Source organism: Peromyscus californicus, unplaced genomic scaffold, assembly GCF_007827085.1.
Source record: "Peromyscus californicus insignis strain IS unplaced genomic scaffold, ASM782708v3 Scaffold_11__1_contigs__length_118956290, whole genome shotgun sequence".
Classification (NCBI taxonomy): domain Eukaryota; kingdom Metazoa; phylum Chordata; class Mammalia; order Rodentia; family Cricetidae; genus Peromyscus; species Peromyscus californicus.
Genome location: NW_026294402.1, coordinates 65,992,216 through 66,280,573, shown reverse-complemented (window position 1 = coordinate 66,280,573; position 288,358 = coordinate 65,992,216). Strand labels below are relative to the sequence as shown.

Sequence of the window (288,358 nt, the reverse complement as noted above, 5' to 3'; positions counted from 1 at the left end):
AGAAGGGCATGCACGCGCCAGAGAACAGCATCTCCCCAGGACCCCAGTTTCACTCACAGGCTCTGGTGTTGCTCTAGACTCAGTCAGCTATGTGGAGAGATGGAGGGAGGACAAAGGGCCTGGACGGCCTGCCTTCCAGAAGCTTCGCTGACATCTGCTAAGCCCAGTGGGATGGATGCCAAATGACCGCGCTGAGCAGCCTCACGGTTGCCAGGGCTACGAGGGAACCGTCCTGGAAGGATTAGGACAAAAGCATGGGAGGACGAACCCCGTGACTGCAGTCTGACGAATAAGACCGAACTTTTTCCTCGGTCACAGGCTGAGGAGTGGCTGCGGGGGAAGAGCAGAGGGAGAAACCGTTGAGTGAAGAAGGCCAAGGCTGGCCGCATAACTTTTGAGTCATGATACAAAATGAAAATGAGGATACCTCCCTTGTTGAGAAGCCAGGGAAAAGTGCTACTGTAAGTTCTAAGACACAAGGCCTGACTCCCCCACCCCCTCCCTGCCTGCCTCCTTCTCCCTGCCTGCCTCCTCCCTGCCCCCATCCTCCCCTTTCTTCCCCCTCCCTGCTCTCCTCCCCCTTCCTCCCTCCTCCCCCTGCCTGCCTCCCCTTTCTTCCCCGTTCCTGCTCTCCTCCTCCCTCCTCCCCCTCTCTCCTCCCCCTCCCTCCTCCCCCTTCCTCCCTCCTCCCCCTGCCTGCCTCCCCTTTCTTCCCCGTTCCTGCTCTCCTCCTCCCTCCTCCCCCTCTCTCCTCCCCCTCCCTCCTCCCCCTTCCTCCCTCCTCCCTGCCTTCCACAGTTTCTCCTGTCTTATTCTGATGTCCATCCCATTGCTATTCTACGTCATTAGACATGAAAACTTTATATTATCAGCATGGATTTTAATCATTCATCTTTATGTCACGAGATGCCATTTTAAAATGCAAATGTGAGTGTTTAACTCTTATGTGGAGGCACCCAAAGGACATTATTTCCTGCTTTCTCCTACTTACAACTCATGCACCACACACATCTCATTTTTACCAGAACAATGGGACTACCAGACAAAACGTGTCAACTCTTAAACTCTGCTTCCCGGAACATGCAGGTTCTATTAACTCTTCTGTCTTCCTTCCTCCCTCCCTCCCTCCCTCCCTTCTCCCTTCCTTCTTTCCTTCCTTCCTTCCTTCCCTCCCCCGCTCTTTCTTTCTTTTTAAAGGAATGTCTCTTGTTTATTCTTTGACAACACATAAATACAATGTTTCTTGGTCACAACCTCCCTCAACTCCTCCCTTCTACTCCCCTCCGATACCCCGAATACGAACACTCCCTCCTTCAATAAACAGCATTCGGCATTAAATAAAAAAAATAATAATAATAAAAAGAATTTGGTAGGGCTCCTTAGACACACGTGTCTCTTAGAACACCAGTGTTTTTGTTCTGTGGTGAAAGCAAATTAGGTTCAAATGAAGAAACACAACCTGTAGGGTGTTGGGGCTGCCACTCCCATTCCCAGTTTACTCACCCATAGGGGACAAGTGTCTCTTTTGGTTGACTGTGAGGTCACAAGAAGTAAGTGCCTCTGGATATCACAAGCATTGTAGGAGAAATGAGGCAGGAATGCAAGGCTGCCGACAGACTCACTGACAGCATCTTCTGGGCTCCTACAGATGTTTTCCTGTCCCGTTGATTTCACCCATGAACACCATTCACAGAAAATTTATTAAGAATGCAAATAGGGCAACCTTCGAGCATCCAACCAAACTCCCAGCCATTCTGGCTGCCCAGGTGGTGTGCTGATGAAGCCAGCCATGGCAGAGACATGGAAGTAGACAAATACGGTTTTGGTTCAGGGACAGTTGGTTCATCTTGTTTATCTAGAACATAAGACAGAAAGAAAATCTAGAATAAGGGGTTGGAGAGATGACTCAGTGGTTAAGAGTGCATGCTGCTCTTGCAGGGGATCCTAATTTGGTCCGCACTGGGTGGCTCATGGAAGCCTGTAACTCCAGCTTCAGGGGCAGCCTGTAACTCCAGCTTTAGGAGATCTGACATCCTCTTCCAGACTCCATGGGTACTGCACTCACATGCACATACCCATGTACACACAGTTTTTTAAAAAGAGAAAATCCTGAATAAGTTGTCTCACCTTTGAAAGCTACCATGCCAAGTTTAGGCATTACTTGGTACACAAATTTTAAAAATTATACTACCTGTGGTGGTAAGAGTAGATGGGTGACATGCTCTGACAAGGCTTGTAGAATCGACCACAGAAGCCAACGTCAGAAACCAAAAAGACAGAGCATGAAGTCATTAGAGCAGTTATGACAAGTGGAACCAGAATCAAGGCTGTGGCAGGGGGAACCCTGGATATAAAGGCATACTTTGAAATTCAGTTTAGAGCAGTCCCCTGCCCTCCCTGCTTGTCTGGTTTTGTTTTCAAACTTTAAAGTTTATTTTAAAAATAAAGCTTTCTTTTCCCATTGGATTTCTGACGTTTCACATGTCTGTGAAAAAAATGGCTTGGGCTTTAGAAATTTACTTTGGAAGCTTAAGACTGTCAATCAATGTTTGAGCTATACCAAAAGTCCTTGTGACTCTCCACAGCACTCTCCCATCCAAACGTTGCCAACGATGCCCTCGTGCCTGGAGATTATGGTAGAAGGCTGCATGTTATCCAAGTGAGATTTCAATGTTTTCTTCCCTAAATAAACTCCTTTTTGTCTATTTTAGACCATATGGAAATGATACAGTGAGAGTAAAATGAAAATCTAACTGGAAAAAAACCTGCCCTTTGGGGACTTTTAGAGGATTAAGTTCTACCTTTAACTGGTCTCATTCAACTTTTGGAGAGAGGCTGAGGAAAGGGGTCCCTAGAAATCCCTCAGAGGCAAAATTATGCTCTGGAGATCTGGGTCCACACACATGACAGACTTCAGCGGGACTCGGAGCTAACTCCCAGGGTCAGAAAACGTAAAGCCACATCCGTGTTTATTGAGTACTCGAGAAAGACCATCCAAGGAAGGAGTTGGCTAAGGTTTTCTAGTTCACACTTTGTAAGGAAAAGTCCCTGGGGAAGGGTGGGTCCCAAGTGGTCATCTGATGCTTCTCTTGCTACTGCCCTGCAGAGCCAAGGCCCAAGTGCCAGATTCTTTCCAACATCAAATGGATGTATTATTTTAACAACAACAAATACAGTTCAAGACTTTCATTTATTTTTAATTTTATGTATATAGGTGTGCCTGCTTGTGTGTGCGTATGTGCACTGTGTGTGTGTGTGTACATATACCCACAGAGATCAGCAGAGGGCATCAGATCCTGTACTTACGTGGGTGGTGAGACCTAAACCCAGGCGCTCTGTAAGACTAGCCAGTGTTCCTAAAATCTCTTCAGCCTGCCTCCCTATGGTATTATTTAAAGATTCCTTTATCTCTTATTTCTCAAGTTGAAACTTCCTAATTGTTGCCATGTCTTGTGGGATCTTGAATTCCTTGGGGCTGGCAGCATGTGACAAAAGATTTCATGTTGGTGTACAGCTGCGACTCTCACCAAGGGACAACTTTGCCTCCTGAGGGGCAGTGAATGATACCTGGAGAGTTGTTTCTTTTTAATTGTCAAGACTGGGGTTGGGATGGGGGTGTTACTGGTGCTTAGTGGGTAGAGACCAAGGGTGCTACTAAACTCTCTTCAGTGTGCAGGGCAGCCCCACCTCCCACACAGCAGGGCAGCATACAACCCAAAATGTCGGCGGGGCAGAGTATGAGAAACTGAAGAAAGGAACTATGATCACAGGGCAGAGACATTTGATGCACGAACGTCTCAATTATGTCCCTAAGTTCTAATGGAGGAACAAAGGCTCCTGGGGGTGAAGGGGAAGTCAGAATTATGGTTAAATGTGGCTATCAATTTGACTGGAGTCAACTAAGAGATGCATCACTTGGTGGATCTGTGAGGGTGTTTCCAGGAAGGGCTTAGAGAAGGAGGCCCTTCCCCAGAGTGGACAGAACCTTCCAGAAGCCCAGCTATAAAGAGGTCTGAGGGAAAAGCAGGGCTGATTTTGCCTGCCTATGGCCAGCTCCCTCCTCCCCTAGAAGCTCCAATGGCCAGGCCCCACCCCTAGAGCTCCAATGGCCAGGCCCCACCCCCAGGAGCTCCAATGGCCAGGCCCCACCCCTAGAGCTCCAATGGCCAGGCCCCACCCCCAGGAGCTCCAATGGCCAGGCCCCACCCCCAGGAGCTCCAATGGCCAGGCCCCACTCCCAGGAGCTCCAATGGCCAGGCCCCACCCCCAGGAGCTCCAATGGCCAGGCCCCACCCCTAGAGCTCCAATGGCCAGGCCCCACTCCCAGGATCTCCAATGGCCAGACCCCACCCCTAGAGCTCCAATGGCCAGGCCCCACCCCCAGACTTCCACCTCAAGGTGGAAGAGTGGCCAGGCTCTGCCCTACTGGAAAAAAAAATCCCACCAATCCCTGAGCTTGCCCCAAGATCAGGCCACATAATCCCTCCAATCTCAGGCCACCCTCGAAAGCACCGCCCCCTCAAGAAACTCTATATAAGCCCTGTCTTCTGCTCCGCTCTCTCTTGCTTCTTGCCAGAGCAGAGGCAGAACCTTCCTGGGTTTTTCTCTCCCAGTGAATCTCTTGTGTGAGGCTTGCTGTGCAGTGTGACTTTGTGTTACTCCTTGACTTCTGACTGCTGGCATCCTTTCCATCCAAGCTGTAACACTTACATTTCCTCTCCCCTTTTTCCCGTCATATAAGAAGACAGCAAAAAGGGGCCATCTGCAAACCAGGAAGTGTCCCCTCCCCAGACACAGAGTCTGTCAGGACCTTGACCTCCAGAACTACGAGCCCTGTCCTAGTCTACAGCTGTTGCTGTGGCAACCAGAGCTCACTCAGCCAGCTTCTTTCCTATGTGTACATTTGTTGCTTTTTGGCCAAGGAGCCCAAGCATCACCACCCCTCTGCGGGCAGTATGGGTTCACGTGTTCCTGGCCTGAAAGCCACCTCGCTAGCGATGTCACCATTTACAGAGGTGTAGAGATTTAAGAAGGAGCTAGCTGGAAACTCTCCAGCCTCATCTCCCACTCTGAGGCAGAGTCTTGTCAGTACACAAGAAGAACATAATCACATCATGCAAGCGCCCATGGGCTTGGAAACAGGAACAGGAAAGCTGAACCAGAAATATGAACAGAGCAGAATCGTTGGTTCAGAAAATCAACCTAGACAAGCATGGCTGACACTGAGAAGAATGATCAGAGACAGCACAGACCACCTGTGACTTCTGTTCCAGGTGATCATTTTAATCAAATAAGCAGGATGACATGACTATTGAGTGTGGAAGACAACCATGCACCACCTAAGAGATACTGCACAGGAGGCTGGGAATATCTTAGTTGGTAAAACACTTGTTGTACAATCATGAAGATCTGAGTTTGGATCCCCAGCACCCACATAAAAAAACTAGGTGTGGTGATGCACACATCTGGAATCCCAGTGCTGAGGAGGAGGAGACAGGAGGATCCCCAGAGCTCTGGGCAGCCAGCCTGGTCTCATTGGTGAGTTCCATGTTCAGTGAGAGACGCTGTCTCTAAAAAGGTGAAAAGTAACTGAGGGAGACACATGGCTCACCTCCACCTCTGATTTCTATGCTCTAGCACATGCATCACATCTACAGGAACCCATATAGGCATGCACACACATATGCTCCCCTTCCACACACATGTAAATGAAATTCAAAAGAAGAGATATTGCCTAAAGAACTCTCCAAAACTGAAAGATGTGGTCATGAAATATATTGATTGTATTTTTGTCCTTTTTTGAATTATAAGAGTTACAATAAAAAAAGAGATTTCTCCTTTAAAAATTTAAAATTACATTATGTGAACGTGTGTGTGTGTGTGTGTGTGTGTGTGTGTGTGTGTGTGTGTGTAGTTCAGAGGACAATTTATGGGACTCAGTTTTCTCTTTCTACTATGTGGGTCCTGGGTATTGAAGTCAGGCCCTCAAGCTTGGTGCAAGCACCTTTACCTGCTTAGCCATCTTGCTAGCCTGCTGGCCTCCTCCTCCTCCTCTCCCTGCTCCTCCTCTCCTCCACTCCTTCCATCTTATCTCCTCGAAGAATCACAGAGAGGCTGGTCTGTGAGGCACCCTTCCCTGCCTGACCGTGCTTCACTGTTTCTCTCTCATAGACAGTCAAACCAAGGTCACACTACACATACTTTGGGCACCTCCCGTTTTTCAAACTCTGCGTCGGACATCCTCCGCTGTCAGTGAGCACGTATCTTATCTCAGCACCTTTAAAAATATGCACCATGTACAACGTTTTCTTAGTGCTGCTGCTTAACATCAGAATCACTCATAAAAACTGATTACGAAATGATGGTGATTCCGGGACCACCTTCGGCTAGCCCGTGTTTTCGTTCGGGGGCGAAAATCCCCTGGCCTGCTGCCCATGACATGTGATGGCTGTCGTTACAAGAGAGAAGAACCCTGTGTAAGCATTTCCTCCAGTCCTCGAGCTGGAGGGCCAGAGGACTGCCCTGAGCGAGCTGCTACTCAGCGAAGAGAGCTAGAACGGCCTGGAAATGTATTCCCGGGCCAGACGAGACAGAGCAACCCATTTCTCCCACGCATCCCTTCCCCGAAACCTGCAATCAACCGTAAGTTTTGGAGAAACAAAGCCAAACCGTCTTGATCATCCACCGAAGACTTCAGTTTTTCTTTCGAGCTAGACATTTAGAGGACGAATCGCCGTGTTCCTGCCTGTCTACTGCGCTTGCGCATTCTTCGCAGGCGGTGCTGCGACAGTGTTTAGAGTAGTTGGCAGCCACATTGGTATTTTCCTCCTTTCTGTTTTTTTTTTTTTTTAATTGTGGCTGAAAAAAAGAAGGGGGGGGCAGGAGAAGGGAAGGAAATGGAGGAGGGAGAGGAGGAAGAAGAGGAGGAAGGAAGTGTTGGAAGGCCATGGAGGAGGGAGAGGAGGAGGGAGAGGAGGAAGAGGAGGAAGAAGCAGAGGAAGCAGAGGAGAAATAGGAATGAGAAAAGGGAAGAGAGAAGATGGGAGGAGGAAAGAAAAACCCATTTTCCCCCCAGTCAAAGACCCTTTAAGGAAACTTCTCCACGTTTTTATTTATATATTTAATTATTAGCTTGATAAATTTAATTAATTGATAGGAAAGTATTCACCAACCCATCTTGGTAATCCACCAAAGACTTCAGCTTTTCTTTTGAGCTAGACATTTAGGGATTGGTTTCTTTCAAATGAGTGGGTCTTTGGAGTCAGGATTACCCTGTGCATTCCTTGGCTTCTGGGGCGGGGACCCCTGATTGAGGCCCTGAGTGCTTGTTTTCTTAGAGGTTATTCCCGTGTGGGCCGAGACTGTTAATACTGATTACAGTGGAGTGCTTTCCAGGGTCGGCCTCAACGTCAGTGTTTGGGTTTCACGTGTCCAGTCTTGCCCTGCTTTCCAGTCAGAGTAATTGCGGCCTCCACTCTAGCCAATAGTAGCAAGCATCGTGTTACAGGGATAGTTACAGTTTAGTCTGCTGTCTTCTTCCTTCTGAGCTGCAGGCCTTTGAGGCCTCCCAATGCTCCCCTTCCGCCCCCCAGCCTCCATGTTGTAGTCGCTGTAGCTGGAGAAGACTGAGCCAGTGAGGAGCTTCTCGGGTTGTCATAGCGTCGGGGCTCCTCCGCCGGCAAGACCGATATCTCTCCCCGGCAATGCACAAAGCTCTTTTCTGAAAGATGCCTCACCCACCTTCTCACTGACCCCCTCTAGACAGATTGCGTCTCCACAACTCGGTGAGCTATATTAAGCTTTTAGAACATCAAATTCATGGATTTTGCCTCATTTTTCTAAGGAACAAATCACTGTCCGGACACACAGCATGACCCAATGCACGACCTAGTAGATGCGGAGATACCCATGTCCCAGTTTGTGGTCCACACAGCACACCTGGCCTGTGGTCCTCAGGGGTCACACAGCACATCTGGCCTGTGGTCCTCAGGGGTCACACAGCACACCTGGCCTGTGGTCCTCAGGAGTCACACAGCACACCTGGCCTGTGGTCCTCAGGGGTCACACAGCAAGCTCTTGTTTGTCTTCATCTTCATCTGTACAGAAATGTTTGAGGTACTGCTTGGCACTGGTTTGGGAGGGAATGTCTTGCTCACTGGCATTAGCAGGGAATGCTAATATTTGCCTGGACATACTTAACCAGTGCTCAAGGAAAATTAACTAAAACCAAACCAAACCAAACCCCTCAAGTCAAAACCTGGAGCCAGCTGCCTTTAGCTGTCTCTGGGAGTCTGTGGTGGAGTGATCACACATGTCGAGTGGTTTAGGGTAGGGAGTATAACCTGGCAGAGAAGTGCATTCTTTGAAATACAGCCAATCCAGAACTGTTCTCTGAGGGCTCACAGGGAAAGCCCCAGGACGAGAGGCATAGGGTGTCACCCCGGGAACTACACTGAGAACCAAGCTCACCCCTTGCACTGGCAGATCCCACACACCGCTGTCTGAATATTTTAGTTACAAATCAAACCAATAAGATTAAATATATTCTCCTCACCTTCCTTGACACACCTGACCTTCTAACAGCTTGAAAGGGCAGGCTGTAATTTACAGTTCTCAAGCTCTGCAGCTCCGTGCTGGGACAAGCTGGTACCAGGAGAGGTCGCCCTGGCTGGAGGCCCACTGCCTAGCTCCTACCACAAAACGTCTCCAGTGCACATCGGGAGCATGCCAGCCCACATATTCCCAGCACACAGCTGTCCTTGGACACTCCGAGTGGAAGATGACACATGCGTGAGCAGAAAATTCTGGGTGCTAGTCTCCTGGCATGAAGCCGATGGGAGGGTTCCTCCTCACTCTGTACGCAAGGGTGTCAGAGTCAGGCATATCGGAAGTAGAGGGTCCGGGAAGGGCCCCTCTTGCCTCTCCCACCACTGCTGAAAATGCCAATGAGGAAGAAGATGCATTTGTTAAAGAGAATGCAGAGTAGAGCCGTGTGTGTTCAGGGTCAGTCCTGGGCCCTGCACTCAGTGCAGAGTCTGTGGATCACGGGTACGACAAAGCATGAAGGAACGAAAAGCCGTCGTAAGGGACTGGTTGTTAGAACATCAGGTGTGCTGCGCACCCTGGACGCTTTCTGAAGTGAAGTGGGTCTGAGCAGTTGCCGCTCTTAGCTCTTGTGTCAAAGTTCAATACCCAGCCTTGAGGCTAGGATCAAAAGACAAAAGTATCCCTGGGGTGATAACTCAGTCCTTAAAATGCTTGCCACGTATATACATACATACATATATATATATATATATTTTTTTATGATTCTATTGCTGTGATAAAACAACATGACCAAGGCAATTTATAAAAGAAAGTGCATAATTGGGTTTATGATTCCAGAGAGTTTGAGTCATTGATGGTGAAGCAAAGGCATGGCGGCAGAAACAGCTGAGCGCTCACGTCTCAAACCACAAGCAGGAGACGGAGAGAACTAACTTGAAAGGGCATGGGTCTTTTGAAACTTCAAAGCCCTCTTCCACTGACATCCTTCTTCCAGCAAGGCCACATCCCCCAATCCTCCCTGAACAGCCACCACCTGGGGACCAAGTATTCAAATGTCCAAGACTTAGCGGGACATCTCTCATTTAAATCATCACATCACACAGGTTCAAGGATTTGAGTTTGATTCCCTGAACCCGTATTTTAAAAGTCCAAGCAAAGTGGCATGCACTTCCCAGCACTGGGGAGGCAGAGACAGGAAGATCTCTGGGCTCACTGGCCAGCTTGCCTAGCCTAATTGGTGAGCTCCAGGACAATGAAAGATCCTGTCTCAAAAAACAAGGTGGATGATGTCTTAGGAATGACACCCAAGTTTGGCCTGTGCCCTCCAACATGTGTATGCACATACATCTACTGGAGTACTTTTTAGTATATTCCAATATGAATAGAAATAATTTTTGCTATTCTTGAAGAGGACCTGGTTTGGTTGCCAGTACCCACCTGGAGGCTCACAACTGTCTAAAACTCCCCTTTGGGAGATCTAACACCCTCTTCTGGTCTCCCTGGGAACTGCACTCATTTGGTGCACAGACATAAATGCTGGCAAAACACCTATGCATATAAAAATTAAAAAATATTTGCATTTTATGAAACAACTATGTTTCAAACACTAAAATATTAGTTTCTTTTCTTTTTTTAAAAAAAAATTATGTGTATGAGTATTTTACCAGCATCTGTATCTATGTGCTACCAGCATGCAGGGCCTGTGGAGGCCAGTAGAGGGTTCCAGACCCTTGTGAGCCACCATGTGGGTGCTGGGAACTGAACCTAGGTCCTCTGCAAGAGCAGACATTATTCTTAACCATGGAGTATCTCTCCAGCCCTGCTTTAAAAAAAAAAAACCACAATATTTTTTTGGGAAATATTTTCTTTAGGAAAGCTAGCAATTTTGTGTTAGCTCTTGCTTTTCCTTTTAAAGTTTCTTTTTTTTAATTCTTTGTGTCTTTCACACCATGCATCTTGATCCCATTCATTTCCCAGTCCCTTCGTATCTACTCTCTGTTCTTGCAACCCCCTCCAAAATAAAATAAAATAAAATTTAAGAGAAAAAAAAAGAAAAAAATTAGTCTTGTCATGAAAGCTGTAGTGTGACTCAGAGAGTCACAGTAAATACTTTTGTCCACATATCTTTACTTGCAAGTGTTCATTGCAAAGAGTCATTGGTTTGGTTCGAGACCTCTGGTTTCCGCTACACCATCAACGGTGGGCCCTCACTGGGACTCCTCTTGGTTATTCTGTTGTTGCCCTGTGTCATGGTTCAGCTTTGGGTCTGCAGGACCGGCCCCTTCATGTGCTCCAGCCAATCATAGATGGGGTGGATATTGGGGTGGGCCAACTCATAACCCTGGTTCTGGACCTGGGTGGTAGCAGGGTTGGTCCGCCCGCCAGCTCTCCCTTGTCCTCACCACCAGGGGGAGCTCTCTAGCATTGCCGTGGCTAGTTCACCCCTTACAGAGATGAACAAGGGGCAGGGTCACTTCTCTTGCTTTTAGGCCTTCAGGATCAGCTCTCCCACACCTACACCATCTGGGCCAACTCTACTGTGTTGCCTAGGTGAGATGCAGGGGCCACTTTCCCAGCTGGTGAGGGGCAGGGCCAGCTCTCCAGACCTGCTTTTTTTAAACAAACAAACAAACAAACAAACTTTTTTTTGAGAATTGCTTTTTTCAGGAAAGCTAACAATTTTGTGTTAGCTCTTGCTTTTTTTGTGGTTTTTGTTATTGTTTGTTAGTTTTGTTTTTTGAGACAGGGTTTCTCTGTGTAACAGCCCTAGCTGTCCTGGAACTCACAGAGCTCCGCCTGCCTCTGCCTCCTGAGTGCTGGGATTAAAGGCGTGCACCGCCACCACGCCTGCCTTAGGTTAGCTCTTACGGAGATTTTACATCTGCACACGAAGGCTGTGGTCCCCGTGTTCACTTCCCTCTGTGGAAAGGAGCTGGACCCACGCCTTCGTATCTTCAGGTCTCAGCAGCTCCTTGCTTCGCTCTTTCCCTCAGAGTAGCTTCCTCTGAAAGCGAGGTCTTCTCTTGGGGTCCTTTATTTTATTCCCTGCGATCTGGGATCCTACTCATCTGCTCTAGAGCACACATAAAGAAGGCCAACCTCCGTGGGTCCTATTCCAGATATGACAGCATTCTTTTTCATGCAGTTCAGGGAACCTAATTTGGACTTACAAAGGCCACCACAGCTGGGCTGGGCTGCAGCTCAGCAGAGAGCACTTGCCTGGCATGCCCAAAGCCCTGGGTTTGACCCCCCCAGCACCACAAAGGAAACAAAGTCAGATGCAAGTCATCGCAACTAATCCTGTGTGCCTGGATAACACATCCTTGGATAAATAATTACAACTTTGATTGGGTTTCATAAAACACTCTGCTGAAAATACACATAAGACTTTATTGGGGGGGATGTCATACCAATTAAGTTAGCTGTCCACATCTTCTATTTTCATTTTCAGGCCAAACATCTTACCAGTGTCTTCGATTTCCTAACCTTTCTGTGTCAAGGTTCATTTAAAATAGTTGATGTGTTGGGAAATGGCAGCCTGGTACTTCTGGCCCCAAGCTTTGTGACAAGAGAAGATGTGTCCTGTGAGGCTATGGGCATGATAGGGAATCTCTGTTTTAGATACTAATTCTTAATTTGCAAGAAGCTTGACCTTCCATTCTGTGCCTGAAGGCTGTTATGGTCCTGGAGGAAGTCTTTGAAATGTTAATCACATGCTTGTGGGTTCAGAACATTTTCTCCCTCTCTAGTGCCAACTCCCCCAGCTGTCTTCACAGTCCCTCCCTCTTGCCAAGTCATTCTTCCAAACATGGACATTGTCCAAGTGACTTCACTGTTGAGACCAAGTAGAAATGGTCATCCCAGGGTGACCTGAAGCCTAACGAGTACCCAGGACTTTTGATTCTTCAAGACACCTGGGTTATCTTCCTGTAGGTTAGACAGTTGCTGATGTCAGTGGCAACCAGTAACTCCTTTTTTTTGGGGGGGGGGGAATCATCATTTTTCTCACACTTGGACAAGAATCTGTATCTCCTGAGTCTACTTTCAAATCACACAATTGGTTTCTGTAATTCTGTTTCTTTGTCCACGGGGAGAGTTTTTGTTTGTTTGTCTTTTATGCACACCAGTCAATCCTGGTTTCCTCTTTTTCACTGGCCATCAAATGTTTCACAAGGTTTCTTCGTCTGTGACCACCTTTCATTTGAGGTAGGTGTGACTTTCATGCTTGATGCAAGCTTTGGGGAGAGCTACCTTTAAAAAGTACTCTAGTTGTCTATGGTAGTCTTTAAGGAGAAATTATGTTGTTCAAGATTTTGTATTACTTATTAGCAGAAGAGCTGTGTGTTCCTAGGCTACCTGCTAGGGCTGAGTGTTGACCTCAGAGGGATGCCAGTTACATTTCTGCTGTGGAATAATCCTCTTGTACACTGTAAAGATTTGTAATTTGATTTGGTTTAATAAAACATTGATTGGCCAGTAACCAGGCAGAAAGTATAAGTGAGGCGACCAAACTAAGGATGATGGGAAGGAGAAGGGCATGGTCAGGAGTCACCAGTGAGATGTAGAGGGAGCAGGAGATGAATGTGCCATGCTGAGAAAGGGACAGCCACATGACAAAGCATAAGTAGAAATATGGGTTAATTTAAAATGTAAGAGCTAGTTAGTAATAAGCCTGAGCTATTGACTGAGCATTTATAATTAATATAAACCTCTGTGTAGTAATTTGGGAAGCAGCTGCTGGGTATTTGGGAACAGGCCGTCAGGACAAAATCATCCATCTATACATTTCCACTTTCTATTTTGAAACCAGAGCACCTGTACTCTTACCAAGCTTTCTCTGACGCCAACATCTTGTCACTACAAGTGTAGTGATTAAGCCAAGGGACTTTCTAGTTACTACTTGATGTTAAACTATTCAATAACCTACAGATCTTGTATAAATATCAGCAGTTTTCTCACTAATGTTCTTTCTCAAACAGAGTCCAGAATTCTGCATTCCAGTCAGCTGTCCCAACCCTTGAGGCTCCTTCTAGGTGTAACAAGTCCCCAGCCTTTTGTGTTGCTTTAAAGAATACTGGTTATTCTTTTTAGCAAGTCCCTCAAATTATATTAATCTTGTGTATCCTCAGGCTTAGGTCAAGGCTTTATCTGTTTGGCACAATGCCATACACGCATGTGTTCTTGTGCTCATACATGTATGTGTTGTTGTGACTTTTATCTGAACATGTCTGGTAACTGGTGATGTTAATTTTGATCACACCATGAAGGTAGTATCTAGATAGTTTCCCACCATAAAGGCACTGTTTTTTCATTTATAATCAACAAATATCTTTTTTGTATGTATATGTGTGTGTGCATGTGAGTTTGGGGGGGGCGTGTAGCTGTGTGTGAGCATGCACATATAGTCTTTGGGAGCAGCCATAGCTGAGTATGTATGTGCATGTTGAAGACAAAAGTCAACCTTGAGTACCTTTCCTCCAAAGTCGTCCCCTTTGTTTTGTTTTGGGGACAGGGTCTTTTACTGGCCTGGAACTCACCATGTAGGCCAGGCTGGCTGGCCAGTGGTTCCTTGGGATCTGCTTGCCTCTGCAAGTACCCCCCACACACACACACGCACATGCCTAGACTTTTTCACATGGTTCTAGCGCTGGAGTTCAGGTCCCTACGCCTGCACGCTCCCTAGCTCTCAGTAAGTATCCCGTTGGGAGCCGCATGGCCCCTGTGCAACCATCCGCTTCTTGTCAAGTGTCCACCCACTGACCGTAGAGCCTCGGTGGCTCTTCCCAGCAATGAACGGCTAAGGTCGTGTGTGCCTAGTGACGATTTCTGTCTCCCGCTTTCTTCTAATTCATTACTGGAGTCATACTGTAAGAAGAGTTGATTTTCTCCCCTCTTTTACTATGGCTACCAACTATGCCAGTTGGGTTCCCAGGTATTAATTTCATTTTCAAAATTGCTGTGTGTTTCGTTCTTCAGATTGTCCCATCTTTGGTTGTTGGGTGTTCCTTTGAGTTGGACCCGATGTTCTTTCTAAATATATTTGAAGCACTTGCATACTTCAGGGTGAGTTCACAATGTTCCAGGCTATCTTATGTTTTCTCCCACTCAAACCCTGGGATCAATCACGTCTCCAAGGAATTCTAGCTTAAAAACAATAACAACAACAACAAACCCAAACCCGATAATGATGCTTAAAAGCAAGATCCGGATACTGTCTGTGATTTTCACTATCAGTGTGTTGGGGTGTCATTAATTGTAGGTCTTGTAGGTGGACAGAATTAGGAAGTATGTATATACATTATACATGCTTTTATAACACATAATATTCTCACATTTCTTTTAACTTATTAACTAAGAAGAGATTAATTTTCCTTTTCTTGTCCTTTCATGAGTTGTTTTCCAACAGTGAACAGACTGAGAGTCGTCAGCTTGTGTGCTATTCTGTGACTTTGGTCTCTCCATCAGTGGTTGGTGGTGTGAGACCCTGGAGACTCCAGCACAATCAATGCTCTTGAGAGAAGAAAAATGAAAAGGCTGTGCTGCTCCCTCTAGTGGTCAAATGGAGTACCTGCCATTTCAGGATGCAGGGAGGAGTTGGCAGAGTAACCAGCAATTAATTAGGCACATTAACCTACGGAGTAAAATAGATAAGCAGGTTGAGTTAGTATGTGACTCCCCTGTAGCATGAATGACCCTGGAGGGGTCATTTACAGCCAACAGGGCAGCTTGGTACCATCACACAAACACCATTTTATATAATGCATTTACATGGATCTTCTCTTTAGATCCACCTAACAAGCTCTCCAGGAAGATGGAGCCGTGGTTTATTGTTTAAACAAGAAGCCAGCCTCAAAAAGGTTAGATGGTTTGCCTAGGATGGAGCTTGAGTCCAGTGTGTGTAGTGTGAAGAGCCAGCCTGTCTGGTCATTGCTCACTTTCTTGCTAAAGGATTTTAAAACATGTGAAACATTTCATTACAATGGGGAGGGGCGTGGGGGAGGGTCTCAACCAAGTCAGAACCCAGAAAGTCCCAACCCATAATTTTAGAAAGAAACAAAAACAGTGTCTACCTACATTGGGACTCTTGGAAATATTTTTAGCAGTTCATAAAAGTGAGAAAAAAGACAAGTGAAACTATCCGTGAAGCTCTTTATCAGGTTAACACCTAGTTAAAACAGGTCGGAGAAGCTTTATACACACAAAATCCAGACTCTCAATAAACTTCCTACCACCAGGTGTGGCCTGAGATACACCAGGCTGGGAAGCTAGCCACCATAAACCCCAGGGGCCACGGAAGAGCCTATAACCACCTCATCCTCTCTGTACTATGCCTGGTCTTTGTAGTGGCCTCTTTTCTTTGGCTGGACAGAGATCTCTCACCACCAGTCCACTCCTAACCAGAAGGAAACACAGCCTCTCCTTTTCATTTACCCAGATTTGAAGCCAGGGAAGAGGCCGAACGATAGACTCATCATTCTGCAATCATCCACGAGGCTGAACGGTCTCAGGAATGATATACAACTGCCAGGTCTTACATCTCTGAAAGCTCCTGTCTCTCAGAGCTATTACAGAGATAACCATGGAAAATCATAAAGCCCTGTCATTCATTTAAAGGGAAAGACTTCATCGTGCCTCTCCAGGGACTGCCTGGTTTGAAAACGCTGACTCAGTATTCTTCTAAACAGAGCAAGAGGTGCCAATTTCCAACGCCTTTTTACATCTAAGTTTCAACACAAGGATGAACCAGTCCCCTCGCTGCCCATGGGAGCTAGCTGGGATCCGAAGAGGCTGTTCCGCTTGGGCTCAGAGTTGGTGATTTTTCTGGAAACTCATTAGAACAGCTTGCATCTTTGGCGTGCTGTGAAGTGTGGTTGCTAAATCTGGTTTGGAAAATCAGAATGGATAAAACATGCCACGAGATAGAGTTTCCGATTCTATTTGAGGAGTTGAAGTAAAAATGAGCAACCTGTGAAAGCATATGTATCGTTGGCTCCCCAGGGTCAAGGCTGTAAAGGGCCCTTGAAGGCTCTGTAAAACTCTTGCCAGTGTTCGATCCTCTTGTCCTCAGCTAGCCAGTGAGGAGACAAGGAGCAGACTCTCAAGTCAACATCTGGCTAGTGTCTGGGCGGGGGCGGGGATGCTCCCACAGGCAGGTGTGACAGTATTGTCTGGACACCACATGGCAGAGTTCAAAGATGAGAAAGAGATGGGTGTGTCCTCTGTAATGGTCCACTTCATCTGCGGGCACAGTCCCCAGAATTACACATGGAATGGAGGCAGCAGACTTTCCCATCACTTCTGTACAACAGGAAACGTGGTGATGTGGCAACCCTACCTGCCTGTCTGTCTCCGATGCTGGGGAGCACAGAAGACAGTCTTTAGATGTAACTCTCCGGGGCCTGCCAACCAGCTCGTGGAGATGTTGTCTTTTGGGATTAGACCATGCAAAACCCCACATGAATGGGGTGAGAAAAGTCACCCAGAAGAGCAATCCCCTTTATAATCTGGGCTGTCAGCATATGGAGCCATGATACTTCATCACCTTTCTCAGCCTCCTTGTCTACCATCCAGCTCAACACCAATGCTCCAGCCTTCTGTGGCTCTCTCTCCCATTTCATTCTGTGCATGCTGCTCACTCTTGTGACATAGGCCAAGTTTCTCCTGCTCTAAGACCCTGCTCACGGGAAGTTTCTAATTTCTTTCGTCTCCTGCTACTGAGCCTACCGAGTGTATTCTCCCTGTTCTCTGCGGAATAGTGGTGTGTAGGATCCTTGTCACAACAACACCCTTCTAACCCAAACCCAAACGCTGATGCCAGCCGTTGAAATGCAGTAAGAATGATATAGGTCTGTTCTGCTCCCGTGAAAGAATGAATGAGAAAACGAGAGGCATCATTATGCTCAGCACTGTGACCTGAGTGCACTCTTGGCTCTAAAACGCAACTGAAAGACGTTCTGGTTCAATCTGGTGTTTCCCAAAGTGTGTCTGGTAGGACGTAAGATATGCTTGGCTTCCACTGAAAGGGAAGGAAGGCGCATGGAAAGGATTCTACGGCCAGCCAAATGAATTCTAGAACATTCCACGTTGGGTGTTATTCTTCATGAATTATGTGTGCTGATAAAGATTCCAAGAAGGCTGACCAGTCAAGACATCTTATACCAGTTGGTTTCATCTGGAATTAAGGCATAAGGAAGCCTGGTCATGGTCTGCTGCTGTGGTCATGAGTCCTTACCTGTGGGTAGCCAGGAGATTGGAAGAGAATTACAAGGCAGGGGACTTTCCTTATAGTATCCGTTCTCAAGTAGGGGTTTCAGAGAAGCAGCAGCCTTGCTTGGGAACTTTGTAGAAATTCCAAGTCCTGGACCCCACCACAGAGCTGCTGAACTAGAGAGGAGGGGACAGGGGGATTTAACTGTGGTGCCATGCAATCTGATGCCTGTTAGAGTGTGTGAGTCACTGGGTGGGAGGAGCACTTCCAGCTTGGGATGTGTCGGCGAAGGTTAACCTGAGGAGTGGGTTAGGAGAAGAAATGCAGCTGTGAGACTCGGCCCCATTTTAGTTCTGGCCATTGGATCTGCCTGCATGCAACTAGGGCACAGTAGTTATGCCAGAATCTTCTCTGGAGAAGGTTTATGGTCTCCTTAGGTTGCCTGTGGGTGTGTGGATAATTGTCTAACCCAGAGAAGTGTGAACCAATCTTTTGTCCATGAATCTAAAGAAGTAACTTCTAATGAGCTCATCTGCACCAGCATGTGATATTTTGCTCACCCATTGCCTGTCTTCTGTCTTAATTAGGCCTGAACTGGGAGGGGAAGGGGTGGTTTTATAAGGTTGCCACGTTGAGCAGAACTTACAGTTGTGCAATACAATAGTTCCCATTGTCAACCCAGCCTAGGTGATCAACTGTTGGTTGGTTAGAATCAACAGCTCCTTGAGTGTTGAGAAGGAACCTGGAGCCAGGTCCCGGGCTCCTGGGAAGGAATGTTCAGTCAGCACAGGTGTGGGTGGAGAAGTGGAGGCAGATGGGCCAGAATCTGCTGTTCCAGGGCGAGCTGTTACAGACAGAGCCACACCTCAGCCCTGCAAGCTGACACTGCTCTTTCTAAGCAGCTTTTTAACAAGCTTGTGACCTGTTCTCTTGAGCGACTTAACCTGTCAGGAAGACCTTTGAGCCAGGGACAACCATAAGCCTCTCGCCAGATCCTTTGCATGTAGAAAGAAGCACCTCAGCCCTTGGGGTTATCCTTGAGACTCAGTGTTCAGTCAGTGTGCTCTTTCCGGCCAAACCCGGCATGTTCACAGGGTAGAGCCTGGGGTCGGGAGGATAGCTCAGTTGGTCAAGTGTTGCCAAGCAAGCATGGAGATTGGTTCCATCTCCAGAACTCACGGGTAAAAAGCCGGTTGGCATGCGATTGTAATCCTTGAGGGGAGGTGGAGAGGAGTCAAGCCGTGGGGCTCACTGGCCAGCAAGCTGGGCTGAATCAGATGCTCCAAGCTAATGAGAGAACCTGTCTAAAAAAGAACACAGTGGATAGTTCACCTCGGTTTCCATGCACTCATGTATGTGCACCCATGCATGCATGTTCACCTGCATACACAGGAACACACACACACACACACAGAACTTAGGTCCTGAGACTCTGACCCCATGTTTGTTCACTGGAACCCCGGGTCCCTGTGTTTGGGTGACTAGAGGTCCCCATGAATATCTTTCATCACAATGGACAGCTGAGCTCAAAGGACTTTCAACTTAGGCTTTCCATTTCAAAAAACAAAGCTTTCTGGAAAAGGGGAATGAAGTGTGTGTGTGTGTGTGTGTGTGTGTGTGTGTGTGTGTGTGTGTGTGTCTGTATGTGTGTCTGTGTGTATATGTGTGTGTGTCTATATGTGTGTATGTCTGTGTGTGTCTGTGTATATGTGTTGTATGTGTGTATGTCTGTGTGTATATGTGCGTGTGTCTCTGTGTGTATGTGTGTATTTGTGTGTCTGTGTTGTGTGTATTTGTGTGTCTGTGTGTGTACCTGTCTGTGTGTGTATGTGTGCCTGTCTGTGTGTATATGTGTGTATATGTGTGTGTGTCTGTCTGTCTGTATGTATGTATGTACGTGTGTACCTAGGGGATTTGACCCTTGAGTCATTGCTCAGACAAAGGTATTCAACGCTTCCTTTCTTCAAGAGTGGAACTTGGCGACCGCGTTATCTAGATCATTCCATTACTCTTCTCGGCGTTTGGAGAGAAGATTCTCTTATGCGGTTGTGAAAAAGACACAATGCCTCACTTTCCTTTGATGACAGCTTCTCTTCTGTGTTTCTACAACGACAACCGGCAATACCTCCACATGTCGTTTTGTAACGTGAAGCCCACCCTTGGAGCTTTAAAAACTTTTGTTCATTTGCTTTCCTAAAATTACTTAGAAGCTGCCTGTTCTGAAATTAGCTTTTATCTAATAAGTTGTGCGGGACAGCAACCTTGGACTAGTTAAGGCAGAAGGAAGCCAAGAAGTGGGAACGCTGTAGGCAGGCTCTCCTCCACCCCCTGCCCCCTTAAATCTAAGTACAGGGGAGGAATGACCCTGTGAGCAGCGAGGGGGGAATTAACTCTTGTAAAATCGATTAAAGCATGTCAGGTCTCTTAAGGTTTTCTCACAACTGACAGTGAAAAACGCAGATCTTCCCTTTTCTCCAAAACTTCTCACGAAATTGAAACGCTGGTCATGTTTTAGGAGAATGTGCTGAGATTCACACCACACAGACTTCTAGTGCCTCCCAACACAGCATTGCACCTAAGGGCAGGGCCTGGGGGACCAGGCCTCCTTCACCTGCCTGCAGCTGTATGAAACATGGTAGATGCCAGACTTCCTGCACCCACCTCTTCCTTATCTGTGTGACACTGTGAAGCCATCCCTATCTGCATCGAGCTCTGCGACATTGAGTGAGTCACTTCTCTGGTTACCTTGAGGTGACATTCAAGCTCCAGTGCCGGGAAAGGAGAGGGTTACCAGAGGCTGAGAGATCGGATAGATTTTGGGGAGTCATGGGCAGATAAAACAGGCTGCATTCATTAGTATGTAGGCTTCTATAGAGACAGATTTTGGTAGGCACCCAGACACAGGATGCACACACACACACAATAGACACACAGGCTTGTAGACAGACACACAGACAGGCTGGTGAATGAATGCAAAGGCTTATGCTACCAACCTCAAGGTCATATTTACAACAATAATAATAACCCTACTTTTTTTTGCCAGAAATAGTCAGATAGCAGATTACGTCACTGCTTACTTTCGAGGTCCCCTGGATATCCCTATCCAGTGTCAGACTTTTTGCTAACTTATTGCCCCCCACATGACCACCATTAACCACGTTGGCCCATGCTGGATATCCATATCAGCACCATGTCATCTAAATGAAAACTGGCCATTGATGGCCTTCTGTTCTCTTCTCTTGGTGTGCTCTTCTGCAGAATGAGACCATTCACGTTAAGGCTCAGCCCTGCCACAGGTGTGATGAGTTCTCAGCTGACACCAACCAGTATTAGCATTATTTTGTGGGAGCAGCTAGTCGTTACTTGGTACCAGAACTGGTTCTAACTGCTTGAAAATTGCCCAGCTATGTTTTCATGGTGTCATTGACTAGGAAGAGTTTGCTAGTAAAATCTCAACAGACACAAAATGTGTGAGTATATTTGTAATATGCTCATGAGTTCAGTCAAAGGTGAAGATATTATCTCACTCATCCTTGTGGCTCATGCCCTGTAGCAAGCATCCAGACACAGCAAGTTTTGACCAGCCTTTACGTAGAAATTTAGAGCTTTGCCCATGGCAGCATGGAAAGGCTCTGTTTTCTGAGATCTTACATCTGATCTCAGATGTAAGTGTGTTTAAATGGCCTTCTGGTGATGCCTTAGGAAGGACATTTGAGAGCCAACACCCATACTAGAACTGGCTTTTTTTTTTTTTTTTGGTTTTTTGAGACAGGGTTTCTCTGTAGTTTTGCGCCTTTCCTGGAACTCACTTTGTAGACCAGGCTGGCCTCGAACTCACAGAGATCCTCCTGCCTCTGCCTCCCAAGTGCTGGGATTAAAGGCGTGCGCCACCACCACCCGGCTTAGAACTGGCTTTTTGATGATGCAAATGCCTTTGAGTTACCTAGACCCTGAAAGTAACCCCTCATCCAAGCTCTTGTGAGCAACCCCACTTTTATGGATATCTAGAATACCACTGTCCAAAGTATTCTAAGTTGATACTGTCAGATGGAATGAACGGTAGTGACGGGTGTGTTTGGGGTCTCTGATGTCCACTAAAGGTGTTTCTAACCATATGCAGCTGTGGGACACTTGAATGTAGCTACTGTGGCTAAAGTACTGAACTCTGAATTTCATTTAATTCTAAGTCATTTGATTCCTGTGTGCATGGTCACATGTAGCCAGTGACCCTGCACAAGACAGCTGTTGAGAGACTTTTCCTTTGGACATGGGAACAAATACCTCCTCACCCCAGGGAGGGCACTGATGGCTAGATTCTCCTGCAGAGAATCCCACCCAACTCTAGCTTGGTGAATTGATGACTTTATTGGGGCTCCTTACAAGAGCATGGGGAAGGGGTTACTTACATGGGTTTAGGTAGCTCAAAGGCATCTGGATCATCGCAAGTCCAATTCCAGAACTGTTGACTCTCAAAAGTTGTGTCCCTGGAACTCCTTTGTTGGACTTGCAGTCAGTTCCAGCGAAGCGTCTCTTCTTCCTGAATTATCATTCCCAGTTTCTGTAAGCTGTGACTTGTGAGTTTGCTAAGTTTCATGTGCTTTCCTGAGCCTTGCAAGATTCCTCAGTCTTACAGCACCCCCCCCCCCCCACTTCCTCTAGAAGGGAATGTTTTAATTCAGAAGCTAACAGCAACAGCACAAGTCTAGACCTCCAATTGAGAACCTGGAAAGGCTTATTTCCATTGGACCTTCTTAATAAAAGCAGGGGGTCTTGCAGTGTGCTCCCCACATTACTAGCAGCAGCATCTGGGAACTTATTGAAAACGCAGAGTTTTGAGTACCATTTTATAGCCCCAGAACAGAAATTCTGGGGCTGAGTTCAAGCAATCTGTATTTCCACAAGCATGTTGTACTGGCTGACCCAGGCTGGGCTTGTACCAGGCTACACAGCCAAGGCACAAGCCACCATGTGCTATGCTGGCGAATGAAACCAAGGTTTCCTGCACGCCAGGCAAGCTCTCAAATGAGTGAGCCACATCCCCAGCCATGCAAAAGTATCTTTAAGTGACTTTGTGGCTGAGTCTAAAAGAGTTTGGACTATGAAATACCAGTTTTTCTAATGACCTCATAGATCAAATCTTTCCAATTTGGACTCCCCAACGAAGGCAACCAAGGCATGGTGAAGATGGAAACCATTACAGGAGCCTGCTGTCGGCTTCCCTGTTAGAGCCTGAAGACCTTGCTGACCCTCACCAATGCTCCCTCTTCTGGGAAGCAGATGGGCTCAGCCAAGGGTGGCTGCCGTCCCAGCCTCAAGGCAGTCACACTAAGTCCTGCGTGCCCGTTCCTCTGCCCTCTTCATAATATCCCTGTGAGAAATCACTTCTGGTCCAGGAGTTACGCTCACTTGACTCTGTGGGAAATAACAAGGTACTGGCCCATGAAGCACTTCAATGAGGTAAGACACTGTGTGTCCCAGGAAAGTGCATAAGGGGACAGGCCTGCTTTCCCAGAGCTGAGTTCCAGTCCTTATCTCCCTGCTGTGGTGGAGCTCAGCTCTGGTCTGTGGGCCAGCCCCTTGGGACCCTTTTTCTCAAAGGAGGTGTGGAGATGAGGTGGAAATCTGTGTCCTTTTGGCTGATCAAAGTACCTGCCTTTACAGAAGGCTGGAGGTTGAAGCCTTGTCTGGAATGAGAAATAAGCTTAAATAAAAAAAAAAAAAAAAAAAAAAAAAAAAAAAAAAAAAAAAAAAAAAAAAAAAAAAAAAAACAAAAGCCCCGAGCATCTGACAAGAATCGGTCTTCCATGGAGGAGAGTCATCTCTACATCCAACAGGCTGAGGACAGAGAGGGAGACACTAAGAGAGTTGAGAGAGGTATTGAAGGTTCAGCATACATAACCAAAAAAGTCATCCAGTCATTCGGTCCATACTCTTTAACATGAGGTGGATGAGCCATGGTGGAGAAGAGGAAGCTTTGCATTTGCAACCCCACTGTTCCAGGAGATCCCCGACAGAACCAACCCGATGAAGCAGCCTGTCCTATCTCATATATAGCATACATAATTTTTGTTTATTTGTGTGTGTGTGTGTGTGCACATGTGTGTGCTCATGCATAGTGTGCATGCACATGGGTGTGCTTGCCCCTGCATGTGCACGTGGAGGCCAGATATCAACACTGCATGGCTTCCCCCACTGTTCTCTGCCTTATTTTTGAGACAGGCTCTCTCACTGAACCTAGAGCTCACTATTTTGGCTAACCCGCCTGACCCAGCCTTTGGAATCCTCCTGCCTCTGTGCTGGGATTACAGGAGTGTGCTGCCACATCTGGCTTTTTCATGTGGATTCTGGAAACCTGAATTCAGGTCCCCATGCAAGCAAAGCAAGGTTTTTATCCAGAGCCACCTTACAGCACCAACAGAATTGTCTTTACAATTATTTTCATTTGACGTTTGACCAACTACAAACTTAAGAACAACCTTGTATAGCAATCACAACTGTCGTGGTTTGAATGTGGAGAGCCTTCCCTGGGCTCAAGGGTTTAAACACTTGGTCTCTAGTCTGTGGCACTGTTTGGGAAGGTGGTGGATCCTTTAGGTGGAGCTCACTAGAGGAAGTGGGTCACTAGGGGTGGGCCTGAATATTCTATAGCCCAGCCTTCTTTCTCTTCTTTTTCTGCAGACACAAGATCACCCCTGGCCCCAGCCCCACCCCAGCTTCTGCACTCATGTCTCTTCAACAGTGAGCAAAAATCAGCTGCTTTTGTTAGGTCTCAGGAATCAAACATAGACGCCTCTGGCTCATCACTGTGTGACATCTGACCACGCTGTGTTATGAATGAATCTAGTATGTATGAATCTGGCCTCCTGCTGGTGGGAGTCTGAGTAGTTCTCTTTCGTGGCTGTTATGAGCAATGCCACCATTTCCAGGTTAACTGCGCACTCATGTTTCTAGAGGTGGAATTGCTAGGTTGCAGGGCGTGCATGCAGTTTTAGTAAATACGAACAGCTCTCCAGAGCGTTGACAATGATTCCATGCTCACCAGAACTGTCAGAGTTTTTAGGTTCTGAAGACTGTCTGCTCCACAGTGGTGTCTAAACTATCACCTTTATCCATCCAGTGCTGTGGGGGACCCTTTTGAACAGTCATTTACATGGAGGAGTGGGTCCTCTGGCTCTTGTCCTGACAGATTTCCATGAAAGCTATGACCCAGAGCAAGAACAGCTAGTGCCCTTAGTGTTGGGGGGTGGGGGGGGGGTGGGGAGGCAGGAGACAACTGTCTGCTTCACCAGCCCCGTTCCTCAGCTGAGGCCCTGAGCTTAGACCTCTCTGCTTCAGGTCCTCTTCTCAGCTGTCACCCTATGGAATCATGGATTTGACATGTGACCTTTAGATTGTGCTTGGTCCTTGAGCAGAGACCTGTCCCCAGGAAGGTGTGGAGCCCCCTCCCCCTCAGCCCACAACAACTCAGTTCCCTCAGCTTCTTTCTGTTGGATCTTACTCCATCTTCTCTCAATCCTCCCCCAAACTCCTTCTCTACTTTTCTCCAAAACAGGAATTATTTTGCACATTTTCTTTCCAAGTCCAAAAATAGGAAAGAGAAGGGAACAGCTAATCTAGTCCAGCTGCTGGTTTGCTACTTAACAAAGATGTCTTAAAGTCATTTTCTCTCTGGTTTTTCCTTCACATCTGCACCACCTCCCACTCCTCACACATCCACACCCTTTACATAACCATCCTCTCCGGAATCCAAGGAAGCTATTTCACCCCGCTGAAAGGGGTTGTACCCAAAAATGCCAAGCCAACATACCAGCCAGTCCCCCCTCCTGCCTTTCTTGCCTCTCCTTACGCACATTCCAGCACATTCTACCCCAGGCAATGTCCTGGACTTCTGGCTTTATGGGGAAGTTTGGAGGGCAGGAAAAGATGTGAAGAAAGAGACTCCACCTCTGCAAAAAATGCAAGTCCAGTGAGCAGGCAAGCTGTGAAGTGATTGCATTTCTCGGTGAATTACCACATGCTATACTTCAGTCATGTGTCCCATTCATGTCCCCAACCTACAAATGTGTGACGTAGGATAGGCCTGGTGGCTAGGTCTGGGACTGATGCTAACACAGCCTCGCCATGCTGCCTTCGTTGAAGACATTGACACTGGAGGCTGATCTGAGGGCACCAGAGGATTTACGATAGTGTTCTTTGTGGTCATAGAGTACATCACCTGCAATGGAGGGCTTCTGACAGGAAAATGGGCCATGAGCAATTAAGTGAGGACATCAGGCATGCTTTGGAGCTGTTGTGGGTAATGAGGAGAAATGAGTACTCTATGACAGAGATAATAAGCATTTCACCTTCAGCCTGGGACACTTGCTTTGACCAAAGTGTTCCAGCCAAGTGGCTGTGGGAAAGGGAGGTACTGCCTTCCAAGGGTTCCCAGAGACCCCCTTCCCAGCACAGGTCCCTACCTGTATCCAGGCCTGTAGACAGAATGGGGCAAGTATCAGGTCCTAGCAGTGGCCAGCCCAGCTTCTCCAGCAGCCAGCTCAGCTTCACCTTCTGTCTGCGCAGAGTCTCTTCATGCCTTGTACATTGCCATTGGAGAAAGGGGCTGTGCCTCAGTTTCCAGGCCCTGCCTAGCAAGGAACTCCACTCCTATCTTGGGCAGCAGCTCAAGTCAAATTCAGACACTCAGGGACTATAGATGTGACCTTCCTCTCCACATCCTTCTCTAGTCTACAGTTGAAAAGGCCACATGTAGTCTTAGAACGTGGACCCTTTTCAGCACGGCTTCTGACACTTATCTGAGGGGGCAGTTGTAGAAGTCACAGTTGGCTGAGCATCTTTGGAGGGGACCCTCATATTCAAATCCAGGTCAAATCCAAATCCTGGAAGGCTTATTAGGTAGGGGGCATTTTCTTTAAAAGTATTATATCATTTGGGCTCAAGAGAATCTGTAGATAAGAGATAGTCTTTATTCTCAGCTTGGAGACATCGAGGAACACCCTCCACACACACACACACATACACACACCCGTTTTCACCCAAGGCCTGAACTCACAAACAAAAAGTAAATAGTAGCCCAAAGGGGCTGGCTACCAAGGCAGCACATTTCAGAAATGGAGCTTGCTGCTCAGCCTGTGTCTCCCCTCTCCTCCAGCATCAGCAGCACTTAAATGACCCCGAGTACATGGAATCAGATTATCTTATTTGGTACTGGAGAAGAATAAATTCTTTAAAAAAAATCCATTTTAGGGGTTGGAGGGATGACTCAGAGGTTAAGAACACTTGTTACTTTTGCAGAAGACCTCGGTTGAGTTCCCAGCACCAGCACAGCGGCTCACAGCCACCCCTAACTCCAGATTCAGGAAATCCAGTGCCTTCTTTTGACTCCTACAGGCACGAGGTGCACACACATGGTGAAAATATGTACAGGAAGTCAGAATGCTTATAAAATAAATAAATCTTAAAATGTTTTATACACATGCGTGCGCGCACACTACATTTTGGAAGATATCCCTAGAACAAAATAAGGGACATCAGTGACTTCTTGGATAGCTGGTTAGCCAAGGTGCTTCCTCATGCCAGCATCCACTCTCTTGTTAGTTTTGAGTGTTCTTCAGCTTTCCTTTGGAGCTCTACCTTTCAGCCCATATGACTAAGGTGGGACCTCCCACACCTCCTGTGTCTAGTGTTGATGTAGGTGTGTCCAGTTAAAACCCACAAGAATTGATTTAGAGATGGATGCTGTTTGGCTCAAAGATGGTCTGTCTGCTTTCAACAGTCTCTCTCTCTCTCTCTCTCTCTCTCTCTCTCTCTCTCTCTCTCTCTCTCTCTCTGCATCTGATTGTGTGTGCATCTGTTGGGATCAGGTACATTATTTCTCTATTGCCCTCCACCTTGGTTTTGGAGGCAGAGGCTCTCACTGACCCTGAAGCTCCCCACCTTGGCTAGACTGGCTGGCTGGTGAGTCCCTGGGATCCACTGCTCCCTCAGCCGCAGCACTGGTGCCCACTGTGCCCAGCCTTTCCCTGGGTACTGGAGAGACACACTCAGGCCCTCATCCTTGCCCAACAAAGGCTTTACCCACGGAACCATCTTTCTAGCTCCTTTTCAGTCATTTCTAAAAGGAGGTTTCCCTTATGATTCTGAGGAAATTAAACTTTATTTCTTCTTACTCAGTATTTAATTTCTTCCTACATAGAGCCCTTCTTCCTCCAGCAGCTACATGTAATTAGGAAGTTGTAAGTATTTTGAGTTTTTCAAAGATACCTTCTGGGGGTAACTCAAGACAAATCTGGTTAATATCAATTGTCCCTGCATAATTACTGAAAATGTCCTTTTAATAAAAAGGGGCCTTAGTGACGGATGGCACATTTCAAGGCCCCCTTACCTGCGGGAATCTTTGGTTAGTACTAAATTGGAGACTATGTTTTGTCTTTTTCAAAGCTTTGTCTTTAATGAGGCAAGGAAATCAAGTTAGGGAATGGAAGCAAGAGAGAGATTTGTTTAAAAATAACTATTGCAGCCTTAGCAAAGTTTTTCTAGCATGAATTCAATAGGAATCCAACAATAATTTAGGGGAAAAAACAACCCTCCCAGACTGTTTCAAAGCGTGTTTGATGGGGACCGTTGACTTCTCTGCCTCAGCGCCCTCTCACTTGAGGAATCTGTGCTTGCTAAAGGCCATCAGATAACGTGTAGCTGGATATTTTCCCTTAAAGCCAGAAGTGGCTTTGAATCCTAGGATGAGCATCTTTACCAGGCCAGCTAAGAAAAACTGGATCTTTGATTCAGGGAGCGTCCTCAGGAAATGAGATTTATAAACAGAATTTTTTTGCCACAAACTATTGTCCTGTGAGTAGCGCCTGATACAGAAAAATGTGACTGTCCTCTGCAGAGAGTAGGGATCCCTGTGGAGGTGCTGACTCTGTCACCTCTCATCTGTGGTGTGTGTGTGTGTGTGTGTGTGTGTGTGTGTGTGTGTGTGTGTGTGTGTGTTTGTGTGTGTACATGGAAGCCAGAGATCAATGTTGAATATCTCTTTCAATTACTCTTCACCTTAAATTTGGTACAGAAACTCTGGCTGTATCTGGAGCTCCCTGATTCACTGGGTTGAATAACAAGAGTCTTCCCATCTCTACCTCCTCATCATTGGCTTTACAAATGTACACTGCCACTCCCAGATTTTAAATTTATCTGTCTGTCTGTCTGCCTGCTTATCTATCTATCTATCTATCTATCTATCTATCTATCTATCTATCTATCTATCTGTCTGTCTGTCTGTCTGTCTATCTTTGTTTCTATTTATCTATCTTTCTTTCTATCATCTATCTTTCTATCACCTATCTATCTTTCTATCATCTATCTATCTATCCTGTATCTACCTATCTTTCTATCATCTATTATCTATTTATCTCTTCTTTCTATCATCTATCTTTCTATCATCTATTTATCTGTCTATCTTCCTATCATCTATCTATCATCTATCTATCTATCTATCTATCTATCTATCTATCTATCTATCTATCTATCTATCTATCTATCTATCTATCTAAATTGCTGGGGATCTGGACTCAGGTCCTCATGCTTGTGAAGCAAGTATTTTATCAGCTGAGCCATCTCTCTAGCCTTCTGGGCTCATCTGTCTGTCTGGGTCATCATTGGAATCAGTTTCTAGAACATTTCTAGGTCATGCCTACCCAGTGTATACATGGTAACTATGTCAGTAGCTCACATGTCATTGGGACCTTACACTTCTTCCCTAAGTGGCACAGAAATGTAGCTGGGACCATTCCATCAGGAGGGGTTTCACTGTCCATGCAATAATTACTTATCTGAATGACCATCATATGCCAAGAATCATTTCAAATGCCAAATATGGTAGCTTATTCTTTACCTCACAGTGAGTTATGATCACCATTTTACTTGCCTAGTTAAGACTAAGGCACAGCTAGGTTGCCTTGCCCAAGTTCATACAAATAGTGAGATGTAAATGCAGGCTTCAAAAGAAGGCACCATGGCTCCCAAGCCTATGCTACCCATCCCTTCTCTCCTCTACTCCAGTATGAATGACAGCCTACCCACTCTCTTAAAAATGGTATCCTGTCCACTCTAGTGTGAATGACAGCTGTCACTCTAGTATGAATGGCAGGCTACCTACTCTCTTATAAATGATATTCTGACCACTCTAGTGTGAATGACAGCCTGGTCACTCTGGTATGAATGACAGCCTGGCCCCTCTGTTATGAATGACAGCTGTCACTCTGGTATGAATGACAGCCTGTCCACTCTAGTATGAATGGACAACCTGTCTGCTCTCCTATGAATGATAGCTTGGATGGTAAATGGATACCTTCCCCTGATACTAGCCTTCACTAGCCCCTTCTTCCCTTTCCGGGAAAATTCTTCAGATTTCACACAACATGATTATATTTGCTGTCTGCAATTTCTCATGGTTTTCTCCTATGAAATGTTCTCTCAATCACCTCACTAATGTCATCCCATCAAAGTAGCCAGTGGCTTCTGTGTTGATAGAGTGGATGGGAAATTCTCATTCTATATTTTCCTTGCTGAGCCCAGAGCCAAGTAGTACACCATTCTCAATTCCTGAAGACTTCCCATTGGTTGCCAGGGTATACTATATTCTCTTGTGCCAGAGTTCACTCTTCAGTCTTGGAACCAGCACGTCTTGGCTCTCTTGACATCTCACTATGGGTGTATTCTGGGACTCTAGGCTTATAATGCCTCTCTTGTCTGTCTACACTCTGGTTGATGTCATTCAATTTCATGGTTTTCAATATCTATACCTTATGCTTTTATATCACCAACCTGTGCTTCTTCCCTAACTTGAGATGTTAACATCCCCTAGCACCCAATGTGTGTGAGTGATTTTCACGTGTGAAAATGAGCTCCTGTTTAAGCCCATTGAAGTCCCGGCAACACTCTGCCTGCCTATAGGCTTGTCCACATCACTTTTCATCACATCCATCACTGCCCCGTCATCCAAGCTCTCGTCACCTCCTGCTTGGATGATTGTGATAGTTTCCTAATTATTTTCATGTTTCTATCCTTGTCTAGAAATACCAGTTTGGAGGAGAGTCAGATCATGTTACTGCTCTGCTCAGAATAATTGGCTGGTTTCCCCATGTGGGGAACGGGGCTAATTCTGGTTTCCAAAGATGACCACAACAGCATTGTCTAGCATCCAGACACTTCTTACAGTATGTGTTAAGAGAGGTGGAGTTTACATTCTCTCTCTTGATCTGGACAGGCTCAGGGATATGGCAAAAATGCTAAAAGTAACTTCCAAGGAGGGGTCATGTACATCAAGGCAGCATAGCACTCACCTGGTTCTCTGAAGACTCTTGGATCCTTGAGCTTTCATCCAAAGAGTCCAAAAACCTTGAGGCTGCCACACTGTGAGGAAGCTCAGATCCTGGATGGAGGCTGTCTTCAGATGTTCTCTTGGAGAAGCACAGCTGAGGTCCTAGGTAGCTGGAATTACCTGCAAGCCTATGAGAGGGATACCTTAAAAAACTTTGGTTTTTCACCTATCAGCCACCAGCCTAGGAGTCTACAGCGATCCAAACACCATGGACATGCCATGTAAAATATGTAAGATGGCTCCCATAGGGTTACAACCATAAACCCATGAGTGTAAGAAAATGATTGTTCTACTGTGAGTGTAAAAATGGAAATGAGACCACATTCACCTCATGTATCCCTCCCTTGGGCCCTGTACTCCCCTTTAAGGTACAGTTCCTGCCATGCTAGCTTATATTAATGATAACAGACAATAAATTTTTGCCATCATTTGATACAACATCAGGAAAAATATTTATCTCCTCCTAATTCTCAATACAAATGTCAAGATTCCTTTTACTCCTTGGCACTTAATTACCTTCTGTGGAGGCAAAGAGTAAACGGTTACCATTGCCTTTAAATATCTCTTCATAAAACTTAGAAAATAAACATTCAGTCATGAAAACCAAAAGGTTTACAACAAGAGAATTTTAACCTTGAAAACCATCCAGCCCCAGAACCTAGAGTTTATGTAGGAGTTTGAAAGTAATTTGCCAACTGGGTAAAATACTCCCACAGCCCCAGGAATACCAGCAACGCTTCTAGGAATCGAGAGATGGGATGTCACATTCCTGAGTCTACGATGCTGCCCATGTGCCTAGCACTTGGAAAAAGTACCATAGGCTTCATTTATCAACTTAAAATTTATGTCCTAACTGCCTACTGTGTTCTTGAAGTTGCTTTCGACACGGGTAATTCTGCAAGAAATTAAACCTCAAACAACTTACATTCTTTTCTTCAAATGGAGCGATCTGGCTGGCAATGTCCCCACTGGCTGGAGCTTCAGGACACACGTGTAAGAGACAGCAGTATGTGGCACTCTCTCTTTGTCCTCGACCATGCTGCATGCAAGACACTGAGCTAGAAAAACCCAAGCACCTTTACTCAATCAGCTTGGATTTTTTAATTAGTTGTTCTCAAATCCATACTCTCTGTCTCTCTCTTTCTCTCTTTCTCTCTCTCTGTCTCTCTGTCTCTCTGTCTCTCTGTCTCTCTGTCTCTGTCTCTCTGTCTCTGTCTCTGTCTCTGTCTCTCTCTCTCTCTCTCTCTCTCTCTCTCTCTCTCTCTCTCTCTCTCTGTGTGTGTGTGTGTGTGTGTACCTGTGTGTGGAGGCCAGGTTCATGCTGGGTTCTTCCCCAATCACTCTTCTTATCTTTTGAGACAGGTCTTGTATCTGGTCAGCCAATGAACTCCCAGGATCTGTCTGTCTTCCCCCAATCACAGCTGACTGCAGACATCCATGGCTGCATCCAGCTATTGCATGGGTACTGGGATCAGATGCTTCACTGACTGAGGCATTTCCCCAGCCCCAAAGCCTTTTACTATTGTGAGAAGAGAGAGAATTAGAGTTGCAACTTCTCTGTCCATGTATTGCTGCTGCAGGCTTCTGAGACTGTGAAAGTCAATGTTTGTCCACGTGCCTCCTGTACAACCTGATGCTATTCTTGGCATGTTAACACACCATCACATTTCATATTTGAGAAACAAAGAAGTTCCATTTGCTCCATCTACAGATGAGGAAACATGTCTCAAGGATGCCTCATGATTCCCAGGGTAACAAACTAAGGAGAGGGTGGCGCCTGAGTACCTGACTTCTCCTTGTATGGATGGCATTTCCTCTTCGAAGTGGGGGATCACTCACAGACCTTCGGTAGCTAGTTCATTCCAAATAACCTGGCTGCCTTTTACATGACCTTCGTCTCCTGTCAGGGATTCACATGACCCAATTGAGGGGCAAGGGAATTGAAGGTATAGGAAAAGGAGGGAGGTTGGGGTAGAGCAGAAGCAAGGTTACTGATACAGCCAGTGAAAATCCAAAGTGCTCAATTAAATGTGAATTTCAGATTAACAACAGGTTATTTTTTTTAGCATGGGTATGCCCCAGATGATACATGAGACATAGTACAATTTTGTTGTTTGGACTTAAAATCAGTCTGGCAATTGTAGAAGGGACCCATACTCTTCCCTTTCCTGCTTCCTTCCTGCCTGTGGCAGGGGCTCAGGGCTCCTTCTCAGTTTGGTTCTGTGTCCAGCCCTTCCCGTTATGGAATTTTTCCAATTTCCAGACTTACCCTGTTCCCCTCACTTTCACAGATGCTGCCCTCTGAGCCCATAAAGGAATTACTGGAGCCCTCAGCCCTGGTCTTCTTGGCTGGCCTTCAAGCTAACCACACCTCCTTGCTTCCTTTCTCTGCCAGTGTCCTGGTGACGGTGAGAGGGAAACTCAGAAAAAGGAGGAAGGGTGTAGTGGGTAGCTGTTCCAGCTTTGACCTGGAAGTACTACCCCTAGTGAGGCTTCTGGTAACTGCCATGCTTACCTATGACCTGCCCCTGGGGTGGGACCAAGACAGGAGCCCTTAAGACCCGAGATCTGGACGTGCAGAGCCTCTTGGTTCCTTGTGATCCTGGATGCTAGATAGAAGACCAATCACAGTTCTCCAGAGAACCCCACTGGGCTGCACCTCACCTCTCCAGGATCCTGTAACCAACCCCTTTACTGGCTGTAAGTTACCCCCAAATAAACCTCCTTTTTAACTACGTGGAGTTGCCTTGTTAAATCCCCACATTAGAAGGGGACACTTCCCAAGCACCCAGGAGAAACCAGACCGCCCCGGAATGAGGCTGAAGTTCTTCGGCATTTACTTCCCGCTCTTGCTGCACCTCCTCCACCCCACCTTTAGCTCAGCTATAACTCAGCTGGTTTTAGAAGTGTCCCCAGGGAGGTACCAGACGACCCCCAGCTCCATAGCCTGCAGGAGCTATATGTCTTTCCACTCCAAAGGTGAGGTTCATTCTCATTTGTCTTCTTTAACCGAAAAAAAAAAAAAAAAAAGAGCCAAATCCTGACTCCACCTTGTAGCAGCTGCTTTGAACAAGACTGAGAGGAATCACTCATTTTGTTCACCATGACAGAGGATTCGGTTCAGCTTCATGGGCTTGGGCAGGACATCATGATGGGGGAGGGAATTCTTCATCTTATGGTGGACAAGAAGCAGAGAGGAAGGAAGGGCCTGGGAGTCAGGTATAACTAGTGACCTCCTTCCCCCAGTTAGACTCCACTTCCTAAAGTTTCCAGAGCCTTCCGCCAGCTGGAGACCGAGAGTTGAACTTACGAGTCTGTGGGGAAAACCACTCCATAGGAACTCATTCATGCAGTTTGACTTTTAGCCACAAGTGTGTTTGTGGGGGATACTGAATATACAAGCATGGTTGTTTTGATTGGTTTTTAAACATTTAAAATGAATTTGATTTAGTACTATAAAATTTAAAGTCTTTAAAAATAGTGTTTGTTTTTATTTTAATTAAAAAAATTGTGTGTGTGCATGTGTGTGTGTGTGTGTGTGTGTATGTGTGTGTGTGTATGTGTGCATGTGTGTGTGTGTTGCTTGCATGTAGCTTTGTACTATGTGCATGCAGTGTCCACAGAGGCCAGAGGAGGGCATTGGATCCTCAGAACTGGAGTCACAGATGGTTGTGAGCTACCATGTGGGTGCTGGGAACTGAACCCAGGTCCTCAAGAAGAGCAGCCAGTGCTCTTAACCACTGTGCCATCTCTCCAGTCCCTAAAATGCATAGTTTTATAACAGTATGCTTCATCACATTTTAAGGAAAGCTGGCTGTGGTGATTCAAGCCTTTAATTCAAGCATTTGGGAGGCTGAGGCAGGAGGATTGCTATGAGTTTGAAGCCAACCTGGGTGGTAAATAAACAGTCACAGTTTGACAAACTGTGTAAAACTGAATATTTCTTCATTTTGGCCAATACGTGAGTGGTAACCAAAACCATGGGCAATGAACAGAAGCTGGAACTTTCTGCTCCCTCAATGAAGACTCAGAAATAAGGAAGAGGCCAGCAGTTCCCCGGGTGGGACTCCCAGACTATTCCTGAGCCTTCCTCTGCAAACAACACTGCCTGGCCCCAGGGAACAGGAGGCTTCTGGCACCATTGACCCTTTTACCTGAAGAATTATCCTAGGGATAATGTTTTCTTCCAAGATTCAACAATTCTTTTGAAAAATAAGAGTTCTCAAATGTGTTAGGTATACAACATATTAACACAGCGATCATGAGGTTGTTATAAGTCATGTCTTATATGCATGGTAAAACACATTAATATCCTCTCTTTTCATAGTTTAGTTAGAATGCATCCATTCATCCACATTTGCACACGTTGCTAGAAAATCATTGATCCATAGAGTCGCAGATTTGAAACTTCAAGGCACTATGGAAACCATCCTCAGCAACTTTGCAAGCACAGAGGCTAAAGCTTCCACAGAGAGTTCATCAGGCCTGCATCCCTGTCTACTGACCCCGAGGCAGTTTACCTTTTCACTATGCTACTTTACTGCCTTAGAAACCATAAAATGACCCCAAGAGTTCTGTCTGAGGGAGTTAGGAGGGCACATGATGCACTTGAGAAGAGCTTCCCTAAAATGATGAAAACACAATTACTTAAAAAAGAAAAAGAACAAAGAATGTGTAACAGACAGTAACTAGAAGCAAGAATTCTAGTCTCTGCTTGCTGCCGTCACCCAAGCATCAGGAACAAGTCTGAGGCACAGCTGAGTGTTGTTTTCCCTGGGGCAGCCCCGTCTGTGCCTACTGCCCTGTGAGTGAGACCCCAGTGTGCCCTCCTTAAGACACCTAGCGCATGACGAGATCCCACAAGGCTGCAGGTAAACTGTTGCAACACACCTGGGAAAGGATGGTTTATGAAGAATGGCGTGCTGGATTTGGGTTCCAGAGGTTTGTTTCTGCTTTTGTTATTTTGTAGCATCTTTTTGATACACCCATATTTTCTAAAGTTGTACAGTGAACATGTGAGTTTGTGAATGGGGAAAGTGAGTTTTTGGGGGATTAAAAATCAACATTTGGCTCTTGTCTAAATCAGCCTCAAGTGTTTAGGAGAATCAGGTAGATGAAATTACCTCATTTCTGAGCAATACTCTGCATATTAGGACTTTTCCTTGAGCCACAGAATTAAACAAAAATCCAGCTTATACACTCCACTTTAAAAACTCTAGAACATTAAACCCTACTCTAACACTCAAGTCTCAGAGATTCCTTACTGATGTTCTTAGGTTTTAAAAAGCATTTTTTTTTTGTATATTACTCCATAGGAGCGCTCTGTTCCTATGCCAGGCTGTGAGAACCCATTTCTTTCCATCATCATCAAAGGAGGTGTTCACAAAAATTGAACCCAAATCTGCCTAGTCACACATCCCACTAAACCCAGACTTTTCTCTGCTTCGGGGGCAGGTCTTCTCCTTTAAGCTGTAAGTGTAACACTGCAGAAATACACTTCCAATTCTGGGGGGACTAGATGGAGGAGAAAAAAATGGGAAATGTTGGAGGGAAAGAAATAGAGAAATACATTCCACCCTCATCAGAGAAGCTGCTGGAAGGGAGGGTGAGAGCTACAGGACTCTGTGTGTTTGGGTGGCCAGTAAGACTCCTTTGAAAATCATACCCTCAACACGATGTCCTGACTGTCGTTCTTCAGCCTCATAGCCTTGTATTCCCTGATCCTCCAGCTCACCTGAGCATCCTGCAATGGCTCTCTTCAAAGGCCCTGTCTTCCCATGGTTTCCACTCCCAACCATTGGCTCATTCTTCCATTAGTAGATTTCCACCTTACCAGGCATCACTGAGGACCACCATGTGCTCCACCTTCAGAGAGCTTTCCTGGAGGTGCCTGTCATCACTGGAATGTAAATGAAGGAATGCCATCCAAGCACCTACTGTGTGCAAGTGGCCACAGGGGATGCATTTCAGTTCTTTGACATCATCAGAGTTAATTGGAGGAAATGTGGAGCAGTATTGGCTCAGAGAGGGAGTCAGAGCGGACCCCACCTGGGCAGAGAACATGTGTATGGGACCCATTTGCTGCTTTCATCACTTGCCTCCATGGGACGGAGCCACATCTGGATCCCATTACCATTATGAAAGGTACAGGCTTCATGCTTGCTCCAAAGCCCAGCTCTGATTTCACAACCAGCTTGGAGAAGCAGGAGGCAAGTAAATACTTCCTGTTCCATTTGTAATCAACATGCACTTGACATCAATAAACTGGGGTAATTACATTATCATTATCATTAGCATCATTATTACTGGACACAGTCTAGAAGACATTAATAGAGGCTTCTACAGAAGACTCCTGGGACATATGGGACTCCAGTTGGAGCAGAGAGGGTAGAAGGAGGGTGCCATTTGTCTCTTCCCTTAGACAAGGGGATGAGAGCTTAGTAAATGTCCCCAAAAGGCTGTAGTGAGCAGACAGATAGAATAGCAACAGATGTCCCATCCTTTCTTCCACACAAAACTGACAAGAGCTCTGGGCTGGAAGCTTCAGATATTAAAATAGGATGGTACCTTCCAGTAGACAGGTCCAGAACAAACCAGTCTCTCTCTATCTCTCTCATCTATACGTCTCCCCCCTCATCTTCCTGTCTCTACCTCTATCTCTCTCTATCCCCCCAACCCCCTGACACTGACTGGGACCTTTGGGACTGACAAGTACCTTAGGTTGTAGAAGACTCAATCTTGAACTCAAGTTCCAGCTTCTCTGCTGACCCTCTTGCCTGCCGAAGAAAGAGCTCCCCTGGAGGATGGTTTCTGGTCGGCATTCTCTCTTGGTGACTCAAGACTCTCCACTGTGGCCCTAACTAGGCCTTCTCTTCTCTTCTGTACTACAACTATCAGGAGAGATGCTCATCATCCGCCCTGAAGACAGAACTAATAGCCAAACTTTGAAGCAAGTCTGCCCCCAAAGCCATTAGGTAGTGGGGGACATCAGACTTGACGTGAGCTGTAGTAGAGGGTGAAGGGAAAATGGCACTTATCTTGTCTTCTAACCAAGTAGACAGGGGAACTTCCTGGTGATTTCTGGAAGCCCTATGTTGAGGATATTCACTCTATTATTTCTCAGCTGGTTTTCTTAAGATAAAGCTTAAGGGGATGGGAGGGATGGGAGAGGTGACCAAGAAAGGCACCCAGATGGTTTGGGTATTCTCTGTGAGTTTTTTTTCCTGATAATATTGTATTCCTAATACAATAACAGACTCTAATAGCGTTAAGCATTTCTATTGATATTGTATTCTCTATTAGTTTGTTCCTAATGCCAGACCCCATGATCCTGTGTTTTCAGATTGTTGGTTTCTTTGGTGGCTAGGTCACGTGTTTAATGAAGCCACTTGTTAACTCTATACTCATACCCGTACCCACACCAGCACCTCCACACTTCCTCCCCTCCTTTATCAACACACAATGTGACAATCAACACAACAGTACATACAAATAAATCCACCTCGGACCCACATACAGCGCTCTTCAGTGTGGGTACAGCTGGGAACCAATGAAGGGAACCATAAGGAAATGTGTTCCTAACCTTTTGTGCCTTTGATCACTTCAGGTTTGTAAATCATTTGAACTGTGATTAAAACCAAAAAGATGGTTATGAGGCTGACAGTTTCCCAGAGGCCTCCTGAGTCACTTCTCTGGTGACTATGTTCAAAGAGACGAATGAGTCAAGGCTTATCAGCTCTCTGTGATGCTGAGCGCCGTCGAAGTGGCTCCTTCCAAGGCAGCTTCTTAGTGCAAAAAAGGCTCAAAGACAGCAGGGCAGTCAACAGCTCCAGAACTACAACCAAGAGGAAACGCATGCCAGTCTCCAAGCTTGGATCCTTGGGCTAATTCCATTCACATTTCTGAAACTGCTTTCGGATCTGCTTCACTGCCTTGATGGGTTGTTGAACTGGGCTGGGGAACTAACTCAGTCAACGCTCACCTGGCAAGCAAGAGGACCCACATTTGGTCCCCTATAACCCATGCAACAAATTCCAGGCTTAGAGGCACATGCTTGTAATGCCAGCTCTGGGGAGGCAGAGACAGAGTCTCTGAGGCTCACTGGCCAACCAGTCTCCCTTAATTGGTGAGTTCTAGGCAAAAAAGAAGTCCTGTCTCAAAGGAGGTAGATGGTATCTTTGAAGATGACACCCAAGGTTGTCTTCCGGCCTACACACACACACACACACACACACACACACACACACACACACACACACACACACACACCCCTCTGGATAACTTGAGTGCACACACATGCAATAAGTAACTCTTCCTGGAACAACAGCAAAACTACCATGACTTCCCAGGTGCCAGCTCCACACCGTAGCTCCCTTCCTCTAAGTCAGGGAAGAAACAAGAAAAGAAAACCATGTTAAACTGTTTCATCAACTCACATAAGCTTAGCTCCAGGACCTGCCAAGATTTTACAGAGCTAGAGGCAAGGAGGTATTAAACCAGGAAGGAAAGGGAGGGGAGAGACTGGTAAGATGTGGCAAGTCAGGGATGTAAAGGGCTCACAAGACCAGGGAGCCTCCGGCTTCATAAGACTCAGTTTGTGAAACCTGCACATCTGCTCCAACACCTGGCGACATGTGTGAAACAGGGAAAGAAATGTATCGGCAAGCCACTTCCAACTTCCTCAGAGAAGTCTCACCGCTGACCAGCCAGGCTCCAGACGGGACAGGTGTGAGCATGGTTTCCTTCGTAGTGTGCCCTGCTCCCCGGCCCTCACTTCTGGAGTCCCTCTGCTTCAGGCCGCATACTTTACTTTGGAATATTCCAGGCACAAATATTACTAACGTCCTGTTGGTCTTCTTTTCAAGGTTGAATCTTTCTAAAACATTTTCCTCAAGAAAGAAGAGAAGGCTTATATTTATAGTACATTTATATCATATATATATACATGCATATATACATACACACACACACACATATATATACATATACATATACACACGTAACACACACACAAATCTGGGTTACTTTTGTTACACAAGCTCCTCTATTTATTGTCTCATGGTGTGTTCCTATCCCTTTGTGGCCTCCAGGGTGAGTGAGTTATTGTTACCTGTTGTGGAATATTACTTTAACTGTGTAAAGGTGTGTTGCATTCATTTATGCTGCATTTGTTTAACATGTAAGGATGTGTGTTTAAATATGTAAAGATGTGTTGCATTTGTTTCACCTTGCCTGCCTAAGGCCCCTGATTGGTCTAATAAAGAACTTAATGGCCAATAGCTGATTGGTCTAATAAAAAGCTGAGGGCTGGAGAGATGGCTCAGAGGTTAAGAGCACTGCTTGCTCTTCCAAAGGTCCTGAGTTCAATTCCCAGCAACCACATGGTGGCTCACAACCATCTGTAATGAGATCTGGTGTCCTCTTTTGGCCTGCAGGGATACATGCAGACAGAACACTGTACACATAATAAATAAATAAATCTTTAAAAAAAAAAAAGCTGAATGTCCAACAGCTGGGCAGCAGAGGGATAGGTGGGGCTGCCAGGCAGAAAGAATACATAGGAGGAGAAATCTAGGTTCAAAAAGAACAAGAGGAAGAAGAAGAGAGGAGAGAACAAGGGAGATGCCTGGGATCAGAAGCCAGGCAGCCACCAGACAGACAGACAGACAAAGAGACAGCAGGAAAGTAAGATGTACAGAAGAAAGAAAAGCAAAAAGCCCCAAGGCAAAAGGCAGACAAAGTGAAACAAGTTAATTTAAGTTAAGGCAGAGACAAGCCTAAGCTAGGCCGAGCACTCAAAACTAATAAGAAGTCTCCATATCATGATTTGGGAGCTGGTTGGTGGCCCAAAAGGAAAAGCCTGCTACAGTTACCACCCTGACACTCGGGGATTAAAGGTTGGTTGAACTCACACCGAATAGGGGCTCCAGTCTCCCCATATTATTGGTTCCACTAACTTTTACCTAGCTAGCACATTGCTGGGGAAAACAAGAGTCCCTAACTTGAGGACAGAAAGAACTGGAAGATAGCAGAAATTCCAGGACAAGGCTGCCATCCCTGGGGTTCCTGAGGTGAGGAGACTCAGGAGATCCTGGGCAGGGACATCATCTGCCACCCGGCTCCTGGGCCTTGGCCTGGTGCTGTGGAAGAGGAGGGGAAGTTCTTGAAGAGAGGCAGGGTGGCATCTTCCCACATTGGGGGTCCAGAGCTCTATTCTGAGTGTCACTATTCTGATTCTTAACACCTGAAGCAAAAATGAACCTTGTTCCTATCAAGGAGAGAGGTCAGTGTTGAGGATATCAAAGCCAGGTTTGTGGATTTAACAAGTCTCTGTGCTTCCTAGCTGTGTGGCAAGTCTCTCAGCCTCCCGATGCTTCACAGTAATAGGAGAATAGTAAGAATCTTCCACATAGGGGTTTTGAGAGGAACGATTGTACGGAAGTATGCAAAAGCTGTTAGATCAGCGCCTAGTACAAGATAGATAATCTATTTCATGGATGAGGAAGTTGAAGATTTTTTTTTTTTTTTTTTTTTTTTTTTGGTTTTTCGAGACAGGGTTTCTCTGTGTAGCTTTGCGCCTTTCCTGGAACTCACTTGGTAGTCCAGGCTGGCCTCGAACTCACAGAGATCCGCCTGGCTCTGCCTCCCGTGTGCTGGGATTAAAGGCGTGCGCCACCACCGCCCGGCCAGAAGTTGAAGATTTAATATGTTGCACGGATAAAGAAGTTGAAGGTGAGATCTTTAAGTTACTTCTTGACATTCCCTCTGACTTTAGAACAGCCTCAATGACCTTGGAAACCATGTTTAGTAAATAAAGAGCTAGCACCTTTCCATGTCACGAAGCCATTGTGAACAGAGTGGAAGGTTACTGGGCAGATACAGTGAGCACAAACACCAATGGCGGGGGGGGGGGGGGGGACACATTTGTTGTGCAAACATGAGAATCCCAAAAGACATTCAAGAGCCAAGAGAGAAAGTGTGGTTGATTTTAATGAAGAAGACAGCCGACCGTCTTGCCACCTGACTTATGGGGAAGAGAACAGAGGCAGTAAAGTGGATAATGTTGGCAAAAAAGAAGAGGGTAGAGAAGGAATAATCAGTACAGTGGGATCCTGGAGGAGATGGGAAGGCCTGTGGTATAGAGCTTGGTTAGAGGAATGAGCCCTAGGTACCAGAAAGATGTCACCTCCTCAGAGAAAAAAATCAGAAGGAGGTGGTAGATGCAGACGACTTCTGGGTAGGAGTCAAGAGACCCTGCTTGATGGTCCAAGTCGTCTATCTGCTAAGGAAAAGAGGGAGAAGTTGCCAGTCTTCTAGAAGCATGGATGATAGCAGAGGGCTTTGGGAGGTCACTCCAAGTGGGACATTAACTCAGAGAAGTAGCATTGCAGAGCAGGCAGGAAGGCTCACACAGCTGGGACAAGTAAGTAGAGACGGTCACCCATGTTCATAGTTTGGCATCACTTGGGTTTAGGAATGGGAATCTCGACCGGTTGGGAAATTCTAGAGATTCGGCGAGATTTAGAGAAAGAAGAGGGACAGAAATTGAAGTCAATTTAAAAAGATTCTGTACTAGGGTAGACAAAAACAGTCAGAAGGGACTCAGGCATGGAGCAGGCATGGATGCTGGAAGAAGTGATAGCCAGAGACTTTCAAGAGTTGAGGCTAGCGTGGCCAGACTCACAGGCACTGGTGCTCGTGAACTTGCAGATAAAACTGTTCTGGTAAGTGTCTGGGTCTCTAGTGTGGATTTGAACTTGGGTGGCGTGGAAGGGGTGTCAAACGAGGTCAACAACAGTCTATGCACAAGAGAAACTTGTTCTGGTGCCTCCTGCCCTCATACATTCCTCTAATGGCATGCCATTGATAGTCTTATAAAAGATGCTGGGTTGATTCAGCCTCTTTAGTATGATTCTATTAGATCCACTCTGTATGGGAGGGCTGGCCTAGGCCTCATTCTTCCTATCTAGCATAGGCTCTGTCCATACATCCCAGATTCCCATTTTTTTTTTTTTTTTTTTTTTTTTTTTTTTTTTTTGGTTTTTCAAGACAGGGTTTCTCTGTGTAGTTTTGCGCCTTTCCTGGAACTCGCTTTGGAGACCGGGCTGGCCTCGAACTCACAGAGATCCGCCTGCCTCTGCCTCCCGAGTGCTGGGATTAAAGGCGTGAGCCACCACTGCCCGGCCCAGATTCCCATTTTATACATCAACTTCAAGAGCTTTGGGGAAACTTCTTAATTTCAATCTTGAAAAGATGTACAGGTCTACATCTCTTGATAATGACCTGTACAATAAACTTTTAAAACTCATCTGGGTTTTTAGCACATAGTACTCCCTTGGGTGATGTCACATGAAGTTACTGTCTACTCAATAACACAATGCATTCTTTCATCCACTCTGAATTTGCCTCTCTCGAGATTCAAAAGAAACTCATTAACATTATGATTGGGGGAACTCACATGCTTTAGAAATCGAGATATGCCCCAGAAGGCATTTTGGCAGAGTTGACATCTGTATGTTCTTGGCTGCTCATATCATCCTACATCCTCTGTGAGCACTTCTGATTAGGATGATGGCGATGGCCATTTAATTAGCACTGTACCTTCTAAGGTACTTTCTCGTAGTTTGTCTAAGTTGAGCCCCATTATAATCCTGAGTTAGGAAGAATGCAATTGCCACTGTCCAGATGAGAGGTAACACGACTTGCCTGAGGACATGTCCATGACTCCAGATTCTGGCCTAGAATCTTCATGCCCCAAGTACTATGTCCTAGAGTTAGGAGCATGGTTTTTCTGGTTCTAGGTTCAGATTGATGTTCTGACACTTCCTCGGAATATTGTTTGGGTAGTTCTATCCAAGCAAACTGTCTAGATATTCTTGCCCTGAAAGAGTGTCATGAGGATTAAGTATGACAGTCTGTAAGGACTTAGTCATGAGAGCCACAGTCTCAAATCTTCCATGACTTTCCTGAATTCGTAGTGATTTCCCTGAATTGTAATAGATACCATAATGTTCATCACTTATGACTATAGTTTGGGAAATCCTATTCTTACATTACTTTGTGCTTTGGTTCCCTGCACATGTTCTGTACATTTATGTCCCTGAGCCCATCAACAACAGCAGAGGGTACAGTGGATTCATGTGGGTGCATGTGAAACACTTGTCAAGGGAGATCATATTCTTGGCTATTAAATGTTTCAATAAGTTTTGAAGTAACTGAAATCTTATAAAATTTGTCCTCTGATCAAAATTAAATTAAGAAGAAATAGCAGATAGCTAGAAAATCCAAAAAATATTTGGAAATCAAATAATGTACTTCAGGATAACCCATGGGTCCAGAAATAAAATGAAATTAAAAGGAAAGTTAAAGTTTGAACCAAACGGAAATGAAAACATAGCATGTCAAAGTTGTGAATGGTAGCTAAACCATTAATTAACTAATTATATGTAAACAGTATAAGCTACTATGTATATGTTAAAAGAAACAACTCAGGTGAACAATGTAAGCTTCCATATTAACAAAATAGAGGAAAAGAAAAAAAAAGATGTAAAAGCAAAAATCATTGGTGTAGAAAAAAGACATAGAGACAATCGATGAAACAGAAATTGGTTGTTGAACTCAATAAAATTAATGAACATCTACCCAGATTGATTTTAAAAGCGACACAACAGAGTAAGAATATCAGGAATGAAAGGGTTGTTATCACTACAGGTCTTAAAACATTAGAAAGACAGTAAAAATATTTGAAAAATTTATTTTAGTATGTCTGACAACTCTGATGAAATGGAGTATGTTTAGTGCTGAGTTCCACCTGACAATTAAAGAAGAAGTCATTTAAATTCTATATGGTGTGGAATTCTCAAGAAAATCGAAGAGAAGACTTTTTAGCTCAGCATAGGAGAGCAGCAGTACTCTGATAGAAAAATTATAAAAAGAAAACATGAATCAGCAGCCAATTCTATCATGAATGGAGATGTGAAAGCCTTAAAAAATTAATGAGTGATGTTCCAGAACATGTACAGAGTATAATATACCATATACTACTAAACATTAATACCAGAAATACAAGGTAGGCTTAACATTTAAAAATCAGTGCAACTAACCCTATTAATAAAGGATAAAAACTATGTAATTATAAATGTCAATAATTGAGAAAGTATAATACCTGTGGTAAATACTACCAGTGAACTGTAATAGAAAGTAATTTCCTTCACTTGATAAAGGCCATCTATGGAACACCAACCCCTAGCATCCTTGACCAGAAGGACTAGCTTAGGAACAAGGTATGTTATGTCTGCTCTCAACAGCTCTGTTCAGATCGTACTGGAAGAGCAATAAGGCTAGAAAATAAACACAAGGAGGCTAGGTGGGGAACTTTACTTCAGATAACAGAATAATTCACCGAGAGTCTAGGGAGAAAATTTAAAGCCAGAAGGCTAATGAAGTGAGATAATAACATCACAAGAACACAGAGTGATGGATATTACCCGATATGTGCAATATCTATGTGTACAAACATACAAAAAGCTCAACTCATTCCTGAAATTACAGAACACTAACGAGAGGAGTGAAAGAAGTCCTGACCAGAAAGCTCCACCATGCAGCTGGCATGGTGCACGTGCTGACTGCCCAGACAGACCTGGAGGTCAAGTGTAAGCCTAATAAGATTTTGTCTCAGCTGGGCATGTGTGTGTGAACGGGCAAGGTTGGTTTTTTTTTAATTTTTTTTTTATAGAAAGACAAAAGAATTAGAATAACAAAAAGTTTTAAAGAGGAATAATCTTGAAATACTTTCCATAAAGTTACAACAATCGAGAAGATACAGTATCAATGAAAGGACAGCTCTATAGGCCCACGGAACTGGAGAGAGGTGCCCAAACTAGACCTACACATTCTTATCCATTGATTTTTGTTGAAAGTACAAAGATGATTAAATATTTCAAGTAAATGCAAATGTATCAGATGATCATATGAAAAATAAAACTCAATCCATATTTTATAGAATGTGCAAAAATTAATTCAAATTTGGTAATAGATAGAAGTGTAACACCTCAAAACTTTCAGAAAAAAAAATTAGGAGAAAATCCTTGTTAACTTGACTTTTTTACCAAAAACCCACAACCTAGACAATAAAAACCTGATAAATCAGAAATACTACAATTAAGTACTGTCTTTTTGAAATGTACTGTTAGTAGAATGAAAATAGACAAAAGGAATTGGGAGAAAATATTTGCAAATCACATATCTGATAAAGGACTTGATTCTACATATAGAAGGAACTGTCAAACTCTAATGACAACAGGGTCAGTGAGATCGGCTCAGTGGGTAAAGTGTTTGCTGCCCAGTCCGATGACTTGCGTTTGATTCCTGGGAGCCACATGTTGGAAACAGAGAACTGACTCCCACATGCTGTCCTCTGGTCTCCACAAATAAATAAATGTAATAAAAAATTTAAAAGTGAATAATAAAAAAAACCCTACACATATTAGAGGGAGGGTTTGAAAAGACACTTGGCCGACAAGACACACCAGTAATAATCACACATAAAAAGGTATTCAACATTACTAATCACTTGAGGACCACTATTAAAGAGACTAACAACATCAAAAGCCTGAAAAATAAATCCTGGCAGAGATGCTGAGCTCCCAGGAATGCAAAGTGGTCTGGCCACTTCTCAGAATCTGGACATTTCTTAAAATATTAAACACATACATATGCTGCCCACCAACCTCTTTCCTAGGTCTTTACCCATATGACATGATAGTTGATGTTCATGCAAAAGTGTCCCCAGCAGATTTGTACAAAACTGGTAAATACTAGACTGGAACAAGTGAGCAGACTGGGTATGTCCATACGGACACTGCTGTGTAATGGCTGTAGTGAGGCACAGGCGTATTCCACAAAGTAGCTGAGATGTAGGTGCAGTATGGTAAGCCCAAATTAAATGCTCTGTTCTACTCATTCATGACATTCTTATAACACAGTTTATAAAAACAGAAAACAGATCAGGAATCAAAGTTGGGCAAGAGTCAACTGCACTAGACCACAGAGGGTCTTTGGAGGGCTGGAACTGTTTATATTCAAATTATGTCCATTAATGCTGGTTATTGAACAACATGTGTTTGTCAGGATTTACAAGAGTGTGCATTGAAGAGGACTGATTTATTGTATGTATATTGCGTCTCATTCATGTGTGTACATGTGTATGTGTGTGCATACGTATGTGAAGGCCAGGGGTGAACCTCAGGTGTCATTTTTCACGAACTGGCTACCTCAGATTTTTTTTTTTTTTTGAGGCTCCAGCTTGTAAAGCCATTGAAACTGTGGGGTTTCTTTGGTACTACAGCACAACATATCTTATGCTGAATAACATTACCACTATCCTGCCCTCTCTAGAAGGCTATTTTTCCAAGGCTCTGTATAAGAGTTTTGGGTTATAACCTTTGAACATGAGAGAGAGAGAGAGAAAGAGTTGCCAAGGCCCTTAAATCCCAGATCTGGAAGTATAGCGAGCGCTGAGTTGATGGTTGGTACTTTTCCATAGCTGGGCACTTAGGAGTGAGTCTTACATACCCATGGAAGGGCAGTGGCCCAATTACAAAGTTGTGTTGACTCTATGGCTTGGCCACTGTGCCTCTACCCAGGAGCCATTTTCATTGGTCGCCACATTCCTCCCTGGCAGTCTCTCTGCAGGCTGAGCCCCTCAGGCAGCAGGAGCATCCGGAGTCGTCCTGTTTAAGACGCTGTGCCCTGGCTGGCTCCTGCACTTACAAACTACATTTTCCTGTTCAGGTTGCAGTGTTCTGTGGAAAATGTGAAGCAGGAATTGTTGTGATAAGCCCGGAGCTGAGGGGCCTCTGGGGAGCAGCCCTGGTGAGCTGGGTCACCTCATTTCATGAGGGCCAGCCCTGAGGGAGGTTCCACAGGCTTAATTAAAGCCAGCAGGAGCCTGTGTGAAGCGAGGAAAGCAAAAAACCAGGGCAGCAAAGAGCAGCAAAGCCAACACCCCCCCCCCCTCCACCTCCGTTAGCTAGAAAGCAACCCGGGGAGTCCGGCACACTTGAACCCATTCACAATCCGGTGTATGAGCACAATGGACTAGGGCAGGGCAGCACAAGGGCATTGTGGGTAATAGACCATGGAGCCTAGGGAAGTGAGAGAACCTGAGCAGAAAGGCAAGGAGGTTGACCTAAGGGAGGCTCAGCATCCCTTCTGGAAACTGTAGGGCAGAGCTGGGAGCGCTCTCAGGAAAAGCAGCTGGCTAGTCTAGCCTAATTGGCCATTGAGAGATCTTGTCTCAAATTGCAAGGTGGATGGCTTCTGAGGCATGACCTCCGAGGTAGTCTTCTGGCCTGTCTACACACATACACACAGACGCACATGTACACCTGCACACCTGGACGTGCCTCACAAACTGTCACAGACGTGCAGACTCACACATACACAAAAATAGAAGGGACTGGGCTTGTCTTTTTCTAATGGCATTGGCCCACCATGAGACTGGATCCTTCTTAGGATCAGTTCTTCATAGCTCAGTTACCAACCAAAGGTTCCACCTCCCAGCTCAGGCAGGAGAGTGATCAGATTTCAACAAGAAGTTTGGGGAGATAGTCACACCAAAGCACGGGACATTGAGGCTGGGGAGGAGTCATGAGCCTTCACCTCTTCAACAAGGGAAGTCCTAGTTTTTTCTGCCTAAGTGGGACCTCACTAAAAGTTTAACTTTGCTTTTAAAAAATTGGTTAAAATAATCACAGAAAATGTGAAGATCGATACTCTTAACTGTAGCATGAATCTTAAATGGTCTTATTAATAAAATCAAACCTGAGCCAAGTATTGGGGTGAACACTGCAAGATCAGAGAGACAGAACAGGCCATAGCTTCCTCGCCTGGCCAACTTCTCAGCTGATCCTGTTTCCTCAGACTGGAAGCCTCTCAGTCATCATCCAGAATGGATCTCAGCTGAACTGCTGCTAGAAGCCTAAATGCTTAACCTGCTCTAGTTCCTGGCCTTCACGCCTTATATACCTTTCTGCTACCACTTCCTGGGATTAAAGGTGTGTGTCACCATGCCTGGCTGTTTCCAGTGTGGCTTTGAACTCACAGAGATCCGGATAGTTCTCTGCCTCCCAAGTGATAGGATTAAAGGCATGTGTGCCACCATTTTCTGGCCTCTATATCTAGTAGCTGTTCTTATCTCTAGATAAGTTTATTAGGGTACACAATATTTTGGGGAACACAATACCACCACACTTAACTTTTTAGATACCAATTAATCCACAGGTGTGAAATGATTTGCCCACATTCGTGCTGAGTTCTGGCCATGGTAGGGCCAATACCCATGTCTCCTGCTTCCAGGTGAAATCTCCTTGTTATCCACACCATGCTCCTGGGCCAGAATGGCCTAGTGTGTCTTCACTCCTGCCTGAGCTCAGGCACTGTTGTCCTCTCATCCAGATTCTGAACAGAACCTCAGAATTCAGGCTAGAAAGGACTCTCATCCTCGGAATACGTTTTTTTTTTTTATTTCACTAAAGAGGGCATGTCCAGGTGGAGGTGACTCTTCCATATCTCATATGGTTAGAAGCAGACTTAGAATGAGCTGATGTCCTTCCCCCGACCTTGCCCTCCACTGTGAATCTGCTCCTCCCAGTCCCATGTCCTTCCCCCCACCTTCCCCTCCACTGTGAATCTGCTCCTCCTCAGTCCCTTGAACTGTCTCCCCTAGGTCAGCCCCAAGAACAGGTCCTGATTTCCTGTGTTAGACCTGGCTCCCTCCTTCAGTCTGTTGACTCAGAACATATTGGCCTCAGAGCCAGCTAAGCATCCTTTCCATGTGTGATGCGCCCAGCTCCTGACGGCTGTGGCCTTCCCTCTCCAGCCCTTTCCAGCACCTGGCTCCAGACTACCGCCTTTGTGACGACGGCTCGGCGCCCATGGAGAAAAGGTTATCTGACTCAGATTAGAAACATCATGGAAGAGGTGGAGGGGATGGAGGGCACATCTCCTCTGCCCAGTCCCTTAGCTCTGTAGGACTCATCACTGCTCTCTCGAGCCCTTCAGGTCACCATGCTGGTGGCAGAGGACTTGGAAGCAGCCTCTCTGGGAAGTGCTAGTTCAACCATGGAGAGAAACATGGAGAGAAAGCAGCGGTGACTTAATGTCCTTCTCCTTCATTGGACACATCTGACTCTCAGCTCCCAGCCCATGTCTGTCCTGAAGGTGTCCTTCCGTTTTGTGGCCCCAGCACATCTACACAGCACCAGAAATAGCTCCGCATGCAGTACTAGATGTTTGCTTAATAGTCAGTATAATTAGTATCCGTATATTGCATTAGTACGCTTCGTTCACACAGCATTTATATTTATACATTTAGTAATATATGTATTAGCACTTGGCTATATAATACATTATTATATGATATATCACTTGGTATAATAATTACAGTGTTGTATGTGTGTGTTCCATCATTACATGGATTCTGGGGATCGAACTCAGGTCTTCAGAACTGTGGGGCAAGAGCTTTACCCACTGAGCCACCGTGCCAGCCCCTGAAGTAGTTTTTAAAACTCGAATGTATGAGCTCCTGACAAGCTGTGAAAACACTTAATGGTTATCAACAGGATGCTGTGTGTTGTGGCCAAACCAAACAGGCACCTGGGTCTGCAGGCTCAGCCTAGCTGGAGCATCGGCCTGGGAGTCCTGCAAGCTGCTTTAGTCTTGGAACACACACCCACGGGTGTCTGAGCACTGGGAGGGTGAATCAGAGGAGGTTCCTGCCTCTCCCATGGCCCCTTTTATGAGCTTCAATTTACTCACCTGCAACAGGGCTGAGTAAGGGAGGTGGAATAATCTTTCTTCACCCCAGGCCTGTGAGAAACAATTAGAGAAACACTGCAAAGTGTTTGCATGAACAAATTCATCTACAAAACCACCCGAATGGGTCTCTGGGGGATGACAAACAGACTTTTACAAGTTCACAGTTACTTAGCTCCGATCAGGTGATGATGTTTTATTTCAGGAAAAAGAAAACACCATGTGCTAGCCTGGTTGCTCATGTTGGGGCCGGGTGAGGCCTGTCTGGGGAGGAGGGCTGCTCTGGGCTAGCCCCTGGAGGAGCAGTCCCCCTTCCCAGCCACACACACACTGGCAGCATCTCTGCCAGCACCCCGGGTCCTGCCACTTCCTTGTCCAGATGACAGGCTTTTCCTGGCCCCCTTTGGCTTCATGTAGCCTTTCTAGTATTTCATGCACAACGATTTTGTCTTCTTTTGGAAAATTTCAGAGGAAAAACGCCCTGTAAGAACTTAATGTTTTCGTTTGACACATCATAGGAAGTAGCTAAAAGCATCCTCTTCTTTGTCTTGAGTTTTTTCTAACTAGTCTTCAGGACTAAGAGGACCACCCATCCTAGTTAGCAAAGATGACTGCTTCCCTCCCTCCCTCCCTCCCTCCCTCCCTCCCTCCCTCCCTCCCTCCCTCTTTCTCCTTCCTTCCTTTTCTTCTTCTGTTCTTTTTCCTCCTCTCCTTTTAAACATGATTTTAATGACTGATTGATTTGTAGCTCTGGGGAGCCCAGCTTGTAACTATGTTTATAAAGCTGGAAGCTGTATCTATTTGGTGGTAAAAGTGACTTTGTCATCCCAGCAACTCAGAGGGGACAGTCACAGATTCATGTTTTCTCTTAAAACTCATGTGACTGTGTTTCTCTAGGTCTGAAAAGGACATAGCTTTCTGCCTCTGAGAATCACAGAGGCCTTCTGGGTCTCAAGTCTTGCTTGAATAACTTGAGCTGTGAGAGGAAGGATAAATATAATTTTCCCCATCAGTAAGCCTGGCTTGTGCTGTAGCTACGCTCCTCCTTTTCCTCTTCCTCCTCCTCCTCCTCCTCCTCCTCCTCCTCCTCCTCCTCCTCCTCCTTCTCCTCCTCCTTCTCCTCCCTTTCTCTCCTCCTTTCACTCACAGGAAAAATCAGCTGAGGCTATGAAACACGAAGCAGGACTGGCTATACAGTTATCGCTGCGTTCCTTTGACTTACCACTTCACTTTGGTGGGGTTATGTTTGCTCATAAATAAACACAAGTGTCTTGAACTAGGTCACAGTCTTTGTTTTTCTCATCAGTAGGATCCTTTACTCAAAATCTTGCACAGGGCCTCTTCATCGGAGGCAGACCGTGGAAGTTTCTGGGGTTGAAGGAAGTTGGAATATTGCTTGCCCATCCCCAATCCAGGGCCCAGGCTGAGGACTGGGAGGCCAAGGAGGGTTGGTTCGTGTCCCTCCCAGTTCCGGCAGATGAGGCTCTGGGGACCACAGACTGTGCCCCTCTTACTGATGCTTCCTCTACCTCTCCTCGGAAGAGGTGAAATTCGGACCCTTTGGTTCAGACGTGGCGCCATGTGATAACCGGGCCAGCCCACCCCCCTGCTAGGACACCGTTGCCCTCATCCTCAGCCTCCCCGTTCCTGAGGCTCTGGCAGATGGGAAAATGCCCTGAGACCTGGGAGAAGGCCAGGCGAGTGCAGGGAGCTGGTGACCTCACAGGGGAGGAGATCAAAAGAGGCTGAGCTCATCTGACCCAGGGCTGGACAGCTGTGAGAACAGAGGGAGGCCTGAACCACTCCAGGCAGGGAAGGCGGAGGCCCTGGAGCCTTCTCCCAGCTCCAGGTGGTACCTGCTTTCCCTCACAGTCATTTTTATGTGGGCAGTCGGAGAGGGAGAGACAGGGTGGTGGATTCCTGCTTGTTTGCCTTCTTTTAATTGATTTCCTGCTCTGTCCTTTTCTCCCACCTCCTCAGACTTTACAGGAATTTTGGGTTATTCAGCGCACCCTCCTCCCTGTCAGACTAGACTTCATGTCTCACATTCCACTCGGGCCTTGGTTCCTAGAGCCAACTGCCCCGGTTAACCTAGGTGAGATATTAAACTTCACCCGCCTCAGGGAATCACCCATCGTCGGCCCCCGAAGCTCCGGATCTCTCCCCGGTGAAGCTGAGATGATAACAGTTCCCGTGGTATTTCCAATTAAAAATTCCTGACGTGCTTCCAGCCTCAGCCAGGCAGCGAGGAGGGTGACAGGGAACAAATGGTGACAAGGAGAGAGAGAAAGCTGGAGAGGGGAGGGGTGGTGGAGAGCAAGGGGAGGGAGGGTTGGCTGAGGCCAGAGCACCAACCGCTGGCAGAAAAGAAAAAGATGGGCATGGCTAGGATGCTTGGAAGCATGGGGAGAGCCGGGAGAGGCAGGGCTGTCTGTGGAGAAAGGTAAAGAAAGGGCTCTGGGTCCAGCCAGGACAACAAGATCAGCTGGTATTCTCTCAGTGTTCCGTAATGAGCACAACCCAGTGCTTTAAATTACTTTTTTTCTTAGTGTAGTTTTGTTTAACTCATCAGAGGGCCCATCCAAATCTGTAGCTGAGGTCCCGCAGAAGGAAGGCGTTTCAGAGGCCTCACCTTCTCAGGAAGAGGGATCTCTCCTCTCCTAGCTGTTTGTCGGCCTCTCAACTGTGGAGAACCACCACTCCCAGACAGGCACTTGACAAATAGGTTTTATAGAAACTCATGTATCCACCATTCCTGCGAGAAGGCAGTCCACAGGAAGAGGCCAGACTGAGAGGGAGGAGGAAGGGCAGTTATGAAACATTCCCCAACAGCTGTAGAGAGAGCATGCCATGCCGTGGAGGAAGTGAGAACCAGCCATGTCACAAGCAGAGGAGCAAGCCAGGAATCCCTCGGGCACCCATTTCCATACAAATCATGTGGAGTCACCGCCCTCAGGGACCCTGGCCACCAGGAAAGAGTCACATAAATGGTTTCCTGCAGTGTGGGGCCAGGAAACACCCTCAGTCAGACCTAATCTCCCTCAGATCCTTCTCCTCAGGCATCTCAGAGGCCAGGAGAGGGTGCTTTGCAGTGTGTGCGTGCCTCAGACCTTCTCCACTTCTCTTCCTATCTAGGTGATGGTCAGTCCATTAAAGCTGGCAGTCAAAATTACCATCACAGACTCCAGAGTTTGCCTCAGCTCTAACAGGCAAGGGAAGGAAGGCACTGAGGTTCCCGGAGTGAGATGGGAATGCAGGGGTCATAGGGTGGATGGTAAAGGGTGGCATGATTAGGGTTTCCTTTGAATGTGAGGGGAGCCACAGTGCACAGAACGAATTCTAAGACCAAGGTGAACGAGAGTGGACCAGCAGAGGGCGTTGTGGTGGACTAACCAAAAGGCAGGATGCTAGTGGAGACAGCCGCAGATTCTGAAAGGTACTTAGAAACTGAAGTAAAGGGGTTCAGTGAGGGGTACAAAGATTCTTTGGATTTTTTCTTCCACACTGGTGGGATAGGGCGCTCTTCTCTGAGGTAGATAATATAACTCAGTGTGGGAAGCAGACGATGGATTTTAGTAAGCTCTTCTCATGTCTAGACTAGACCTCCCTGCGTATTCTTACCTTGAGCTCAACACTGTTGCATTAATCGTTATCTGTGTAATTTTGTGTTTGTTCTTTGAGTTTCCTGGAAAAGTATTAGTTCCATGAGGGTGGGACAGAGTCTGCCTTATTCTCCAGGAAATCTGCAAGGCTTGACTTGCTGGCATCCAACGAATGTTCATTGCGTAGATGAGTGACCATCTGCCTTGGCCCCATCTTGCCCATGGGAAATCTCCATTTGGACCATTCCCCAGTTCTGTAACCTCCGTGTATCCCAAACAGGATTCGTTACTAATGTCTCATGCTGGAGTTGAAAGTTATTGGGCCGGGAGTCAAAAGATTTGGGTTGAAGTCCCACTGGTTATGTGTCCTACTAGCAAGAGGTTTACTGAGGATTCAGGAGTATGATCCTGAAAGTGTTAACCCGAAAGTCAGGCCACAGAAACACAACCAGCCAAATGAGCCGCAGTGAGTATCATATGGAAGGTGTTGACACCAGAATGCCTGAGGATGGCTCAGTTTATAGTATTTCACTTCGTATTTATTTGGTAAATGTTTGTGGTGTGTGTGTGTGTGTGTGCAAATGCACACCCAGGGATGTATGCATATGGAGGCCAGAGGACAACCTCAGCTGTCATTCCCCAGATGTCAACCTTGTTTGTTTAAGACAGGGTTTTAATTGGCCTGGAGCACACCAGATATGTTTGGCTGACTGGCCAGTGAGCTCCAGCAATCCACCTGTCTCCACCTCCCTGGTGCTGGGATTACAGGGCCCTGTCACCAAGCCCAGCTTTCTGGGGATCAGACTTAGGTGTTCAAGCTTACAAGGCAGGCATCTTACCAACTGAGCTATGCTCCAGCACCTCATGATGCTGCTGCTGCTGCTGCTGCTGCTGCTGCTGCTGCTGATGTACTAGAGGAACCTCAGAGCAGACTCAGGATTTCCAAGGAAGGTTTCTCCCTAAATATTGGTCTGTTTCAAAAAGGATTTCTCTAGGGGACTTTCACAGGCAATCTGGTCTCAGTGTTCCCTGGGAAGGGGTCAGAGTCAAAGGCCTGGGCTAGAGCTTTGGATTGTTGGCTTGAGGGAGAAGGGCTAACCTCAGCCCAGAGTCTCCTTCCCATCCCAACCTGCAGTGTGACCACGGACAACAAAGACACTCAGCCTAGCCCATGACAGGTGTCTACATGTGAAGAATCAAAGCTTTAAGCTTTGCTCTAGTCCAGTTGCTGCCTCCAGGGCGGGACTGAGACTTGTGGGGTTGCTGTAGACACAGAAGACCAAAGCCAAGGATGCCAGAGCTAGAGGCATAAGGCCATCGACTTATCCAGGGATACTATGTAGACACAAGTTCAAATCTCCAGATGGCTTTGCTTTCATGATTTAAAAGACTAGAACAGAATCTGGTCCTGAACATTGCTCTGGGGCCACAGCCACCACTCACTTTCTGAAGTAAGTTCACCCGAACTTCTGACAATAAGAGCAGCTATATGTGTGTGTTGGTGTGTGTGCATGTTTACATGTATGCAAGTACATATATGTGTGCATTGAAGACCAGAAGACAACTGTGGGCATCATTCTTCAAGCGTTTTTGTTTGTAGACAGCGTCCTTCACTGAACCTAGAGCCTGCTGATGAGGCTAGGCTAGCTGGAGGGAGCCCTAGGTACCCATCTGTCTCTCCTCTCCCAGCACTGGGGTTACAAGTCTGTGTCACTGTGCCCAGCCTATTTTTTTTTCTTTTTATAAAATGTGGATTCCAGGGATCGAACTCAGCTCCTCACATGTACAAGGCAAGGGCTTTGATGACTGAAACATCCCCCCAGTCAGCTTTGTTCATTTGTTCCTTACTCTTTGTCAGGCTTATGCTGAACACTTCCCGACAAAACCATCCACCTTCCTTGCCACTCTGGAATGTGGCTGCTGTTCTCATCTCCCTCCCAAATGAGGGCATGAAGTGTAGACAGGACTTGCCCAGGGTCATAGAGCAGTGGTGGACATATCAGGGTTTGGATTCAGGCAGCCCTGAGTTTGTTACCATCCTGTATAACAGCTCTATAACCACCATTATAGATTCTCTCTTGTCCTAAGAGTGTTTCCTGCAGCTCAGTTCCACTCCAGCTGTGACATTTCTAATCTAGAGTTCATGTTGGTTCCCCAAGTAATGTCCAATTGCAAAGCAGCAGTGTTCAGAGGACTGCTGTGTCCTGGGGAGAGGAAATAGTTTGCTTTGTGAGTGTAAATGGTGCGTGCAGGTTCTGCAAATTGTCCTCCGGGGGCTCCAGGCTGTGCTTGCAGGAAATGCTCAAGTGTCCACTCTGGACAGGACAAGCCCCAGGAGGAGGAACAGGTGCCCAGCTGCTGCTTGCTGGCTTCAGTCAATAGCCGAGGCAGAGCTGAATCCCACACCTAGTGTCGCCCACAGAGCCCCAATGCAACTCCAACACAGCAGTGGTGAACTCTCCGGCCATGGCATGATGTCTCTCAATACTAAACAACCAAGATAAACACCAGGACATAGGAATTCAATTGGAAAGTGTGCTGATCAGCAGAACACGGCGCATAGAGGACTGTACCAAGCGCCATCTTAAAGTAACACACGTCCATGCTTCGAAATTAGTGCTTTTTAACCCCTCTTGAAATTGCTTAGATTAAAATCTACTTCCAAAGAAGCCTGGAAGCAATACGCTACAAGCTTTCTCCTCTTGACATCAATCTTCCAGCTGTTGCTTTGCTAGGAGTAATTTGCCTCTGAGGGGTTTCAACACCCTCCTCCCTAGTGGATTTTCAGAGTCTGTAATGTCATGTAATCGGGACCGTGTTATTTTTGTCTGAGTCTCTGGGAGTGATGTAAGAGGGGAAAGAAACTAGCTGACTTCCAGCCATTGGAGCAAAGGTTAAATTAGTCTTGGCCCTTCACCAGCTGGACAGATCACTGTCCAAGCATTTGCTGCACACACACACACACAGCATGGAAGTCCTCTCCCTTTCTTCTGGAATTACTTTCCCTAAGATATCCCTCCCCACCCACAATGTCCCAAGTAATATGTCTATACTTCTGTCCCTCTCCATCCCCTACCATCTTCATGGTGCTCCTTACTTACGGCACCTCCGTGTTTGGGACAGTCATGGCGTAGAGCTGTGAATGTATGGGGAAGGACTTCCGTCACTCTGTGGCTGTGGAGGACACACTACTGGGTTCCCGGTCTTCTCAGCAGTGCAGACGTGGGGATCACATAGACCTCAGAAACACCCTTGTGGCTCTGCAGGTCCCACTTAACTGCCAAAGAGTACAAGCCCCAACAACTGCCTACCCCAGGAGCAGGTCCACTTGCAAGACACAAAGGGCTGTCAACAGCTTCAAGCTTACACTTCCAGCAAGCCAGTCTGGAAACCGGGAAATGCATCCTCAAAGAATATGTCTCCATGGTCACTATTTGCTTTGCATTCTAAATAACTGCAGGACATGAGCTGTGCCTGTTGCATAATACCCCGGACCTGGTGCCTATCTGTTTTATTTTGGCCATTTTCTTTTGTTAGTAAGCAGGAACTCATCGAGTGGCCTTAGGGTTGAGTACAGGCTCTTGAGAAAACATCTCTCCAGGAACAGGAGACACGGTGGCATGGTAAAGTGGACTGGGACTGTGGAACTCAAAGACAGCTGACATTTACTGAGAAGTCCTCAAGTCCATGCAAACCACCATGTGTTATTTCCTTTAGCAGGTCCAGGAGGAAGGTTCCTTATCTCCCACTTTCAAAGATGGAATCCACTTGTGGAGAGTTTGCGGAACAGGCCCAGGGTCCTGGAGTGAGAAAGCTGTCTGAGAGGGTCAGGATGGGCCTGCCATGCTACTCTGAACTGTGTCCCAGCAGTGGGTGATAGGCCCAGCTCAGCTTCTTCCTCTGTGGAATAGAGCAAGGACACTTTTGTCCTACAGTCACAGAGTCACTGGAAAACGGAAGGTGCTTACCAGAAGGTCACCACAGTGTAGCACTATACCAACATCACCAGCCACCTGGGCATCCACCCATGAACTGTCCATTCAAGAGCTCAGTCCTCAGGCAGGAGCTGAGGAAGTCCCATGGCCCCGCTTTCTACCTTTCTCAGACATAAAATGAGTCACAACAATCCAGATGTGGCACAAGCCTTGATTCCCAGCACTCAGAAGGCAGAGGCAGGGGATGGCCGAGCTTCTGTGTTTGGAACTGGCCTCATCTGCAAGATAGTTCTCTGTTTTCTCAGTTCACTGACTAGGTTCTGCAAGACTTGACAGTCCACAGCTGCAGGGCCAGCCTCTCCTGCCATTCAGGGGCTTCTGACCCTTTCTGAGCTGAGGGGCACTGGGTGGTGCGTAAAATAGCTTCAAGCAAGCAAAACAACACTTTTTGTTTTTGTTATTCAGTGGAAGCTTTTTTATTCAATCAAACACTCTTACTGAACCCTTAAGAACCTTGGAAAAGATTCTGGGTCAGCACAAGGTTTGAACAAGATCTTTGCCAGCAGATGAGTCCAGGGGCGTGGACCTCCACACCTCCTTTCCTCCAAGCTTTTCATTGGCGGAGGAGAGAGGATTGGAATGCAGTCCCAGATACCACATGGTCCAGGAGAGCAAGAGTCACTGCTCTCGCTTCCATCAAAGAGAAGCAATGTGGACTGGGCAAGCACAGGCATGTTTCCACTATTTACTCATGAAAACCTACCCCAGTTCCGTGAGTTAACCGCAGCTATTTTGGAGGTACGCTGTTAGGTATTCAGGCACCAAAGCCAAGCTGTCAATGGTGGTTTTATTATCCCTGTCACTAATCTTCACTGACTTTTATATATTCTGTTCTTTCATTTCCCCATCAACCAACACACAAAGCCACCAGGACATAGGAACAGACCAAAAGTCATTTCTACTAGCCTGAATATCAATGGAGATTAACTTGTGTGGTTAAGAACAACTGTGACAGCCTCAGCCAATTTCAAATGAGTAGTTTCCACAGAGGGGACCCTGCTTAGAAACAGGGGCTAAGCTGGAGTTCTAGATGAAACCAATGTCTTTTCAGGGAAGTTGCTGTCAAGAAACAATTGTCTGGTGGGTGGTTCCAATACCCACCTCAGGCATTTGGGAAGTTGGCATTTGGGTCTCCCATCTGAGCACTAGCCCTGCTTAGTTCCTGAGATCATATGAGGTGTGTTCAGGGTGGCATGGCCACAGATGGTGGGCACATGGACCTCAAAGGGAAGTTCTCAAAAATGCCACTCCAGACTCCTGCCCAGGTAGGTGAACTGATCTGGTGTGTCCAGAGGAGGCCTGGAGGCCTCTGGCTTGCAAGTATTCCTGTGGATCTGATGCACAGAAGGGTTTGGGGTCTACCCGCAACCCACCCCTCACCTTGCCCTGGTGTAATTTAGGGTAACACCTTCTTAGTTGTCTAAGGGACTTAGAGTGTGTGTGGAAATGACCTGCCACTGGTGCTCAGCCACAGCCTGAGTGAAAAGACAAGTCTGCCACTCTGAGAGCTGGAGCTTGGCGTGTGTGGGCAGTCCACAGCCTCGTCACATGGAAGTCATTTGTCACAGATCACTTTGTGTGCATGAGAAAAGGGGTAGCCAACTGGAACCATGTTCAGCAGGGCTGCTCTCACGAACACCGGGGCTTTCCTCAGACCGAGTCTCCCGGCGAAGCCATGCACTTCAGCTGCCCCCCAGTGCCTCAAAGGGAGGCTCTTTATCGTGAAGTCGACAAGGCAGAGTCACCTTGTCTGTTTTCCAAGGCACAGGTCAGAGGGCGGCTGAAGGGCGGAGTCACGGGCCAGGCAGGCGCAACCCCTCAGAACAGCAGTGTTGGCTGTTAGCAGCTAGTTCACTCAAGAACTTATCAGGAGTGGGAGATGGCCCCCAGCCTTGGCAGCAGGTGACGCAGGGCAGCAAGCTGTTTCCTTTAACATGGATCATTGAGTGTTTGGGATTTCCTGTTTTCTGATCAGATACATAAGAGGTTAAGAATTTTTTTCTCAAACTCAGTTATGTAGCCGAGGCTGACCTTGAATTTCTGATCTTCCTGCCTCCACTCCCAAATGTTGGTATTATAGGACTGCACCACCACGCCTGTTTTCATATGGTTCTGAGAATCAAACCCAGGGCCTGGTACATGCTACTGAGCTACATATATCTACTGAGCTAAATATCCAGTCCAAAATATTTTCATCACTTTATCTCCAAGAGTGGAGAATTCATTAAAAAATTCAAACAGAATATAAGATTCCCATTTAGGAATAGGGAGTAACTGAAGCTTAGGAAGAGAAGGGGAGAGGAGAGGGAAGGGGAAGGGTGGAAAGGAGTGAAGAGAAAGCAGGGGAGGGGAGAGGAAGGAAGGGTCTGGAGTTTTACTTGAGACTGGGTAAATAGGTACAGTTCTACCTCCTCCTCCAGTTCTTTGATTTCTTGTTACAAATGGATTGCTCCAGAGGGTCAAACAGTGAACTATGGAGCAGCAGGTACAACAGCTGCCACTAAGAGAAGGGGCACTCCATCCAAAGACTCACAGTGGTGGCAGAGAGCACTCCAGCCTCAGCAAATCACAGGCATTTTACCCTTAAACACTTAAGATTTAATTTCTATAGGATTCAAACCCCAGACTCCTATAGAGACAGACCTTAAAATCGTAAGTTCTTCAAGGTGAACAGGAACCTGTACTGACTGATGAGGTTTCTGGAGAGGTCGTGTCCTGCCACAGCTGTGTTGGCGCTGAACCCAGGAAGGTCACCCATGCCTTTAGTGTGCTTCCTACCATCCTTTTCGACTGTGAATGACTAAACCAACCAAAGGAATTGATCTGTGCCTTACCCATGACTCCTTGGTGCTGGCAATGAACCATAGTATTTTGCATTTCTCTTTTTTAGGAGCTCTAGTCTCACCCCAGGCTCAAAATTGAGCCATTTGAAAAGAGGTTCTTTACTGGTGCCATGTTCAAGGCTGAGGAGGTATCCAGGTGGCCATCTCACATTTTAACTCTCTCTTTGGAGGATGTCAAGACCTCTGCTTGGTCTCCACTCTGCTCAACTAGTTTGATTCATAAGCCTGGTCCCTTTTGCTGCTGAGAACCACTCAGGGTTCTATTGCTTTGCTCTGAGGAGACGTCATGTATTGTCTCCTTACTCTTGATTTTATTCATCTTTCTGTAACCATAGCAAGATACCTGAGACAACAACCTTTCTGCCTTCAGAGTCCAGACCGTGACTGGACAGATTCATTACTTTAGAGCCTCTGGTGGGGATGCCAGCAGACACCTCATAGCCAGGAAGTGTACCAGAAGAGGAAGGGGAACAAAGTCCCCTTGAACCAAGTGCAATTTGTCTTCAAAACCATTTGTAGTGTATTATTTCTTATTCCTTCTCAGGAATTAGTCATCAATAGGGATCTGACAAGAAGATAACCCCACTGAACTAAGAACCTCCCTCTAGCCCATGTCTCCAACAAACCATTAGATTGGGACCAAACCCTTAGCACATGGGCCTTTGGGAGACACTCAACATCTGCCTTGTAGTATCCCTTGCTTCTTTCTCTCTTCCTTCTGTCTGTTCTCTCTTTCTTCTGTCCATCTTTCTCCCTTCCTTCCTTCCTTCCTTCCTTCCTTCCTTCCTTCCTTCCTTCCTCCCTCCCTCCCTCCCTCCCTCCCTTCCTCCCTTCCATCCTTTCTCATAACTTACTTCCAAATCCAGGGAACTGAGGCCTTAGCACATGAAAAACCTCCCACAGAACAGGTAGCTAGCTAGTGGCTTCCCTCACTGACCGGAGACTGGAATTGACTTCTTTTCTGGGGAGAAGGCCACTTTCACAGCAAACATGGTAAACAGTCTGCCTTTTCCTCTTTCCATTATGAAGGCGACTCTTCTGCAGCTGGCTGGGCACGATTTGTTCTCCAGGCCATTCATACCACAGTCTTTCCTTTGCTTTCTTAGGAACTCATTTCACGATGGCCTCCCCGACAAGCAGACATGATGCTGGCATTAGGGGCCAAGCCACAGCCATGTCGTGTCCGTTCTTCATCAAGACCAAAGAGAAGTTACTCGAGGAACAAACTTGTTAAATCTTTATTCTTGTGAGTGGCACTCAGTGCCTGCCACAAGCTTCCAGCCGTGGAGCAGGAAAGACATCCCACAGACACATTCCCAGCTATCTCTAAAAGATGGTCGGCCTGAAGAATAACAACAGCGCGCGGTGTGATGGTGAGAACCTGACCACCCCAAGTCCTCCAGGCTGAGGTTGGTAGTCTGAAGCCAGCTGAGCTGGGAGACCACGCTCCATCCATCACCTTCAAAGCCGGTCCTGCACAGGGCCTCTCCTGGGGTGGGCTACACTGGGCCAGCGTGGCCCATTTGCATTTCTTTGTTTTCACTGTTTGCCCTTTGCAAGTCACCACCTGCCGTACCCCAAGGTAGGAGTCCATTAAACTGTTCTCGGGAGAAGATGGCCCCTTTTCCCACAGCTCCCCCGCCCCCAAACCTCAGCCTCCCTTGGGAGGTGTTCAAGGCAGGGCTCTTTCTTCCAGGCATATGACTCTGAAGACCCAAGCTCTTCCAGTGTTTTCTCTTATTTACCTGTGGCTACTTAAGCCTCCCTGGACACACCTGTCCCACTCCAAGTCTCCCTTGATTGAGCTCTGGGAATTAGAGAAAATGAAATGGTCAGGTCTCTTCTCAGGGACTTGCTAAGGGGTTTTAGGGGGACAGAGACCGATCCACTCACAGGGTTAAACAGATCAGATCTGCACACAGCACCAGGGAGCCCAGTGCCTCTGTTCCCAAAGCCCTCTTTCCTGAGAGCGAGCACTGACTCCCAGAGCAAGGAGTGATCTCAATCTCCTTCTAGCAGATCCACAGATGGGCACCTGGTGGAGGGAGGCCCCTCCCCCAGCTCCCAGGATGCTTGGATGAATTTTTGAAGCATTTCGTGTTAGCTCCATTAAATTATGTTTATCTGCTACCCCAAAGTACTATATGTTATTTTGACCCCTAATGTACATTAAAAGAGAACTTTTTAAAAGTGTGGTAACCAGATTTTCTGAAACAAGCTCAAGATTAATACTCCATCAGAGAAGCAAAATATCTGGAAGTCATGCTGTTTTGGAATATTCTAAATGCATACATACTGTTTGCATATCCATTCATCTAAGGCAGTGGTTATCAACCTTCCTAATGCTGTGACCCTTTAATACAGTTCCTCATGTTGTGGTGACCCCCCAACCATACAATTATTTTCATGGCTACTTCATAACTGTAATTTTGCTACTGTTATGAATCGTAATGTAAACATTTATGGAGATGGAGGTTTGCCAATGGGGTCACGGCCCACAGGCTGAGAACCACTGTTCTAAAGGCTGCCTGGGCCTGCCTCCATTTCAACTCTGGAAAATAAAATGGTATTGCAAACTTCTTAAAGTGCTTGTTTTTTTAATTTTATTTTTAAGAGATTTGTTTTTATTTGTGTGTGTACATATGTGCACGCTAAAACCTGCAGAGGCTAGAAGAGGAAGTTAGAGCCCTTGAAGCTGGAGTTGCAGGTGGTTGTGAACCACCTGATGGGGTGATAGAAACTGACCCCTGCTTCTCTGCAAGAGTAGTGGATATGCATAATTTCTGAGCCATGTCTCCTGTCCCCGAAATTGCTTACCTCTTAAAGATTAATTTAAAAGTTGCCATTACTGGTTTTTTGAGTTTTTTTTTTATGTGTATGGATGTTTTGCCTGCATGTGCGTCTGTGCATCACATGTGTGCAGGACCCTTGATGTCAGATCCCCTGGAACTGGAGTTACAGACAGTTGTGAACTGTGACTTGGGTGCTGGGAACCAAACCTGGGTCCTCTGGAACAGTAGTCAGTGCTCTTAACTGCTGATCTCTCTAGCCCCTAAAAGTTCATTTAATTCGGTAGAAAATGAAATCATCTCTAAAACTCTTGGGAAACGCCTCAAGATTTTCTCAATTTCTTCTGTATTTTGGAGGCAGGACGAGACCAGACATGGCAGGTTTGGGAGCTGATAGGATACTAAATCACAGCACCTCGACCACAACCATTAGGTGTCATGTTCTTAGAGCGCTGACTGAGAACAAGAAGAAGGGAATCACCAAACCCATACCGATTTTTCTCTCTGGCCCCAAGCAGAACATTCATGCCGTGCATGAAGATTTTATTGGACTCGCACGTCTCCTAAGGAGGCCTGGGGAAAGGTGTGTGAAGGACGGGACAGCAAGGTGTTTTGAAAGGAAGTGTGGGTTAGAGGTTTCTGAGCACTGAAGAAATTGACTTTGTATGTCAGAGAAGTAACCCAACCTGATCCAGGCTTTCAAGTTCAACAACGACGTCCCTTGGACAAGCGCCAAATGTGCTGGCCTTAATTTCTTTATCAGTTGGCGAGAGCAGGCTAACTGTGGCCCTCTCCAACTCCAACCTGTTTTTCTATCTCTGGCTCAGCTGCTGACTGAGCCTCTGCAGCCACCGTTGTTGCCCTCCTCCCTGTTGATACAGCAACCCGGGGAGCCTTCACAACCGCCAGCCACCGCTGCCTCAGCCGCATCCATGTAGGGAGGCAAATGCTGTTCTTTAACTAGGTCTCTATCATCCTATTTTACGAACAAACACTCGGGAGCCAGATGCTGGGGTGGAAACCTGCTAGCTCAGTGAGGCAGAGAAAGCAGCCAGCTGACCCTCCACCTCCACTGTCATCTCAGAGTGTTTTCTCCTATCCTGTCTGAAACAACAGCTCCTCCAACTGGGTGTCCCTCCCTTCTACCTCCTGTGTCCCTAGGTCTCTCTCTGACCTCCTGACTTCCCCTCACTCTCTGTGACTACTTCCAGTCAACTGGGTGTTTGCTCCCCCTCTTGACCTATGGTTGTCCTTATTTAAATAATGCCATCTCGGGGATCACATCAAATACCCTGCAACAAACAGGCAATGATTATCCAGCCTGCAAGAGGAAGGAGGGGGTGACTGTGTGGATTACAGCACCGAGGCTTTCCACACACCAGACACTGAACTGTTGACATGTGAGGCTCACGTGTTCACACAACTCCCCTTGACACTGAACTGTTAACACGTGTGGCTCACGTGTTCACACAACTCCCCTTGGCAAACACTGTTACATTCATCTGGAAGATGGGAAAATGGAGGCAAAGTGAAGGCTGATGGCTTGGCTTGGCTCGGAGGAGATGGCAGAGCAGGGGTACACCCCGGTGGCCTGGCTCCCGAGTCAGAACCTCTGACTGCCCCTCAGATGGATGGAAGTTATTAGATATACTTGGTATTTTTCATGTAACTTATCAGTCAACTTAAAGGAATCTGAGAACACGCTCTTAGGATAAAATGAGGCGCTCTGCATAGAGCTCAGATGCCCTTTGATCCCCTCCCCTCAGGCTGTTCCCTAGGAGTAACCGCTGATGCTCATCCAGCAAGACCCTTCCCAAGCCTTTCTCTACGCTCCAACAATCATGTTTTCACACCATGCACCGGCATGTTTGAGTGCATTTACAGCCTAGTAGGATCTTTGTCTGTCTGTCTGTCTGTCTGTCTATATGCATATGTGTATATATATTGAAAGAAGCTTTTTTTTTTTTTAACTCAACAGTTTGTTAAAACCGTCCCATTCTCTCGGTTCCTCTCCCATGGAAAGGAGTTAGTAAGGACAGTCTGCTCTGCTGGAGAGCTACACAGCGTTTATTTAAAGCAGCTCGAAGGCCAGCTCCTCAGGGGCAGTCTTCACTGCTGTCAGGAAGTCCGCTTGGGGGCCGACTGATCTTTTAGACTCATTCTGACGATCACCTATTCACGTTATTTGATCAGTTTTCTGCTGGTGTGGCCTTTTTGTACTGATTTGGTGGGCGCTCTTGATGTTTAGATATGGATATTTTGTATGTTATGTATATTTCAAGTATTTTCTTCTGGTGTATTGTGTGCTTATTTTCAAAGACTATTTATTAAATGTCCTTCATCATTGTCAACAATCCCCATAATGTCGGCATACTGTGTGTGGTATTTCCCCTCCCCCATTTTCTTTTTAATTTAAAATACCTATCTATCATCTATCATCTATCTATGTATCTATGTATATATGTATCTATCTATGTATCTATGTATCTATGTATAGATGTATCTATGTTACTATCTACCTATCATCTATCATTTCTCTCTCTCTCTCTCTCTCTCTCTCTCTCTCTCTCTCTCTCTCTGTGTGTGTGTGTGTGTGTGTGTGTGTACGATGGGTGATGCTGTGCATGCATGTGCATGTGGAGGTCAGATGTTGACTTTGGGTGTCCCCTCAATCACTCTTCACCTTGAATTTGAGGCAGAGTCTCTCACTTGAACCCAGAGCTTCCAACTAGTCCAGCTCAACAGTTTACTGGATGCCCTGTCCCCTCCACCTGAGCCCTAGGATTACAGGAGGGATGTCATGCCCATGTGGCATTAATGTGGGTGCCTGGGGTTTGTTCCCTGGTCCTCACACCTGAGCATCAAATGCTTTACCCACTGAGCCACCTCTTTAACCTTTTCCTGCCGTTTTATAGGAGAGGAATACGCAGTGCAGAGGATCAGCAGCATGTCCTGAGTCTCACATACATGGCAAAGCCTGGGTTGGAAGCACGCCTGACTCGAAGCAGATCCAGTCCCATTACCACTCGCTCTCTGACTAGTGGCTCCCCCAGCCAAATGAAAGATTATTATTTCACAGCTCAGGTCATTTTGTGACAGGAAGTAAGAAAAGATGCAAGTTTAACCAGGAAGTTCTCATCTGTGTTTTGATGAGTGTCATTGAGTTTGACATCGGAAAAAAAGACCTAGGAAGGATAAATCAAACCACAAGCCCCAGGATACAGGAGCTAAGTCATGCTCATAGTGAAGCACCAGAGCCCAACAAAGGGCCTGGGAAACGAGGGTTCTAGGAATCTGTGAGTGGAGGTCGTGCCTCTGGTGGTCTGGAAGTCTATTTTTCTGCCATTGTTGTCTGTACGCTCCGGTGTCTTTGGAATCCCCCTCCACACACACACACCTGTCCCCGCAACCGCTTGTGCCCTTGGCTTCAGGCTGGTTGCTGTGTGGGATCCTGCCCTGCCCTACTCTGCCCTGCTCTTCCCTGCCCTGGGCTGCTTCTTCCTGTCCATAGCTCTCCTGGGGGCTCCAGCAGAGCAGCCGTTATTCCACTGGCCAGCCTGGGACACCAGAGAAACCTTGATGAACCTCCCCATCTTATGGTCTCAAAGTGAAGAAGGAGACCTGGCATTGGGGCGTTCCTCTGGAACCGTGCCTCTTGCAGCAAGACCATTCAGAGCGGAATGGGTTCTTGCGCCCTGCCAGCACCTTCCTGCCTTCCTAAAGCACCCTGGGGAACCTGCCCTTGCCTGGTGGACAGGTGCTTTCCTCTCCAAGGAGACTTCATACACGTAGGGTTTTCTTCTCTAACGAATCTCTGCAGATCTCACCCTTTTCTTCTGAGAAGCTACATGCCACAGCGAGCCAGCATAGGGTTCAGGATCTGAGTTTCAGACAGGCCTGCCTGTGAGTCGTCTACCTACCTGCCACTGGACCAAGAGAAAAAGCCCTGCACGCAGTGGACTGCATGGTAAATCAGTGTTCCCACTCTCTGACCTCTGACCCTCACCTGTCCTTCCAAAATCCCCTTTGGGAGCAAGGAGGTGTTCAATAATTCAAATGTCATCCTCCCCATAAAATTTCTCTCCAAAATGTCATCAGTTCTTTCTCCCTTATCAAAATTTATCACCGTCTTCCTCTGCCTCCCCAAGAAGCTCTTCTCATTGCTAATGGAGGATTACCACGTAATGTTACAGAGATTTGCTACGCTTCCGGTGTCAGACCTGTGGAGTGGGGGTGTCTCAGGACCAGTACTTCTCTCATACAGCTCCTCACATCCAGCACAGGGCCAGACTCTGGGCACAGGGCATGCTATCTTTGTTGAAAGTATGGAAGAAGGTGGGAACACAGGGAATGAGCAGCTGGACGTGGGCATGGATTGTGTGGGAAGAAGTAGAGGCCATTGTGTGCAGTAGGAAGGATGCCATGTGAGTGAGAGTGGGTTGGAAAGGAGACCTCTGGAGACTGGAGAGTGGTCTAGAAGAGGTTGATGGTTAGGGCTCCATGATCTCTGCTGGTACCATGCAGTCAGGAAGAACTCTGATTTCTGGCTCCCACATCGTTGTTCTGATATCCTCTCCAATCTCATTTGTTGTCAATAAAATGGGCTTACTCATAGCTCTCACCCCAGGGAGTGGTGAGATTTAGGCACAGCAATGTAATGAAGAACTCTGGTGCACACAAGGGACACATGTGGAGGAGAGAAGCAGCCCTGAGGCTACAGAGCAAGGCCAAGAGCATGGAGTCAGCGCACAGCTGGGACCAGAACCCAGGTGCCTGGATCCTAGTAGAGGTCCCTCCCACAACATTGGGGCCATTCCCAGGGCCCTCTAGATTTTCAACAATGCAAAGGGATTCCTCCTATACTCACAGAAAGCCCGCACTCAGGCCCAGCTCTGAGGCAAGCCAACTGGCTGGGATAGCGGAGGCAACCCAGAGATGAAGTCAAGGGACCCAAGTGCTGAAAAGATAATTTGTCCAGAAACTAGACCCCTGGTGTGGCCTCACTGTGTTATTTATTGACTAAGAGCAGGAGAATGTGAAGACACAGAGTGCTAGGACCATTAACAGACAAGCCGCGAGCTGTTTCTGACTCTAGTCCCAGGGGTGAGGGGCTTTTACCCTCTAGCATCTGGGGTAGTTTTTCAGATACATAATCAGTCAGCTTTTGGAAATGATCTCTGCATTCCAATTTCCCATGTCACAAAGGACAGAAAGAGGGAAAGAGGCGGAGCTACAGAACTCCCATCTTCCCAGGGACCTGGGGAGGGCTACCTTCCGCCTTGACCAGCCGCATTCTCAGGCAATATCTCCACAGCCATCCATCCAGACACTCCACACTCCCTGTTGTCACTCTGAGGGTAGACGCCATTCCCAGCTTGGTTCCAGGTCAGAGGGAAAATTCTGCTTTCCTTTCTGAGAGGAGAGAGGCTCGGGCGGCACCCAACTGTCGCTCTCAGGTCCCTGAGCAGTGCTGGCCTTCAGCAGGACATCAGCCAGTGTACACCTGGCCTCCGGGGTGTGCCTGGCAGAGGACTATGCAGAGCAGGCCCCAGGCTTGTCTGAAGAGCAGCTGCAGGATGAATACTTGGGGTTTTTGAGACGTCAGAGACCATCTCTGGAGAGCTATCAAGAAACAAGATGGGGTTTGTCTGGGGAAAGATGGACTCGGCAGGGAGGATGTCGTATGTACCGAACATTCTTCCTTTTGAAGACTGAATCTGAAGTTTGTAATTGACTAGTAATAATAACTAAAATAATTCAAGTTTAAAATAAGACAAATACATTGCACGCAGGACCTCCTCCCCTCCCCCCAGTTCACTTGGGTGACTTTCTCCAGAGAGAAAATGGGGAGACATTTTTGAGCCAGTTCACTGACAAGATTCTGCCTCTAGTTCAAGAGCCACCACCCTCAAGGACCACACTTCTCTCCCCAGCGCAGACCCCCTGTTTTTACGGATAACAAAGCTGAATTCTGAAAGGACATTGACTGGGCCGTGGTGAAAAGGTGGGCCCTGATTTAAGGCCTCTCTTGGGTAGAGGACAGCAAGGAAAATTCAGGCTAGGTGATGGCTTAAGTTGGTAAAAGATGAATGAGCCATTGTGCCTATCCTCAGTGCACGGACTGAGACAGATGCGTCCCCAGGGCCCCCTGGACAGCTAGTTTCACTGAATGAGTGAGACTCAGATTCACTGGGAGACCCTATCTCAAAAAAGAAGATGGAGCATGATGAACAAAAGATGCATCTCCTGAAATCACCTGTTGTTGGCTTCTAGCCTATACACCCATGTACATGTGCATACACAAATGTACAAGAACCAACACACACACAGGCACACATACCCATAACAACATGTCCACACAACACACACACATGCACAGGTACGCACATATACAGATACACACACACACACACACACACACACACACACACACACACACACACACAGGTATGCACATATACAGATACACACACACATCTTTTTTTTTTTTTTTTTTTTTCCCGAGACAGGGTTTCTCTGTGTAGCTTTGCGCCTTTCCTGGAACTCACTCTGTAGACCAGGCTGGCCTCAAACTCACAGAGATCTGCCTGGCTCTGCCTCCTGAGTGCTGGGATTAAAGGTGTGCGCCATTGCCGCCGCCGCCGCTGCCGCCGCTGCCGCCGCCACCACCCGGCCACATCTGTTTTTACTGCCTGGATTTTAAAAGTCACAATGGCCATCCCCTGCCCCTCACCATCTTTTTTTCTTTTTCTTATTATAATTACTTTTTAATAATTTACTTATTTGTATTTTATGTGCGTTGGTGTTTTGCCTGTATGCATGTCTGTGTGAGGGTGTTGGATCCCCTGGGACAGGAGTTGGAGACAGTTGTGAGCTACCATGTGGGTGCTGAGAGTGGAACCCGGGTCCTCTGGAAGAGCAGCCAGTGCTCTTAACCATTGAACTGTCTCTTCAGCCCCCATCTTTTTTTCTTGATGTTTCTTTCTGCACAAAAAGACTTTTGTTCCAGGTTCATAGTCTGTAAAACTCTTACTTTTTGCAAGTTAATCTTATAAGCCAAGTGGTCATGTATTTAAGGGCACACTAATGATTTACAAAGATTCTTTGTGGAACTTTTTGGAAGCATCTGCCATTAGCTACCTCGTCTTATTCTTCAGCAGGATACCAGCTTTTTCCAAAGGGCAGCCCAGGAGGTAGAAGAGGAAAGGCACCGTACTGAGGCTCAGAACCCCAGTCGTAAGGGTTGGTCCTGTGGGAGTCACTTCTTTTTCTGACTGTATCTGAAAACTGAGAGCATTAGACTAAATATTCCCCAATGTCCTCTTTACATCTTAAAATACCATCATACTGCTGCAATTCCTGCTGAAATTGACTTGATGTTTGAAACACGGTGAGACTTACTGTCCCTTAGGAAGTCAGCTCCTTGTACCCAACATGTCTGTATCTCTGAAAAACAGGAGCAAGGGCGGGGCAAGGGCAGGGCAAGGGCGGGGCAAGGGCGGGGCAAGGGCGGGGCAAGGGCGGGGCAAGGGCGGGGCAAGGGCGGGGCTCCAGTGTCCATTGCTTTGCAGATTCTGCGGTCCTAGTTAGGAGGAGGAACCTTGATTTAAGGCCTGTTCCTGCCAAAATACAGGTGTTATTGAGAAAGTAACACTTTAAGTCTTATCAGTCGTATACCCTGAATGTGTGTGCGTGCTTGGATGGACATATAAAACCTTATTTTGGGCAGATTTTTAAAAAATGTATTGTAGTAACATATACAAAACATAAACTCCCCATTTTAACTACACTGAATGAACAGTTCTGTGGCATTTAGAACATTTACCCTGTGGGCTGCCATTATCACTCTCTGTCTTGCCTACATGAAGCTCTGCACCCATGGAACACTCAGCCCACATTCCTCGCTCCAAACCTGATGCCCACCATCCATCCATCCATCCATCCTTCGGGTGACTCTAGGAACCTCATTGAAGCAGAATGCTTTAGCATTTGTCTTACTTTACTTCATAAAGTGTCATAAAGATTTATTAAGACATTTATATTTTAGCTCATCTCAGGATTTCCTACCTTTCCAGGGCTAAGGTTGAATAGTATATATAATAATGCATATACTGACACATAACATAATTTTTACATTGTCAGATACAATGCATAGAATAAATGTAAGCACCCAAGAGCAGAGACTTAGTCACTTGGGGATGAGGTAGGTGGGGAAAACTTGCAGTATGTTTTCATTTTCAACAAGAAGAGCATGGCTGGGACTCACTACGGGAAAAGAAATATAAAAAGAGAAATACATAGCCTGTTACTCATCATGTTTTGCTCATCCATGCCTTTAGCTCTCATAAATACTACTGCTATGGACATGAGTGTACACACATCTGCTCAAGTCTCTGTTACGTCAGGTTTTCATGGTCCTGAGAGGACCCTATTTGGCACATTGTGGCCTTGAGGGCAAATGCCTCAACTCGAGGATTTTGCACAGCCTTCAGTGGAGCTGGTCCCCTGCCCTCATAGCTTTGAACTTGTTAACACCCTGGCCCTGACCCCAGCAGGCTGAGTCCCATCACCCTGTGAGGCCCCCTGGTGGGCAGCTGTAGCCACATCTACAGGTTCCCCTTTCTTTCCAGGACATTGTGGCTACTCTACAGAGAGCTTTCTCTTTACAAGTGTCATGGCTTCCTGCCCCTCAGCTGAGGACACAGATGTGTGACTCAAACCCATGTAAAGAAGCACATATCCTAGAGTCTTAATGACCTTCAAAATCAGAAAGAATTCACTTGGAGGGTATGGGAACCTCTGTCCTGGAGACAAACTTTAAAAGTTACCCAAACATTTCTAAACAATGTGTTGAATAGACGAGATTCAGACTGTGGCTCAATTTCCTGAAGAGAATTCCTGACGAGCATATTTAGTCCAAAGCTCTTCCTAAGCTGATATCTCTGAGGGCTAGAGGGAAAAGAGAAAGATAAGTGCTTCCAATATGTATGTGGCTTTGGCACTCACTTCTTTGTTATCTTTGAGAGGGAAAAGAAGCCAGATCAGAATTCCTGGGTCATCATGCCCCGAGCGAAGCCCTCAAGATGAGTGGGTTTCCCAGATGGGTTTATTTGTCCTAGGTTTGTAAAGGTTATCAACCAGTCTTATGGGCGAGCCTTTATTTAGTTTGCAAGAATAACAGTTTTATGTGGGAATGCAACCACACAAGCAACAGAGGAACTGTTCTAGGCTCTTGGGAGCTTGCAATCTGTGGTCCTTCAGGCTTAGTTGATGGGGAGATGCTCCTGTCTGCAAGGAATACCTGGAGCTTCCCTAGTTGGGACCACCTCATGGCTTTGGGGAAGGAAGATTCTACTTGTTATTTTAAAAAGGTGTGTGTGTGTGTGTGTGTGTGTGTGTGTGTGTGTGTGTGTGTGTGTGTGTCATCTGTGTCTAGCTGTGACGGCCAGAAGAGGGTGTCAGAGCCCCTGGAGCTGGAGTTCTCCCCTGGAGCTGGAGTTCTCCCCTGGAGCTGGAGTTCACCCCTGGAGCTGGAGTTACAGGTGTTTGTGAGCTGCCAAACATGGGTGCCGGGAACTGAACTCTGGTCCTCTGGAAGAGCAGCAAATGCTTTTCACTGTGAGTTATATCTCCAGCCTGGGAGAGTCTTTTTCAAAACTTTCCTCTGGGGAAGTCTGATCTCCTTCCTAACGTTTATGATTTCTACCTCTAGGCTAAAAGCTACTATGTTTCTCACATCAATGGGACAACATCAACAGCAGTAATCTAACAACACTAATAACCTCAATCCAGCCACCACTTACTCAGCACAATGTGTCAAAGTCCTCCTCTAGGTTAACCACTTACTTGTGATCCCTGCTTGTTATCTGTCCTTTCAAACAGAAGGAAGCCAGAACAACTGGTTGACACTAACTTTCTAGGTGTCAGTGATTGACAGGTGGGAGGGAGCTCTGGGTGGGTTTCCAGGTTCTGGCTATTACAAATAAAGCTGCTATAAACATAGTTGAACAAGCATCCTTGTGGTATGATTGAGCATCTGTTGGGTATATGCCCAAGAGTGGTATACCTGGGTTTTGAGGTAGATCAATTCCTAATTTTCTAAGAAACCACCATATTGATTTCTAAAGTGGCTGTACAAGTTTGCATTCCCACCAGCAATGGAGGAGTGTTCCCCTTGCTCCACATCCTCACCAGCATGAACTGTCACTTGTGTTGTTGATCTTAGCCATTCTGACAGATGTAAGAGGGAATCTCAGAGTCATTTTGATTTGCATTTCCTGGATGGCTAAGGATGTTGAGCATTTCTTTAAGTATTTCTCAGCCATTTGAGATTCTTCTGTTGAGAATTCTCTGTTTGGGTCTGTAGCCCTTCTTTTTTTAAACTGGATTATTTGGTATTTTGTTGTCTAGTTTCTTGAGTTCTTTATATATTTTGGAGGTCAGCCCTCTGTTGGATGTGAGGTTGGTGAAGATCTTTTCTCACTCTGTAGGTTGCTGTTTTGTCCTATTGACAGTGTCCTCTGCCCTACAAAAGCTTCTCGGTTTCAGGAGGTTCCATTTATTAATTGTCAATCTTAGTGTCTGTGCTACTGGTGTTATATTTAGGAAGTGATCTCCTGTGTCAATGCATTTAAGGCTCTTTCCCACTTCCTCTTCTATCAGGTTCATGTAACTGGATTTATGTTGAGGTCTTTGATCCACTTGGACTTGAGTTTTGTGCAGGGTGATAGATAGATATGAATCTATTTGCATTCTTCTCCATGCTGACGTCCAGTTAGACCAGCATTATTTGTTGAAGATGCTTTTTTCCATTGTATAATTTTGGCTTCTTTGGTGAAAATCAGGTGTCCATAGGTGTGTGGGTTTATGTCTGTGTCTTCAATTTGATTCAATTGATCCACTTGTCTCTTTATTCCAATATCATGTGGGTTTTATTACTATAGCTCTGCAGTAAAGCTTAGAATCAGGGATGGTGATACCTCTGGAAGTTATTTTATTGTACAGAATTGCTTTAGATATCCTGAGGGTTTTTTTTTTTTCATATGGAGTTGAGTATTGTTCTTTCAAGGTCTGTAAAGAATTGTGTTTGGGTTTTAATGGAGATTACATTGAATCTGTAGATTGCTTTTGGTAAGATTGCCATTTTACCATGTTAATCCTTTCAATCCATGAGCATGGGAGATCTTTCCATCTTCTGATATCTTCTCCAATTTCTTTCTTCAAAGACTTGAAGTTCTTATCATACAGGTCTTTCACTTGCTTGGTTAGAGTTACCCCAAAATATTTTATATTATTTGTGGCTATTATGAAGAGTGTTTTCCCTGATTTCTCTCTCTGTTCATTTATCATTTGTACATACTTGGAGTTTTTAAACAGCCATTAGCCTTTCAGCCCAGAGCTTTCACTGAATCACTGAGTCCAAACTCACAGAGATGTCCTATTGCCTGGCTTCTATACAAGCTTCACCCCAAGAAAATGTGAAATCAGCCACTTCCTCAGAACTACTGCTCTGAGGATGGAGACTTTTCACTGCTTTGGTTACAGGTGTGGCAGTTTCTGGAGGACTCTCTGGTCCAGCCAGGAGTGCTGGAGTTGGTATGTCTTTTATGATGCTCAGAACATTGAGTATGAGACCGCAAGTGCTTCTCTAAACACAGAGGGAGACAATGCTGAAGAGAAATCAGGCCATTTGGGAGATCTCGGCTTAGTTGCTGAAATGTTTGCTCTGTAAGCATGAGGAACTGAGTTTGAGCCCGGATCCTACGTAAAAAGCTATGAGACACGTGGATCCACTGGCTAGGCAGCCTATGGAATCAGTGGGTTCCAGGCCAATGAGAGCTCATCTCAAAAAAGGGGCAGGCGACACCTAAGCAATGGTACCTAATGTCCTCTGGTCTCCACATGCACACACCCAGACACATGGATACCTGCACACACATGAATACCCACATACACATGAACATGCACATACAAAAGGGAACATACAGGGTGAGATGTTCTCGTCCAGTTTCTTCAGCCACCACTTAGAAGGGGTGGGTCTTTCCATCTCCTCCCCCAAGGTTTTTTTGTGACCAATCCCACCCTGCCTGCTCCACAGAGGAACAGGAGGAAGAAGTAACTTCAGTTGGCCCAAGACATGCAGCACATGCCACTCTAAACAGCTACAGAAAGTCAAATCTGCCAGTCCATAGGACAGCAGACTCCACGGTGCCTCAGCCAGCTGTGAGGACACCACCAACGCCCTGGCTCTCCAAGATACTTTCCTCAGGGAAACCTTGGAGGAGAGAAGCTTATGTCGGGAGGCCAGCCCTCTTCTGAGTACTTCACCCAGGAAGAGGAAAAGGGGCGGATGCTGCTTTGATTGTCACACAGGTTGGAGGTCTGTGTGCTCCAAACATGGCACAGGCATGCTGGGGGGTCATTGCAAGACCCGGAGGCCCTGAAAGAGCTGTCTGCGCCCCTCTGAGTGTCCTGGATCCACTGCTCACCACTGGACAGGCTGGAGGGGGACACGGGGAACACCCTGGATGGCACAAGGTCCCTTTCCTCCTTTCCTCCTGACCACCTCTCAGATGCTCACCTGCTTCTTGGCTAGATGGAGAGGGAGGTCAGCCTGCCTGGCAGCCTTTGATGTGAAACTGCTTGGATAAGGTTTCCTTTGCCATTTCTCTATGTGGCGAGGTCTGGCTGAGCCACAGCTGCAGGGCGGGAGCACTGTACAGCCTCAGGCCTTTGGGCCCCTTGTGTCTCAAACTCAGTCCTGACCTTCTTTTCCTCAAGACACTGGTGCTATCAAGTGGGCTGTAGCTGCTTGATGTGTGTGTGTGTGTGTGTGTGTGTGTGTGTGTGTGTGTGTGTGTGTGTGTGTGTAGAGGCCACAGAAAATCTCAGCGGTCATGTCCTGCCCCTAGTGAAGTCATGGATCTTGGAGGAGAATCTATAACCATCAATTTTCAAAACCAGCACAATCCCTAACTACATTCTATGTGTTTGTTCTTATACCCACAGGCAGGTGTCATCCTCCCCCTTCATCAAGGAAACGTTTTACAACAGACAAAGACTATTACAGAAAACCACATCCATTCAAAATGCAGTTGTGCAGCCCAGTCCCAACTGGTACATCTGTAACACCACACATGTACCTCCCTTAAGGCTCAGGGGTCATTGCAGAAGAAGGGTCTGAAAGTTTGGGATAGCCAGAGGAACAGGGAGTTTGCTGCAAGATTGTGTCTCCTAGGCATATTAGAAGCTGCACCCACAAAATCTCACCAATGGTCTGTCTAAAAGAACTGAGCAGGGATGACAGCCATAGACAGGCTAACATGGATGGGGAAAGCCCAAGAGGCCTCAGCCTCACACACTCACACACACACACACACACACACACACACACACACACACACACACGCACACACACGCACACAAAGACTACAGGCAGTTAAGCAATGCTGAGAATGGGAGAAATAGACTTCCCCAGGGAGAGCACACTGACTGTTTACCAAACACCAAGTAGCTGGCCCTGAAAACATACATACAAGTAATGTTATGCAGCCTGAGCAGGTTGGAACACACACAGAAACACGATACATATGTGCATATATACAGGAACAAATACACAGGTACATATACATGGATATACACGTATATGTATATGTATGTTTCTGTGTGTGTAGTCCTAACACACACACACACACACACACACACACACACACACTAAGCAGCTACAGCCCACTCGATAGCACCAGTGTCTTGAGGAAAAGAAGGTCAGGACTGAGTTTGAGACACAAGGGGCCCAAAGGCCTGAGGCTGTACAGTGCTCCCGCCCTGCAGCTGTGGCTCAGCCAGACCTTGCCACATAGAGAAATGGCAAAGGAAACCTTATCCAAGCAGTTTCACATCAAAGGCTGCCAGGCAGGCTGACCTCCCTCTCCATCTAGCCAAGAAGCAGGTGAGCATCTGAGAGGTGGTCAGGAGGAAAGGAGGAAAGGGACCTTGTGCCATCCAGGGTGTTCCCCGTGTCCCCCTCCAGCCTGTCCAGTGGTGAGCAGTGGATCCAGGACACTCAGAGGGGCGCAGACAGCTCTTTCAGGGCCTCCGGGTCTTGCAATGACCCCCCAGCATGCCTGTGCCATGTTTGGAGCACACAGAGTCCAACCTGTGTGACAATCAAAGCAGCATCCGCCCCTTTTCCTCTTCCTGGGTGAAGTACTCAGAAGAGGACTGGCCTCCCGACATAAGCTTCTCTCCTCCAAGGTTTCCCTGAGGAAAGTATCTTGGAGAGCCAGGGCATTGGTAGTGTCCTCACAGCTGGCTGAGGCACCGTGGAGTCTGCTGTCCTATGGACTGGCAGATTTGACTTTCTGTAGCTGTTTAGAGTGGCATGTGCTGCATGTCTTGGGCCAACTGAGGTTGTTTCTTCCTCCTGTTCCTCTGTGGAGCAGGCAGGGTGGGCATGATCATGAAACTGGTGGGTATAGGTTCTCTAAGATCCATGACTTCACTGGGGTAGTTGGTTATTTTCTAGTGCCAGGCATGATTTCCCTTTTATTAAGAAGATCTTGAGTCAAATTAGAGATCTGTTTGTTATCACCACATGGCTTGATTTCTTTTCATCTTGGTCTGCTTAGTCTGTGTCTAGAGATGCACTTGTCATCTTAGAGTCAGTGTTTGGCACAGTGGAGAGGGCAGACCAAGCCCAGAGCTCCTGGGTGGACAGTTCTCCAGACCCTGCCCCACCTGCAGCCAAAGGCGAGATTTCCGGGGCCCTGGGAAAGCACCTCCTGTGATTCTAGGGAGATGTGTCCAACTTGTGGACTGATGATGAATTTATCCCCGTTCCTTCTGTTGGCCACTTAGCATGGGCTACCTCTTCTGGGACTACCTCTCTCCACACATGGCACATGCCACTGAAGAACTTGGAGCCTCGTGCTTGTGAGGCAAGCATTTCACTGAGCCATCTCTCTAGGTCCTTCTGACCCCTCTGACACAGTGCTGTCTCTACCACACTGTCACTCAGCTATTGCCATGGGCAAAGCTGCGAAACTGGGATGGAGCGAAGTAAGAAGAGCTGCACCACCTTGGGAAGGGACTCCTGAGATGGTAAAGAAAGTCACTGTTGCCTGAGTTACTTTATGCCATGGGATTTGCAAGGCAACAGTACAACTGGCTTCCCTGTATGCCCATGACCTTTGCCAGTGTCTAGGGAGCATTTGTGGAGAGAATCACAAAGTGGGGTGGGGATGCTTCCCTCACAGGGTACTTCTCTAACTACAGCCTCAGCTATTGCACTGGGTGCTTCCTCCCTGGTCCTTGTCTCCTTCTGTGTATACCTGGGGTCAGTCCTTCCATGTTGAGGCTATAGAAAGTCCGCTAAGCAAAGTTCCAATCCCTTCTCTCCCATACCTGCTTGAAAGTTCTGTCTGGATATCTCTGGATGAACCACGATATCCATGTCCAAAGCCCCAAGTCAAGATCTCACTCCACAACTATGATCCATGCTTCAGTTTCTGGGGCAGTGGCCATCTGTCTCCCTTCTGACTTGACTTTAAACAAGTATTATTTTCTTCTTTCAGATTCATTCAAGTGCTGGAAGCTTCTTTTCTTTCCTTCCTCTCCATCCTTACGACCCATCCTAGTATTGTGTCAGATCTTTGCGACTGTCACTCTCCAGCAAACCACTTCCAGGGCCTCTGCCTAGACCTGCCTGGCCAACCCATCTGTTAGTCTTTCCAGGCTTGCCTCACCTCTGTCTCACCAAGTCTGCTTTCTTATACTAACCTCATTCATAATATGCACGCGCGCGCGCGCACACACACACACACACACACACACACACACACACACACACACACACGGAGTAATGATGCTCCAAAGGATTCACCACCCTAGGTCTTTCTCTTGCTTCATCTACTGGATGTGAGGCTGTGAGGTGGATTCACAGGAGCATTGCCTTACATCTGATTCCGGCCCAAGGGGCTCCATTTTCCATATCCCATTTGTTCCTGTGAAGGACCACAACAAGGAATCCTACCCAGTCCAGAGCAGAGCACCTCTGCCCACTCGGGTTTGCTTCGGGCAAAGTCATCGTTTCACACTTGGTCTCCTTTGACCAGAACCTCAACAGAGATTCCAAGGGTGAGAAGTGGGGGGTGTGTAGATCCTGAGGGTGGGACCCGCTCCCTGAGAACTCCACTCTGAGGCTGAGGAAATGGTTCAGCAGGTAAAAGTGCCTGCCACATAAGCCTGACCCCGAGTTTGATCCCAGAAACTCATGGTGGAAGGGAAAACCCAATTCCAACAAGACCTCCACATGTACCCTGGCATGTGCATTCCTGCCCCCACACCCCACATCTCTCTCTCTCTCTCTCTCTCTCTCTCTCTCTCTCTCTCTCTCTCCTCTCTCTCACACACACACACACACACACACACATACACACACACACACACACACACACACACACACACACACACACACGACGAATGAAATAAAAATTTGTGCCTATTATAAGCAACAAAGTGGACTCTGGAGCACAGAGAATGTCAGTAAGCTCCAGCCAGCAGAGCAGTCCCGCTTACAGCCGCAGAAGTATCCCATCAGCTGGCCGGCCTTTGATGATTTTATTTCCCTCTGCTAAGAGTGTAGCTACCGGGAAATGCCCCCGCAGCAGGAGCCCCGATGGTGAGCTCAGGGCTCGTGAGTTCCACGTCACAGATTCCTTTGAGCTCTGTTCCTGAAGCCTGAAGTTTACATATGCCTATATTTATATGCCACAGAAAACTGTAAACACACACGTTTTAAATAGTGTCAGAGCACAAGTTTGTTTGTTTAACCTTAATGTATTCTATAAAATACCCTCCCAGACTTCTGCTCAGTCACGTAAGAGCACGCCCCAGCCAAAAATCCCAGCTAAGAAGTAAAGACAAAAATGAGCTCAGTGGGACAGACTCACAAACACAAACAGTCCCGAGGTGTACACAATATAAATGCTTTATTGCTAGCACAGAGGTTTCTTTTGAAGTAAATTAAAAGTCATAAATCTTCATTTTCACATTCTATACTGTGGTTTGAAGGGAACTAGCTGATTAATGCTGTGTTCACGTGGGTGTGCTGTGGGAGGAGCAGGGCGCCCACGGACGGACTCAAAGCGCATGTCAGGGCTCTGTCTGCTGAGCACATTGTCGTTTGCCAGTAACAGCAAGGAGAGCTCGCTTGAAAATACCGTGGACAGGCAAGTTATAAATAGAAAACTGAAAACTGGTTTGGTTAGGAAGTGGAAAACCGTTAAATAGAGAAGACGATAGATAGATGTCCATATTCTACACCTAGGTTATATTTGGCATTTTTAAATAAATGTTGTTCACCCAGGTCGGAGACTGGCTTCGATTTGGCAGCTGGGGAGAAGGGAAGGAGGGCGGAGCGGCCCACACCAGATGAGGCTCACTGGAGGCAGAGGGAACGGTGGGGTTGGGGAGGAAGGGGAGTCGGGCTTGCTTCACACCTCCCCCCTGCAGGCTGAAGCTCATTTGTTGGGAGGCAAGAGTAGTGTGTGGACGAGCGGGCCACAGGGCATGACGGATGAGGCCTGGCGGGACGTGGCAGTCTTGGCACACTGGTGCTCTGCAAAGAGAGAAGGGAATCATCAAGCTGGACCCCATTTTTCAAATGCACTGATAGCAGATTCCAGGCAGGTGACACAGGCACAGTGGGCCAGAGTAGCCATAGCATTAGAGGAGCCGGTGCTGGTACAGTGGGCATGAGGATGCAGAAAAGGCCGTGGTCCTGACTCCAGCAGGAACTCACTCCTCAAGACTTCAGCCAGCCTTGGAAACTCTGGCAGCTTCCTGAGTTTACCTGGACTGTCTCAGTTAGTCTTAAGATCAGCTTTGGAAAATATCTCATTCATCAGTGAAAACAATGGCTGTGGTCTGTGCTTTATTCTAGAATAACCAAGAATTTAACATATAGACACACACCCAGACACAGACACACAGACAGACACACAGACAGACAGACGGACAGACACACACAGACACACACACAAACACACACACACACACACACACACACACACACACACACACACACACACACACACACACACACACAATTTCCAAACCATGTAGTAAGCTCAGGAACCATGAACTACATGTGATGACCTGTGACCTCCATCACCATCTACACCAGTGCTTCTCAACCTTCCTAATGCTTCAAGCCTTTAATACGGTTCCTCGTGCTGTGGTGACCCCCAACCATAGTTATTTTTATTGCTACATCATATCTGTAATTTTGCTACTGTAAAGAATCATAATGTAAATATCTGTACTTTCCCATGGTCTTGGGCAATCCGTGAAAGGGTCGTTTGACTCCCCCCCGAAGGAGTCATGACCCACAGGTTGAGAAAACTGCTGCTCTACACACACACACACACACACACACACACACACACACACACACACACACACACACACCACAGCATTAAGTTCAGAAGCTGTGAACCATACATGATGACTTCTGACCTCATCTGCATCTTCTTTCCGCTGTGTTAATTATGGAAGTAAGAAAAGGACACACTAGATCCCTACCACCTAGAACATCTGCAGTGTACCAGCTCCTGGCATTTTCAGTCTGCCCTGGCTCTAACTAAAACCATTTCATGTTTTGCTTTGAAGAAATGGATAACATGAAATGGTAATTTGGCTGCAAAACCTTGGAAAATTGTTCCAGGCCCAAACATCTGCCCTAAATGAGCTCAGCCGAGGTCTCCTTGGAAGAGGGAGTAGTGAGGAGTGGGGAGGAGCTGGAAGGAGAAAATGAAGACCCTGCTGCCAAGCAACCTTTCCTCTAGGAAAGCTCTCTGTGAGGACACACCAAATACTGCAGCTCCCTTATTCCATCCACGGTCCGGTCCACACAACAACACTGGCTGTGCCGAGCACCCCGCCCCCACACACCTCTGTAATCCTCCAAGTACTCGGTATGATTAAGGTGGCTCCTTCCCGAGTGTCTATAAACCCTGCCTTGCTGGCCTGGGTCAAAGGTGCAGTGACCTGGCTGCCATGTCAATTCAGTATTTAAAGAAGGGCTAGGCTCAACTCTGTACTCCTCAGAGCTGGGCTCCACAGAGAAGAGGGGGGTCAGCGGAGCTTCACCTTCCAGCTGGGCCTCTTAGGAGTTCTTCTGGGGGATCTTCACCGTCACTGTCTTCACCTCTGAGTATTCACGTAAGCCAAACTCTCCCCTGAAACACACAAATGGCAGATTCAGACTCCAACGGCCCAGGGGATCGTGCCTGAGCTCTGGTGGCATCCTCAACAAGGTGAAGCTGTCATCTCTGAGCAGCAGGTCACTGGGCTCTACACACAAACTCCTAGTGGACAAACAGCAAAGCCCTCCCTGGTAGAAAGCTGCCCTCTCATGGGCAAACGCCCTTTCTTAAAGGATCACTGGTTTTCAGAGCACAGTATAGAAAGGAAGTGATTCCTTGGTACCCTGAGAGCCAGGCCTGGGCTTAGCCAAGGCAGGATGGCTCACAGCTGAGCACCATGACCGCAGAAAGCCAGGCCCAAGGTCTGCCAATGCCTGGGCCGTGTTTCCACCTTCTGGGAGTACTGGTCCTTCAGGAATAAGTATGCCACTCCACAGAACTCTCAGCACACACAGTTATCATCCAAGGAGCATGACTACACTGTGGATTGTTTACCCTTCCCACACCGAAGTTTCTGCTTCTGTAGGTGTGGGGAGGGATAAGGGAGGATATAGTGGTCATTCTGCCCACTCCTTGAGGAGACTGTCAAAGGGACTCTAAAATCTTTGAAGTTTAGATTCTTCAATCTGTTGACTATAGTTAAAGTCTGTGGCACACCTAGACCCACAATTAGCAAGGAAGAACCTCAGGGCTGCGCAAGAGTCAGGCCCCTTCTTACTGAAGTACCTCCATCTCTGAGTGGATCACCGCACACTGCCTCTCAGGGACACAGAGACCCTGAGAAGCCCCCATGTCTGCTTCTCAGCAGATTGGGTTAAACTCTGAGAAGAAGCAAGGGGCACCCCCAGAGGTAAGGAAAACATGGTAGATTTTGGTGGAGCCCAGCAAAGCATCTTAGGAACCCTTGGATTTCTGTTTAGACTGTGTATTTCCCCTAGTTTCTATTTGGCTTGCTGCAGCAGTTTTCTGAATGAGGTCCCCACACCACCTGCACCAGCACCATTCCAGAAGCTTATTACACCAGGAAGATCTTGAGCTGTAGCCCAGATCTACTCAACCAGAGTCTCTGAGGGTGGGTCCCCAGACAAGCATATTTAACAATCCCAACCCCAAGACCATGGATGACTTCTGTGCACATGCCTGCAATGCATTTCTGCATGCATGTATGTGTGCATGATTTGAGAAGCTGCACAGCATCCCACCACACTTCTCATTCTTGCAGTCCTGATGCTCATCGTCTGAGATGCCCACCGCTCTTTCCACCCCTTTGGTTGGGGTGATATTTAGCCTGTGTTTTCCCACCTTTTATCTCCGGGGACTGTGATAAGGCAGGGGCAAAAGGACAGAAAACGGATAGGACTTTGGGGCCAGGCAGCACCTGACGAAGCCTCTGATGGGGGTGGGGCGCCCATCAGATAACTGGTAGAAAGCAGACCTTACAGCTTGGAGAAACTGAGGCTAGGTAGCCAGCCTTCCTTGCAGCTTGTTTATAAAAAGGGTCACTTCCCTTCTCTGCTCCATCTGGGGGTGGGCACAGAGACTGGGACGTGAGGCAAACAATTCTTCCCAGAGGGAAGGTTAAGTGGATTTTCTGGAGACTATCAGACTAGCTAGAAGGAAGAACAGGTTCTTTTATTTAAAGCATTTCCTATTACTCTAGGTCATTCAGAGAGAGAAAAGATTTTGGGAGTAAGTGGAGACCAAGGACCAGGTCATTTACATCACAGCTTCTTAACTGTGGCCTGTAAGGGCTTGTGTCGTGAATAGGGTCATGAAAAGGTGGCCAGTAGTAAGGGGTTTCTGAATACTCAATGGCCAAAACTTTAATTCAAAATCAAGTATAGCATCTGAGGTTTTCCAGGCTGTGCTTGCCCCTTGCATTTTGTGGCTTCATGTGTTCCTGCTTGGTTCTGAACACAGCACACACTTAGCATTGTGCATGCCACCACGCTGTCTACCAACCTCAACACCGCACGCAGCTCAGACTCCAGACGGCTGTTTGCTATGAGGCAGGGAATTCTGTTACAAATCACATGTTTATTGGGCATACAAAGTTTCTTCTAGGAACACAATTTTTTATTATGGAAAATAAAGAAAAATGAATAAATTTAGTATTTTCCGGGGCTGGAGAGATGGCTCGGAGGTTAAGAGCACTGACTGCTCTTCCAGAGGTCCTGAGTTCAATTCCCAGCAACCACATGGTGGCTCACAACCATCTGTGATGAGATCTGGTGCCCCCTTCTGGCCTGCAGACACACATGCAGGCAGAACACTGTATACATAATAAATAAATAAATCTTTAAAAAAAAAAAAATTAGTATTTTCCTATCACCCTCCCTCAGCCTATAAATAGCAAATGAGTACATCTTTGGATTGTACTGTTAGAATGTTTGATTTTAAAAATTGCTATCTGAGTTTGATAAAACTTGTTAAGTGAATTTTGGCTTTGGATTGGGATAGAATTTCCAACAAGTTCTGAAATGTCCCTAACATGCTTTTGCTACTCGGCAGTCCATGCTTATGTGAAGCAGTGTTCTCAGCTTTGGAAAGCATGGAAGATGCTTTGTCCTACCGCATCAAGTATCCAGCAAATTCAGTTCTTTGTGAAAAGTTAAACAAGCACATCCATCTCATAAATAGGGAAAGTTTCATTAATCCTTAACAAATAGTAAAGTGATATATATTCCAAATAATTGTTTTATAAGAAATTTCTTTATGATTATCAGGATATGTTTGGGTTGTATACCTATTTTGCATACCTACATACCCCGGGTTTCATAAAAATTTCTCAGACAATAAGGAGTCACAGATGGAAAAGGTTGAGAAACCCTGACTTAGGTAAGATGTAACTGGACTCATCAAAGAGCTCCATCCCCTGGCTATTCCTTAACTGCGGCAGGAAGGCCACATGGCCAACATGTCTGTAAGTAGACAGAGGCTGCTCTTCGGTTTTCTTGGCCATTATTTTATATGGTTTGACAAAGCCAAACTGTCCCCTGACCAGCTTTCTTGCAAAGGGACATTTCTTCTGGAAAGAGACCAGACCTACATAACATCAAAAGTCTGAATCCCCGCAGGGCCTGTTCCTGATGAGGGACGGGGGTAGCCTGGGACTGGGCTCCATTACCCAGAGGCCATTTATTACAAGTTTGTTTTATACTGGTGATTCACTACGTTAATGATCTGTAGCAAAACACTGAATGAGAAGAGTGTTCCCAGGACCAGTGACTGTCCCAACACTTTAGAGAGATTAGTGAGGACAGTCGCAGAGGCAAGAAATGACCGAGCAAGTGGAATGCAGTCTCAAGAGAGGGGGTAGAGAGTTAAGGCCATATGCGAGCTAAGAAGAGGTCCTGTGTGCAGGAAGGTTTTGGACAGCTGACGAAGTACAAGTCCCCGTGAGAACAGGATTCCAGGTGGGTTATAGTTCTGTGGGGAGACAAGTGTGGCCAGGAGAGGAGAAGAGCCGGTGTCACTGGCTGGAATGTAGGAAAACGGCTACACTTGAGAAGGAACACGTTCCCTAAGGGAAAGAAGGGCCACCGTCCTAGCAGCCCATCCTTGATCTCCACTGGCAGCTTCACTTTCTGAAGGCTTTGCAGGCACCACCTCACGTTTATCTACATAATCCTAACATAGCCACACAGCAGCACTCCCCGGCAGCTAGCATAATTATGTCCATCTTATAGAGGACATCAAGGCTTAGGGAGATTGGAATTTTTGCCTACAGTTACAGAGGTAGGAAGCGCAAGTGCCAAGCTTTTCATCTAAGCAACACGACTTTCCAAACGGCTCTTAGCCTCAAAGCTGCTCCACCTGAACAGCCCAATGCCGAGAGGCTAGAGACTGCCAGCTCCAGTATAGGAAGCTCGTAGATCCCTCCTCATGTTTAATGGGGTCCCCGAACATCCCACAGACAGCACCCCTACCTTTCCCATAGTACTTCTGCCCACACTCCTCTCTACTACCCTGCTTTGCCCTCCAAGCTCAAAAGAATATTCTCCATCTGCTCAACTACTCCCCTCCTTAAAAGGCCAACTCAAACCCAAGTACAAGACCGTGCTAAAACAATGTCCAGACTTTCTCCCTCATTTCTGAGCTTCTCTTTCACTCCAGGGTTTCTGCCCTGGGGCCTGTCTGATCCCTGCAATGTACATTTCGTTTGTCCAACAACATTCTAAGTGCCTTAACTGCTGTAGTCCCTGCGCAGACCAAGTCCAGTGCTTTGCTGTCTCCGTTCACTACTAGTTAGTAGATTGTGATCTAACCATTCGCTTTTAAAAGTCATTCAGTAATGACTTCTTGTGAGCCACAGGGTTCAGAAAACAGATCAACTCCTTTCAAACTGAGAGCCAGGAGATTTCTAACTGGGGGTGTCACACCAGGAAGTCTCTGGCCACCACTCACTCCATGAGAGCCACTAATAGAAAAATCAATTATATTGTAGTCTGCACTGAGGATCAGTCTCCTGTCTACTTTACTTCTGCTATAGCCCCGTTTCTAAAGGTCATCAGCATCTCAGGACAACTGTGTTGGTTTTGAAGCCTGTTCCAGAAGAGTCCTCGCGCTTGGCCCCCAGGCTTCCGTGTCTGAATGTCATCAGACTATCTGAAGCCACCGAGACTCAGGTTAGAACGTCAGACCTGACACTGACTAGTTGTGAGACTGGGACACGCTGGTTGACCACTCTACCCCTTAGCTAGGTCTCCTGTGTGTAAAGAGAAGTATATGTACACAACTGCAAAATCCAAATGGGATACTGTGAGGGAAGGAGTTAGCCCAAAGCCAGACACACAACAGATACTTAGCTAAGGGCAGCTGCTGAGGTCCGGATGTTTGTGTCACCCCAAAATGTGTATGTTGGAACCTACTGCACAATGTGATAGTGTTAACAAGTGGGGCCATTGGGAACTGATTAAGTCATGAGGGCTCCACCCTAGCAAATGGGACCAGAGCCCTTCTAGAAGAGGCTCCAGCCCACTTCCTTTCCTCGGAACTTCATGAGGACACGGTAAGTGCCAACTGTGAGAAATGAACCCCTCCCAGACACCATATCTACCAGCACCTTGACCTTGGACATAGTTCCCAGAACCATGAGCAGTAAGCTCCTAATGTTTACACTGCCAGAAGAAGGTTGTGTTGTAGCGGCCCCCGGTAACTAAAATAACACCTGCTACTGTTAATGCTACATTCTTCTACTCATATTCTCTACCAGGCTCTACCAAGACATTCCTTAAAAAACTGATATCTCCCCAGTCCCCAAGCAATTTCCCAGAAAGGCACTGGGATGTGTTCAATTTATATCTTCAGCAGGTCCCCTCCCTGACCCCATGTCTTAACCCCACATTCCCAGCTTTAAAGGACTTCTAGGGGCTGAGCAGGTGGCACAGGCAAATGACCTGGACGGGCACAAAAGGAGTGGAAACCAGCAGTTAGCCTCTTGAAGCTACAGGTGTCACGGGAATGCAGAAGCTGCGGAGCTCAGAGCTCTGGCGATTTTGTTGTGGAGAGTGAAAGTGAACGAGCCATCCAGGCTTCCCATAAAGCCTCATGTTTCAGAGCAGCAGCTCAAGGTTTCTGCAGCTGAGAAGGCAGACTGCAATGTTCCTGTGGCAGGATGTGATGCTGGGCTTGGCAGCTGGTGAATGCCAGGCCTGAAAACTGCAGTGGTGTGTTCTCTGTGGGGTCTTCTCTGCCTTCAGCAGACATTATGGAGCTTTTCCTCTACTGACAAGATGAAGCTGAAGAATGGATCCACGTTTTCTGTCAACTCTGAGTGTGAGGGAGCTGCATCTTGTTCACTTTAGCACCAAACTCAGCTTATATGAGTCTGTACTCAGTAAAATGTTAGATTAAGCTGGGTATGGTGGGTCACTCCCGTAATCTAACACCCAGGAGGCAGAGGCAGGAGGATTACTGTAAGCTTGAGGTCAGCAGACACTACAAAGATCCAGGTAACTCAAGGCTGCAGAGTGAGACCCTATCTCAGAAAACAGCACAACAAAGCTTGTGAATGGAGGTGTGCAAGTGAAGTGAGCTGTTTTGTGAGCACCCTCTGTGCCGACACATTCCATCTACGTGGACACCGAAATCTTTGACACTTACATTTCTCTCCCATTTCCAGACATCTTGAACCCCCCAAATGGGCTCTGAGCATTTAAGGCATTGTAACAATTGATCCTGAAAGAAGAAAACAGCATTGTTAATACGAATCCCACTTCACAGAAATAATCCAATTGGTGTACTTCTTTGGTACATTTTTTTTTTCAAAGTCAAAAATTAAAAAATGACTTTGATTTTCTGGTCTAGTTTATAAGAGTATTTTCTTGGGGCTGGAGAGATGGCTCAGCAGTTAAGAGCACTGGATGTACTTTCAGAGGACCTGGGTTCAATTCCTAACGCCCACATGGTAGTTCACATGAGGTCTGGCTGCTTTTGTCTCTCCCATCCTTTCAGAGGACCCTTTTTTGTTACCCTGGCCCCTGAGAGCTATAATGCCCTGTCACAGTTTGGATGTTGTTTGTCCCTCAAGGGTTCACACGTCAACAGCTTGGTCCCTGGGGTGTGATTTTGGAGGATGAGGAGGAACTGTTAAAGGTGGAGCCTGGTGGGGGCTCCTTAGTCACTGGGGGAGCTAGCCCAGAAGCAAGACATTAGAGGTAGTTCCTGCAAGAGCTAGTCACTCTAAGAGCAAGTCCCACCCCTGAATCATGGAATGTCTGTCCATGTGACCTCTTCATCCACCACCATCTGCCATGAGGTAACAGGCTAAAGGCCTGCAAGAATCTGACCATGCTCCCTGGACTTACAGCTAAAGGCCTGCAAGAATCTGACCATGCTTACTGGACTTACAGCTTCCCCTGTGAGCTAAATAAAACTCTCTTTGAAATAAAGTTAGGATTTCACGATATCAATGAATGTGAACGGACACGGGCCTCCTTATATTACTAGTGGATATAAGCCTTACCAAACAGTTCCAGCTTGCATTGCAGAAGACACCATGAGGGCCTTGTTGATGTCATTAGTGAAGACAGCTGCTACAAGTCCAAAGTCTGAGTTATTGGCTCTTTCGATAACTTCATCCATAGTCTTAAACCTCAGAATTTCCTGAACAGGACCAAAGATCTGCAACAAAATGATGTATGTAAAGATGAAAAGTGTTAAAAGTTGATTATTGTCCAAAGGCTCTGGAAATCCCAGGAAAGGTGTAGAAGGTGTGGCAATTGTGAGAATGCCCGTGATACCTCCTCCTTGGCGATCCGCATGTCATCAGTGACATTGGAGAACACAGTGGGCTCAATGAAGAAGCCCTTCCTTCCCAGTCCTTTGCCTCCACACTCCAGCTTGGCGCCCTCAGCCACACCACTCTGGATGAGCTCCAGGATCTTGTTGTATTGTTTCTTATCAATCTGCAGGAGAAATCACTTGAGGACTCTCAGAGAGCCTTCCATGGAAATAGAAACATGCACATTCTCATGAACCTCCCTCTGTATGATTTTCTTCCCCAAATGTCACTGCACTGGGTCAAATCATATGAAATTGATATTACCTACTAAATTTTGAATGATGAAAAAATGGAAATTTTTTTATGGTTGCATCTAACAGATGGAGGAATCCAAAGAACTCTAAGGACTGCCGAACCAGGTCAGGATTTTTTTTTTTTTTTTTTTTTAGAACTTATCAAAATGCTAGAGGCCTGTCTCAGTGATTCTTCAGAGTTTCTATAAAGAATAGATACTTCTGCCCAGATGAATAATTAAGCAAGTCATAGACTGACATTAAAAAGACAAAAACAATGGATTACACAGAGCCTTTTTCAATAGTGCCACCTTAAGATACTATTACTATCCTAGAGGAGTTATGCCTTCAGAGAAGGGAATTAAACTTCCCAAGAGAAAGATTCAGATTGAACACAGAAGCCAACATCTAAGCTGTCATTCAGTCATTATGGTGAATGACATGAGAAGCTGTATTCACCCAGGTTTTCTTAGCTAGAACATCAACCTTCTCACCAGAGGTCCCCAAACTGAGAGATGGTTTCCTTTACTAGAAAACCCACGCTTAGTGATACAGATGAGAACCAGTTCAGACAAACCCTTGCAAAATTCTGACCCTGACTAGATTAAAACCACAGGGCTGGGAACCTATCGTGGTTACAGCCAGGCCAAAGTGCTCGAAGTGCCGCGTGGCTGCTCAGGAGGTACATCTGTGATGTCTCCACTGCACTGTGGGTGCAGCACAGTCAGAGTGAGAGGTAATGCCACAGCCCAAGAGAAACTCGGCTAACCTCTCATTCCTACACGTTACAGACCATTGCAGCGAACAGAGGGCGGCTGGCAGTTGGGCAAGGGAAACTGAGTCTGAGAAGGAGATCTCCACCTTTCCCGACCTGAGCACCTGAGAAGTGGCCAGAGGCCCGGGGTGGGGCTACATTACCAAGATCCACCCTGCCATGCCCCGAAACCTCCTCACAGCTAATCACCCCAAAGTTCTTCAGTGATTCTATTTAGTAATGTAAAGAGAGGCAATACCTCAGCGCCTACATTTTCGGCTCTGAAGATAAGGTACAGGAATAAGGAGACGGCTCCACGTGGAAGAGGTTGTTTTGTTAGGGCCCTTAGCACCAGTGTCTGGGCCAGTCCAGATTGATTTACACAAGGGTAATGCTTATGGTTTCTTACCTGAGGACCCTGTTCAGTGGTGGGGTCAAAGGGGCTCCCCACAATGCGCCTCTTGGCCCTTTCCACACTTCTTTTCACGAACTCCTCATAGATGGACTCTTCCACAAAGATTCGAGACCCTGCGGTGCAGCACTGGCCTTGGTTGAAGAACACCCCCTGGTGAGCCTGCTCCACGGCATAGTCCACTACAAGAGGAGGGAAGCATACGTATTCTCAACACAGCCTTGCCTGTGACCTGTCTGGGGAGACACCTTCCTTTCCACTTTCCAAAGGCCGGGGTATAATGCCCTGCTCTAATGCCCTGCTCATCACAGCCTATGCCAGTGAGTAGCTCTGGACTGAGAACACAGACAATACTTGCTATGTGAAGTTGGACAAACTTACCTCATTGAGCCTCTTTCTTTTTTCTGCAAACAGAAGGGCCAGCCTTCATCACTCATAACAGGAGATTTAAATTTCACTATACAAAAGACTCAGGATAACTGTGATTCTTCCAGTTCAAGAAATGCAGTGGAGACTAACAGAAGCCATCACAATTGACTGCTAGCATACATGAATGTAAGCCCAGAGCTTACCAAACCTTTCCAGTTTTAAGGAAAATCAGAAGTCAGAGTTTTAATGTGTCTTTTTAAGATTAGTGTAATGGTTGAAAAAGTAAACATATATTCCATGCGTTTGGCCTAAGTCCTGCCCACTTAGGACTCCCGACCAACTAGATCTTGTATGTTTAATGACCATTTTGGTGATTAAACTGTAACAGGAGTGATCCTTTGCAGATACTCCATCTTCTCTCTATGTGGAATTGTTCAACATCAGTGTGATAATTATTTCCCCCTCCTTTCTGATGGCTTACACTTCAAAGTACTATTGATAAATCTGTATGCTGGTTGCTAGATGACTGAGTCAGTGTGACAGTTGACTGCCCGGTCCTCAAGAGGAAGAGGAACAAGAGCTGACTTTTTTGAGATTGATTTTTATTATTTTTAATTCTGTGTAGGTATTGCTGTCTACATGTAGGTGTGTGCACACGAGTGCACGTGCTCTGAAGCTTGGGTTACAGACAGCTGTAAACCACCTGTCTGTAAACCACATGGATGCTAGGAATGGAACTCAGGTCCACTGAACAGCAGCAAGTTCTATCTCTCCAGCCCCACGGTCTCTAATCTTGACAAGGAAGCTAAAGGCGCACTCTGCAAAGCCCAAGTGGTGTGTGGTTTCAGTCACTGTCTTCTCTCTCCTGACTTCTCCAACGCAGAACTGAGAAAGAGTGCTGCCTGGAGGGCGTGAAGAAGAAAAGGAATGACTGAAGGGGGTTCTGGAATTTCATTCTGGAGAGTCTTTCAGGACAAGAGCACACAGACTAGGTGGTCTCTTCCTGGAAGGGTTGCCTAGGTTACCATCTATGCGTCTGGTAAGGTTTGTCCCACCCAAAGTCCTGGGAGCAAGGGGAAGGGGTCAGCATGAGTTAAGTAGAGAAGCTGGTATGGGTTTGGAAAATGTAGCCAGTGCTCTGGAAGCAGCATTTCCTTTTTGATGATTGGCCAGCCAGCTGAAAAGATGACAGACCCAGATGAAAAGTTTCAGATTTCTTAACTCTAAGCAGAAACTCTATTTGAGGTATCAGAATCTTAGAATGTTGCTCTTTCTATTACATATTAATGACCAAACCTTCACCTTTTCTACCCTATCCTACAACACCAGAAAGTCAAAATGTCCCTAGACTGGTCAATGGTTGGCTAGGTGTTCTTTCTCCTATATGAAATAATCATCTCCTCAGAGAATTGTGATGACCTTTACTTCAGAGACCTAACCCTTGCTATTCCATCAAGAGTAGACATACAGAAGAAGAACGTGAAGAGTAGCATTCTGACACACGCAAGAGATCTGTGGGCCACTTACAGTCAGCATCGGCAAAAATAATATTAGGGCTTTTCCCCCCGAGCTCCAGAGTCACTCTCTTTAAGTTACTTCTTCCGGCTGCTTCTTGAATCAGCTTGCCAACCTGAAAGGAAGGGAATGCAGAGGGTTGATGCACCTTGCACCGCCGCAGTCAGAGGTCAAGCCAGCTCCAGGCAACAACAGGCCATGGTAGTTAATTGATCCTAAAGGCAAAATGATCCCTCCCAAGGGACAACTTTTGTGGTCAACTTGGGAGGATGAAACAGGCAGCTGGGATGCAGTTGAACACGTATGTTGAAGAGGATGGAAATAACGATTTCCTTTCATCATGGGAGACACAGGCCAGAAGGTTTTGTTGGAGATAAATAGCAAGTAATATGTGATTAAAAGTTTCACCACCACATTATGGTCTTTCCTTGGGACTATAGCCTCTGGGGGGAGGGGAGGCCAATTGACCCCCCTTGAAAGTTACCATATCAAGACAAAAAAAAAAAACCCTGTTCATTTACCTCCAAAACTACCAAGTCTTATGCCTTTGCCTCTGCTTTGGGCTAAAGTGTTCTAGATAGTTGAGAGTCTGTTTCTAACTAGTGTGTTAGTGTAAATGCCTATTCATCTAGAATTCAAGTGAACAAGAGGCTGTTTAAAGAGAAACCATTTGACACTAAGTGGATATCAGTTATGAAACTGAACCTGTCCAGTGGAAACAGGGATGTGTCATAGAGAGGCTCTGCTCAAGAAAGAACATGGTACCTCAGGGGCTGAGGATGCTTTCAGAGGAAAGACTGAGGCAGCCAGACCCCTCAGGGTCTGCCTAGGCAGAGATGGACACTTTGGGGATGACCTGCATCCACTCATCGATGGCAGCAGGCTATAAAGGCCCTGTCCAGCACAGGACCTCACTGCAGTGCCATATATGCTCCGCCATGCCCAATGTGGGTGGCTAATGTTGTCAGGCCTGCCTGTGGTTGTCTTCCCTTTGGCAGAGGTTACTGATGGATGTCCTGTGCAAAAACTACACCTCAATGATGGCCTCAGAGGATCCACTTGCAACACGAGGCTGAATCATACTGATTAACACAGGTCACTTCATGCAAATGCTGAGCTGTCATGTAGCCTATACAGGAAGTTGGGTCCTGTGCCGAGGAAACGTTACTTGTATGGAATTCTACCGAGAAATAAAACATTTAAAAGTCTTGAGAAGAGAAAAGCTACCTTTATGCTTACGCCTGGTGTTTCAGTGGCTTTACTGAGACTCCACAGCAGGATAATGAGTTCTCAGACACTGGAGAGGTGTAGGTAAGAGAAAAGACCCCCCACCTAGACTGCCTGGAGTTTTCACTGCCTTGTACTCAACTGTGGGGTCTTGAGAAACTGGGTCAGCTTTCTGAACTTTGGTCCCCTGCTCTGCAAATGGGGATAAAAAGAGTACGTGCATTAGAGTTTAGAAGTGCCGTGATACAGTGATTTAACACAGACAGCTCTCAGAACCCAGTCTAGCACACTGTAAGTGTCCATACATCCTAAACACATACAAGGGTGAGGAGCAAGGAGGGCCTGTTCTTCATGCAGAGACATCCAGGCGGCTGTAAGAGGAGGTGCTACCAGGCTCACCAATGTGTGTCTCCCCCAGATCTCCCCAACTATCTACATGTATGGTAATTGCTTCAGGAAAAGCCCCAGTTGCCAATATTGTGCACTAATTGGGATGAATGCCTTCGTGTTGCACTGTGATTCTGCCCCATGATCATGTTTTTTTCTTTTAAGAAAAAATGTGCTCATTCCGAGGAAATAATCTTTTTTTTTTTTTTTTTTTTTTTTGGTCACAAGGTATTTTTGTCCAATGACAGTTTTCATGTCTGCAGTAACTATACAGTCCATGATCACCAGAGAACAATAATTTGTTGTTTCAGAGAAGTCATATCTCTGAAAGACACAGAATTAGTTTCTTGTTTTGCACAAAAATGTTACTCATCAAGGTGTAGTAAATGCTAAAATCTGATCACGAATATTAATAGACTCATTGTGGTTCACCAGCCAAAGTTCTCCTTTGCTATCCTGCCAGCTTAGGCCTCTTGTATCCCTAGGCGAAGTACCTAGGAATACCTGGGCTCAGTAAAGGCTGTTTCCAGAAAAGCAAATATGCTTTCTCTCTCTTCTGAGAAGAAAACACGCAGACACAAAGGCAGTCTCTGGCCCTTTGGTCTGACAGACAACAGTGTAAAGTAGAAATTATGTCTAGAGTCTGAGACTCTAGGAGAAGGGGGAACCTGTCGATGGGCAGTTCAAGAACCAGCTGCTCTTTAACTCCATGCCATCACCTATGAGGAGTCCCTGAAGACTTGGCCATCGGTGACTGCTTGCTCTTGTGAGGAATTTCCATGTGCTTGGCTCTCTCTGCTCTTTGTAATTGATGTGGGTACATTCTAAAGTCTTGGGAGATAAATAAGTGATTTGTCAAAGATGACAGTTAGTGAAATTCATGAACATGTCATTCATGATGTGAGTCTAGGGCAGACCTTTACATGTCCTGATTCATTTATGCTGCCCACAAACCCCTGGGGGACATATTATCTCACTCTAGAGAACAGCAGATTTAAGAGTCAGAAACTAATAAACATTAATTAGCAGGTTACCTAGCTGCTCAGCAGCAGGCTGACTATAAGGCCCAAGATTAGGGGCCTGCCCATCCCTCCCTATTCTGTCCTCTGTTCTCCTCCTTTTCTATGTCACTAAGGATGCAGTGTGTGTCACAAACCACCAGATCTTATCACCACACTCCAAACTGATGGGAAAGGAGAACAACAGCTCCTGTATTTAAGAAAGAAGCTGCATCAAAGGGAAGCCATGGATTTTACACTGAGCCAGATGTTGACTAAATGCTTAGGGCCTGTAAAGAAAGTGCCAGCCTAGCTGGCCTGCTTTTCTCTGAGCCTCACTCCCTGACACTCATCAGAGATGAACAGTCCACCAGACTGTTCTGTGAGGGGTCAGGTTTTGCCACTAGGTATGTTGGCCAATGATTATTTTCATGGCTCCAGTAACTTTACAGTCCGTGATCACCAGAGAATAATTTTTCCTATGCCAGCCTTTCCTTAGAAACCAAGATTATTTATGATAAATATTGCAGGACAAATATAGGCTGAATAGTGCCTTTCTTCTTTGTTTCTGGACAAAGGTCAAGTTGTAGTTCAGCCTCCAGGAGAGATGGATTTGGTAGCAATGAGAGAGGCGCTTCCATCTGGGGTGGTCTGAGAACAGAACAATTCTAAAAATGCACCTGCTACAGAATGCCTTCGTTCAGCGCATTCTCACAGTTCTACTCTTTGGCAGGTGCAAGGCTGACTTAGTCTCTCACCAACAGGGAATGGGCAACCAGAGAGACTCTCATGGAAACCTAGAAGGTATCCAACAAGTGTGGCTGGCTCTGAAGTACACTTTGAAAAACCTGGCTCTAATTTAATACTAGGACCAAACAGATTAAGCCATAAAAGTACTTTTATATTAATGTAATTCTTCACTACAACCCACTCAGTTAGGCCACTCTGATCCTTCCCTATGGAACAGGGCAAGGATGCAACAATCTTTATCAATTGCAGGGTCGGGCATCATAGGCCTACCCAAGGTGTTCTTAGTTTACAGATCAAACTCTCTGACAAAGATACCACCAACACGTGACTCTTCCATGGATTGGAGAGTGGAGAGAGGTTAGGTGACTCCAAAGTATTCCTTACTACCATTATTACAAAGGGAAAACAGAACCAATGCAACCCCAAAGCAGGGGAAAATGGTGTGCTTAAAATCAGAGTCCAGGGCGAACCTGTGCTAACATGTCTGCAAGCCATGAAAATCACGCTAAGGTATTACATACACAATTCCTTGGAAAGGTGTCAGTCTAAACCTATGGGATTTGAAAGTCTAAGAAGCAGTGATTGTAAACAAGACAAATCCCTGGAGTTCACTTCCCTTCTTATGCGGGAGGGTTGGAGTGTAGTTCCACAGGAGCATGTTCCACACCCCTTCCTACATGTCCAGAAGGTAGGAAGTGCCTCGTGAATAAAGGAGACTTAAAGGTCAAGATAATGGGCAAACTGTATGAAAGCTATGCCAATTTGAATGAAATAGGCAATATACATATAGATGAAAAGAGAAAAATCATACAGTTTGGGAAACAATCTTGTAAATGGCATAAATAGAGCATAAGGACCTGGTTTTCAGGCCATTGTCTGAAAAGGTTTCACAGTACACTCCTATCATCCCGTCCCATCTCTGGGATGATGTGCCTGGTAAGCATAACCATATGGAGGTTTATGGAGTAGTTCGGTTCTTAAGGATTCGAAGTCCTAGGCTTGCCAGGCATGGTGGCCCATGCCTTTACGGCTAGCACTCAGGAAGCAGAGTCAGACAGATCTCCAGTCTAGTCTACACAGCTAGTTCCAGGCCAGCCAGAGTTACGTGACGAGATTGCCTTAAAAAAGAAAAGGAAAGGAAGGAATGGGAAGAGGAGGGGAGGAGAGGGGAGGGGAGGGAAGTCCTGGGTACTATAAGGTGGGTTTGCTCCTAACAAACTTCAGTTTGGAACTGCCCCTTCACGTTCCCTGGCTTCAGTTTCTTCACCTGCAGAATGAAAGCTCAACCCAGCAGCAAATGCGTCCCTTAGCACTCTGGTTAACTGGAGTTTAAAAGGACAGATGGGACTCCTGGGGCCTGTACTCACTCAGAAACTGTGTTTTTCTTGCCATAAGGAACAGAAGTAGCTTTTCCCAAGAGCACCACAGCTGTTGAGGCCAGTAGAAAAGCTGGTCTGTTTTGAGTTTCCCCACACAATCCTCCTTATGAAAGAGTAAGCGATAGCGTGGCTATCATTGTTTCCTAAGGCCGCACTCCCTGCAGAGAATCCAGCTCTATCTGTGTTCCCCAAGCAGGCACGGTGGTGAGTGGGGGTTCCCACACACATGTGAAACTGGGCTAATTCTCAGCAGGAATGTTGGCACAGACCAACTCTGCCTCCCATACTTGTTTGAATAGACTTCAAGATTGATATTAGGAGTATCCCTACAAGAGCCGCAGTACTCCAGAATCCTGTTCACGGCAATGCGACAGTGAGGTGAAGGTAATTTGGTTCTTCACAAAGAAAATAATTTGTTATCCAGGACCAAAGGGAAAAAAAAGAACACAAAAGGCTTTCCAAGGCCATGTTCATACAAGGTGTTTGCTCTCTACAGTTTCTGAAGTTGGTTACAAATTTTCATGAATTAATTACCTTAATTAAGGTGGGTCCCTTCTCAGAGCTAAGATGCCTTTTCAGAAACAGAAAACAGACCTGGACAAAAGATCTCAGTCCACTTTCTGAAGGTGCCAGCTTTCTCTAGTATATGTTCATTTCTTACTACACCCCAAATACACTGACTGATTCTTTCCTCTTCCTTCTGGACTTCCAGGGCTGTACTTCCTGGTTCTAGCTTAGATGGAAATGGCAAAAAAGTACATGTAGTGTGCACTTCTCGTCCTTCTGAAATACCAAGAAACAAACCAAATTAATCTGTTCGATTTTCACCAGAAAGAATCAGAACCCAAGGCAACTTTTCTGTGGTAAAAACAATTTGAAAACACTGTCTGTGAAATGCAGATTATGCAGATTATAGAAATCAATACAACCATGAATATGCATCTGGCCTTTGTTCCCACGATCCTCTCCACCACCCATCTACCACTAGAAGCCCACGAAAACCACACGCGCTTCCTGGAACAGGCTCTGGGTCTTTGAACGAGAACCCCTTCATCTGCAGGCAAGGCTTTCGTCCCTTGGCTTACTGGATCAAGTCCTCACAGACCTCCCTCGGGGCACCTCCTCTGAGCTGCTAGTTCCTTCTCCCACCTTTCCTTGGTGCCATCTCCTCCCATCCCACCGTGCTTTGCCCATAACTCTCACCCTGTACTAGCTTACCAGCTGTCTGTCTTCCTCACAAGACTGAACTTGTCAGTGCAGGGGCTCTACCTGATGTGTGTGTGTGTGTGTGTGTGTGTGTGTGTGTGTGTGTGTGTGTGTGTGTGTCACATTTGCTGAGTCAGTGAACCCCAGCAAGGTTCTGGAAGTGAGGGTGACAGAGGTGAGACACTGTAGAAAGCCCATAGCAGGCTGAGCTTGCAGCTAGCAGGGTCTTGAGCTCCCCTCTTCCTCATCTAGCTTCACATCCCATGCAGGGGATGCTGCACAGTTGGAAAACTGACTGTACCTAGGAAGCTCAGGCACTCACAGCCTTTTCTGTGTCTGGGCTCTATCTTCAGAGCATACAGCTTGGGCTTGAGGGTTCAGAGCTGTGGCTGTTTTTCCAAAGATCCCAAGAGTATTCAAATGTACCACTACCACTAAGAATCATGGGAGCAGGCTGGGGACATAGCTCAGTGGCAGGGTGCTCACCTAACATGTATAAAGCCCAAGGTTCAATTCCCAGAACGGTAAAAGAACCTGGGGGAGGGGTGTCAAAAAACAAAACAAGCTGAAACCCCTCTTGCGGGACAGCTGTCACCTCTCATCACAGCTCCATTCTAATGTTACTGTTGACTCAGTGCCTCTTCTATGCTGTTCGTTTTCGTACACATTATTTTCATCTTCACAGCAACTGTGAGAAGCAAGAGTTGTCCCTCCATTTTATAGCTGGAAGAAAACAGGACTCCAAGAGGTTTAGGAATGACTTAGTGACCGGTCCCTGTGGAGTAGCAGAGCCTGACTGGACCTAGAATGCCCACAGGGAGCTTCGAGCTTTTCCCACCACAGCGTCTCTTTGTGGTGGCTCCTTTTCTCTGGATGTGCTGTGACCGGGGATCTTCTGCTATGCAGGAATCTGACCATTATGCACAGGCTCTTATGACCAACCAAGTCTAAGTCAGCTGTCTGCTCCACGTCATCCTTCTGTTCCATAACACTTCTTTATTTCAGATCAATAAGAAAAAACTCAAGGTTTGATTTCTTACGTTACTTTGATAGGAAGAAGTACGATTTACTCAAGTCAGAAAGATGCATGTCCCACTAAGTAGCTGAGCTACAGGGACAGGCTTCTTAGGACCTGACCATTCAGTCTCAGCCTGGAGAGAATCCCTGCTTCAGCAAATCAGAGAGGAAACCAGAGTACCTCAGTCAGAAGAGACAGAAGCACACATCCTCTTAGTCTTTGCTATTCGTGACTGAAAAATTTTAAAAAAGAAAAGAAAGCTCACAATTAAAAACCTGTACAGTTGAACATTTTGTCACATCAAACTAGTAATTTTTTTTTTCATTAAAAATCCTTTGATTCACTACCTTTGCTGTTTTGTTCTGTTTTAAGAAAAAAAAAGCTGAAACTGTCCCAGACCGCAACCTGCCTATGAGGGATGAGGCCAGAGAGAAAAGAGAGCTGACCTAATTCATCACTCCAGCAGCGCAATGGGCTTGCATCATATAACAGGACAGTCACCCAACTTGGGAAATGAAAGGGGAATCCCACTGCGTGAATTAGCATCAGTGGTAACACAGCTGCTAGCTACAAACATTGGCTTGGCACAGATCAATCAGGACTTTCCTGTAGTCTGCTTTGATGGTCTCCCTACTATCTTGTTGACTAATGATGAAATCATGGTTTTGCTACTCTAACTGAATGAAAAAAATACATCATATCAAACAAAATGCAAACCGTCTTCCTGTTCTTTGTTGAAGATGTTTATTGACTCTGTGTTTATAAGAGGACTTTCATATTCACTTATTAAATATTTACGTGTACTGCTTATGCATTTAGCTGTATAAGGAGAAGTTAATCCTATCTTGAATCGGAGTACTGTTTGCTTTCTGAAGGTTTTTGCTAAAGTAAAATGGAAAGCAGCCACTTCAACTAAGCTTATAGTTTCAGACTGTTGCAGATGTTTTGTGATGTGTCAACAGGTTCCCTGTCCCTGGAACAATCCTAACAGAAGCTATGATCAAATCTACTTTTAAGTGACATGTTCGATCTAGAAGAATCTATGTGATTTCCCAAGTAATCAACAAAGTTCAAAAAGAACAGATGAGTCACAACTTGATTTTCATGTTCTAGTTAAGGTCTCGTGACATCTGCCACTGATGTCATTCACGGAGAAAACAAGAAGATACCTCAAAAGCCACAGAACTGGTTCCCCTCTAAATGAATATAAACCTCCTTGAGAAATAGCAAATGTATATTCTACTGGAAAAAGTTAGCTGAAACAATGCGCACTGGAGTGTGGTTCTCAGTGTGGTACATGTTCCTACCAGCCAAGCATGTCACAGGTCTACTTCTACCTGGTTCTCTTTCCCAAACCATCCTGGCTTCCTCCTTGTCTTATTCAGTGTTTTACTATGGTGAAGAGACACTACCCAAGGCAACTCTTCTAAAAGAATTTAATTGAGGATGGCTTACAGTTTCAAGATTTAGTCCATTATCATCATGGTGGGGGTATGGCAGCACACAGGGTACTGGAACAGTAGCTGAAGCTACAGCTTGATCCACAAGCAGCAGGAAGACAGAGAAAGAGACTGAGCCTGGCATGGGCTTTTGAAACCTCAAATCCTGTCCCCAGTGACACACCTCCTCCAAGGCTACACCCGAATCCTTCTAAGCCTTTCAAACAATTCTACTCTCTAAGTGACTAAGCATTCAAATAGATGAGCTTGTTGAGGTTCTTATTCGAACCACGACACTCCCTCTGTCTCTCTTTTCCATAGACTGTCTCTACCTTTAAAGCCTGAGTGCTCAGTTATTGAATACTTTCTCCTGTTTTTATAAAGTTGTTGCCATCAAAATCATGTGGTGTCGGTGAATGCAAACACAGACAAGTGCAATAGAACAGTCTAGAAAGGGCCAAACAAATGTGGATACCCATGCTTGAGAAAGACACAGGGTGATCCAGTGGAGGAGAACATCTTTTCAAGAAGTAGTGGCAGCTACAGCCATTCATATCAATAAGAAAGAACGCCAATCTCTACCTCACAACAAACACAAAAATTAACTCAAAAGTGCATATACCTAAATGTAAAGCAAAACCAAAAATCCCCACATGGAGAAATAGGGGCAATCTTTGAGCTCTTAAGTCAGGTAAATGTTTCTTAGACATAGTGCCCAAACCCTGATCTATAAAAGAAAATATTGCTGGACTAGAACTCATCAAGCCCAAGAGCAACTGGTCTCCTCCAAACTACTGTTAAGACAATTAGAGAGAGACCACAGACTGTAGGAAAGAGCTGCAAAATATAAACAACTTGTACCCAGAATATACAAAGAGCTTACAGAATTCAAAAGTAAGAAAACAATATTCCCCTTCCCAAGGGGCAAAGATGAAAAGAAACCCCACCAAAGATAGTGCATGGTGACAAATATATAAAAGAAAAATGCTTAATTATTGAGAATTCTAAATGAAACCACACTGATATTAATACCATCCAGCTATCTGAATGGCTTAAATTAAAAAGACCAACCACATCAAATGCTGGTGAAGATGTAGGGGAGTTGGAAGTGTTTCCATTGCATAGAAATACAAAATGGTATGAGAACCTGCCATGATATAGTCATTCTATCCCTAGGTACACACACACAAATACACACACACACACACACACACACACACACACACACACACACACACACACGGGTTAGGGGAGGAAATAGGAAAGATGTGTCCATGAAAAGGTTTTTATTTGTACTAAACCCAATCTGGAAGCAACTCAAATGTCCATCAACGGTTGACAGGATAGTCAAATTGTGATCTATACATAAAATGAAATATTGTTCAGCAGTAAGAATTAGTAGAAATATACAGCAACACAAGTGAATCTCAAATTAATTACTCTAAGAGAAAATAGCTATTGATACTGTCAGTGTCCATTCACATAAACTTGTAGAAAATGAAAGTAACTTATCAAAAAGTATAAAGTACCCAGAAGTGTAAGGACTGGGATGGAGGGAAAGATGGGAGAAGACTTCTAAGTGTGGTGACTGCATGCACTGACTGAGCTTATGTTCTCACAGGTGGATGGTCACACATGCCTGCTGTACTTTAAATACATGAGATCTACTGGACCTAGACTATGCCTCAATAAACCCATTAGTAACAATATACTAAGCAAGTAAAATGTTATGGTATAGGTTAACTGTGCCATATAGCTCTTGGTTGTCCTTTGTGGACTACTAGCATGAAAATTACTTTGAACCTATATGACTGACTAAGATATGACTTAATAGTTTTTAAAGTAAAATAGATGCACTGGGGATAAATAAATTAAAATTCAACATAATCAGAGCCTGGAAGGAATGATGAAGAGGAGTAGAAGAAGTTAAGGGGAAAACAGAAGCAAAATGAAGACTATATCCGTGCCCAATAATCTGTGATTTCTGGAGCATAAGGAGGCAACACTTAAGGTTTTCACCCCAAACAAGTCAGGTGTCACAGCACGGGAGCTCATCAGAGCTTGCTGAGCAGCACTGGGTCATGTGGGAAAAGCCTGGAAGAACGGCTGCCGTGAAACTGTGCTTCTAGAAGACGATGTGGGTGGCCTTCTATGTATACACATCTTGTTTCGGCACAATTAACACACTCAGCATTGTGAAGTTCTAAGTGGGGTGTGGAGTGTGACCCATCTAATCCAATCCAAGCAAACCACTGACTCTTGACCATGGGTGAAGAATTCCTAGAAAAGTTTATTAAAATGAGGATTCCTAGACTCACTGCCAATTCCAACTTAGGCCAAAGTCCCACAACCAGAATCTGAATGAGGCCCCACCAGCACCACAGCGAGGGTGTTCCTGAGCAACTGCTGAATGCAACAGTATTTACATTACGTGTTTCTTCTTCCTAAGTCCCCCTTGCCACAGAATCTCATTTTGGCAAACCCTGGTTGAAAGAGTGGCCCCTACTCTAGATCACAGCAAGGAATACTAACTGAATTTTTCAATGGGTACCAAACTCTCTTCCTGGGCTACATTCTAAGCAGTCCACTAATTAACCTAAAGGGTTTAAAAAGAGCTTATTATGCAAGCTAGCACTTGGTCAATTTTCCAAAACATGAAACAGAAGAGAAACACACATACACTGCTTACTAGAAGCCAAAAATATCTGTAAACTATTTATGAAAGCCACAAAACAAACAAAAGGAAAGGGAAACTGCCAGAGGAGAGTGGGAATTAGCCTTCGACAGACATTCTTTGCAAATGGAAGTTTCATACTCAACTAGTGTTTACTGAAATCTTTCAACGTGCCAAGCAATAATGGCAGACCTTCCAAATGTATTGTCCCAACCCACAAATAAGCCTGTACAGAGTTACTACAAGCCTGCCAAACGTGAAAAATGAAGGACAGGAAGGAGGCCAAGATCACACTATGGGAAAGCTGGGTCCTAACCCTTGTCTGGGAGAATCCATTGGCTCTTCTATTATACCAATGATTCTCAAACCGTGGGTCATGACCCCTTTTGGGGGGGGGGGTCAAAAGACCCTCTCATAGGGGTCATACATCAGATATCCTGCATACCAGATATTTACATGATGATTCATAACAGTAGCAAAATTACAGTTAAGAAGTAGGAACGTAATAACTTTATGGTTGGGGTCACCACAACACAAGGAACTGTACTAAAGGCTCGCAGCATTAGGAATGTTGAGAACCACTGTTTTATACCATACTTCCCCAAGCATAGATTGTCCTATAAATGTCACTCAGAAATAAATAGAAAGTTGGAGTGGTGGTACACGCTATTAACTCCATCATTCAGGAAGAGGAAGCAAGCAGGCAGATCTCTGTAGATGTGAGGTCAGCCTGGTCTGCATAGCGAAATTCCAGGACAGCCAGGGCTACAAAGACCCAGTCTCAATCCCCCACCCTGTAAGATCCCCTCCCGAACAAACAAACAAAACAGCAAACATCTGGCTATGGCGGCACATGCTTTCTCCTTTATCCAAGCACTCAAGAGGTGGATCTCTGTCAGCCTTCCTCCAACTACAGAGAGTTCTAGACCAGCCAGGGTTACACAGGGAAAGCCTGTCTCAAACAAATAACAATAACAACAACAAAGCAAGCAAACAAAATTCCCAAGTAACAATGATGGCTCATCTTCACTGACACTTTGCTAAGAACCAGCGTCACACCAAACATTCCACTGCACTTTCTTTCACCCTTTCAAGGCACGAAGTAGGTAACAATCATTCCTAATCTGCAGACAGGAAATCTGAGGACTGCAAAGACTGCACATTAACAAGTCCTGTGACGAAATTCATACAACCATAATAGGCATCTAAATCAAGTTGAGGTTTCACATACAAATCTGGCATATGTAATCTTAATTGCTCTTCTTAGTGTAATTTGAACCCTCTGTTTGAATTTCTTCCCGAAAAAGTACAGCTTTATCTACTGCTTTCCAGAGTGAGGCAAAGTACAGTGCATTGATAGTGTTCTTGTAGTACTTTATTTTCTAAGTAAAAGATCAAGGGATATTAACTCGAGCTGAAATAGATTAACTTCCTAAGTGAATATAGAATTCTAGGAGAGTTTTTGCTTACCACAGTGCTAATTCAGCTGATTGTGAATTGTTCAACTCAGACATGATCTTTGCTTGTTATATCACTGCATAGTTTTGCTGATGGAAACTAATGTGGTCTAATGTGGCGGAGTACCATAAGCCAAGGACCAGGATGATGATTTGAGGGAAACAGTGACAGAGAAAAATCTCATCACTTATCTACTCTCACATACTCTATACTCTTTAAAGATGAAGTAACCCAGCAAGAACAAGGAGGTCCCAAGTTCACCAGTCACTGGGTGATGAGATCTGGTGCAGGCTAGACCATCAACTGTGGATGACATTAGGAAATCGAACATATACTGACTGCTCAGGAGGTCCCACCAGGTGTGGTCAGTTTTAAGGTTGTGTTTGGCTCCCTTCCCCATCCTTTCCACATCATTTTGAAGAAACTTTGCAGAATGGGTACTGGATTGGTATATAATCTGAAGTTTTGGAATTTTAAATGTCTGACAAAAGTAGAACTATTGGAAAGATGAAAAACAAAAAACAAAAACAAAAAAATACCTGCATGTTCTTGCCAGGATGCATCAAAAGCTAACCTTCCATTGTGCATTGCAGAAAAGTATGCACTGACCTTTCAGAAGGTCCTGGTCCTGGCATGTGGTATTGATTCTGAGACATGACTAACACCAGCATCACTGATTGCACACTAATGTCAAGCAACACATTGCTCACAGGGGTCTCCACAGCTGGGGTCCTTTCCTCCATGGTCTCTTCACAATTTGGTTCCTATAACCTGCAGTTTCATTTTCTTCAGTGGTAAGATTAAAAGGAAGGTAGATCCAAATCCTTCCCAGCTGAGATAACCACAACAGAATTAAGAGGCAGAATTATCATTTCCTTAAACATTTGTTTTCCTTTTTGGAGAATGGCTCAATTCAATGACTACGAGCACTGGCTGCTCTTGCAGAGGACCTGGATTTGGTTCCCAACACCCATATAGTGACTCACAATCATCTATAACTCCAGTTCTGGGATTATGATGCCCTCTTTTGGCCTCTGTGAGCACTGCATGCTTGTGATGCACATAAATACATGCAGACAAATATTCATACATATAAAAAGAAATAAATATTTTTGAAAAAGAATCCATCTCAAAAAATAAGGGAGGGGAAATGATGTTATTTTTAAAAAGCACGTTTTATTTTTTAATGAAGTAACTTTTTATTCAAGTTTAAATATCTTGAAGAGTGAAATTTCTCTAGATGCCCAAGATACAAGGTAAATTCACAAGGAAATTTTGGGTTCTATTCTATTAGAATGCATCTTTAAAAGCAGGAAATTTTAAAGGAAACAGTCTGATGTCATCTCCTCCTGTGTGCTTGCACACCACTCTAAGAGCTGCTCAGAGACTGTCCTGTAGGCTACCTTGACATGCATGTTTCACTGGTGCATCCCCAAATCCCAACAGTATATGGTAACTTGGTCCTCAGTAAAGGTTAGTGAAACAACTTAAAATAGCTGGGGATCGAACTTTAATTCCTGTGTCAGAAAGTGGTAGATAAATGACCTGTCCCAGATCAAACAACGGAGGTACTGAAGATGCAATCCTAATTTGAGTTTTAGAAAAAAATGAATTGGAACACTGGTGAAAGCCTTTCAGAAATAAATACTTTTAAATGCTTCTTGCAATGAAATAGTTTTCCACTGAAGAATTTGCATCATCTAAAAACTGTGTTTTTTGAGAGCTGGGCATCGTGGTTCACATCTGTATGCCTTGAATTTTCTAGCCTAGGGCTGTAGGACTGTCATAAGTTTGAGGCCAGCCTGGCCTGCAGAATGCAGAGGAAGACTATTTCAAACAACAACAGCAAAGAATAAATGAAGAAATAAATACCCTCTTTGCGATGCTATCCCAGAGTTCAAGGAAGCCTGCCTGCTACAGGCCTGTACAAGCCTGCAGTCAGAAAGGGGTGCAGTACTGTCTGCCGCAGGGACTCTGGGTATGGCCTACAGCCTTGTAACGTACTAGCATGCAGCAGGGCGAGTAACTTAACCTCCCGGCTGGGCTTAGCTTACCCCTGCACCTTCTTCAGCTGCTGAGGTGATGTGGTAGGATGACCAGTACTTGGCTGGCATTAAGAAGTATTTGCCCAACCAGTGTTGACTGTTAATATCCAAAGTTCAAAGCCTACATCAGAATCATCCATTTTCTACAGCTTTATTGAGATTCTTTCATACCCTATAGGACATTCCTTTTGATGTATGTGATTCAGGCATTTTAGTTTATTAACAGAACTCTGCAACTCCCACAATGATAACAGTTATCTAAATACAGGACATTATAACAAAGCCACAAGAAACTTCATGTCCATTCACAGTCACTCATCTTAGCCCCTAAAAATCACTAATCTGCTTTGAGTCTGTACATTTGCCCCTTCTAGACACTTCTCAATTAAGTATGATCATAAAATACATAGCCTGGCATTACCAAATTCTTTAAGTTCCATGTCTACACAGTTGACTCATGTTATATATATTTCTTTCCCTTTTAAATTATTGAATAATATATCATCGGTGGCTTTATTACATTTTGTCAACTCATCATTTGATAGACATTTGGGTTGTCTCTACTTTGAGGAATAATGTTATAAACAGTTGTGTATAAGTTTCTGTATTGGGCAGATTTTGTCAGGTGCTTTTTTATGTCTATTGAGATGATTGTGTAGCTTTAGTCTTTTATTCTACTAATACGGAGTATTAAATTGATTGTTTCTCTATATTAAACCAACCTTTCATTCCTGGATAAATTTCTATTTGGTTGTGGTATATAATCCTTTGTAGATACTGTTAATTCTGTTTGGATGTATTTTATTCAAGATTTTTGTCAACCATAGTCATATGAGATAAAGATGTAGGTTTCTTGTGATTCTGTTTAAAGGCTGCCTATATTTTTGCCTCAGTCTTTAATTCAGGATTCTTTCCAATGGCTTGCTTTGTAGATGTTACTTTCTAGTCTGGTCCTAATGGGATGCAGGTGCTCTTCAGCATCCAGTCTTTAGCAAATACTTCTAAAGCAGCAAACTGAGCGCATCCAGGAAGAACACTTCCCTTCACGTCCACACTTGGGTTTGTATGTTTCATACACTGCAAGATTATGATAGCAAGTACAAGTCAAATTAAAGGTTGGAAACAGAGGATTTAAACTCTCAACAAATACAAAATTCAATCATTTTTAACTGTAAATTGTCATCGAAGTCTATTAATCTTATACAAAATCAATAAGAGTCCATTTAACTAAATATCATTAACTTTGCATCACCTGACTCTAGGAAGCTTCTAGAGCTGCTGTCAGGTATGCGGGCCACCAACCACATGTGGCTATGGATCCCTTGCAACATGGATAATGGCACTAAGTTGTGCTATTAATGTAAATCATCCACCAGATCTCAAAGACTACATAGGAAAAAGAGAACGTCAAATATGGAGTTACCAATTCTACAGTGACAGGCTGAAATAATGCTTTATAAACATGGTGTTAAATCTGTTACTAAACCCGATTTCATTTGTTTCCTTTCCATCTCCTACTCTAGTTGGCAGACACAGCTCTCATTCCTCCTACTAGGCTGCACTGCTGTAGAGCTGAGGGTATCCTACATTCTGTGCTGCTGTAACCCAGGGGGCTCCAGCAAGGGTCCCCGTAGCTCTGGAGCAGTGCGAGCTCACAGAAAGGGAATGAGAACAACACTTCCAGTTCCGTTATCTGGTTTGATCCTATTAGGCACTCTTCAGCATCTAGTCTCTAATGACATTTGAAAACTCTTATATCATCTGAACCCGAATCACAGACATGACGGAACAGCAGATTTGTGACAATCAGGAGTCTGTAAACCACCACTCGTATTGGCCTTGCTGTTTTTGATATGACTTTCTAGAGAAAAACAGTCTTTACATTTTTCACTATCTGGAAAAAAAAATAAGATTTTTTTTGATGTACAAAAAATGGCATAGAATTCAAATTTCAGCATCTATGAAAAAAGTTTTACTTGCACACAGCCTCACTCATTAGTATATATATCACGCATGCTCGGCACCAGCTGGGCACAGTGGAGTAATGCAATAGAGATCTTATTGCTTGCACAGTCTCCAGCACTTAGTATCTGGCCTTTCACAGAAAGCTTTGACGACCTCTGCCCTGTAGCACCCTAGGGCTTATAAGACACTTGTACCTACAGAACCTGGGGAAATGGAGAGAAGGGGAAAGCAGACCCTGGAATCTCCACTACACACCAGTTCGGATTTCCAGCTTCTTTACTTGCTTCTGTCCTATATTCTTGACTAAAAGTGTCCAGAGCCCCAGCCTCTGAGGTAGTTTTTACACAGACAGAATCACATAGAGTCAGTGTGTACCTCTGCTTTCACACTCAGTGCTCTACAAATGAGACTGATGGCGCCCCTTCGGGGGCCTGGGGACTCACTGTGGGTGTCGAGCCTATGGCTGCTATTTGCAGCATTTATTTATGTATTGATTGTGTATATGTATGTGCATGTGCATGTGTACCAGAGGACAACTTCAAGTGTCTGTCATTCCTCAGAAGCAATTGCCCCCCTTTTTTTTTTTTTGAGGCAGAGACCCTTCCCTCCCCTTAAACTTGCCAAGTAGCCCAGGATGGCTGGCAAGCAGTCTCAGAGATCTGCCATCTCTGCCTCTCCAGTGCTGAGATTAAAAATGTGCACCCCTACACCTGCGTTTCCAGCAATCCCCTTTACTCATTCATGGGACTGTCCCTCAGCCCGTGGTCTCTCAGGTACTTACCTCAGTAGAGCCTGTGAACGCAATCTTGTCTATGCCAATATGAGAAGCTATTGCTGCCCCTGCTGTTGGTCCATACCCTGGCAGAATATTGACGACTCCGGGTGGAAAGCCAGCCTAAGAAACACAAATTGGAGGATGGTGCGTGTGAACATCCCCTTTCAGGCTGGCTGGGCTCTGCTTCACAGGTTCCACATGAAGGAGGCGAGGCAGCCCCCTGCTGTCTGTTTTGCCTACCTCCTTGATGAGGGCTCCCATGTACAGTGCGCTGAGTGGTGTCTGCTCTGCCGGCTTGATAACCACTGTGTTGCCACAGCACAGTGCGGGAGCGATTTTCCAGGTGAACATCAGCAGGGGAAAGTTCCACTGGAAGGGAAGAGCGAAGTTAATAGACGGGGGAACTTTCTCCATGACTTTTTTTTTTTTCAAGCTGTGACTTGTCAGTTTGTCAGATTTTGAAAATTGTCCTGAACATAAATCTTCTCTACTGCCAAGTGTAGACCTTTGGGATTCTGATGACATCACTCTGAAGAGGATAACAGCACTGGCCTTGAAAATCTCTCTCTCTCTCTGGTCAACGCATTACACGTCCACCATCCACCTAAAGAAAGCTCCTGCTGAAAGGGGGTAGGGAGTCATTTTTAATTTTTGTTTAGCTTTACTTTTTATTTTGTTTACATATTTCTAAAATTGGGCTTTGCTCCAAAGTTTCAATATGTGATTTTTTTCCCCCTTAAATTTAGGATTTTTACACCAAGATTTTCACATTGGCATGAAAAATGTTTTATGTATATGAACAAGAAACTAAAATCCTAGCTATCAATTACCATTAAGACAATGTGAATTTCAATGTGGCATGTTTGCATGTATTGTCATAAAACGTACAACTGTAAATTGTATAAAAATGTACCTATCAATGAGTATACAAAAATTTTATCAGCCTCCTCCCTACTGCAAAAAACACCATGGAAACCAAACTAAAGCATCTTTATGAATATATGAACGTGGGGATTAACACGGTTTAAATTGACTTTAGTAGAATAGTAGGCTTGTGTGGTCATAAGATCGGGCCTGGACTCCTTACTATCAAGTGTCATTGATAATTTCAGTAAGGAAGGAAACAGCACTCCTGGTCCCCTGGCCTCAGCCCCTGACCACACTGTGTCGGTGTCTGAGGCACCTCAGCTGCCATCCTTGAAGGGTTCTCACTGGCTCTAGCAAGCTGCAAAAATATACAAGTGTCTTGCCTTCACCAAACACCCAATTTCTTTCCCCCTTAGTTGTTTATAAACTTAGGAGTCTTTGGTGATGTTTTAATTCCATCTACAGTGTGTAAATCTTGGAGGCAGTAACTGAGGGAGGGGTTGACAGGCGCTCTTGCCTTGTGAGGGAAGCTGTGGTTCTGAGGATCTGAGAAGGGCAAGAGGGGCAGGTTTGATGCTTACAGAAAAGGTAGCAACCACGGTAAGGGGCGGGGAGGAGAGGAAGAACTTCAACCAAACCTTTCTCTTTCCTTTCTTCATTCTCTAATGAAGGTCACAAATAAACCAGCGCTTACTAATTGAACTAATATTAATAAGCCCCTAAGAATCTTTGGTCCCAAACTCAAAGATTATTCTTGAGTCATTCCTCTATGTTTTGCAAGAGAAAACTTCTTGTCTTATCTATACTGGAGTTTGATGTCAGCACCCCGCCCCCCTCCCTGCTGAAATCCCAGCCAGAACTATGAGATAGTACTGTTAGAAGCTTGAGTGACTCTTTGTATTGTGCCAAGGGTGTGTATGGGAGAGAGCGAAGAACAGTGTTTAATGTTCCAATCCAAACACTAGTCACTACATCTATTTTTCTTTACAAGATAGAAAACAGCGGGGAACGGTTTCAGTTTTGACTATGATGTTAACTGTACTGCTGTGTCTTCTGAAGCATCTTCTCTCTAGAGTCTTGTGAAAACAGACAGTGGGAAGAAAGGGATTAAGAGACCATATAAAACAATATGCTGGAAAGATGAGTTGCCAATCTAAAACACAAACAAGCAAATACAACCACATATTAATTTCCCATAAGCAGACAGACATTCATAATCAAGGGTGGGTTATTCATACACGTACTTTGCTTTGCTTATTTTTATCAGGAGAATTTCGTGACTTGCGAACTCAACTCATGGTAATAGGCCTGAAACTCTATTCACCTGTTCAAATAAGCATTTACTGGGAGGCTGTTAGAGACATGTCAACAACATGAGCTCAAGTTTTTCTTCCCAGTAATGGAAAACACACATCACCAAGGACCATGTTTCATGTGTCTTGAAGAGAACTGGGTCAAGTGAAAATAAATACGAAGTGTGAGAAGATACACTCACTGGGATGATCTGTCCGCACACTCCAATGGGTTCGTGTCTCGTGAAAGTAAAATAGTCTCCATCTGGAAAACAAGAAGCGCAATCACTCCACAAAACGGGTTAGGTCAGGGGGAATTCAGAGGGAGGACTCGGGTGGCCTTGAACCAGAAATAAAGTTGAAGCGCATCCTAGTTACCGTGCACCCAAGCTGGCACCTGGCATGTGTTCATGTGGGGGTGGCTACAGACAAACCTACCACGTGGACAGGATGCCAGAGGAGAGGACATCTACGACAAGATGGAGGACAAGCTTATGATACACAAAGCAGGATTAAAAGAGGAAACTTAAAACTGGAACACGTTAAAAACTCAATTTTATGTTCAATAGTAACTCAAATAGAATAGTTAGCTGATTTAAATGCTCAAGTACCTCAAGTTTTTAAACAGCTCACTGGGTATTTTTCAAAATTAAAAGCCACTAATAGTGAAATGCTAGTGAGCACATTTTTTATGCTGGGCAGCTGGAAAAACGTGAGGAAGAAAAATAAGATATATTCCCTCACTCAATGCAGTTGCCACAGGCACAACCTGAGTCTTGGGGACGCGGGCAGGTCCAAAGTTCCACCTCAGTGAGGTATGACAAGAGGGTGCCTTTGAATCCCTAGGGGCTCAGAGGAAAAGCTCAAGAAATATTGACCAGCCTTGAGTATCTTGTAGGAATAGTAGGGACTTCCAACAATGATCTAGGAAGCCCAAATCAAATTCTTTAGAAAAATGCTGTTGCTTTTTTTCTGGGTACTTTAAAAAGCTTGTTGGACCAAGTCTTTGTTTCCCTTCTGCTGATGGACTCTGGTTACTTGACTGAAAGCAGCACCCCCAAGCCCCAAGGAAAGTGAAGCTCCAGCTAATACTCAGAGAAGCCTCACCACTGGCACTGAGGGTGAAGGTGGGGACCGGAGGGCGTGGGGGAGACAGTGACAAATGACTCATTAAGCTGTTAATCTTTGTCTCTCAACACATCTTAACCACTGATGTTTATCACCCAGGGTTGTTTCGTCTAAGTTCAAAATTATGGTTTTGAAATAAAGTCTCTCTGCTCCTCTTTCTCTTTCTCTTCCCCACTTCTCACCTCCCCGCCCCCCATCTCTAGTCCTTCTCTAAATTAGCTGCTATCTATTGCCTTCATTTCTCCAAGGCTTTCTCTGCAGGACGTTGATGTGGCAGGCTCTCACCACAGGTGTAATCAAGCTCCACCCCTCCCGGCCTTCTCACGTCCCCATGCTCAGTAACAGTACTAGGTGACCTCTTCGCTCACACTGCTGCAGACAACGCAAAGGATAACACTTGACATACCTTAGTATATCTTTGGGATTTCTTGATTAAATTGTATGTGTCTTTCATGTTTTCATAAATGTTTGCCAACTCATCTTGTATAGAAAAATTTATAAAAAGTTCTAACAACATGCTACGGTTTCTACTCTTTTATCAGTTTTCTGAATATCTGAATTTTAGCCAATATGAAAGCTGGGAAATGGCAACTTGTTTTGTGTTTGATTTTGAATCGTGTTTAATGATATTTAAGGATAAATGTACTAACCATTTTCAATTTTTCCTTCTGATTTAAAACCTTTGCCCCTTTTCTGTTGGGTCCTTCGTTATTTTGGTTGTTTGAGGAACACTGTGACGATCAAGGGGATTAGGTCACTGCCATGTTATTGCCAAACTTCCCCCAATCTTCACCGTGTCTTTCGGGCTTGTCTAACAGACACTAGCTTAAACGGAGGAGAGAAGGAGAGCAGGCTCTGAGCAGGTGGGACAGGGAGCTGATATGTAGAAACTACTCAGAGGATGACACTATTTAGTCCAAGCGGTACTAATCAACCAAGATCAACTAACCTGCTGGGCGGCGGTGGTGCACGCCTTCAATCCTAGCACTCGGGAGGCAGAGGCAAGCCGATCTCTGTGAGTTCAAGGCCAGTCTGGTCTACAGAGTGAGTTCCAGTACAGCCAGTGCTGTTACACAGAGAAACCCAGTCTCAAAAAACAAAGAACAACAAACAAAACAACCAACTAAACTACACCGATTCTGTAAGGAGACAACTCACAAATCGTCAGAATAGATACCATCAGCTGTGCCAGCAGAAGTCACTGCTGTCCATCAGTTTATCACTCTATGGCAAGGGCTTCCCTGAGGAGCATCAACCCTGATGGATACTCTATAAAATTCCATTGGCAAGAAAAGCTCCCACACTACACTCTGATTTAGCTAAGGTGATGCACTCAAGTGGCCCAATTCAAAGCACTGAGTTGGAGGTGGGTCGGTCATTGAGATGAGGACAGATGGCTGCAGGAAGTAAAGGGAAGATGAATTGAAGAACACAGTGTTTACTTCAGTACAACTGGAGGAAATGGACGGTTCAGAGCAAATTCTCTAGTCACCCACGTAAGTACAACGCAGTGATTCACAGGTTCCTCCATCTCTGTCCTGCATATGCAAGATTGTAAAGGTATCACGTAATGTTGAAAACTACTGAAAAATGAAAGCAAGGAAAGACGAGTAGACAACAGCTTTAGAGGCTGATCTTGTGGGGAGTAAACCTGACTTGATAATTGTGTCCTAAGAGACTGAGTTATGGAGAATAAAATGTGCTTGACAATCTGTTCATAGATTTGATACACATGGAGCTAAAGGCTGGCACAGAAAGGGTACTGACTCTCCCAGTCCTCACAGCTGGTTTCACTAAGTGCTAAGCAAAGAAACACAGGGTATCTTGGCTCTTGAACTTTTCTCAAGAGAACACTGAGTGGAAAGAATAAAGGAAAGGCCCTGGGTTCTGTGAACTCAATGGGTGCTTCTATATGTCCAAGGGACACCCCCAATTGGGTGATTTCTGGAAAACATGAGAGATGAACCTTCTATTGGGCCCCCTGGGGAGGACTAGTGACTAGAGGCCCTTCCTAGCTCTCAGGACCCTACTACAAGTCCCCCGAGCTTCTATATCCTGTCACCAGGGCCAGTCCTTTGAGAGCCACCATCCTAATCTTCCAGTGTCACTAGCTCTGTCACTTGCTTCATCTGCCAGGTGGTTCACTCCTTAACAATGCACACAGAGCTACTCGCTGGCCTCATTTCAAGGAAAATTACCAAGGACACGTTTCAAAGGTTTGTAACATTTTTCTTCTCATATTTGTTAAATCTAAGAATTAAAATAAAATATGTCTACTCACTTACTACTGTATAGAACTAGTTTTGCAAGCTACCCATGTTCTCTAGATGCTACGTGGTGCCTCTCACACTTCAATGCTCAAACAAAGCACCCAGTGATCTTGGTGATCCATTCTGAACCCTCGGGTCACGAAGAATGTAAGAGTCTTACAATTGGATATCCCATTGCGCTCTGAATTTGGCTGAGCAGTGCATTCATGTCTGCTGGGTTTGTACACACAGTAGGCACATTAGGAAAAGCCTCTGTCCTAGAGGAGAGTACAGAATAAATCTATTTGATATTTGTGAAAAACTGAGCCACTCCCTATGTCCTTTGTTGGGGATTTAATAAAGTTACACAGAGATGTGAGAGACAGACAGACAGAGGGATGGAGACAGAGAGAGATATTAATATTTAGATAATTAAAAGTTTAAATATTTGGGTAATTACTTCAAGGCAAACATTACTTTTAAAGGCAGAGACTAGAAATGCTTTAAAAATTTTTAATGTAGCCGGGCGGTGGTGGCGCATGCCTTTAATCCCAGCACTTGGGAGGCAGAGGCAGGCGGATCTTTGTGAGTTCAAGGCCAGCCTGGTCTACAGAGCGAGATCCAGGAAAGGCGCAAAGCTACACAGAGAAACCCTGTCTCGAAAAACCAAAAAAAAAAAAATTTAATGTAGCTTTTATTCTCATATTCTGGCACATCCTGGACATAAAGTCTAATGATGTAATTATAGTAAAAAAAAAAACTTAATGTGTCAGAAATTGAGATATGTGATACGAACCTCAAGCTCATGGTGATAACAACCATGGGCATTTCAATAGCTGTAGCAAGTCTTCTATACCCAGTAACAATAAAATGAGTTCTTTCAGTAACATGAGAATTTATACATAATTCAGTGAATGGACACCATCTTCCCATCTCTAACGTTCACACAGAACTACTCTGGGTTTGGTGGTATAGCTCAAGGGTAGGGCATTTGACTGTATTAGAATTACTCTGGAGGAAACAGCAACCCTTTAAATAAGCCGAGTATTAAACATTTAGATCCAAAACTATATAGAACGTTTCCATTCTGTATTCTAGTAGATTCCAGTGTATGTAGACACCATGCAGACCTGTCTGAGCACTTCTCAATAGTGACAAATTCTGTGGGTTCTTATTCAATCAACGAAACTTGACCTTAGCATGAAGTGGCACTAACACTATTCCTCCCAGGAATCTACAGTAGATTCTAAGAAGTGAATTACATGCTCCTGAGTCTTCCATTAATAGGTCTCAGCTCTATCACCATTTCAGTACACAGCCTTGAAAAAAAGTTAGTTTACTCTTCTGTAATTGGTTCCTGTGTCTATAAAATGAGATCAGACTTACGGATCCCTTAGGTTCTCTGCAATGTCTTCAAGAGGTTCCTTGTGAAGGGCTGACTTCACTGCTTCCTGTCACCATCCACTCAGCTACCCCCTTTTTTTATCAAGTGACTACAGCAAACAGCCCTCACTCTCATTATGATTAACCAGAATTTCAGATTTCACCCATGCACTCACTATCGACAGTACCAGACCGAGCTGACTGAAGGCAAAAGCTCAGGGTCTGATCATTATCTGCATTTTTGGCTCATTCGTCAGTTTAGCAGGTAAAACTGGAGTAAAGATGAAACATAAATAACTATACAACCCAGGCAGTTTTTAAACCTTCGCTGTATGTGCTGTATGTTGACACATCATAAAGCCATTTTATAACAAAATTCAGCTTAAAGTATGGATCCCATTTTCCTACTTACTATGAAATCAATAAAATCAACACTCATTCCGAGGAAATTAGGGCACCACAGCTCCTCTTTCTTTCACTCTTAGCAAACTGTAAAGAAGTCTGATTCGTCTTCCATCACAGGGAAGTATGGGCAGAAAAGGAACAGGGACTCTTGATTTGAGTGAAAAAGATCAAAAAGGAGGAAATTATACTTCTCAGGGCTGTTACAACAGAAGAGATAAAAAATGAGCAAGGAAAAGTATCCAATAAATCGAAGTAATGATTATTATTAATCATCCTAAGTAGGAGTTGCCACAGGAGGGTTAAAGCACAGGATTTATGGTCAGAGAGAATGGCTCCACTGAGTGCTAGGCCAGGGAATAATGGATAGTGTTATAAAGAAAATAGCATCAGAGCCCTTTGGAATCAAACTGATATTGCATAATTCTGCAACAGCAGCTAATAATGGGTCTTGAGTGAGACGGACTAGAGGGTGGTGGGCACAACTCCCAAGTCAGAGGAATGGCACCTGGTTGAAACATGATCTCTTCTCCCCTTCCCAAAGCCTTCTAGCAAAAGGGTGTTTGTCCTTCAAGAAGATAAACAAGGTAGATATTTGTTCTCTACACCCGATGGCCCATCTATAGTCAATATATACAAAACAATGCCGTAATTCTTAACACATTTACTAGTCAAGTGACCTTGTTGAGACACTAAGTTCTTAATATCTCATTAGGCATACACTCTTTAATTCCAGTTTGTTTTACAGGACTGCACAGAGTTATCATATCCTAAATGTAAAAGAATTTATTTCTTTTCTTTTCTTTTTCAAGACAAGGTTTCTCTGTGTAGCTTTGCGCCTTTCCTGGATCTTGCTCTGTAAACCAGGCTGGCCTCGAACTCACAAAGATCCGCCTGCCTCTGCCTCCCAAGTGTTGGGATTAAAGGCGTGCTCCACCACCGCCCGGCTTAAGAATTTATTTCTTATGTTATAAGGCCAAACAAAAACTGGGGATGTTTTGCAGATAAAAATCAGGTAACACATAAAGACCACACGACCTTCCTAAATTGTGGACTTCACTATGTAAAAATCAACAATGAAGTCAAATTGATATTGAATTATGGTGTTGCAAAGGACAAATGTGAATGGGCTGAACTAATCTGAGAATAAATATCTAAGTAATTAATGACCTCTCTTACCCAATCTCCCCTCAGGAGTCCCCTGGTATTAGACTGACAACCATGAGGTGGGTCCTCATGTTATTTGGTCTCTTTCCTATAAAATTTCTTCCATCCAGTAGCTAAAATAGATCCCCTTCTGCTGAATCCCCTTCCATTCCAAACACTTCCATCCTGAGGGTCTAAGCTAGCTCTTAGCAGCTAATCCTGCATAGCTATCTGATAGCTGACTGATAAACCGATTTAAGTGGCCCTCCACACTTATATCTATACACAAAAAGAGGGACATTGTCAGAGTTCATGACATAATCTGTTTGGCCCTATGCTCAGTTCAAGCTGCCCTAAGTGTCTCATATCTGCATTGTGGATGGCTGCTCTTTGTGTTTGGTGAAGTATTTCCGGCAGAGCTCCACATTGCCCTCTTTGACATACTCAAGTTTCACGTACCTACAGGAATGGTCATTCCATGAATTTTATCAGCCCAGCCTGCATAATACCGCAGGGTTTTGATGACTCCCTGCAAATCGATGTAAAAAGCTTGCAGGAATGGTTTGCCACCATTTAGGGATTCCATGGTCTGTAGGAAAAGAAATAGAGAAGCGTTAAGTCCTCAGAACTTTGTAGTGATACACTGCAGTGATTCTAATTCTACAGAAGAAGAAACAAGGAATAGAGGGAACCTGGCTGGGTATGAGTGGTGATGCCCACTTGTTCAACTCCACTTTCCCAAACAGGAAGGTGTCCAGTCCTAACAGACTTGCTTTAGTTACTAGTAAAAGACCACAATGGACATACACGTGCTGTTCTTGTGCCTGTGTGTTTTCCTTATCCACTGTCCAGATATATAAACACAACGCTTCTTTAACTGATGATAAAGAAACGCTCTGCTTGTCAAACCACCTTCTGTTATATTAATGATCAGAGCGGAACGGGGATCTTTCTGAGAGTGCACTAGTAATTCGAATCCACAAAGAGAAGCAGGGATGTTGGTTTTGTGTGCATTCAACGCGGATATAAAATGTTCTGCACAGCTGCCAAGACCCCTGCTGAGAAGTGAAATATTCATGGTGCATAGCAAGCTTATTTATTACCACCAAATAAACAAGATCTCCTCTGGGGAAGCCCAGACTTTAACAATTTAAAGACTGGTTTTTGTAAACATTTATGTTAACAACCATTATCTATTAAGAGTAAAGTATCTGGTCCATTTATAAAAATAGCAATAATAAACAGCTTTACATTATAAACATTATTTTAATGACATGTTCCTAAATTGATGAAGTCTGTTACAAAAACAATGACCACTGAAACAATGAAGTAAGACTATTTGCACTTGAGACATACTAGGCTGTTAGAAGTTTAACAAATGGAATAAACAAAAATGGATATTTATAATTTCATGTTTCTCTGTAATAGGGCATTATATAACACATACGGGTATAAAATTGTTTAATTACTGGAAAAGTTAAAGCTGAAATATTTTCCATTCAATGAAGTTAAATAATACGATTACTGACAGCACAATTTACCTACTTAGTCCACAAAACAAAGCTCATTTTAAAGTGCTACTTGTCACTCTACATTGGCTCACTTTTATAAAAGAGCCAGTAATTCCCAGTCCTTCTAAGAACATTTATATGTCCACAAATTAGACAATACATTTTCTAAAGTAGTTAGCTAACAAAGAGCCAAGGTCTATAAAACAGAGAAAAAGTGGCGCCCATAACCAGTTGAGGACCATCCAAAGATGGATCCCTGACTTACACTACCTACATTCCTAAATGGTCCTTAGCTTCAGAAAGTCTTCATTCTCAAAGAAACTAGCTATTTAGAAAAATATTTCTTTGTATTATTTAAAGTGTATGTGAGGGCGCATGAGCACATGAATACAGATGCCTGTGGAGGCCAGAGGTCTGATTCCCTAGAACTGGAATTTCAGGAAGTTATGAGCTACCCTATGTGGGTGCTGGGAACCAAACCCAGGTCCTCCGGAAGAGCAGTATTTACTATTAACTGCTAAGCCAACATTCCAGTCCTCAAGGTAACTTTTATTTTAAAAACAACAGCAAAAACAACCAAAACCACCAGATCACAAGAAGTTCCTGTGTGTGTTGTTGGGAGTGTGTGTGATAGTTCTAGTGAACAGAAATGGCAACCTCTCTCATAATTCTGAGAAAACAGTAAACAAATGGAGTAGAATGCATGAGGGTCCACATCCTTCTTTTCCTATTTGATTTACAAAAAGCCACTTGGCATTTGTCCTTTACAAACAGCCTGGAGGTCCTGTTTCTTGATGCTTTTGTTTTGCTTGTCAAGTGGATGTGTTCTGCTTTGCTTATGAGAGAAAATGAGAAAGGAAGATCCTTAGTAGTGATGCAATGCTATGGCTTTTTTTCCCTTCAAAATGCCACCAAGAGCTTCCCCAAAGATCTTTCATATTTCATATACGTACTATTCACTTCCCCAGCTCCCCTACCCAACAACACTCCACAGAATACGTTCCAGTTGAGCGGTCATTTTGGAGTAGAAACGTAACTGCTTTCTTAGTTTACTTACTGCAAGAACTGCCCTGTCCCGCTCCACCAAGTCTGCAAGCTTGTCCAGCAGACGTCCTCTCTCAGAAGCGTCCATCCTTCTCCACACTGAACCAAGAGAGAAGGCCAGGCGGGCTGCCTGCACTGCCTTGTCTATATCCACCTGTTAAAGAGGAAGAGGCTCAACTGAAAAGAGACACTCAGTACACAAGAACTATCTGCTGTCATCAAAGAAGAGATGCTTGAGTCTAAGTGTGGCATCTAGAACACACAGGCATTGTTTTACTGTTATTGGTGGTTATTCCACAGGGAATCTTCTAAGCAGCACATACCTTGTCTGCTTCTTGAACTTCACACACTTGCTCTCCTGTGGCTGGATTGCAGACAGGGAACACTTTCCCACTCTCTGAGTTCTGCCATTCATTGTTAATAAAGATCTACAGAAGGACACAACAAGATGGGATATGAGATATGGGAAATCAGAAGCCTGTCAGTGGCTCAGCAGTATGGATGAATCATGGTAATACCAGTTCTATGCACTTATTGGTACTGACGTGTAGAATCTGAAGTGTTGAGAGACATTCAAAACAGTATCAAGTCCAGCCTCACTCCTAACCTTCTCATGACAGTTACTTCTTCCAAACACAAAGTAGGGATCTTAACTTCAGTGAACATGCCAAACAATTAGAGTATCCCTCCACCATAAACACAGAAAGATAGAGCATCTTGTGTACAATCCTACACCAAGGCTAACAGTATTGATATTCTGGCCATTATCTATAGGGGTAACAACCTAGGTTAAAGTGATGGTCACTAAGACTCTCCTATCAGTTTCTCTGTTGGAAGACTCAGGGAATCTTCAAAGAACCTGGATGGCTCTGGAATAAGCATTTCCCTAATTACAGTCAGCTCCTGAATTAAGATTTAACTGTGCCAACTAGTCTGCTACTGAGTTAAGCAAGTCTTAAGCCACACGTGTTAGCAAAATCAAAGAGCTTCTAGAACTTTGAAACTAGTCTAAGATTTTATTCGAGGCATGTTTTTCTTACGTTTGAAAAGGATTTTGAAGAGTTCTTCCAAGTGTCCCATTCCTTATCCTTTCAAATAACACCACTGTCTGCTGATTCAAGCTTAGTTTTTAAGTTCTCCTATGAAGTACATTTCTAAGAATTGTATGAGTATTTATTGGAAGTTTTCTAAAGATCAAATAGAAAATTACTTTAAAAAATTCTTTTTTATATTTGTTTATTTTTGTGCCTATGTGTATATGTATACATTTGTGGGGATCAGAGGACAACTTGTGGGGGTCTGTTGTCTCTTTCTAATATGTAAGTTCTAGGGATCAAACTCAGGCAAACAGGCTTGGCAGCTAGTGCCTTTACCGACCAGCAAAAAAAAATTACTTATATTTCAATAGTAATATTTAATATTATTTAATAAATACTTAAATATTTCTTTGAAAATGGAAGACAAACTGGAGGAATTTAAAGTCATCTCACTTTCCCTGGATCTTGAAACACTGTGCTAATCCATTATCTTAGGATTGATTCCATCATCACTCACCAAAGAGTTCCAGTTAATGATTAAATAATAAAAATAAGGAAACAGTGAAATCATGGGGTGAGTAAGTCACCACAATCATACTGTCCTTCAGTTTTCTAGTTACACTGACTACAGTCAGACATTTCAAGAAGCTAAAGAACAGTTTGGAGGCATCACCTTAGTCATTTTTTTTTTTTTTTTTTAGCTTTTACTGAACACAGTTGAGAATTCAGAATTAAGTTTCTTTATCAAGAGATAGAGGAAAATTAACAGAGAAAGACACTTCACAATTGTTAGATCGGAAGGTGGAGGCAGAGACAGGGCACACTTTGTACATTCCAGTGAGGACGGAAGGGGCTATCCAGTGAAATTTTTGGCCAGGAGTCTCTAAGATAAATTTTCTCAAACTCTAATCAAAGAATCAGCCTGTGGGTGTAACTCAATGATAGAATGTTCTCCTCATGTGCATGATCCCCAACACTGAAAAAAGGTTACTAGCAATCAACAGTGCCCCCCTCAAAGAGAAATAAAAATCACTCAATAGGAAAGATTTAATCATTTGATATTGTGTAAGTAGTCTACCAAGGCGCTGGTCTATCTTGTTTTAATAGAAAGAAAACTGATAATTCTTTTATCTTTATGAGTAAAACTTTGATAATTATGAGTAAAACTCATAAATACAACAGTTATAAAACTAAAAATGGAAAGTCTTTTAATTATATTTAATTGATCGCAGGTGCCATCTCTTCTACAAAACGATGAGCCCTGGCCCTTCTCAGGAAGATTGCACTGTGAGGACACAGGGACAAGGAGAAACTGAAACACTGACCAAGTGCAACCCGGCAGAGCTGGGTTTCAAAATCTGAATCAGTATTTCAGAGGACGGAGACGTCCCACTCACACATGATGGCTGCTTTGCAGGTGACTGTGCTCACAGGCAGGGTTTACCTCAGTTACCTGTATGACACCTGGGTCAGTATGGAATAGCAGTTTCATTCACCAGGGCTCAGTTATTATCTTGTTCTCATTATCTCTTTATTCTCACTCAAGTTTTCAAAAAGGAACTGAAAATGAACAAACTTGCTAAACTGTTAGAAAGGGTTCATTGGAATCAGAAGGTAACCGTGCCTAGGTTCTCGGTATACAAAGTGTTGATATTCTGAAGGGTTCCCAGAGGCCAGCACTGGGCCCTGACTCTCCTAGACCTCCAGTGCTCCCCTTCATAGTCCTGGCTCAGTGGCGGCAGCCCTCCTACTTATCTGTGCTACAACTGTCTCTTCCTCCAGCTCACCAGGTGTACTGGGACCTAAGCTGCTAGTTTTAGTGGTTCTAGTTTTAGTTCCAAAACTTCTTTGTCATTCAAAATCAATAATGACAGTAACAGATTATTCCCCATGGAGTGGCAAGGGAACCTGATGATATTTATGATACAATTTAATGAATACACAAATAACAAGTGAAGTCCCTCACAGTCAAATTCCAGGTAGCAGGTGTGAAGGAACAATGGCATTAGACGCTCAGCATCTGCTAAATATTTCAATATTTCTACTGCAGGGAAAGAAATCAGTGGATGGGGAAGCTAGTAGGGAATTTTTTAATGAAAAAATGGATATTCCTTTATTTATGTCTTAAGAATCTCCCTCCCATACTGATTTCTTGCAAAGAGAAAACCACTAACTTTACATTGTATAAACTTGGCAAACACCACCTCGATCCTGCGATCAGACTTAATGATTAATCCTGAGACCAGAAGTGACGGGACAAACTGGCATTGGTCTGCTCCTGATGTGAAGCCCGAGAGACATGAGATCTCCTTGCGGTGTTTTATCCCAGAGATTCAACTTGAGTTTAATCAGGACAAATCCCTAGCTAATCTAAGTTAAACGACATCCAACCAAAGAGCTGGCCCATGCTTTTCTAAAGTGTCAATGTCATAAAGAAGGGGAGGACCAATAAGGCACAAAAAATGACTGCCTCCTGTCACTGTAGACTGGCTCCTGGACCAGAGGGGGAAAAGAAGAAGAGAAAGTGAGACAATTGCTCAAGCATGATTAAAGCTTTAGAGTTAGACACTAACATTATGCCAGTGTCAGTTTCCTGGTTTTTTCTATATGCTGTGGAATATGAGAGCGTGTAGAGAATCTGGGTGAAGGCTTGACAGTAGTTTTTCCAATTTTTTTGATCTGAAATAATTTTAAAAAGAAAAATGTTGAACGTTATAAGTCCTCTTTTTGTGCCTCTCTTTTTTTAACTATAAAATGTCAAAACTAATATTCTGAATGAAGAAATAAAGGGTTCAACACCTTCCTTTTTCCAAAGCATCCCTTAAATGTGAGTTTGTGGAAAATAAAAACCTCAAAGTTTAACTTAAAATATGGACCTGTGTTGTCAAAAAATGCTTAATTTAAGGCTTTTCGTGTTATTTTAACTCAAAGTCTTGTTAGTGAAAAGAAATTATGCTTTACAGTGTGATGGGTATAAGGAAAACTGTGGAGTTTCCCACTCTAGAGGGTTTTCAAAATAGAAAAGACATCTGATTCCCTATCTGACTATTGCTTAACTTGTTTGGAAATGTACAAGCATTCACTTTGTTTTGTTTTGTTTTTTGAGACAGGGTTCCTCTGTGTAGCCCCTAGCTGTCCTGGAACTCACTCTGTAGACCAGGCTGGCCTCAAACTCGGAGACCTGCCTGCCTCTGCCTCCTTAATGCTGGGATTAGAAGTGTGTGCTACCACCGCCCAGCTAAGCATTTACTTTAAACATAATTCTGTGATGTAAGTGAAGGCAAAAGAAACAGATGATCCATAAAAGAAGGAACCTGCCCTTTTCAGGTTCCTAAGAAGATGGAACAAAGTAGCTCATGAACGTTAACTTTCTTTTCATGGTTGTGAAAAGCTGTCTCACTGGTATTTTAGGGGTTGCTGTTGGTATTAAGAGACATACTGGATGTGGTAGGCTCTTATTTAATGTTACTGGAATGGGACATCTGTTGGAAGGGGACATGAATCACTGTCTAACATTTTTACAGATAAGATTAGAAATACCTCTACACCAAGATAAAATCCCACACATACTGAAACATGAACACTTTATTTGGGCAACAGATTTTTATTACACTGTTGTACTTTATACAAAAGAATATGTGTAACAAGAACACAAGTTAAGATCTACCCTATTGGAATACACTATGAACACACCATTCAAGCACGAGACTGTTAGCAGTACAACCAAAACTACCTGAGCACTTCTTTCTGATCCTGCCTCCAGCTGGACCTGCCCAGCCGCTAGAGACAACCACTAGTTGAACTCTCCATCCATCCATTCTCATGCAGCTGCTTTCTGCTTCTTGTCCTGGTATACTAATTATTAGTATAGTGGTGGTACTGTTCTTTTTATTTTTTCTTTTTATTTTTTTATTATTAAGAAATTTTCTAATCATTTTACATACTAACCACAGATCCCCCTCTTCTCCCTCCTCCTGCCCCCCAGCCTTCCCCCACCAGACCCACCCACAATTCCCACCTCCTCCAAGGCAAGGCATCCCATGGGGAGTCAGCAGGACCTGGTACATTCCGTTGAGGCAGGCCCAAGCTCCTCCTCCTGAACCAAGGCTGCGCAAGGTGTCCCACCATAGGCACTGGGCTCCAAAAAGCCCACTAATGCACTAGGGACAGATCCCGATCCCACTGTTAGGGGGCCCCCTAAACAGTTCAAGGTAAACAACTGTTTCACCTATGCAGAGGGCCTAGTCCAGTCCCATGGGGGCTCCACAGCTATTGGCCCGCAGTTCATGAGTTCCCACTAGGTGTTTTTAATGTTAAATCCTGATGGCTTGTTTCTGATATGAAGGTTGCTCCTGCAACCTTCTAGTAGCTCTTACTGCTCTTAGGAAGCTTTATGTTTGGTGTGAGCAGAGTCCTAGAGAGTCTACAACAATTACTTGTCTACAGACAAAGGCATTTTCTCTACTTGGGACTCTCGTCTCGATCCTGTGTAATGGGTTGTTCGGTCATCTTCATAGTCAACAGTTGATCTGTTCATCCTATGAAAATTGAGAAATCTGTTTCAACCTCCCACCTTGGAGTGAATTTGTCAGTGTCGGCCTTAGTTCCATTACCTTTATCTTTATAAATACTAAGTTATTTTATTTGCTTCTTTCTTGTATCACATTGTCTCATTACTAGACCTTTTTAGTAGGTCAGTCTTGAAGTTGGATAATGCTAGTCTTCCAACTTTGTCCTCTTTGAATAGCTAACTATCCTGGGTCTTTTGCCTTTCCATATTCACCTTTGAATCTACAAAATAATTTACTAGAACTTTTGTCATTTTATTGAATCTACAGATCAAGTTGAGAAGAAGTGTCATTTTAATTCACCAAGTCTTCCTGTCCATGGACTGTCCCTTCATTTGTTCAGATCTCTTTTGATTTACTTTAGCTAAACTGTGGCTTATAAAGAATATATTCTCATAAAGATATAGAAAACAGTCTCTCTCACCCCCCTCCCCCAGTGGTACTGTGTGTTTTTAATGTTAAATCCCGGTGGCTTGGGATTGTTTCTGGTATGAAGGTTGTTCCTGCAACCTTCTAGTAGCTCTTGCTGCTCTTAGGAGTATCATGTTTGGAGTGAGCAGAGTCCTAGAGAGTCTACAACAATTATTTCATCTATAAACAAAGGCAATTTCATCTCTTCCTTCCCAGTCCATACACTTTTGATTTCTTTTTCTTAGTCACTGACTAGCCAGGAATTCATTGCTTATTAGAGATGATGACACAGTACGGGCCATCTTACCTTTTTCCAGTGTTAAGAATGAAAGTATCTGGTTTTTACCATTAAATATACTGATGGTTCTACATTTTATAGAAATATTCCTTATTAAGTTGAGGACATTCTTTTTCTGCTCCTGATTTGTTGAAAGGTGTTTTGTCTTGAGTAGGTGTTAAGATTTTGCCAAATGTTTTTTTTCTGTAAAGAAATGATGATACAACTTATTTTCTTTATCAGTTCATTGATGAGATGGATTACAATAATCATACTTTGAACAGTCTTGTTGGATTAAATTTGCTAATATTGTGTTGAATGTTTTGCAGCTATGCTCATGAGAATCTGCTTTATAGTTCTCTTTTCTTATAAAGTCTTTATATAGTTTTAGTATTTGGATAATGATAGCCCCATAAAATAAATTAATGTTCCCCTCATTATACTTTATGGAATAGAATGTGAAGAATTTATATGTTTGATATAAGTCACCAGTGGTAACATCTGGATTTGATGCTTTTAAGTTTATTAATTACCAGTTCAATTTCTTGAATACAATTAGACTTATTTGATTTATTTTTCCTTGTTTAAATTTTGGCTGAATGTGTGTTTAAAAGAATTTGTTCATTTCACTTAAATTATCAAATTTGTGGATCCATGGTTGTTCATAATACTTTTAAATTATCTTTCCACTGTCCATGGGAACAGTAGCAATGCCGCTTTTTTCATCCCTAATACAGTAATTGGGATTTTGTCATTTTAGCTAGCTAGGGTAGCAGCTTGGTACTCTTATTTATTTATTCATTTATTTATTTATTTTTGAGGAAACGGCCTGTGACTTTATCATTTTTTAAAAATTTTTAGTTCATTTCTGCTATCATTTTTAAAAATTATTTTCTTCTGCTCATTCTAGACTCACAGTTCTTCATTCTGTTTCTCTAAAACAGAATCTTAAATTTTTTAATGTATACCTTCAATATTATTTGATGTTTTATTTTTATTTAGTTTAAAATACTTTCAATTTCCCTTGAGATTGTTTTCATTGGCACTGGTGTAGTTTAGAAGTATGCTGTTTAACCTCCAAGTAGTGGAGGGGGGTGGAATTATCCAGCTATCTTTCTGTTCTAGTTCAATCCCCCTGTGGTCTGAAAGTATATTTGTCTTATTTCTACTGTTTGGAATTTGTTAAATGGTATCTACAGTCCTGGATGTGGTCCATCTTGTTGGCTGTCCTCTGAGCATCCTGCTGTGCTAAGGCGGGGGCGGGGGGGGTACTTTACTGTTTAAGAACTAACACCAGCATTTGCCACTATAGAAAACCTAGCTTTTGTATTTCCCTTTAGCTCTCTATTCATTTGCAGAGCATTGCTCTTTTTCATTATTAAAAGTAACAGCTGTATGGAAATCTGCTCTTAGTATTTCTTTTCCATACTGTAATATTTCATATTATAATGTACAATAAGGTGGAGGTTGGAGAATGCCTTTAGAAATGACATGATTATTCATGTAGAAACTCCTAAGAAATCTAAAAAAATAAGATTAGAAATTTAGCAAAGTAAGATCAATATATGATCAGCATGCTATGAAAAACTCACTGGAAACTGAAACTTAAATATATACACCTGTAATGTGCGCATGTGCACATATACATATTTGTCCACGATCTAGTTGCATTGTGACAGAATTTTAAAAAATATAATTTCCTTCACTGATGAAATAAAAATCTGTGTAACTCTTTCCAGCAGCAACTACTGACCTCTTAAAATACAGAAATGTAGAAATGTTTGCTTAAAGAAACATCTAAAAAAGAAGAGCTATGGATCGTGCTTGCAAGTAATACTTCCTAAGATGTGGGACCTGCACAACTCTCTCTCACATCCTTCCTTCTCTGTGAAATACAATGACAATACATAAATAGCAGAATTTGGAACTAAATGGGGGGAAATAATTAAGCAGAAAACTTATTTTGTAGAAAAAGAAAAACCTGTGCAATATTTATTAAAGGGCTATTTTAAACCTGAAATTGTTCGTAAGTACTACTGAAAACTCACAGAAGATGTGTCCTCTGCTGTTCTGGGACTTATAATAATATTTCACAGACTAGATTACTTTCAGGAAAGTTAAATGATGTAAGGCAGTCTGTGATTTAGTGCCAAGATGGACAGCAGAGATAAGAATTGCAAATGTTCTCTACAGAGAAGGGAGGAATCGGTGTGACAGTGTGGCTGAAATGTTAGAAGAATCCTCCAGGAAACAAGGACTAATGAGGAGGATGACCTGGGGTAGGGCAGGGAAGGTGGAAGGCAGAAACTCTACCCCTAATAAAATGATTCTGCTGGCCTGGCAGTCCCTCTCTTTGACTGCAGTCCCTTTCTGGGGACCATCCGATATCCTGGCTTACGTGTGACAGAGAAGAAAGACAGGCGAGTTTAGACCCCCTCCTCCCCATTGCCAAGACCCTGGCCATACAGAAAACTCTCAGGATTGAGCCTCCTCTGGCTCCTTAACACCCACCCCTACCTCCACATCATCCTCAGAGTGGGAAGTGAACATTCAGGGAAGCCAGGCCCACGATTCATGGAAATCCATAAAAACAATAGTGAGTAAATCCCAAAACACATAAAAAGCAGCCAGAGAAAGTAGGAAGCCAGGCCAAAAGAGAAACAACTTTCAATGTTATCAACTAATCCCCACATTTACAAAGAACAAAGATAGAACGCCAAAAAATGCCATGGGAGTAAAAAGAAGTTTCCAATGACACATAAAGTCGCTAAAATAGTGCTAGAAAATTATTTTTAAAATATAGATCTGTTAAAGTATAAGAGGCTCTAAAGCAATTGCAGAGATTTGATGGAGAGGAAATTCATGGATTAAAGATGAAGAAATGGAGGGAAGGAGGAGGAACATCAGGGCCATACATGACTAGAGAAGACATTCAAAGTCGAGAGGTGAGGGAACAGAGGGAAAGAGGGAGCGGGAAGAGAAAGAGAACACTCCACCTCCCAGGAGAACTCACAACATAACTACCGACATTCTGAATTGTTCTGGCTTACTAACTAGCTTTTTCTTTTCTTAACATGAAAATATGCTGGAAAAAGCAAGACCATTCAGCAAACAGAAAGCCTGGAACGTGAAAACAAGCAAACAGAAGTTGACAGCCATATATACTGATTATGCTATGAGAACTCTTCTTTTGCTGTAGGCTTGAGTCATGCTCCTAGCTAGGGCAGCCTTTGCATTTTGCTACTACTCTCCACAGTGGAGGAGGACCTGCAGGAGTGTGCTGATGCTTGGGGTAGTGTCATACTGATGTTCATGAGTCTGCCCTTGGTCCAGAAGAGTCTGAGAAGCCATTCAAAGAAATAGAAAAATAAAGACCAGGAGTCAGACCCTGGAGATCAGGAGTCTTAGGATGCATGCAGGCAATGTACCCAAAGGACTGGGGGTCAACGGGGCTCAGGATATGCTTTCTTCTTTATGATACCTAACAAATCTCTATTTGCATTGATATCAATGCCTTCCTGTCCATGTTTGCTGGTCTGTTAACCTCAGAATTTCCCTACATGGCTTCTCCTCTCCTTTCTTTTCCAAACATCTGAACAGAGCTTAACCCAGGAGGCTGTGCCTCTTAGACACGGGCTTCCATGGTCTGTTTTTATTAGCGCCCTCCTGCTCTCCCTCCTTCTCTTTGTTTCTTATCTCGCTCACCAGTATTTGATGAGTGTCTACGCTCTTCTAGACACTGTGGTCGCTGGGCGTCCTCGATTTGTTTTCCTTCTTCTCTAGGCCAAGTGCCTTATGTCTCTCAGTCTAAACACATCTGTCTATCTCGGGCATATGATCCCATCAGTAAGAGGACCAAAGAGGGTCCTGACTCACCATTCCAGCAGACAAAGACCAGGGCTTCCATATCCATATCACATCATATGCAAATAATTTTTAAGAGGAAATAAATGACTCCTGAGACCAAATCACTTGTAGAAAGCAGGCTTGGCTAAAAAAACCCCAATTATGTACAATCTACTGTCCCATAATTCCTAACTATGCTACTGGCATCTGTTTTAGCAAAAACAGTAAGAAAGAGTCAAGTGGGTGGCTTTGATAGGAGCATGTTGAACGATAGCATCTGGGACTCTGTTGGCACAACATGGCATCGAAGCCAAGCACACACCAGTGTCAGTTGTGACACAGTCTCAAACTGGAAGAAACTACACTTGCCATCCGTGCTGCAGGAGAAGGCAATGGGAACTGCTACTGGTCCTGGTTAATGTTCATTTCTTCCTGTTCCACTTTCTATAAACAAGGTAATGCCTATACAAGCTCATTACTGTAAACTGAGCACATTTAAATTGGTAGTAAAACCAGAGTATTTACTCTAGTGCGTGTATAAAGTGCCTCGTCCAAGGTTTTGGAAATGTTTCAAGTTTTGAAACCAAGCAGCTGGCAGCTTTACAAGCCAAACCTTCCACTGAAATCCCTCACTCTGGAAAGTCTTTTGGTGTCCCGTGTCAGGTAGTACCATTCAGCAGACATTCATCTCCTCCCGCCCCTTGGATTCTTTCGCCATAAATTTGCATTCACAGGGCTCTTATAACTCTTCCAGCACTATGGGCTCCAATGGCTGTTGATTAAATGTATGTATCCTGTGCATTCAATCTGACTTTCATTATGGTCACTTCGTAAAACCGCCATGGGCCGGACAAGCGATGACACATAGCAAGAACCTGGAATCCCTGCAAAGGCTCAGATGAGTTTTTTTTTCCTCGCTCTTTATTAATAGTGACCATTTTGTGGCCTAGCTCTAAATCAGCCAATGTATTTGACAGCAAATGTTCCTATCTATGGATTATATATAACCCGTCCTAAACACCAGATGAAAAAGGGATAACCCCAAGAAAGGAAGGGCTTGCTTCCATGTAAATCATGTTACAAATTGGACAACACCCAGAGAGTTCATTGTTCGCCCTCAATTGTGAAGGCCATTCCCATTTACTATTCCCCTGGAATGGATGTTAATTAAGGCCGACTGAGACCATAAATCACCCTGAGAGTTTTACAATGTAATTCAGCATTAAGCATATGTATTTAAATAAAAAGTAACTTATTAACCACTAGTGCTTTTCCAGAAGTTGCTGAGGCCATTTCTTTATAATAGAGGCATGTCACTTTTCATTTTTGTGGAGAGAAAATGAAAGTAGTATTATCTTCTTAGAAAGGTAATGGATAGTTAAGGGATTCATGACACTGTTTATTAGGAAGAAGGGAGGAAATGAAAAGAATGAAGGAAAAGGAGAAAACAAAAAGGTTAGAGGAGACAGTTGGCACCTCTTTCTTATCTACTTTATCATTACTTCTTCATTTGGTCTCAAGCATTTACTATGCATCTACTCTACGTTAGCACCATGTGAGGCACTGGTAGGTAAGACTAGCCCTGCTCTTAACATTAAGTGTTCAGTGCTGTGGCTGGGGAGACCAGCCCAGCTGTTGCTTTAGTAATGCAATGTTTAGCAATACTTTGAAGTATTCACTGAGTATCCCCTATGCACCTGGGCACATACTTACAAAATGACGTTTCTCTGTGTGTGTTCATGTATGCGGGTGTATGTGTATGCACAAGTGTCTATGCGAATGTGGACGCCAGAGGGCTCCTTCCTCAGGCATGCTCTACATGTTTTGGAGTCAGGGTCTTTTACTACACCAGAGCTCACCAAGAAGTGATGGCTGGCCGGCCAGCAAGCTCCAGGGATCCACCTGTTCCTGCATCCCCAGTCTGGGATTACCAGTTCACATCACCATGCTTAGCTTTATTTTATATGGGTTCTGGAGCGCAAACCCCTATGCTTGCAAATCAAGTACTTTATTGGCTGAACTATTTCCCCAACCCCAACCAAAGTGAGATGTTTTATATTCCAATTGTATATAATAATATCAGAGAGGTAATATGTGTGCTTCACTGAAATCCGACCACAGCAACCACACCTGCCTGACCGAAGGCAACAGGCCACTCTTCTGAAGAGAGGATTTGGGTTTCATCAAAGAAAACCCATCTCTCTGAGCACACACTTTTAAAGGCAAGGCTTCTAAGGCCTATGTTCTTCAAGAACTGTGCTAAGAATCTAGATGCACGGTTCTGATGACACTTTGCAGAGTAAGACAACCTGCAGAGAGACAAATAATAATCTAGGAAAGTACTTTGTTTTAACCCAAAGTACATGGATAACAGAAATCCAGAAAAATAATCCAGAACAGTCAGTACGATTAGTTATCCACAATGTACTGAGAATTTTCACTATTTCATTTAATTTATATAACAAATCTGTGATGTAGGCACTATTTTACTTCCCTATAGAATAAACTATGGTTGTGTTACAAGCCCAAACTCATGCCACAGATAATTCACATAGCAAAAACTTGAATGTAGTTCTACTGAACAAAGCTCTTTCCATTCTACTCAGCATTCCTGGGTTTCCTCCTTTTCTTTGTCAAGCTGACAGCTTAAAAAGATTATGTTCTGTCCAGCCAAAAGCAGTAGAAAAAATAATATAACTAGGGAATTCACTGTAAAGTCAAACGTGAAAACTGGTTATCAAGGGAATAATGAAATCTAATATTTGCACACATATGTGGTCCGGGCACGGTTCTAGACACTTCAGACAGGTTGACAGTTTAACACTCAGGACTGCCACATGAAATGGGTTCTTACTGTTCTACAGGTGAAGAGGCTGAGGCTCAGGAATATAAAGAACCTGCAAGCAGCCAGGAATGCAATAGATCTGGAGTCTGAAAACTCAACAATCAGCCGCCTTCTCTCAATGTGAATGTGGTCCTGGAAACAGGGCAGTACCCAGTGCAGCCTCTTCCGTGGTATGTAATCTGTGAGTGGCACTTGTACTGCCCTAAGCAAGTCAGCCTCTGTGTTTCTTCCTCTCTGATCTGGCCTAGCCAATCCTTCCAAGCTTCACTGATGCCTAACCCAGAGAAATGATGTAGAATACCACCATTTCACTAGGAACTCCAAAGCATCACATTTTCTATCAAATATGTGTCCATACTTAAATACAGCTAGGAATGGGTGCCTCTGGAAAGAACCAGGAATTGTGCTAATGGTAGATGTGCTAATGCCCTAAATTCTGTAGCTCCTCCCTAAATTCACTCAACAGCTACTACAAAACAACATGAATCAGGTGGCTTACAAATACCAAAGGCTCAGTTCTCACAGTCTGACAGCTAGATCAGGGTTCAGTCTCTCGTGAGGACTCACGTTCTGGATCATAGATGACATCTTTCCCCTCTGGACTCTCATTGCAGAATAGATGGACTAGGTCTCTTTTGTAAGGACATATTCCACTCATGGGAAACTCTTGTCTAATCATTTTCCAGAGATTTCACCTCTAATACTATTATCTTGGTATTAGGAACGCAACATAAAAAACTGGGGAGAGATATAGACATTCAGACAATACAGCACTCGCGATCCTCCCAAATTCCATATTAAAACTACAGCAATTCTTAAACAAAGCACAAACCTCTATAAGCCCAGGGTATTTTAATATGTTGTTCCCTTTCTTTACTTGCTAAAATATTAAAATAATGGTGATCTTTCAAAACACAGTTCAAATACAATCTCTTGGAAGACTTCCCAAGTTCCTCAGCCATCTGCTACCTACCTATAATATTTTCCTGTAATACTTCTATCAATGTTCCTACTATTCTGTTTGCTCCTTAAGGACAACCACGCCATCCTTATTTTTATAGCTATCTGAAAATAGAACTGTGGCTTTAGTAGTTGCTCAATAAATATTTGCTCTCTGTTGATACTACATAAGTAGCAAGAACTTCTTCCAGTAGGAACTAGACTAATAAGTACTTCAAATTCAAGGTTCTTAGAATCCCAGAGACATCTCCATCTCACCTTTGAGACAAGCTGTCCCTTAATCAACACTGAACACCATCTCACTTATATTGCTTATTTTCTCCTTTTACCTTGCCTAAGTCCAAACTCCTATTTTAAGGCACACTATAGACTATTGGTCTGTATGGTTCTTGTCTAAACCAAGACAAACAGTTTTTAACCAGAATATGATTTTAAATCGATCCTGTGACCCCCAAAACAATATAATTAGTGTCCTAAAAATAACGTCGGTATCTTGTTAAAGCCCTTAGGAACAAAAGTGATTTGCGGGCTCTCTTGAGTGATACACAGCCTGGAAGGCCAGTGAGAACTGCATTTTCCACAGCTACCCCCCACCAAGTGTGTAGTGCCGTCAGTCAGTCTCCAGCCGCATTGCAACAGACTGGGTCTTGAGGGTTCATTTATAAGGAGCTAGTACTTTAAGAGCATATTTTTTTGATAGCATTGGGAGTTGGGGGTTGGGGGCGCAGGACAAGGAGGAGAAGCAAAGGAACAGAAGATGGTAAATGCCTGGCAAGTGACTCTGCTTTTCCAGCTTTCAGTGTCTTCCTGAGAGGCTCAGCCTTGGTAACCAAAGAAAGGCTAATGTATGGTATCGGCGACAAAAATCCCCCCCCCACCCCTGACAGACCCTTCCCAGGTGACGTTCTGGATAAGCTTTGAAATTACACTTTAGGAATTTACTATCAACTAACTGGGGAACATTACTGGTGATCAAACCTGTTGCCATTTCTACTGGCCTTGGCATTCTCATTCTCCTTACATCTGAGGTCCCAAAGAGAAAAGGCAGCCACCAGTGGGCGCTTGCTAAGGTGGCTTATCAGAAGTTGTGGTAAGGCACAATGTTCTGTTCCCTAAGCGTGCTTCAAGCTTTCACAGCCATTCAGACAGCAGCTGCTGAATTCATCTTCTGCCTTCTGTAGCTCGTGCCATTTCCCCGTTCTAGCTAGGTTTTAACATGTAATGGATGACTACAGAGACATCATAAAGCATAATGAAATTTAGGTAGAAGAGTCCTAAAACACAAGCCAGCTGAGACCCTGTCCCATACTTTTCCCAGGAAAACTGCCTTTGGTTTCCGGTGTGTAACCATCTGTACGGCAAGCTAGTACCCTGACAGCCAAGCCTACTAGAGCTCCGTTTTAATATCCACTGATGAATGTCTTTGGCTGGTTTAAATATTAACAGAGGCTAGGTTTGGCTAGGAAAAGACAATCACAGGGCTGGAAGGGGCCTTAGGCAACCTGCACATATATGTAAGCACATCAGAGCCAATCATTTGCCCATGGCTGTGTACTCCCAGTGAGTGGCAGAAGCCAGACCACCATGCCCCAATGCCCATACCAGTGCTTCTCCTCCATTTCATTCTTGCTGATGTCCACTTGAGAAGCAGGCTGGATAACCAATAAGGTCCAGTCCTCTTTGCTTCTTCCACAAGGTTTGTAAGAAACCTTGATGTGGTCTCTTGGAAATTAGTCAACACCAGGAATTTTATTCACATCTAAGCGCCTTTTTCTTCCAGCACAACCAGTACAGGCAGACAGTAACTTCACATTTCCTTTTTAAAGCACAATGTGTTAGAGGAACCTTGGCTTACCTCAGGAAATGTGACGTAATTTTAAAATGAGGTGCTGGGACATTTCCATCAGTGTCCCCAGGTGTAGGAGAACTGCTGCCAGGGACAGATAGCAGCCAGCCTATGATGAGCCTCTGATAGGAAATTCTTTTTCTGGGCTTCCTAAAGAATAGTTGTGTGCTCTTAAAACCACGGCCCTCTGCACAGGAGCTAGAGGGGAGACTTCAAAAGCAATCTTGTTCTGATGACTTGGTCCAGGAGGGCTGCCTTGGGACGAGCAGAAGAAAAGGGAATGGCCAGCCTTGACTGCTTTTAGGCGCTGCCTACATCTGAGTGGGTGAGTACCTTTCCCACTCCCTTCCTCTGCAGAACCTGGGCATCCAAAACTGAGCAAGAGAAATGCATCGATTGCCCGAGTGTTTATGAGCCAGTCACAGCTGTTTGGCAACAGTTTTCCTTCCTGGTTAAGGGAATGAAAATAAAAATTCACATTGGCACTTTACTAGAGACACTCCACGAAGAGCATCTGAAAAACTCTGTACTGAAGTACAATTCCCTTCTGTAAATATTTTACAGCATCCTAGATGCTCAGCACCTGGGAAGGAAATGGCACATAAAATACTTTCCTCTCAGAAATACTACCTTCCCAGAGGTATGCTTTCAGCAAGCCTAATAAGGACAATGCACCATGGTGATGGCTTTCTGCCAATCAGAAGTGCCCATTCCCAGATCACAGAGGAATAGACAACTCATAATCTCCGGGAAAGATGCTCAGATATGCAAGTGGAGAATACGGCTGTGCTACCAGGCTAACACAGGAAGACCATAAGGAAGTGTGTGTTAAAGTCAATTCAAGGTCATCGTGCTGCTCTACACACCTTTATTTCCTAAGAGACTACTGGAGTGAGGAGTTAGGGAGATGCCTCATACAGTAAAATGGTTGCTGCACAAGCATGAGGAGCTGAGTTGGGATCCCAAGCACTCATGTGAAAGCCAGATGCACAATGTGTGTGTGTAACCTCAGTATGGGGGTAGGTAGGGCAGAGCCAGGTGGATGTTTGGAACACACTGGTCAGTCGGTGTGGTCAGTCTGTGAGCTCCAGGTTCACTAAGAGACTGTCTGAAAAACCAGAGTGCTGAGTAACTGAGGAAGACGTGCAAAGTGTCCCTCCACACATGAGCACATGTGCACGCACACACACACACACACACACACACACACACACACGCACACACACACACACACACCATTTGTTCTCCCCCCAACCTGAGGTAAATATGGAGTTGCTTTACTTATTCGTGCTTGATGACTGTTAGGAGAGTTGTATCTACGTATGTAAAACAAAGTAAAGTAGAAAATTCTCCAAGGACTGAAGTTTTGGGTTTTTTTTTTTTTTCTTTTTTGTCTTTCTTGTAGAACACCTTGGGAAGGGAGTCCCAGAGCTAAAGTCTCCATATAACTATCAGTCTGCCTGTCCCCACAAATCCCGGAGCAAGTCAGCAAGTTACCTCTTTAAGCTTTGCATCCTTTTTTTCTATAAAAAGGGGAAGGAAGACCTATCTGCCTTACAAAGCTGGTATGGCATTAATGAGATACAGTGTCTATGAGCCTAAGGCTTAAAATGAAAGGGTCCCCTCTCTGAGTTCCTTGATGAAAGGTCTCTGAGCTCCATTTCGTTTCTCCTACATCCTAAGATAGCACACAACATGAGAAAATACCCCAAAGATACAGTAAACCACGTTCCTGGGGGAGGGGGGGACAGAATAAGGTATTCAGATTGGCTATAACATGACAGGTTGTCCTAACGATTGCATTACCTTGTTTTATATTCCTGTCAGTTACTGGGAAGAACACCCACCAGTGCACTTTAACAGTTCTGGAGCAGCTCTGGAGGGTGAATCAGGCTTAGCACCCTTTGCAGCTTACAGCACAGTTGCCATGACTACAGTATAGACAGAGTGGTCAAGATTTTTCTAACTGGGAAATCTGAACTCTGAGGAATTCTCCAAATAGTAGGTACGGATAGGGTTTAGGAAATCATTTCCTACCCTCAATCAGTCTCTGACACAAGCTGCTGTGTTATATTTCAGTAATAGAAAGCTTTGCTGTTTTTATAGTAAATGCTTTAAATTATGTACACTAAACCCTGCAGTGTGCAGTGCTGCGGGGAGTTAACTATTACTTAGTTTGCCACTGTAGTGCATTGAACCATCACTGGAGAGTACCAGTTAGTGAACCAGTAGGCAGATCGATCCTTTGGTACACACAGATAGGCTCACCACTTTCTCATTAAAGATGCAGTCGTTTGAGGCAGGACTTGCCGCACGTAAACGTCTCCCTTTGCAGGTCGACCAGCTGTTTCGGTAGACTGGAGTTTTATGAACGAAAGACAAGCTCTGGTGGCCATCGCAGTACAGTGCTCTGTGAAGCTAGTACCCTTAGGGCATTACAGAGGCAGCAAGAGTCTCTTTGAACTTTTAGAGAAAGTATCTCAGCTTACTTTACAGACAGTTAAGAGTCTAAAAAGACGAAGTAAAAAGATAGCTGATCGTGAAGCCGAGATCTCCGCTAGTGAAGACCCAACCTCCTCTTGAGCTGTCTACCTACATAAATGGAACCGAAGGGAGGACTTCCATTCTACACTTTGCTTCGTGCTAAAACATCTGGCGAAGAAGTGAGAAGTGTTACAACACGCTCTCTTCTCCCCCTTCCCAGCGGCATCTTATAGAAAGAAACACCTAGATGACGGATGGCGGTTTTCACTTTAAAGTCTATGTTTTGGTATCACGCAGGCATGGCCTTTGCTCAATAAATGTCATCTTTTACTGACAAAAACATGTGTGTGTTTTTTTAACCAAGCTTGCTTTGCTATGACCTAATTCATCAATTCTAATTCAAAATCAATGAAAAATTTTAAATAATGGACCCAAGAGTGTGTGACCTAAATGCCACTTATGCTCTGTCCTAAATCAAAAGGCAGAAAAGAGAATTGGCTTTCTAGAAGAATGCAACTAGACTCTTAAAAGTATTTGAGACACACAAGGTCGAAAGAAATTAAAAACCGAAGGAAAAAGTTTAAGACAATTCTTTTTCTGAGCTGATGGTAAGTTTGTACTTGAAATCAAGCACTGAATGCCTAACATATGACACCACAGGCATGGCTGACCTAAGCTGTAATGACGAAGGGAGGGAGAAGCGGACACGGCAGTCTGAGATGGCCATCTCACCCCCACGTCTCTCTGAAAGGGAAAGGCCACTGATGAAAGCAGAGACAAAAGGAGAGTCATCTGTCCTATTCTCCAGAGGACAGTTCATGTTGGCCTGCCTGAGGTAGACAAAGCTAGCTCCAAATTAGCTGGGAAGGAGTTAGACATTCCTGGCTTCTGTCAGGGCTACTTGAAATGCTCGGGGCTACCTCAAGTCATTTACAATAAAAGGTCCTAGGAAATTCCTGAGAGGCTGTGATCCAGGTCAGACCTCGTGTTCCCTTGGATCACAATTCCAAGCACTATAAAAGGCATTCCTACATCAGTTGTGACCATCCAGCTCTCCCAACTTCTTTCAGGGATAGATCATGTCTTACACTTGGTTTGGTCCCCTGGAGATTTTTTTAGAATCTCAATCTCCCACCTCCTTCCTCTCTTCTCTGTCTCTCTCCCAGTGTGTCTCTTGAACACAGACACACACACACACACACACACACACACACACACACACACACACACACACACTCCCTCCATGCTTCCCATAGTTCCCCAATGGGTCAAATTTTCCCACATGCCTAACAGTTACTAGAGAGCATAACTTAGGTGAGTCATGTAAGCGTTCTAGGGCTCAGTTTTCTCATACACAGTGGAAGACAAAAACACTTTGCCAAGAAGTAATACTGATTGAATAAAGTGCTGAATTACAGAAAAGCCTGGCCCAGTGTGCACTGAGATGTTTTACTGATTTTGATTCAAGATGTAAACAATCAATTCAAGGGGCTGAAGAGATGGCTCGGTGGTTAAGAGCATTTGTTTCTCTTTCAGAGGATCTGAATTCTGTTTCTAGCATCCATAAGGTGGCTAACTCCAGTTACCCTGTAACTCCAGTTCCAGGGGATCTGACACCCTCTTCTGGCCTCTGAGGGTACTAGGCATGCATATGGTATACATACATAGATACATGCAGGCAAAAAAACATCTATACCCATAAAATAAAAATAAATCTTTCTTAAACATGATCAATTCAAAGCAACCTGTGAATGTTCTAGTCACCCATATTCTCTGTATTTGTTCATTCCTTCATTCCTTCATTCATTTATTCACTCCCCATTGTTACTTGAGGTTCTGTTGCCAAACCATCAGAGAGAGCTGGAAAGGTAGAAGAGGCCGTCCCACATATGAACTGAGCTCCCCAGATGTCCTTCCTATAGCTGCATGAAGGCAGGCTAAGAAAGGTGCTTCAAACAGTCCTGGCCCGGAAAGGGACTGATCAGTGGCCTGGGAAATGGGTTTTGAGAAGAAAAGCTTGGGGAAAGGCTGCACTGCTCACTGGTAGTCTTGAGTAAGCCCAATGTAACATGATTTCTTTTTGTCTTCTGCCTGGAAACAAATGTTCTTTGCCTATCTTCCCTGGGTTTAATTAGTCTTCTGTCTTTCTCAGGATTGACCGTTCATTTGCAAATAGAGGACATCAGAAAGACTGGTGGGTGTGGGTGTTGGAGTGGAAAGAGGTTGGAGTGTTTATTTTCAAAGCCACAGGGGTCCCCATTTGAAAAGCACCCAGCTTATCTCAATGTTTTTGTTTGTATGATTTTGAATTGGAAGGTTGGAGCAATTCATTTAGGAGATTAAGCTGTCTTTACAATGGATCTGGTTGGCCTATCCAACAGTATTGCTAGGGTTAAGAGAAAGAAGTCTTTGCAGGGCACTCAGTGGTCCCAGTACAATTAGAAAGGATTCTTTGAATCTTCCTTCATTTCAATGCCAATTACATTTACATAAACCGGTGTCTATTTGCCGCTCACAAGTGAGAATCATATGTCTTCTGTCCAACACTTTAGGGTAGCTAGTTTCAACAAGATACAGGACGCCCAGTTAAATGAGAATTTAGTAAGAAGCGAAAAATGAGTAAAATTTCAGTCTAAGTATGTTCCAAATCACTGAGAAATCCTAGGGTACACTTACACCAGAGTTACTTAATAACCCCAATTCAAATTTTACTAGATATAGTTTATCCGGCAAACTTAATCAGATTTTCTTGGGCCGCTGTATGTGTTTTGAGAATGCCAAGTGACAAACAGAGCAGATACCATTTCATTATTGTCCTTAAAACTTAACTTTTGGCAGAGTTGAAGAGTTTCATCAGACAGAATAACCCTGATGTATGAATAAAGTGACATCTTAGAAATCAAGTGCGTTTTGACTCTTAGGATAAACCTTATTCTAGCCATGAAAGCCTGACCACTTATGGGAACTGTTCTCATCATAGAGAAGCTTAAGGCCAAAGAGGCAACTGCACCTTCAGTTGAATGAGAAATTAATTTACAAGTTTACAAGTGAATAGTACTTTTCACTTATGTTGCAAAGTGAACGTCCTGTGCTAGAAGGGCTGACTATCCTAAGATTGAAAAGGTCTTTTGTACCAATAAATAAAGGGATTCTCATTTCCTCGTGACAATAAATAAAAAGCAATTATTTTCATTACTGTTGGTAAAGAGAGGAATTCGTGAATTTTTGCCTGAAAATAAAATAATTTCCAACATAATTATGTCTATTTTATACTTAAATGATTCTTTGTTCCTCTCTCTTTGGCTTTAGCAAATGCGCAAAAGGATCTATGAAATGCCTCCTCCTACCTCAGAAATTAGATTGTAATATTATTTACAATAATTCCTTCCAAACATCCTTGACTTAAAAGGATGATGAACTAATAAATGCCAGGCTTCATAGTTTATAGATTCTACTTGTTGCCTAAACTCCCATCTAATACTTTGGAAGACTTAAAATTGTTGAGATCTCAATACTCCTTCCTTCCTTCCTTCCTTCCTTCCTTCCTTCCTTCCTTCCTTCCTTCACTCCTGTCTTTTCCCATTCCCCTTCCCTTTTTTTAAAGGGTATCTTCCAAAGAGAAGGAAAAGGAGAAAAGAAAGGGAGGGAGGGAGGGAGGGAGGAGGAAGGAAAGAAACTATCAAATGTTTATTTTGCCAAGAAATCTCTACTTACAATTTAAATGTTAAAAAAAAATTAGTGTACTTGATTGTGAAATAAACCCCATGTCGGCTATAAGTCTTTCTAGAAAATACCACTGAAAGCTGCCACTTGACATGGAATTCCTCTTCAGAAAAACTAGTCATAACTACATGATGGTCCTATATGAGAAGCTGCTGGAATGTCAGCTTCACTCCCAGCGGCCCCATCTGGCCTGAGCACTCTCCCTGGCATGATAAATCACTGACAGGGTCCTTACCTTCTCGCGTTTGATCTCAGCTCAGCAAGATGTGGTTTTGATGTGAAGAACTCCAGAACTCTTAGGTCAGAGACAAATCGCAGTGGCACTGACCCGCCAAGTGCTAAGTCTCTATTAGACTGTGTGAAAAGCGGGGAGCTTCTGACAAGGTTTCTCACCTCAGAGTTTCGGGACCCTCTGTGGCTTTCAGGAACTGAGCTGGGCAGAAAAGCTGCTGCAACAGCTTACAGAAGGGGCTGCAAACCTTCCCTGGCTATCTTAGGAATTATCACAGCGGCCACTGCTCCACTTTCTAGTGCTGTAAATCTAGCCGAAACGTGAAACATAGGATTTCTGTTGGGCATATTTTTATAGAGCTCTCTTTTTTTATGTAGCAAAATATTGTCTTTTGATATACTAAAAAACAAACAAACAACAAAAAAACCCCATGAGAATCTCAAACTGATTCTTACTCAATGAACTTTTACTGCACTGCAAAGCACTCATGTATAGAAGGAGAATCATTAACAGAGGGTTTTGTGGACCACTCTTTGGTAATTACCACTATATCTTTGGGAAAGTATTCTTAACAAAAGCATCCCAAAATTGGCCCCAGAAAGACAATTAAGTGTGAACAAGTTCAGTATTGTCCTTCCTGTTCTCTTAACCCCAGGTTCTGGGTCTTGGAGCGTGGAGAGTTTTAAAGCATCAGGACAGGAGGGGAAAACAGTCCTTCTAGTTCTTTATATAAGTACATAAATAAACCTGCATCTCATTCTATCCCCTTATTTTATAAGTAATAAAATGGTGTCTCGGAAATTGTCATCCAGTACCATAAAGCATCTTCCTATTCCCAGGACCAAATCTGCTGGAACACTCAACAAGCAATTAAATGATTTTGCTTATTCATTGGTTGAGTAACTATGTTACATGAGGAACCACTAAATGCACACACATTAGAGGCACATCACAGTCCTTGAATGTCCTGTGTGCTGCCTTGTTCACTCCTGTATGTGAACCCTCAGCGAGAGGCTCCATTTCAAGGGTCTGTGCAAGTGGATGGGACTAGAAGAGTTTCCCATCCTGAGATGCATATGTTTTCTTGAGAAGAAATACATAAAGATGGTTACTTCAAAATGATATCCTAGCACTCGCTTCCTGGTTGACATTTTACCCATTAGTGACCCCACAAATGAGTGAAGCAACTTTATTTTCTATTGTGTGCTCATTGATTCATTCATTCAAATACCAAAAAATGGGGGCGGGGTATACAATGTATCAAGGCAAGCATGACATGTGCTCTTATGAAAACCAGTTTTCTCCTATGGAGTGTTACTAGGTATATAAACCACACTCAACATCAGATCCCATGACAAGGATCAGCGGGCCAACACAAAATGGACTCCATGTTTGGGGGGCACTTGGTGCTTTGTTTTGGTTTTTTTTGTCTTACTGGTTCTTGTCTTTTCTTTTGTCAGTTTGCTTTGATTTTTATTTTCTTTCTTTCTTTCTTTCTTTTTAGAGAAAGAACATGAAATTGGGTGGGTAGGGAGGATCTGGGAAGAATTGGGAGAGGGAAAAGAATGTTTTGTGTGGAAAAAAACATTTTAAATAAAAAAAGTAATTAATTTCAAAACAAGAAAGTTCAAGTCCAGAAAAAAAACTAGTGTAAGCATTAAGCAATAATTATGCTCCTTGGTGTAATATCATCAAGTATATACATCATTTAATAGTAGTAAGAGATAAATATTAGAATTACATCTCAACTATTACCTTTTGGGAGGCTTCTTGTAAGAGATCTGGTAGGCTTAGAAGCTATGTGTAGTTGTTACTGAATAAATGACAGCCGAAACTCCTAAAGTTGTAAAGCTAAAATTGGTAGGAAAGTTTAGTTGACTGAAATGATAACAAGTAAGGAAAGAGTATGCCCTATGGCTAAAGATGGATTATTTCACAGGTCTTTCTCTTTAAGCCATTCACAATCAGAAACACAAATCAGACCCACACTATCAACCTGGAAAACTAAGTAAGTGACTTTGCAAGCTCCTTCAGGGGAAAACATTTATTTCTCTTGCCCATATTTGTGCAGAGACAGCTACGGTAAATTCTGAGCAATGATCTCCCCGCTTAAAGCAGATCATCAAGGGTCCCCCAAATCCCTGTTCTGTGCATTTCTTTTCTAAGCCTTCTCTTTTTCTCTGTTGGAATTCCTGGTAATGACACCCGAATGTGGGCAAGCCTCATTAGTCTCCCTGCTGTTTACAAGACGGGATTTCTGCTCAGTGTGCCGAACACAATGACGCACATCACTAAATGGCTGAAACTACCACCCAGGTTCTAAGCTGAGAAAAATTTCGCTCAGTACAAATACCTATCAGCGTAGAGGAACACAGAAGAGCAATTACTGCCAACACATGTAGTCCTTTAAGAGTACACCAATAAATACCCGTTTGCAAAGGTTAATTTAATGCAACCCAGGCTGTTATCTGGAAGAGTATATGTCACCAATTCAATCCATTAAGTAATTACTAAATTCTCAAGAGGGCTCATAGAAGTCAAATGTGGCTATTCCAGGTTCACTGCTTCTGGTTTCCCTGAAGACCATTTAGGCCAACAGCTGGAAGAGAGGGAGCCACAAAGGTTGCCCAGCCCAATCAGCCATTTATGAAAACAGGTAAATGAGTCTATCCAGGGTTGCCCATCACCAAGGTCTGTCGTGAGAGAAACTCCTTGACATACAGAGGAGTCTCGAGTGAATAAGAAGAAAAGGAGGTGAAAAGAGTGAGCAGGGGTAGACCTGTGAAGATGTAAAGACAGAAATATAATGCTCTAAGATCCCACCAAAGGAGACACCTAACAAACAGTATTTCTTTGCGTAGGATTTTTGAGTAATTTCCAATGAAAATGCAGTCATGCTCCTAGTCACCTCCTCCTTCTACCACTGACTCTATTAAAAAGCTTTGGATACTGCCTGGATTGCTCTGTTCTGTGTTCATGCTCAGATCCATGTAGTAACCATGGAACCGGACAGGAATCAGCTCTCCTATCCAGCCAGAGGGAACATCTCCACCCGACTCTTTCTGGAAAGTAATTCTCCACAGAGGTAAGAATAAAATTATACAAAATCATTGGCTCGGGGCGGAGGGGACGGGGAGGGGGTCAAAAAAGGAATGCAAAATACATGTGAGCATTCAACAGCCTCACAGCACATATCCTCATTGCCAAGGAAATCATCACAACCATGACAAAGAAGAGCACCTTTTAAATGAAAAAGAAGCAGGCGAACAGGCGTTGTTCAGGGCAGTGTGTGAGTCCCCAGCCTGTGAAAATCCCAAACACCCTCTGTCTTTACCATCACCTGCAGAATCACACCTACCCAGGTGGTTCATACCTAGTATGTCAGAGTGTCTCAGTTTACTCCCTTGGTCTTCTCTTTTTAACCATTCCAACTGTTGCTACTGGTGGCTACAGAAAATACTGATCAACTGGAAGTTTGGTACTTGTAGTCAAAGAGCTGGGTTTGAAATGAACTGTTAAAAGTCAGTTGAACTGATGGTCCAAATTGTATTGCTTTCTTAGAGTTCTTGTGCATTTCTTGCTGTTACCAACAGCAAAGAAGAGGACAGCATGCTGGCATTGTTACCTACTATAGTTGTTGAGCCACGAGAAAGGTATTTAATTTAAACATGCTCGATATTCTCACTTGTGAAAGGGAGAGATTACTATAATACTCATATAATAGGATTACCATAAGAATTAAATATACTCATACGTACAGCAGTACCTATTTAGCAGCTATTAGTAATACATTATACAGGAGGCATTCATTCAGTAAATAGTTTTAAAGCATCCACACTGCTACACATGGAGCTCAGTGCTTTTGATATATCCTGATATGTAAGAGTTTGCAATTTAGTAATAGAATTACACAGAAAAAGTATAATCTCTAACACAGAAGTTGTACAGTTTCAAAGAAATACAAATAAGTAATGTGGGCACATAGACAATACAAGTTCATTATTGAAAAATAAATCGTGCAGCCAACTTTGTTAGGTGTTACATGGCACTACACCCAGAGGGGCTGGACTCTATGTCATGGTCAGAGAATCTGACTGCAGTCTTTGCAACCATAGGCACAGAGGCATGAATCATATTGCCTGCAGAATCCAAACACAGAGGTAAATGTGTAATACCAGCTTTGGCTTTTAGAATGAGTTAAAGTATATTAAAATGGGAAGTACTATGATTTATATTCAACTCTGACGGTAAGAAATAATTCAAATTTTCTACACGGACAGGATAAAACACTGTGCCAAATTAGTTGGGTTTGATTGTTTTTGAGATTTTACTTATTTTTGTTTTACGTATATGAATGTTTGTCTGAATATATGTCTGTGTACCACATGCACGAGTGCCCAAGCAGGCTAGAAGAGGGTATCAGATCTCCTGGAACTGTAGTTACAGATGGTTGTGAGCTGCCATGTGGGTGCTGGGAATTGAACTCATGTCCTCTGAAAGAGCAACTAGTATTCTTAATCATAGAGCCACCCCTCTGGCCTCTGATTAGTTTTTTTGGGTTTTTTTGTTTTTTAAAAAAGAACTCTGAACTAGACATTATTTTTCAAATTGTCACCTATGCATGCTTTCTCCATAACCTATAAATAAGCAGCTTATAATTAAGGACTTGTCTATTTACCGTGGCCTTTCAAAAATGAGTGGTGTGTGTGTGTGTGTGTGTGTGTGTGTGTGTGTGTGTGTGTGTGTGTACTTACAGAAGAGAGATACAAAGTGAGAGACAAAGCAAGCAAGTCCTATAGAGCAAGTCAACACTAGCCGACATTTAAGCACTTACAGTTATAGGTAATGTCAGAACGTGAGGAGAATTAAGGTTTGACATGAGGGAATTGTAATAATCATTAGCTCAGTGTTTTACAATAAGTTCACTTAGAAGTAGGTTCTTAGTTTAGGGAAATCAATGTTATTAAAATTACCCATCAACTTCTTACAGTCTCCCATAATAGAGAAGACCAGGCTTGGAGACCACACATGACTTCCTAATTATATTACAAGATTACACAGAACAGAATTAAAAGACAAAACGAAATAATGTACCCACTAATATATCTAACTTTCCATATATTACATCATTTTTCCTTCATATTTATGTGTCCTTGAACATAAACATATACCAATTCCAAGGAGATTAAGACACAAATATAAAAATCAAAAATTTCAATTTAATAAAAACAAAACTTCCGTAACAATATAAAAACACCTCAAAACACTTGAAATCACAATGTATTCCTTAGTCAAGATACAAAATTTCTTCACTTGCATTTAAAACTTTATGACAGAAAAAGAATATAATCAGCAAGAAAATATTTGCATATTATATATCTGACAAAGGATTGCAATCCTGAATGTGAAAAATTACCATAAAACACTAACATGTATACACAGAAAATGAGCAGAAAAACCTAGCCAGTTTACATAGAAGACAAGCTTCGTCTCACAAGAAATCAAGAAAGTGCCAATTACAAGAGTACTGAGATGATACTCCATCCTTCCGGGATTGCCAAGTCTGGCAAGCATCAGAACCCAAGTCCAGGCGAGGACATAGACAAAGTATGAAACAACATGCAATTGTGACAATGAATAAGTTTGCAGGTATACCTGACAACACAGGTGAGCCTTGAAAATACGACGCAAAGCAAAGCAAAATATACCACAAGATATATACAGCATGGGGCCACGTATACAAAATACTGTATCATGTTTTAAAACACCACCACACTATTTATGGATAAGTCTGTGTGTATGGATAAGATAAAGATTAATGCCTCTGAGGAAAACAGGGATGGAAGGACCTGGCAGAAGGGTCTCAGTGCAACTCTTTAAGACTGAGTAATTACAGAAGGTCTCCAACTTGTGAGGGCGTAACTTTAAATTTTCAATTTTATGTGTAAAAGCAATATGCATTCAGCAGAAACTACACTGCAAATGTTGCTCTTTTCCCAGGCAGGGAAGATGTCAAATGATGCCTTCAGGTGACTATGGATGGCAGCAGCAGCTCTAGAAGCCTCATGTTGGAGTGCACAACCCTTCATCCACAGCATACTGTTGCTAGGCTATGATGTCAGATAGGTAAGGAGTGCTAAATGAATTTCCTATTAGAGGCAGCTTCAACTTGAGATGGGGAAGAAATCGCCTATATTCTGAACTGTTACCATATTCATATACATACACACACACTTATGTTACCATCTATACTTTTCTGTATAATTGACTCTTCTTGAATATATCTAACACTACACTGACTGTTTAGCCAAGCCTGAAAAGTCTCCTTATTTCTGACTCTTCAAGCACTTGACCCAATTTTATCCTGTGATCATGCATGAAAGTTACTAATGCGCATCCTCACTCAGCAGCTGAGTGGGAATTCTCTTCAGGTTCTTCCTGGTGATGACCACATCTATGTATCGTTTTGTGCCAGACATTAACTTCCAATGCTTTGTACAAAAGCTAAATTAATAAACAAACGAGCAACTTCAGGTAAGCAAAAGGATAACTCTGGCTACAGTTAAAAATAAAATTGGCCCTAGGCAATAAAATTGGATAGCTTTCTCTGGAGCTAGAAAGATGGCTCAGCAGTTAAGAGCATGTTTTCTTGCAGAGGACTTGGGTTCAATTTTCATCGACCACAACCATGCATAACTCTAATTCTAGAGAATTCTACCACCCTCGTTTGACCTTCTTGGGCACTAGACATGCACATGGTACACAGACATACATCCAAGCAAAACATTTACACTTAAAATAAGCAAATCTAAAACAAACCAACAAAAAAAATGAATAGCTTCTCCACTAAGTGACATTGTTAGAGTAGACATCAGATTCTAGAGTGCAGATGAGACAGAACTGCTCAGTTCAGGTTTGGTTGAGAATGAAACCAAAGTTTCGTATTTGATTCCTGATCTCCCCTCAACAAAAGACTTGGTGAGGAAGTCCAAATTTTACACCTATGGAAAGAAGACCTCCAGTTGTCCCCATAAATCCACACAGGCATTTCCTAATATCATCTCCCAGCCAAAACCTTGTTATTGCATCTTCTCACCCTGACCTTTTCCATCAGCAGACCCAGTCTAGAGATTTGGTATAAGCTGGAGAAAAAGAAAACGAGGTTGTTTTTGTCTATTAGTGAGTTTGTTAAATTCATATTATCTTGCCAGACTTACTTCCTGGAGGTAGTTCTATTTTAGAAAGAAACTTGTGACCTGCAATACTTGGTCTTGGTTTAACCTTCAGGAAATCTTAGAAATCGATGAAGCAAAGTGCTTGAAGTCCCAGAGTTGAAATAAGCAGACTTAGGCTGGATGAATGAAAGTTACGATTATATATATAAATATAATCTTTTAACTATTTTGAAATGCTTTCTCATCTTTAATAATCAGTATCAGAAAGGATTTTCATACTCATGTTCACCTAAATTCTTAAAAAATAAGAGAAAAATGCTTGCTGTTTCATCTGGATAACAAACTGTATCTTTCTGAGGTTCTAGGGAGAGAAACACTTCTACTTTGGTTCAGAGAGTGAACAGGTAAGGAAGCTGAACAGATAACTGCAAAAGATACCAGTGCCCAACTGCTGTAACAGGAAGACTTCTTTCTAGAATAAAAATGAGAATGTATACCCCAGGCTATTCTAATTTTTGACCACACTGCAAGGAGGGCAATTAACTCCCAGGCACAGTCCCAGGAAAGCAAGCATAAAGGGCCCAGCATAAGTCAGGGTGCTGCAACCACCCAATTATTATTCTTCCTACAGGGATTTCCAAAGCCTGAAAATATTTTCAAATCATATGATACATACTTACTGTAAATACATTAGTAAGAGTTAAGATTCTAGTAGTTTGCTGGCAGAGAGCTCGCCTACTAGGAATGTTAATATTTTAAAGGGAAACAATTAAAATATAATTCAATATTAAAGCAAAACAAGTAATAAATACCAGAGATAAGAAATCACCAATTTGGAAACTTTAGTATATTTGAAAGGTTACACTGAATTGTAGTTGAAAGTCTTCTCTGGTTCCATCTGGCCCTGGGGTCCTGCAGCCACTTATAAAATAATCACTCAGAGGCTTAATATTATTTACAAACTGTATGGCCTATGGCAGGCCTCTTGCTAGCTAGCTCCTATATCTTAAATTAACCCATTTCTATTAATCTATATTTTGCCACATGTTCCATGGCTTTACCTGCATCCTATTATATGTTGCTCCTAAGATGGCAGTCTGGTGTCTTGTCTCCTCCCCGCCCCCTCCCGCCTCTGCTTCTCTCTTGGATTTCCTGCCTGGCTGTAACCTGACTTGCCATACGCCAGAGCAGCTTCTTTCTTAACCAATCATAGCAACACATATTCACAGCCTACAGAAACACATCCCCCCAGCATAGAGTAGTGTTTTTTTTTTTTTTTTTTTTTTTTTTTTTTGGTTTTTCGAGACAGGGTTTCTCTGTGTAGCTTTGCGCCTTTCCTGGATCTCGCGCTGTAGACCAGGCTGGCCTCGAACTTACAGAGATCCTCCTGCCTCTGCCTCCCGAGTGCTGGGATTAAAGGCGTGCGCCACCACCGCCCGGCGAGTAGTGTTTTGAGAATGCCTGAAAGGCAATTAAATCTTAGCCAAGATGACAAAACAGCAATCAGCTCTGTTGGCATTAGATTTGTGTTTGACAGGAGACAAAGGGTCTCAAATGACCTGTCGTCGTAAGTCAAGAAATTAAAAAGAGGCTAAGAAGGCTGTCAATTAGTCACTGGCAGATGCTTTTACTTTCTGGAAGGTGACTGTCCTCCACTCTCAAATTTAGGCATTATCTTGGATAGTCAAAGCCAATGAAAGTTTCTTCAATTTCAGGTTACATAAATCAAAGACACTTTCCATTGCCAAAAGATAACTGTCTTCTGAGACCTGGCTACATTTTTGCTCAAACTATTTTAAAAATATTCATAACTTGGCATTTAGGTTCAGCCAATTGAGCATATTGCATGCAGCATATTAATATGAAATCTTGGCTCACATATCAGATAAGAATTTGTTATTGAAACACTAGCTGGGAAATCGATTTAGTGACTTTTTGATAAATATAAGACCGTGGTGAAGAAACATCCAGGGAGTCTCTCTTAGTAAAAATATATTGCAAATATATAAGGATTCAATTCTGATCTTTCTTAAAATTGGCAACCTTCAATTTGGAACTACAAATATAATTATGACCCAAATGAAATAATTATGTCTGAAAAGACACACAGAATTTGCACTGGCTTATTGTCAGGATATGTACTTTCCTGTTTAGTCCTGATAGAGCCCTGAAAAGCAGGTACTTCTATTTCAGTTTTGATCTGTGCAGAAATTGAAACTCAGTAAAGAAACTCCTTGAGAGAAGCACTACACACACTCTTGACTACTAGCACTACACTTGACTCCACATGCTTAATATATGTTAGCTGTCCATGCAGTCGATAAAGGCATGCCTGACCAAGATTTGATCAAAGGCCTATTTTAACTCAAAGCCTTTTTTTGTCGATGTCAAGGACTTGAAAACTTTTTCCAAAAATGTGGGCCATATGGTCTCTGCTACAAGGACTCACCTCTGACACTGTAAGTCCCAGTGAAACCATAGACAATATGCTATTGAACAGACAGGGTTGTGTTGGAATGAAACTTTATTTACAAAACCAGGTGGGTGTATATAGTCTGTTGACCACAGTAAACTGTTAGTAAAATAACAAAAACCACAAAAACACGTTTGAGTATATGCATCTCATTATTCCACTGAGAAAGACTCAAAACTGGGAATCATGTGCTAAGCCTTGAAATGCTTATTGGCTTGATCATAGTTGGATCATGCAGTTTCACTAATAGAAAAGAGAAAGAACCAACTCTACTTGTCTGGCTTTTCTTAAGTGTGGCTATACTGAAGTCAGACCTCACAGAGCAGGCTCCTAAGTCTATACTGAAACAGAAAACTATTCACCATTCTACAAAGCACATGATGGTTCCATAACCCCAGTTCCTCTAGTAGAAAGTACTGGGGCAGGGCCTCAGGAGAGTTATCTAATCCAAGTCCCATAATGACACTGTTTAGCTACTCTTTGTTAAAAAGTTATGATAAAAACATCAAAAAGCTGTACAGTTACTTTTAAAAAGTATTATTTTACTCTGTGTTTGGGTATGGGAGGGGTGTGGAGGTCATGGAGGTCATGGGTCAGTGTCAGGCATGCTCTTTGACTACTTTCCACCTTTTTGTTGTTGTTGTTGTTGTTGTTGTTTTGGCTTTTTTTGTTTTTTGAGACAGAGTTTCTCTGTGTAGTTTTGGAGCCTGTCCTAGAACTCGCTCTGTAGACCAGGCTGACCTCGAACTTACAGAGATCCGCCTGCCTCTGTCTCCCAAATGCTGGGATTAAATGTGTGCGTCACCACCGCCCTGCTTCCACCTTATTTTTTAAGGCAGAGCCTCTTACTGAACCTGGAGTTCACCAACTCAGCCATATTAGCATGCTAGCAAGCCCCGGATTCCCCTGTCTCCATATTGCCGGCTGTCAAACCCAGCTTATATTTGAGTGCTGAGGACAGGATCTCAGGTCCTCAGGCTTGCAGGACAACTACTATACTGACTGAGTCACCTCCCCAGACTCTGAAAAGGTAAAACAAACTAAACTAAAAGTCCTCTATAAACAGGGAGCTAGATGGATAATTTACCATCAAAACCATTGTGAGTAAAGATTTGTAATGAAAACTTAGAATGAGATCCACAATGGCAAGACCCAAAATCCAGAATAGGAAGGAATCATGGCCACGAACAACAAAAATAACAAATAGTAAATTAAAGTCATTGAATCAAAAATTATAAAGGTGGCGCTGGAGATACAGTTTGGGGGTTTTAAAAACACTTGCTATTCTTGCAGAGGATCTGGGTTTGGTTGCCAGCACCCACATCAAGTAGCTCCCAACCACCAGCTTCAGAAGATCTGACACCCTTATCTGGCCTCTTTAAACACCTGCACACATGTAGTACACATACAGATACTCAAGGATACCTAAATACATTTAAAATAAAAATGTATCTTGAGAAAAATTATAAAGGTAACTCTTTTAAGTGGAGTAGATCAATTTCATAGTCTCCTCATGTTTCCATTAGAAGCAACAAAAATGAATATTTAATCTTTCAACATTTTTAAAGAAGTGTAATAAATAAGAAAAATAAAGAGTATGACAAGGAATGCACTCCCAGTTTTTCAAAATTCAAGGCCAAGTTCTTCCTTATCAATTAATTCTATTTTTATCCTCCTTCAAAAGATTTCTCAGAACTAAAATGTGTGTATGCACATGTATGAAAGTGCTAGGTAAGCCCTAATATGCCCCATGAAAATGCAAGTGACATTGCAAACATTATCATTACATTGGTCAACTTCTCTACTGCTATGCTGAGAAGAAAAGTTTGGCACTCAATCTTTCTAATAAGACTTCAAGTTCCTAGAAGGCAGATGTTCCATAATCCAATTTGCACTCCCGTTAGAAACATGGTCCCTCAAAACCCCTTTGAACTGAGCTGGAATTGACCTCAGCAAAAAGAACGCACTTATTAAAAGGGTGCTTAATGAACGGATAATAGAATAAACAGTAGGTACCCAAGTGCACATTTGTTCTAATTTTTTCCCAGTGAGCTGCCCTTTGTGTTTTCTCTGCTAGTGTAGCATATCAGTGCTCAACAAATGTCCTCTTTCTGGATCCTTATGCCTCTCCACAGCATCAAATGCTGGGAGAACACAGAACCTTGTATGTTGCTGTGAGTTATGGACAGTTTTCAGTTGCTCACTAAAAGTGGAACTAGAATGAAAGATGGAGCCAACAGAGAAACCAGGAGAGTAGCAGTGGAACAAAGAGAAATGTTTTAAAGACCTGGGAATCTGGGAAAGGATAGAGAAAGAAAGGAGGGAGAGGAAGAGAGACCCCCACCCCTCGCCCAAAGTCAGGAGCGGTTCCTAGGAGAATGCTGAGCCTTAGTTTTACATGTATGCTCCCAGAATATGGCCAGCAATACAAAAACCGGACAGATGAAACAGAAATAACTCAGAAAAACTGAGAAAAGCACAGCTAAGAGCAATCCTCAAAAAATACAGGGAGCATACATTCTCTCAGCTCCACATTGGTGCCCTCCATGCTTTAGACAAGTATTGCTTTCTTGACTATTAGTCTAGAAAAAAAACCAAACAAATAAAAAAGCCATCTTCCTTAGTAAGAATCACTTTTTAAAAAGTGGGGTCTAGGTTCCTGTATAGGAGAAAAAGAAAATAGACATATCCAAAGGTATTATTGCCATTTAGCCTCAGTCTAAAAGAGATACTAGAACTTGGAGCAGGCGACTTACTTTAAGGGAACACAATTGCTGAAAAGTCAATACAAAGCCACACTTAGCTCTTTCAGAATGCTTCTAGACTGAACTTCACTTTCATAGCGTTTTTTTACAAAACCTTTGACAGACAACGGCATTAACATAATATTGACCATTTCTCCCTTTCCTTATTAAAAAGTGCAAAATTCTTTTGGAAGAAGAAATACAGTGATGAAAACTGCAGGAAAATACAGGATCGCAAATGCAAATTATTCTAAGAACATGTTTTTTAATTCTCATAATCTGATCAGTTATGTTGGTCACTAATTAGTTTATGTTGATTGTCAAATCGCATAGAAAAATCATATTGTAGTATTATTCAATAAGGGCATGTTTAACAGGACAAAATGGTGAATGATAAATCTACTCGCCTTCTAGTACCTTTATTTCAAATGTTTTGTTTCCTGTTTTTCAATAGAGCCTAAGGCATAATAAAATTTACATTACTCTTTAAAATTTTCCTAACAAATATAATAGCACAAAAAGGAGTTCCCCATCTATCGTGTTCATTATTCTTTTGAAATTTCTAGTATAATTTCCCTCACTTTTGGTCATGAATGAATTTTTAAAAAGACCTCCCAATTCTTTCTTTTGAAGAAAAAAAAAATCGTAGGCTACCAAAAGAGCAGTCACTAACTATTCTTTCTGTTAAAATAAAATAAATCAAAACTGCTTGTTCGTAATTCCTGTCTCAGAAAATTTAGAAGTCTCACTAAAGAGCAGAGGACAGAAGCTGCTGGGAATGTTCACTGATACCTGATTTTACAAGTTTTTGTGAAAGAGCTCGCCTGTAGATTAGCGTTGCTCCGCATTTACGAGGGTTGTTTGTCAAGGCAAAAATAAGGTGCCTCCTCCCCACAAATTAAAGAATCACGTTACAATCCATTATTTCATTTCTGATTGTTTTTCTTGGTAATAAGTGGGAAAGTGGATACTGGATAAAAGTCTTCACGGAGCTAAAAAGACTCCGACATTAAAGGCTCCAATTAGCTATAAATCAGTTGTCTTTCCTACTGGGGGAGAACAAGAGAGAGAAGAGAGGGGCGGCTAGAGAAAAGGAGAATTGGAGGAGCTTCCAAATGAAATTCTGAAAAAGATATCTACTGCAGACTTTCAGGAGCTGTTAGGATAATCTGATCAAAAGTGCGTCTAAAACAAACCCTCCGCAATCACGTGTGGACCTTGCCTCTTAAGATCTCCAAAGCGCATCAGAAGAGGTTAGGGACCCTCATAAAACAAAAGTTTTATGTGAATGCTTCCCTGGCTTCTTCCTAAACCCGGAGATGTGCCACACACTAGCACTATTGTTATGCAAACAATGCCTGAAGGGCTATAACCAGTAACGACCCTCATTAAAATGGCTTTCAAAAATTTGTCACACCATCTAAAAGCTAACAGGTATATTAAATCCACCTAAATCCACAGTCAAAAATACGAATCCTACTGATTCTGAAACTCAATGCAACACATTTTCAGAAGCGATGTTTTTGCATTTCTGTTTCAACCACCACAGTGTCAGAGAACAACGTAAGTTCTCTCCAACATTTCGTGTATCTTCTAATGCCCGCGGTGGAGCACGAATTAGTTGTATCATGTGTGCACGCGGTATTTAAGTTAATTGGCAGAAGTTAGAAGTAGGGATGGGAATCTAGTAAGAGAGTTCTAAAATGAACTCCCAAGAAATGTGGCTTTAAATGCTATGCCCGCCTCTTTGCCTTTGTGTATGTATTTCACAAAATTTCACCTCATGGTTAAAATAGATTTTTTTCCCCCCTGAGAACGTGGTGGTGGGGGAATTTACATTGGGTAGCAGGCGCGTATTGCTTTTTAATGCGGTTTAACAACAATAATTCCTGCTTGGCAAACCTAAGGCGTCAGAATTCGTTAGGAAAAAAATTTCAGGAAAAAAAAATTAGGTTTTTCAGTGCAAACGTGAGCTCGCTAATTTGTGTGAATTCAGTTGTTTTCCCTTTACTAAAATGTGCATTGCCTACAAAATCCTGAAGAAATCCTGGCACCGATCTACCGCGTCTCGGCCAGGTTCCCGCGAAATCTGTAGGACCCCGGTCCTGACAACCCCTTCAGTGACCCGGCTCCGAGGGAAGCTGGTCCCGCGCGGCCGCGCAGCCCGGACCCGGAGGACGGCGGGGCGACGCGGGGCTGCAACACCACCCTGGCAGGGAACCCCAGTCCGCTCTGAGACGGACCCCCGTGTGCGCTGAGGAGACCCAACAGAACCACCTCCCAAGCCGGACCCTGGCCTGCTGAGGAGACCCGGGGGACCCCAAAACCGGAACTCCATCTGCTCTGCGAAAACTTGGGGGGATCGCAGAACCGGGCTCCAGCCTGCTCTGAGATCCGAGGGATCGCAGAACCAAACCTAGTTCTGCCCTAGGGATATCTAAGGAACCCCAGAATCGGACCCCCGGCTCGCCCTACGGAGACCCAGGGGACCCCAGAACCCGACCCAAGTCTGCTTTGAGGAACCCCACGTCCCCAACCGGCCCCGACGGGGTCGTCACCACCGTCCGCCGCAGACGGCGACCCCCCCACCGCGCTGCCTTCTGGTCGGGACCGGTTCGGCTCCCCGAAGCCGCGGCGGGACTTCGGAAGCCCGCATCGTAGTTCTCCCCGCCGAGGCGCGGGGATGACAGGCGACCTCCTCCGGGCCCCCCGGCCTCGGAAGCCATCCAGAGGACGCTTCCAGCAAGCGTCCAGCGGACGGCTTTACCTTGGTGTACTTGATCTCGAGGTTGGGCGTGGGCGACGGCAGGAGCTGCAGCGAGGCCATGAGCGCGGCGGGGTCGGCCTTCACCTCGCCGGGCATGGCGATCTCGCTGGAAGTCATGGGCAGCCGCGGGTGGGTGTGCGCGGGGCGCTGCGCGGCCGGGGCGCGCTCGCTGTATATAGGCAGGTGTCAAGCGGCGACGCTTCTTATTGGACGTGCGGGCCCGGAGGCGCGGGGGGGGGGGGGGGCGGCCCATGAGGACGCCCCGCCGCGGCCCGCATTTGCATACGGCCGCGTGGCGCCGCTCGCCCCGCACGGTCAAGGCCGCGGCCCACGCTCCCGCGGCCGCCCCTCCGGGGGGACCTCGACGGCCGGGGCACCGCCTCGCGCGGGACCGGGCTCGGAGAGAGCGGTCCTACGAGCCTTAGTGCCCGGCCTCCCCCCTCCCTCCTCCCTCCCGAGAAGAGGCTCCCCCCGGAGCTCAGGTTCCGCCGAACCCCGCGACACCCTGCTCCGCCCTCCCGCTCCCGTCCCCCATCCCGGGTCCCCAGCAGCCCGAGAGACCCTTCGCCCAGCCCTCCGCGTGGCGCGAAAAGGCGCGTGGCCCCGGGTGGGGTGAGAGATGCTCCCCGCACTCCCAAGGAGAACCTTCTGGAGCCGACGCCGACGCCAAAGACGCCGCGCTGGCCCCCGCCGGGCTTCTCCGCCCAACTGCTGCCCTCTGCCGGCCCTGCGGCCTAGCTGTGCCGGAGGGCGCGGGCTTCCTCGGCCTTGGGCTGTGTGGTTCCTGGTCCTCCTCTCCTCCTTCCAGCCCTTGCCTCTCCACCATTCCAACCGCACCCGGAAACACTTGGGATTTTCGGTTGCTCTTCTGTTAACAACTGCCAACCTGTCCGACCTCCAGGTTGAGCTTCCGTCTCCGTTCCTTCTCGTCCAACAAGCGGCCTTCTAGTTAGCCAAGATGGGCAGAAAGATGGGTGCCAATCAAGAAGCTGGACAGCTCACTCCAGATAGGCTTGCGGGGAATCACTGGACTAAAATTAGGGCTCCCCACCCACCCATGGGAAGATCTTTGTAGGGCTTTCCGCCTCGTGCCTGTGAAAAACCTCACAGCCTTCTCCAGGCTGTTTCTTCCAGTTTTTCCATGGAAGATTACGGACTCCCGACCAACTGCTTCTTTCTCGAGTGTCATTTTTCAGAACCCCTTGACCCAGAACCACTTCTTTGCAGGTTGTTCACCAGAAAATGTTGATTTTAAATGTGTTAACTAAAACCGCCTAATGATTGGTGCTTAGTTGCTATGTAGACGGAAAGAATGCTGTGGTCTCCCTGAGTTGGTGAGACAAGATTCAGGCTCTGGGAATTCAGATTATCTGCCTAAAGGGACCTGAGTGGAGTGCTTCATAGAACAACAGTATGCCTTGATTTGGGCAGTTGAGAGATTTCCATTCATGGAGAACATCTGTGGCCAAAGATTGTGTTTTCATAACAGAATATGCTCATGAGAATCACTTTTTATTTAAGCTATAGAAGACCAGGTACTGAGGAAGAACAAGAACTACTTAGTGGAGAGGTAGCTCCTTTGGTAGAGTGCTTGCCTAGAACCCTGGGTTCCGTTGCCAGCACCGCATAGAACTGGGATAATGATACATGCCTGTAATTCCCAGCTTCCCAGCACTCTCTTGGGAAGTGGAGGAAAGAGGATCGGAAGTTCATCCTCCCTTACACGAGGAGAGACCAGAGACCATGTCTCGGGGTGGGGGGTTGATTTCAGGATTTGGTGAAAAAAGAGAAAAAGCACCAGCAAATAAATAGTTGTTTTTTGTTGTGTCCCATGTCCTGCCCACCCGCACCCCAAAGGTATTTTCCCCATCTTCTAGTGCTGGAGGTCACTTTGTTCCCAGTAAGCTCACAACCCTTCCTGTAGATATGTAGACCACTGACTATAAGAAGTACTACTCTCAAAAGTGCATCAAGGACGAGACCTGGGTGCTCACCTAGGCCGAGCCTGAGCATCTGGGGAAGCTGACCTTTGAGCTGCTCCTAACTAGAGAAGTCAAACCACAGGGGCAGACAGTGTGCGAGGCCCCCAAACAGAGCTGTTCCACGGTGTTCTGCTGTGCATCAGATGCAGCCGGAGGAGCAACAGCAAACAAGGCCACCAAGGCAGTTAGGCCCAAGTTGTGGGGACTCCAGTGTGTGTGGGGACCTTAATGCTGAAGTACTGAGAAGCCAGCAGAAGCTTCTGAGGAAGAAAGAAAACGGGGAAACTTGTGTTAGGCCTGCTGGCTGAATATGGTCTGGGAGGGTGGCATAAGCCAGAGTTTTCACTTCTGACCCATATCTTACTTGCTAGCTCCAATTTGAAAGAACAGTATCCACGGATCATAGGATTATCACCATTTGTTACAGGTAGATTGACTTCTATCTTGGAAGGTAGGGCAGTGTGTCTTGACAACATCTCCGGACAACTCCCAGGTCACGCCCAATGACAGCTGGTTTGAATTGCTCCCTCATGGCTCCTTTCTCACGACACTTTGTAATTAGACAGTGAGGTGGTCAACACAGGACCCGAGTCTTCTATTTCCCATCTGCCTTCCTCAGTTCCTAAAAGGACGTGGGTCACTGTCCCTAAAGCTTTTCTGTTGGCTGCTCTGAGCAAAAGGACTATAGCTGACCACTCCCACGAGCGGAGGCAACCTCCCCGCCTTCTCAGAGTAAAGAGCACTTGTTTTTGTGGTGGTAAGCTTTGTTATCTGTCCCATCTTTACTATGCATGTTTACAGTCAAGGATTTCTGCAAATGGTTTCCTTCATGATTAAGGTGGGACAACCCTCCCCATCTTTAACTCAAGATTCTAGCCACGTTTTGACCAACTTCTTTACTTCAAGGTGGGACAAAATTTAGCAGGAAACAATATTATAACCATACTGGTTCTTTAGACTGCTCGCTCTCTCTCTCTCTCTCTCTCTCTCTCTCTCTCTCTCTCTCTCTCTCTCTCTCTCTCTCTCTCTCTCTCTCGTTTGCTTTTGTTTTTTGAGACAGGATTTCTCTCTGTAGCCCTGACTATCCTGTAGACCAAGCTGGCCTCGAACTCACAGAGATCTGCCTGCTTCTGCCTCCTAAATGCTGGGATTAAAGGTGTGTGCCACCACTGCCTGGTCTACATTTTGTAGACCCTCAGGACTTAACTTCCTCGGTGTTAAAGACCCTCTCCATACCTCTCGATGTTTTCACTCTTTCCTCCTCCTCCTTTATTATCTTCTTTGCCATCTCATTGCCTCCATAGCTTCTAGAATTATGGAAACAGTCTTTATATTTCTAAGTTTTGGCCTTCTCCCTTGATTTAGTTACAGCATATTTTCCCCCCACCGGTACAACATTTCTTCTCTCAACCTCTCCAATCCATAATTATTTATTGTTTAGGATACATCTCATTTGAAACCCCCTGCACCAGGAAACCTAAGCTACAGCATGCTCTGTTTCCTTGTGAAAACAATTTATTAGGCCTAGTGGAGCCAATACCCTGGGGTTGTAGAGGAGAAAAATAAATTCTTGCTTCAAATTTCCTCACCTGAAAAATAGACTGCAACCTTGTAATTTCAAGGCATGAGTTTTATGTGAAGGTCGACTTTAAGGCATAAAACCATAACCATTTGGGCTGCATTTTAGACGCTTTTAAGAGTATGCAAGTATTTATTAAGAACGATGCTTTCTAAATCAACAAGGAACCCGAATGAGACATAAAGATCCCTCTCCAGGAAGGAACCTTTGTTTCAATGAGAGCTGCACATTCAGCGTGGAAGTCAAGCCTCTACATTCTGGAACAGTTTCGGTGTCAGATGGTCTGCTTAATGGCCTTCCTGTTTCCATCACTAACCGTGCCGACAGCCTACCTTTTCTAACTGATATGCTCGCATTGTAATTTATCTTCAAAAAAATAAATCACATGTTATAGCAGTTCTATCATCCGGGTTAATCGAATCAGTTCCTTAAATGTCTCTAAGTCTAATGATTTGAAGAGGCACATTGTTTGAAATATTAAAAAAAAAAAGTACGGGGGGGGGGGGGTTGGGAGGGATAGGGTTGTATGCAGAATGATCTCAGCGCTTGTCTCTGATCTAATGTCTCCTAATGGTCTCATCCATCTCCAATGGGATGTGCCTGGCCACTTTATTTAAAATGTTTCCTGAAAACTCTAACAGACAAGCTTAACACAGAGTATATTTAGAGTGAAATACATTTAATTCATTAACAAAAGCTTATATAAAGAGCTTTACCTATTTTTACCCAGAAATGTTTAATGAAGTATTTTGGACCCATTATGAAAATTCTATAAAATAAATGCACTTATTTAACATCAATATTAACTTTTTATTGGCCATCTAAACACCCATTTAATTAGCTCTTCCTCCTAATGCCCAGAAGAGGCTGAGATTGGGGCATTTATTAGCTATAAAAATTCTCTAGATATTAACTCCCTCATTTCTTAATGTGGCCTCTGGTCACTGTATTCTATGGAAAGGGATAGCCGTGGCTACAGGAAGTGGGTTACTGACTGGTTATGACTCCAAAACTCTGCTTCAATGCAGAGCACAATACTTTTCTTTTGAAAGGGATCCTCCATGTTTGGGGGACCCCAGGAGCTGCTTTTAAAAGTGGGGACTAGATTCGTGTTTGTTGTAATGCCTATTTTTACTTCATATACATGCTACAGTGGACGATCCAGGCATACAGTTGAGCGCCATGCTTTATCAGTAACCACACTTTAAAGGAGGGAGAGATGGAGATCCCACTGGCGATCCCTTCTGCCAGGCTGAGGAAAAAGGCATCAGCGCCCTCTGCAGCTGACAGCGCATATGTGCAGGTGAATATGTATGAGTTTAATGTTCTGTGTGTGTACTTTGTCTGATACTAAGACATCTTACGAACATTTAATTTGAATTGGTTTGCAGAAAAACATCTTGGAAATGCAGACAAATTTTAGACAAGCTGGTTTAGAAGAAAGATTGTTATTAAAAGATCTTAAAACAGTTAAATTTGCCATAGAAAATGTTACACTTAGAGCCTGCTCACGTAGAATTTAGAGGTAGAGTGGCGTGGGCCACAGATGAGGCACAACTGTTACTACCATGTCAGGTTAGGAGACTTTGCATTTATTGTGTTGGAGGGATTGTGGGTGTGCTTTCCATGGTGTGCATGTGAAGGGCAGAGAAGAACAAGAGTTGTTTCGGTTCCCTCTCCCACCATGTGGAGCTACAGGACCAAACTCAGGAGGCCGGGCTTGGCAGCGGGCACCTTTACCTACGGAGCCACCGTACCAGCCCAGGTCAGGGGATTTTGAGGGACCTTTTCCAACTGTTTAAGTGCTTGGCATATAATGCAGATTTTTTTCTCTTTCATATTCCTGAGTTTACATTTGTCTTTTGACTTTTAAAAGCCCCCACCTACATAGATGTCTTTGCTCTTAGAACTTCGGCTCCACAGAGCTTGTCCATTCCTCAGCGTGCACTTCCTCCCGAAATGCTGGGCTTATCCATTCCATTCTGAGGATCTTCAGGTGTAAGGGATTCTCATGCAAACAGTAATGTTTGGGATAGAGACCCATTTCCACAGCTGCTAGAAAACAAAGCCGAATGAACAATCCTTGTTGTCTTCTGTTGCCTTCTGGGAGGGGCCACTGAAAAGATGAGGGACGCTACCTGTCTTTGCAGCAGTGGAGGCAAGTTAACCACTTCTCAACTATAAACTCTGTGTGGAAAGCGCAGGGCAAAGACAGGAGGCATTCAAGGCCAGGACGTGAGCATACAGTTTGGACACCCAGAGCCAACTAGCAAGGAATCTCGCTTCAGGCATGAACTGTGACTCCTTAGCTAATATTGATAAACCTGGAAATACTAGTTTATTAAACACACACACACACACACACACACACACACACACACACACACACCCATGTGATATCCCTAGTGCCCTGTTTGTAATGAGTTTGAATGACAGTGACTAAATATGCAAAGTACCGGATGGCCACAGGAGAAATGCAGAATGACCGTAAAAGAAGACATCAGGAAAGACGAAAGTCCCTCATTTATTTCTGCAGAACCGTCCCTGGGTTTCCTCATATTTCTGATTACTCTAGGAACAGACAGGAAACCCAAACGATAAAGACAGAATTTTCCAACATGAAGTCCAACAGAAAACTCCTGTGACATTTTCCGTGTGTGTGTGTGTGTGTGTGTGTGTGTGTGCGCGCAGCGCGCGTGTGCGCGCTCGTGTGTAGCGACCAGAGGACAACCATGGGTGTTAATCCTCAAGAAGCTATCTACTTTAACGTTTTTTTAAAGGTAGAGTCACTCATTAGGAACTCATTGATCAGGCAAGTGAGGGAGTCCCTGCTCTCTTGTCTCTGCCCCCCCCCCCAGTTTTGGGTTACAGGCATGCACCACCACATCTAGCTTTTCACATGGGTTCTGAGGCCTGAACTCAGGGCCACAGAGCATTGTACCATACCAGCTGAACCAACTGTCTCCACAGCCCCGTCTTGTGACATTTTTTAGTGTAAAGGTAACACAAGTGTAACCCCGCACATTAACTTTATAAACTAGGATTTCCAGAAGCAATGCTGGGAACCGACACTGCTTTCAGTTTCCTGGATCCAAATGATGTGACCTCAAGTATGTGACCCTTTGCTGAAGGAAGACCTGAAATAGAGGGGAAACCAGTTCATTTTCCCCACAGCAGAAAAGCAGCCATTACTCAAATACTTTCCCCACAGCAGAAAAGTAGCCATTACTCAAATATTGTCAGTTTACTTATGTGTATATATTTGGCCATCTTACTCTTGCTTAGCTAGGAGCAGGGGGCAGACCTTCATGGAACAGTTTAATGGTTTTTAATGTTAATTCCATTTATAATCATTTAGAGAGTTAGAAAAAAAAATGTCTGAATGTCTGGCTTCACTCCAGACTCCAGTTACTCTCTGTCCAGCCAGCCTTGATGGTCAACTTGACACAGCCTAGAGTCACCTGAGAAGGGATTCTTGACTGAGGGATGGCTCAGATTATGCTGGCCTATAGGCATCATGTCTGTGGAAGATTGTTAAATGATTGTTTATCATTGCTGTTAAATGATGTTATTGTTTATGATTGTTAAATGGCAGAGGAGGGCCCAGCCCACTATGGGCAGCCCCATTCCTGAGCACAGGATCCTGGACTGTGGAAGAAAGCTAGGTAAGCGTGAGCCTGGGAGTGAGCCTGAAAGCAGTGTTCTTCCACGGGTTCTGCCCAGACTTCCTTCAGTGACAGGCCGTGAGCTGGAAGTGTAAGCCGAATGCACTCTTTTGCCTCTTCTCTTTGGTTCGAGTGTTTTATCACAACAGGGAGGAGATTAGAACACATTCAAAAGGGTCCCAAGGTATTGATAGATGTGCAGATGGGGGCCGGGATGGTGAGATTCGTCACAGAGGTCCCACTCTCCAGCCTGGGTCAGAGCGTGGGTTCTGTACCTTCTCATTTCATAGCGCTCTCGCTTTGCTATTTTAAATTTAATATCTGAAAAACAGATCGAGCTTCAAATGGACTGACCTTTCCACTAATGTATTTCACCTAAATTAACAGAGATGATTAACTAATTCGTGTTGGAATGGTGCACTTTCCAGTTCACATTTATCAACTCTTAAATGCTTGCTTTGGTGTTACAATTTAAATTTTTTATTATTACCCTTTAAATCTGAAGAAATGTCTTCCATCTAATGAGTCAAACTTACATATTCAATTAATAGATTCATTATAGGCTAATGAATATGGAGGCAGCCCAGGAGCAACATCTGCTTGCCATGTGAAGCTCAAACTTCAGCTACAAAAAGGGAAGCAATCTATTATGTAACTGAAACAGCATGAACTTTCCATTTGAGAAAGCTCAGAGATAGCTCCCTTTTTGGGAGAATAGGGGACTCAGGACTGAAAGAGAAACGTATCTGAAGACATATTTTGACCCTAAAATATAGTCTATGTTGTTATTCTAAACAATCATATTTTTTCTAATGCAAATTTTTAAAATAATATGTGCTTAGGAAAATATATATAAGGACACCATTAGTATTATAAATTAAACATTTTAAATACTTTATTTTATCTGTGTGTGTGTCCTTGGATGTATATGTAAGCACATCTCCTGCTGTGGGAGCCTGCGGAGGTCAGAAGAGGATGTCCAATCTCCTGGAACTGGAGCCTCAGGCTGCTGTGAACTAGCCTGTGGCTGCTGGGAATCGAACCCTGGGATTCTGGAAGAGCAGCCAGTGCTCTTAGCCACAGAGCCATCTCTCTAGCCTTTGAATTAAACATCTTTAACGGTGGTATATACGAGGCTCATTCAAAATCATGTGATTTTGCAGCTTGAAGCCCGTGTCTTGCCATCATTTAGGAAACTAGACACTCGTGAATTCAGTCGTATTTGGAGTGCAGACAATTTAGAGAAGAAAAATGAACTTCCACAAACAGTGTTCAGTTGTTGGACTCTCGGCTTCTTATTTCCCTGGCTCTGAAGAGATCATCACTTGCAGTAATTTTGCAAAAACTCACCAGTTTCAGGAAGAGCAGATGAGGGCTGGGATTGACTTGAAAAACTGCCTTTGAGGGTGTCAGGATGGCCAGGAATGGAAAGCCACTGACAAAATCTGTGATGTCCTCCATGTCAAACCAGGACCAATGTCCACAGTGAATCAACAGGAATATTTCAGGGGCTGAGGAGATAGTTTAGCTACTAAAAAGAAAGGATGTGATGGCATGCAACTATGGTTCCAGTGCTGGGGAGGTGGAGATGGAGGATACTCGGGGCTCCCTGGCTAGCCAGACTAGCCTACTAGGTAATCTCCAGGTTCATGTTAATCTCTGGCCTTCATACACAGCCACAGCCACAGCCAGCCACACACACACACACACACACACACACACACACACACACACACACACTCACGTACACATGTACACACATACAAATACACACATATAAGTACACAAAAAATAAAATTCATCTCCAAAGTATTTCAGAACAGCTGCATAGTACTCTGCTGAGTAACAAAATACATTTTTATAGTTCTTACATTTATATAGATACTTATATTATTAAAACATGACATTTCTTTTTTAAAATTTTTTTTTAAGTTTTAAAAATTAAAATATAATTATGCCGGGTGGTGGTGGCTCCACGCCTTTAATCCCAGCACTCGGGAGGCAGAGCCAGGCAGATCTCTGTGAGTTGGAGGCCAGCCTGGTCTATAGAGTGAGATCCAGGATAGGCACCAAAACTACACACATTTCCCCCTTCCTTTCCCTTCTACCAACCCTTTCCATGTAACTTCACATTCCCTCTTAAATCATGACCTCTTTTCCTTTGCTATTGTTACATATGTGTGTAAACACATAAACATATAAATACAACTTGTTGAGTCCATTTAGTGTTGCTTTTATGTATATGACTTCAGGGCTGACCACTTGGAAGTGGATAACCAATTGGGGGCTCATCCTGAGGGCCAGCTAATTCTCCCTCTCTCGGTAGTCCTTAGTGCCTGCGATTCTTCATGTAGGAAGGGCTCCACGAGATTTCCCCGCCCACAACGGCGTGTCTACTGCTGTTATCATTGTTCAGGTTCTGTTTAGGCAGCCAAGTTGTTGAGACTTGACGGGTGTTTGGCTTCGCTGTAATTTCTAGGAGACATGATTTCAGAGCAGACTTCTGGTCCCCTGACACACTCTTTCCACCCCCTCTTCCAAAATGTTCCCTGGGCCTTGGATCTAGGAGTTGGTTTGTAAATGTATCTATTGGGCCTGGACACCCTATAATCAGTTCTTCTTTGCATGTTGACCAGTTTTGGTTTCCTTTAATGGTCTCTGTCTGCTGCAAAGAGACGATTCTTTGATGAAGGGTGAGGGTTACACTTACCTGTAAACATCTCCTTTCCTAAGTGCAAAGTCCCAATGTCCTTGCTAGAATATCTAAGTACCTAAAAATGAATTAGTGCAACATACATGTGTCTATGACTGAAGGCCTCCTATATGCTTAGCACTACTGGCTAAACCCATGTGTGGGTGGGCGAAATGGCTAAGTGGACAAAGGAGCTTGCCACGCAAGCGTGATGAGCCAAGTTTGAATTCCAGAATTCAAATAAAGGCTTAAGGATAGAACCAACTCTATAAAGCAGCTCTTGACCTCCATATGCTGTGGCACACACACACACACACACACACACACACACACACACACACACACACACGCATGCACACATGATTATAAACAAAGTTTTAAAAAAGAACAGCAGACTCCTAAAAGTGAGTTTTTCAAACTAGAAAAGGAAAGTAACTCTTTATCCAGGTGGTCATGGGGCATCTAATCTTAAAATTGTGGAATAAGCAATTCAGGCACCCTTGAGCCACGAAAGCTGTGCTGTGAGCTGGGTGCGGGGGTACATGCCATTAATCCTAGCCCTGGAGAGGCAGAGACAAATAGATCTCTGTGGGCTTGGGGCCTGGTCTACATAGCAAGTTCCAGGCCAGCCAGGGGTACACAGTGAGACCCTGTCTCCAAACAAAAAGTTGTGGCATAAGTGAGATATGATCATTGCATTGCATCTTCCCAGCCTTCTTTTTTGTTTTTGTTTTTGTTTTTTTGTTTTTTGAGACAGGGTTTCTCTGTGTAGCTTTGCGCCTTTTTCCTGGATCTCGCTCTGTAGACCAGGCTGGGCTCGAACTCACAAAAATCCACCTGGCTCTGCCTCCCGAGTGCTGGGATTAAAGGCGTGTGCCACCACCGCCTGGTGCATCTTCCCAGCCTTCTAAGAAAAGCAGGCACAGCACTGTAGAAACTGGGGAGCAGAAAGAGCCACTGCCTCATGTCAGGGGTGCCGTGTTTAGGCCTCAGAAGACATTAAGATGGCATTGTGCTCTGCATCGTGTGTTGTGATATGCACAGTCCGAAGAGAAAAGTGCTGTCCACCTGGGAATCCTAAGGATGGGATTTGAACTGGATGTAGGTGCTAAGGAGTGTGGGTAGGGAGTGGGCTAGGTAGAGAAGGCTAGTGGGGTGGTAGAAAGACCTGGGCAAAGTTTGGAAAGCTTTCATTACAACAAAACTGTGGAGGAAAGCCTAGGACAGAGCTTGTCTGAACGGGAAGCTAAGTGTTGGTTTAGAAGGGGAGGCTAAAGCAAATCAGTGCTGTCTTTCACACACCTAGGAATCTGCTTACACTATCATATTACATGGAGTAGCCAGGAACAAATTCCAGGAAAGTATCCTATGTCATTACCATCCAGTCTTATAGGTGGGTAGGCAAACGCAGAAAAAAGGAATAGAATCAAAGGGTCTTTAAGGTGGGAGGGATTTCTGGGGCCCACAGAAAAAAGAAAAAGGAGGAGGAGAAGGGGGAGGAGGAGGCAGGGTGATGAAAGGACTGTGAAAGACTTCCACTTCTTTCTTTTCTCTCACAACACGATGTGTAATCATTAAAATAAGACAACACACTGTTGTGGAGTATTACTTTAACTAGGCAAAGATGTGTTACATTTGTTTATGCTGCAGAATATTACTTTAACTGTGTAAAGGTGTGTTGTAGATGGGATTTTTCCTATGTTCCACAGCTGCTCGGTCCCAAATAAACACACAGAGGCTTATTATTAATTACATACTGTTTGATCTATGGCTCAGGCTTAATGCTAGCTAGCTCTTTCATCTTAAATTAACCCATCTCTACCTTGGGCAACAGGCTGGCATCTCCCTGGCTCTGCCTTTCTTCTCTCTGTATCTTTGCCTGGATTTCCTGCCTGGCTATAACCTGTATTGCCATAGGCCAAAGCTGCTTCTTTATTAACCAATGGTAGCAATATATTTCACAGCATACAGAAAGACCATCCCACAGCACTGTGTTACTTTTGTTTTTGCTGCATTTGTTTAACAGTGTAAAGATGTGTGTTTAATTATGTAAAGAGATGTGTTGCATCTGTTTCACCTTGCCTGCCTAAGGTATCTGATTGGTCTAATAAAAAGCTAAATGACCAATAGCGAGGCAGAGAAAGGATAAGCAGGGCTGGTGGTCAGAGAGAATAAAAAGGAGGACTCCAGGCTCAGAAAAAGAAGAGGAAGGAGAGAAGGAGGAGGAGAGAAGGAGGGAGACACCTGGAACAAGAAGCCAGGCAGACGCCAGCCAGACATAGAGAAGCAGTCAAAATAAGATATACAGGAAGAAAAGTAGAAACAAAAGGTAGATAAAGAGAAACAGGTTAATTTAAATTAAAAGAGCTAGCAAGAAATGAGCCTAAGCTAGGCCAAGCGTTCAAAACTAATAAGTCTCTGTGTCATGATTTGGGAGCTGGTTGATGACCCAAGAGAAAAAGCCTGGTACAACACACAGTGGGTTTCAAAGTCAAAACAAGGAAGATATTCAAGATGAATGAAATAGCATGATTAGCAGCAGCCAAAAGGCAAAAATCACTCAAGTGACTGTTGAATGATGAATGGATAAGACAATGCGGGGTATCCACGCAATGGGATGTCACTCAGTAACTAAAAAGATTGCAAACTACAATATAGATGAACTTTGAAGCCATCCTAAAACAGAAGTTCTCAACCTGTGGTTCACAACCCATTCAGGGGTCAAACGACCCTTTCACAGGGGTAGTATACAAAATATCCTGCACATTGATATTTGTACTATAATTCATAACAACAGCAAAATTACAGTTATAAAGTAGCAACAAAAATAATTTTATGGTTGGGGTCACCACAATGTAAGGAAGTGTATTAAAGGCTTGAAGCATTAGGAAGGTTGAGAACAACTTTTAGGACCTAAAAAAGAAAAGTCACAGAAGACCATGCATTACATGGGTCCATTTATTTAAAATGTCTAAATTAGACAAATGTATAAAGACAGAAAAAAAATTAGGCTAGAGCTAAAGGGGGAATGGTATGACTGAGGGCCAACAGCAAGGGAAAGAGGTTTTATTTAGGGGTTAATGGTGTGTTTTAGAATCAGCTGAGGTGATAAACACACATCTCTGGACATACTGAGAGACTCTGAACTGGGCGTGGCCCTTGGGTGATCCATGTGATGTGTGACTTGATTTCAAATGACTATCTATAAATAGGATGAACTTATTACAGGAAGACTAAGGGTGGATAGCAAGACAAAGCTCTAGAATTGATGAGTAAAAGGTTGCTGGTAATTAAAAGGGAACTTGCTGCAGTGTGGAAGAGCCCACGTGAGTGGGTGAGGGGGAAGTGGGGAGGGCTGTCTTTGAAGAAGTTTGGCTATGAAGAGTGAGGTCAAGGGACACGATATCTCCAACCGCCCTCTAGTATTCTCATTTACAGCTCTTATTACAGCTCCTATTTCTGAAGGGAGATAACCCTTTGAACTAACATGCGGCTCTCTGAGCCTACCTTCCACCATCAACCCTGATCTCACACCATTTGTCATGTTCTCTTCTGAGTTGCAACACGAGGAACACGCAACACACACACACACACACACACACACACACACACACACACACACACACACATTGGGGCTATTCTAGAAATCCAGCAGTGGAGGATTGCTTTTTATTTGTATTCCTGATACCAGATTTTCTTTTTCATTCTTTCTTTTATTGATTAAATTTACCAATAGTCTACTGATTCTAATTAGTATTTTCAAAGCATCAACTTTCAGTTTTGTTAACTTTTCCAATGTATGCTTATTTTCTATTCAAATAAGTTTCAGATTTCTTCCATTTTATTTGGGTTTAGTTTGTGACTATTTTAAGTTCCCCCTAGAAAGATGGTCCCTGGACAGTCTAGAGTTTCTTGAACTCTTTTTAAAATTATTATTACAATTATTTATTTTGTGTTTTGGGGTGGCATGAGTACCACAGTGTGTGTGTGGAGGTCAGAGGACATCTACTTCTAGCACGTGGGTTGTAGGGATCAAACTTGGTCATCAGTCTTCATAGTGAGTATTTTCCCCCAGGGCCATAGAGACGGCTCAGTCGTTAAGAGCACTTGCTACTCTTGCAGGAGAGGAGCCGGGATTTGCAAAGGCTCCAGGTTTGGTTCCCAGCACCCACATGGAGGCTCACAACCACCTTTAACTGTAGTTCCAGAGGAGAGTCCTCTTCTAGCCTTCTCAGGCACTGCACACACTCAACCACTCCTGGTGGTTCACAGACATGCATACAGGCAAACACCCATAAATATAAAACAAAAATAAAATCTCTTTAAAAAGTTGTGTCCCTTCAGTTGATGTAGGTTTTAAAGAAGAGAGAATATTGTGGATAACTTTATTGTAACACATTTGAGAACGAAGGCAAAGCAGGACCTACACAGAAAATATAACTTTACCCAAACTGATCCAAGAAGAAATAGAAATAGAAATTTGCTGGCCTGTGGTTAGTTCCATCCAACATTCAAAGCAGATAGTCTTTCTGGAAAACAGATAACTCATGTTCTGAGCTTGTCCTAATCTTGATACCAAAACCAAACTATAAAAGAGGAAGGTTTAGGTCAACTTCATTAGTGAATACTGTTTAGGGGAAAAATTACACATGCAATATTAACAAGCCCCAGAGAGAAAATCCAGAGAATCATGAATAAGATGAGCTCTTCCAGAAAAGCAAGGCCCACTAACAATTAGGAAATCACATTATAAGGGACACACTATGAGCAGATCAAAGAAAAAAACCATATGACCTTCTCAGGAAGTACACAAGAAGTACTTAGCAAATGTCAACACCCATTCACAATAAGAAAAATTAGCAAATAACTAAGAAAAGGGAAGTCCCTTAATCTTAAAAAGGTTGTATAATGAGAAGCCCACAGAGTCTGCTTAAAGGGCAAAGGCATCTTTATTAAGAAAGGAAAACTCACAAGACAGAACAGAGAAATTGTCACAGAGTCCTGGAAAATGTGAGACAAGGTCCCACGCTGTTCTTCTGCACCTCAGACTGTCCCAGCATCCAGTCTGTCCCATGAGGAAGGGAATAGAGAGTGCCTGTGTGCATCTCAGTCTTAAGGGTCACCAAGTGAGGCCATGCCCCAGGGGCATGTACTTCAAGGTCATAAGCAGGTAGAGCAGTTACCTGCTGCATCTCTAGGGGTGGTGTTTCAAGGTCATAGACAGAACAGCTACCCACTACAAGGTTTTTTTTTTTCTTTAAAAGTACATAGAGTAAATATGACACTTAAGGTAAACCTATGTTTTGTATGATTCAGAGAATGATCATTCTTTTGGTTTTGGATGAGTAAGTTTATTAAATATATAGCAAACCAAAAGTAAAAGAATAAATAGCAAATATCAGGTAAGTAGGTAGACAAAGATAGGCAACAGACAGCAAAACAACATCAAATTGCATGCTCAAAACATCCAGCAGAAATTAACTGAGAAAGCCCGGCTGAGGCAGCCGGAGTGTCTGGCAAAGCAAGAGTGTCCCTCAAGGCGAGGCTTCCAAGAAAAAGAATAAATAACAGAAAGATAACAGCAGCAAAATCAGGCAAGGGCTTACAAATATCCAGTAGAAATTGATTGGGGAAGTTGAAGCAATGGGCTGAAATTCCTGATTTACAGCTCCCTTTTAACCCCACAGGGATGCGCTTCCCACGGTTGAATGTCCGACATTTTTTTCTGCCGTAACCCCCTGTATGCCAGAGGATAAACCACAGTCCCCTATGTTGGAAATGGTTCACCTTCCAGCTGCTCTCAAGGACAGGATGTTTCTACTCTTGCACTATTTTGCCATTCTTTCCCCTCTCTATCACTGAGTTAGGGGGATCCAGGCCATCCCTAGACAAGGGGTCTTGAAGGACACTTGAGACAAACATGCTTGAAATATGGGGGAGAAGGACCAACCCCACTTCCAGAGCCCCTTCTCAATGAGCTCAAAGAGTGTGTGACGATTTACCAATATGGTGTACATCACAATCTTTAATATTTACTTTATACATATAAAGTTTAATGACATATATGTAGTGATATATATACACATATATGTATGTTGATATGTTTGTTCAGGTAAACATGCATAAGTTAATAAGAGCAATAATAAATATGAATGAAATAGCCAAGCTTGAGGCTCATACCTGTAATTCCAGTACTCAGGAGGTGGAGGAAAGAGGATCACAAATTTGAGGCCAATATGTATCAAGAACTTGCCTCAGAAAAAGTAATTTAAAATGTATGTGTGCAGCCACGCATGATGGTGCGTGTCTTTAATCTCAGCACTCAGGAGGCAGAGGCAGGTGGGTCTCTGTGAGTTCAAGGTCAGCCTGGTCTGCATAGTGAGTTCCATAGTGAGACCCTGTCTCAAATAAATCAATAGATAGATAGATAGATAGATAGATAGATAGATAGATAGATAGATAGATAGATAGATAAAAATGTACGTGTACCTGAATATATACAGAAAATATAATAGCAATTTATATAAATTGCATGTTCATTTACATGGGTTACACAACCATGCTTACATAGTTTGTGACATAAATTAATGTCATATACAGATAAGTAATTATGCACTTATATTATAGATGCTAATGTCACCAGGTTTCTTTTGGTTTGCTTGAGCGCTTCTTTCCCTAACTACAACTGTCCCCTTGTCTTGTCGTTGTATTTTATTGGTGTATTTCTTATCATTTCAATGTGAAGGTTCAGCTATCCACGGACTTCGGAGACTTTTTAAAACTTTATCCCTGAATTTTCCTTTCTGTTTCATGTCTTGGGCTTTCTACCATCCGGACAGAAAGCAGACTTCTCTGGGGTCGTCCTTTCAATTTCCCTCTCATTGCCTTCGTGCCTGTTCTCTGCTCTGATAAACACATATTTGACTCCCCATGACTTTTATCCACACAACCAGTTATAAGCTAAAATAGGTCAGACCTATTTGTTTCTTGTCATTTCTAATTCACTCGATGACATTGTTCCGCTCTCGATTTGTGAATTCTTTTACAATTCATTAACTTATTCATTTATATGCATGTGTGTGCCTGTGTAGGGCCCCTCAGAGGCCAGAAGAGGGCACCAGAGTGTCTGGAAATGGCGTTACAGGCGTTACAGGCTGAACCCTGGTCCTCCGCAAGAGCATTAAGCTCTGCTGAGCCATCTCTCCATCACCTGTTCTGGAGTGCTTTACCGTCTCTTTTGAACCCCTGCCATTTTCAAAAGCCATTTCTTCTCCGAATGCTTGTTTTTATTGAACTCATAATTTACCAAGTTTTAAAATTGTTTCTTTCTTTTATTTACTTGTTGACAATTTCACACATATGCATGTTGATCACACTCACCCCCATTTGCTAAGTTCTACCCGAAGCGATCACAGATCTGCTTCTCTGATTGACTGTATTTTCTTCTGAAACGGTTTGCCCTCAGATTCTTGACCTCTAGGGTGTAAAAGTGACGTCAGAGCTGAACTGTAGACTTCTTTGTTTTTGTTTGTTTGTTTGTTTATGCACATTTTCCCCCCAGCCTTAGGACCTCAGTGCAAGAAATTGCATTTAACCCACTTTAAAGTTTGTAAGACAGTCCACATGGGGGTGCAAGAGAGCTTGCCTGAGGTTGAATGCAGCTTTGCAGAGGCCAGCTAGCTCTCTCCCCAGAAATCTCATTACATTTTGTTGCAGATAGAATAATGGTCCCCAAAGATGTCCCTGTCTAATTCTTAAACTTGTACGTATTTCACCTTATGTAGTAAATGGGCTTTGCTGATGCGATTAAGATACAGATCTTGAGATGGAGGAGGTGTCCTCAAGTACCCAGTACAGCTCTTAGAAAGTCCTCAGGAGGGGGAGTCAGAGGAAAAAGGGGCTGATGATCACAGCAGATGTTGGAGCCACGTGCTTTGAAGATGGAGGAAGGGACCAAGAGTCGAAGAAGTCAGGTGGCTTCCAGAAGCTGGAAGAGGCACAGGAATCCATTGTTTCTTGGGTTCTCCAAAGGGAGTAAGGTTCTATAGAAACCTTGATTTTGTCTTGGAAAGATACATTTTGGACCATTTAGCTCAAAACTGTAAAAAAAAAAAAAAAAACAAAAACAACAAATTATGTTGTTTTTAAACCACCAAGCTTGTGAAAGCAGCAAGAACTGTCCATGTATAGCTGCTGGTCTGTGTCTTACACACAGAATGGTGTTGGTGAGACTCTTTAGACTTGGATTCCCTTGTTCTATGGAGTAAGCCCCTAAAGCAAGGCAGGGCTGGGTGCTATTCTAGAATGCCCCAGACTCAATTTTTCTGTGTGTTTTCTTCCTTACCAATTAAAAAGGGGGGGGGGTGTAAGTTAAAGTGTGAGGTTATGCATGCAGACAAATACTCATGAACATAAAAAAGAAATTAATATTGAAATTTTCTACATTGCTCTTCTTTTTAGTCTCCTATAAAGGAAAATATCTTTGTTGCTTTAAAGTGGTTGAAACGAAAGTAATTTTTCATTGAGTAAATGAACTATTCTCCTCTAAATCTTTCTTCTGTAAATGTCGCAATAGGACATATTCCAGAATAGCTATTGTTGGATGGCAGACAAAATACTCGAATGAAGGTCTCGGGGCCTTTAAAGGGTACAGAATTGTTTTCTAGGGAACGACGCAAGAGAGAATGATCCATTGAGGTGTGTCTAAGAAACTTTGTCCCAGGAGTGTTTACTCCTCTCCTGCCAAAGCATGAATGGAAATAATACATGATTCCACTCTAGATCAAAGTGACTCAGGTCTTCTTAATGGAAAACACTCTGAATGGTAAATGACGGGGAAAACGGTCTTCTTCAACACTAAGGAGAAACGCTAGAAGTAGAGAGGGGTGAGGTGAGATGAGAGGATACTCTTGGCAGGGCAGCAGTGTGAAGGGTGTAGAGTTAGGAAGTGCAATGTATCGGTGCAGGGTATTAGTGACTTACGGTGAACCAGCAGGGAGAGGCTAGAGACGAGATCAGAGATGAGCCAAGGGATTTTGGCTGAGTGTCTTCGGATCTGGGTACAGATATGAACTGATCTGGTAAGCAAGAGTAAGTCCTCATAAATTTAGCAGGAGATTGACCAAGTAAGAGTGCTGATTGATAAATAATTGCCTGGGTTAATAATTGACGGTTAAGACAGAGAATCTTCACAAATTTGGAGCATGGATTGTCATGGCACATTGAACAATGACCCCTCAAAGATCCCACCCAGGTCCTAATGAGCCCATGAATGCTATTTGATACCCAAACAAAGGTAGTGGTGTAAATATGGTTGAGTTAAGGAAGTTGGAATTGGGAGAGTGTCCCGAGTCACCTGAGAGGGGCCAGTGATCTCAGGGATTCCTGAGCAGTGAGTATTGAGCAGTGAGTATTGAGTAATGGAAGATGTGACAACATAGGACTCCAGTCCTGTAGGGAACAGGCCACAAGCCAATGAATGCAGCTGGCCTCTGGAGGCTGAAAAAGATCAGGAACTGGGATAATTCAAAGGTGTACAGCCTTCTAAAGATCATGGTTTCAGAATACTTGAAGATACTGATGAAAACTATTAGTTTGCAAAGAAAAATGTATGTATTGTGCAAATGCGCAATGTCTTTAAAATAATAGTAGAAGTTTTATAAATCCACTAACAGTCATCTATGAACCTTTAGAAGATATTTGGATCCCATGTTTAAAACACCTTGGAGTTGATAGATTATTTTAATTTATACTTAATGCACATAACAAAAAGTCTAAATTGCATTGATAATGTAAGAAAAATGGTGTAAATCTGAATTATTATAGCAGAAGTTCAATACCCACCATGAGAACAAAGTTCAATCAGTATTAACTCCGAGATTTTAAACCTGGGAGAAGAGGAGACCAGGATGTCAGCAAGAAGGTGAAGGATGGGGAGAATGTTGTGGAATATTAATTTAAAATGTGTTACATTTGTTTGTGCTGTGGACTATTTGTTTAATGATGCAAAGATGTGTTGCATTCTTTTATGTTGCATTTGGTTAACTCTGTAGAGTTGTGTTACTTTGCCTGTCTAAAACACCTGATTGGTCTAATAAAGAACTGCACAGCCAATAGCTAGGCAGGAGAGAGAAATAGGCAGGGCTGCCCAGCAGAGAGAAAAAGAGAAAAGAAAGAAGAGAAGGAAAAACAAAAAGGATAAGGAGAGGAGGATGCCAGGGGCCAGCCACACAGCCAGCTATGGAGTAAGAAGTAAAGAAAGGAATATAGACTAGATAAAGGTAAAAGCCCAGAGGCAAAAGGTAGATGGGATAATTTAAGAAAAGCTGACGAGAAACAAGCCAAGCTAAGGCCAGCCATTCATAAGTGAGAATAAAGTCTCTGTGTATTTATTTGGGATCTGGGTGGTGGGTCCCCAAAGAGCAAAGAGTTAAAACAACTACAGGAGAAGGCTCAGTAAAGATAAACACAATGACTTGGGTTCAGACCCCCAGAATTCACACACAAAAAAGACAAAGCTAGACATGGTAAGAGAGTGCTTATAGCCCAGCGCTAGGAAAGCGGAGACAGATTCTGGGGTTCACTGGCCAGCTTAGCCTAGCTGACAAGTTCTATGGTAGTGAGAGACCTGTCTATAAACAAATGAATAAATAGAGGATGGTGGCCAGCTTCTTAGGAACAACACTTGAGGGACAACACTCTGACCTCCACACGCATGCACACACATGTGAATGTGTACTTTCACACAAATGCACAACTTGGTGTACTTGCACTCACACTCACAAGGACCACCCTGCAGGGAACTAGCCCCCACCTTTTCCAGGTTTCCTATGAGAAGGAAAGAGGAATAAGGCTCTTGTAGATAGAATTATAGGCCTAGCCAACTGTGGGAGCCCACAACTGACTCAGTTTCCCAGTTTGAATCTGAAGCCTATTCTGAGTCAATAGAGTATAGGCTTGCTTGCTCCAGAGCCATGAGAACGTCCTGATTAGTCCATAGAGTCTCCTTGAAGGGCTGTGAGAAAGTCCTGATCAGCCTATGGGAAGAAACATACTATCTAGCTAGATGCAGGCTGCTGACGCCAGCCGAAGGTACATTGAGATAGAAAATGAAACTGCCTGCTCCTTGACTCAAGGACAGGATAGATAGTGGTTGAATGCCTGTGCTGTGCATTGTTCTACTTCTGTCCTTCAAGGCTGTATATAAGCTGGCTGTGAAATAAACTCAGCCACTGACTGGTAGTCATCTCGACTCTTTTCTGTCTTCTTCATTGTCTCTACAATCTGCACACCTCCACCCGGATACCCAGTCTGACACCTCGGCAGGCTCTGACAGCTAAGGAGAGGAAGAAAGACAGAAACACAGGATAGCTTTGGGAGGGCCTGGGTCAATACCCAATGACCCAGAACTTTATTCAAAAGGGCTTTTCATAACAATGCCAAGGAGAGGAGCAAAAGATCTCCCCTTTGCTAGAAACAACCAGGTGTAGACACTTCCAAACACCTGGTACCCAGGCCTGTGGTCCAATCATCCTCTTATGCAGTCCTGCTGGGTAAAGCAAGCTCAGATTTCACTAGGGAACCTCTATGCATTTCCCTCTCCCCCTGCCCCCCCCCCCCCCACACACACACAAATGGAGAAGATAGAAAGACAGACTGGCAAGTTTGCAGGAAAAAGATATAGGTGAGAATCCATGGTATGGCAGCTGCTTTGTAAGATCAGAATCAAATTCCAGGACTTCCCAGGCCTGAGATCTTGGGGGTGGGGGATAGAATATGAGGAAACCCAGAGACCAGAGATTAGGGTCAAAGACAATCTTGAGAGAATGACTATGAGTGTGGCCAACGGCACTGTTTGTCACGAGCTATTTTGCTAGCAAGGAACAGAGTGGAGCCAGACAAAGGGCCTGAAGTTGTACGTCACTGATCCATCAGAAGAGGATGTAGCAAATGTTCTGGAGGAATGCGTGGATTCAGGACCCGGAAATACCTTGGTGCACATCAGGATTTATCCAGTGCTGTTTATTCCAGGTATATACCAGGAAGCCCATTTCCAAGTTTTTTTAAATTTTTAAAATTTTTTTAAAAATATTTTTATTTTGTAATTAATTTAATTTTACATATCAGCCAAGGATTCCCCTGTCCTCCCTCCTCCCATCCCCCAGCCTTCCCTCCCAATCCATCCCCCATTCCCACCTCCTCCAAGGTAAGGTCTTCCCTGGGAAGTCAGCCCAGCCTGGTAGATTCATTTGAGGCAGGTCCAGTCCCCTCCTCCCTACACCAAGGCTGAGCAAAGTGTCTCAGCATAGGCCCTAGATTCCAAAAAGCCAGCTCATGCACCAAGGATGGGTCCCGGTCCCACTGCAGTCCAATTGGCGAGAGAGAGAGAGGAGAGAGAGAGAGGAGAGAGAGAGGGAGAGAGAGAGAGAGAGAGAGAGAGAGAGAGAGAGAGAGAGAAGGATTATATGAGCAAGAGATATTGAGACCATGATTGGAAAAAGCACAGTGACAAATAACCATCTTAGTGGAAACACATGAACTGTGAACTAATAGCTAAGGAGCCCCCATGGAACTGGACCAGGCCCTCTGGATAAGTGAGACAGTTGATTAGCATTTCCAAGTTTTTAAACGCAGTGGCAAGGCTGGAGAGAGGGCTCAGCTGGTAAGAAACCTTGCCGTTCTTCCAGAGGACCTGAGTTTGGATGTAGACCTTTTTGTGGTAGCATGGCATGCCATGTCTCCAGTGTCTAGGACCTGTGAATGTAATACACTTGGTACTTTTTCTGAGACTCCTTTTTGTCTCCTTTCATGTTGTCATCTGCCTGACTATCGTATAGAAGAACCCAGAATGATATTTATGAAATGATTTCTGTGGTGCCTCATTGTGCTGCATGGTGCCTGCCTGGGGCCAATGGAAAACAAGCTTATCCTATCTAATCTCATCTGCCCTGTATCACACACCAAGAGGGTGTTATTCTGAAACTATAACCACTCACCTGTGTTGTGAAACTGAGGTCATGATGTTGTCATAAAGGAAAAGGCTGTTTGGAATCTGGAAAAGTATTGACAGAGAGGAACACTATCGTGTGGCAGTTACGAAGTGTCCTACAAATGGTGACATATAATTCATTTGCTACTCAGAGCTGGCCTGGGAGGTTTGCATTATAATAGTCTCTTTTGTGCAAATGGGGAGACTGAGAGACAAGGATGGGGGTTCCCTACTGAAAGTTCCATGCCTACTAAATGGTAGACAAGAAATAGAAACCCAAGGTCCCTGACTGGGGTTTTCAAGCTCAACCCTGACCTCTAATCTCTCTCAAGAATAGGAAACAGGTCTTCATCACTGCTTGCCTCGAGTGCCAAGTCGAGTTCCAAGAAGGAACTGGTTCCTTCTGTGGGTAGGTCCTGGAAGTTAACACAGGTACCTCAATCAAGCCAATGTCTGGATTTCTCCCAAAACAAGGTGATGAGGGGGAGGATATTGGGCTTTGAGTACAAAAAGTTTCTTGGTTACATCTGGAAAGGCATAGGAACTGCCAAGATTGATCTGGAAGACACGTGTGAGGACCAGGACCATCTAAAGCAAGAGGAGACACATGGGGTGAAAACCTGATTGAGGAAAGGGGAGTATGAAATGGACTCCCAAGATGGAAGGCCTCAACTTTGGGAAGATGTATCTAGAACCAGGAAGGAGAAGCCACAGTATAGAGTATGAAGTAATTCATTTTTGGAGGGAGTAGCCTTTAGGTAGAAGGAGAAGTTTGGTTATGGGGTTTTGAGGAACTGATAGAGGCAGCCAGTTCTCGGTTCCAGCCTGTGTTTTCTAAGAGTCTAAGATTCCTCCCCTGTAGGATTCCCTGCCCAGGAGGCATGCGCCGATGCCAGCAGGAGTGAAGCAGCCACCCTCCACTGTAAACTAAAGAGCAGGCATTTGGTTAGAAGCCAGAGTGAACTTGGAATGTGAGTCATCTTCCAGGACCTTTGTTTTCTTCCTCCTCCTCCTCCTCTCCTCTCCTCTCCCCTTCAGTTCCCTCCCTCCCCTTCCCTTCCCCCTTTTCCTATTTTACTCTGAGTCAAGGTCTCACTCTGGTCCCCAAGCTGTCTTGGAACTTAATCTGTAACCCGAGTTGGTCTTGACTTTTCATTACCTTCTTTAGATGGGCCTGTCTCAGACTTTTGAGAGTCAGAATTACTGATGTGCCATCTTCTCAAGCATGAAGACAACCTATTGAGTCTCAACCAATTCTCCTTGATCACAAACTTACTTTCAGAGAAGAGTCATTTTTAGTATACAATATTTCTTTCTTTTCTTTTTTATTTTCTTTTTTAAAAATTTATTTATTTTTTTTTTTCGAAACAGGGTTTCTCTGTGTAGCTTTTCACCTTTCCTGGAACTCACTCTGTAGCCCAGGCTGGCCTCGAACTGACAGAGATCCACCTGCCTCTGCCTCCCAAGCGCTGGGATTAAAGGTGTACACCACCACTGCCTGGCATATACAATAGTTCTATTTATTCTTTGATGTCAGTTTAATTTTGTTTGATGTAAATGTAAATTCCATACATTTATAAATGTATTTTGATCACATCCAACCTTTCCTATCCTTCCTCCAAACCCTCCCCTACCAATCCCCTCAACTTCATCTCTCCGCCCCCACCTCCTTTTTCACCCACTGAATCCAGTTAGTGCTGCTTGTATGTGAACAGTTGGAGGGCCATCCACTGGAACTTGGGCAACCTGCTAGTGGCCACTCCCCGACTCTCCCTTCCCCAGGAGCCATCAACTAGCACTAGGTCCTCAGGTGGGGTTGGGACCTTCTGAGCCCCTCTCCATCCATGCTGGAATACTGACTGGCTTGATCTTGCTCAGGTAACCACAGCTGTTGTGAGTTAATGGTGCAATGGCCACGTCATGTGCAGAAGTCCGCATTTCATGCGATACTCCTCTCCATCCTTCGGCTCTTACATTCTTTTTGCCTCCTCTTTCCTGAGGTTTCCTTAGCCTTGAGTATATATGATGATATAGATGTCCTACTCAGGGCTGAGAGCTGATTGTCACTTCTTCCATAGAGAGTTTTTCAGACTTTCATTACCATCTTTATATGAGCTAAATGTTGTAGAACTTCTGTATACTAAGACTTACTTTACTCACTCATAACTTAATGATATTATATTCCTTAACATTCTAGAAAAATTCTAAACTTCACTTTCTTCGTCTCCCCAAGTTTCACTACTATTTTTGATGTAAAATATCCTGACAAAATACTTTGTTCTATTTTTCTCTATCATATGTATAAATACAAAAGCAACCTTCCATCTCTCCTTTCAACTAGACTTTTGGCCCTGACCTGCCTACTGTACTTGAATGAAACCAACAGACAAGCACACCCAAGAGTAGAGAGATAGAGCAGGGATTTGTGTTCAGATCTTGACCTCACCACAAGATGACCGGGAGAACCACCACAGAACCACCACCTTTCCCACACCCAATTCTGTGACCCTATTTATCTGTAAAAAAATGGAAGTGTTACTAAGTTAATTTCTTTGACAACAGCTTGCCAAATGAAGTGATTGGTACTTAGCTAGTCCTCATCTCTGCTTCAATTTCACCCTAAGCTACTTGATAATACAGAACTTGTGTGCATTCACCAAATTTGCCAAGACTATGTTCAGGAAAATGCTAAGTGGTAGAAGAGAAATATATGTCTTGGGTTCCAGGGCTGTTTTTCTTTAATCTTCCTGTGCCCAGGACCCAGTGCTAAGTACACAGTCACTCAAAAATGTTTAGTAAGTCCAGTGTGGTGGTACACATCTGTAATCTTAGCACTAGGGAAGCTGAGACAGGAGGATTTTTTTAATTTAAGACCATGTAATTAAACCCTACTTTGAAATGTTTATCAAATGTTTTCTGAACTGAGCAAAATCAATGGAAAAAAAAACAAAAAGAATAAATCACACTATATAAACATCATAGGCAATATGTCCAGTCAATATGTTTCAAGAAAGCAGGTCAGACCACTTTCAAGGTATTCTTTACAATTTTCCATGTACCAAATATAAAACATATTTAAAGTTACAGAAAAATGCTCATATGAGGGTATTTTGGTTACCATTTTGAAGCAAATCAATTATGTTTTTCTTATTGTCCTTCAAAAACATGCCAAATGTCAACAGTCAAGAAGGCTTTGATATCATGGAACAAACATGCACTGGAGAGCCTTGCTTCATTTGGTCAACACACTTTCCCTTAAACAAATTCTCTCTGAGCAAATATTTATCATCCTTGGACCCACAAGATCAATGACTAAAGCTTGGGGGAGGACATGAAAGGCCTGGGTCCAAGGATGCCCTGTCAGTACACACAGGAGCTCTGACCGTGTTCCATTCAGATGCCTCAGTCAAAGTGAGCTGACCAAATAACTTCCTACCTGCTTATGTGATCATTGATCAATGACTTTTCTTTTCATCATTCCAGCTGGGAAAGCTACTTAGCTAAGTGAGGGTTTTATTAATTATTTAGAAATAAATCTATCTTGGGTCAGCAGATTAAAAACTCCAGCAGCTAAAATCCTCAAGCCTGAGATCTGAGTCCAATCCCCAAGACCCACATGGAAAGAACTGACACTTGAAAGTTGTCCTCTGGGGCTGGAGAGGTGGCTCAGCGTATAAGAGCACTGGCTGCTCTTCCAGAGGACACAGGTTCAATTCCCAGCACCCACATGACAACTCACAACTGTCTGTAACTCCTGTTCCAGGGGATCTGATTCCCACATACAGACATTCTTGTAGGCAAAACACCAGTTTATATAAAGTAAAAATAAATAAATTATTAAAAAAAAAAGAAAGGTGTCCTCTGACCTCCACATGAGTATCATGGCATGTGCACATGTACTCACGTGCACATGCACAACCAAACAAATAAAATGTTTAAAGAAAAGAAAGAATGAAAAAAAACCTGTATGAGTAGACAGGGCTGGAGTCTCCAGAGTCTGTGGACTAAATGGGAAGACATACAGAGGTGCTTTACATGACATGTCCATCAGAAATACGGCGTTTAAAGACATACCTTTTGCTCAGAGACAAAGGTTTTACTGTGGTGTGCTGTGCACTGACTTTCTGTGTCATGGTTCATTCAAAACTACATTTTGTTTTAGGTTTCTAGAGGCCATTGAACTGTATTTTCCACTGACTAGTTAAGTTAATGTTTTGATTTGTCAAATCACCCTCTGGAATTTCAGAAGATGAGTAACACTTCCCTGCATTTGTATCTCAGTGTCTTCTGGAAGGCAATGGAGAGAGAGCCTCAGAATGGTCCTCAGGAAAGGATGCCAGGTCTTCTCTGAGGACATTACGTAAGGAGTCACCTACCTGAGAAATAAGTGGGTGATCTCTACTGTTTGCTTCTGTCCATGATATCACAACAAATAAGCCATTAGGAGAAGAGCTCTAAACACTGGTCCTCCGTGTATGATGGCTCCACAAGAATTATAATTTGTGTAGAAACTTCTAGAAGAAATGTATTCTGCTGTGGCACTTTTATTGGCCTGTTGGTGATATATATGATTGATGGCAGGACTGGAAAGATAGCCCAGGGGTTAAAACCACTTCCTGCTCTTGCAGAAGACCTGGATTCAGTTTCCAGCACCCATATGGTGGCTTACAACTACCCATAACTTCAAGTCTAGGAGATCTGATGCCCTTTTCTGGCCTCTGAGAGTGCTGCATGCGTGTGTACATACACTCAACACACTCAAATATACACATAAAGACATAAATAAATATAATAAAGAGTTTAAAAAATGATTGGCCAGGTGACAGTTACTTACTAGAACAAGGAGTTCCCAGGCTCTTGGGCTTGGATGGAGGGTAACTAACACATAATAGCCAGCAGAAATTGAGGGGGGATCTCCCCATTGGCAGAGCTCAGAAAGCAAGCAATGAACTCATGTTCCATTTGCTGAGCAATCAGGAATGCTGTGTTCAGCTTCCTTGCTAGTGAGAGGCCTTGGGCTGGGAGATCCATGGAAATACTGGGGAGCAAAAGTCTTACTCAGATCCTTTCTAGTTCACTGTTAAAATGTGGGGCACGTGCACTCTATCTTGACTCCCCAACCTAGTAAATAATTTGGGACCCTATCATAACAACATCACAATCACAGCACTAACTGCCATGCCACTAACAATGACTGCTGTTGGCAGTGCACCATGGTCCAGTCATGTGCCTTTGTTATTTTGGAGATGGGATGCAATGTTTCACTCCTGGCCTGTGTGACCAGCTGCATGCCATCTGGAGAAGCACATGATTGGGACTGTGGAATCAATCCAGGTCCAGTGGCATGTACGGGACAAGTCTGTGACCACAGTCTTACTCTCACAGTAAACTTCAACTCTACTCATGGACTCTTTCCCCGATTGTGTGCATTTATTCTACAAATAGCATATTTATAAAGAAACCCTGAAAGCCCGAACTAAACTCCATTTATAATTCCAAATTTCCTTTCAGGTTTTGCTAAGTGGGATTTCCTCATGTGCTTGAGCAACAAATAGCAGTAAGTTATTGGGGCCCGGGGTCCGAAGGTTGACATTGGAATCCTCACTTACTCATTTGCCTACAGCATGACCTTGGGCAGGCCACTGCTCTTGCCTGATGGTCAGTTTCCTCACCCTTGAATACAGGGGGTCTCTTCTCTAACTCAGCACATACTTGTGGAAGTCCTGTATACCATGGGCATACTAGGTCCTGGGTGAACAGTGAATGCAGATTCTAACCTTCAGGCACTCCAGTATAGCAGGAGACATGGACAAATAAGACATTGCCACTTTTGCATGCCTTTTGTACTTTAGAGGGTTGTTTTGGAGTCTTAACAAGATACTTCTTGCAAATGTATGAACTATTTTATGTGTGCATGCATATGTATGTGTGCCTGTGTATATATTCATGTGAGTGCGTGAGTGTGGTGGAGTATGTGAGACCAGAGAAAAACTTCTGATGCCAGCGTGTGTGTGTGTGTGTGTGTGTGTGTGTGTGTGTGTGTGTGTGTGTGTCTTTTTTGAAACAAGGACTCTCACTGGCCTAGAGCTCACCAATTAGTCTAGACTGACTGGCCAGTGAGCCCGAGGGGTTCACTCCTTGTCTCCCTCCCCAACGCCGATTAAAAGCTTATACTACCATATGTGACTTATTTTTTTAGATGTAGGTTTGGGGAATTGAATTCATATCTTCATGCTTGTGTGTACTTTATCCATGGAGCTGTTACCCCACTGATGAAGAGCTATTTTTAGAAAATACTTATAAATTCGTCTTCCATGAGATAATTTCCTTGTGAGATGGCCTGTGTTTTTCCTATAGAGAAAAGACCCATAGTTCTTTTTTTTAATGTATAGTTTATGGACTTACAGTAAAGTGGGGTGGTATTCCTGATGCAGAATATTTGGCACAGCTCTGTAGAAATGTCCAGTGTTCTGTCTTTTGCCTCTTTTCAAAGGCATGTCCATCTCTCATCTGTGGTGATATTTTGTATATGCTCTAACAAATAAAGCTTGCCTGAAGATCAGAGGGCTAACATACCCAGAAGATCACCGGTGAGCCATAGAGGCCAGGCAGTGGTGGCACACACCTTTAATCCTAGCACTTGGGAGGCAGAGGCAGATCACTATGAGTTCAAGGCCACCCTGGACTACATGAGATTAATCCAGTCTAAAAGAGAAACAGAGCCAGGTGGTGATGGCTCACACCTTTAATCCCAACACTTGGTAGTCACATGCCTTTAATCCCAGCACTAGGAAGGTTGAGACAGGAAGTGATATGGCTGGGTGGGAGGAGATAGGAGTTCACCCCCCTTTTGGCTGAGGACTCGGGAGCATTCAGTCTGAGGATTTGTGGAGACAGGATCTTCCCCTTTCGGCTAAGGAGTTGGCGAGGTGAGAAGTGGCTGTGGCTTGTTTCCTCTGATCTTTCAGCATTTACCCCAATATCTGGCTCCAGGTTTTTATTGTAAGACCAATTAGGATTCAGCCTCAAAGGGACACCATTCCTCATCTTGTGCCTAAATTCCGGACCAGAGGTATAGGCAGGAGGGCCTACAGGACAAGGAAAGGATGGGATATTGCTGACAAAATTCCTCCCTGGAGCAGATCTGAACAATGTCTCCCCTCCTCCTAAGGTCACAGTGACAAACCAACACACCAAAGTCCACTCTAGAGAACCAGTCAGTTCGTTGGCTTACTTACAAAGCATGGGTGAGGGGTTACGTACAGAAGTGTGGGCGACCCCAGAAGAGAGACTCAGCTTCCCTATGGTTGCACAGCTGGAAACATCTGCCTCTGCTCTTCCCCATGTACACTCTAGCCTTTCCCCAAGACACCAGGGCTTTGTACAATTAGGAAAGAATTGCATACAGTTGATTGGGAGGAGAGGCCAGATACTCAGATGAGGGTCCCATGACCCTCCTCACGCCCCTCTGCTAGAAGGGAATACCAATAGTCCAAAGACTCAACTGTGAGGCTCTTTTACAAGCAGGCACAGCTGAATTCATGGTGTAGCTAATATCTAAAAGCTTATTTCTGGGATCTTGTAAATGCACCTGTGCCAGGGTTCTTGAGTAAAATAGGCTACATCAGACTATCCCACAGCTGAGACAATCTTGAAGAGAGACAGTCTCTGGAAAATGGGATTGTCATAGCACCTGTCATAAGCCACATTCACACCAAAATCTTATCAAGAGTTGGCTCCAGAAACCATTTCCAAGGCTGAGAGTTCTCCTGAGGGAAAGCTGAGTGACATAGGGGACCTGGTTGTGGTAACAATGAGTTTTCTTGGAGGCTTTTTTTGGTCCTATTTGTGAGACTGATGTTGCCCTTAATGATGGGGAAGCCAGGAAACGGCAGACATGAGAATTGAAGATGGCCAAGGAGAACAGCACTGTCTCCTCTTTAATGGAGACTGTTTCAGGAAAGGTAAACCTAGTCTTTAAGCAGCCTGCAAAGAGGCTGGAGCATCAAGGAATTATAATTGAATCTGTAGGTCAAATTGAACTTTTCAATGACAAGAGGAATATTCATGAATCTGTAAACCTCGTGAAAGAACTAGACTTACCCAGAAAACTGACTCGGGTCAGAAGTTAGGATTTTGAATTTATGCAAGTTGAAAAGCCGTGTGAATCATACATCATATCTGTGCCCATGTCCGCCTGGGGTATTTTCCTAAGGTGACGGTTGTGAGGAGGCCGACAGACTTAGTGAAAGAGCACGATCTTCTTGTTCACCAGCTTGCCACCTATCCTGATGTCAACAACCCTATTAAAATGGAAGTGGGCGTTGAAGACTGTCTGCACAGAGAGTTTGAATATAATAAGTCAAAGTAGCATTTAAAGGATGTGATTATCAGAAAATTTGCTTCTTATTGGTAAGGATAAAACACAACACGTGGAGTTGCAACTGATCAAGAAAGATCATGGGAATTGGACCCAGCACCACAACACAAACAGTCGCTAAGTATGAAATCATGGATGGTGCGCCAGCAAAAGGAGAATCTATTCCCATAAGACTGTTCTTAGCAGGGTATGACCCAACTGCCACCATGAGGGACCTGAACAGGAAGTAAGGTCCTCTTTGAATCTGCTTGCTGGTGAAGAAGACAGAGGGGACTTCAAGCACCAGGAGGCCATCATGAGGAGAAAAAAAACAAGAAAGCAGAGGATGAACTCTTCACCAGCAATTTGAATTTCTGGGATCCCAGCCTGAGATGTAAGCAGACGAGGACAAAGGAGCAAGACCAAGACTGTAGCCCAGAGGTGAAGCTCAGCAGGTCAAAGATGGCTGCAGCCTGGGGAAGGTCCACCTCCACGTCTGCCAGTCTTCCTCACCCCAAAGTACTGCGTCTATTTTACAGTATGATCAAAGGGTCTCTGTGTGTGTGTAGAGGGAAACCCTCCCAAATCTGATTTGGGTCCCAGTTATTATCAAAGTATCTCCTGCTGTGAAAGAGTTGTGGTTAAAGTTCATGAACCCATAGAGTGCAGGTTCACTTGAGCCCTTTGGGCCACACCAAGAAATATGAAACAGCACTGTTAGTTTTGAAGGAACTGTGACCTGAGTACACTATACACAGTGCCTGTATGAACATGTGCACACACGGGAAGATAAGAAGCTGGACCTAAGGGCTACATGAGTAATTCAACTCAAGTAAGATTCGGGTCTCAGCATCCATGTCAGGAAGCTCCCAACCCTCTGTACCTCTAGCTCCAGGGCATCAGACCCTCTCTTTTGTCCTCCATGGGCTCTGCACACACATCCCAACACACAGAGAGACATACTTAAAAATAACCAAATTTTAAAAAGGAAGAAAATGGCTTTAGTTATCAAAAGGCAAGGTGAACAGGGTTTGGACAGGAAGACTAGAACAAAAATAACATTCTAGATGAAAAGATATAGCACAGGCAGGAGCTTGTAGGTAGAAGTGAGCAAGGCATGTTGTGAAATCCACATGAGTCCCCTCAAGTGAAATAAAATTTCATGCTGAGAATATTGAGGAGCATATTTGGGCAATTATGGAGAACTCATATTTGTTGGCTGTCTCGGCCCATTTTCTCCTCTTCTAACAAAATCTCTGAGAATGGATAGTATATAAAGGAAAGAGGTGGATTTAGCTCACGGTTGCTGGTGAGGGGCTGTAGCTTGCATGATAAAAGAGAGCAGGCATGCCACTCTCCCCATAGCCCATTAGTCTACAGATTCATTCAGTCAGTCATAGATTCATTCATAGTAAGTGCATAGATGGATCCGTTCATTCATCAGGGAAGCTCTTCCATGAACCGGATGCCAGACCCAGCTCTCAGCCCTGCTGCACTGGAGACCAAGTTCCCAGTGAATGAACCTTTTAGGGACCATACCAGCAGAAAACCCTAAGTATGGATGTAGGGATTCTAGTCTTTACCTTACAGATAATGGGGAACCACTGATTTTTTACAAAAGGAAAAGGTATAAAATAATGTTTTTTAGATTTGTCCTTTCAAGCGATATGATCTACAAGGTGACTCTGAGTGGGGGTGGGGGCTCATTTAGCCCAACTCAATATTGTTTTTTCTTTTCAATTCAAAACTAAGGGGCTAGAGAGATGACTCGGTTTTTAAGAGCACTTGCTGTCCTTGCCGAGGATCAGAGTTCTCTCCCAGCTCCCAGCTACCCGGAACTCAAGCTACAGGGAAATCTGATGCCCTCTGCTGACCTCCATGGGAACCTGCATGACTGTGCACATACCCACACACTGACATGCACACATGTACATAAATTAAAAGTTTTAAAAATAAATCCTAATAGTTTTTTATTATTCATATAAATATTGACATTTCAAAGGTTGACTTTGTTTACTAAAAAGAACAAAACCTTTCCTGTAATGTTGAGAAGCCACTTAACTTTCAAGATCTGTTGACTTGTTACATTGACAACATGAATCATTATGGAAAGGTAAGAATTTACTAAAATGTTTGTGTGTGCATGTGTGCGTGTGCGTGTGTGTGTGTGTGTGTGTGTGTGTGTGTGTGTGTGTGTGTGTGCAAACCTGTCCTTACCAATTAAAGCTGTAAATTATAAATGGCAACAAGAGGGTCTTATTTACTGTATACTGGTTAATCTGCTTACCAGAACTCATGTACCTACCTCTATTCAAACTTAGCCTACTGCACAGATTCACTGAGAGCATAGAACATCCCAAATGCATCTATGCTTGTCAAATGACCTTGACCTGGTAAAATAATAATTAACTCTACAAGACTGACCACAAACATATAATGTCGATCTAGTTTTTATTCAACAGATTGAAAACTGAGGGGCAAGCAAAATTTGTGAACAAATAAAAAAATGGGAGTGATGATTATTATTTAAATTAGAAGACATAAAACATTTAATGTTCAAAGGGAAAAATTTACTTTGACAAAAAGCATAGCTTACTGGGAAACTGTAATGCTGGTGAAAATTCATACAGAAACAGCTTAGGGTGCAGAGAAGCAAAACTACATACAGCAGTTGTATAATCACATATATATCTACACCATATATATCTCCATGTATAATCTGAATAAATAATATATACACAGAGACATGTGTGTGTGCCTACCTAAGTGTCTATATGAGGAAATATATTTCAGGAATCAGCCTTGTGCAGTTCTAGGAGCTGTTTGGCTGCCTCTGACAGATTTATTGCTTCATACCTGAAACTTGAAGTTCCTAAGAAGATCAGGAAGAGAAGATGGTGGGCAGTCACCAAGAGAGGGACATCAAGAGTACTCTGGAACCTGCCATCGTCATCGGGGGTTTATGAGAACAGACTGACACTGAAATCCATCAGTTCCAATGACCTCTGACCTTGGATGACACGGATGGCCTGCAGAAGCTAGGAGGCTTCGTTGTGGAGTTCAATATGTTCACGCCTCGTGTGGGAGTTGAAGGAGCTGAGGGAAGAGCCAGGCAAGGTGGAGAGGCTGCAGGTGTGGATGTGGCCTCATGCCAGCAAGGTGAGCCATCTGATGAGTGACAGCACGTGGACTACAAACAGATGCTGTTTCAGTCCTGACCTCTGGAGCTGTCGCAAGACTCTCTCTTGGGACGCACCCTAACAGGAGAGACAGAGGAAGGAGAAATGTAGGAAACACTGGGCTTACCAGTGTCACAGGCAACACAGTACTGACACAGAGAGCCAAACTTTCCACTGAAGCCAGAAGCACTTTACACAGCCGCCATCTTGGAAGCTTTGAGTATTCTTTCCCCAGAATTGGGAAATACCAGATAGATAAAGAGGAGCAAGCAGAATTCTAGGATGGCCTCTGTGTTTCCCACTCTAGTGCACATACACACTATATTTCACCTGAGTATGAGCCAGATTTTCTTTGTGAATACAATGAGAGCTTGCCTATGCTGCGATTAAGTTATACTAGAAGGCACGGGGGCCACCCAGATGCAAGATCCCCAAATCAGTTGACTTTCAGTTGATAAGAGGATAATTATTCCCAATGGCTATAGCTAATTAGGTGAGCCCTTAAAGTGTACTGAAATCCCCTTAAAGTAAATGATTTCAGTTTGAAAAGGTCTGTGGAGGGGGTCGCATTGTAAGAACCAAAGGACAGCTGCTAGCAACCTACAGCCAATTGCTGGCCACACAATGAAACCTTTGTCTTTCAACAAGGAAAGGAAGTCTGCTAGCACCCTGGGGTGCCCACATACTCATCATCCTCTGTCCAAGCCTCCAGTTGGTGATATAGTGGCCAGCACCTTGAACTCAGCCTCATGAGGTCCTGAGCAGAGAAGCATCTACACCAGGCTGGATTATTGGCCCCTTGAATCTGTGCCACAACACATTTGTGTTGATTGGAATCAAGTTTGGGATAATGCCCATTGGTGGTAATTTGTTATGCAACATAAGAAACTACTACACTAATTATAATAAAGCAGCATAAGTTTAAATAATCATTAACCTTGACTACATGAATATATTACTATACGAATATATATGCAAAGATAGACTTTGGAAGTTTCTAGAACTTTAACAGCTTTGATCATATATTGACCCCCAATGACTTTTTAAAGATATTCCAAAGCTGAAATCTTAGATAACACATTCCCTAAATATTCAAAAATAAAGCTAGATGCTAGCAATAAAACTTTCCTGAATGAATGTTCATGAAATCACATTATGGGGAGCTGTTTGGTCTTATCCATTTACATGTATGGTATGCAAAGCTACTCAAGAGTGAAACATTTAACAATGTAATTAGCTAATAACATAAAAATGGAAGAACTTATTTAACATAAACTCATTCAGTATTCTAAAGCCATTTGATGAAATTCAATGACCATCCATGTTTAGTATTGCCTCTTAGCAGGGCTGGAGCCATAGCTTGGAGGTTAAAAGTTCATTCTGGAAGAATAACAAAATAAGAGTTTTCTAAAAAAGTAGATGAGTTGTTATTTGTTTTTATAGCTGATTTCTCAACTTCTTTATGTGTCTTCTTTTTAGAATAATTTCAGAGGTTAAATGCTACTTTAAACTATAATACTTTGATTTTGTTAGATTGACAAATGTTAATGTAGTTAAATTAGTTTTAAAAATAAATATTTGTGCCTGGAGCCAAAAATAATGATTTAATGACCACATGTTGAGACTAGTTTGACATTTGAGATGAGCTTCTTACTTTACAATCATGTGCAGTGAAACAATGTTAGTTAGCTTTAAAACGTATATAGTGCTAATTAGTAAAATATTGCAGCCAATATTTTACTGCTAACTTGAAAAATTTTAAGTGTTTTTAAATAATAAAGTACATAAAATATGCTTTTTTTAAAGGAAAGAATTTGTTCTGCTTTTTCAGAGGACCTGGGTTTGGTTTCCAAAACCGGTAACAGGCAGCTCACAACTGCTTATAACTTCCTGACACTTTCTTCTGACTTTTCAGGGCATCCTCATACATGTAGCACACACACACACACACACACACACACACACACACACGCACGCACGCACACACACACACACACACACACACACACAGAGACAGAGAGAGAGAGAGAGAGAGAGAGAGAGAGATGGAAAATATACAAATATATTTATTTAAATGTCTTCGGTTTCAAGCATGCTGGTGTACAACATACCCTTAATCCCAACACTCAAGAGGCAGAGGCAGGCAGAGCTCTGTGACTTCCCAACTATACTACATATTGAGATCCAGGTCAACCAGAGCTGAGCAGTGAGACTTATCTGGATAAATAAATGAGTGTATGTCTTAGAAATTAACAAAAACTCTTAGCATGCTAATAGAAGTATGAATGGTGGATGTACCAGAGACATTGTGTTTAAACTAAGGAACCATATAAGGATGTTGGTTTCATTATTGATTTATTACTTCTGTAATGATTTCAAATAAAACAATAAGAAAAGGAAATAAGAAAAATGTTCATATTGTAAGATAAGGGATATAATGGGTATTGTTCAGACCATATTAATATGCTACATCAAAAACATCAATAATTGTGTTTGCAATGAGCTGTGGCTACCTACAGTACTCCAGTCATCTGTTTTTATAAGTAGTCTTGTTCACTCTGTAGGGAAAAACAACACTACAATGAAATCCTATAATGCATTCCTATCTACCTTTACAGGACTTTGTAGAGGTTTGTATTATTGCTTAATATGCACATGTACAAAGTGTTTGTTTTTAAATATGTGTGTGTTTGCCTGTACCTAAGGAGCGTACATGGAGGGCAGAAGAAAGCCTCAGATCTTCTGTCATATGTGTGTGTGTGTGTGTGAATATATAGCATTTATATAAACACATATACATATGTATATATATATATATTATATTTACACATATACACCCACACATATACATACCAGAATTTAAACTGGTTTGATCAAGTAAATGTCTCACTTTTAGGAGGAAAAATATTTATACATATCTACTAATGAGAATCCTATAGGGGTCCTATTCCAATTCTGAGGCCATTGGTTGTGAGATTTTGATGTTTTACTTTAAATGTTTATAGCTTTTTTGAGTTAATATGATTTTATATTCAGAAAAGTTTATCTCCCCCTCCAAAAAAAATGAGGGGAAAAATGGAACAGCCAGATGAAATGGTAATTTGAAGTAAAACAACTTTGAAAGAATGTTTTCATCATAGGAGAAACTCGGGTTTGTTTTGGACCCTGGGATAAGAGCCAGTTTAGGAAAGAAAGGAGGTGAGGGGAATGTTAACTGACTGGAGTCCCTGGAGGCTGGATCAGAGTGCCAAAAGGGGGTTCACTGCAAGAAGAAGAAAGGGAGAGGACACAGAAACAGAACTGGGCCACATGTTTGAGAAGGAGGGACATGAAAAGAATCATAGCCGATGAGCTTTACCTGTTTTCCTATGGGATCCCGGGGAAGAAATCAGCTGTGCTGGAAGGCTGGCAGTGGGAGCTAGAGGGGCCTAGGAGGGGCATATGCCTGCTGTGGAGAAGGAATCATGGTGGGATCCAGATGATCAAATGTACTCAGAGTCCTTGGGGGTCCAGCCCCAAAGAGATGGATGATTATAATTCACGGTAAAATCTGGAGCCATGGACATGACCGGTTAACTGAGGCCACAATAGCAATGCTGATGCTGTGCCATAATTACCTGCCACAGGGACAATCCATACAATCATATGAGTTTCCCTAGTATTGTCCAGCTGTCTGGGGAGAGAACACTTGAGAAAAAGCCATGGCCAAGCACACTCACAGTTGGGCTTGGGCAACGAGGATGTAGACGAGGGTCAACAGGTCAGTGGAACCCGAGATGCAGGTAAGAACATCATGAAGCCAGGCAAGCCCATGGTAAGAACTCGGTGGGAAGGGAGACTGGCTTTGTGAAAATGATGCGAAACAGATTTCAGAAAGAGTATGGATGAAAGAAAATGAGGAATGGACATTTCACTCAGTGAAATGAACCTTAGTGTTAAAGATTTTGAAGGAGGAACAGTCCTGGGATGGATTGACTGATGACTGCATGGATGGAGATTACCAGTAGTCTCATGTATCCACTTAGAGCACTGAAGGAGAGGGTATTTCCACAAAGGTCCCTCCAAGGTGGAGAAAGGGCAGGGTGATGTTCTCTGCTTACTTTCTTAGGGTATTTGGGAGGTTTTGCTTGGTGTCTGGGGACAGAAGTGAGGCATTATGTTTGATGATGAGTTACAGTTATAGTGAACAGCAGATGCTAACCTTCACCTAAGCATAAACTACATTTGCTCAATCTCTATTTCTAGGATCTTCACACTCTCTCTCTCCTGATCAGTAATGGCTTCATTTGTCACCTCCCTGCACACACCCTTTTCAAGTGGGCCCACATTGCTTCCTACGTCTTATCTCTCCTGTGCACCTGTGGTTCCATTTCACATAGGTCGAGTTCACTGTCCTCACTACAGTTCTGGTCGTCTCCAGGGCTCCTCCCCAAAGACTTTGTACGGCTTTCCCCAGTCAGCTAAGGACCCAGCAAAATACCTTGATGTGTCCTTTTATTTTCCATGTCCCACCAACCCTCTCCATTACAGAATGCAAAGGGCTCTTCAGCAGCTTCCACTTTTTCCTTGTGAAAGCTGCCACTCAGCTCTAGAATAATGTGACACCCCCACATGGATCTATGGATGGCTGTTTTAGGCTCCCTTTGATCCCTTCTCCAACTCACAGCTAGGCTTATCAGATTTGTTTTGTTTTGTTTTGTTTTGTTTTTTGAGACAGGGTTTCTCTGTGTAGCTTTGGAGCCTGTTCTGGAACTCACTCTGTAGCCCAGGCTGGCCTTGAACTCAGAGATCTGCCTGCCTCTGCCTCCCGAGTGCTGGGATTAAAGGCGTGCGCCACCACCGCCCTGCTGGCTTATCAGATTTTAATTGGCTAAATTTGTTCATTGACAATTTAATGTGTGCTTAGGGCATTCTGTTGACTTCCAACCCCCACCCTTTTTTATCTCCCTCCCCCACCCTGTCATTCTTCCTCCTCCTCCCCAGAGGATCCCTTCTCACATACATGTCTTTTTGTATTGTTCTTTTCGAGACAGGGTTTCTCTGCGTAGTCCCTACTGTCCTGGAACTTGCTCTTGTAGACAGGGCTGGCCTTGAACTCATAGATCTTGCCTGCCTCTACTTCCTTCTGTGTGGGGATCAAAGGCATGCACCACTTGGCTTGTGACCCACTGATTTTATCCAGGACTGTCTGTGTGGCCAGGGGGTTGGAGATACTCCCTGGAGCCTGGTGGGCTCCCCACTTGTTACACTGGGTACAGAAGTCATCAGTTACCAGTAGTTCATCAGGGACGGTTAGCAGAGGGTGATCTTTTCATCTGCTTGAAGGTCTGATGATCTCATTTGCCTGCCTCATCTACTCCAGTAATTTATGACACTTCTACCCCGACATACAGTTCACGAGGCTCACTAGAGTCTGGTTCCCTGATTCTAGCTCGTCCTGCACCCTGCTCCTTCATTCTCCCTGGAGGCTAACCGCACTGGGTGTGTCTCTCATTCTCTGATAGGCACCTTGCTGCCCCCACTCCACCCCTCAGAGCCTTTCACATCCACTTCCTTCCCCATTTCAGTGAGTAACCCTTGTGCCTCCTGATCTCAGCTCAGACGTGGCTTCCTGGGAGACACTACAGAGATCTCTCCAACAAGGTGAACCTCCCTTGTCATACTTGCACATAGGAATACAGCCCCCCACCCATGGGTCATGTGTCTCGGCTGCAGTTGTCTACTTGTGCCTGTGTGAGTGTTTCCCTTATGTTGGTCTCTGTCATGTTCAGCCCTGTGACAGGCAAGGAAGACTGCCCTGCACTCTTTTGCTAAGGGCTGTGCTTGGCACACAGCAAGTATGCCATAAATATTTGTCGGGTGAGTGAATGAAGACTCCGGAGAACACCCTTTGTCTTGTTAGCTGAAGTCAGAACAATAAAGTCCTGTTCCTCTGGTCTAGCCACCAGGACTTGGGCATAGTGTGGTCATAGGAAACTCTCCAAGACCGTGCTATCCATGATCACCTAGCCAGGAGTTAAAGCAAATTTCTGGGTTTTATCCATCTTCTCCATGACCATGTAATCAGGAGTTAAGGTCCAAATGCTAGGTTTTACCCTGGTTTTGTTATAATGTGACCTCTTTGGTCTGAACTATGAAATTTAGGTGCGGCTTAGGTGTTTTGGTCCTGCCATTGGGCTCTCCCCAGCTGCCTTCCTCAGATCCTCTCCTCACTCCTTCCTGCCTGCCTCCTCAACTGGAAAAGATTGGAGGCCTCCTGCAAAGAAAGGGAGGGGAGGGCCCCAAAGAGGAGCGAAACTGGACTGGCTGCTCTGTGGGAGGGAGGGAGCCCAGTGTGGGTTTGAATTCAGTGGGACTGCCTGGGGGTATTGAGAGACAATAGCTGAATTCCATCTTTTCAGACAAACCAGCTTTGGAAATCAGGGCTTGCATATTGGGCAGGACAAGAGGCTATTTTCAAATGTAGTCTGTTGCCTGCAAGGATGTTAGTTCATCAGATTTGAACTAGCCGCCTTAGTTGGCCGGAGTCACCCCTTTCTTCTTTAATTGGGATGGCATAGTCGGACTGCCCTCCTGGCTCAAGGGGCTGGAATCTCAGCTCTCTGGTGTGTATTGCTGCTTTCTCTGTCTTTCTGATTCTTGAATCCTAAATCTGCTCAGCAGAGAGGGAGACCAGTTCTGTAAACAAGAGAGAGTTCCCATCTTGTCCCATAAACTCACACTGTGAAGCCTTCCAGCTGCCCACCCCCTTGTGTTAATTTACCTGTCTCTAGAGCAGTCCTTAGCAGCTCTGGAGTGATTTCGTGAAATCCGGGGGCACTGCTAGATGTGACAAGGAGCCTCCTGTCCCTTACACCCTCCAGTTTCAATGAAAACCTTTGGTAGAGAGTGTTCCCAGTGACGAGATCCATACCTGACCTAACAATTCTAAATTACACCCAAACTGCCCGCCCACTTCCGAATAGGAGAAAACAGATCATCAGAAGGCAGAAATTGTGTAACATAAATCTCTTCTGGACTGAGGCCCATCTCTGTGGTTTGGCAACACAACCCACACAGCATCTCTTTTCTCATCTCCTGGGAAAAAAAAAAATTAAAAAGCCAACAAAGAAAAGGAAGCCAGAGAATAAAGGTAATGATTAATCTGTCAGGATCATTTTGAGGATTTGGGGTTATAACTCACTAATTCAAGCAAATAGCAGCAGGCAGGGACTGATGGCCCGAAGCAGACAAGGATTAAGTCACAGCCTCTAATTGGGACAGCCTTTGCATAGTCAGTATCTCCCCAGTCATCTCCAGGAATCCACCAGGAGCTAAGTGTTCCTCTCTTTATGTGGTAGTGAGGACAAGGACCAGAGCAAGCAGGCCTTGGTGGAAGGCGCACCTCTGGCAGAAACCCCGAGATGCCTTCTGAGAAGGAACGCACCAAGAGGAGCCTCACACAGAGGATGGCCCTGAAAAGCCGTCTAGCTAAGGAGACAATCTCTGAGTTCCTGGGCACCTTTATAATGATTGTGAGTATTTCCCGATTTCCCCAGTTCTGATCCAGCACCGCCACCTTCCTGGCTGCCAAGCTGCTGGAACAGGCGTTTGTTTTTCTTTTGTCTTCTTTGATTATCAGATCCAGCCACTTCCAGGAAGCTGCAAGTTACTGTCTTGGAGGTTTGGCTGTTTGGTGACCATACCATGAGAATTTGCTCTTAACACTTCTCCCAGGCGGTGGATGGGAGTGGGGGTGGGGAAAGCAGAGTACTCTCTTCATTTCAGTGTCTGAAAGGGCAGTGTGATGAAAGAGTGAGTTGCTAGAAATTTCTTCTAGAGGAGGAACTGATCTGTGTGCTCTGCTTGCTCCCCTTCAGGTGACTGAGTCACCTGGAATAAGCATTAATGGTCAATAAATATGAACAGCATAAAACAGGCTACCAAGAGAGGTGCCTGGCAATGGCAGTGCTGTCAGATCACTTAACTTAAAAAAAAAAAAAAAAAAAGTTGGGGATTTAGCTCAGTGGTAGAGCGCAAGGCCCTGGGTTCGATCCTCGGCTCTGAAAAAACAAAACAAAACAAAAAACCCTATACATCTATTTATTTATTTGTTTGTTTGTTTATTTAGATTCTCTCTCAGTGTGTGTGTGTGTGTGTGTGTGTGTGTGTGTGTGTGTGTGTGTGTGTGTAAACAACCTGCTGGGGTTGGCGCTCCTTCCACCATGTGGGCTCAAGGGATGGCAGTCAGGTCATCAGACTTGGTGGTGCTTTCATCCCCTGAACCATCTTACCATGTGGGGTGGGGGGGTGTCTATGTCGTCCTATGTGGGTTTCATATCATTTCCCCCCTTTGATCTAACTTGGCTTCAGCAAATCTCTGAAGATCTTTAAATAGACAGTTACAAGAACTTCGTAGACATAAACAAGGACTGGGTCTAAGAATATCTGCAAAGATTTGTTCAGCTATGAGAGAGAGAGGGTTGTGTAGTTACTAACATGGTGTGAGCCCTGGCCCCAGGCTCTCACTGTATCACAGAAGTCATCAGACACTAAATTCCTAGCTGGACTCCCACCCTTTGTAAAGAGAAAATTATTGTCATGGGACAACTATTTATTTTGATTTAATTTTTCTTAAAGCACAAAAACCCTAATTCAGTCACAATTTCATCTTATCAAGAGTCTAGAAAATTACCAGCAAGTTTTACACATTAGAAAGTTCTTTGCTTTGGATTGTTGAGGAGGATAGGGATAGAATGTCAAGACAGGGAGAGTTACCTTTCCCTGGAGGGAAGCTCCTACTTATTCTCACCAAAGTCAAGCTCAGAACTTAGGTCAGGGCAGTTAGAGGGAAAAAAAAAGAAAAGAAAAAAGGCCCTGAGTCTTCTCATTCCAGGCAGAGCTTCGTGGAAAATTGCCCTCCACCAGATATAGAGATGCTTAGATTTTTTTTTTTTAGAAAAGGTCTCATTATGTAGCTCTAGGTGGCCTAAAAAATCACTATATAGACCAAGCTGGCTTCAAACTCATAGAAATCTGCCTACCTCTGCTTCCAAAGTGCTGGGATTAAAGGTGTGCGCCCCCACATCCATCTTGGGTCATGATATCTGACAGTCTGATTCTAAAAAAGCATTGTCACTACAGGCTGATTTCAGCCTCCAGTGACTTATGCAGAAAAATGAAGCAAGGCCTATATCAAGTCTTAAGGCGGAAAACAAAGAAGAAGTGAGCTCAACTTCCTTTTTGCAACTGAAAAAGTTTAAAACCCTTCCTTGTTTCCTAAGAATTGGTTTCATAATTCCATTACACATTGAGGAGATGAAGTTGCATCCAGCCACTCACCATTGAGATCATGCGGCCATGTACCAACCTCTCCTATCCCGATTTCCTCCTGCTTTCATTCCCAATGCTGGCCCTGAATTAGTAGGGCTTGCTGTCCCCAAGGCCAGAAATTCTCAACCTCCATGCCTGCGCTTTCCAAGCTGACCATAAAAATTCCCTGGAACTACCCCATGTGATTATAGGCTATAAGACTCTCATTTCAGAAGGAGTCAGCATCATACCCTGGAGGAAGGAATGTCATTACAGAGAGGGGCGGAGAAGAATCTGGGCAGATATCCTGGCTGGCTCTACACGCAGTGACTTCTATTAGCTTGTTTTTAGGTGCCTGGAATCAACCCCCAAGTCTTGTACATGACAGGCATCCACTCTCCCTCTGAGCAAAGCCTCCCAGCCACAACCTGGTTGTATAGCCTTAGACAACGCTTCCACCTCTTCCTCACTTGGCCCCTTCAAGCTTTAGTCTGGTCTATGTTGTGAAGTCTCCAAAAAACGCTGAAAAGGTCATTGAACTGAGCAGTCCAGACAATAATTGAAGGAGGTTCCTAGAGGGTAGGTGTGGAATATGCACCCCTCCTCTTATCCTCTACTCTTCTCTTCCTCGGTACCCCTCACAGAATCCTTTATAATAAACCTGTAAATTCAGGGTTTCTCTGAGTTCTGGGAGATGCACAAGCCAACTAGTGGTACCCCAAGGAGGGGCTTGTGGGAACCTCAAATTAGAATCTACCAATCAGAAACATAGTTCAAACACCCTGAAGTTTACCAGTGGTATGTGAAGTGGGGGTAGGTCACTCTTGAGGCCCAAGCCCTCACCCTGTAGGATCCCATGCTGTCTCCAGGTGGACCGTATCATGCTAAGGTGGAGGGCACCTCCTTGATGTCTACTGCAAACTGGACTGCTTGGTTGCTGATGGGGTGTAATCCCACGCCTTTGGTGGTCACCATGTTCTTCTGTGTTGACTTCCGTGGTGTGAGAACAGTTTCACCCACGCAGACCAATTATTCCAGGCAGAAGCTAGACATAGACTATCTGAATGTTGCATGGGAGAAAACCAAACTTTATGTCTTCTGACTAAAGGTAATTCGGACATGAATGACTAATTCCTCTTATTTACTCCATATAGTTATTTGCTAAAGTAAAGCTTGGTATAATCTAGAACTTTGATTGTCATGTTCTGTTTTGTTGAAGCCTGAAAGAGAAGCCCAAATAAGAAGTGTGATTTTTTTAAACAACAAATCCCCACACAGCTGGAGGACAGATGCCGCCCCTGGAGTGGGGATCAGTCTCATCCACATTGTATCTAATACTCTTCTCAAGTTTCTAAACTCCCAGCACGTAGCAGCACCAAGGTAGGGTCATGCAGTGGATCAGCTTCCAGAATTACAGGCTCACATGCTACTACCTCCACTGGTCTGCTAAAGTCAGGCACCCCTCGCTCCAAGCTCAGCCACCCCTCCCTCCAAGTTCAGATAGCCCTCCACTCTATTATGCATGGAAGGCAGATCTGTGGGTTGCTGCTGCTTCCTCAGCTTCCATCCGTAGTGGCTTCCGTCCGTAGTGGCTGGCATTGTCAGGAGATATTTCACTGAAATTCATCTCAGCTCATTTCTCTATCAAACCTGGATGGAGTCCTTGTTATTTGAAACACACACTTCAGCACAAGGTCATCCCATTACATTAATCCTGGTCTACCAATGAATGCAAATCTTGCCTGGCTTTTTCTAGTAAAGATTTCCCTCTTGACAAGGCCTGAGAGGAGAACATTGGAAAGATGGCGGAGGCTGGTGAGGACTACTCCCTGCTCCTTAGATCCCAAGAGTCTGCCATCATCTTAAAATCTGCTTCTGTCGGAGTCCCCTCAGACTCATTCATGCCGTGGTTGAGATAGCCAAGGAGGCCCATTGGTAGCCTTTGAGAAAGCAAAGGTCCATAAAAAAATTTCTTGTAAACTGTGGCTCAAAACAAAAATAACTAAGTCATAAGCCAAAGAATGAGCTGGAATTTGGCCTGTTAGACACTGTGACCTTTTAGTCATTGGCCTTTTATCCTCACTGGCATTAGAGAAAGGTTGGCAACACATCTGCCTTCGTGTGGAGGGAAGGTTTGTCATTTTGAGCTGAAAAGAAGGGAGCATGTGGCAAGTTCCCAACATGTATCAGGCTCTGTATTTGTTTAATCACCAAGATAGCCATATTCATTGCTGCTATGAGTTAATAGTTGTATCAGTAATAACAAGCTGCAACTAACAGCTTCTCTATTATCATTCATAAACAGTTGGGGGGAAGGGAAGGGAGAGACCTCAGAGAGTTAAAGGCCCACACCTGGAAGGTACAAAATGGATTTCTTTCTAATTCCAGATCTTATGCCTGCCATTTCACTTCTTACAGTTCCCTTGGGGAGCTGCATGGTAGATCAGACCCCCTACCCCTACCTCCCCACAAACCCACTTCAGCATTTCTGTAGCTGGAAGCCATGAGCTGGTGGCCATAAGAATTGAATGGTGAATGGATAGCCAGGCTGGTGATACTGGGCATGGTACCCAGGACCCAGTGTCTTCGCCTCTCCTGTGTAAAAAAAAAAAAAGACTTTTTATATGGGTGGACACACGTGAAATACAGATAGGAGGGAGCCAAAGACTGGAAACACTCACACCTGGGCTTGCAGCCTGGGAACAGCCAACTGCAGAGGTTGCATTAGCCCTGAGATTCCCAGGGAAGCTAGCACTGTGCAGCTGCCCCATGCTGCACTTCTTAGCTAGTTTATGGTCTTCCACGATGAGTTTGGTCTCCTTGAGTGCCAGACCCCTTGAAAGGAGCTAAAACATCACAGAGGTGAGAAGTCAATGTACATGTCACAGAATGTCCCTGGCATCAGAAATGGTCATAGCAATTTGGGGGGGGGGCTCCCTTTCCCCTCTTTCTGCCTGGGAGTTCCCCCCAATCTGTCTCCTCCTGGGAATCTTAAGATGGCTTTCCTCTGTATCTTCCACAAAGCTCCAAACTAACTCAAGTGGGACCCTTCATAAGTACACACAGAATCAAAATCTCTTCCTCTACTGAACTGCTCAGGACCTGTCATGATGTTGTGATACAGAAATATGTTGGCCTTTCTTTGTTCTGTGTGTTTGCATACTTTCCATACTTTTTAGGATTCTTTGATACAAAGTTCCTCTTAACCTTGATGCAGAGGGGAATATCCTAGCAAGCTTCATCCTCAGGAAGGGCATCCTTCTGAAGTGGGAGCTATGGACAATAAGGAAGATCCTTAATTCTTTTCTTACTACCAAAGCTTCTTCCATACTAGAGAACTATCTTTCGGCATCTCAAGAGTAAAAAAAAAAAAAATTGCTTTAAATAAACGTAATGCCCTTGATCTGTGCCCTGGAAAGAAATCAAAAGAAATTGTCCTGGAACACAGAATCCGGAGGGGTAGGGAGGTGGGCAGTGTGAGGAAGGGAGGAAGCAGACACGGTAGACCGCAGATATCACAGACCCTGAAGAGTACAGGGTCCTGTATTCCTTGTTCTTACCCTCCTCCATGACTGGCCCCTCTCTGTGGTTGTCACCAGATTCCTAGTTCCGATCTAGGCAGATTCTAGGTCAGACATACCAGTTGGAAATGTTGTTACCATAAAGTCCATGTGTTTCAGTCCGCAAGTACGTTTCCAACAGGGAGATTTTTAAAATGAGAACATGTGGTCGGCATTTCAAAGAGTTAAGTTGTGAAAAAACTTAGCCTCCTGATTAAAGGGAACATCCACTTCATAGGGCATAATCCATGGCAATTTTGGTCTACTACATTATTCAGAAACTCTGAGTACTAAGATAAGGGTGGGTAGGCACGTGTCACTGACCCTTCTTGTTGAAAGAGGAGCTGGTGTCTAGGCTGATGCAATTCTGTGTCCTTTGAATCAGCCCAGAGCCAGCAGCCCTGCCTTAGGCCCTGGGCTTTATGTCTGCTTTGCCTCCTATGAACACAGAGTGTTCTCTTCTGGACTCTTCCTTGTTTCTACCTTTTCTGGAAGACAGAGAAAGAAAAGTGACCAGATCAGTGTGCCCAGATGGAGAAGCAGGAACAGCAAAGCCTTAAGGCCTTCATCCAGGATCCCCTGGCCCTTGACTACAAGAGCTGGTCTTGATATTCTGACTGCAGCCATTCCTAAAACACCATCATTTGTTTGTTTGTTTGTTTTTTGTTTTTCGAGACAGGGTTTCTCTGTGTAGCTTTGCGCCGTACCTGGATCTCGCTCTGTAGACCAGGCTGGCCTCGAACTCACAAAGATCCGCCTGCCTCTGCCTCCCGAGTGCTGGGATTAAAGGCGTGCGCCACCACCGCCCGGCTCTAAAACACCATCATTTGACAAGAATTAACCCCTTTTCCCTGAAAACCCAAGAAAACTAGGTTAATTTTCATAGCTTACAAGGCATTATTAGACATTAGAGATGTCAAATGATGACAACTCAGATCTGAAATGATTGTGGTTGGGACATTTTCTAGGTCTACTAGCAGTTTGAGAATCTTTGTTTCCTACAAACATACTCTAAGCAACACTTGGGTCCTTAGGTGGTTCAGCCTACCGACCCTACTGACCATGTGGTACATAACTTTCTTTTAGGTTGTCTGTTTTCTGCATTCCCTTGGAGACCTCTTCCCACTCCGCACCCCCCCCCACCCCCCCCCCACCCCCACCCGCACCCCCAGGACAGGGTCTCATTATATAGTTCTAGTTGGCCTGAAACTTGCTATGTAGACCAGGCTGGGCTTGAACTCACAGAGTTCTGCCTGCCCCTGCCTCTTGAGTGTTGAGATTAAAAGTGTACACCATCACTCCCGGTATGAGACCTCTCTTTTGTCTCATGACAAAGGACCTACTGAGAACTGGGTCTCAAGAGACCCCTTACTCAGCTCCTCTCTTTATGGTTCAGTCATAGCCTTTCTGTTTCCTCCCCAAATACTCTTCTAGCTCATTGCTTTGCAAAACCACCTCCAACTTGAAGCCTTGAATGATGAAGACGGAGGGTCACCGGAAGCCAGAACTTCCAGTTGGCCTGTGGTGGTGAGTTAGACATGTCTGCAGTCAGCAGTGCCCGGGCTCCTTGTGGCCAAAGATGGTGTTGCAGTTTAGATCCTACATCTGCCAAAAGCCTGTGTGTTAACAGCGTGGTCCACAGCCTGGGATGCTACTGAGAAGCATAGGCTCCACAGAGGAAGTTAGGTCACTGAGGACTGGTCCCTCCCTTTCTCATTTTGCTTCCTTCACCATGTGACTCCCTTACAGGGTATATCCCACACCAAAAAACCTAAGGCAAGTGAGCCAAACCATCAACTTAAACCTCTCAAGCTATGAGCCAAAAATAAATCTTTCTTCGTCTTCATCTTTCTCTCCCTTTACTCTCTTTGTTGTTTTGTTTTTGAGACTAGGTTTCACATAGTCCAGGCTGCCCACTATCTTACCGTGTAGGTGAGGTTGGCCTTGAACTGATCTTTCTACTTCCAGCTCTCACATGTTGGAATCATAGGCATGTATCACCACGTCCAGCCAATCTTTCCTTCTTACGTGTGGTTTCGCCTAGATACTTTGTTTGAGCAGCACAAAGTTAACCCACATGGGTGGTTCGTCAGGGCTGTCAGGGTCTTCTCAGTCTGATGTGCTCTCCATTGTCTGATGCCATCCTCTGTCCCCAACAGCAGAGCGTCAGTAAAAACTCTCAATCCTACCAACTTCTTGTCGTGTTGTTAATTATTTATGATCTGTATGTGAGGAGAAGCCCTTCATGCTTCTGCACTTGGGTGTTTTGTATCTTAAGAAAGCCTAAGGTTTGAACTCAGATCCTGTGGAAGAGCTAAACCCCTGGAGTTCCACAGAGGCTCGAGATGCAGAGGATAGCAGGCCCTCCTCCAACAAGTATGATAAAGACAAGAAAAGGTGGAGTGAATGGGTCATCACTTATCCAACATAACTTTCACAACCAGATACTCTCCTTTACAAAGTCTCCTGAGGTGAGGGGATTGTTCTCTTGCTACAGATAAGGAAATTAAGGCTTAGTGTGAGTAAGTGGCTTGTCTAAGCATGTAAACCACAGAGCCAGGATTAGAATCTCTGCTTTCTCCCCACTGTGCTAAAGTGAACATTCCTGGAGACGCTTTTGAATTTGTGCTTCTGACTCTTCATGTAACCATGTGTTACTGTTTCAGCAGATTCATACATGGCCTTGTAGTCTTCGTATCTTCTACCACTTCAGATTTCCCCTCAAAGACCCCTTTTTGGATTAACATATTGGGATATAAGGGTATTAATTCCTCTGTTGTAGCTAAAGTTTTCCTGCCTGGCCCACAGTCAGGACAAATCTCTCTCACCTGCCAGTCCCACAGCCGCTCAGACCCGACCAAGTAAACACAGAGACTTATATTGCTTACAAACTGTATGGCCGTGGCAGGTTTCTTGCTAACTGTTCTTACAGCTTAAATTAATCCATTTCTATTAATCTATACCTTGCCACATGGCTCGTGGTTTACCGGCATCTTCACATGCTGTTTGTCATCATGGCGCCTGGCAGTGTCTCTGACTCAGCCTTCCACTTCCCAGCTTTATTCTCCTCCTTGTCCCACCTATACTTCCTGCCTGGCCACTGGCCAATCAGTGATTTATTTATTGACCAATCAGCAACACATTTGACATACAGACCATCCCAAAGCACTCTGTGTCATGTCCTCATGAACTGGTGTACTCAGAGCTGTAGACCACTACAGTCCGAGTTCCTGTAGTAGATGTCTTCAAACAGGTCTCCTGTACATGCTTGCAATTGTTCCTCTTGGGTGTGTGTCTAGGTTTGTTGGCCCTACAGTACCTGCTTCATCAACTTTGTGTGTGTTTTTAGACTTCTTTCCAAAGTGATTTCAAATTTGTGCTTCTAGTAGCAACCTATGATTTTTTTCCATTTTCTTTATATTCAAGTATGTGCATTAACATTCTATTTTCATATTTTTTGCTCACTCACTTGAAAGATAGGACAGAGAATCTCAGTAGTAATTTTCATCATGCATGGTATGATGATCCTTTCTGCACACATTTCTCTGAACCATCAGGTTTTTCTCTCCTGTGAAAACACGTGCATTTAGAACATGGTCTGCTCCCTGCTTTGTCTTCTACACCAACTCTCTTTGGGAGTTCAAACTTTTTCTTCATACTTATAGGATATGGATATTTATTTTAGAACCAGACACTAAAGACATTCTGTGGTTTATCATGGTTAACTGCTTTGCTTTTCATATTTAGAGCTCCAAGTCATTAGACTTTGGATGTATGTGTGTTGTAGAGTAGATGTTTGCCATCCCTGTCTGGAAAGACAACTGACCCAGCCCCATTTTGGAGCAGACTTTCTGTCCTCCATGTATTTTGATGACATCTTTGTCATATTCCAGTTCATATATGTGTGTGTTTCATTTCTGTGTCTAGATCCAAAGATGTGACTAATGTCCAGACTTGTACTAATGTCACATATTTTTTGTTACTATCACTTTCTAATTATCTTTCATTTTTAAAATTGTCACTATTTTTCAATATCATCAACGTTTTATTCCTCTATATGAATTTCAGTATTAATTAACTTATCAAATTCTTTAAGAGAAAATATGGGCAGGATTAGATATCTTGTCTTAACTTTATGTGACATTCTTGTTACAACTGATACTTTCAGAATGTTGAATTTTCTCATCCATAAATATGAAAGTGGATCATTAGTTGGCTTTTTACTAGAATTTTATACTTCGTATCAGTCATATAGATTCTAAAATTGCTCTCTTGTTATTGTCAAGGATTTCTTTTTCTGAGGATAATGAAGACTTTGCCATTTTCTGTTCCTTAAGCATTTGATTTCTTCTACTGTCATTTTTGTGGCTTGGACCTCTTGTGTGGTGTCAGTAGAAGCCATAATAGTGTTATCATTTTATAGTCAACTTCATGATATTTTGTCATTAAATGTGATAATCCCTAGGAGATACTGAGGAATACTGTAGCTTCAAGAGAATTCTTATTTAGGGCAGATTTTTTTTTTAATATTTTAGAATACTATTTCTGCATCAATGAAATGTAGCATGAATTCTAATTGATCTTAATAATAAAAACTTGGAGTCAGATATCAGGGTAAATGCTGAAAGATCAGAGAAGGAAAGGAGCAGCCAAAGTCACCTCTTACCTCCACTACTCCTCAGACCAAAAAGGGGTCCAAGCTCCTGTCTCTGCCTGCCTTATATCCCTCTTTCCATCCAGCCATATCATTTCCCGTCTATCTGTACAGACCTCCAGACCTCTAATGGCTAGCTCCACCCTCTGATCTTTAGGCAAGCTTTATTTGTTAGAGCACAAACAAAACATCACCACATTTCCCCCTTTTTGTCTAAAATAAAAAAAGGCTATAACTAATATAAGAGAAACTATATACAATAAGTACAATAACTATATACAATATATACAGGCAATAAATACATCAACAATGTCTAAGTCCATGAACATTTGACAAATTCAGAGAAAATATGCCATTATCTATCCTATCTTGGTGAGTCCAAAAGGTTGTACCTAATTCACTTTCTATTCTAACTTGCATTACCAAAACTATCTTTTATGTCTCTCAACCCTATGCACCTTACACCTCTTTAGTGAATTTCTTCTCTGAATCTGGTAACAAGGAAAACTATAACTACAAAGTCTTCAACTCCATCAGAAACCCAAGAAGGAAATAATATTACCTGAGTAAGCAGGAAGTACAAGCTAGTGACTTCTAAAATATGTGAGAAATGACAGAAAAAGCTGGCTGCATGGACAGTCACCCAAGGTTTCTCTGCAATGTTGGGGCATCCATCTTTGGCCTACAGGCCTAAAATGTCTAACAGACTTTTCTGTGAAGCAAGGTATTCTGAAGGGCTGTCCTACCTTGTCTTGGCAAAGTTCAGCAGTCACTTTCTTTTGTGTCCTGCTTGTCCAATTTGGACAGCATATTGTCAGCAGTCAAGGCAAGGGCAGTTTCTTGCCCAGTGGCTAACTTTTGCCTCTCTCTGCCAAGCAATATCACTTCCTGTCTGTCTGTACAGGCCTCCAGACCTCTATGGTTAACTAATGGCTAGCTCTACCCTCTGATCTTTAGACAAGCTTTATTTGTTAGAACACAAACAAAATATCACCACAATGAAACACATAGATTTATGTAAACATTTGAAATAAACATGTGAGTCCCCTTTATCTGATCATGCAGTCAATTCTGTTGATAAACAATGTTAGCATCAAATAAGCCCTGCATTCTTGGTACTAATCCCTAATTATACTATAGTTAATATGTAATGCTTTATTAAATATTTAGATCATAATTTTTTTAAAGATTTATTTCTGTTTCTTTTATATGTATAAATGTTTTACCTACATGTATGTATGTGTATTATGTTCATTCATGGTATCTGCAGAGACCAAAAGAGGGCATTGAATCCCCTGAAACCAGAGTTACAGATGGTTGTGAACTGCCACGTGGGTGCTGGGATCTGAACCTGGGACCTCTGGAAGAAGAGACAGTGCTCTTTACTGCTAAGCCAGCTCTCCAGTCCCCAACATCATAATTTTTTATATATTGTCTTTGTCTAGTTTTGTTCTAAGGTTGCATTAGCCTCCTGAAATGTGTTGGAATTGTTTCTCTCAGACCTATTTTGTAGAATGCTTAATTTTTTAAAATTTCATTTTATTTCTTTATTTTGTATCTATGTGGTCATGTGCACATGTGGAGGTCAGAGAACATTTTGTCAGTTTCGCCTTCCACCATGGGGGGTCCTAGGGATCCAATTTGGGTTGTCAGACTTGGCAACAAGCACCTTTACCTGCTGAGCCCTCTCACTGGTCCAAGAGTACTTTCTATATAGTGGGAATTATCTAACTCCTTAAAGATTACTTAGTACATACACTGAAGGAAGGAGAGAGAAGCAGAATAAACAAGGAGAGGGAAGATTTATTTAAATCATAGGTCCAGTTTAGATTTTTCTGTGCTTGATTCCATTTTGGAAATCAATATATTTATCTAAGAAATTTAGCCAAGCACACGCATGTGCTTCTAGTACTTGGAAGGTGTAGTCAAGAGGATCAGGATTCATGGCCAACCTCAGCTACATGGGTAGCTTGAAGCCAACCTGGGCTACATGAGACACTTCTCAACAAACAGCCCCAATAAATTAAGACAGAAAGGGAAAGATAAAGACACTGTGTTTCATTTGCAGTTTCACACATACTTTTTCAAAATTGCTAATACTTTCAAAACTAGCGTTTTGATAGCACTAATTTTGAACTGCATTTACATAGCCTTCTCTGGCTCTTGAAGTCTCCACTGAACCTTGTAGCTGTGCCCTCTTCACAGTCTTGAACAAGAGGTTTCTTGGCTTTCCACTCCAGTGCTTTCTGCTTTGATCAGTCTGACTTCCCACAGCCTCCACCAGCTCTCCTCACCCAAGGTCCACTTCACTCGCCCCCTGCGTGGGCCCTGAGTATTCAGCCTTGTGTTTTTGAGGAGTTGGCAAATCCACATGACAAAGCTCTTTACGGTCTTTAGCTGACCAGCTAGTCCATCTCCTCAGTCTTGTTTCATGTCTCAGTTCACCGTCAGTATCATTATTCCTGGTTTTAAAAAGATAGAACAACGTTATCTATCCTTTGACAGCCTTGTACCTGTAAACAATGCATCTTTATCATATGCATTCCAGTTTCCCACCTCTTCCCCAGGAGCCCAACTACCTACAGGCACCTCCCTTCAAGCCCTCTCCTTTGATTTTGTTGATAATATTCCAGTGCAGACTTACATTTATTTCCACTCTTCGGAAGCCTTCACAAAGGTGAAATCTTTGTCCTGTCCTTGCTGTTTCCAAACAGGTAGACGTGGAACAAATGTTCTTCCACCTTTGCCTGACTGTGCTCCTTGCTAAGAGATCAACTAGAAACCGCAACTTTTTAATAGGCAATTTGCAGGCATTATCCCAAGTCTCTCTTATTTCTGTTTCAGGTCTGTTATCAGCCTTTAGTCCTTATAAATCTGTATTTCTTTGGTAGCTAATATGAGAATTAAAAAAAATTAATTCTAAGATTTTTCTGTCACTGACTGAGAGGAAATATTCATGGTTTGTCTTCAATGTAAATATTTCCTATTTTTGCCAATTGTGGTGAATTATTGCCTTTGTCACCTTGCCTTTCTTGTGATCTGGTTTTGGAAATTGACTGTGTGACTTTCTCCATCTTGTTTGTTTGTTTGTTTGTTTGTTTGTTTTGAGTCAGGTTTTCTCTAGACCAGGCTGGCCTCAAACTCACAAAGATCCACCTGCCTCTGCCTCCCAAGTGCTGGGATTAAAGGCGGGGTCCCACCATGCCTGGCTTTCTCCACCTTTTTCTGATTGTCTCTTAGCCATTATTGTAGCTAGAGTTTTCCTGCCTGGCCCACAGTCAGGACAAATCTCTCTCACCTGCCAGTCCCGCAGCCGCTCAGACCCGACCAAATAAACACAGAGACTTATATTGGTTACAAACTGTATGGCCGTGGCAGGCTTCTTGCTAACTGTTCTTATATCTTAAATTAATCCATTTGTATAAATCTATACCTTGCCACATGACTCGTGGCTTACTGGCATCTTCACATGCTGTTTCTCATCGTGGCGGCTGGCAGTGTCTCTCTGACTCAGCCTTCCACTTCCCAGCTTTATTCTCCTCCTTGTCCCGCCTATACTTCCTGCCTGGCCACTGGCCAATCAGTGATTTATTTATTGACCAATCAGCAACACACTTGACATACAGACCATTCCACAGCACATTATTTTCTATTTCTCACCACTCTTCCCTTCAGCCGTGGGCCGCATGTGATTATCTCACATCTACTTGGCAATTCACTAATTCCCTATTGCACTGTGTCTAAACCAGTCGGTCAACACCAGTCACTGAATCTTCAGTTTTCATATTGTATTTTTATGCCTTTCCCCTGTGCTTATTTCTTTTATAACTGTGTCCTACTAAAGCCCAGTACATTCATAACATTTTAGGTCTCTGCCATCATCTCGAGATTTTGGGAGCTAGTCATTCTGATTGTTTTACCTGTTGACCTTCATCCATGGAGGAGCTCTTATATGTGTTTGGGGGGATGGGGATCATAAATGTGTATTGTAAATGCCATAGGGAATTTTTTTCTCTGTGGGAATTCCACAGGCCCACACTGTGGAGTGCTTCCTCTGAAGCAGGTTTTCTTTTGCTTCTAAAAGATTATCACGGGCTGAGGCTAGGGCTCAGTCAGAGAGTGCTTGCTTAGCAGGCAGGACTCCTGGGTCCACTCCACTCCTAGCACCTCATAAATTGGGCATGGTGGTGTACACCTGTAATTCGAGCACTGTGGAGGTGTGGAGGTAGCGGGGATCAGAAGTCCAAGGTCGACCTTGGCTATCCAGTGAGTTCAAGGCCAGCCTGGACTGTCTGAAACTCTGTCTCAAAAATAATTTCTTAAAAATATATAAAATATGACTGTGAAGTAGACAAAATCAAAATGGAAAGTGGATGGACGAAGGGACCTGGCTGCAGAACACTGTCCCCTGAAGAACAGTTCTTTGGTTCTTCTCCTCTCTCAGGATGGGTAGGTCCATGGATACGAAGCCACCTCTTGTCCTGTCAAGTGCTTAGCCCTCAAGTCAGCAACTGCTGTGGTCCATTTTCCCTTGCCAGCCACTGACTTGAAGGGCCAGACTTGCCTGGGAAGTTTCACAGTTTCGGAGAGCCTAGGAAGAAAAGTCTGCTGGGGACCACGGGTCCAGAGGCTGCAGCCCCCAGAGCCCTGGAATCAGCCAACAGCACACTGCGTTTGAGCCCTGTGCTTTCAGTTGGACTCAGAAAAGTTCCTATTTTTATTGACTCTACTTTCCAGAAGTAGAGTTTGGCTGGTTTTTCTTTAGTGACCGGGTTCATTGCATCATGATCCCATCACTTGTGAAGAAAGGAGAAGCCAGGGATAAGCAGAGATATGGCTCCTCCTTACCCTGCATCTTGTGATGAAGATGCAGGGTTTTTGTTTTTTTGTTTTTGTTTTTCAGGACAGGGTTTCTCTGTGTAGCTTTGGTGCCTGTCCTGGATCTCACTCTGTTGCCCAGGCGGGCCTCGAACTCACAGAGATTCGCCTGCCTCTGCGTCCTGAGTGCTGGGATTAAAGGCGTGTGCCATGACTGCCCAGCAAAGATGCAGCTTGTATAAAGACACGGTTTTTCTTTTTTAAAGTTATGTTTTAGATGTGTGTGTGTGTGTGTGTGTGTGTGTGTGTGTGTGTGTGTGTGTGTGCAAGCATGCCACAGCGAGCTTGTAGAGGATGAGATGACAACTCATATCTCTCCTTCTGTCACTGGGTCCCTGGAACTGAACTCAGGTCATCACCAGGCTTGGCAGCAAGTCCCTTCAGCTGCTAAGCTATCTCACTGGCCCCAAACAAAACATTATAAGTTAGTATGGAGAATAAAATTTGAAGTGTGGCAAAGAAAAGAGGCGAATTTCTTATATTTATACTTTGAAACTCTTCATCTGCCCCTGTGCATTCTCTGACCATTTTTCTCCCCCGTGAAAGAACTGACCCAGTGAAATGTGGCTCTTCAAATATTATAGAAAATTGCCCAAGAAACGCTATGAAGAGCAGTAGTCCATGCATGCTGGTCTTTCCAGATGTAAGAGTGGGAGCTAAACCAACTCAAGCAGGAATTGTCAAAAAAGTCTTCAGGTTCACTATAAAGGGGAGAAGAGAATATACTTTGCAGGCTGGCTGGACCATAGACTCTCCCTTGTTTGAGGAGCATCTCATGGGTCTGGTGATTTGTAGAGAATAATACCCTGAGAATTGCAGACCCTGGAATGAACCTAGGAGGCACATCAGTCTCCAAGCTCCTTCGTCTTGGAGGATCTTCCAGGTTGAGAGTTACCCGAGGAGACTGTGGTTGACATTGTAAGGTGCTGTGCACGAAGGAAGAACTGTTCTCACCAGCCAGCATCCTTATCTTACACAGCACAGGGAACCGTTCTCATCTCAACACAACATGTGTGTCTTTACAAACCAACACCTAATTAGTTTATTATTCTGGCCTCTGGAATCAGGATCAAGTTCTCATCCGGCTGAGCATCTGGGAGGAGTAGAGGGATGTGGATGCTGGCTGTGGATCAGAATAGGAGCACGTTATTCTTCAGCCCAGTCGAGATGATAGAGTTTTAGTTATCTCTCCTTTCTGGGGCCTGAGTTAGTTGGTGAAAGTCTTTTCTACTTTGAGGGCCCTGGGGTTGGCCCATTTACCTGCCCATCTAACTCCAGGTTAAAGATTCCTGTCCCTTTACAAGCCTGCCTTACTGTGGGCACTTTCCAAATGTGGCCCATTCTCTCAGGATACAAGCTTTCTATCCAGACTGTCCACATGGAAGTCTTAGTTCTTTCTATTTTTGTTATGGCTGAGAAAGTTTTCTTTTTGCAATTGGAAAACTTACTGTCTAGAAAGCTGAGTATAAATACATATCGTATCTCTAGAAAGAGAATCCAGAGACGCAGTAGGCCGAGAAAACACTCAGGGCAGGGAACCAGAGGATCTGGCTCTGCCTCTGACCCTCAGACACCAGTTTTTATTTTCTGTTGTTTACCTGTTTACATTTTTATTTTATTTTTTAACTATGTGGAGTGTGTGTGTGTGTGTGTGTGTGTGTATGTGTGTGTGTGTGTGTGTGTGTGTGTGTGTGTGTGTGTGTGAATCTGTGCACATTAATGCAGGTTCCCTGAGAGGCCATAAAAGGACATCAGATTTCCAGAAGCTGAAGTCACAGGCCATTGTGAGCTATCTGACATGGGTGCTGGGAATCGAACCCTGGTCTTCTGCAAGAACAGTCCGTGCTCTGTTTAGCTCTCTCTCCAGCCATGAACTTTCTTTTTAAACGGGGGGAAGTCATGACCTTGTCTGACCCACAGCGTACAGGTTCTAAACTGTTCCTCTTTCACCCATCCAGTAAAAAGTAGGAAGAAGTCAAACCTGATCAAGGTGCTCCCTATTCGTGTGAACCTGCAGAGTGCTCCTAGCCTGTCTCAGCTTTGGTCTCCATATTTATAAAATGGTGACAGTGAAAGGATCCAATTCGCAGTCACAGGGAAGACCAAGGAGCAAATGTATGGTCCTTAGCTCACAAAAAGTCTCATCGCTATGGAGTCTCCCTCTGTAACTGTCCATAATTTGCTTTTAGTCATGGTATTTTATCACAGCAATGGAAAGTAACTAATACGGATATTAATCCTGACTAGCTCCCCCAAATGCTGGCCAGTGCCATGGCTTCTGACGTAGCTGGTCCTGTGTGTGCAGGTGTGTGCAGATCAGAGGACAGCCTCAGGAGTGTCCTCGCCTTTCACTTTGTTTGAGGCACGTCTCTCTGTTCCTCTCTTTGGTGTGTTCCCAGGCTAGCTGATCCTCAAGCTTCAAGGGATTTTCTTGTCTTTACCTCCCATCTGGAGCAGAAGCCCTGGACACGGGTCTCAGCTTTCTGTGGTTTCTGGGGATCAGAACTCAGGCCTTCACACTTGGGTGGCAAGGACTTTAAACACAGAGCCATCTCCCCAGCCCCTGGAACATCTTGTTTGACACTTTAAAGAAAGTGATAAATAGGTGAGACCCTTGAGAAGAGTGAAAACATCCACAAAACCATGCAGGCTGAGTTTTCCCTCTTTCTTTTTATTGCCCTCAGCAATTCATAAAAATCACTTCATCATTTTAGGTACCATGTTGCATCCAGTAAAGGGTGTGTCACAGGGTTGTGACTCAATTTGTAACTTTTGGAACCTCCAAATAATATTTCTTAGAAATCACACCTATTTTTCCTAATCCTCTTGTTCCAAACTTGCTTTCCTCCTTTTCTATACTCATGAGTACAAGAAAAAAGTTTTATTCTTTTTTTGCTTGGGCTTCAATATCTTAATCTTTCACCAAGCATTGTTTTAGTGTGAGTGTTAGAGGAATAAGCTGTGCTGGCAGACATTGTAGCATTAGGGTCTTTTGGGGAGGGTGTTGAGACATTGTCTCACATAGGCCAGACTGGCCTTGAACTTGATAGGTAAATGAGAACCTCCTTCAATTCTGATCTTCCTACTTCTGCCCCCCAAGTGCTGGGATTGCAGGTGGGCACCACCCTGCCTTTATGTGGTGCTGAAGTCTGTGCGCAGTACTTTGTGCACGTGAGTCATCCCTCTACCAACTGGGCTCTATATCCAGGTGGCCAATAGTCTTGAAGGAATGCTACAAGATAATGTGACATGTAAAGACTGCAGCATTTAGAAATGTCTCAAAAAGCCAATGGGAGCTCAGCGTGTGTGTTGGGGCGGGGGGGGGCGTGCTTGAACGCTTGAAGCAAGCAGAGTTTTAGTTAAGAATGAAGAATAGACTAGGTTTAGAGGAGCAAGTGAAGAGAAAGGTCCCCTGTGAGCAGGCATGTAGAGATTGGAGTGGCAGCTATCGGTTCAAAGGGCTCAAAGTGGCTGCCATGCAGTGTTGTAGATCTGTGTTGGGCAGAATAGGGCTGGGCTCCACGGAACAAGGTAATAGAGAGCCTGGATATGAAGTGATACTTCTTAGGCAGCAGAGAGACTTTCATCTGTACATCTGTACATCTGTACATTTGTACATGTACTTCTATAGCATGGCATCTCGCAGAAGGTTAAGCGAGGTATAGGAACATCATTATGAATGTTCAAGGAGGGAAGAAGGAAGGCAAGATGGTTCCAGAAGGTTTGGCTTAGTGTCTAGTAATAGAGGGGCATACCTCACATTCCAATTAGCCACCTGTTCTACCCTTCTGAGTGTTTCCTGTCTTTTCTATTGAAACTTTCTCCTGTCCTCATAGCCATAAAATCTACTAATAAAAACGTAACTTATTCTGCTATTATAACTTTCCTATCCAGAGCAATAGCGCGCACACACACACACACACACACACACACACACACACACAAACTCACTGTAAAATAACCAGTCTTTGGAAAGTCATTGAAAACAAGCAAAACCACTTGAAGTTTTGCAGTTTCCCCCTTGCCAACATTTGATTGTGATTAGCAGTGGCACAGCAACGATTCCTCCTGCCTGCCCTAAGTGTAGCCTCTCCCTGCTGGTTATTGCCAGAAAGTGCGTTCATAGATCAAATCATTTGAATCCACTGACTCTTAGCTTTCCTTTTGAGTTTACACTTAAAACATCAATATCCTGCGTTTCCATTTATGACTGCCCTTTGCTGTTTAAATAGCGTTTTCATTAGTGTTATGTCATTTGAACCTTTATTGAAAAATCCCATGAAGCAAGCCTGAGCTAAGGCTTTTGTTGTGTTCATTTACACAATCATGAGGGGTGCTTTCTTACCCAGCAGAAAAAGCAACACTCTGATTATTTGATATGAATATATTAGAAACTATTACAGAGACCAAGAAATTTAACACATGGATCTTTTCTTTCTCTGTATATGTATGTGTAGTATAGGAATAATGCCTATAGTAGATCCCCCCCGTCTGCTGTAAGTTCAGAATTATCAAAATAGTATAGACTGCAAGGGACATGGGATAGGAATTAAGAACATAGACTCTGGGGCTATGTGATGCTCACTTTTTAAACCTAACCAGCATGCTATGCAGAAGCCAAGACACCATGCAGCAGACACTTGTAAGTACTCTGGTCTGCACTCCAGAAAGACTCAGTGGGTAGCCAATACCACTCACAAGGCAGACACATGAATGCAGGGACAATTCATGTGTCTTCAGACAATTTCAGTGGAGCAAAAATGAAATGTCCTGCCAAACCCTGCCTGAATCTAGGATTCATACCCAAAAGAAATATAATCTTAAATTTGAGGTAGTGCTGTGCAGGTGGAACTCAACACTCATATGATCTTCTGACCTTCCAGTCTATTAACAGGGACTGAGTCCAGTAGGAGATGGTGTTATTTGTAGAAAGGCAGTTGAGTAGGTTGAACTGATGAGAGAGTGCCTGGTAAAGATAGTTTAAGAACATAAGTAAAAGGTGAAAGAGAGTTTGGGGGCAAAGCAAAGGACACAATGAGGAGCAGATCCATGGCTTTGTCATGCCTTCCATCTCCTACATGGCTGAGGGACTTGTCCAGCTCCCCTGGAGAAAGAGCTAGGTTGAGCACATGGTAGGTCTTATGAAGAAAGTGAAAGACAAAATATTGTGTGTTTCTTCTCAGGAACTTAATCCACCTATCATCTGTCTGTCTATTTATCTTCATTCATCATCCCTCTTCCTACCTATGACCCTAAAGCGGAGGGAGATTGTCTGAAGGGAAGAGGAGACAGTGGGTGGCAAAGTACAGTGATATATTATGAAATATATAACTGTAATAATGAAACCCACTGTTTGGTATGTTAACTAAAATTTTGAATTAGAAAATTTAAAATTTACTTTCATGTGTATGTGTGTGTGTGTGTGTGTGTGTGTGTGTGTGTGTGTGTGTGTGCTTGCCTATATATGTACCATGTGCATGTTGGTAGTCAGGGAGACGAGAAGAGGGTGGTAGATCTTATGGGATTGGAGTTATAGGTATTGTGAACTTGCCTAATTCGGGTGCTGGGAACTGAGCACAGATCTCCTGCAAGAGCAGCAAGTGTTCTTCACCATTGAGCCATCTTTCTAGCCTCTTATGTTTTTCTCTTGTTTGTTTTTGTTTCTAAAGGATGAGGAAGTGACCTTGTGGATCTATGAGATCTGCAGAGAAGTGTTGGAAACAGAACATTAAGGACAGATATTGGCATATGCTTGGATGTTGGTGTGGAAAGAAACCTTAAAGATTGTTTTCTAGGTACTGTAGGGGTCAAGGAAATGCTGAAGGAGACCCCAGACTCAAATAGTATGTAAGAGCGAAGAGTGTTTATTTACTACACCTGTGCAAAATGGTGACGACCCTGAGAGGAGCCTGCAGGCTCTTTTTAAGAACAGCTAAGGGGAGTTTCAGGGACACTGAGGTCATCTCAAACGTAACTGGTTAAACAAGCATCAGTTACATTAGTATACTTTTAATTGGCTGAGGTTTTATCTTTGGGTATATTTGCCCAAACTTGGGCAAGTCCAGAAGGGACCCAGAAGCGGGGCTGTAGGACTTGTCCTTGAGATATCATGCGGCTGGCTTCAGGCCTTGTTCGTGTTCTCTCCCTTGGCCTTGATGTAGTTTGTTGATAAATGGCCCTTTGATGGGAGAGACACCTGTTTACCCCTCTCAGAGAACTGAAACCTAAATTCAGGTGTAAAAGTGGGAGAGTTTAACCCCTTCAGCACAGAAACTAAGACCAACACAGAAATGATTGTAAATTGCACACAGTATAATTGAATGTTAGAGAACTGAATCTCGAGTTAGGTTTGGCGTGAGGAATCCAAACAGGTAATGTAATCCAATAGGGTTTCCTCACAGACTAGAAAAAAACAAGGTAAATACAAGCAACAACTCCTTTCTAGGTGTGAGAATAGGAAAGGTGTTGTTCTTACAAGGCAGACAACCTACACCACCACACAGGACCGTGCTCTTCTTTTTGGAGGTTAAAATGACACACTGAGTATGTACTGTACTCTTCATTGTTTTTCCGGCTACATGGAGACACACACCTTTAATCTCAATACCAACCATAGAAGAGCTGGAGGTCTGTGTAGGTGGGCAGTGATAAGGAGGTCATGTGGTTGGGTTTAGCAACCAATGAGAAGGCAGAACAGAAAGTCTATATAAAGATAGATACACAGGAAGTAGCACTCTTGCAGAGAGGTAGGACAGCAGCAGCAATAAAGGGTAAGAAAGGGTTTCTTAGCTCTTAACTACTGCTCTGACCTCTTGGCTTTTAACTCTGAATTTGGCTCTGTGTTTCTTATTTAATAAGATTGTTCATCTACATCTGGCACCCAACGTGGGGCTCGAACCCACGACCCTGAAATTGAGTCTCATGCTCTACTGACTGATCAAGCTATAATCACAGTGTGCTCTTTTCCATTTTAGATCACCCTGGCTCCATTTTATAGCCTACCAACTATTTTCACCCTAGAGTCCCTATCCTCAAGACTGTCAGAATTAAACCTCCATTCCTGGTTTTATTTTTCCTTTGTGATCTAAAGCCAGTTAAATACTGAGTATAACTTCTGAACTAAGCAAGTAGCACTGAGTCACATTCTCAGAAAGTAGGGTTGGATATTACTGTCATCTGAGATGAGCTACTCTAAACCGCCAGGGCAGAGATGGCCGCTGACTCTCCAAACAAGAGTCTTGCCCTGGTCATGACTCTGCTGCAGAACTCCTAGTGTGGGGCCAGAGGGAACAGAAAAGCTTGAACTGGCTTGTCCCCAGAGAGGCCTCTGACCTGCCTGATTTCACCCTGGTAAACAGCTCCCTTTCTATCCTAGATGCTGAAATCACCTTGGGGGCAGGAGGTGTATGGGGTGGGTATAAATCACACTGTAGGCTGATGGGGGGGGAGGAAAGTTGAGCCATTAGGGGCTTATATGACCCTCATTAGAGCCACCACCCAGAAGACTGCAGCACAGATCTGTATGTAACATTGTAGGTTTTTTTTGTTTCTGTGTGTGTGGTGTATGTGCATGTGTGTACAAGCATATGCATGTGTATGCAGGTGTACACTCCTGTATATGTCTATGAGGACACCAGAGGAGGACACGTGTCTAGCATCTGCTCTATTCCTTTCTACCTTACTCTTTTGAGAGAATGTCTCCCACACTGAACCTGAGCTCATCATTCCCGCTAAGCTGGCTAGCAAGCTCTTAGGTCTGCTTGTCTCTGCTCCTCAACATTGGGGTTTTTTAACATGGCTGCTGGGATTTTGAATTCAGGTCTTCCTGCTTTCTCACAAGCACTCTTACTACTGAGCCATCTGCCTAGCCTCAGCATTGTGTCTTGTTAGGTATTTTTGTTGTAGCCATGTAGATGAACAATCTTATTAAATAAGAAACACAGAGCCAAATTCAGAGTTAAAAGCCAAGAGGTCAGAGCAGTAGTTAAGAGCTAAGAAACCCTTTCTTACCCTTCATTGTCGCTGCTGTCCTACCTCTCTGCAAGAGTGCTACTTCCTGTGTATCTGTCTTTATATAGACTTTCTGTTCTGCCTTCTCATTGGTTGTTAAACCCAACCAAATGACCTCCTCATCACTGCCCATCTACACAGACCTCCAGATCTGCTATGGTTGGTATTGAGATTAAAGGTGTGTGTCTCCATGCTGGTGGTATCCTTGAACCCACAGAGATCTGCTGTCATGTGATCGGGATTAAGGGCGTGTGCTATCACTGCCAGACTTCTGCTATGGCTTGCTATTAGCCCTGACCCCCAGGCAACTTTATTTGTTAGCATACAAATAAAATCACATTTCAGCACAAATAAAATATCACCATATACCACTTAATGTGGAGTATGGCACCAAGACCATGGATAAAGTCAAAGGCTTCAATGTGGCGTGCATATCAAGGGCTTCCCTCCAGAAGCCAGGCTTTTCTACATCTCCTAAGTCTAGCAATTTGCAAATAAAATGGGTAGGTATATCCTTGAACTGGGGACATTGGGACACCCAAAGGTCACCTGTGTATCACCTGTCTTCTGCCTCTGGGGAGGTGGTAAGCTGAAATCACTCTGTATATCTTAAATGTGTAATATACAAATTATATTTCTCCACGGGGCCTCCTAGGACAACCTTATGGAGGTTACATAGAATCAATTCATCACCATCAAGAAGATATTTGAGGACAATTTTTACACTTCCAACTTGGAATCTTCATTTTTTCATCCCTTTGAGAAGAGGAATCTAGACCATGGTGTGAACTTACATGATTTATAAGTTGTAGGCAAGATGTTCACATTGCACACCCATAGTAAGATTTATCTGCAACTTAGATGTAGCCATGGAGACAACCAAAGCATTATAATTTGAGTTTTTTGATATCTAAGGAAGCTGAATTCATGACTTCACTTAAAACATGCACACCATGAATGCATATTGCATTAGACAGTGGTCATCCCCACTTCCTTCATTTTTATGAGTTGTTTTGTCCTTTCTTTCTAGGTCCTTGGATGTGGCTCTGTTGCCCAAGCAGTTCTCAGTCGAGGACATCTTGGTGGAATTGTTACTATCAATGTTGGATTTGCCATGGCAGTTGTGATGGCTATTTACGTCACTGGAGGTGTCTCTGGTACGCAGTACAAGTCATTATTACAACTATTAAGGCAACAGTTCCAATGTGCTAGCAGGGTTGGCTGCTTTACACACATTATTTATTATGTCTCTACAATCCTGCAAGAGTATGTATTGATATCTTTTTATGGATGATAAAATTTAAATACCAACAAATGGTAAGTGGCTTATGTAAAAGCAACATTGAACAAGGACCGGATGGGGTTAGCACTCACACCTGAGTCCTCCCTGGCTGCTGTAGTGTGTCTTCTGGTAACCAGGACTTCTTATTTTATGAATCTCATGCTTGGAAGCATTTCCCAGAGAAGGTTGTAAATAGCTCAGCAAAGGCCACACCAGCAGAGGCAAGTCCCTGGATCTTTATCAGCTACAATCAGAGAAGCTAGGTCTTATGCAATCTCAACACCATCTTTATGACAGGAGTGCCTGAACTAGAAAACGTTAACCTAGTTCCTCCTTGGTGACCAGACTGATGATGGCCATTTACAGGGCTCTGCAAAGCAAAATGATAGGATGCTATTGAATGCAGAGATCCAGGGCAGAGCTAGGTGTTCTGAGTCATGGAGCTACTGTTATGAACTGTAATGTAACTACCTGATATTCAGGATATCTGGTATGTGATCCCTGTGAAAGGGTCCTTAAGCCCTGAAAGGTCTTGATTCACAGGCTTGAGAACCACCAGTTTAGAGTATTTTGCCTTCATGATCTCCTGAGCTGAACGTTGTCAAGCCATTGTATGGTACTAATTCCCCTCAGATTCTCTTCGTGTAACTGACCCTTGTCCCTGCCACTGTGGGTCATGAATCTTTGCATTCATTGTTATATTTGAAGACTAGGGGAGTCACTGTAGGGGGAAAGGGTTGAAAGGAGCAGCAGGAAGGATAAAAAGTTGCAGAAAGATGGCCAAGAGCTGTCCCCTCTGGCCTGGGTACTGAGTCTAAGTTCTTGGGAGTGAGAATCAGAAATGATGAGAGGTTGCATTCAGCCTAGGCTCTGACCGAGTTGTTTATGGGAGGCTGTGAGAGCACCCAACCCCGACTAATGAATTACAGTGTTGAGTTGGACTGGGAGCACCTATCATGCCTCTGTTTGGAACTAGCACAGTTCAGGCACTGAGGACTTGGGAATGTGCAGGGACAGTGCATGTGCTCTCCATGACAGTTACACAGCCCACAGCATCAATCTTAGCATCAGTGGCCACAGGAATAAGAGAAGACAATTGTGTGGGAGGTGTCTCTAGCAAGGTGGCTCTGCCTAACGTGATTTGTAGCCTCATGGGAAGCCCTTCTTGAGGACTCCAAGAACAACCTGTACCTGCTAGACATGAATATAAATGTTATCCCATTTTGTAGCCACAGACTGGTGAAGTCAGTGGCCTTTCACTTTTAAATATAAAGAATCAATTTTCTATAAAGAAAAGGAGTTTTAGCATCCTGCTCCATTGTGAATATGCCATTCAACCAATCAGAGCTTATTGTTATACACACCTAATTACTATACACACGTAATTATGTAATATGCTATTTAAAGCATGTAGGCTGCCTGGTGGTAACTATTTTTTTTTAAAGTTACGTGTGTGTGTGTGTGTGTGTGTGTGTGTGTGTGTGTGTGTGTGTGTACATGTGGAGGCCGTAAATTCTCTCCTTTTACCGTATGGGTCTTGGGGATTGCATTCAGGTTGTTAGGTTTGGCGGCAAGTGCCTTTACCTTACCCTCTCAGGCATCTCAGTGGATCCTGTCGGTAACTATTTTTGGTGTAGCATTTCGTAAATGAATTAATTGAAAAGCAGAATGCCTTGCTCAGTGACAGGAGAACTCTAAGGTACCTATCACAGAATCGTGCGAGGGTGGTAGGGAGTTTACCTAGAACAGAATCTTTGAAGAGTTCGCTTAGCTCACCCAAGACCCACGTCTTGGGCCTGCTGGGCTCCAGCTGTTCCCTGAGGGGGTTCTTTATGTGAATAATCCGGTCATCAAAGCAGCCTTCGCAGAGCCGATATTTGAGGGCAGGACTCTCTGACCCTGGTGCCCATGTTCTTTCCACTACACTGCTCTGGCCTTGCAAGGCCTTGCGCTAAGCCATGCAGGTCTGTAGGGAGGAAGTTCTATAGCCCTCTGGACTGCAGCCATTGTTCCCCCTCCCTTTCTGACCCTCTGTCACCCCTTAGCCCCTTCTCCTCATTCATTTTCAAAGCTTCCTTCCAGGTCTACCCCCTCTGACTCCCAAGGAGCTGTCCCCAGACTTCTGTTGTGTACATCATGTAAACAAAGCCCCTTGATTCTTTCATCAACTTTCTCATCTAAAATGCCTACAAAGTGACCGATATCGCATGAGATCCGAGGCTAATTAGGCCCTGTTTTTTTGTTTGTTTTGTTTTGTTTTTTGTTTGTTTGTTTTGTTTTTTTTGTTTTTTGATTGTATCTAGTACCTTCGCTCATCTGCTGTGCCCAAAGACCCCTCTTCTCTAGGCTCAGACCCTCCTCCCCTCTAAAGTCTATAAATGTAATTTGTTCTGTGGGCTGCTGTTGGATGCTCTGTCCCTGCGTCCCTAGCCAGGCCTGTGTTAAGTAAAGGACTCTTCATGCAGCCTTGAGGAGAAGAGGAACAGGTGCAGGCTGGCTCCAGGAATTTCCCATCAGTCCGTGTCAGTCCAAATTCATGTTTCCAACGTTCCTACTATTCTGGCTTTGGGAGCCCATAAAAGCAAGACCCCGCAGTTGAAACACTCATAAGGATCTGGGAGACCACCCATGCTTTGACATACTGGAATTTTCCAGCTCATAGTCACCGGAGTTGAATGGCAGGGAAGGCTGCCTTAGTGGATTAGCAGCCAAAAGTCCACTGTCAGCCTTGGACAGGAGACTTGGGAAAAGCATGGCTCTGTTCATGGTGGCTGGACTTCTAGACTTAGGCTTGCCCATGGTTCTGATGAGGGCCAGGGTTCAGGATTACCCTCGTCCTCATAATCACCATTGCCATCAGGATTGCTTTCGTCTCTCTTGTTCACATCTAACCTGAATGTCCACCTTCCAGTGTGCTCATTTTGAAAATGAACTTGATCCCCCTTCCACGCGAAATGCCAGGTTCACCTTATGCCCGGCCACCATGCAAGCTCAGATGTGCGTCTGTGTACACAGACTTTATTTCCAAGGCAGATACATCTTGCTTTGAGACATATTTCTAATTATGTGCATTTGTGGGGGTAGGGGAAGTGTGTGCAGGTGCGTGCAGAGTCCAGAGGAGGGCATCGGATCTGCTAGAGCTGGAGTCACAGATGGTTTTGAGCTACCTGGTGTGGGTGCTGGGAACCAAACTTGAGTCCTAACCCCTGAAGCACCTCTCCAGCCCCACGGCAGAGGAATCTTTACCAACACGCTGAGGGAGGTCTAGACGTGGATTCATGGAACCAGGCTCCTACAGTCAGGTGAAGCTGGACTGGAATTTCAGTTCTAGCTCTTGCTGACCACGTAGCTTGAGAAATCTTCACCTGTCTCTTAGTTTTCTAGAGCAGAATCCATTCCATTAGGTTCTTAAGTCTAAACGATCCCACAGGGATGCTAGCTGGCCGATCACTCAGGAAATGTTGTAATCGAGTCCCAAGCCTCGTGGGACCATCACTGAGCACAGAGCAAACCCTCTCTCTGACCGTATGCACAGCTGAGAACCAGGAAGCTAATTTCCCTACCTACAGCTTGGGTTGGGTCGAGGGAGTTGGTGCCACATTTCTGTGTGAGATAACACATTGTTTACTCAGAGGGACCTAGAAGATTCCATCCAGACATGGCAGTCACCTCCAATAAAACCTTTCTGCCTCAGGGAAAGGCACAGGGCGTCCACCAGGACAGCATTCCTTCCCAGTGTGAAGAACGGCTCTACAGCCTGTGGGCATGGGCTGAAGAAGTGCTAACTATGGACTTACGCCTCAACTGCCTTAAAAATATATTCACAGTACTAGTTTTCATCCATCTACTTGTGGTACTCCTTAAGTGGTGGCTAAAATTCTACCTTAAAAATCGAGCTCCTTCCTCACACCAGGTTTGTAGTGTCTGGGCCCCTTTTCATACAGATAAATATTCTAAACTGTGTTTAATTGTGCCGTGGGTTATTAGTTTTCCCTCTGCCAACACTCCTCTGTGTTTCTATTTCCCTCTCCCCAGCCCTGCTGTCTGCCCTCTATCCCCTGACAGTCTCCTCTTCCTCACAGGAGGCCACATCAACCCAGCCGTGTCTTTTGCAATGTGCGTCTTTGGAAGGATGGAATGGTTCAAGTTACCATTTTATGTGGGAGCCCAGTTTTTAGGAGCCTTTGTGGGGGCCGCGGCTGTCTTTGGTGTTTACTATGGTGAGTATTGACCTGGAGTCCAAAGATTTGGAGGGCTAGAGGGGCATCCTATGGAAGCTTAAATTTCATGGTAGGAAGCGGTGAGACTGAGCCAGAACAGGAAGCATGTGACAATGAGGCCCATGTTATAAACTGGGCCAATGTATAAAGCCTTTTAATAACACCTATGAATTATTTTTTTAGTCTAAAGATGTTTATCTGTGTCGGGGTTTGGGGTTTTTGTTGTTGTTGTTGTTTGTTTGTTTTTTGTTTTTGTCTGTACACATGTCTGGGCACCACCTGTGTGTCTGATTATCACAGAGGCCAGAAGAAGGTATCAGATTCTCTGGAACTGGAGTTGTAGAGCACAGTGAGACACCGTGTGGGTTCTGGGACTCAAACTCGGGTCCTCTCTGGAAGAGCAGCTAGAGTTCTTAACTGATGAGCCACCTCTCTAGACCCCAAGATACGAATCTTAAAATGGGAGGGTACAACTTTTGAGAGCCTAATTTCGGGTCCACCCCGCACTACAATATGAACAGGCGAAATGCCAATGGGCTCTCTCCTGCTTTCTCTGACTTGACTACAAAAGAGATCATGCCTGATCACGAAAGCTGTGGCCCAGGAAATACTGAGAGTAGGAATCTGAGAACATGCCGTTAAGGAAGAAGCACAGCTGAGGAACAGGCTGGGTCTCTGTCCCTTCTAGAGAACAGCCAGGGTATCTGCTCAGGAGTCGTCTGCAGGAAAATGTGGTCCTGGTGATCACAGACCTAGGGCTGAGCTAAGACTGTGACAGTCTTAGTTCTGTGATTTAAATAAATTGCCTGGGAATGAAGCATGGTAGCACACTCCCATAATCCTAGCACCCGTGAGGAAGGATGGATGATTGGGAATTCAGTCATTCTCAGCTACGAAGCAAATTCAAGGCCAGTCTGGGTGACTTGAAACCTTGTCTCAGAAGAAATAATAAATAAGTAAATAAGTCATCAGACATTGTAGGGCCCAGTTTTCTTCTCTGGAAAACAAGGGACTCCCAAAGTCCTTAAGGCTAAGGAATCATAGATTCTGTGGCACCAGCTGCTAAAATAGTTCTTTGCATACAACCCAAGATGAGTCTCAGAGCATTCTGGGTGGCAAACTGAAGACATGGATCATTTAAATCCTAGGGAAACATGTTATACAAAGCGGCCTCTCCCCACAGTCTCTCTCTGAGAATTAAATGTCTAAGAGAGATTCGAGGTCCAACCAGAAACTCAGGATTCCAGCAGCAAAGCGTAGGGTAGGTGTTGCCGGTATCGGTGGCAGTCAGCTTCCCAGCTCTGAGGGCTCTCCAGGTCATCCACAGTATCTTCATTATCCAGGTACACCTTCAAGTTCTGAAGTAAAATTTTAGGGACACTAGAGAGCATTCTAGGAGCTATGACTTCCACTTAGTTAAAGTCATGCTTTAATTTTAGATCCATCTTGAAAATTCCAAGAATTCCACCCACACCCCCAAAGAAGGTTGGTCCCAAAGACTTCACTGACTAAGAATTGGGTCCAAGTTTAGAGCTGTTCTGTCTTGACTTTTTTTTTTTTTTTTTTTTTTTTTTTGGTTTTTCGAGACAGGGTTTCTCTGTGTAGCTTTGCGCCTTTCCTGGAACTCACTTTGAGACCAGACTGGCCTCGAACTCACAGAGATCTGCCTGCCTCTGCCTCCCAAGTGCTGGGATTAAAGGCGTGCGCCACCACCGCCCGGCCTGTCTTGACTTCTGTGGCTGTGATAAAAAATGCTCTGACCAAAAGTAATTTAAAAGAGGAGAGGGTTTATTTCAGCTTCCAGGTCATGGTCTATCATGGAAGGAAGTCAAAGCAGGAGCTCAAACAGGAGCTTGAAGCAGACAACGTGGAGGGATGGTGCTGGCTTACAAGCTCGGGCATACACAGCTTTCTTATACAGCCTAGAACCACCTCCTTGAAGAGTGGCTCCACCCACCTTGGGTGGGGCCCATCTTCATCAGTTAAGAAGCAAGACAACCCCTCATATACATACCACAGGCCAACCTAATCAGGGCAATCTCCTAGTTGAGAGTCCCTTCTCAGGTTACCCTAGGCTATGCCACAGTTTAATTAAAGCCAACTAGAACAGCCTCTTCTTAACCCTTTCCAGAAAACACTAATGTCCCTGAGCTCTGTCTTCCATAGATGGACTCATGGCCTTTGCTGATGGACAATTGCTCATCGTGGGAGAAAACGCAACAGCGTTCATTTTTGCAACATACCCAGCTCCATTCATATCCCTGCCAAATGCCTTTGTAGACCAAGTAAGTAGAGAATCAACAGGACCTGCTTTTGGTGGAAAGACATGACAGACAGTGGGGACGGGGATGGGGTGTGTATCGGAACATTGTATGTCTGTCAAAAGGAAGGATTGCATTTCCAAGTCAGAGGTCCTTATACGAACTAAGCTTTCTTGACAGTGATTTGCCCTTGAAGATGCTGATGACACCAGAAGAGTTCTCAGCTTCCTTTTCAATACACACAGTTGCTTCCTATTAGTTGAGACCAAGACAAAGAGTGGCTGCATGGACCAGAGGCAAATGAGGCCCATTTCACTTCTAGTGTCTCTTTTGTGCTAAGGGTGATAGCTACAAGAGATGGCGTCTCTATCTACCTCCAAGGACTGTGAAATATGGTGGTGAGCCTGGGGTGTCATGAATCTGCCCTATCCTTCCATGAGGCCTAGGTTTATCTGACTCTCAAGGGAGATAAATGTCTCAACTAGATTGATATTTGAAGCAGCTTCTGCTGGATGTGGTGGCACACATTTATAATCCCAGCATTTGTTTTGGGCCAGACTGGTCCACATAGGAAGCTTTGGGTCAGCCAGGGCTGCCCAGTGAGACCCTACCATAAAGGGCCACAGCTGTATTGGTTGGTTTGTGAAAAGATCCCCATACCCTCACCATTTTCTTTTCCGCTTTGATCACAAAGTAAAGCAGAACACAAATGTTTATTGATAGCTCCCTGGGTGCTCAGCACCATGTCTGGGACTTGAAGAACTTGTAACTGAATGTGTGCTGCAAAATTCCAAGATCCAGAGTCCGAGTTCTCAAACTGAAATAATGCTCTGGTCCCCAACGCTGTGAGTGGCTTCAGGGAATTGCAGGACTTTCCTTAAGTTTCTAATTATAAGAGCACTGGCTGCTCTTAACAGAGTGTAACGGCAACGCCCGCGTTACCGATACACGTTCACCATGTCCGAGCGAGGGGCTGCGGATTAAAACACAGAGACAAGGACAGCCGGTCATTCGCCTCAGCAGAATGCAGAATGCCGAATGCCGTTTATTGAAAGAGGGAGGAAACCTTAAATACAGGCTTACAGCACAATGGGAGAACCCCAGAGGGCAGAAGTTCGCTATTGATGTTTACATTCTTGCATCTAAGCTGTTAAGGCCCAATATGCAGGATACACAAACAAGGAACTTCCCTTAAGTGTTCAGGAGGGTGGATACCGGCAAGGAATTAGCATAGGGAGGACATCTGGTCAAGTTCGGCAAGCAGGCAACGGCTTTACTCAAAATGGGAGGGGACCAGGGCCCTACAACAGAGGACCTACGTGATTGCTCATAACTATCTGCAACTCCAGGTTCAGGTGATCTGATGCTATTCTGGACTCCACAAGCACTGCATGCATATAGCACACATACATTTATGCAAACACACATACACATAAAATAAAATAAATATATCTTTTTTTTTTACTTGTACCATGTGGACAAATATTAGCCTTTGTCAAGTTCATTGCAAGAGTTAAAAAAATAACATGAGAAAAATGTGTTGTGGGCAGTGTCTGTGGAGAAATGTAGAATGTAGTTGAACAGAAGAATGACCACAGAAGAACAAGGAGACAGGCAAATGTGATGAGCATGCCTGTAATCCCAGCATGCCCTCTCCTAAATTTTTTTAAAAGGACATTCTAAACAATTAATAGTAAAGGAGGCTATAGCATCACATTAGTAACTTAGAGAAGGGAACCTCCAAGTCCTAGGACTGGAGGAAGAATTTTAGTGAGAAAGACACAGGGCAGTGAAGGAATGTTGTTGCCATGGGTGATAATATACGTATGGTAAGCAAATGAAGTCACTGAGTTTTAGGTTTGTTTCCAGGTGTCCCACATCCAGGGGCATGCTTCTGTGAAGGGAAGCCAAAGGTCCTCTATATCACACAGGCAGTGAGTGGAAGTCAGGGACCCTGGGTCTGGATAAGGAGCTCAAGGGCCATCAAGTGGAAAAACAGAACAGATTTGACGAGCACAGTCCCTTATCCTCCAGAGAAACTTGATGGGAGCACAAGTGCATAATAGGGGATAAAACTGTTTCTTGAGGTCTGATTCTGTATTTGTTATTCTTGAAGACTTATTTTTGACTGGTGCTGGTGGCTGCGTCAGAGGAGCAGCAGGGGGCAACTGAAGTTCTAGTGTCAGCCCACCCGGAGGAAACTCTCTGATGGGTCAATCTTGGATAGGCAAGGCCCCGAGACCACAGACCCCAGAATGTCTTTTGCTTCTGCTGTGCCTTTAGATGTTTGCCGTTGCCATCTTTCTCTGGTATCTGGCATGGTATGAATGGATGTGGGGAGATCCCCACTGCCTGTAATGTTGTGTGTTTATCTCATGGAAACATCCCATTCTATTGGGCATTTTTACCTGTGGATTTTTATGAAGATTATTTCTTCCTAAGCTGTGCTGTCTAAATGATGATGATAATGTTAGTTTAGATAGAGTTTGGATGATTAGAAATATAAACAAGGAAGTGTCACACTGCTACAACACATGAGTTTCTATTGAGGGGTCACATAGACTGTGGCTTAGGTTAATAATTAAGAAAAACAATTGAGTCCCAGTTAACCCAGCTAGCTTAAATTCTTATAACATTAATGTTGGGAGATGTGGTCACAGGTTTTGGAGTGCATCACAGTTGAAACAAAGCTTTGAAAATAACTTAAAATTAGACTAAGAAGTTTTTATCAAATAGGTTTCAGGTGAAATATCCAAGAAGATAGTCTAAAGTTTTAGAAAGGCACATAGCTGAATGTGGAACTCTTTAAGGTCAGGGAACAAAAACAAAGCAGCCCAATTATTACTAGCTGACACACTTTTCTTGCTAGGATGGGTTGATGACCAAAGGTGATGATTAATTCCTTGTACCCATTTTTGCCCTTAATCTCCTAATATAAAAAAACTGCTGGTGAGTGGCTATGCACCCCAAAGATTTAAAGTAGAACTGACTGATTTTTTTTCATGTATAAAAGTTTAGGTTTGTAATCCCTTTAAGATTCCTTATAAGATTACCTTTCAAGAGAAGTCATAAAGTAATTGGTCCTTTCTTTGTAAGAGCAAAACTGCAGCCAGCCAGTAAAAGATCTGACTGAGAAAAATATTATGTTTGCCCACACAGTTAATCTATAGAAGTTGCTTGGGTATGAGTGTATGTGGGTTCTTGGGATAATTTGTTTTTCACCTGTAATACATAAAATGTTTAATCATGTAAGGGAGATGGAAAACATGTTTCTACCTGTATTCATTGTAATCATTCATTTGAAAACCAAAATGTAACCACATTGTAATTTTTATTTTACCTAAAAGAAGGTATATAAGATGTAAGGGAAGGAATAGAGAGAGAGTTAAAATGGGCTAGTAAGAAACTACCAAGAACGAGAGAGTTAAAGTGAGGCAGAAGGGAAACATCAGGAATGAGAGAGTTAGAAGGAAAATATCAAGAATGAGAGAGGGAGAAGGAACTACAAGGGAAACATCAAGAATAAAGACAGAGTTAGAAGGAAAACATCAAGAATGAGAGAGGGAGACAGAGCTGTAGGATAGCAGGTAAGAGTCCTCCGGGTAGGCAGCTACCACCCCCAACACTCACTGGACTCTGTAACCTACAAGACCCCCTCCACCAGCCAAACCCACCAAATCCATCATCCTCCCCCTGGCCAACTATCCCCCCACAAAATCAGCAGCCCCTAGAGACACAAGCACCACCATTTGGAGGAAGAAGTGAGTGAGTGGTCTCCCAGCTGAACTGCCCCAGTCCTAGGGCCTAGAACACATCTTGTGACCTGCCCCTCCCATCTCAACTCCAGCAACCAGCCAGCAGGTAAGAGTTCTGTAGGCAGGCTGTGCCACCAATGTTGCCACCCACTGGACCCTGTAACCTGCAAGACCCATGTTACCACCCAAGCCCACTGAGGCCATCATCCTCCCCCTGACCAACCATCCCTGGCAAAGTCAGCAGCCGCTCCAGGCACAAGCACCACCTGCACCCAAGGAAGAAGAGCAGCCGCCCTGTGAACAGCCCTCTCCAGCAACATCAGCAGATCCTATAGGCACAAACCCCACCCACACCAGTTGGAAGAACAAACACAGGCAAAAATCTATACTAGTTGGAAGAACAGACCACATCAGCACAGGCATAACCCACACCAGGTGGAAGAACAGACCCTATGGGCTCAAGTAAAGCTCACACCAGCCAGAAGAACTCATTGATATACTGGATCTAGGCACCCAAACCCCCACAAAACTCAACTGAGACAACTCTGCTCGACCTGACAACCAGCCAATCACCAGAACCCTTGGATATTCAGGGCAAAAGACAATAAAGAAAACAGACAATAGAAGAACAAAAGACCAATCCAACAAAGACATAACAAGAAGCAAAACCTGCACCTACAGTTATCCCAAACCCAGATGAATAAACAGCAGTGTAAGAATACGTTCAACAATGTAAAGAGCAATATGGCACCACCAGAACCTAGTAATTCTACAACAGCAAGACCTGAACATCCCAATGCAGATGAAGAAGAAAATGACCTTAAAAATAGCTTTATGAAGATTACAGAGGCCCTTAAAGAGGAAATGAAAAATTAAAGAAATAGAGGAAAAGACAAACAAAAATTGGAAGAAATCAATAAATCCCTTAAAGAGAGCTAAGGAAAAACAATCAAACTGGTGAAGGAAACAGTTCAAGACTTGAAAATTGAAATAGAGGCAAAGAAAACACAAACAGAGGGATTGCTGAAAATGGAAAATCTGGGTAAACAACAAGTACAGATGTAAGCATAGCCAACAGAATACAAGAGATGGAAGAGAGAATTTCAGGCATTGAAGATATGATAGAGAAAAATAGATTCATTGGTCAAAGAAATGAATTCTTAACACAAAACAAACAGGAAATCTGGGAAACCATGAAAAGACCAAACCTAAGAATAATAGGGATAGAAGGAGGAGAAGAATTCCAGCTCAAAGGCACAGAAAATATATTCAACAAAATCATAGAAGAAAACTTTCCCAACTTAAAGAAAGACATGCCTGTGAAGATACACGAAGCTTGCAGAACACCAAATAGACTGGACCAAAAAACAAAGTCCCTTTGCTACATAATAATTAAAGACACCAAACATATAGAATAAAGAAAGAATATTAAGAACTGCCAAGTAACATATAAAGGCAGACGTATCAGAATTACACCCAACTTTTCAATGAAGACTCTGAAGTCAGAAGGTCCTGGACATATATTTTGAAGGCACAAAGAGACCACAAATGCCAGCCCAGACTACTATATGCAACAAAACTTTCAATCCCATAGACATAGAAAACAAAATATTCTAAGACAGAACTAGATTTAAATAATACCTATCAACAAATCCAGCCCTACAGAAAGTACTAGAAAGAAAACTCCAACCCAAGAAAGTTTGCTGCACCCACAAAAACACAGGCATAGATAATCTCACACCAGCAAATCCCAAAGAAGGGAAACACACACAATACCACCATCACCAACAAAACCAAAAAATAACAGGAATTAACAATCACTGGTCATTAATATCCCTTTATATCAATGATCTCAATTCGCCTATAAAAAGACACAGAATGGATATGAAAGCAGGATCCATCCTTCTGCTGCATACAAGAAACACATCTTCACTTCAAAGACAAGCATTATCTCAGAGTAAAGGGTTGAGAAAAGATTTTCCAATCAAATGAACCTAAGAAAGAAGCAGGTGTAGCTACACTAATCTCTAACAAAATAGACTTCAAACTAAAATCAATCAAAAGAGATGGAGAAGTTCATCACAGGAAAAAAAATCCATCAAGATGAGTCTCAATTCTGAACATTTATGCCCCAAATATAAGGGCATCCAGATTTGTAAAAGAAACATTACTAAAGCTTGAATCACACATCTAAGTCCACACACTAATAGTGGGAGACTTCAATACCCCACTCTCAGCAATGGACAGGTCTCCCAGACAGCAACTTAACAGAGAAATAAGGGAACTAACAGATGTTATGACTCAAATGGATTTGACAGACATCTATAAAACATTCCACCCAAACACAAAAGGATATACCTTCTTCTCAGCACCTCATGGAACCTTCTCTAAAATTGACCACATACTTGGTCACAAAGCAAATCTCAATGGATACAAAAAAAATTGAAATAACCCTCTAAATCTTATCATATCACCATGGCTTAAAGTTAGAATCCAACAACAACACAAATTGCAGAAGGCCTACAAATGCATGGAAACTGAACAACACTCAAATGAATCACCACTGGGTCAAGAAAGAAATAAAGAAATTAAAGACTGGCGGTGGTGGCGCATGACTTTAATCCCAGCACTCGAGAGGCAGAGGCAGGTGGATTTCTGTGAGTTTGAGGCCAGCCTGGGCTACAGAGTGAGTTCCAGGAAAGGCGCAAAGCTACACAGAGAAATCCTGTCTTGAAAACAAAAACAAACAACAACAACAACAACAACAACAAAAACCAAAACCCAAACACTTCCAAGAATTCAATGAAAATGAATGCACAACATACCCAAACTTATGGGACACTATGAAAGCAATGCTAAGAGGAAAGTTCATAGCACCAAGCGCCTACATAAAGAATGTGGAGAGGGCCGGGCGGTGGTGGCGCACGCCTTTAATCCCAGCACTCGGGAGGTAGAGGCAGGCGGATCTCTGTGAGTTCGAGGCCAGCCTGGGCTACCAAGTGAGTTCCAGGAGAGGCGCAAAGCTACACAGAGAAACCCTGTCTCGAAAAACCAAAAAAAAAAAAAACAAAAAAAAAAAAACAAAAAAAAAAGAATGTGGAGAAATTTCACACTAGTGACTTAACAGCACACCTGAAAGCTCTAGAACAAAAAGAAGCAAACTCACCCAGGAGGTGTAGACAAGAAAATAATCAAAGTCAGGGCTGAAGTCAATAAAATAGAAACAAAGAGAACAATACAAAGAATCAATGAAACAAAGAGTTGGTTCTTTGAGAAAATCAACAAGATAGACAAACTCTTATCGAAACTAACCAAAAGGTAGAGAGAGAATATTCAAAAACAAAATCAGAAAGGAAAAGGAGGATGCAACATCCGACACTGAGGAAATCCAGAGAATCATTAGGTCATATTTCAAAAACCTGTACTCTACAAAATTGGAAAATCTAAAAGAAAGGGACAATTTTCTCGATAGGTACCACATACCAAAATTAAATCAAAACCAGATAAACTATTTAAATAGACCTATAAACCCTAAGGAAATAGAAGCAGTTATTAAAAGTCTCCCAAACAAAAAATGCCCAAGGCAAGATGGTTTCAGCACAGAATTATACCAGAATTTCAAAGAACTAATACCAATACTCCTCAAATTGTTCCACACAATAGAAACAGAAGGAACATTGCCAAATTCTTTTTATGATGCTACAGTTACCCTGATACCCAAACCATACAAAGATGCCGCAAAGAAAGAGACTTACAGGCCAGTCTCCCTCATGAACATTGATGCGAAAATACTCAATAAAATACTGGCAAATCGAATCCAAGAACACATCACAAAAATCATCCACCACAATCAAGTAGGCTTCACCCCAGAGATGCAGTGGTGGTTCAACATATGAAAATCTGTCAATGTAATACACCATATAAACAAAGTAAAAGAAAAAAAAAACATGTGATCATCTCATTAGATGCTGAAAAAGCCTTTGATAAAATACAACACCCCTTCATGATTATAAAGCTCTTGGAGAGATCACGGATACAAGGAACATTCCTAAACATAATAAAAGCAATATACAGCAAGCCCACAGCCAACATCAAATAAAATTGGAGCGGATCTCAAATCGATTCCACTAAAATCAGGAACAAGACAAGGCTGTCCACTCTCTCCATACCTATTCAATATAGTACTCAAAGTTCTAGCTAGAGCTGTAAGACAATGAAAGGAGATCAAAGGGATACAAATTGGAAAGGGAGAAGTCAAACTTTTGCTATTTGCAGATATTATGGTAGTATACAAAAAATGACCCCAAAAATTCTACTAGGGAACTCCTATTGCTGATAAACACCTTCATTAATGTAGCAGGATACAAGATTACCCCCCCCCCAAAAAATCAGTTAGCCCTCCTATATACAAATTATAAATGAGCTGAGAAAGAAATCAAGGTAATATCACCCTTTACAATAGTTACAAATAACATAAAATATCTTGGGGTAACTCTAACCAAACAAGTGAAAGACCTGTGTGACAAGAACTGTAAGTCTTTGAAGAAAGAAATTGAAGAAGATATCAGAAAGTGGAAAGCTCCCCCATGCTCGTGGATAGGTACGATCAACAAATGGCAATCTTACCAAAAGCAATCTACAGATTCAATGCAATACCCATCAAAATCCCAACACACTTCTTCACAGACCTCAAAAGAACAATACTCAACTTCATATAGAACAAAAAACCCAGGATAGCCAAAACAATCCTGTACCATAAAGGAACCTCCAGAGGCATCACCATCCCTGACTTTAGTCTCTACTCTAGAGCTGTAGTAATAAAAACAGCTTGGTATTGGCATAAAACAGACACGTGGATCAATGGAATCAAATCGAAGACAGTGACATTAATCCACATATCTACAAACACCTGATTTTTGACAAAGAAGCCAAAACTGTACAATGGGAAAAAAAAGAAAGTATCTTCAACAAATGGTGCTGGCATAACTGGATGTTGACATGAAGAAGATTGCAAACAGTTTCATATCTATCGCCCTGCACAAAACTCAAGTCCAAGTGGATCAAAGACCTAAACATAAATCTAGTTACATCGAACCTAATAGAACAGAGAGGACAGCCTAGGCCTCTTGGCAATCTCCTCCTTAGTTTTCTCCCTTCCGTCCTTTCTTTCTTTTCTTTTTCTTTTCTTTTTTTTTTTTTTTGAGATAGGGTTTCTCTGTGTAACAGCCTTGTTTGTCCTGGAACTCACTCTGTAGATCAGGTTGGCCTCAAACTCACAGAGATCCTCCTGCCTCTGACTCCCAAGTGCTGGGATTAAAGGCATATGCCACCACCGCCCACCCGACTTCTCCTCAGCTTTCTTGATGCATTATTTCCTTAGATCACTGTCAGCATTTGTGACTCAGGACATGTGGAGTAACAAGATACTGAGTCTTGGGTGCTCTGATCCTGGACTTCTCTTCTCTGTTTAATGGCTTTCTGACAACATATTGGTGAACATTGTCTTCTTTAGAGAAACTGGAAAGCTTTAAGAGTCCGGCTAGCTCTTTTTGGCCTCCAACGGCTGAAACACAGTAGTATCTGTCATCCAGGAATATCCCTCTCTTCTTTTTGTCTTTTTTACAATAACCAAGTTGAGAACACTCCAATTAGCACCCACTATGCACCCCAAACAGACTTCTGCTTCCTCGCTTCAGTTTTTCTTGGTCTATAGCAAGGATGCCCCTGACTCAACAGTAGGCCAACTCTGCTGCCAGTCAAAACACCATGCTTCATGGGAAAATCTTATCAGTCCACATATTCCTCCGCTCTCAACCCAGAACATTGGCAGCAACTTTTGAAGCCATGTGCTTCTCATAGAAAAGTCTAAGTGTGCATTCATCATCAATGGGTTTCACAGCTGGGAAAGATATATTGAGCTGCCTCTTGACAGAGCCCATCACCTGGGGTGCATCACAAAAAAGAGCTCCAAAATTTTGTTTGCGGCACTAGGGATTCAACCTGGGCATTGGACGTGGAAGGCAGGCTTCCCGCCACTGAACACCAAAGAATGTATATTATTGAATGACTGAGTCTATAAATTAGTGAAATTATAATTATGTCAAGTTACATCCCATAAAAAGAGGACTTCGCCGGGCGGTGGTGGTGCACGCCTTTAATCCCAGCACTCGGGAGGCAGAGCCAGGCGGATCTCTGTGAGTTCGAGGCCAGCCTGGGCTACCAAGTGAGTTCCAGGAAAAGGCGCAAAGCTACACAGAGAAACCCTGTCTCGAAAAACCAAAAAAAAAAAAAAAAAAAAGAGGACTTCAAGAAATTTGGCCCACACTAAGTAAAGACCTTGTCTCCCAAGAATAGCAGTCACTGAAGGTAGTTGTTGGAGGTCAGTCTGGTGGCCTCTAAATGGTATACTATAGGAACTGTGGGAATGATAAACTCTGGATGGTGGGCAGCTTGGGACACATTACCTATCAGGTCTTCCCATCTCTGATACTAGAGGAGCCTATCAAATTGCATGCCTGAACTTGGGTTTTTAAATGCACATTGGTAAATTATTGCGGGATTTCCTTTCAAGAGTCTAGCGTGTGTTAAGTTGCACTGGAGGACCCCGGGAGAATGGGTTTTCTCTAACTTTGCTCCCGTTTGCATTTCTTTTGTTGCAACGCAGCTTTTCCCACTCATTTCATCAGCCTGATTCTCCCGATGAGAAGCGTCTGTCCATCCCCTTCATGTGTTCATCTATTGCTCTCTTGCCTGCTGTCTTTACATCCGGTCTGAGCCAGCCCTCCTTCACTTTCTGATCTTGCCACTTGTCCCTCAGAGCTGCTGACTAGCAGCTTAGCAGACAGTGTGATAGTTGAGGACCAGTCTCCTCCGGAGCTGGACCAACTGTGTGACCTTTAGCAGGCAACCAGTCTGTAGTGGGTGACTCTGTCAGCATCTGCTTCTAGCATGTCTAGGGAAGAGCCACACTCTTGTCCCCTATGTTAGCTGCCACCAGTTTCATTTTTTAAAGATTTATTTACTTTAGGTGGATGTGTTTTGCTTCTATATCTGTGCACCAGGTGCTTGTAGGGCCTGTGGAGGTCAGAAGAGGGCATCGGATGCCCTGGAACTGCAGTTACAGATGGTTGTGAGCTGCTGTGTAGGTGCGGAGAACTGAACCCATGTCCTCTGCAAGAGCAGCAAGTGCCCTCAAGTGTGCTGGCTCTCGGCGTCAGCCCGGGTTGTTTTAACGTCTTCACAGAAGGGCTGACTTTGGGTGAGCAGGTGCACAGAACAGACTGAGCTCTGAAAGCCTTTCTCCCTCTCCAGGTGCTGTCTACCATGTTCCTCCTTCTGATTGTCTTCGCCATTTTTGACTCCAGAAACATGGGGGTCCCCAGAGGCCTAGAGCCCGTTATCATTGGCCTCCTGATCATTGCCCTTTCTTGTTCTCTGGGCCTCAACACTGGCTGCGCCATGAACCCAGCTCGAGACCTGAGCCCCAGGCTCTTCACGGCTCTGGCAGGATGGGGGTTTGAGGTCTTCACGTAAGTACCAATGGTAGGGAGGAGAGAAGAGGGTGGCTGCCGTGCTTGAGCAGGGAGGACTGAGCCCTGACTCGGAGATGCAGGAGGAGCATGTGGACCAGAGAGCAGAGGCTATGGGCACACTGGTTAAACATGAACCATTTGTATTCTATAACTTGTCTACAGATGGACTTTGTGACCACATCGAGACTGGATTTGACATCTAATGCTGCCAAGGGACTCCTGAGTCCTTCACTCTCTCAGTAGAGCAGCTTTAGTGGGCATTAGAAATGCAGAAGTCCCTGTGATAGAGAAGGACATCTCCAAATCAGCTCACACACTAGCATTTGGGGCAGAAGTTTGGCCTGTTTAATAGGCCAACTGATCAAGGTTAATCTGACATACCATATGAGATGAGATGAGAAGGGAGAGAGTAGACGGACAGAATCCATGCCAGAAGGTGGACCTGTGCCTGTAATTCCAGAGCCGGGATGGAGAGGCAGAGACAACACACAGATCCTGAAAGTGCACTGGCCAGCTGGCCTAGTTGAAAGGGGAGCTTCCACTTCCGTGAGACACCATCTCAGCTCAATAGAGCAGAGAACAATAGAGGGAAACTATATGGGAGTACCTAATACGGAATACAGGCTCCAGATGTACATGCATGGGCATTCACATCTTCACACACACACACACACACACACACAGGTTCCTGTGGCAATCCTAGGAACATAGAGTAAATGATGACTACCCTGCGTGTGTGCTGAGACAGGACCCTGCAGGTAGTCACACCTGGGCACTTTCCTTCAGAACTTGTTTCTGGCACAATGTGTCCAGCTTCAGATAAAGCAGGCAGGGTCCAGCCCATGACAGGGAGATGCTCCAGAAAGGACACTGTGGGACAGCTAAAATGGCTGCTGTGGGGATAGCACTCTTATCTCCAGACAAGGCTTCCAGAATGGTTTTTAAACCCAGAGGGGAAACCCTCTCACAGCAGGATGTGACCGGATTTGGGATTTGGGGGTATGGGAAAGGACTCTGAGAGGGCAGTCCAGCGACCTCTTGCATAAAGTAAGAGTGACATCTGGTGGCTGCCCTGCTGAGTCTCAGTGTTCTCCCATCCAATCCATGCAGCACCCCTCCCTTCATGCTCCCTGTTCAGAGAGGGCACTTCCTCAGAGACCTTCTAGACTGCCCCAGGGTTGAGACCAGGTCTCTGGAGTCCAGGACAGAGCTCCGGTTTTCTGCTTATATCCTTTATTGTCCTCTCTGATCAAAATCTGCTGTGTACAAAACAGGTGTGAAGGCTGTAGCCTCAGCACTCAGGAGGCTGAGGCAGGTGAATTCAGGAAAGCCTGAGGGAAGCCTGAGCTGCATAATGAGTTCTAGGCCACCTGGACTGCAGCGTTATCTCAGATAGACTGCAGACCCTCTCTCAGACAGACAACATCTGCTCTAGACAAAAGGCCACAAGGAGCAGTCTGTGGCTATCAAGTGTAATCATACAAAGAACAGGCCCGGGTTCTTCTATGGTCAGCATATTCTCCGTTACACCAGGAAGGAAGGTTTTTGATTTCTTATGGTTCTGGGGGGATCAAACCCAAAACCTTGTGCACAATGAACAAGAACTTTCCCACTGAAATGTTCTCCAAGCCTTTTCCTGTTAGTTCACTCTAGGACGCCAGAATCTAGTCAGAGCACAGCGAAATCCTCACAGGCACCTGTCTATTCCTCCTGTTCGCCTGCTTTCTCTGTGTTATTCTGAATGTTTGTCGTTCTCCTGGTTTTTAGGAATAGTTTTCCTCAACTCTCTACATCCTTAAATGATATATTTTGTGCCTCACTTTGCCTAAGCAACCATAGAAAGCATTCCTATGGAGCCACTTATTAAATAAACAAACAACCCTCACGAAGTGACCTGCTGCCTCCCAGACTGCATCTTTACTAGAGTGTACAGACCCTGGGGGTTTCTGCAGAGAAAAGGGGAATGGTAGTACGAAAGCCTTACAGAGTGAGGACTTGCAGAGTGCCCTGTGGGCTGTGCCACCAAGGATACACACTGGTTCTAATGATATCCGGTAGATAACTTAGCAGATAATTCACATACTGCTTTAGATTTTCCTCAGTCACTATCTGGTTGTCAGCATTAACTGTGAGTCCCCAGAATCTGCTCCCATTCTGAATCCCCTCTTCTGTTTGTTTCCTTCACAGCTTCATTGTTTCCCAATCTAGGAAAGACAGCTACTGAATAGCCTCTTAAGAGGTCCTCAATTTTGGCCATGGGTTCATGGAACCACATATTTTTTAATATATTACATTTTATTGGAGGGGTGGATAGGATGGGTGGTACACATATATTACCATGCACATGTGGAGGCCATAAGACAGCTTGCAATAATTAGTTCTCTCCTTCCAACATGTGAGTCCTGGGGATCAAACCCAGGGTATCAGGCTTGGCAGCAAGCACCTTTACCCACTGAACCATCTCACTTGCCCAAGTACCACATTTTCTAAAAGGAAAATAAACAGGGTGCAATCATTCACTGGTGTCATTAGGGTACTGGAATGGGTTCCTGATATCAGGTACACAGGAAAGTCCAGGATGGGAATGGCCATGCTGTAGTGAATGTGCTTATACTTCACACTCTTCAAGTTCAAGAGAGGTATGGACACAAGAAAGCTTCACTAGTGAATAACAAGGTAGAGATAGCAGAGTGGCCAAGACATGTCTCACTGATTTCCTGTTTGCTTTCAGAGTTGGAAATAACTTCTGGTGGATTCCTGTTGTGGGCCCTATGGTTGGTGCTGTCCTTGGAGGCCTCTTCTACATTCTTTTAATCCAAATGCATCACTCAGACCCCAGCTCAGAAGCGAAGCCAGAGCCATATGAGAACAAGCTAGAGAAACATGAACTCAGCGTCATCATGTAGTGGTGTGACCAGGTCTAGATTTACTATTCACTTGGTTCTCTCTTCAGAAAAGATGGCATCTGTGTGGTATGCTTTGGTGAGAATTGGGGATGGGGTAGGGGGAGATCTACCCAGTTTTCTCTAGCCATTTGGGGCAAACAATCGCAAAGGCAGTCATGAAAAGCTCCACCCTCCCAAGAATAGCACTGTCTCCTGAGGCAGCTTTCTCTCCTGCCTAGTTTATTGCATCTTTGATGGAAGTCCTTTCTCCCAGGTGATTGCTAAAAATTTGGAAACTTGACCATGGACTTGGTTAGATGGCCTCAGAGATCTTTATTACCCTGTATGAAACAGTGTCATCGAAGGCTCTATCTTCACAATCTACAAATACAATGTTCTGAAACTCAAAGGCCTAACAGTGGCTGTGCTTAACACCTACGGAAATGGGGAGCAAAGAGTTAACACTCCACCAAGCTGAGTGCAGTCTCTGCATAGATGCTGGTATTCTCCCAACCTAGGGCTGTAGAAAACACCAGAAAGCAGCTGAAAAGAACACTGTGGCATTTAGAAACCTCAAGACACATGATAAATTGCGGAAACTGAATGATTTTTTTTAAAATGGAAACCATTTGTCAGATTAATCTCTTGCTCTTCTGCATCTTAGATGGTCTCAATTAATTTCCAAGTCTTTAAGCATGTAATAACCTAAAATATGTTTGTAACCTTGGTGGTGAAAAATCCATCACTCTATCTTTTTAGCACAAATGTGTTTTCCTAGTGGCTCAGTCGAGGACAGACCTCTGGAGTAGGCTGTGGCTGCAGTCATCTGTGTCCCCAGAAGCCCAAACTAAAAGCTAATGGGAGCTGGCCAAGCAAACTGAAGTTGAAGGTAGAAAAAGTCCCTGGGACAAAAGCATGAACGACAGACCTTATCGCTCACAAACCACTCATAGGTGTTGTCACAGTTGATCCCAACATCGATCGTCTGAGGTAAATAACCATAGCAGCCATTTTCCAAATGAAAATCTCACGTGAATTAAGCAAGTTGCCCTCTATTTTGCAGGGTGCCTTATGCCTTCCAGAAGCTTGCTAGCTGACAGAGGGTGTTAGACATCCCACTCAGGCTTATGTGAAAGGGGGCATCAGCGGCTTCCAGAACGTATATGCTCTGTAGAAATATTGCTCCCGGATCTTAGGGCATGAGAGATCACCAGATCCCATGTTGTCTCATTTTAGTCCCACTTACTGAGGCACCAATGAAGGAAAGAAGCAGCCATCTGATAATTTTCATTTGCAGAGAAACATTCTCAGAGGTCTTTCTTCCTTAGCCACTCTTGATTTCCTTCCCAGCCAGTCCTCCCCAGCCTCCTGGAGACAGTTTCTAACTAATGCTGCTTTCAACTGGAATGAGAAATGCTCTACATCAGGGGACACACCTTCATCGCAACTGTTAAAAGACCAGCATTCCTAGAGACAACAACTTTCCCAGGCATTTTGCAAGGACAACAGAACAAGACATGAATGAGAAATGTCTCCAACACTCTGTGCTGTGCAGCCTGTGGACATATGGACTCACTTTCTAACTCTGAAATTACCTACATATTTTTTAGTTTAAATGCATTTGGGGGGATATTATTGTGTTTAGTTTTTTTTTCTTTCCATTTGATGGCTACCAAACATCCTTAGTTAAGAGTTTGTTGATACTGTCTAGGATTTTGATTTCCTGTGAGGATTTTAGAAAATATTAATGCCCAGATAGTCCTTTGTAGATAGCTCGGGTGGTTCAGGCATGCATCAAGGACTAGAAACATGGACTGGATTGAATCCTATGGGCCTAAGTTTTCCTTGAAAGCCATGTACAGTTGTCAGGATGGACTTGTTGGTAGTGTTCTCAGTGCCTTTGGTTCCTGGTGGATTACAGCATGGTTTGCAGTACTAGCAATTTTGCTTTCTCCTCCCCATACTCAGAACATCTGGAAACATCTGGAGACACTGATGGCTATCACAACTAGGAATAGGGGAAAGAGTTAATGGATAGAGATGCTGCCCCCAACAAGGCAATATCAAACTCATGTCAGTTATTGCCAGACTGAGAGACCCTGGAGTTTCGGAAGGTGAGGAGATAATCGGGAGACTGAGGCCCTACACCCTGGATTCAAGTTCTGTAGGGAGCAGAGATGTTGAACAAGCCAGAACAGATCCTTATGGTAGATTCTAATTCTCAGAGCAGGAGGCAATCCCAACTTTGAGGTTTTTGGGGGCGGGGTGGGGGCGGGTAGATTGTGCAATAGATGATCCATTCAGTTGCTCATTAATACCACCAGATGAGCAATGATCAAGATTATGAAGAGAAAGTGTGCGGTGCTGGAAGTCCACCCTAGGAAGGATATCTTAACAGAAAGAAAGCTCCCTTGTTCTATGCTCAGATCCACTCCTGTCCCAGATCTACAGTGAACATATTTGCCTCTGTTGGATTCTTCACCAAGAGAATGTCTTTGAAGTTACTTGGTCTGCGCCAGCATCACCAGCAGAGCCAAGACTCTCTTTTGAAAAGAACTCCTTTAGGAATTATAGTGGCAACATTCCTTCCCCTGCCCCCCATCAGTTGAAAAGTTCCTAGGAGCATTTATCTTAATGTCAAAAAACAGAATTTTCTGTGATTTCCCCAACCAGTTGAGGTCTCAGAGCATGGTTCTACCCAGCAAATACCTCAGCAATTATTTAGTTGTTGGATAGGATAACTGGAGCTAAAAATATTTTTTAATTTAATACTTAAGACATAATTATAATTTAAGTTGCACACACATACACACACACACACACACACACACACACACACACACACACACATCTTGTTACATAAGTTATGTCAGCATTCAGTAATATCATCATGGGAAAAGAATTGGAATTTCTGATTACAGAGAATGGTTTATAAACTTTGTTTAGCCATAAAAATGATTGTTCAAATAAAATTTTGTGTGGTATCCACAAATGAAGTGGGGCTGTTATAAATACAAAGGGGAAAGAGGGTTAAGGAAAGTTGCCCCAAGAATAACTGTATTGGGGAGATGGGGGCATCTTCAGAACACCACATCATGGTTTAAAAACCATTGACAGAACATCTCAATGAAAGTTTCAAGAACAGAAACTGGCTGCATTTAATTCAACCTCAGGCCATCTTCCATGGCCGCCTTAAGAAATGAATTTGGGCAAACAGAATTCTCCACCACCCCTGCCCCCAAAATGTCACAATGAGATGTCCCATGGGACCCTGTAACCTGCAGGACCCATTCTGCCCAACAAACCCACTATCTTCCCCCTGGCCAACCATCCCCAGCAAAATCAGCAGCCCCCAGAGGCACAAGCACCACCTGTACCATTTGGAGGAGGAAGTGAGTGACTGATCTCCCAGCTAAACTGCCCCAATCCCTAGACCCTGGGCACGGGACACAGAACACGTCATGACCCTCCCCATCCCATCTCAACCCCAGCAGTCAGCCACCAGCTAAGAGTCCTGCAGGCAGGCCACTCCACCACCTATTAGACCCTGTAACCTGCAAGACCTACTCTGTTGCCAAGCCCACAGAGGCCACCATCCTCCCCCTGGCCAACCCCCCCCCCCACAAAGTCAGCAGCCACTAGAGGCACAATTGGAGGAGGAGGTGAGTGACTGATCTCCCAGCTAAACTGCCCCATCCCTAGGCTCTGAGACCCAGGGCACACCCCATGCCCCTCCTCCTCCCATCTCAGCCCCAGTATCAAGACAGCAGGTAAGAGTCCTAAGAGCAGGCAGCCGCGACCACCCATTGGACCTTGTAACCTACAAGATCCCCTACACTATCTAAACTCACCAAATCCATCATCCTCCCCCTGACCACCCATCCCCCACAAAATCAGCAGCCCCTAGAGACACAAGCACCGCCTGCACCATTTGGAAGAAGAAGTGAGTGACTGGTCTCCCAGTTGAACTGCCCCAGCCTCTAAGGCCTTAGGTCCTGGAACACATCCTGTGCCCCTGCCCCTCCCATCTCAGCCCCAGCAACCAGCCAGCAGGTAAGAGTCCTGCAGGCAGCACCACCACTGCTGCCATCCATTGGACCCTGTAACCTGCAAGACCCACTTCACTACCCACCAAGGCCATCATCCTCCCTGTGGCAAACCATCCCTGGCAAAGTCAGCAGCTGCTCCGGGCACAAGCACCACATGCACCCAAGGAAGAAGAGCAGCCGCCCTGTGAACAGCCCTCTCCAGCAACATCAGCAGATCCTATAGGCACAAACCCCACCCACACCAGTTGGAAGAACAGACCCCATAGGCATAGGCACAACCCACACCAGTTGGAAGAACAGACCCCATAGGCACAGGCACAACCCACACAAGTTGGAAGAACAGAGCTCATAGGCACAAGTAAAGCCCAAACCAGCCAGGAGAATTAGTTGATACACTGGATCTAGGCACCCAAACCCCCACAAACCTCAACTGAGACAACACTGCTCGACCTGACAACCAGCCAGTCACGAGAACCCTTGGATATTCAGGGCAAACGACAATAAAGAAAACAGACAATAAAGGAACAAAAGACCAATCCAACAAAGACATAACGAGAAGCAAAACCTGCACCTACAGTTATCCCAAACCCAGATGGATAAACAGCAGTGTAAGAATACGTTCAACAACGTAAAGCAATATGGCACCACCAGAACCTAGTAATTCTACAACAGCAAGACCTGAACATCCTGACACAGATGAAGAAGAAAATGACCTTAAAAATAGCTTTATGAAGATTACAGAGGTCCTTAAAGAGGAAATGAAAAATTCCCTTAAAGAAATAGAGAAAAAGACAAACAAAAATTGGAAGAAATCAGTAAATCCCTTAAAGAAAGCCAAGAAAAAACAATCAAACTGGTGAAGGAAACAGTTCAAGACTTGATAATTGAAATAAAGAAAAGAAAACACAAACAGAGGGATTGCTGAAAATGGAAAATCTGGGTAAACGAACAGTAAGTACAGATGCAAGCATAGCCAACAGAATACAAGAGATGGAAGAGAGAATTTCAGGCATTGAAGACAGAGAAAATAGATTCATTGGTCAAAGAAAATGTTAAATCCAACAAATTCTTAACACAAAACAAACAGGAAATCTGGAATATCATGAAAAGACCAAACCTAAGAATAATAGGGATAGAAGGAGGAATAGAATTCCAGCTCAAAGGCACAGAAAATATATTCAACAAAATCATAGAAGAAAACTTTCCCAACTTAAAGAAAGACATGCCTGTGAAGAAACATGAAGCTTACAGAACACCAAATAGACTGGACCAAAAAACAAAGTCCCTTTGCCACATAATAATTAAAGACACCAAACATATAGAATAAAGAAAAAATTATTAAGAACTGTAAATGAAAAAGGCCAAGTAACATATAAAAGCAGACATATCAGAATTACACCCAATTTTCAATGAAGACTCTGAAAGTCAGAAGGTCCTGGACAGACATTTTGAAGACACTAGGAGACCACGAATGCCAGCCCAGACTACTACTATATGTAGCAAAACTTCAATCACCATAGATGTAGAGAACATACTCCATGACAAAACCAGATTTAAACAATACCCATCCACAAATCCAGCCCTACAGAAAGTACTAGGAAAAAAACTCCAACCCAAAAAAGTTAGTTGCATCCATGAAAACACAGGCATAATCTCACACCAGCAAATCCCAAAGAAGGGAAACACACACACACACACACACACACACACACACACACACACACACACACACACTACCACCACCACCACTACCAAAACCAAAAAATAACAGGAATTAATAATCACTGGTTATTAATATCCCTTCATATCAATGATCTCAATTCCCCTATAAAAAGGCACAGGCTAAGAGAATGGATATGAAAGCAGGATCCATCCTTCTGCTGCATACAAGAAACACATCTTCACTTCAAAGACAAGCATTATCTCAGAATAAAGGGTTGAGAAAAGATTTTCCAATCAAATGGACCTATGAAACAAGCTGGTGTAGCTATCCTAATTTCTAACAAAATAAACTTTAAACTAAAATCAATCAAAAGAAATGGAGAAGTCCACTTTACATCCATCACAGGAAAAATCCATCAAGATGAGTCTCAATTCTGAACATTTATGCCCCAAATATGAGGGCGTTCACATTTGTAAAAGAAATATTACTAAAGGTTAAATCACACATCAAAGTCCACACACTAATAGCGGGAGACTTCAACATCCTACTCTCATCAATGGACAGGTCGGCCAGACAGAAACTTAACAGAAATGAAGGAACTAGCAGAGGTTATGACTCAAATGGACTTAACAGATACCTATAGAACATTTCACCCAAACATAAAAGAATATACCTTCTTCTCAGCACCTCATGGAACCTTCTTTAAAATTGACCACATAGTCACAAAGCAACTCTCAACAGATTAAAACAAATTGGAATAACCTCTGAATCTTATTAGATCACCATGGCTTAAAGTTAGAATTCTAGAATTCTACAATACAAATTACAGAAAGCCTACAAACTCATGGAAACTGAACAACACTCAAATGAATCACCACTGGGTCAAGAAAGAAAGAAATTAAAGAATTCATAGAATTCAATGAAAATGAATGCACAACATACCCAAACTTATGGGACACTATGAAAGCAATGCTAAGAGGAAAGTTCATAGCACCAAGCGCCTACATAAAGAATGTGGAGAAATTTCACACTAATGACTTAACAGCACACCTGAAAGCTCTGAAACAAAAAGAAGCAAACTCACCCAGGAGGAGTAGACACGAAAATAATCAAAGTCAGGGCTGAAGTCAATAAAATAGAAACAAAGAGAACAATACAAAGAATCAATGAAACAAAGAGTTGGTTCTTTGAGAAAATCAACAAGATAGACAAACTCTTATCGAAACTAACCAAAAGGTAGAGAGAGAATATCCAAATTAAAATCAGAAAGGAAAAGGGAGACATAACAACCGACACTGAGGAAATCCAGAGAATCATTAGTTCATATTTCAAAAACCTGTACTCCACAAAATTGGAAAATCTAAAAGAAAGGGACAATTTTCTGGATAGGCACCACATACCAAAATTAAATCAAAACCAGAAAAACAATTTAAATAGACCTATAAACCCTAAGGAGATAGAAGCAGTTACTAAAAGTCTCCCAAGCAAAAAAAGTCCAGGGCTAGATGGTTTCAGCACAGAATTTCACAAGAATTTCAAAGAAGAGCTAATACCAATACTCCTCAAATTGTTCCACACAATAGAAACAGAAGGAATGTTGCCAAACTCTCTTTATGAGGCTACAGTTACCCTGATAGCCAAACCACACAAAGATGCAGCAAAGAGAATTACAGACCAATCTCCCTCATGAACATTGATGCAAAAATACTCAACAAAGTACTGGCAAACTGAATCCAAGAACACATTAAAAAAAAAATCATCCATGTGGTAGCTCACAATCATCTGTAACTCCAGTTCCTGGGGATCCAACACCTTGCAACTAAGACAAACCGATTTTCTTTGTTTGTGTTTATTTGTTTTACATCCCAACCTTAAGGTATCCCCTCCTGCCTCTCTTCCCAGTTCTTCCTCCACTCTTCCTCCTTTGTTTCTCTTCAGATACTGGCAGACCTCCCACAGACATCATCCAGCCATGGTATATCAAGTTGAAGTGAGACTGGGCACCTCCTCTTCTATTAAGGCTGGATGAGGCAATCCAGTAGGAGCCATAAGTCTCCAAAGCAGGCATCAGAGTCAGAGACAGTCCCTCCTCCCACTGCTAGGAGTCTCACAAGATGACCAAACTACACAACGGTAACATATATGCAGAGGGCCTAGGTCAGTCTCATGCAGGCTCCGTGGTAATTGGTTCAGTCTCTGTGAGCCCCTATGAACCCAGGTTAGTTGGTTCTGTAGGTTTTTTGTGGTGTCCTTGACCCTTCTAGCTCCTACAAGCCTTCCTCCACATCTTCCATCTAATGTTTGGCCCTGCATTTGTTTCCATCAGTTGCTGGATGAAGCCTCTCTGATGACAGCTGGGCTAGGCACCAATCTGCAAGTTGCGAGTATAGCAGAATATCACTAGGAATCATTTCATTGACTTTTTTTTTTCCATTCGTGTTTGATTCTGCCCTAGGTCTCTGGGGTATCCTGCCTCTGGTTCCTGGCCCTCAGGCGTGAGCTCCCTCTCAGGGTGTGGTTCTCCAGCTGGGCCAGTCATTAGTTGACCACTCCCACAATTTCTGTGCCATCTTCACCCAGGCACATCTTACAGACAGGACAAATTGTAGGTCAAAGGGTTTGTGTCCCAGTCCCTTCACTGGAAGCCTGGCTGGTTATAGGAGATGGCCAATTCACGCTCCATATCCATTATTCCTAGGAGTCTTAGCTTGGGTCACCCCCATAGATTCCTGGGAGTTTTCATTGCTCAAGGTTTCTGGCTTAACCCAGAGATACCCCTGATTCTAGTTGTCTCTCCCAGTACTCTCTCTCTCTATCATCCCTTCACCTGATCCCTCCTGTTCCCATTCCCACCCCTCTAACAGCCCCCTCCCCTTATGCACTGGCAGTATCCATTCTATTTCCCCCTCACAGTGAGATGCATGCACCACCACTACCCCTTGAACCCTCCTTGTGACTTAGCTTCTCTAGGTCTGTGGGTTGTAGCATGGTTATCCTTTACTCTATGGCTAATATCTACTTATGAATGAGCACATACCATGTTTGACAAACCAATTTTTTAAAAATTAATTTTTAGTGATTTATTTTTTTTATTTTATGTGTACTGGTGTTTTGCCTACATGTATATCTGTGTGAGGATGTCAGATCCCTTGGAACTGGAGTTACAGACAGTTGTGAGCTGCCATTTGGGGACCAGGAATTGAACTCAGGACCTCTGGAAGAGCAGCCAGTGCTCTTAACTGTGGAACCATCTCTCCAGCCCTAGACAAACCGATTTTTAAAATGGACCATAGAGTTAACGCCTCATTAAAGTATGTATGTGAATATTCAATATACATATCAAAGAAGTTCACATTAAACATAGTGCTCTAGCTTGTTATTTTAGCCTAAAAATCTGTGTCAAGAACCAAAACAACTTCCTCCAAAACACATCAACAACTCCAAACTGCAAGATCCAGAGCAACTGTAGCTGGCAATGTAAGGCTAGTAGACATGTCCCATGGTATAAGTGGGTTTTTAAAAATGACATAAAGTTAAACACAGGCTTGCTCTGTGATCTCTGAATTCTACTCCCAGGTATTTATCCAAGAGAGTGTATATGATCTACACACAAGCGTTATTGTACAAAAATGTTCATGGAATCTTTATTCATTAACGCTCCAACCTGGACAGGGTCTAAATGTCCATGAACGGGGAAAAAGACACACAATTTTTGATATACCATGGCAAGAGAAGACTCAACAACAGAAAATAACATGCTGTTCATATCACAGTGTGAAAAATATTAAAACATGCTGGGCAAAATGAGTCAAATACGAGAAGTGCACCATGATTCAACTTTTACAGAATTCAAGAAAAATAAAGTACCCCATGGTGACAGAAACCGTAGCAATTAGTCATGTCAGAGATGAGAGGGTGCAATGTTTGTAATGGGGCTTGGGAAAATGGAAATGTTATATATTTTGATTGGGTGTGAGGATTGTATAGATACACACACATGTCAAAATTCACCAAACCTCATACTTGAAATAGATTATATAAAACATCTTCAAAATGATTATGGCTGATTTTTCATCCAAGACTGTAGATGTGGTGTCTCACACCTATAATCTCAGCTACTGGGAGGCAGAAGCAAGAAGATCCAAAGTTCAAGATAATTTTAGACTCCCCAGCAAGACCCTGTCTCAAAAAAACAGATCAATCTATAGAATGATGGATAGATAAATACAGCCAACCCCGTGTTTTCTGTAGGTTGGATGCTGTCAATTGGAAGCCACAGACAGGCTGAGTGTAGAAGGACAGATGGCATGCAAGCAGTGTCCAAGAAACTGCTGTGTTCATGTCTGTGTCAGATAAAATAGGCCTTAAAAAAAACGACTATGAGATGAAGAACATATGTGCACATAAGAACAGAGCCTCAAAATACATGAAGAAAAACATGAAAGAATTGAAGGACAGATTAAAAATATTCAGATACAGTAGTTGGAAGACTTAACTGTTTCATTTATAATATATTTTTTCTTTGAGAATTCCACATATGCACACAATGTATTTTGACCACAGTTACCCTCCATTTCTCCCCATTACTGACTTCACACCGCACTTTTTGTTCTTTATAACCTATTGAGTTCAGTTTGTCCTACCTATCCATGCATGGACATGGGACCACACCCAGGGGCAAGGCTGACCTACCAGGGACCACACCTCTGAAGAATAAATATTTCATTTATGGTAAAGGTAGAGCAGTTGCACAGAACATCAACATGGAGAAGAAGACTTGGAGAACTTGGTGAGCAGACAATGGTAACAAACTTTTAGGGGACTCCAGAGCCAATGACAGCAGGATACACATTCTCATCAAATGAACACAGAACTCTAGGAGAGACCACATACCAGGCACAGTTGATATGAAATGGTGAGACTCCAACCACAGTTCAACAATTCAAAAAAAAATATATAGTACCTAGCAATTCTATTCCTATGTTTACACTAAAGGAACCCAAAACACATGTTGTATACAAATGCTTGGCATTGTAGCATGATAGTTGAGAAATAGCATTATTCATAGTCCTCAAAGACCTGAAAGCAGTCCAAACATCCATCAACTGATAGATTCATACAATTTAATATCTTCACACAATGGAATACTACTCAACTCTAAAATGATTGAAGCACAGGTATACATACAACATGGATAACTTTGGGGAACATGGTTGTATTTAAATTTCTTATGACATTTATCTGTTGTTTGTATGAGTGTGTACATGTGTGCCATAGCACATGTAGAAATCCTTTTTTCTCCTTCCACCATGTGAGTTCTGGGGACTGAACTCAGGCTCTCAGGTTTGGTAGCAAGCATCTTTACCCACTCAGCCTTCTTGCTGGCCCCAACACTGTTAAGTGACAAAACAAGGCAGATACTCAAGATCACATCTAGTATTGATCATGCTTACATGAAATGTCCATAACAGGCAATTGGCAGAGACAGAAGGGAGATCAGTGGCGTCCAGACTCCAGGGGAAGCAGAAAATGAGAAGCCATGCTGATAGAACCTGAGGTGACAGAATGCTGTGGAGTTAGGAGTTAAATAGTCTAAAAGACACAAAGTGTACTCTATAAGGGGGAACATTTATATTTTGAGAATCTTTTCACAATTATAAAGAAAAGAATTATGTCCATCTGAAGAAGAATCTGGAAGCACTTAGTGATATAAAGATGTATTCCCCTGTGAGTCAGAAATCTCACTCTTCTCCGTATACTTCTGAAAATCAGGTCCATATGGGTGTATCCGTGGGGATATATATATAGTGTTGTTCTTGGCAGTGGGAAGTAAGAAGCCACTTAGCCTAGATAAATACAATGTGGAGAATGAACATTCTCCAAGAGCGTGCAGCAACTAGCCACACTCAGTCAGATGAACTAACTACAATATAAATGGGTGTGTGTGTACATTTGCCTGGATATATATTCATATATAGGAATGTACATACATATTAGTATATATTCATATATATATATTCATATATATATATATATATATATGAATGTATACATCCTAGAGTAACTTTCTTTGCAGTGATAAAATACTCTGATAAAAATTAACAGGGGAGAATGAGCTTATTTTGGCTCAAAATTTCAGATTATAGTTTATCACAAGGAAGTTAACAGTGGCTTGAGCTTGAAGCAGCTGGTCGTATCATAACATCATACCCACAGTCAAGAGCAGATAAAAATAAATGCATGTGTGCCTTGTGCTCATCTAGCTTCCTCTACTTTTATATAGTCCAGGACTCAAACTCAGAGAATAGTGCCACCTGATTTCAGGATGGTTCTTCTCATATAAATTAAGGCAATCAAGATAATCCCCCACAAACATAAGCCAACCTGCTTTAGACCATCCCTCATTGAAACTCTCCAGGTGATTGTGTGTGTGTGTGTGTGTGTGTGTGTGTGTGTGTGTGTGTGTGTGTGAGAGAGAGAGAGAGAGAGAGAGAGAGAGAGAGAGAGAGAGAGAGAGAGAATAAAATGTATAGCGAGTATTGTTTATGTAAGTTAAAAATACATAAGTACAGCAGATTCTCCAGTGATGAGTACAAATTCAGAATCTGGGGGCGGCTGCCCGAGGTGGGGGAGGAGACGGGAGGGAAAGGCTCCGTGTGAAGGGGGACAACATAATGGAAGCAAACTAAGCATGAACACTTGCCGATACCATGCCAGGACTGAGAACTGGAAATGACCCTCTGCCCTGGAATCTGCAGTGGGAGTGAGCAGGAAGAGAAGAGTGAAGGAAGGAAGGACAGACGGAAGAGAAACACTAGCTCAGATATCCTCCGAAATGTACACAGAGATAATCTCCAGGAAGTGAGATGGAGTTGGGTTTATTCACATATAACTTTAGTTTAATGGGGCTTAGAAATGGCAAAGTCTTACATATGCTTTTAAGATTTATTGATTTTTAGTTTATATGAGTGAGTATTCGTGTATGTCTGTGTATCACATGTGTGCAGTGCCCATGGAGGCCAGAGAGGGCATCTGGTTGCCTGGAATTGGAGTTACAGATGATTATGAGCCTCCATGTGGGTGCTGGGAACTGAACCCACATCTTCTCCAAGAGCAGCAAGTGCTCTTAACCATTGAGCCATCTCTCCAGCCCTCTTATGTGGTTTTGATTGATACTTAAGGATACCTTGGTGCTATGGATGGCCAAATCTATAACCAGTCTTAGGCCATTAAAGTTGTTGGAAAATTGTTGATTTGTAGCATGTGACCCATCCCTCTATTCTCATAAGATTTGCTCTACTCTTGAATACTCAGGGTCACTGATGACCCATACCCTACTCAGAATAGTGAAATAATGTCATCTGGATCAAAGGCATATTCAATAGATTTCTGACCAGGCTTAAAATAAGGTTGTATCTCAATAGGCTCAGAACCAACAAGAGAATGTATGTCCAAGACTGAACTTAGGACCAGTGCAAGAACTGGGGGACAGCAGCATGCTCTGGGGATCTTGGAGAACATCTTAGCACCCCATTTAGCTCTTTCTGTGACAACACAATGACATCAGTGGTTGGGGCCACCTGTGACTACTTAGAGATCCACTGAGCCACTGAGACTGGTGCCACATGTTTTAGAAGGGAAATATAAGGAACCTTGGGTTTCTTTTCAAAAAAGATTTTTCTAAAGTTATGTGTTTCTCTCCCCCACAATGTGTGTGTGTGTGTGTGTGTGTGTGTGTGTGTGTGTGTGTGTGTGTGTGTTTGTGTGTGTGCAGTGCCCACAGAGTCCAGACAAGGACATTGGATTCCCTGGAGCTGAAGTTACAAGCAGTCATGAACTGCCTGACATGGGTGCTGGGAATTGAACTCAGGCCCTCTGTAAGAGCAGTACATGCTCTTAACCGTGAGTTTCTTAGATGTGGAGCTCACACATAAGTTTTCCAGTCTGGATCTGCCAGGTTCTATTCAACCAAATATCCAATTTTCTGAATAAAAATGTGTATGGCCTGTTTATACAATTACAGGGGATAAAAGGATAATTACCATGTGGGTAGGACTTGCACGGTTTATTTTTAGCCAAAATGACCATTTTCCTCCAAGTTGCTTGGCTTCTCTTGTTACTAGGATTTATTTCCCTTCCTTAATTCCTGTTCCCTCTTTCTTTTTCTTTCATCATCCATGTTCCTAAGTACTTCCCACACATCACATCACATCAAACCCGGACAAGAAGTGTGATCATTCTCGTTGTGCAAACGAGGAAACTGAGTCTCAGAGAAGCTGAATACCCGGCCTTAGTTTAGTGAAGAGCCAGGATTTCACCCCAGGTGTGTTGGATTACCAAATCTGAGCTCTCCAGATCCTAAGATGAATTATTCATGCTCATGTAGGGAACGAATTAGTGTTCATTAGGAAACTACACAAGTTGATAACATAACAGCCAGCCACGTCAGACTAAATTTAAATCATTTCGTGAGAGAGTTCTTTCCCAAAAATACAAGGAAAGGATAAATATATCTCAACTCCAAATTCTCCACAATGTCATCATGAACCAAAGGAAAAATAAAAGCAGTGTGGGGAGCAACTGATTATCCACGTTTGTAGCTAGAATAATTCTCAAGTGTCTCTCAGAGAATGGAAGGGAACCTACTCCATTGGTTTGAGTGTCCTCCCAGAGGACTCTGAGCTAGCCAGGTCTATTCAAACATTTAAGCAATGTTTCAAATAAAACATGCATGGCATGTTTGTAAAATTGCAGAGGATAAAAGAGTAATTATTATATGGATGGCAGACTTGGATGGATTTTCTTTTTTACCTGGAATGACCATTCACTAAATGTTGTTCCATTAACGTATCAAAAGCTACTCAGATGGGTATTGAAAGCACCCTGCTGGAAGATGAACTGTGTGGAGCTGGAGAGACGGCTCAGCAGTTAAGAGCATGTACTGCTCTTGCAGAGGACCAGCCCTTGGTCTCAGCACCTATGTGAGATGGATGACAGCTGCCTGTAACAGCAGTTCCAGGAGACTGGATTCCCTCTTCTGGCCTTTTCTGGCACCTGTGGAAGTGTACAACCCCACGCCCCCCAGAAACACATGCAAACACATATTTAAAAATAAAATAAATCTTAAATAAAAAGACTAAATGTGCCAGGTCCTACTCATCAATTTTTATCAAATACTTTGATAAAATATGCATGACATAAAATATGTACATCAAATTGCAGATGATACAAAGGATGATTATCAAATGACAAATTATTCTGTTAGATATGAGGTACTATGTCACAAAAGACAATAAGGGAAAATTATAAAATCTTTCCTAAGTCCATGACACCATTTAGGAAGAGACTGGAGAAATAGCCTAACAACAGTCCCATGATAAACACCAGCTGATCTGACCACCAAGTACAAGTTAAATCCAGGACTGGGCGACATGCACAGATAAACAGAGGCACCACACTTCTGTCTTCAACATCACACACACCCATTTTGGTTCTAGAGATTTTTGGGGGGAGGGTTGTTTTGGTTATTTATTACTGTACATCAAATTCTCCAACTAAACCCCCCTACGCTATCCTCACTCATGATCCTATGAGATGACTTGGTAACTCTCCTGTCTCGCTCTCAGTTTCTCTTGCTGTTGGAGGTAAGGCAGAAGCACTCTGGGGACTGACTACTGGACCTGAGCATCCAAGATGGCTTCCTCACTCACATACCTGATTTCTCTACACTTCCCTGTGTGAATCTATTATCTATCCTGGGGCCTTTTCTTCCCAGTATGGCCAGGCTTCTTACGAGGGGGTTAGCTTTTATCAGCACAAAGATACACAGTGTAAGACCTTCTCAAGACAAGATCGGAGCTGACAGACCCCAGATGGATCAGTACTAGAAGACATCGTATCATTTATTAGAAGCTATCTTTGGAATTTATGGACAAGGATAGCCAGGACCTTAAAGAATTTTGTTCAAAACCATATACAACATGAAAGATTTAAAAAACAACCTTATGTATTTTAGCCCAAGCACTATATTTATTTTCAAATTCTTGGAAGGAGGACTGTACACAAAAGAAGACACACAGCTCTCTGCCTCCAACTTGTGGATCAGATGTAAGCTCTCAGCTGCTGCTTCAGTGCCATGGCTGCCTGCCTGCCACCCTGCTTCCCTCCATGATGCTCTCTGAAACTGTAAAAGCTACTGTTCAACAGGGCAACCTAAACAAGACCAAAACAATAGCAGTACCAATAGACGTGCTAACATGGAAGAGGGGAAACTCATGATGCCCCAACCCTAGATGAAGAACTACAGGAAACTAAGGAATTCTGCAAGTGGGAGAAAGGGTCTTCCCCAGGGCAGAGCCCCCCAATTGGTTATCCAATACCAAACGGTAAGCCCTGAGATCATACACATATAAATAACACACAGACTGAGCAGGTTGGCAGCAAAGGTGTTATCTCCTCCATGGCCAGAAGAGGGAGCAAAAGGAAAGGAAGATGCTTTTCTTCAGATTGACACCAAATAGGGAAGCAAGGGAGGCCTTCCAGGCCTCCTTACTCATAGACCCCTCTTGCTTCGCTTATGGATATCGAAACTGAGGCTAAGAGGGGGAAGTGGGTTCCCCACAAATATATAGTAAGCTCTCAGAATTCCTAGTCCTGGGGTCTTTGACCCTTGGTCCTTCTAACACTCGTGTGGTACTGGGCTGCTCTTCAAGAAAACGAGCATCCAGTGGCATCCAACTCCTTTTTTTAGTTATCGTGAAGTGTGGATCTTGACTTTGAATCCCAGTTCTATTGCTCGCTAATTGTGCAACCTTGGACAAGTCCACAAGCCGAGACTGAGAAATGGACCTCAAAATCTTAGAATAGTCACATTTCTCTCAAAGAGTTGTCAGAGGAGTAAACAAAATCACGTAAAGTAGGAATGTCAAGTGCAGTCTCAGATGCCGGAGGTGTCATCCTTAACATGAAGAGAAAACATTTTATATAAGTGAATTGAAGCTGGAAAGCAGTTCTCAAACTCAGATGTGTCCAGCGTCAGCCCTTTCAATAAACTGGACATAGCCTGTCAGGAATATCGAGGGACCAGTGGGGAAAATCAGAGTCCACAGCCACCGGAGAGCATCAGCCTGCACCAAGGAGGAACGCAAGCCCATGCCCTCAAGTCTTCCAAGGTTTTCATGTGTAAATTCTTACTTGAAAAAAAAGTACTATACAGAGCAAATAATGCCTCAGTCCACAGCTTGTGAGTCTGGCTTTGAAAGCTGGTGTTAGAGCTTCATGTGCAGACACACACAGACTGGGAATAAGGGACTCAGTTCTGGACTGGGGAGACGGCTCAGTCTGTATAAAGTGCTTGTCTTCTAAGCATGAGGACCTGAGTTCAATCCCTAAGGCACACCCCACCCCCGCCCCGCCCCTGCCCATGGTATTGTGCACTTTTAACCCCAGTGCTGGGAAGACAGAGACTGGAAGATCCCTAGGCCAGCCAGCCTGGCCTACTGAGGGAATTCCAAGCCAATGAAAGACCCTGTTTCCATAAGCAAAATAGATAGTTCTTGAGGAATGACTCTCAGAGTTGACCTCTGGCCTCCACACTCTTAAGTACATGAAGATGCGTTCATGTGCACGCACGCGCGCGCGCGCGCACACGCATACACACACACACCAAAACAAACAAACAAGTAAATAAATAAATGAAACCCAACCTAATAAATTTAAGAGCAGAAATTATACCTCTCATTTGGAGGGAATGTGCCAATAACATACAACCCCCAGCCGGTCTTTTGTCTGACTGGAGACACACAGTGAGCCTCCGGAGTTATTTTCGATCTGTAGAAAGCCCTCCAGCTTTCCTCCATGACTTTAGACTTTCTGCCCACTCCATGACCCATGTCATTTGAGTTACTGTGATCTTCTGCCTGGACTATGAATTATACATTCCACTGACATATTTTTTTTCTTTGCAGAGGAGAAAAATAAGATTTCACAAATTTATGTCTAGCACTCATTTTTATTTAATGGCTGTGCTCATAAAATATCCATTGAGAAGCGGCTCTTTGTAACCAAGAACGAGGTAGGGGAACAGAGCTAGGGCTTAGAACTTTTTACACCAAACATCCCAACACATATGATGAACAAAAACCATTTCATTCCGGTCAATGGGGGAAAAGAAACTATCGCCATGTTAGAATAAAAGAGAAAAGATGCAACATTAAATTAAAATGAAAAGAAAGGGGTGGGTAGAGAGAGATGGGGAGACAACAGAAAGCTCTACTTCTGTGGGAGGTATGGTTAAGTGTGCATGTGTGCGTGTGTGTGTGTGTGTGTGTGTGCAAATATGTATGTGCATGTATGTGCATGTGCAAGAGCACATGTGGGTACCACGAAGGCCAGAGAACAACCTTAGGTATCATTCCCCAAGTGCCTCCCACTGTCTTGCCAAACAGGCTAACCTGGCTGGCCAGTGAGCCCAGGGATCCAGATGTCTTTGCCTGCCCAGCACTGGGTTTACAAGGATGTGCCACCATGCCCAGGCTTTTTAAAAATGTAGGTTCTGGGGTATCCAACTCAGATCCTCGTGTTTGCATGGTAAGTACCTTACTAAGGGAGCCATCTCCCCGGCTGCACCTCAGACTCCTTACAAGGCCTTGAGAGTCTCCATTTCTCCAGCCAGGGAGGCCAAAGCCTTAGGCTCCTGCTTGTCTTCCTTTGGGCATCTCCTCCTCCTGGGGAAGAAACGCGGATTAGGAAACACCCATTCTGTACTGTTTACCCACTTCCTAGAACCTTCTTGTGCAAGCTCAGCATGGTGGTTTAATTTATAGGCTCGTGTTTTTCAGGCATCTGCAGGAGAGGCTGTCCCTCTGGAGACTGGAGCTGTCCTTGCCTCGAGGACAGCAGCTGGCTTTAAACTAATGACCCTAATTAGATAGCCACATGCTATCATAGTGACTTATCTGGTTACATTTTATCTCAATAATGCCAAGGACCTTTGGAAAAGCAGCCCGTGAGTAGAAGGGCCATGACTGACTGCTCCACGGGTCAGTGAGGAGCGGCACGGTTACCCAAGCAGGGATGGAGTAAAAGGCCTGGAGTCAGGGCACACAGAAGCCCCCCCCCCCCCCCAAGCCCAGGCACAGCGGTCTAATGAGCAGCCAAGGGAGTCGGTGATCCTGAGGGGAGAGAGATGCACCATCCAGGAAAAGTCAGTGCAGTTCGAGGAAACATTAAAAATAATTTTACATGTCAAAAAGAGAGGCTTGGCTTTCATGAGAGCCTCAGCAAGTACCTTAACCTCTGGGTTTTAGCTCTTTGGGTTTGCTCTCTTCCAATTTACATAGTGGAAATTCCAAAGATAAAAATTTGAAGTCTTCCATATCTTATGTTATGAAAATGTTGTCTGTAGAAAAGACAGACGATGCTAACAATAACCCCCTCACCTGGACTCACCAGGGACTAACATTTTATTTCCGTCTGCTTCCTCTTCCTGACTCTTTGAGCTATCAGTTGATGAAATGCAAGAGGAAACACATGCATATATAATTTTACTTCATTAAATCACAGACATTCATGACATTTCATCACTAAATATCACACTGCATTCCTCCTCAGATGAACGTTCCTCTACATCCACCACAGCACAGCAACCACACCCAACCAGTCACAACAGCTTAGGATGGAAACTCCACTTGCAGCCAGACCTCCACAACTCTGCCATAGCTTTTGCAATAGCTTAACATTTTAGCCTTTGAGGCCAGGAGGCCTCAACCCTACACAAAGACTATAGGCCCCCAAGGAAAACTGGGAAAGGGAGAGGTGGCCCCTCCCCAGGGACAAACACACTAAGTGGTTGTGCTTGCCAAGTGACCAGTCCTGAAAACATACATCCGGGTAACATACAGACTGAACGGGTTATATTTAGGAATGTATAGTCACACACACACACACACACACACACACACACACACACACACACACACACACGCATGTAATAACCCTTAGTTAAAAAAGAAAAAGCAAAGGACTGGGAACAAAAGGAGAGTGAAGAAGGGTGTATGGGAGTCTTCAGAGGAAGGAAATGGAAGGGAGAAATGATGTAATTAAATCATAATCTCAAAACAAAATTTAAAAAATGCGGTCTTTGAAATTCATTTGGCCTTTGCTATTTAAAAACAGTAACCGGGGCTGGACTGATGGCTCAGCAGTTAAGAGCACTTACTTCTCTTGCAGAGGACCCAGGTTCAGTTCCCAGCACCCACACGCTGGTGCACAGCCATCTAGAACTCCAGTTCCAGGGGATCCAGCGCTCTATTCTGGCTTCCACGGACACCAGGCACGAATGTGGTACCAAGACGTACATGCAAGCAAAACACCCATATACATAAAAATAAATAAACCCTTAAAAAGCAGCTCCCTTGCACCTGGGCTCCAGGCCTCCCTGTTATTGAAGGTCTTTGGGAATCTCATCCAGGTTGTGTCAGAACAAGAGTACAGCTTCCATTTGGGGAGTTGACAACCGAGATGTGAACATGGATGTCTGCTCAGTGACCAAATCCCGAAATCCTTTAGAATTTGAGATGAATCCTTGACCCTGCTGCCTGTACCAGGCTCCCAGAGAAGCAGAGAATGCCGTCTGAAATACCAGATGCTAGATTCTAGTGTTTACTTTCCTAACTTATGTTCCCCAAGCTTCCATTTCTGCATCCATAAAATAAAGACAAATAACGCCTACCTCACAGGGTGTTTTGCTCAGGAAATGGTAGTCGAGTGAGTGAATCACTGAGCTAATTAATTTGCCGGGTAGATGAGTCAGAGTTCTTGGTTGCTAGTACTAGAAACTTGAGATAATGAGCTGGGGTGGGAAGAGAAGGTATGGGCCAAGCAGCAGTGAACTCACAGCACGGACCAGGAGGCCTGAGAGCAGGTCCAGGCATGTGGCTGCAGCCTGGGCTCACACCAAAGTCTTACTGCAGGAAGAGGGAGTTAGAACACAGTGGCTCTGTACTGCCAGACACATCTGACCTCCAGGGCTCTGAATGGCTCTGCATTCCCCTGCTAAAGAGAGGAGAAATTTTGACCTGCAGGGTGAGTCTTCTGGTTTGAACAATTTGTGCAGGCACCATTGTGAAGAAACTTCTGTGGATTTGAACCGACTGTTTCTTCCACAACCCAAGGAATCAATTCTAAGCTTTTAAGCTTAGTAACGGTTTCTACCAAGAACTTGAGCCCTAACATATACCAGAACTCAGTGCACCCCCCAAAGATGAATAAATGGGTGGGTGGCTGGATGGATGGATGGATGGATGGATGGATGGATGGATGGATGGATGGACGGCTGGATGGATGGATGGCTGGATGGACAGACAAATAGCCCAACAGAAAAAGAACAGAAAAAGGAGGAGGATGGGGAGGAGTGAGAGGAGAGTGGAGGGATGGAAGAGAGAGGAGAGAAAGGAGGAAGAAGGGAGATAGGGAAAGATGGGGGAAAGGAAAGAGGGAGGAAAGGAGAAGGTGGAGAAGACAATAACTCAGGCGACCGACTTGGGATGAGTGTATTTGAACAAAGAATTCAACCTCAAGCTGTCTAGCACCCGAATCTGGCAGAAAGTGTGATAGATTAGGTAATTTCACTTTTCCTCTTTGTGCCTGAATCTTATCTACAGAGACAACATGTTTCTTGGCAATGATCTCATAGAGGAAGCTTCAGCTAGGTTTGAAGGGAAGGTGCTGCATGAGGCTTCAATATCAGCACAGATGATTTCTTAGCCCCAGAAAAGAAAATCCTTGCCTGAAACACTTGTGTAGACTGTATTTTCTATATTTCAGGGCAAGATTCCTATAGAGTTGTGGGAGCTGGAGACAGGTACTTCAAAGCTTCCCCTGCTGTTTGGCACAGTATACCAGGAGAATGTGGGCATGCTCTGGAAGATACCTGCAGCTGGCCACTCTCCAAAGCCAGCCGTGTGGTTAGGTTAGGCCTTCGAGGACGGAGGATGGAGGATGGAGGCTTCTGCCACTTTCCCACAGTGCCACAAGTTCTGAAGGCTGGTGTACTGAGGGGTTGCACTCCAGACAGGAGGGTGAGCTGGCATTTTGTTCTGGAAGGTGCAAACCCAGCGTGGGCTTTTGGCAGATAGCAGCCCGGAGCCTCAGCAGCAGGAGTATGTGCAGAAGAAAGCGACTTCTCTTTTTCTGGAAAAACACTGAAAAGCCAGTCCAGCTCCAGCACAGCGATGGAGCCTCCGTTCTCTGGTAGGCTGCCTCCCAGCCACATAGGGCCTCCTGAAAGGCAGCTTCCCTGGAGAGAACAGTGGAGAAACACACGCCAGGAGCAAAGGAAGCGAGTCCTAACCTTAAACAGAAGGAAGTTAACAGAAATAGTAGGAGCACTGACTTGAAAGCCCTCAACTTCCTTCTAAAAGACTGGAAAGTGTGTGTGTGTGTGTGTGTGTGTGTGTGTGTGTGTGTGTGTGTGTGTGTGTGTAAGAATGTGCATGCGTTTCTCATTTAGTAAGAAATACTCCTGAAGACCAAAATAAAAAATCAGTTTGGAAGGTGAAGTGTGGCATCAGAGTGAGAATTCCAGAAATGTAGATGTTCCATTATGTTCAAAACGGACCAGCTCAGTTGTCGACCTCCGTGCCCAGAGGCCTGGCCCAGTGCGGGTGAAAAAATGGATGTGTCCTTGGGTACAGCATCACACCCTTCACCATCTCAGACAGGGTCACATCTTCTCAGACTCCCTTCTCTGCTCACCTAACTCTGTCTTCTCAGGACTCAGCTGGGACCACTCAGCTTCCAGGACACTCTCCCTATTCAGCTCTGCCTCTCCCATCCTCCCCCATACCTGCGCCAAAGACCATATGAGCTTCCAACCTAACTCACCCCTTTAGCTCAGCTGTCCAAAGGGCCTGGCTCTTCTTCAGGTAGCATCATGCAGCCTGATTGAAGAGGTGGTCGCAGTGCATGAAGGTCCCATGGAGGCAGGAGTTAGACCCTGTTAAGATGGGCCCGGGGACATCAGCACTTTGCTCAGAAGAGCAACATCTCTTCTCCTTGTACCCTCCCATCTCTCTGATATCCCTTAAGTACCTGCTCCTCCAAGGAGCACGCAGGGGTCTGCATCCCATCCCAATGGTAGAGAACCCACATTCAGGCCAGCCTGGTGCCCAAGGACAGTGAAGAAAGAGGCTGGGGGTGTGAGAAATGGGGGAGGGGCTTGGCAGGCATTCTGGAAAAGTTAAGAACCAGAAGACTACGGGGGAATTAAAATATCTAGATATGATCCAGAGAATTTGACTTGGGATCTTCACGAAAGGAAAGCACTGGGTAGCTGAGGCCTAAAGGGCAGATTTGGAATCTTCCCTTTCAGTGGCCAGACATTAACGATGCCTCAGATATATGGCATATTCACATGCATCCCCAGCACCTCTGTGTACCCCAGAATAGAATAGGATAGGATAGGATAGGATAGCATAGGATAGGATAGGATAGGATAGGATAGGATAGGATAGGATAGCATAGGATAGGATAGGATAGGATAGGATAGGATAGGATAGGATAGGATAGGATAGGATAGGATAGCATAGGATAGGATAGCATAGGATAGGATAGATAGGATAGGATAGGATAGGATAGCATAGGATAGGATAGGATAGGATAGGATAGGATAGGATAGGATAGGATAGGATAGGATAGCATAGGATAGGATAGGATAGGATAGGATAGGATAGGATAGGATAGGATAGGATAGCATAGGATAGCATAGGATAGCATAGCATAGGATAGGATAGGATAGGATAGGATAGGATAGGATAGGATAGCATAGGATAGGATAGGATAGGATAGGATAGGATAGGATAGGATAGGATAGGATAGGATAGGATAGCATAGCATAGGATAGGATAGGATAGATAGGATAGGATAGGATAGGATAGCATAGGATAGCATAGGATAGGATAGGATAGGATAGGATAGGATAGGATAGGATAGCATAGGATAGGATAGGATAGCATAGGATAGCATAGGATAGGATAGGATAGGATAGGATAGCATAGGATAGGATAGGATAGGATAGGATAGGATAGGATAGGATAGGATAGCATAGGATAGCATAGGATAGGATAGGATAGGATAGGATAGGATAGGATAGGATAGGATAGGATAGGATAGCATAGGATAGCATAGGATAGGATAGGATAGGATAGCATAGGATAGGATAGGATAGGATAGCATAGGATAGGATAGGATAGCATAGGATAGCATAGGATAGCATAGGATAGGATAGGATAGGATAGCATAGGATAGGATAGGATAGCATAGGATAGCATAGGATAGGATAGGATAGGATAGGATAGCATAGGATAGGATAGGATAGGATAGCATAGGATAGCATAGGATAGGATAGCATAGGATAGGATAGGATAGGACAGGACAGGATAGCATAGGATAGGATAGGATAGGATAGCATAGGATAGGATAGGATAGGATAGGATAGGATAGGATAGGATAGGATAGGATAGGATAGGACAGGACAGGATAGCATAGGATAGGATAGGATAGGATAGCATAGGATAGGATAGGATAGGATAGGATAGGATAGGATAAGATAGGATAGGATAGGATAGCATAGGATAGCATAGGATAGCATAGCATAGGATAGGATAGGATAGGATAGCATAGGATAGGATAGCATAGGATAGGATAGGATAGGATAGGATAGGATAGGATAGGATAGGATAGGATAGCATAGGATAGGATAGCATAGGATAGCATAGGATAGGATAGGATAGGATAGGATAGGATAGGATAGGATAGGATAGGATAGGATAGGATAGCATAGGATAGCATAGGATAGGATAGGATAGGATAGATAGGATAGGATAGGATAGGATAGGATAGATAGGATAGGATAGGATAGGATAGGATAGGATAGATAGGATAGGATAGGATAGGATAGGATAGGATAGATAGGATAGGATAGGATAGGATAGGATAGGATAGGATAGCATAGGATAGGATAGGATAGCATAGGATAGCATAGGATAGCATAGCATAGGATAGGATAGGATAGGATAGCATAGGATAGGATAGCATAGGATAGGATAGGATAGGATAGGATAGGATAGGATAGGATAGTATAGGATAGGATAGGATAGGATAGGATAGGATAGGATAGGATAGCATAGGATAGGATAGCATAGGATAGCATAGGATAGGATAGGATAGGATAGGATAGGATAGGATAGGATAGGATAGGATAGGATAGGATAGCATAGGATAGCATAGGATAGGATAGGATAGGATAGATAGGATAGGATAGGATAGGATAGGATAGGATAGGATAGATAGGATAGGATAGGATAGGATAGGATAGATAGGATAGGATAGGATAGGATAGGATAGGATAGGATAGCATAGGATAGGATAGGATAGGATAGGATAGGATAGGATAGGATAGGATAGCATAGGATAGGATAGGATAGGATAGGATAGGATAGGATAGCATAGGATAGGATAGGATAGGATAGGATAGCATAGGATAGCATAGGATAGGATAGGATAGGATAGGATAGCATAGGATAGGATAGGATAGGATAGGATAGGATAGGATAGGATAGGATAGGATAGGATAGCATAGGATAGGATAGGATAGGATAGGATAGGATAGGATAGATAGGATAGGATAGGATAGGATAGGATAGGATAGGATAGGATAGCATAGGATAGGATAGGATAGGATAGGATAGCATAGGATAGCATAGGATAGGATAGGATAGGATAGGATAGGATAGGATAGGATAGGATAGGATAGGATAGCATAGGATAGGATAGCATAGGATAGGATAGGATAGGATAGGATAGGATAGGATAGGATAGGATAGGATAGGATAGGATAGCATAGGATAGGATAGGATAGGATAGCATAGGATAGCATAGGATAGCATAGCATAGCATAGGATAGGATAGGATAGGATAGGATAGGATAGCATAGGATAGCATAGCATAGGATAGGATAGGATAGCATAGGATAGGATAGGATAGCATAGGATAGGATAGGATAGCATAGGATAGGATAGGATAGGATAGGATAGGATAGGATAGGATAGGATAGCATAGGATAGCATAGCATAGGATAGGATAGGATAGCATAGGATAGGATAGGATAGCATAGGATAGGATAGGATAGGATAGCATAGGATAGGATAGGATAGGATAGGATAGGATAGGATAGGATAGCATAGGATAGGATAGGATAGCATAGGATAGGATAGGATAGGATAGGATAGGATAGGATAGCATAGGATAGGATAGGATAGGATAGGATAGGATAGGATAGGATAGCATAGGATAGGATAGGATAGGATAGGATAGGATAGGATAGGATAGGATAGGATAGGATAGCATAGGATAGGATAGGATAGGATAGGATAGGATAGCATAGGATAGGATAGGATAGGATAGGATAGGATAGGATAGGATAGGATAGGATAACATAGGATAGGATAGGATAGGATAGGATAGGATAGCATAGGATAGGATAGGATAGGATAGGATAGGATAGGATAGGATAGGATAGGATAGGATAGGATAGCATAGGATAGGATAGCATAGGATAGGATAGGATAGGATAGCATAGGATAGGATAGCATAGGATAGGATAGGATAGGATAGCATAGGATAGGATAGGATAGGATAGGATAGGATAGGATAGGATAGGATAGGATAGGATAGCATAGGATAGGATAGGATAGCATAGGATAGGATAGGATAGGATAGGATAGGATAGGATAATGGACTAGAACTGATTTTCACAGACCCAGATCAAGAAGTGAAACTTGGGAAAGTAAAATTACACACACACACACACACACACACACACACACACACACACACACGCAGAGAGAGAGAGAGAGAGAGAGAGAGAGAGAGAGAGAGAGAGAGAGAGAGAGAGAGAGAGTAGCAAATTGCTCAAATAGACTGGAGCTTTACTCCCACCAAGCATTCTGACATTCAAAGCAAATGTCGATTGCTTCATATGCTTAAGAAGTAAGAAAATAGGAAGAAAAAATAAAAATATATAAGAAAGCAGGGCTTGGTGATGCATTCATGCAATTCCCAATATTCAGGAAGCTGAGGCAGGAAGATCACTGTAAGTTTGAGACCAGGCTAGGCTGCACAGGGAGTCTTTGCCTCCAAAACATGGGAGGAGCTGAACTTTGGCTCAGTGGTTAAGAGCACTTGCTGCTCTCCAGGAGAACCTGAGTTCGGCTCCCAGCACCCACATCAGGTGGTTCACAACCACCTGTAACTCCAGCTGCAGGGACCTGATGCCCCTTTCTGGCCTCCTTGCACATCTGCAAGATTATGTACACACAAACATGCAAGCACATATAAAAATAAATCTTAAAAAAATGACAGCCGGGCGGTGGAGGCGCACGCCTTTAATCCCAGAACTCGGGAGGCAGGGCTAGGCGGATCTCTGTGAGTTCGAGGCCAGCCTGGGCTACCAAGTGAGTTCCAGGAAAGGCGCAAAGCTACACAGAGAAACTCTGTCTCGAAAAACAAAACAAAACAAAAAATCCCACAAGGTGACTAATCATCATGCCTGCTAAGGGGAACTCAATATTATAATGAACATAATGGACATGTTGTATTTGATTATTACAATATAATAAAATATATACATGGATTTTTTTAAAAAACGTGTTCTTTCTGGTGTCTGCTTATAACATTCATATCCTCTCTAAGAGATTAAAATCTTCAATTACTTTTTGAGACTCCTCTCACAAGTTTGAGGTTTTCCATGAGATGGGGTATAATATAATATAAAACACAGTTTTTGTCTCAGACTGATCATATATTCCAGGTAAGGGCAATAGGATCCTATGAGGCAAATTTATATCTTTACGATTTGGTTTCTAAGATTCGGTTCCTTTTCATGCACATGTGTGTTGTGAGTCCATATGGTTGTCCTGCTCCTCATTACCTGTTCATGCAGATGCACACAAAGGGCACACACGGTGGGAGGAGCCTATGCTGCCACCAGGTGGCGACAGAGTGCTGTGGACCGTGATGGATTCAAACCCCACAAATTTTTAAGTCTTATTTCTTGTGTCATGGGAGCATTTACTGAAACAGCATGATGCAAGCAAGCTTCACATACAAACATCTAAAAGGGAATTTTTGCAAGGGGTTCACAAATAAGAAGTGTTGGAGACACTTTCCCGTTGATCGCTCAATGTTCCCTTTTTCCACAAATACCTTGGCGGGGGGGGGGGGGGGGGGGGGGGGGGGGGGGATTGCTGGCTCTGTAGGCTGCTTAAGTGTGAAACTCTCAAAATCTCCCAGTTGTGTCTGGCAAAAAGTTCCAAAGCCCGGTTTTAGGCTAGGACTCTCTCCAGACCTGTCTTCCCACCCCAAGAATGGTGAGAGTTGAAGATGTGTTTCCACTGACGGAGTGCTTGCCTGGCTGCACAAAGCTCTGGGGTCCATCCCAGCTCCAAATAAAGCGAACGTAAAGGTCAGAAATTCAAGGTCATCTTTGGTCACGTGCAGTCTGAGACCAGCTGGGGCTGCAGGAGACCCTGCCTTGAAGTAAAATAAAATAAAATCAAGAGCAATGAAAGGAACCGGAAGGGTGCTGACAGGGAGGTTAGAGAGGCGGCTGTCTGTCCCGGGACGCCCAACGCGGTTCCACACCCGGGCAGAGAAAACAAGGACTGTTTCATCAAGACCTTCTTTTCTTTCCACTGGAGGCAGAAACGCAAGGGCCGCTCCATCCGAGGAGGCTCACAATCCACATGCAGGAGTCTCCACCCCCACCCCCAGGGTGAGTCTTTGCTGCTCAGCGAGAGGCAGGGAGCACGGTGGTGGCCTGGGCTGGTGCAGTGACCATGGGGGCAGGTGGCTCATCACACCAGGAGACAGACAGGACCACTCAGGAGCCTCTGATTCATCCTGTCAACCCCCTGAGAAGCTGAAGCTGTCTAGGTCTTCTCCACCTCCCAAATGAGGCTCCCTAGGGACAAAGAACTGAGAGAGACTCAGCCCCACCTGGTTGACAGGGGTTTGACTGTGAGCCGAAGCAGCAGCAGCTGAAGCTTCTGGAAGGATCCATGAGCCTAGCTGAAGAAATAGCTCACTTCTCGTGTCTCCTCAGGAAGGCACAGAGTTTGTGACTTCAAATCAGGAGCAGAACCATATAACCATACAGGCTCATAACTCAGAGAGAAATAAGATAACTTTAAAAAGGGCACTCCCTGGGGGAAGATGAGAACGTTAGCATACTTTTGGGAATTGCTTCCCCAAGCAGTCTATACTCATTCTATCCATTGCCTGAACCCTTTCCCATAGTCGGGCTCAGTCATAGTCAAGCTTTTCTTCAGGACAAGTATTCTTTCTCAAGTCTCTGCTGTCAGGCACAGTGGTACTCACACATCCTGCACTGCGCACCTGCCACCTGCTTGTGATGGACGAAACAGGAGGACACATGATGTCCTCAAAAGCCAAGACTGGCTTTGAGTCACCTCCAAACTCTCCAGTAACACAGTGGATGCTGGTCGTGCAGGCATGCAGCACTGTCCTGGTGGGGCCTATCTCATGCGCTTTAAGGAGACTGGGGCAGGCGGAGGGGCAGCACTGAAGCCAGGAGAGGGTGCAGACAACAAATAAAGGCGACAGCATGGCATGGACTAGGACAGCACCTGTATTTCCTGCAGTGGAGGCAGGGGACTCAGGACAGCTGAGACCTACGGTCGACACGGAACGAGCAAGCTCTGATTTACCATCATACAGTGGAGGAGACGTACGTTAAGTGAACTGCTGAGCCTCTTTAAGAGCAGGAGTCTTCGGACGTCAAAGCCATTCTGTGCTGCTGACAGACTCTCTGGCTCAGACCTATCTGGGCAGACCATAAAGCAAAGGCCACCTGGATAGAATGGCTCAAAGGCCAGGCATTCTGAGCACAGGAGAATTCGGTATTAAGTCTGTACCAAATTTCCAGTAGACATCTACAGCCTTGAAGTCACTCTCCAGCCCCCAGCTGGTGACCTTTGACATGGAGACTAGGGTGGTTCTCTGTGGAGAAAGAGGGGTGGAGGCGTTGTTCTGGGGAGTCGTGGGCACAGGAGAACACAGAAGTAAGCCAGTGGGTTCAAAGGCAAACGTCTCCTGGCTAGCCCTTCTGAGGAGAAAGCGTGAGGCAGAGGAGGAGGGGGAGAGCCATGTGAGAGAATGCTCAGAGCCTGGCCATGGATCTGTAGTGAGCAGGAGGGAATGGAGAGCTTTTGACTCCTGACCCCTTGTCTCCATACGTTCAAGTAACGCTACACGATTATACCCCCCACTACCTCGTGCTTCTTGGCTGTTCTGTCTGGCTCATGGGAAACCAGATCCCCTCACAACAGTGTTCAAGCAAGTGGGAATGGATAGGACACTTCTATATTCCTGAATGACTGTTGACAATGTCTTAGGCTATACCTGGGAGTCAACAGTCATGTGTGGGTGCTGGGTCAACTCACAGAGGCTCATGCCTCTGTAGAAACTGGGAATCCCCAGGGATGAAGGACACAAAGTTACGAGGCAGACTAGAGAGAAGCTGTCTGTGAATGACGGAAGGATCAGGGTACTGCCACAGTGTGCCTGGCTAGTGAGATGGTCAGAGCCCAGGGCCTCGGTCAGAACCTAGCAAGGAGGAAAGCTTCCCTGGCAGCCTCCACGAAGGTGGTTAGTGACCAGTGGTCTTCGGTCAGAAGTGGGAGCCAGGGCAGTCAGGGCAGACACATAGTCAGAAATGGAGTACTGTCTTCCAAGTCCACAGAACGGAGAGCCGGGACGACTGTCAGCGCAGCAAGAATTTGTCCTGAGTTGCCCCCATAAGTCAGACACACTTCAAAACTCTATATTTAGAGTATTTATTTTAACACTCACAGAAATGTCATGAAGTTCCTCATGAATTTAAAATATATGAGCACAGAGAAGATGAGGGTCTCAGCCAGTGTCAAGGCTGGTAAAGAAAAGAATCAGGGTTGGGGTATGTATGGGTGTTTGGCCCTAATATTGTCACACTTAACTATGGAAGGTCTGATGAATGATCAGACTTTAAGATGTAAAAAGCTGTAAAAGCTTTCAGGGTGAGGGGAATCAAAAGCAAGAGTCAGAAAGAAGGTGTGTGTGTGTGTGTGTGTGTGTGTGTGTTCAGCTTGGTGGGGCCATCCTTACACACTGAGCCATCTGGTTGTCTCTGGCGTTAGTCTTTTTAAAGTGTTTTAAGTATTTTCATACGTGCGTATGCTGTGTATTGAGCATAGGTCCCCTTATACTTGCCTGCTCTCTCTTGTTTCAGCCTCCCTCCCTCCCATCAGTCCACAACGATGCGGGAAGAGACGGAGTTTTCTTAAGGAGTATCCAGGGAGAAATGGGCCCCACAGAAAAGGTGATAGGACAGGTAAGTAGTGTAATGGATCGTCCAGAAAGATCTAGAAAAAGGATGCCGTCGGACAATTACAACCAAGGAAGAGCAAAGGTCTGAGCGCTAGAGGACAAGCAGCCACATTAGAATGGATCCCAAGAAGACGACGGTTCCCTTGCCATCGGGGTGTAAATGTCATCAGTGGTGTGGTTCAAAGTGTGGGAGAGGCTGAGAGGGCTCAGCAGGTAAAGGTACTTGCCATCATACCCGGCAACCTGACGTCACCCCCAGGGCCCACGTTGTGGAAGAGAATTGATCCTTGCAACCGGTCCTCTGACCTCCACACAGGCACAGGGCAGGCCCACACGTGTACACATACACAGAACATAAATACAATAAAAGTCTGGTAAGATTTTCAAAGACAGGATAAGGAAGAAGAGGTAGAGATATTAAATCTCCATCTCTAATATCACGTACATTTAAAATTGCCATATGTGCATATTGCTCACTCATGTCAAGGTCAGTGTGAGGAAGAGCCACAGCAAGTTCAGCCTGCTGCCCTCTGGCCAGGGTCAGCAGCTGGTGTGGGGCTGTTCAAGGAACAATGGCTGCTGTGGTGAGCTTCTAAGCATGGTTTGATTTCCTCATGGTACACCCATAACCTTGTAAAACTATAAACTGTGAGTAAGAGTGGGAAGGGAATTTGTGAAGTTAACGGCAGAGCTCTATGGACCCCCAGGTTGGTTCCATGAGTTCCCATGAGTCTCCAGCCTTCGGCCCCACATCTGTGCCATCTACTTCCGCTCCCCCTTTGCCGTTATCTGACTCGGATTTCCACACAATGTCTCAATTTACTTTCTGTCACTGACCGTGATGTTTCGAATCCTCTCTTCCCCTCTGAACTTTTCTTAGACAAGTAACTCAAGTGAGCCCAGATACATGACTTTAAACCAATAATTAAAGGACACAGACTCTGTCACAACCACCAGTGTGCCTCTGTGACTTTGGTAAACTGCCTTGTCATTCACAGTTTTCCTTTTTGCAAAGCCAGACCTTGAACTGGATGGCCTTCAAGCTCCTTCCATTTCTGACCTTCTATTGTTTGTACTTTGATCCTGAGGCTGAGTTGACAGAGGCAAATAGAAATAATAATACAGAAGTGATATCATTTTCTCAATGGTTATAGAAAATAATTTACTGAAGGTTTGTATTGGACTCCATTCATTGAGTGAAGACATTTGAAACTCTACCTGAAACGAGAAGAATCAATGGTTCAGAGGTGAACTGAGGTGACTGAAAGCTAAGGAGGAGCTGAGGGCTCTGAAGTCATTGAATAAGTCAGTCCTGATCCAATGTGCTTTATGAATGAGAGATTCAAGTCTAGGAATAATGTTGGAGGGATGTCTTAACTCAAAGGATGGAGTTTAGTTTAAATCTCCCACATTCTAGGAGAGATACAAAGTAGGTACAAATGAATAGAAGCAAAAGTTTCCATTAAGAAAGAAGGGGTCCCGGGCCCAAATATAGCTCAATGGGTAAAGGAACCAGCACCCACATGTTGGAAGGAGAGAAGTGACCTCCACATGCGTGTTGTGACATATGAAGCCACACATAATCAATAAATAATAAAGATGATCTTTTAAAAAGATGATCCAATGATACAACAGTGGAATGAAAACTGAAGGTATGCAGACTTTCCTGGTAAGGGGAAAAGACTATTGCAGTCAATAACAAAAGAAGCAGGGTCACAAGGTCATTTCATCTACCTGGATCAGAGGCTCCGAAGTTGGTCAAAGAGGTAGTGACTTTCTCTCCATGACTGGGTGTGCTCCACGTCTGATGTGTGAGTGGGTGGGCACAAATGTAGAAATCAAAGACATTCTCCACAAGGCCCCAAATGGTGTAGAGTTCTCAAATTCTACCAGCTGTGTTGGGTTCTATCTTAGGTCTCTGGGCTATCCAGCCTCTGGGTCCTGGCCCTCTGGTGGCATGGGTCTCGAGCTGAATGAGTCATTGGTTGGCCACTCTCACAATTTCTATGCCACCCGTACCCTAGCACGTCTTGTGGGCAGGGCAAATTGTTGGTTGAAGGTTACATGGCTGGGTTGGTGTCCCAGTCCCTCCACTGGAAGTCTTGCCTGGTTACAGGAGATGGCCGGTTCAGGCTCCATATCCCCCATGGGAGCCTTGGCTAGGGTCACCCTCATAGATTCCTGGGAATTTCCATTGCACTAGGTTTCTAGTTTGTCCCCAAGATGCCCCCCCATTCCAATTGTCTCTCTCCCAGTACTCTCTCCCTCTATCCTTCCCACAACCTGTTCCCTCCTGTTTCAAACCCTCTCCCATCTCACCCCTCCTCCACCCATGATATCTATTCTATTTTTATTTTTAAAAATTGGGCTGATTCTCAACTCTTGTAGTAGACTGATCCTTGTTTTAATACAAAATTTCTGTTCTAAAACACTCCATAACTGTTACACTCTGTAGCGATGTCTCATGATTATTCAAAGCTTAGAAAATCCCAGCTCAAGGGCAAGTCTGGTCACACAGGCATACTTGTTCCCCGGATGATAAGCAGGGCACGTGGGAAGGACACTCCCACCCGAAGAGAGGTTGTGCCCTGTGTGTCCACAGTGCTGGGAAACGGGACACTCAGCACAAGTCAGATGAGAACATGAATGCAGGCACGAACAGATGAACCAAGATGTTGGTGACTACCGAATGGCGGTGTCTGAGAGGTTAGCCAATGCCCATCACAACCCACCTGTGTCAGCAGCAGAAGGTGGGCCATTCCCACTGGTAGCTAATGGTACATGCCAAGAATGTGCACTCAGGACAGACAAGGCAGGTAGGGGATTCAGTATGGCAAACTATTGGACATGGTGTTAAAATCCCTTCTCTCTGAAGGGGGAGAATGAATCCTGTTGCTGGCAGTGATTTGTAGGCAAAGGGATGTTAAGAAGGACAAAGGTGACAGGCAGGAAGCACAGTCCCTGGTAGGAAAGGACCTCACGGCACTCAGGACTCATGGAACATAGAGAAAGGGCCGCACTAGGTGTCCCAAAGGCAGTGCAGGAACCAGTTTTAAAACAAAACAGTGGCAAGGCGTCCGAGTCCCACTATAATCACTGTGTAGCTCTGGTTGGCCTAGAACTTGATACGTAGACCAGGATAGCCTCCAGCTCACACAGATCTGCCTGCCTCTGCCTCCTAAGTGCTGGAATTAAAGGTGGGCACCACCGGTCCCTGGCAAGTGGCCTCCTCTGACCTCCGCTTCCTCATCTGTGACATTTGATGACTCATGACGCTCCAGGTCTCCTACAGAGTCTTCCCGGAGAGCTCATGCATGGAAGAGGTCTAGCTGGATCAGTGTCTCGTCCTTGGTAGAAACGCAGTCACTGTCAGCTCTCTATCCATTTGTCACAGCAGAACCCAAGGAATACACTTTAATGGTGAGTCAATTTAGAGGGGTGGTTCCCTCTTTTGGGAACCTTAGGGCTCCACTGAGCCTAGAACATGTTCGTCCCGATTTCCTGCAGAAACCCTCCCTAAAGCCTCAGTCATTGGAGAGCCAGCCTGCTGGAAGTGTTGTGTTTCCAAGCTTAGGACTGGAATTAATAAACACAGCACACGGTCACCTGCCAATCGGAAGTGCAGTCTGGGTTTGGTAGCTGGAGAAGACTTTGGTAAATTAATTTGTTGTTACTTGGTAAACACTGGTCATTTGGCAGACAAATCATTTAAAACAGAGGCCAAGGAGCAAACTCATCATAAGGCTTTTGCTGGCAAAAAGATTGAGAACCGCAGAACCAGGGCAGCTGACCTCCTTCCTGATCCAGGATCTGGGATGGTTTTTTTCCAGAAACTCGGGAGAGGGACAGTGTGAGTTGCTGGGATGGCAGCTGGAGTGTCAGCTTGGAGCTGGCAAGACTTGGAGTGTTTGAGGGGGAGAAATGTCCAGGACTCCCTCCTGACACCTCAGCTCCTAAGATCTAGTTTATGACAGGCTCTCCAGCATTCGAAGCCTGGAAGAAGAATGGGGCTTAAACTCCTGTACTTTGCTGTCTTTTCTTTGGTGGTTTTGCTGGGGTAAAAGCCTTGGCCCTAATCACTGAGTCCAGGAGGCACAGAGGCTCATGGGACTTGCTGTGCCTCTAATATCAACTCCAACCATGAACTCTGAGGCTCATCAATAGTGCTTATTGATGCTCAGAGTAAAGTGACCCCTGGGACTTTCCTGCTTGGGACACTCAGTGGCCTCATTGGCAGTGCACATGGGTATACTGTGTACTGGTACTTTCCCGAATGTCGTAAATAAGATAGCTGCTCAAAGCAGGCCTGGAGGCCAACAATCCACAGCCGGTGGGCTTCCCTACAGATTCCACCTTCCGGGAAAGAACGGCTTGGTGCCGGGAGAGGGAGAGTTGTGGCACTTTGCAATAGGAGGCGTGGCTGGCGGAGGTGTTTCATTGCGGGCAGGTTCATGAGGGTTATAGGCTAGCCTGCTTCCGGTCTGACCTGTGCTCTTAGGACAGACCAAAGTAATGTGACTCATGCACCAAGGCCTTCTCTCCCTGAAGAAGGGCTTTGTAGGGAAGCCTGCTTCTGCCCTAAGCTCGCTCTCTAACTTCTAACCTATCGGAAGAACAAGCCGTGTGCGTGTTTTCCCACACAGACAGACCCGTGCTGCCACGCCTTCCCCACTGTGAGGGACTGCTCTCGCTGCGGGAGCTAATGAAACCTCTGGTCCCTTGCCCTGCTTCTGTCAGGTGTCGGCTCACAGAGAGGAGGCAGACCTCAGGCAGCTCACAGACCCAGTTCTGATCTTCGTGCCTCTGGGCTAAAATGTGAGTGTTTTCTGAGGGAGACAGAAGAGCCAGAGGCAAGCCTTCCCATCATCTGCAGTGGTACCCAGGATGCCCGAGGCCATGGCTGGGCTAGGAAGGACAAGGATGCCTTTAGGAGACTGAGGAACACCAGAGCAGAGGCAGGCTGTGGCCCCTTCGCTCTGTACACCCCACACCCATCTCTCCACGGCACGGCCACCACCAGCCACGCCGAGGAATTCCACAGGTGCAGTCTTCCCGTGTCATCAGCCATGGACTATTGTCACACTCTTTCTCCCAGCCATCTGCCCTGGTATGTCAGATCAAAATGAATCAACAAACACGAAGTGGCAGGCAGCTGCTACCTCGGGGATGGCGCAGCCAGCGCTAGACTGATTTAACTTTTGTTGTTGTTGTTGTTTTGAGACAGGGTCTCATGTAGGCCAGCTTGGTCTTGAACTTGCTACGTAGCCAAGGACAATCCTGAATTTCCGATCCTCCTGCCTCCTCAAGTGCTGGGAGCACAAGCGTGTGCCACCACACTCAGCCCACGTAGCGGGACAGAGTATAGAAAATGGGTAGTTTAACAAGCACAGAGAACGTATTAGAGAGTATGAGGGTTCTTGGGGGGTTCAGAGCTACTAGAACTAAACATCTCGTTTGAAGGAACCGGAAACAGGCAGGTTCAACCTGCAACCTGCAGGCCACGTGCAGTCAAGGATAGCTATGAATATGCCCAACACACAATCATAATTTTTCCCTACGTTGGCCCACGCCAGCGTGTACAGTCTATGCTCTGTGGACTTCGGAGTCTCTTGCTCTCTTTTCCTTCTCTCCTTGCCTCTGACGGCTCTCCCCAGAGGCCACTCACATCTCCCATAGCCCTTTCTCCCCTGAGTCAAAACCCATTAAACGGCCCGTGCCTGGAGCCATGGTTAAAAGCCACACCAATGGCTTGGTGGTGGGGTGTGCCACCCTCACACAAAGTGCCTGAGGAGGCGCAGAGGGATGCATTTCGCTGGCCTGCCCATTTTTAAAAGCAATTTCTAGCACCTTTCCCCTCCACTGCATCCCACCCTGTGACGGGAAAGCTTAAGGATTAATTGGCTGTGGCATCCCTAACATCTGCTCCCTGTCCCTGTGGAGGGCTCCTGACTAACTTTAGGCTTAGCCTTAAGTTCTCTGACTTAGAAAGTGAAAACAAGAGCCGGTCTGAGTGGGAGCCCTTTCAGTGGTTTGTCCTCGCCAGCGTCTGCCGCTGACGATGACGGAAGCCACAGGCAGTCGCCGGCTCGCAGGAGTTCCAGCTTGCTTGCTTCTCGGCTGGCCTTCCCGTGACACAAGGGCATTTTCAAAAGCAGCTGGAGGCTGGTGAGCAGCTGCTGGCTGCTCCTTCAAGAGCATGCTAGCAACAGTGTTGCATTGGCTTGTGCTTTTTGCTTTTCTGAGGGGTGTGTTTCACGGAGCCAAGTGGTCATGCCTTGTGCCCTCACCTCTTCCTGTCTTCCAAGTTCCATGAAGGACCACCATTCCCCTACCCCAGACAGCTTTATACACTTCCTTCAGCTGAGACATGGAGGCCACTGCCTGACTCACCCCTCAGAAACCAGAAGCAAGGTGGCTACACTTGAGGACAGTGGAGAATAGATACCCCCAAAGCCAACAAGAACTACTACAGGCCCTGAGCAATGAGACATCTTGGGGAGCAGGAAACTGGCTTTGAGCCCCTGAAGAGTGCAGGGAGAGGTCACCAACAACCACCAGGAGGCATGCATTTCCTTTAAGACATGGGATCTGGGAGAAAGCTCCCAACAGGAAGACTCTTGGAGAAGCTCAAGAAAATGCTTCACAAAACAAACAGATTTCAATATATACTGACCTGAAGAACACAAGGCCAGCTCAGGATCCTGGCCAGCTCCATCTTTACCATTCCTTCTGGCTCTTCTCCATCCACAGGTTGGGAATGCCAGGTGAGAAAAGAGGTATAGCTCTACTATGAATTTCTCAGGCTGGCCTCGAACTCACAGAGATCTGCCTGCCTCTGCCTCCCGAGCGCTGGAATTAAAGGCATGCACCACCACCGCCCGGCTCATGAATTTCTTAAAGTGGACAAAATTGAACTGAGACTGTTTTGTGAATTAAAGTAGCCACATCAACAGACAGTGAGCTGGTACATTATAGGCCTGCTGGCATTTTTACCTGGGGTGGAGAGTACATTTTCATCTAATATACTTAAAGTTGGAAGAGAAAATAAACTTGTGGACTGATCATCCCAGAGGTTATGCTGTGGTCTTGCCAGTCACAGACATGATAGCAAGGAGTTCAGACCCTGTGGCCTTCACTCTCTTGTGGACCCTCAGAGAAAGCTGGAGGTGTAGGATTGGGGCAGGGGGTTGTCCCCTCTGCAAACAAAACTTTCTCCGCTTTCCTAGTAGAGTTCCAGCTAAGCTTCCATTTGAAGGAGAGATGGAATCTCATTTCATTTGAAAGATCTGAAAGCTCATGTTCAGTCTAACCTCAGCTACTCAGTGAAGGAACAAAAGTCGCAGGGGACCAGTGAGCCGCCAACGTAGAGGAAGCAAGAGCCACAGTTCTGATGTGGAGCCCCAGGTCCTCTCCATGGCAACCTTGACCGCCCATCTAGGGACCCTCTGTGTCATCAATCAAATTTCTGAGGAACTATTCCACTTTAGATTTGGCAAGTCAAAAAAAAAATCAATGTCAGGGTGGGAAAAATGAGACTGGATCAGTGAGCGGAGGGTGGAGAGGGAGGGCCTGTGAGGCATGGGAGGACTCACTGTTTCCGACAAGCTCAACCAAGAGGCTCTCCTGACCTTCTCAGTGCCTAGTCTCCAGGAAGTCTATGAAAAAATGGATTCTTGGTGCCCATGTCATCCTAGGATACAACCCCGACTCGGAACGTTCAGCGAGGGTCTTTGTGATCTAGTTGCCAGGCTAAGTCTGGACCCACACAGTGACCATATTTATTGGGCCAAGAATGTTTGGCATGTGGTAGATTTTGGCCCTAGTTGCACCCAGTGACTGAAGGTCATTCTGGAGGGATATAACAAGGCAGCCTGCAGGCTGGGTGGTGACTCATATCTTTTGGCTAGAAAGGGCAACTTCCAGGTTGTGGAAAATACCATTAAGAAATGAGCTGAGGGGACCCAGGACATAATCCATTTCTAGAAGACAATCAGAAAGACAGGACAGGGTTGGAGAGATGGCTCCATGGTAAGGAGCAGACTCACGATTGCATAAGCACATAATCACATAATTAAAAATTAAGTCTACAAGTGAGGCAGGACAATAAATGGCACCTAGCCTGAGCTGGCCAAGGAAAGTCCCAAGAAAGGGGTGCTCTATAACCTGAAACACAGAAAGATCAAAGTTCAGGGGATGAGGCTACTGAAGTAAGGGTCTAACTCATCGTTCTGGGGGCAATGGTCTCAAAGAACAAAGGGGAAGCTGTGCTCACTTGAGAATCTCTGCGTACTCCAGCACAGACCCTTACAAGGAGGTGCTAGGACTTCAAGAGTGGTTCAATTCTCAGGACATCTAAATCTAGGGCATACTACCTGTGTGCTCATACATGAAAGTGGTTCACAACCGGGGTCAATTTCGGCTCCTAGAGGTTGATTGACAGCATACAGAGATGGTCTGGTTGTCACCTAAAGGAGTAGGTATGTGGGTGCTATGAGCACCCAACAGACCAAGGAAACCACTAAACATCACACCACAACAACGAGCTAGCCATTCCCAAAATGTCAACAAAGCCAAAGTTGAGAGACTTGATCTACATGATAGGGCTTGCCCATTGTCCTTGGTGAAACATGTCCAAGATGCACACGACAGGAGACACCAACCAGCACATGTGGCAGTGCTCACAGCCTGGAGGACAGTCCGGTCTTGGAACGGGATACTGCTATGCAAGCGTGCACAGTCACTGTGCATCATAGCACAGTCTAATTAAGAGGAAAGGCAGTGATCATCAATCCGTTGTGTAACAAGCTAATAATAGCAAAATGTGCTCACACCTTGCACACCTGCTGCCAATCCATCCTGGTATCTCTTACGGTCCCTAGGGGACTACTTTGCAGTTGCAGAGCATGGAAGAATCTTTGCATCCTCAGCCCCAGACTCTAGAATTCTCTTCATATGGCTCCTAATATGCAATTCTGATTTCTCTTGCCAACCACCAAGCTTATGGAGCCATGTCTGGATCATTGGTTTTTTTAATTAGTTAGCATATATTAATTGTACAAAAACAATAGATTTCATTATGACTTTTTCTCACATGCATCTCATACTCACCACCTCTCTGATGGCTAATCTTGGTTGTCAAAGTGACAAGCAAGGGAGAGGGAATCTCAACTGAAGAGCTACCTCCATCAGAATGGCCTGTGGGCATGTCTGTGGGGCAGGGTCTTGATCTTTAATGGATGTAAAAAGCCCCCGCCACTGTGGGTGGCACCATCCCTCAGTAAGTGGACCTGAGTTATATAAGAAAGGCAACTGAACATAAGCCACCAAGCAGCATTCCTCCTGTATCTCTGTGGTGCGCTGCCTTGGATTATTTGAGGCTCATCCCCAGGAGCAGGATAGTCGGGTCATCTGGTCATTCTCTTCTTAGTGTTTCGTTTTGTTTTTATTGAGGAAACTCCATATCGACTGTCATTGTGACAACACGGACTTCAATTCTCTCCAGCAGTAGAGAAGGCTCCCCTCAACCCTACGTCCACACCAGCATTCGTTGCTTGTTTCTTGAAGACAGCCGTTCTGACACAGTTTTTCAGGTATAGCCACCAGTGGATACAGAAGAGAGGCTCAGGAAACCCAGAAGCACACCATTCTCAAGGGTCCTAGAGAGAAGGCACAGCAGACATACAGGTATTGCGTGAGAAAAACCCAAGGAGGGGGAGGGGCTTCCTGGGCCATCACCTGTGTTGGGGTTCTTGGAGGAAAAGCAAGGCAGCAGGAGCGCCCAGGCCCACTAGCATGGAGGACTCTCGAAGCTGTCTTGAAACTGACAGTAGTCCTTTATTGCTCCGCACTTGCCTTGCAATGGCTGAAGCTAGATGCAATGTTCTCTTCGTTTCAGAGAGTCCCCTCACGAGGCTGCGGAGAGGGCTCAGTGGTTAAATGTGCTTGCCACACAAGTGTGAGATCAGATCCCCAGAACTCATGTAAAAGCTGGACACATAGTGTGAGCATCTGTTATGGCAGCACTCCTAATGGGAAATGGGAGGTGGAAACAGAATTCCTGGAAGCTCCCAGGGCAGCTATCCTGGAAGACTGACACCTGACGTTATTTTCTGATCTCCATTCATGTATTAGTTCACCCTCATGCATGTATTCACATACATGATTGTATGCATGCACACGCACATTGTACACACGCATGCAAAAACAATGAAACAAGAATGAGACAGAAACATGGGTTTGAAAAGAGACATTTCACCTTCTGACTACTTGTTTACAAAGAGGTGACTGTCACCCCACTCGGACCTGGCATAGTCCTACCTCTCAACTCTAAGTGTGAGCACATGTATCCCCAAGAAACTGCTCCCAACCTGTTCAAATTGCAGTCACACACACACACACACATACACACACACACACACACACACACACACACACACACACACACACACACCCCAAATACTAGGAGATAGAGCACACACCCCAGCATTCTCACTGTCTAAGCCAGGTGCAGCCAGCTTGCTTTCCACACTGGAGACAGATCTATTTGTTATTTTGAGCAGTGCCCGAGACGACACTTCTGACACATAGCAAAGCGGGAATTATCTTTAGGAGCAGAAAGACAAGGGCACACTGCCAGTCTGATAAGATAAAAGCAGTGGCAGATAAAAGCATTTATAAAGGGAGATGATGGCTGTCTGCCAGGCACAAGGGAAGCATGCCCACCCAATAGAAAGAGGGATGAGAAGTCAAG

At 44.2% G+C, this 288,358-nt stretch overlaps 2 protein-coding genes and 1 pseudogene across 3 annotated transcripts; 2 read left to right on the top strand and 1 right to left on the bottom strand.

Moving 5' to 3' along the window:
* Nucleotides 1-81,146: 81,146 nt before the first annotated feature.
* On the bottom strand, nucleotides 81,147-194,197 carry Aldh1a2 (aldehyde dehydrogenase 1 family member A2). Of its 2 annotated transcripts, none has more exons than XM_052713746.1 (14): nucleotides 193,803-194,197; nucleotides 122,617-122,721; nucleotides 122,307-122,447; nucleotides 120,198-120,327; nucleotides 113,634-113,695; nucleotides 111,512-111,640; nucleotides 111,278-111,391; nucleotides 93,963-94,065; nucleotides 92,064-92,248; nucleotides 90,627-90,791; nucleotides 90,350-90,507; nucleotides 89,488-89,562; nucleotides 83,327-83,415; nucleotides 81,147-81,794 (listed from the first exon to the last, which is right to left on the bottom strand). In XM_052713746.1, the coding sequence occupies exons 3-13, from the start codon at nucleotides 122,379-122,381 to the stop codon at nucleotides 83,343-83,345; spliced, it is 1,269 nt and encodes a 422-aa protein (XP_052569706.1). In that variant the 5' UTR covers nucleotides 122,382-122,447; nucleotides 122,617-122,721; nucleotides 193,803-194,197; the 3' UTR covers nucleotides 81,147-81,794; nucleotides 83,327-83,342. The 2 variants fall into 2 exon arrangements, with proteins under 2 accessions (XP_052569706.1, XP_052569697.1); XM_052713737.1 differs by lacking the exon at nucleotides 193,803-194,197 and adding an exon at nucleotides 159,682-159,914.
* Nucleotides 164,462-191,344, top strand: LOC128105201 (vacuolar protein sorting-associated protein 26A-like; annotated as a pseudogene).
* A 7,028-nt stretch (nucleotides 194,198-201,225) lies between the features above and the next one.
* On the top strand, nucleotides 201,226-249,285 carry Aqp9 (aquaporin 9). The gene is made up of 6 exons (XM_052729297.1): nucleotides 201,226-201,639; nucleotides 225,549-225,675; nucleotides 229,883-230,020; nucleotides 232,187-232,305; nucleotides 243,348-243,565; nucleotides 246,300-249,285. Exons 1-6 carry the CDS (start codon nucleotides 201,529-201,531, stop codon nucleotides 246,472-246,474), a joined length of 888 nt encoding a protein of 295 aa, XP_052585257.1. The 5' UTR covers nucleotides 201,226-201,528; the 3' UTR covers nucleotides 246,475-249,285.
* Nucleotides 249,286-288,358: the final 39,073 nt, after the last annotated feature.

Excerpts from the sequence above, each read along its gene's own strand:
- Aqp9 (XM_052729297.1), top strand. The coding sequence starts at position 201,529 with ATGCCTTCTGAGAAGGAACGCACCAAGAGGAGCCTCACACAGAGGATG. Across the intron at positions 201,640-225,548 it reads TGGGCACCTTTATAATGATT|GTCCTTGGATGTGGCTCTGT; the intron begins GTGAGTATTTCC and ends CTTTCTTTCTAG. Across the intron at positions 230,021-232,186 it reads TGTCTTTGGTGTTTACTATG|ATGGACTCATGGCCTTTGCT; the intron begins GTGAGTATTGAC and ends TGTCTTCCATAG.
- Aldh1a2 (XM_052713737.1), bottom strand. The coding sequence starts at position 159,798 with ATGACTTCCAGCGAGATCGCCATGCCCGGCGAGGTGAAGGCCGACCCC. Across the intron at positions 92,249-93,962 it reads TATTTTTGCCGATGCTGACT|TGGACTATGCCGTGGAGCAG; the intron begins GTAAGTGGCCCA and ends CTCCTCTTGTAG. Across the intron at positions 90,792-92,063 it reads CCACTGAACAGGGTCCTCAG|ATTGATAAGAAACAATACAA; the intron begins GTAAGAAACCAT and ends TTTCTCCTGCAG.